General features: G+C 47.2%; 11 protein-coding genes and 1 long non-coding RNA gene across 17 annotated transcripts; 5 read left to right on the top strand and 7 right to left on the bottom strand.

Moving 5' to 3' along the window:
* Positions 1-1,577: 1,577 nt before the first annotated feature.
* Positions 1,578-96,031, top strand: IGDCC3 (immunoglobulin superfamily DCC subclass member 3). Its single transcript, XM_058811614.1, has 14 exons — positions 1,578-1,667; positions 11,596-11,901; positions 58,089-58,233; positions 60,851-60,981; positions 65,430-65,567; positions 71,650-71,808; positions 79,123-79,288; positions 88,037-88,284; positions 88,822-88,986; positions 93,688-93,876; positions 94,131-94,235; positions 95,225-95,363; positions 95,567-95,774; positions 95,867-96,031. The coding sequence occupies exons 1-14, from the start codon at positions 1,601-1,603 to the stop codon at positions 96,029-96,031; spliced, it is 2,331 nt and encodes a 776-aa protein (XP_058667597.1). The 5' UTR covers positions 1,578-1,600.
* Positions 96,032-98,107: 2,076 nt separating this feature from the next.
* LOC131562201 (uncharacterized) lies at positions 98,108-126,104 on the bottom strand. Its single transcript, XR_009275138.1, has 3 exons — positions 125,919-126,104; positions 124,651-124,718; positions 98,108-98,261 (listed from the first exon to the last, which is right to left on the bottom strand). It is a non-coding gene; the product is annotated as an uncharacterized LOC131562201 (long non-coding RNA).
* Positions 126,105-126,301: 197 nt separating this feature from the next.
* On the top strand, positions 126,302-131,637 carry PARP16 (poly(ADP-ribose) polymerase family member 16). Its single transcript, XM_058811536.1, has 6 exons — positions 126,302-126,558; positions 127,454-127,591; positions 128,372-128,578; positions 129,648-129,819; positions 130,168-130,309; positions 130,938-131,637. The coding sequence occupies exons 1-6, from the start codon at positions 126,367-126,369 to the stop codon at positions 131,080-131,082; spliced, it is 996 nt and encodes a 331-aa protein (XP_058667519.1). The 5' UTR covers positions 126,302-126,366; the 3' UTR covers positions 131,083-131,637.
* A 5,384-nt stretch (positions 131,638-137,021) lies between these two features.
* LOC131562145 (gonadotropin-releasing hormone II receptor-like) lies at positions 137,022-139,227 on the bottom strand. The gene is made up of 4 exons (XM_058811714.1): positions 139,183-139,227; positions 138,168-138,680; positions 137,702-137,903; positions 137,022-137,428 (listed from the first exon to the last, which is right to left on the bottom strand). Exons 1-4 carry the CDS (start codon positions 139,210-139,212, stop codon positions 137,022-137,024), a joined length of 1,152 nt encoding a protein of 383 aa, XP_058667697.1. The 5' UTR covers positions 139,213-139,227.
* A 10,609-nt stretch (positions 139,228-149,836) lies between these two features.
* CILP (cartilage intermediate layer protein) lies at positions 149,837-161,002 on the top strand. Of its 2 annotated transcripts, XM_058811416.1 has the most exons (10): positions 149,837-150,025; positions 151,527-151,649; positions 152,473-152,556; positions 153,327-153,380; positions 154,841-155,026; positions 156,135-156,449; positions 156,556-156,664; positions 157,103-157,260; positions 157,856-160,404; positions 160,724-161,002. In XM_058811416.1, exons 2-9 carry the CDS (start codon positions 151,592-151,594, stop codon positions 160,384-160,386), a joined length of 3,495 nt encoding a protein of 1,164 aa, XP_058667399.1. In that variant the 5' UTR covers positions 149,837-150,025; positions 151,527-151,591; the 3' UTR covers positions 160,387-160,404; positions 160,724-161,002. The 2 variants fall into 2 exon arrangements, with proteins under 2 accessions (XP_058667399.1, XP_058667398.1); XM_058811415.1 differs by having other exon boundaries at positions 157,856-161,002.
* A 4,377-nt stretch (positions 161,003-165,379) lies between these two features.
* On the bottom strand, positions 165,380-171,028 carry MTFMT (mitochondrial methionyl-tRNA formyltransferase). The gene is made up of 9 exons (XM_058811098.1): positions 170,904-171,028; positions 170,260-170,472; positions 169,734-169,856; positions 168,829-168,931; positions 168,204-168,279; positions 167,564-167,655; positions 166,956-167,037; positions 166,564-166,646; positions 165,380-166,229 (listed from the first exon to the last, which is right to left on the bottom strand). Exons 1-9 carry the CDS (start codon positions 171,026-171,028, stop codon positions 166,029-166,031), a joined length of 1,098 nt encoding a protein of 365 aa, XP_058667081.1. The 3' UTR covers positions 165,380-166,028.
* A 4,125-nt stretch (positions 171,029-175,153) lies between these two features.
* Positions 175,154-181,941, top strand: SLC51B (solute carrier family 51 subunit beta). 2 transcript variants are annotated; one of them, XM_058811551.1, is made up of 6 exons: positions 175,182-175,321; positions 176,962-177,102; positions 178,682-178,781; positions 179,462-179,602; positions 180,010-180,100; positions 180,812-181,941. In XM_058811551.1, the coding sequence occupies exons 3-6, from the start codon at positions 178,742-178,744 to the stop codon at positions 181,023-181,025; spliced, it is 486 nt and encodes a 161-aa protein (XP_058667534.1). In that variant the 5' UTR covers positions 175,182-175,321; positions 176,962-177,102; positions 178,682-178,741; the 3' UTR covers positions 181,026-181,941. The 2 variants fall into 2 exon arrangements, with proteins under 2 accessions (XP_058667532.1, XP_058667534.1); XM_058811549.1 differs by lacking the exon at positions 176,962-177,102 and having other exon boundaries at positions 175,154-175,321.
* Positions 181,407-185,244, bottom strand: RASL12 (RAS like family 12). 2 transcript variants are annotated; one of them, XM_058811548.1, is made up of 5 exons: positions 185,133-185,244; positions 184,998-185,054; positions 183,853-183,926; positions 183,579-183,769; positions 181,407-182,821 (listed from the first exon to the last, which is right to left on the bottom strand). In XM_058811548.1, exons 1-5 carry the CDS (start codon positions 185,239-185,241, stop codon positions 182,437-182,439), a joined length of 816 nt encoding a protein of 271 aa, XP_058667531.1. In that variant the 5' UTR covers positions 185,242-185,244; the 3' UTR covers positions 181,407-182,436. The 2 variants fall into 2 exon arrangements, with proteins under 2 accessions (XP_058667531.1, XP_058667530.1); XM_058811547.1 differs by lacking the exon at positions 184,998-185,054 and having other exon boundaries at positions 185,133-185,241.
* A 2,478-nt stretch (positions 185,245-187,722) lies between these two features.
* KBTBD13 (kelch repeat and BTB domain containing 13) lies at positions 187,723-189,368 on the top strand. Its single transcript, XM_058811727.1, has one exon. The coding sequence runs from the start codon at positions 187,724-187,726 to the stop codon at positions 189,104-189,106; it is 1,383 nt and encodes a 460-aa protein (XP_058667710.1). The 5' UTR covers position 187,723; the 3' UTR covers positions 189,107-189,368.
* A 2,624-nt stretch (positions 189,369-191,992) lies between these two features.
* Positions 191,993-204,390, bottom strand: UBAP1L (ubiquitin associated protein 1 like). The gene is made up of 6 exons (XM_058811508.1): positions 204,174-204,390; positions 199,996-200,150; positions 197,988-198,740; positions 196,877-197,086; positions 193,842-193,943; positions 191,993-192,969 (listed from the first exon to the last, which is right to left on the bottom strand). Exons 2-6 carry the CDS (start codon positions 200,125-200,127, stop codon positions 192,835-192,837), a joined length of 1,332 nt encoding a protein of 443 aa, XP_058667491.1. The 5' UTR covers positions 200,128-200,150; positions 204,174-204,390; the 3' UTR covers positions 191,993-192,834.
* PDCD7 (programmed cell death 7) lies at positions 203,561-207,945 on the bottom strand. Its single transcript, XM_058811509.1, has 5 exons — positions 207,256-207,945; positions 206,042-206,180; positions 205,477-205,713; positions 204,775-204,862; positions 203,561-204,395 (listed from the first exon to the last, which is right to left on the bottom strand). Exons 1-5 carry the CDS (start codon positions 207,943-207,945, stop codon positions 204,278-204,280), a joined length of 1,272 nt encoding a protein of 423 aa, XP_058667492.1. The 3' UTR covers positions 203,561-204,277.
* Positions 207,946-208,779: 834 nt separating this feature from the next.
* Positions 208,780-227,433, bottom strand: CLPX (caseinolytic mitochondrial matrix peptidase chaperone subunit X). Of its 3 annotated transcripts, none has more exons than XM_058811799.1 (14): positions 227,301-227,433; positions 223,590-223,750; positions 222,122-222,239; positions 217,709-217,863; positions 216,752-216,911; positions 215,547-215,588; positions 214,893-215,069; positions 213,582-213,746; positions 213,189-213,277; positions 212,482-212,646; positions 211,567-211,866; positions 211,355-211,447; positions 211,016-211,122; positions 208,780-209,970 (listed from the first exon to the last, which is right to left on the bottom strand). In XM_058811799.1, exons 1-14 carry the CDS (start codon positions 227,368-227,370, stop codon positions 209,880-209,882), a joined length of 1,893 nt encoding a protein of 630 aa, XP_058667782.1. In that variant the 5' UTR covers positions 227,371-227,433; the 3' UTR covers positions 208,780-209,879. The 3 variants fall into 3 exon arrangements, with proteins under 3 accessions (XP_058667782.1, XP_058667784.1, XP_058667785.1); XM_058811801.1 differs by lacking the exon at positions 227,301-227,433 and adding an exon at positions 226,566-227,170; XM_058811802.1 differs by lacking the exon at positions 215,547-215,588.
* Positions 227,434-228,188: the final 755 nt, after the last annotated feature.

Below are 228,188 nucleotides of genomic sequence, written 5' to 3'. Positions count from 1 at the left end.
CGCACAGCTCAACCCTCTGCTAAACGAAGGAAGCTTTAATGTGGAGCAGATGTAGTGACGTCTTCTTTCCTTGTTAGCCGACTCCGACACATTCAGAGTGCACCATCCAGGGGAACCTCACATTGCCCCTCTTCACAAAGGGTTTTTCACCAGATTTCTAGGAATGGTTACAGGGTTTAGTAACCCAGTCCACAAAATCTGGTTTTAGTCTGAAGAAAGAAATTAGTTAGGATTGACTTTTATTTCATTTTAGTTCCTTTTTGCCAAGCAAATCACACAACACTGAGCTGTCCTTGCAGAGATGGCTTTTGCTGCTAAAAGTCATTATATAAGTTTTGTTTGTGGAGAACATGGGCCAAGGGACAGGATAGGATCAGTTGGAAGGCAGAAAATACCGGGTGGGCACAGGGGCTGAGAGCCATGTAAGAACGTTATCCTTATTTCATACCAGGAGGGCAGACAAATTATCCTGCTGTGGCAGGATTTAGGAGCAGATTCATCCCTTACTGGGTCCTTCCTCACTGGGGCGCCTTCCAAGGTGAGCAGGCTGGCTCAACACCTGCATTACTGACTCAGGTAAGTCACTTAGGATAGCGTTAAAATCAGGAGCACAGAGGTGGGACAAGCCAGGCGGTTCTGCGTTCCTGCGAGGTTGCCCCAGTGAGGGGAGGCAGGTGATGGGAAGGCCCCTGATGCGTCCCTGAAATCCCTGGAGCTCCGTGAAGGGAGCCCTGGGAAGTGAAAGCGGCGAGGGGAGATGCGTGAGGGGGCTCTGGTGACAGGGAGCGGATACCCTTGAGGGGTCTCTGGTGAGGGAGACACATGAGGGGAGAGCGGTGACGGGAGACTCCTGAAGCAGCTCTGGTGAGGGGAGACCTGTGGGGCTGCCTCAGTGACGGGAGAGCTGTGAGGGGGCACCGGTGACAGGGCTTCGGTGTGAGGGAGCTCCGTGAGGTGGCACTGGTGAGAGCAGCCCTGTGAAAGGAGCCCGTGAAGCGGCACCAGTGAGGGAGAGCCGCGAGTGGGTTCTGAAAGACAGGGCTCCTGTGAAGGGAGAAAGGCGAAGGGGCTCTGGTGAGCGAAACACATGAGGGGAGATCTGTGAGGCTCGACCCGTGAGTGGGTTTTGAGACGTGCTCTGTGACGGGAGCTCTGTGACGGGAGTGCCGGGAGGGGGCTCTGGTGAAGGCAGACCCACGAGGCTCCCTACACATTCCCCGCGGGTCCCGGGCGCGGAGTGGCCCCTCACGCAGCCGCCCCCGCCCCTCAGCCCGGCCAGCGCTGCCGGCGCCCCGGCGAATGCGCAAGATGGCGCAAGGCGCTGGCCGCCCGCCCCCCGCCCGCCGGCGGCCCCGCTCCCTCAGCGCCGCCCCCCGCCCGCCCGGCGCGGCGGCGTGTTCGCGCCGAGGGCAGCACCGCTGAGAGCCGCTTTTCCCCTTTTTTCCCTTTCCTTTCCCCCCCCCCCCCCCCTCCCGCCCGCCCCACAGCTGGGGGTGGTTCTCGCCTGGCCGCCCTCCCTCCTCCCCTCCCTCCCTCTCTGCCGGCGGGCTGCTCCCTCCCCGTGGGGCGCAGGGAGGCGAGCCCGCCCGCCCGGGATGCCATGGCTCCGCCGGGCTCCGCGCTGCCCGCCTGCCTGCTGGGGCTGCTGCTGCTTGTCTGCCGCGGAGGTAAGAGCCGGGCTGGGCTGGGGGAGCGGGCGAGGGCGCGGACATGGACCTGCCGCCGCCGCGCCCGGCACCGGCGCCTTTCCCCGTGGCCGCTCCGTCCGTTCGTCCTTCCAGCACTTCGCGTCCCCTCATCACCCCTGAGATGGCCAGGGCATTGCTCGTCCCCTTGTCCCTCGCCATCCCCGCCGCCGGTCCCGTTTCCCCTCGCTCGTTCGCGGTCACTCGCAGCCCCGCACTCTGCCCTTCCCCGTGGCTCGGGGCCGCCGCGGGGGCTGACCGGGGCCGAGCAGCTCCGCGTGTGCCCGCCGCGGCGTGGGGGGTCCCCGCGGGTCAGCGTCCCTCCGCGGGAACGGGGCGCGTTCCTCCCCAAGCACGGGTCGTGGGGGGAACGGAGTCCCGCACCCATCTATCCAGCGCCTTCATCCCCAGCCCATCCCGAAGTGCTCCCTAGGAGCTGTGCTTCCAGTTGGAAGCCCCTTGTGCGGGGGGCTCTGGGGAGGGACGGTGGTGTTTGTGGAGCCCGAGCCCCCACCGCTGGCGCTGGGGAGGGGCGTGGTGGCTGCCGGGGCCGTGGCGTGGCTGGCCATCCACCCTGCCCGGATCGTGAGAGCCGCCGGGATCGTCAGCGGGTGGGAGCGGGAGGCAGCGCCCGACGGACGCGTCGCGTTATGTCAGCAGAGGCTGTGATAGCGAGAGATGTTGGGAGACAAGTTGCAGGGATGAGGGCGAGCAACTTCAGACCTACAAGTATATTGTGCTCTCCTGTAACGCCAGCTCTGTCCGCATTGGTAGCACGGTCCACCTGGCCGGACTACAAAAAGAGCTTTCCCTGGACCTACTGTGCACATGTCCTGCGGATAAATGGCAGTGTTTTTCTTCTACTGGTGATGCATGGGTCTAATCTGACAAAGATGCTGTTCTGCAGCAAAACACCCGTGTGCGTCCTGTTCTAGTCTCTCTTTAAAAGCCTTCTAGATAAGGGAAAGTAGGAACTGAGCAACCTGGGCTAGTGTAAGGTGTCCCTGCCCATATCGGGGGGTTGGAACGGGATGGTCTTTAAAGTCTCCTGCAATCCAAACCATTCTGTGCTTATTCTATGAATTATTCTTAAAAAACCCTGTAAGCAGCTCAGCATGGTTAGAGGGAGAAAAGTGTGTCTTAGATTTATCAAAGATTAGCTGCTAGGGTGTTTAGAAAGCAAAGCTGTGGGTTAGTCGTATCATAAATCTCGCCACGTGGTCCGTAGCAACCGCGCGAGGAGGAGAAGCTAGTGGAACTCGCGGAAAATAGAAATTATTTGTGAAGTGGATGTAATGAAGCAGGTCTTGTTATTGTGTTAAGATTCCTGAGTAGTACAATGAGGATTTTTTTAAAAGTTTGTTTGGTTTGGTTTGGTTTGGTTTTTTTTTTTTTTTTTTTTTTTTTTTTTTTTTTTTTTTTTTTTTTTCTGACGGAGGAAAGGGAAAGAAGTGAATGCTTGAAAGCAGAACTTCAGCAACTTGAATTTGCGGCTGGGTTATCTCCTGCTGCTGTCCAAATTGCCCCGTGTGTTTGTTTATGCTGCGCCTCGGCGGGTCAGCGGCTCCTGACTTCGGGGTGTGTTTTTCTGGCCCTGCTGAGGAGTGTTTGGCTGCACTTTCAAAGTTTTTTGGTTCTGACGGTCTTTTCCCCCCTCCGGTGGGTTTCTGTGCTCTCGGCGTGGTTAACAGCGAGGTAACGTGTTAGTGCGCTCCGCTGAGTTCAGTGAACGCTCCCGCGTCAGTGTCAGCGGCGGAGCAGCCTCGCCGGGGCTGCTGTGTGGGAGCAGTGCTGCGCTGTGCGGGACACGATGCTCCGCTCCCAGCCCTGTGCTTTTCCAGCTCCCCAAAATGCTGCTCTGGCGACTGTGAACCAGGCACTGGGAGCTGCTGGTCAGCCCGCGGGAGTGGGCTCAGCAGCGAGACAGTATTTTCTTTTTTTTTTTTCTTTTCCTTTTTTTTTTTTTTTTTTTAATTTCCTGGAGCTCTTTGTTCTGGGTGGTGGATAGCTTTTGTCTGTTATTGCTGAGCCCGGCATTCAAAGGCAGGCATAGGATACGAGAGGCTCCCCGGCTCTGCTCAGTAACAGCCTTGGAATTAAGCATCGTCATTTATGTTTAAGTAGGCTTAACTTCTAAATTATTGAAGCTATAAGCTTTCACTAATTTCTACTCTGTATGGCTTTGTTGTCTTTTTTTAAGACGAAAAAAAAATATTGCTTTCTACTAAATTGGTGTAATACCCTGTCTTTTTTCTTAATATACGTAGAGAGTATCAGGTATCATTTCCCCAGTAACGCTCAGAGACTCGGTATGAAATTCAAGCCCACGTTTGGGCTTCGTCTCTCTCGGGAGTTCAACAGGAGAATCTCAGGATGCGGTTTTCCCGCGTGGAGGCAGCAGACAGCCCGTGAAAGGGGGCAGGCATTGCACAGCTGTGTCAGTGTGCACCACCTTTGGGACCTGTGCTCAGGGCAAGGCTGGCACAGGGGTGTGACTGAGCAGCCACCCGTGCTCGTGGCACTCAGGCGCCTGCTGGGGCCATCAGGGTGCCCAGAGTGAACTTTGGAAGTGTATAAAGCCAGGTGAGAGAGGGGGCAACAGGACAGGTTGCTCCCCTTCTAGTCTGCCCCACCACCCCCTGAGAATGGAGTTAGAATTATTAAGCTGTTGTAATTGTGCTTCTTGTTACCTGTCAGGCTCTGGATCTGGCACAGAACAAGTTTCCATGCTCACTTAGGAGCTTGCAGAGGGTTCCAGGGGAGAGGATCTGGACAGAGCGTCCCAGATCCAGGATTACAGCCTGGCTTCCCATCCTCTCCATCCTCTTCAATCCCAGGTTTGGCCCATGTGCTGTCAGCCTGGCACGGGCCAGCATGGTTGAGCTCAGCAGCAGCACTGCCAGGCAGAGAGCTGCAACACTGCTCTCATTTTATTTGTGCAAACAAGAAAGTCTCTCTCCCTCTTTCTGTCTGTCTGAACTTTTTTATTTATGATTTCCTTATTTCTCAAGGGTCCTGTGTCACAGTGTGTGAAGTGCCAAGCAGTGACCCCATGCAATGCCAGCCCTTGCTTTACAGACCCTTAGACTCTGCTCCAAAGCCATGCACTTAATTTTGCAGCCTGCAGCAGATCTGGGACAGAAGATGCTTTTTTCTTGGTCCCTTTTCCCCCACAATGTTTCAAGCTTTACACTCCTGGCTCATGATATTGTCCTTTTATTTAACTAACAAAACAATGCAAGAATCTACCTCTGCAGATTAAGAATTCCCATTTAAATCAATTGTGTAACATTAGTCAGAAACAGCAATAGTCCATTCAAAATTATTTTGACATCACAAACTTATTTGAACTTTAGTGGAGCTTTTAGTTTTACAGAGTTTAGAAACTAATAAATTATGTAGCAGGGCTCATGAAAATCTGCCCGAGTCTGCTTATCCAAAAGAATATCCAACATTTTGGTTTTGCAAGAAAATAAAAATAATTGTTTACACATGTTCAGGAGTCATTGGCAAGCTTATAAAACTGATGGTTAAGAAGGCAAACATGTCAATAATTGCACTTTAAGAGACGAGAGAGGCAAATAGGCAAGTGCAGGAGGAAAGCACAGAGCACACTGATCTGGCCCTGCTGTTGTATCAGATAACACCGTGGTATCGCACCCTCCACTTGAGAGCAGCCCAGTCACTTAACAACCCAGACCTGCTCCGTGTTGGTAATTTAAAACCAGAGTTTCAGAGCAGAGTCAAGGATTTGCTGCCTGGGTTTTTTTTTTTGTTTTGTTTTGGTTTTTTTTTTTTTTTTTTTTTTTTTTTTGTTTTTTTTTTTGGTTTGGTTTTTAGTTTTTTGTTGTTGTTGTTGTTCTTGCACATGAGATTGTGTTGATGAAGCTGATGGCAAGTCAGGGGATGTGGGTTGTGGTGAATGGTTCTGCTGAGCTGTGAAGATGCTTTTGCAGAAGGGTCGTTGCTGCTGAAACCTGAGATTAGTGAAAAGAGAGAGAAGAGCTCGTGTTTCAAGGTGCTGGTTTTGGAGTGAGCAGGGATCCATGCAGTGCTCAGCTCCTTGAGAAGAACAAGATGCTTTCCTCCATCCTGAATTTCAGGGTGGGAGGTGATAAGGCAAAAGGGATGGCAGGGAGGAGAGAGTGCTGAGTTTGCTTTTTGTAATTGTATTGATACTAATTGTATCCCCTGGATACAATTAAGGGTTTCAAAGTTTGTCGTGTGCACACTAACATTCCTGCAGAAATACCTTTCCTTCCCTTCCCTTGCATACCATACCAGCCTGCCAGAACTCAAGCTGAAATTCAAGGGCTTGGTGGCAGGGCTGTGTTGGCTGGGGGGGTTTGGCACTGTGATGCCAAGGCACCTGTGGCTCCTTTGGCAGCCTTGTGCCATCCTGCCAGCCACCATCTCTGATGCGTGGGCACTATCACTCACTGAGTGGCCAGTCCATTCCCTGCTGGCTCAGTGCAAGGGCCTGGCTGTGGGGACAGCCCCCTCCCTGATGCTTTCCTGCAGGGTCAGGGAATGAACCGGCTGTTCCCCTGTCCTGTGTTAGAGCAGCCTTGGGAGCTGAAGCCTGCAGGACTCTGGCTCTGGCACAGCATTTCCCGTCTTGGCTGTGCCTTTGCTCTCTATTTGTGCACGGTTGTTCCCTGCTCTGTGTTTGTGCCGCTATTGCCCTCTGTGGTGAGGCTGTGATCTGGTCAGGGCTGTGAAATACTTGGGGAATGCAAATAACAGGGCATCCTACCCATGGCTTGCTGCCATGCTCTCAGGATGCCTGGCTGGATGGAGCTGCTGTGGGTAATTAGCTCAGGAAAGGTCTTTGCCCTTTCCAGCTATACCAACAGGTTTTATCCTGCCTTCTTTAGATATGGGGGAGCCCACAAGGATCGGGGCTTGTCCTAGAAAGGCTCTTTATGCTCTTTATGCTGTGAGTGCTTCCAGAGTGTTCAACAAGCAACCTCCTGGGAATTGCTCAGTCTGGTCTCAAACATCTGAAAATTATTTGGGGCAACTTCTTTGGCTCTTCATGCTCCTTGCCTTCCTCAGCTAAAATTGGTGTCCCCAGTGAGGGCAGCAATGCTGGGTGTTTTTGGGTTCTCTGTCAGGTGTCTGAGAGGTTGTGTTATCCCTCTCTGTTAGGAGGTCAGGGACCTCCTGCAATCGTTTAACAAGTGGATGTGGTTTATGCTCCCTGATGGAAAAATCACTTTATATAACCTCCTGTCCAAAAGGAAAGGGAATAAAAAATTCTGAGCTAGTAAACTTTACTGCCAGCGAGATGTGGGGCCTGTTACAGCCTATTCTCCTCTTCTTTAAATGTAAATTTTCTGGATGCCCTAAAGAGCCAATTTGCACTTTACTGCAGTGCGGTGCTTTTCTCCTTAGGGTCTGGGTCAGGCTCAAGTAGATTTAAGAGGGCACCAGCTGGATTTTTAGGCTGCCAATTTCATCAGCCTGAAGCTTGTTATAATCTGTTGGAGAGCATCTTTCAGGTCCATATATCTCTTCCTTCCATATCCTTCCATTTGCAGAAGGATTTGAATGAAAAACAACCCACCACTGGAAAAACAGGAGCTATTTTTTGTGTTCATGTCCCAACCTGCATCCAGGTTTTTGGTCCTGATACTCACCTATGAAATCCCACTAAAAGCCTCTGGTCCTGCCCGTCTTCTTTTGACTTTATTGGAGCAGGACTGGAGTGGTTATCCTTGGTGGTGGTTATGCTGCTGATTAAGGCTGTGTTATGCTGGGAATAAACGCAATAAATCAGAGGGGGCAAATTTGTGCTGATGTGAGGCAATTTGCAGGTGGATGTCATGCTGTTGGTGAGATGAGGAAGGAGCTGGTACTACCTCAGTCTCCCCAGCAGTGCTCCCAGTGATGCTGCACCAGGAGAAGTGGGGTGGACCCAACTACTCCCACAATATCTCGCCTTGCCACAAGCTCAGAGCAGGCTGTTGGCAGCTTATTTCATCCCTCTGTGATTAATGTTCCCTGTCTAGAACAGGAGTAATAATACAGGCTTCATCTGTCAGGACCACGTGCTCCCAGGGCAGGGATGGCCCTGCTGGCTGCAGCTCTGGATGGGCTCCAGGAGGATGAGCCAGGATGTGACTGAGGTCCTTGGCCATGGATGGCACCGCTAATTAGAGCGGTGACATTAGTCACTGAAGCACAGGAGGGGAAGCCAAAATCATGTTTCCCAAATGGAAAAGGACAATACAGGGGTATAAGCAAGTTCTTTTGAAACCCTGAATGTGCATCACAGTGTCAAGTAAAAAATAATTAAACTTAATTTTATTTTAAATGTACTTCAAAGTGTCTTTTAAGCTTCCCATTAATTCGAAGTTCTTTCTCTCAGCGCTAAATAAATCTCCTGGTTCAAAAGCACAAGTGCTAATTGGTTTCTCTGAGTATGCCTGGCTTGCTTGATCAATAGGGAAGTAGTTTTTGTTAAATATTTGCACATATAGTCACATATTATATTGCTCAGGGAGATGGTAAATGTTTCTCAAAAGGAGACTTGTAGAATGAGGATTTCAGTAATTTTCTTGTGGCCTTTATGTCAGAGCTAATCACACTTCCTCCCTCCATCCCTTTGCAGAAAGCAAAGCAGTTTTCCCTCACGCGCTGCCGGTGTCGAGACAAGCGGGCTGTTCAGCTGCCTGCCCGACGCCGCGGCTCCAACTGCAAACTCGAGCTGCCACCAGCAGAGCTGTACAGTTCCTGCCTCGAGCAGGGACTGCCTGTGAGCCATGCTGCCTTGCAGTCTGTTTTGGGAGGTACCTGGGATTAGAGGGGTTTGGATACACAGCCAGCAGTTGGAGAGGGATGGGACTTTCAGACTCCCTAAGTGAATGTGCACAGCCTCAGCAATTTCCTTGCTGTCTCTCAATTAATTGCACTTTTACTATTTCCATGTGCCTTTGGAGTGTCATTTACTTCCAACTTTGCAGCATCATTTCTGTGCCTCACTGGTAAGAGCAATCAGTTCTTTATGCTGATGGAATTGGGTGGGTTCCTCTCTCCCACCATTATCCCATTCCTTATCCTGTCTGTGCTCTCCCTCTGGCTCCTCTGAGCTGATCTCTAGAGAAAACATCAGGAATCTTCTTATCCCACTATGGAGATTCCATTGGGAGCATCTGTCCCTTTGTCTCTCATCCTGAGTGTCCTGGGAAAAAAGGGCTCTGTGTTCAGAGTTTGCCTTTGAGACAGAGAATAAACAGAGTTTGGCTTCTCCCAGATCTCCAGGTGGGGTGATCTAGCTTCCCCCCATGCATCTGGTTAGTTGGTCACCTGGCCCTGAAACTTCAGGAAGGAGGCAGCAAGATTTCTTCAAGTTTTGATAAGCATCCCATGAGAAAAACTCAAGTTAAGTTGGAATTTGGGTGCTTCTGGACATGCAAGGTGTCTACAGGTAACAAACCAGTTGCACAGTGTCACGCCTCAAGGCACAGTCCTGCTCTTGAGTGCAGCCCAAGGAGACCCCAGGAGCAGTGCCTGTCCCCACTTCAGCAAGTGTCTGAGGAGCCCAGTCCTAATCAGGAGCAGCATCACTCCTGCAGCTCAAGCAGCCTGGAGTGAGGATGCAGACCGAATGTTTATGGAGGCAAACATGATTATCTCCAATCACAGGCCTTAATGATGGTTGTTATAATGACAGCAATTGTGGGAAGGGCATGTAATTATGTTGATTCTTCCTTTTATTGTACATATAATAATAAGCTGTTTTATCTAAGAGTACAGGGGTGCTGGGGGAAGATGGGGCATTTATTTAATTATGGATTTTTTTTCTGATTGCGCATTAGGCTAAATCCTGAAATCTTCAATTTTCTGGAGTCACAAGTCCCTCTTGGCTCAGCATCAGGATGCGAGGGTCCTTATCCTACCTAACTCGCCAGAGCACCCACACAGGGAATGGGGCCCCAGCGTGGTGTTGAGACTCTGGCCACTTTGCAGAAAAATGCAGAGCATTCATCTAATTCCTTAATTTTCACCAAAAAAAAGTAATTGATGGGTTTGTGCTGGCTGCAGTCTGACTTGCTGAGAGGACCCCAGGGCTATCTCATAAAAAAGGAGTCACAGTGAGCGATAGATCACCGAGATGGCTGGAGCTAGCCTGACATTTTAAGACTTAATGGGTTAATAAAGTGTGTGTTTTAGGTGCCTGTCACTAAGTGGGGTTTGTCCATTCCTTGCACACACTCATACCTCGTTGGCAGTACCTTTGGCCTGGCCCTGCAGTACCACTGCTGTCTTTGTCTGCTCCATCCATCTGCCTCGGCTCAGGTTGCACTCAATGTTTATCCCCCGTAATCCAATTTAAGTTGCCATAGAAAGCAGTGGGGATTTACAGGAAGAAAGAAAAAAAAATCTCACTGGGTTTGCAGAGCAGAAAAGACAGACTTTTTTTCTTCTCTTTCTTTAGTGTAACTGCCTCTTCTCATCTCTGTTATTCTTACTATGCATTAACAGTCTGCCCTTCACCCTGCTTTTGAGCCTCGTGTGGGGGGATCCTGTCCTTGGTGGGGTCTCTATGAGGGACAGGTATCACAAAGCCTGTGCTGTGGCTGGTGTTTGACAAGAGATATTGCTTGTGTGCATCCCAGTTCTGTGACTGTCTGTGGAGTTGGTTCCTCTGGGTCCGTGAAAGAGGAAAGAAGCTGTATCACAGGTTGGGAAACCCCCACCTTGAAGGGCACAAGTGAATAGCTCTCTCCGTATTTGGATGAAACTGTAGTTTTCTTACTCTGCTGGAATTTCTTCACCATTGCTCCACTTTAAAAAAACCGAGTTCACCTCCGTCTCTTCATTTACAGCCTTCAAATATCTATATAACTCTTGTTTCTTGGTCTCTTTTTGTCTTTCATGTCTACATATATTTTGGCCAATCTTTAAGCAATAGTTCTATTTCTGTCATCTTCTGTAGTGTCTGATCATGACTACAGGGCAAATTGTACCCTCAAAAGGTGTGCTGTGACCAAGTGAAGCATAACGTGCCAAAGACACAGCGTTTAAATGTTCTTGTGGCAAAAGAAGTAAATTTGGACGTATCTGTGTCATGGAAAGTGAGGGTTTGCCTATTGTTGGTACAAATTCTGCAATAACTTATCTCTCATGGACATCGTTTAGCGTAATTGCTTTGCGAGAAACCTTTTGTGTGGCTGAGCCGGAACATTGTGCATTTGTATTTTGGTGCTTAACTTGCTCTTCATTAAGGGCTGAATAGCACCATGCATTGCCTGTTACAGCGTGAGAGAGACCAAGGCGACAGAAGGGCGCGGTGTTGCGTGCGAGAGGCAAACAGCCTCCTGCTCTGCCAAGCGGGAGAAGTGTCGGGAAGATGCCGGTGGCAATATGGTCTGGATCGGGAGCTGCTGATCCCCCCCTCACCCCCACCGGCTGTGCTGCAAACGGGTCTGGGGCACGGCACAGCCCCTCTGCCTGGCTCTGTGGGGAGAGGAATGGCTTTCCAGCACTGTGTGCTCTTCTGCTCCTGGGCTGGGAATGGCTGATGCCCTATGTTTGTGCAAGCTTTAATTGTCTAATGCTGCACACCTGCAATGGGAGGTGAAAGGCAATCTTCAGGGCAGTATGGAGAGGAGCTAGGGTTTGGCAAGCTGCTGGAGGGCTGTTCCTGCCTGTCCCCTGCACTGGAGCCTCCAAAGGCAGCCTTAAAGGACTTTGCCTGTGGTTGTGCTTTAAGAAATTGCACCCTGAGGTTCAGAGCAACTTGGGAGGCAAAGCGTGCATGTGGGTTTTGTGTTTCTCAGAAACACTTGCACTTTGTAGCACATTCCAAATGTTTCCATCATCCTATTTCCTGCCATAGCAGTTGACTCTTGCTGCTGCTCCTGGACATGCTGCTGACTCTGCCCTACTCTCTTCATTTTAGATTTTGGCCGTTCCTCTGAACTGGCGTTCGTTGTGGAGCCTAGTGATGACATAGCTGTGCAGGAGCAACCCTTGATCCTCTACTGCCAGGTGGAGGGCATCCAGCCCATCACCATCACGTGGCGGAAGAATGGCGTGATGATCGTGGACAGTGAGAATGCCTTTATGTTGGCCAACGGGTCTCTCTACGTCTCCCGCTTCCAGAGGCTGCGGGGAGATGGGTCCTCGGATGAGGGCGAGTACGACTGCATGGCCCAGAACCACTATGGGCTGCTGGTGAGCCGCAAGGCAAAGATTCAGGCAGCAAGTAAGTACAGACACTGTCCCACTCCCACCTCACAGGGCAATCCCACAAGGGGCACTGGCTTTGTTGGGAAACAGGAGGGCAGCATGGTGGGTGCTGGGTTTTCATGGAGCGGGGATTAAAGAGAGGGAAGAGAGAAAAACCCTGGAGCTGGTGTCAAAATCTGGCTGGCATCTAATCTGTGTAGCTGTCCAAATGTGCTCATGAGCTTTCTTGGGTAGAAAACTAAAAGCCACCTTCCAACAGCAAATTCTCTGTGTTGGAGGTGTAAGTTACATTAAAATCATGTGGTGAAGTAGTCTGTGGTTTGTGTATCTCCTGCAGTGAGTTTGGAAGCCTCTTTGCTGTGCAGCACAGCTGGGCTCTGCTTGGCAGGCAGCACTTCCCAAACCATAGGCAAAGACCTCCTGAAGGTCATGGTATCTTTCATTTTGTTATTTAATGCTGGCAGTGTAGAGGCAGCAAGGTCTTATTTACTACCTGGTGTGGCAGTGCCTTTGGGGGCAAGGCTAACAACACCAGACAGATTGTCTAATGGGGGAGCCTGGAGGAGGAGAGAGATGAAAATGCCAGTGAGGGAATGAAATTTAAAGGTGGGGGAGGAAGAACTCCAGGGCAGGCTGTGACTCCAGCTCTGCACGCTACCTGACATTAGCCCATTGCTTTGCCCTGGCCAGAGCAGTTGGGTCCTGTTGGATCTCCTGGTTCTCCCTTGTCAGCTCTGGTTGCTGGTTGGTGTTTGTCCCAGGACTGACACCCAGCAGAGCTGGGGGGTCCGTAGTGGCTTCTATCCCTGTTGTGTTGGTGGCTTTCTTTGCCCACAGTCTGTCTGGGGGCTCTGGGAGTGCAGCCACTGATCCTTTTTGCATTTAACCAGAAGTTGCTGCTGGATGTAATTTCTGTGTGAGTGTGAGGATGGGTGTGTGGTACAGCCACGAGACCTGACAGAACACTGGTTTGTTAAGTTTTGCTGAAGGGTTCTCGAGCTTGTTTGGCTACTGCTCTTCCTTCTGTGCAAGCAACTTACTAATGCTTCTGTTGCGATTGCAAATATCACCGTGATTTTTTGGTGCAAATCAGGAAAAGTCTAAGGCAAAGTCTGGGGCTGAGGTCTTGTCTGCCTTTCCCAAACTGGGGGCCTTTTGGAACGCCGCCGCCCGCTCCCCGCAGTGCCAGGGCCGGCTGGCAGCCCACCAAGGGAACACTCCAGCCCTTGTGTATAACAATTCCCGAGTACATGAAGTGGCCATCTGCAAACCTAGCTTTTCAGGAGTGTAAGAAGTGACATTGTCCAGGAGCCAAGGGCTTTGGGGCCTTGCCAGATTAGCAGCTGGATCTCAGACTTGTCAGTCTTGTGGTGCTAAACCTTGGAGCACTTTTGGTGAATGGCTCTGGCATTTATGAGCTGGAAGCCGACTCATGCACAAGCATAATGCCAAACTTCTTGGACCTGTAAACTGGAGACATGAGAGCCAGAGGAATTACCTTTGAGATTGTGGATTGTCAATAAACACTGTTATCTTGGCTCCTGCATCAATATGTATGTGATGTGATGTGCGTCCCTGAATAGCGTTTCCTTTTGTAGCCATAGTTTCACATGAATCAAAATGAAAAAGGGATCGTGTTGAAAATGCTCTGGACTCTATTCTAGCTTCAGGCTTGGTTTGTTGCCAGCTCTGAGAAGAGGTCTGGGTGAAGCCAGCACAAACAGCCCCCCCCCCCCCCCCCCCCCCGGCCTTGATGCCACAGGTGCGTGCAGATAATGGGAATCAAACAGGATGTTGTGGGTAAATGTAACCTGCTGCTCAGGGCAAGCTCCCCTGCTGTGCCTGAGCCGCAGGAACACACACTTGCACTTAGGCATCTGCTTAATCGTAGATGAAATCTCCTGAGAATGAATCACAGTTGTACCCTGAGCCCCCAAGTCTCAGGGTGGTTATACACAAGAGACAGTGGTTTTCCTTGCTCCAAGTCCCAATCAGCAAGTCAAAGGAGAAGGGTAATTATCCCCATTTTAGGGACTTTTGCATCGCAGGAATGGGTGCTGGCTGCCTGGAAGGGAAAGGGAAAAAAAGCCAAGCGCTAAGCAGACCTTTGCAGAGCAGAGTAAATACTGCCAGTGGGTAAAACCTCATCCCAGTGCTGATCTCTTCTTCCCTCTGAGCCTGACATCTGAACACAAAAGCAAAGGAGAAATAAAAACCTTTCACAAACAAAAATCTTGAAAGTTGATCAAGGCCATGCTACAGAGGAATAAAAGAGATCTGACAGAGCGGAGCCCCTCGAGAGCTCTGTTGCACTTTTCGCTGTCTTCAAAGGCAGGCTGTTAGTCTCGTATCACTGTTACAGACCCCGGCTTTGTATTATTGCTTGGAATATAATCTTCTTGGCTTGGAGGAATGTACATATTTGCATTCAGGAAATGTGGGCTCAATATCATATTTTTATGTTTCAAATTTACTTCAACACTTGGCATTGAGTAAAATTTAACTGGAAGAATATGCTGCTCTCAGCCACTGCGCGTGAGCCCTTGATGAGCTCAAGGTGCTAGCAGTTTCCTCACCAAGAGGGCACATCTTAAACCCTTCCTCCTAAAAATTAACTCATTAAATTGATTTCATTAAATTCTGGGGTATTTCTGTATGTCGCCATTGTTAATCAAAGATACTCAGTGGAAGGAAGCAGACCTTGGGTGGTTTATGGACTGGCTGGTCAGGTGCTAAAAACACTGATAATATTTTTGTAGTTTTTTTGAACAAGCACAAGTGTGCAAGAAGCCTACGTGTGACTGAGCTGAGCAGGGAGGTCCTCAGCATTTCTACCCTCTGCCTAACACCCTGGTTGGAATTCTTTCAGTTGCTGTTTCTGTGTCTGTTCAAACCCTGGTGTGTTAGTTTAAAAGGTTGTGGAATGCAACATGTTTTTATAATCTGATCAGGTTATTGAATACAGATCCTTTCTGTCTCTCAATGACAGTTCTGTAGTTTCGCATGACTCCGAGCTGTCTTAATTAAAATCAGTTTCATATCAGAGTGTTCTCTGGGGCACGGCTTGGCTGGGTTTTCACAGGTCTCTGAGGAGCTAGATTTCCCCTATGCATGCCAGAAGCTGAGCATGCTTTGGCTCTCTGTGGATGAAGATACCCTCTGAGCAATTTTAACATCCAGAGTCCACTCCTCAGGAAGGTGGGCTCCCGAGAACACAGCCACCTTTCTTCTCATCACCACCCTTTGCTTAACTTGGCCTCACTTGCTCTGATTGTGTCATCTCGTGGCATTTCAGCTCTTTTTGCCAATGCTGTAATTTGATGGACCTGGCTCCACATCATCATAAATCACAGCCCAGCCAGTGGAGTAAGACCCATTGATTATATCACTCAATAACAAGCAGTTATCACTAATTGGAAATCACCATCAAACTGGATATCAGATCAGGCTCTGCACGTATCCAGCTTGAGAGTAGAAATTTTCCCTGTTTGATCTGATGCTATAATCCCCCCCACCCCAAAAATAAAACAACACACAAAAAACACACCTAAAAAAAGGAACAAGGGGAATTAAGTCAATGGTGCAATTTACACCCAATTTCCTGAAGTTTGGTGAATTGGACCTGCCCTGTATTTGAAGTACTGCAGGACCTGATAATAACTCCGGACAGATCTGAGCTTGTAAAGGCATTTTCTTCCCTATGTCTTGCTGCAGGGTGACTGGTTTGTAGTTAAGCATAGCAGCACACATCTCTATGCCCTTCTCTTCTTCCTGACCCCCTTTCCTTCTGCATCCTGTCCCAAATTCTGCTCCTGCATCCCACTGTGTGTGGCTGTCTGTGGCACTTACCCTGCCAGCAGGAGGGCAGGATTGATAGCTTGGGCAAGGCAGATGCTGTGACTCCTCTCTGCATTGATCCCTGCAGACAGCAGCAGCAGCTCCCCTCACCCAGCCTAGGGACAAGCATGCTGTCCCACAAACACACTGGCCACTGTGGCCTCGAGGCCAAAGGTCTTCAAGTCATCAGCAAGATACAGAAGTAGGGAGGGCTGGTGCATATGAAACTTGCAGGTTGGTTTCCCTGCCAAGCTGTGTGGCTAGGGGAGGAGGTTGGGAACCCAACAGGGATTTTAAAGCAGCAAAGATCTTCCCATCGTTTCAGCTCCTCTGCACAGAATATATTCAGGGTTTAACCTGCAGCCCCCTTTCCAGGCTCTGGGGTGGTGGGAAGAGCTGCTGAGCCCAAATAATGGCAGCATTTATAAGAGTGTAGAGACAAGAAGGAAGTCTAAAAGGATTAGGGAGAGACAAAGGGGGCTGATTATTTTATGGGTCACAATACAAGGCATTAGAGTAAGATCACAAAGGGATGTAATTACAAAAGAAGGCCATACTGGGGGGGATCAATCCAGGATTAGAGTGGGAAATGTTTTTACACAGTTTTGTTCCACTCATTATGAAGTTAGCATTTTAAATTAAGGTTTAAATAAGGTGGCACCAAAGTTGTCACCAAGGTATTTCCTGGGCAATGCCACTGTTCGGATGCAGATTGTGAGTCTCAGCTCAAAACATCAAGGCAGACCTTAAACACGTGGGTTTGCTGTTGGTTTCTCTTGTGCCTGTGCAGTATCTGTGTTGTCAGCAGAGCCCTACCTATGGCTTGTGCTTAGGACTAGTTAACCTGTTTTTGCTGTTGGGGGTGGAATGCTTTTGTGACTCCTTGTTTTACTGGTGCAAAATGTGCTGGAGGTAAAGGTCTGCCCTGGTGTCAGTTACAGCTCTGGAGACGTCTTCCTTTTACTCCCAGGAACTTTTCTGCTAATGGTTATTTGAATTTTCTTGCAGTTTAACTCTTGGTGTTGTGTGCCAAGTTTCCTCCATCCATAAACTAGATTTTTTTCCCCCTCTGTTGTGGCTCTGCTCATATTTATTGCCCTTTCTTCTCCAATGCTTAGCAGAAGGGCTCAGCCCTAATGCCAGTGATGTTTCTATATTGTCTGTGCTTTGAGTGCTTATGGCAAGCCCAGAGCAAATTCCGGGCTTGCAGCAGTGGGTCTCAGAGGGGAAAAATACCCATGAGGAATTACTAAAGGAAAAAAATGAGAGCAAAAGAAATTAAGTAAAGCAGAAACACTGTGAGAGGTTTCCAGGAGATGGATATGATGGGTGAGTGGGTTATTTCCCTCCATCAGCTCTTTTGGCTGCCCCAGGACATGCTGGTTCACGTGATGCTGCCTCTCACATCTATACTGTTGCAGTACAGTTGGCCCTGTGTGTGCTGCAAAACAAATGTACAAATATAGGAGTCACCAGGGGAAAATTGGAGATTTGACTGGGAATTTTAGTAGATTTGCAGGATTAAAAGAGTTTGTCACTTACCACCCACTGCATTTCAGCGTCTGCATGTAACAGTCAGGATTCATCCTGAGACTTGAGCATATTATAAGACCATATTTCTTTTGGCTGCTCATTTCTTAGCAGTGTGATAGTTATTTAAATATCATCTTGCACTTCTTTCCAAGGCTTCTAACATGGATGCGCCAACCTTAGCTCCGGCAGCGTTATCTCTCATATAGGGGGTTTGCACTGCAGGCAGTAATGTCACTTAGTCATTTATAGAAAGCTCAGGGGAAATATATCAGAAGAATTTCATTAATGGCAGCACTGTTGAGTTATTTGTCTCAATTAACTCTTGGAGCACAGCGAGGAAGTTCTGACATCTCTGCAGCCTGCACCTGCAGTATGAGGCAGTTCTCTGCTTCTTTTTTAAGGTGGGTTGAAGCTCTGTGATACCTGCAAGGGCAGTCCTGTGGGGACAGCACAGTGCCCAGCCCTGTGTGCCTGTACCCTGCTCATCCCTCTGCCTGCTGCTCTGCTCCAGCCTCTCCTCAAAGTATTGGGCCACTCTCCTGTATTATTTTAGTCAGGAGGGTGGGTCTCTGCTTATATGGCTTGCATTCTCATTTTGCCCTACAAGGGTCCCAGCTGGCTATGGTGTGGCCAGTGACATCCATGTACCTGCTGTGCCTCAGTTTCCCTTCTCTGAAGCCAGGATGTGTTTACAGTCAGTGCCGTGATTTGCACACTCCTGTGAACACCTGGGGGGCGAAACTGCTGTTTTGTGTTTGTCAGGGACCCAGGTTAGCTGGCCATGGTGTTTCACCTGCACTGTTGTTTCTCTCCGAGGGGTGCACAGTGCTGGGGCCAGACTGGGGCCCAGGTGAGAGAGGAGCTGCTTTTCTGCCACTGTTCATTGCCAAGACTGTGAGTAGGAATCAGTTTTGGGGGGCATTTCACCAGAGCAATCAATGCTCCTGATCTAGTGAGTAACCTTTGAATATTTGGGGTCTTTGGGTGCAGTGTGATATGAGTGAGGTCAGACCTCACAAATCCCTCCTTACGGGTGAGTCCCTGCACAGGTGCCAAAGCTGCTTTCCCAGAGCTGGCAGGATGGGACCCGGGAGAGACATCAGCCAGAGCTTCCTGACATCAGGGGATGCTGGATCTGACTATGCACCTCCTCTTCCGCTCTGGTTTCGGCTTTAGCCACCATGGCAGCCCTGTTGCTGGGAAGGGAGTCTGCTCCACTCCTCCTAGGCACAGCATATGGTTTTCAGAGAGGTTCTTGCTTTAAACCCAATTTTACAGTTGGGTTGACTGAGGCAAAAGGAGGTCAAACGATTCGCCTGAGGTCACCCAATAAGTGGCTGGGATTAAATCTCAGCCCAGGACGCTGCCCGTTCCCAGGGCTGGCTGTGCTGGCCGGACCAGATGGCCTCTGAATGCGGCGTCAAGATCCTCAGCTTTTTCCCCACCTCATTGTTCTCCATTGTGGGCTTCTGAATGCAGGACCTTGAAAGTGAGAGTCATTTGGATTTGCTGAGTCCAAGTTATTCTGTTTAATGACATGAATTTGCAGGAGGGGTTTAAACACACTGTTTGCTACTGAGGTTGGAATTTTGAAGAGATTTGCTCTTTGCTTTGGTTTTCTGATGTTAAAACTCTCTCTGCCAGACCAGCTAAAATTGGTCCCTAACTCTTTCAGCTGTCCTGCTGCTGGTTCACTGACTGCAGAGCTGGCCTATCTTTGTACCTGTGCAGCTTTCTCCATAGGTCTCTTGGGTCCTGATCCCTGGTGTAATTCCCCAGCACCACAGCTCTCTGGTCTGTCTGTGCAGTTTGTGTCTTCCCCCTTAGCTCGGTTCTGGGATCACATAAAGGGGTCTGTGCAAGGTGCTGCTGAATGGACAGTGTCATGTGTTTACCTCTGTGAATCTGCAGACTCTTGTGTTAGCTCTGGAAAAGGAGATACTAACATCTCTCTCCTGATCTGGTGTCTGTCCCATACGTCACTCCTGACAGAGGCCACAGATGAGCTTAAAGCAGAGCTTTGAAGAGCATTTGAAAGATGAGCTCCATTCCTGCTCTCCAAGCTAAGGAGCAGCTTGGAAAAGCGCATCTCTATTGGATAGCAGGTGTACAAGTGCCTGGGACTGGGACACAGAGAACAGAGACCATCTGCCCATGAAGCAGCAGTGCCTGGGTGTGTGGGGCAGACTGCAGCTCTTGGGGCAGGGGGATTCTGCTGCACCCACACATCCCTCTGCATTCCCTGTGCATTCTGCCTTCCGAGGGAGGGCCGCACTCCTGCGCCACTCACATGCCTAAGTAAGCTGGCACCTCTTGAGCATGCCTTGATTAATGGTGTTTTTTTGTCAGTCCTAAGAGGCCCCATTATGTCCCTTTGATACTGCATTTTGCACTTACCACTGTCACTGAGCTCAATGACTAATTTTCACAGGTCAGGGGAGAGGGACAATGGATCAGGCCACATTTGGAAGAAACAAATGAAATTTTACTGCAACTGAGAGCACTAATTAAGAATGAGGATCAATTTGGGTGTACAAAAGAGATAGTTTTAGGCTGCTGATGTGTAAATGAGTGGTGGTGTTGCAGTAGCAGAGAAGTTCAGTGTGTGCATACTTCAGCTGTAGCATTGTGCTCTGCTGCATTTGATCGATTCTTCTGTGCTTATTCATCAAGGAAAAACCAAGTGTTTTCCTGCCTGCTGTGCCTGGGAAGGGCAGGGACAGCAAACCTGCCAGATCAAGTCATGGCTGATCCCTGAGATGTTTTTGACCAGGAGTAGGAGCTTGTGTTTCTTCAATTGCCTTGCTCATCTTGGAGCATGGCACTGCAGGTTGCCTGGTGGCTTTTGAGCGCAGTGCATGGCATTCCCTGCCCAGCTCTGTGGGCAGGATGATGCCCATTTTCATCCCAAGCCATAGCTCCCCCTACCAAGGATTGCACTGTTTGCTGAGACTCAGAGGAACACTGATTTGGAGGTGTCAGAGAGGGAAGGGACACGGGGAACTTTCATTCATGAAGGAGAATGTCATGGATTCAAAAAGGAGGACAAGGAAAACCAAGACTGCACAACCTGGATTCATGGCTTCACTAAGCATTGCAAAAGTGTGATTCCAGTTTTCCTAAGCTTTCACATACAACAAAAAGTCAGGGCTAATGTGTATTTGAGATGGGCTGGTTGCAAATGTCCAGGTGCACAGGCTGTGCCAGTTAAAAATAGCTTGCAGATGGCTTTGGTAAAATTGTGAGTATTTTTGATTGGATGTGCCTTGGGTAGAAAAGTAGGAACATCAGCTGCAGCATTCTTTTGCCAAGAAGTTCTTCAGGGCCTTCGGGGTTCCCATGAAACAAAGCCTAAATGAATTTAAATCCAAACAGATTTATGGTACTGATCAAATCTCCAAAATGATCAGGTGGAAGGAAGCAGCAGTCTGTCTCATTTCCCTTGTTATTTGGTGGTGCTGCCCACAAACATATTTTTCCCTGCAGCTCAGCATCTTCCCCAGAGGGCAGTGGGACATTCAGCCTCAGTCCAGTGATTTCCTCTTGTCCTGGGCTCTTGTGGTGACATTGCCTGAATGGCCAAGCAGTGCAGCCACATCCCTTTGGGCCCCAGCATGGCAGCTCTGTCTGAGGTGAGGGTGCTTGCCAGGGCACTTCATTTCCTCAGAGCAGCAGCCGTGTCCAGCTCACCACAGTTTCCCACGGCAACGTGTAAAGGGGCGGGAGGGAAAGTCCTGACTGCATCTTTCATCAGTGATCCTAATGCTCAGGAGAAGAGACAGGGCCCCAAGGGGGTCAGCTTGAACTGTCTCTCAAAAAAAAAGGGAGGGGAAAGAGAAGAAAAAGTCTTCACATGCGGGACTGGCCATTGGAAAGATGACAGCAGAAATAATAATTTTTTTAAAGCTTTTTTGCATAACCAAAGATAAAACAGCTTTCTTGTCCCTTGGGACATCCATGGGTGCTGTAGACCTTCACAAGGGCTCAAGCACTGCAGGCACCCACCACCTCTAAGTGACAGGGGTTGGTCAAAATCCTAAATACAGAGTCTGGTGCTACACTTAAAGGAGCCAGACTTGACTGTTTTACCGAAGCAGTGTGCTGCTGATGCCTTGGGAAATCTGGCTGTTGCTACTGATCTCAGACAACTGTGTTTCTCTAGGAGTTAGAGATTGTGGAACCGGGCCTCCCCAGATCTCCCCATCCCCACTGGGTTTGGGGGCCCATTGCCTGCTCAGTGTCCTTGCCCAGCTGGTGTGGGGCACCCTCACCCCACTTGAAGCTGTCAGAGCTCGTTACCAGCACAGGCAGCTCCTTCCCACCGCGGTGGGGCCGGGGAGGCTGGGTGCCTCCGGGCGGCTGCTCCGTGCTGATTGCTCTGTGCCTAATCAGGGCTGAGGAGTTGGGGCACTGCTGCACCTCACGCCGCTGCCAGCTGTCGATTTTCATGAGCCTCCTGGCTCTGACTTTTCTGAGACCTTTGAGCTTGAGCCTAACCATCCGGGTACCAGCCAGAGAGGTCAGAAGTTCTTGCATGGGAAAACAGAAGTCCCTGCACTGTACATATTCATATGTAAAATCCTCTTGGAGAAGGAGTTTTAAAAGCTGGCATGGTGTAGGTGCACGGGAAGTGTTTGTGTTGTGCTGGGGAACATGTATGAGCCTTTCTGCTTTAGACAATGGTTTGCATGTGTTTGAAGCATCTTGATGATTCACACTGCTGCATCCCATGGGGAAAATGGATTTGTTCTCCTACAACTCTCTGCCCAAGGGGATCCTGCTTAATTTTTCTTTTACTAACTAGGTTCTCCCAAGAATGAGAGATTACCTGAACTTCCAAAAGCATTTCCAATGTGTGGAGAAGTCTGGATGACTCACAACTTTTAATTAGCTCTCCTGACAGAGGCAAGGATCCCTCCCTTTCTCCCTCCTTCCCTAACAGAGAGGTGGTGATTAGAATTACAATGAAGATAATCCAAACTGTATGTGTAGGGTTTTCAGTAAGCGGAGAACAAAGCAGGACATCCATCTGGTGAGTGTGAGCCCATAATACCTTTCTGCTCATTTCTCCAGTGCAACAGGAGCTGCTTGGGACGGAAGCAAGCTCATTATTTTGGAAAGGATTGCTGACACGCAGAGCGGGACTGGCTTGTAATCTCTGAGGCACTGAAACCACTGCTCAGGAAGGAGCATTGCTTTTAATTTTAAGTCTACCTTTGTATTTCTTCTTGTTAAAATCTGCAGCAATGAGGGATACCGGCCTCTTCTGAGCCTGTCCTTAATTAGTGTGTGAAAGAGAGATGCCCTTAGTTTTAGCAAGGCTAATCAAAGCTGTAAGGGAGTTTTAAAAGGCAGCCAAGCTAAGCCTGTCCTGTGCAAACATTCCAGCAGCAGTGAGGAAATGCATTAGCTGGGGACAGCCTCCTTTTAGAGTGATGCTATCTCCCCTCTCTTAAAATCTCTGTCTGCCAGAGCTCCTGCCTCAAAACTTCAGCTTCCCTTTATGTCCTGTCTTTGTAGTGGGACGCTCGCCTGTGCCATGGGATTGGCTTTCCCATGCTGTGCCCTGCAGCAGGCAGGGAAGAGGCAGAGTTTGCAGCAGAGAAAAGCACTGCTGGGCCCTCAGCCACGGTGCTACTGTGCTTTGCAGTCAGCTGGGTTTTGCCAGGCTGCTCCAGCACGGAGAGCGGACGGGTGCACTGTGAGAAAGGAACAACAAAAAGCCGTTGTGGCGGAGCAGCCGGCGCTCCGAGCTGCCGCTCGCCGCCATGCCGGCAGCGCAACGCATGCCTCGACTCCTGCCATGGCAACAAGTTCATCATTAGGCCAGGACAACACTTGGCTGCAGCGTGGCAAAGCGGCCAGGAGCTGGTCCAGCCTGCGGCATCCGCAGCAGAACTCAGGGAGACAGGAGGGATGGGGTAAGGTTTCATGCCTGCAAGGTGCTTTGCCAGTTTCAGAATTCAAAGCTGGTGGTTTGCCTGCCCCAAAAGCACAGGAGAGCTGCAGGGAGATCCTTCTGAGGTCACGAGCTGGGCAGCACCCGTGTGTGGAGTCGTGATGGCTCTTACCCTCCAAAACCAAGAGCTGAGGCAAGGAGATGGAGATGGAGAGCCCAGACCCAAGGAATTGTTGGCCAAACACGATGAATCCCTTCCTCTTATTAGCGTTTCAAGCACTAAAAAAATCCCCACTGTGTACCAGAGCTCGGCACAGCCTTTGCTTGGAAGGAAATGTCTTTTCAAGCCGGGATGCCAAACTTGCCGCGGGCAGCCCCGCGCGAGCCAGGCGTGCCAGTGGAGTGCAGCTGGTGCGGCTCAAAGGGAAAATATGATCAGCTGTTGAATGGCAGAGATTTGAGACGTCACGCCAAGGCTTCGCGTTTTGATTTTGTGAGTCATAGTGTGAAATTCATAGGTGGAATATTTCTAGGGAGCTGCTTTGCTTCCTGCAGCAGAAGCAAGGTGAAAGAGTGGAAAGTAAATGATGTTCTGTATTGACAGCTTCCAGTGTTAAAAACCTGGTCTGAGCTGTCTCTTCGCTCTTAAAATCGTAGCATTTGCTCTGGGTTCTTGATATTAAAAAATAAAGAATTATTATTTCCTTTAGGTCGCCTATTGATTTTTCACTGATGCACTTAAAAAATGTTCCCAGCATTTGTGATTTGTGACGAAAAAAAGAAGCTTGAAAACATTTTGCTTTTAGCATAATGAGAGCTAAGGTTGACAGAACTGTGAAATCCTGGAAGTTGGGGCTTCACGGCATTGCCAGACATCAGAAGGTCCTTGATGACATGATGAGAGCTGGGAAAGCTGAATAAACTGATGAGCTTCTTCCATTCTGGTCCCTTGTCATGTAAATAGGCTCCAATCTGCATGTCAGATCCCTTGGGGAAAGGAGTGTAATAATATTAAAAATAAGGCAGCAAAACCCCCAAGGTGTGTGTGTGTGTTAGCAATCTTTAAACAGGCAAAAAATGTGCTTGGGGGAGTTTGGATGGGGTGAGAGGGCTCCTCGTTACTGCTCTGCTTTGAATGCAAAAAGGTGACTGCCGTGGCTTTAAAGAAAGTACTTTAATGCTACATAAATATAATTGCTTCGATGAAATGTCTTTAGCCTCCTGAGGGAAGTTGTAGTCTGTAAGCCTTTAGATATGAATGGACGACTCTGTAATTGCTATTGTTTCGGAGACACATTAGGAAGGCCTAATGCTGATCGCTCCTGGCATGTTGTGGAAGCGGAGTAATGGCAGTCCCAGGCAGCAGGCAGGGGCAGGGGATTAGTATGCATTTTGCAGGATGAAAAACTGACAAACGCTTCAGGACTGGAAGTTTTTCTCCTAATTAGATTGCGGGCTTGTAAATTGTATTTGATTTTTTTTTTCCTTCCCCCTTTTCCTGCTGATATGCAGAGTGAAGGTATCTAATTCCTGGCAATTTAGGCTTTGGATAATGAGCTTGAAGGCAACATCTCAGAGGAGTGTAGAATTGATGGGTTAGTACATCAGCTCTGGTTAATGCAAGCTCCTGATTCTGACACGGTCCAAAACAGCTGGTTCAGAGAAAAGAGTAACATAGGGGAATTGAGAATAGGTATTTCTAACTTTTCAGAATTTATTAGTTAAACATGGGGTATTCTGGTACATGGGTTGTGCGTCCATCTCTGGATTGGGAGCAGCTATGTTTAAAAAATTAGAACCTTGGCTTAAGAGATGACTCCTAAGAGATAATTTAGGTTGTGTCCTGGTTTTGGAGACTGTAAACATCCTGTTTTCTAGCACTTCTTCCCAATATAGGGTCAGGAAGACTAGCAGACTGTTCTGGCATGGTAAGCAACCAGGCAGGAGCTGAAAAACCTTACCCTATCACAGCAATTCTGGCATTGGTATTTTTCCTGAGGACAAGTGAAACCAGGATCCTGAGAGGCAGCAGGATGTTTCTTTCTGCAGGAATATCTGTCAGGTAGCAGCCAAAAAAGAGGTGAATTTCTGCCCTTAGGTTGTGTGAGTGTCTTCTCTACAATGCTGGTCTCACACCATCCCATGTGCATCTCTGACTTGCTTTCTGAAGTTGGTTCTAAAATGTTTGGGAGCTGCTACCCAAAAGATCTGGAGAGAAAGCCTGGAAATAACTCTCCTGGGAACACAAACCAGAAGAAATGGGGTTAGGTTGTTCATCATTGCCCTATCCTTGTGTAGGGACTGATGCAAACATCCTCATGTCCAGTGTACCACGAGCACCCTGTTACAGAACAGAAAGTAATAATTTAGTGATGATTTCCCTTGAATGCTGAGCCTCAAGTGGTAAATCTTGGTCCTACTTGGGATTTATTTTCATTCTGGAGATTTCTACTGCCTTCAGAAACTTCATGTACAAGAGTGGGATTTTATGGCTCTAAACTGTTTGATTTTAGAGAATTGGTTTTTTCCCCTGGGGGCTTTTCTTTTTAAATGAAGATGAGAGGAATCATGTAATCCTTGATGTACAATAGATTGTCCCAGATTAATAACACACTATTTTTCACAGTGAAGATGATCCTATCCTGCTGTAATTTACTCTCCATCCTGGCATGCTGTTAATTAGGATGAATAGTTACGTGAAAAGTAAGTATTCTTTTAGCCAGTGCCAGCTTCCATAATAAGTTGCCCCAAAACCATGAGGAACGAGCAGGAGTGAGTCAATGAAAATCCCGACATAAATTGACTTTTTGTGTCCTGGCAGTGCTTGGCTGAAAGCCAACAACAATAAGAGCCTGGCGTGCCAGAATTCTCAGGCAAATAACACTTTTCCACTAGAGCATCCTTCCGAGACACCTTCCCAGCAGCCGTCCTTCCTTCCTGCCACTCATTCCCTTGTGTCCAAGGAGGCTGTCGAGGCGGTGAGCGAAACATCTCGGTGTTGTGACGGGGTGTGATGAAAACATGAGTGACAGAGTGACATTCTGACAGCCTGACTTCAGGTTCCTACTGCAAATGTAAATACGTTCATTTGAATCCAATTTACACAACCAGGAGTTTTTAATGGAAAATAAAGGAGGGGGGTGCTTAAAGGTGACTTTCTTGGGATTCTAATCCAGGGTATTTGTGGACTTCTTAATGGGTTCAGCTGCAAATTTCCATGGTGTTGTACAGGTCAAAGTGGTCTCCATCCTACTTTGCTCCAGTCATGTGTTTCTATATCAAATTGCTTTGTTTTCTCCCAGTTTAATGCTAATTCCTGTCTGAGTTGAGAAATGTGGTTCACTAAATGTACCTATTGAGCAGCTGATAAAATTGAACTGCAATCCCATCCTCAAATCAAGGACTCTTTAACAGCCAATAGTCCATTTTATCTTTTTCCTGAGGGGTCTAATCTGTTGCTCCTTCTGACTCGGAGACTTGCTGTGTTTTCACTGGAGAAAGTCACTGAGTGTCTTGTCAGGTGGGAACAAGAATGGCTGAATTGCTCTTCAAAAGGTGATTTATTTAGACAGTCTTGGTACCTTGGGGATTTCTAATTCCTTCTTAGTGCTTCTTGTAGTAATTCCTTCCTGAGATTTGGGTGAGTAGTACTGGAAGATGCAAGCTCCCAGGGAAACTCATGAGTGTGTTAAATCCAAGTTGTCTTTGCAGGATTGAAAAGAGACTGAAGCTTTCCACTTGTTGTATACACATCATTTGTTGTTTGTGTTCTGTAGTTTGTGTCAGAGTCACGTTGTAGCTGCTGGTCTTCAAATGAGTGGTTTAAACCCTTGGTATTTAACAAGCATTGAAAACAGATTTTGGGGAGTTTGGTGGGGGGTTTTGTTTATTTATTTGTTTATTTGTTTGGGTTATTTTTACTGCACATCTGTTAGTGTATGAGGATTTTTGTCTGTACAGTACTCCATTCCTGGGTCTGTAACTGGAGTGGATGAATTATCTTGGCTAAGAACCAGCAAATCTTTAATTTTACCCACAGCTACAGAGACCACACAGACCTTGTAGGTGTAGGTGTTTGACTTGGGCTGCCTTGGGACAGGGAGGTGAGAGATGGATTCCTAACAAAGCCCAAGTTTCATACCTGGAGTTTTTGTTCTCCAGGGACTTCAGCAGTGTGCATTGCTGTCGGTGCATGGAGAATGTCACCCAGGATTTTGAAGAAGTAGCAGATTGCTTCCTCCTTACACTGAGACCTGTGAACACCCATGAGGGATGCTAATTAAGCATCTGCTTCTTTCTCAGCTTTAAGTGAAAGGGTGGCAAGTTAAAGTGACAGTCAGACCTCATTTATCTTAATGAGGAGGGTCAGGAGTTTAATGGAGTTTTGCTTAGTGAGGGTGTTTCAGCCTACTTTGTGTTTGTTTGGGAGGTATCTCTGCATTTTAGGTCTACAGGGCTTTTTAGCTTGGCTTGGGTGGTTTGCTGCATGGGATTCAAGGGCCTCTGCAGTCTTAGAATAAATCCAGGAGCTTTCTGGTGTGTCTGCTGTGATTTTGTAAGTGATTGGGATAATGGTACAGTGGATTTTGCAGGTGACTTCCCTGTCCAGTGTGGGCTGTGTTGCATCCGCCTCAGATGTGCCGTGCTGAGCGACAGTCACTTTGAAGCTCTTGCCTGTAACAGTTTAGACATTTAGCCAATGTACTTAGCAGACACCAGCAAAAAAGGGGGATTGTTTTTACATTCCAGAGTCTCACCTTGTACTTACCACTTCTGAGGTCTGTTTGACACCACGCTGACATATTTACAGTGTAGCCTTACTGTATATAGATGGAGTAATCAGGCAGTCACTCAGGGCTGCAGCAGCTAGGCAGAAGTAAAGCTCTTTTTACTAGTTCACGTGCAGCACCACGCTGTGTGCATAACCTCATTTCTCAAGCCTGTTTCCTAGGTATTGAGCACAGACCCCAGCAACACCTACCCCTTAATGGAGCGGAGCTCCAGCTGGCCTGGATCAGCACAGCTCCTGCCCAGAACAGCTCCATCTACAAAGGACTACGCCAAGATTAGTGAGGGGATTCGTGCAGGGCCAGCAGAGCAGGTGAATGGTATCACTGTCATTTTTCTGAGGGGACAGGAAGGAGCAGGAGGGGTGGGATGCTGCTGAGACAGTCCAGAGCTGTGCTGCAGAGCTGATGTGGAGTGTGAAAGCCTGCAGTCTCCTGATGGGGCTGCGTGCCCTGCCTGGGGAGGAATTCAAACCTGCTCTGCTGGAGTCATTCGTGCTCATTCAAAGCCAACATCTAAAGGTCCCATTCTAATTCGATGCTTTTTAACACACAAATGGCAGTAAGATCATTAATTATTGCACTTAAGCAGCTTCAGTGATTTAACACTTTGTGTTTGTGAGTGTCACAGAGCTGGTGAAATCTTTCTGGTGCTGTAAGTAAAGAGCAGGGTGTTGCCAGCTGTTGAGGTTGGATGGTGTTGGAAGCAGACAACAACTACCTGCTCTCCAAAGAGCTACATGTGTGCTGGGGTACACACTCCATTTGGCCCAAAATATTTTCATGTCATGGCTTGATGGTCTGTGAGAGCTCTCTGCTCCTGCCTTGCTGCCCAGGTAGGCAGGATCATGTCTTTTGGAACAGTGTTTTGTGCTGTGGGAGTGTGGAGCACCTTGTCTCATCAAGACAAATGTCTCTGAGGTCTCCTGTAGATAAACCTGTGTTGGATTCTCAGTTTGTGAGGTGTTCAGCAGCTCTAACAGTGTTATTTTTCCTCAGCCAAGCCCAAAGCAGAAGGACTGGAGCAAGGAGCATTCCTAGGAAAGGTCCCCCTCCACCTTGGGAGATGTTGGCTCGAGGCAGAGGTGCTTGGCTTGAGCCCTTTCAAAGCTGAGGAATTCTGCAGGCAGCTTGCAGCTGGTTCTGCAGAACATGGCTGGTGGGCAGCAGGAGGGCCAGGCAGTTATTTTCCATCCAGCCAGGTTTTGTCATCTACCACTAACCATGAGGGGAGAATTTCCCCCCTCCTCCAGAGTTCGAGATCTCATTGTTCCCAGCACCTGAGGCATGCAAAATCCCCCTGCCATCCTGGAGGAAGGGTCCAAGGGTAACCATGGCTGATTAGTGAGCCCTGAGCAAACTACGGGCCAAAAAGCTCACAGACGTTACTGTGCAGGGAGAGAAAGTGGACCCTGAAAAGGGGGTGCAGCTCCTGGCCCAGACATCAGTGGCTGTGACAGCCTTGCTTCCGTGGACTGTGACCACCCAGCAGAGCAGGGCTCGAACTGGGAGGCTCAAATTGGACCTGGGATAATCACTCTGCATCTGGGTTTGTGTTTGGCACGCCAGGGGGGTACACATCCCTTGCTGGACTAATGAGACTAGGCATATGTGACATTTTTATGACTCCATCCCAAGCTATTTCCTCCAAGTTTTTAGTGTTAAATTGGATTGCTTCCCCCAACCTGCCGGTGCTGTTGGGAAAGCCATCTGCAGACAGAGAACTGATGGAGAGATAATGCTCCTGGGGTGGGTCTGTCTTGAGTTTATAGCTCTTATGTCTTTCCTTTAGGGTTTCTCTGACTTTTTGCCAGGCACACACACATTTCTGTGGGCATTTCTCTTGGTCCTGCATTAAGATCTGCCCAGCCCAGCACATCATGGATCACACTCTCCCCACAGCCCTCCCAAGGCTTTGTTGCAAGAGGTGTTTTGGAGCAGATGTCCCAAAAGAGCATTTCCCAAGTTCTCACCCCACTAGAGATATTCTCAAGAGAAACATGCTTCAGTTTTATAATGCAGATGAGCCTCTCTTTTTCCTTTCTCTTTATTTTTTTCCCCTCCAGTTTCCAGCCCCAAAAGTAGGCAGTGAATTCCAAGGCTTGAGGGAAGCAACGACACAAAAGCTTATTACAATCCAGGCACATTGTGCAAGGTGAGGATTTGCAATTTTAAGCAGAGGGAGAGGGAATCATCATGATAATGACATATAATACCTAAAGTACCTATAAATACAGATGTATATTTATATAAAGCCTCTCCCAGCACACGAGTTCCCTGTCTGGCCGGGGTTGCCAGACCACCCTGTCCTGCACAAACAAATGAGTTAGAAAGTCCGAAATTCCATCCCTGCCTTTCGGGGCTCGTCTGGGGAATTCCTGAGTAATGGAGGTTGAATTGGGTCACAAGGGCAGCGGGGAATAAATCTTCAAAGGTTAGCTCTGGCATGAAGTCTCCTTTTTTAGGCATGTGAGGGATTCTTTTGTTTTGCTTTGTTTTCCAAAGGCCCCCCCGGCAGGGGAACAATACCTCACTGGGGCCAAGCCTGGCCGGGCACAGCCCCGCAGCATTGTCCGGGGGGCCGGGGAGGGGGCCGGGGGGAGAAATGACATCTTAAAGAATGGTGCTTCTTCTTATGGACACTTAGTAGATCAGTGTGCATTCAATTAACCCTATAAACCGTGCAAGGTCCAGGGAAAGAGCCTTTCAGGCATTATGGATTGAAAGTATTAAGGGGGATGGGGGCAGAGCTGTTGGTGAGTCCAGTTTAAATAAAGCCCATTAGGCAGGGGCAGGGTGGTGGGGGTGGAGAAAGGGGATGTTTTTCTTCTGAAAATGAAATTCATGCACAGTCTGATGTACTGGTCTGGTTTTTCTTTCTAAAGTTAGGAAATCCTTGTGCAGCTCAGGCTGAGTGTCTTGGTTAGACATTTGGTCTGACTGTCTTTGGATTTGCTGGCTGGGGCGTGAAGGGATCCTACCACTAGAGACTGTCTTGGGTGGAAAAAAAGATGTTATATTAGTATTTTCTTCCTCCTCAAATTTTTGCTCAACCCTGCATTGTGTCCTAAGGCCTCAGCTGTAATGGCCTGTGGGACATCCCTGACCTTCCTGAGTGCATGTTTGATGGTCCCCAGGGTATGAAAACATCTAAATGCTTCTGTGAAGGACCAAAACACCTTGGTTTTTCCAGTTGTGCCTCCGACATCTTGCAGGGTCACTACAAGGCACTGATGTGTTTAGAAAACACACTATTTATTCCTATGAATGTTTGGAGGACAGTCAAATTTTGAAACTTTTATGTGCTCCATCATTCACCCTAAGCCCCAGTGCCAGTCAGGGTTGATTAGCCCCTCCAGGATGAGAGCAATATTGTGAGCAGAGATATGGAAACAGCCAAATTTCTTTCAGTGCATATGGCTAATATTCACCTGGAGAAATCCAACCCATTTGTAGATATTAAACCAGACACAGTAATAAGTTCAGTATGTTTTTCAATTTACTTTGCTGCAAATAGACTTAATTTACCAACTGCAGAGTTTTAGATGGAACTGCCTATATTCCTGCTATTTTATGCTATGTTCTGAATATATTATATGTAAAGTTGTAAATTAATAGGCCTGTTTATGATTTGTTGCACATATGACATGGACCTGCAACTAAATTAACAGTGAAGTCTTAGTGTTGCAGAGTTTAATCATATTTGCAGATGAATTAGCATCTAATTCCTCTGTCCCTTCCTTAGTATGAAGTACACTGGAAATGTTTTCTCCCCAAAGATGAGAGTATTTTGTATTGTTCTGAGAGCTGATCTGTGAGATCTGCTGGACTTGCAGCCTCTCTTGGACAACATGGTGTTGTGGGCTGCAGAACCTGTAAATCCAGGCTGAGCCTGTTGGTTGGCTGTTCTTAGGCTGGATGTTTCCTGAAGGGGGCCCGGGTCAGGCAATGTCAGCTGTGCTGATGTGTGTCAGTTGGGAGTGAACTCCTGATTGCTGGAGGTGCCATCATATTGGTGAGCCAGGAATGTGGACTGCTGGGGCTGCAAAGTAAAACTCTCTGATTTTTGGACAAAACAACGCTATAAAGTAGCTGTGGTTTTGCCTGCTAGTGAAGTGTGGTGGTGCCAAATAAGGAGGTTATCCTTCCTTTCTCCCTCTGCTCTGTATCGGTTTCCTAAAGAAATAGCACCTATGTAGCTCCTTTATCTTGGTGCTTTGTGCCATGTGCTCCTGAAGATCTGCTGAAGTGTTGGGCATCTTGGAGGAAAAGAGTTGCTTTAGGGCTCAAAGACCTGCCACAAATACTTCCCTAAATGTGTGGTTCCCTCAAGGAACAGGTACATGCAGAGCTGGAAACTCTTTGAGATGATGTGTCTGTGGAGAGTGGCGTCTGTGTGGGCTCCTGCCAGCACCCTGGGGCTTTTCAGCAGCTGCAGTACCCATCTCCTTGGAGTCTCCAGAAGTGTTAACTTTTCTGGGATCACAGCCACAAAGTCAACACTTGGTGGCATTACTCTCAGCTGTAAATTGTGTAGGTGCTTTGCTGCTCCGCTGGATTGAGGGCTCTTTGCACAACACCTTTGGAAGCTGCCTCCATCCTTGGCGTGTTAGTAGCATCTGTTGATGTTTTTTGAGCAGCTGGAATGAGATAATGAAGTCTTGCTTTATTAGTTCTTTTTAAAATTATTCTGACCAAACTAATGGTTTGCTTTCTCCCTGCATTGCACTGATTCACTTTTAAATAGCACTGAGCCCTTCCCTTAATTTAAAAGTAGCTTCTAACTGCATCACAGTGCAGATCACATCCTAGAAATAAATATTTCTTCTTTCCTGAACAAATATAGACAGAGTCAGCAAATATGAAGCATCTCTTTTTCCTGTTGTCACAAAACTGTGGCGTTCCTGAGACTGATCTGTGCTTGCTCGAGGGTGTGCTTTAACAGGAGCACATTTGGGATATAAAGTGGGGAAGGCTCTCAACAGCTTATAATTGGAGTTGTTGCTTTTGATGGGGCTGCACTAATTTCCAGTGGCTTCAAAGCTGGTGGGGAGTGAGGAAGTCTGGTGAAATCCCAGCTCCATCCACGGGTGGTGGCAGGTTTGCTGCTGCTTCAAAGGGACGTGGTGAGATGCTGCTGCACTTTGGGGAAAAACAGGAATTAAATCCAAACGACACCGATCCATGCACCGAGGCTGTGTGTAGGAACTGGAATTTAAATTTGTGTCTGTCACTGCCTAAGAAAGAAATCTGGGCCGTGATGAGAGTTTGTAAGGGGAAACCAAGCTATTCCCCCTCAGAGCCACTTTCCTAAGCAATGCCTGGTTGCCAGTAGCTTCCTGTCTGTTGTTAGTTTTTCTTTTCAAATACAATTTAGTTTCTGCAGGCCAGTGGCTTTTAATGATTTCCTTTGAGCCCATGCATCCTCTGGAGCAGCCCTCTTCTCCCTTGACATTTGATGTGGGAATGTGTACATCAGTATTGTTACTTAAACAATACCCTTCAGGCAATGATGCTGGGCCCTCAGATAAATCACAGATTAAAATGAAGCAGAATTGCTTGATAAAAAGTCTGCAGTGTGCTGGCATGCAGGGAAAAAACTGCACAGAGTCCAGGTAATGGGAAATTCGGTGCGTTATCTGAAGACCCATGTAATTAATGAATAAGAAACCTGTTTACTCTGAAAATAGATGGCAGAGTTGCTATAATGCCTTTCTGCTTTGAATGCTGAACAAGTATCTCCAGAGGAATAAAAGCTTTAGCAGCTCAAAGTCACATCTCAACCAGAAAGGCGGGTTGGAGATGGCACTGAGCATCTGAACTGTTTTGCTTTTATGAAGAATATGAAATCAGCCTTCCTTCTAATAAACACCTCATTTATTTTCTTTTGGCTCCTAAGCGATCTCGTTTGCAAATCGTGGTGCAGACGGAACAATTAGTGGATTCGATTCAGTGCACATGCCATTGCCAAGCGGGAAACGAGCACGCCGGGCATGAATAGCATCAATCTGATTTTCAGGCATGTGCAAGTATCTGGCACTTCAGAGAGCTTTGCAAACAGGCTGTACTTCTGGTTTTCCCCTCTCTTTCCCTCCCAGTCATGCTGCTGCTGTATTTGTGTATTACAAAAGGCTCATGGCTTCCCCGTTAGGGCTGCTGGAGGCTTGGTAGGCTTTTACTGTGCTCAGTATTTTATCCCAGTTATCTTCCACGTGTGGAAAAACGCACCCGTGCAGGTCTTGGCATTGCAGAGTGTGCTGGGAAGGGAAGAGCTGTCCCTTTAACCACGCAGAGCATGTGGCTGTTTTTAGTTAGAGCTCTTTTAGCGAGTTGTCTCAGCACATCAGGGCCCCACTTTCATCATGCCTGGCTTTTTTTTTTCCCCTTCTCTTTGAGCCCTAGAAGTCAGAGGCCACAGGGGGGGGTGACAGAAAGCAGTGACCTCTGCATAAGCGAGGGACCAGATGGCCACTCCTCTTCCTCTGAGCCTTTCTCCCCTGGCCCCAGGGCACAGATCTGTGACCTTCGCTTTAACTGAATGCCCAGACTCTGTGACTGGGGCTTTGACATGCTCTTTAATAGGCATACATTATCCCTCTATTGCTAAAAGCCCAGAAAACTGGGTTCATTTGGATGGAATTTAAGTAAAACTGTTTGGATTGCTCTTGCTATCCCCTAGCTGCCTCCTGCTAAATTGTTGATCTTAGTGCTAATGAAGGGAAATGCACTTCCACACAGTCTGGGAAGCATTTGATTTGCAAAGTTTAGGAAAAGCCAGTGTTTTCTGACAAATGAGGTGTGCACTCGTGGTGTGAGCTCACTCGTGTGCCCACCAGCAGCACAAGCAGCGCTCTGGTACTCTGACCACGTGAAGCCCTTGCCCTCTGCTGCTGGGCTGGGTTCAGTTTTGCTCCAAGGTCTGTCTCTCCCAGTTAAAGAAAACTTCTGATGTTAAACAGTGGCAGAACATGGGTTTGTAGCCTCTTGCAGCATTTGCAGGCACAAGGGGGAGATGTAATCACTAATACTTAATAATTCTCAGTTGCAGCCTTACACACTGGTCTGATTCCAAGTGTGAGCCAAGCTAGAGCATTACAGTGTGGTAACATCCCATGGCACTGAGCACAGGATGGCTGAGAATAGGGAAAAATAGCCCAACGAGGAGAGGTTATACTGGACCCACTGAAAATGGAGAAAAGACTTTATTCTCTGAATTGGAAATCACTGTGTTTGTCCTAACTACCCCAGTAACTGAGAAGTTCATCTGATATTTCTGTCTGGTCCCGTAGGTATTATTAGAGGAGGCCAGGCTCTCGTTAAATCAATTTGCATAATGGTAGCTCTGCTCTTCGGGAATGTCCTCGGGAGAGACTGGAAATACACTTTTCCAGCACAATGGACATTCAGAGTTGTGGTTTTTTGCTAATGACCTGCAAACATCGCTGCTGATCAGGCGTGGATGGCCTCCAACCTCTGCCAGGCAAGCGGATGCTGAGGAGGGCTTTTATTAATGCCTACCATTTCCGAAGGGTTAAGCACATGAAAGTTATTCCAGGAATTTCCTTTGCAGGGCAGACCTAGGGAGGTAGGTATAAGCAAAGGCCACTTCAGCCCTGCTGAAAGTGATGGATGCAATTCTCTTTGAAGTTCCTGGGAGCTGCACTTCCTTGCTGCGTGGCTGAATTGAATCCAGAGATCTTCAGCTGTGAATCTGTAGCCACAAAACACGGTTTTGTGACATCTGCTGTGGTTCATCAGCTACTGAAGGTGGGAAGGGGAGAGCAAAAAATTTTCCAGGAACGCTGGTGCGGATGATACCCGAGGTTTGCCTGCTCGCAGCTCATGTTCTTGTTTTCAATTAAATTAGAAAGTATTTGTGGATGAAGTGACCCATTAGTTGGGTAATAACACTACCTTATCACGCCTGCTTATCAGTATTAGTTATGCACTATAAAACCCATCCCAAAGCCCTTGGGGGAATCAATTAAAGTGGAGAGGGCAGCTTTGTGCACATGTGTGATGGAGCTGCCGTGAGATGCGCGGGTGGAAACTTGTGCACCAAGCTGTTGCACTTTTGGGGCAGAGAGTGTTTGTGAGCTAGCACACCAGCCCTGCCTGTAAGCTGTCAGCATCACACATCTTTGTAGCCTCTACCAATTCCTCTCTGAGCAGAAGAAACAGGCCATAAATTTGCTGATTATGTGCATTTAGGCAGAGTAGCTCCCTTAATGGCCTTTATGATAGCTGCAGCCGCCAGTGATGGAGTTTTGCATCCCCAGCTTCTAATAGTAGAGGGTTGCTTGTTCATGCTGTACATCCTGTTAAATAAATCTGAGCCAGTGGTAACCGATTGCTGATATTAAACTGCAGAGGGAGAGATTGAAAATATTTTCCCTGTCTGCTTGGAAAGCTTTGGAGAGCTTTGTTCAAGTTTAGAGGTTTGTTGTGTTTTTTTTAAAGAGGAGATAGGAAACACTGTAAGAAATAGTCTTGTCTGTCTTTGGCAGTGTTTGAGCTGAGCAGCAAGTAAGGGAAACCTGATTTAATGACATATCAAATAGAGAGCTGCTCATCTGATCCCTCTTTGAAATGCTGCTGAGGAGTGATCAGTGCCTGTCTGCATCAATAATTAGACCTTATAAAGAATTTAGGCTCTGGTGGTACAGGGAGCTGTGGTGGCTGATCACCTGGAAAGGACTTGATTTCCAGGTAAAATCTCTCAGTGGAGTGAGTGAATCTGCTGAGGTTTCAGCTGACCAAAAGGAGCCAGAGAAAATCAACCATCTCTGGAGCCTTTCAGGGCTCTAATGGAAGGGGAAACGTGGTGATTTGACATGTCCATTAGGTCTGTCACCTCTGGGGCTGCAAAATGGCCGTGTCCCTCTCAGCCAGCAGCAAGGAGAAGTCGGAGGGGAGAGCCGAAGTGTGGGCTGATGTGGGGCTCCTCACCACAACCCCTTCATCCCCCCTCAGCTTCCCCTGAGGCTCACTCTGAGCATCCTCTCCCTGCTTTGAACCTGAGGAGCCGTCACACCTTAAGGTCAGACGAGGGGCCCCGTTAGTGGGCAGGGGGAGGTGGAGGGAGCAGGATGTCATTTTGTCATTAGCCAGGCTTCAAAGGCAAGCAGGCACCGGGGAGGGGGGAGAGGAGCTGCGGGGTCAGGGGGGCTGTGAGCCCCTTGCCCAGCCTCCCTGCAGGCCCCTTGCCCAGCCTGCCTGCCGGCCAGCTCACCTGGTGCACAGCTGCTCCGGGAGGAGGGAGCCCAGGGAAAGCAGAGGGATGGAGGAGCCCTTTACCCCATAGCCTGCCAAATTTGGTGTGCAGGTTTCAGGCTGGGCAGGACTTTCATGGTGCTGGGATGATGGTGTGGAGCCCTGCCTGTGTGAGGGGCTGTTCAAAGCCCCCTTGGAGCACTGCTGCCCAGAATGATTTAGTGGGGTCCTGAACGTCTCTTGGAGACTCTGGAACGTGATTTAGGCTTGCTGGGGGTGCTCATATTGGAGGCTGGTCATAAGGCTCTATGTCCTTGTGTTCATACATCCTGCTTTGGATAGCCTTCAGTTTTCCTGAGTCACGTCTAACACCAAAAAATCAGCGGAGTGGGTTAAAAATTACAAGATTGCCAAAGGATAAGAAAATTACCCTCATTTTGGTGTTCTGTGAATTTGTGCTATGGATGTTTTGAGAATACTTTGGGGTCCCCTCTCAAGGCTTTCCTCTGCAGCCACCAGGGATGGGGTTTGTTTATTTCAATAAGCCAAGATCCTCCTGCCAGTCCCCACAAGTGTGGCTGGGGAGGAACTCTGGCCACTGCAAGGCTGGGGATCAAAGCACATGTGTGGGCAGTACTGGGAGGCTTCTGGGATCAGATGGTCTTTGACCTGCCCCTGTGAACTCTGAGGGTCCTGATGCACAGGGCACATCAGGAGCCAATGGGATGAGGGGCAGCAGCTTCAGGAGCAGCTGGGCAGCATGGAGCAGCCAGAGCCAGCAGAAACATGGCACAGCTCTCAAGCTCCTTCCATCCCACGCCTGATCAGGCTTGTGTGCTGGTAATTAGGATGTTTGCTGTCATTTCTGTGGGTGCGACAATGCATATTCATCAAATATGTAAATTAACACATTAAGCTATTTGCATAAATCTGATTCCAACGGGATGGTGGAAATGAATTGCTGTGAGAGCGGCTCTGTAAATGATTCCCTGATACACATGTCACACTGGAGTTCTGCACACTCTCTGTGGGTGCTTTGGTGATGCAGAGCAGGGTCCTGCACACTCTCCACGGGTGATGCAGAGCAGGAACTTGTTTGGGTTAATTAGTGCAAGAAGTCCAGGCATCCCTCCCTCTGGAGCAGGACCACAGCTGCATTGACACTGGCAGCCCTCAGGTGGCCTCTCCTCCTGAGCAAGGCTGGGTTGGAGGGGTGGGCAGGCAGGTGAAAATTTATCCCGGGAAACAGCAAAGCTGGCTGTGCACTAAATGTGCCAGTGGTCTCCAGTGAACAGGAGCACACACACAAAGTTTGCTTGGCCTTGCTCTGAGCTTTGAGATTCCCAGCAAACCCTCGGCACAGGCGCTGCCTCCAACACATCTGGTACTACCAAAGGAAAATACATAAGAAGATCTGTAACCCTTGCCTGCAGTAGCTTAACAATACCTCTGAGTATTGCTTCAAATACATATAATAAGTCTGAACTAATAAAGTAACGAGTTTATGAGCTTTTTAAAGATTTTACTAGATGAACAGTGAGCCTAATAACATGATTCAATTTCTTAGTATAAACAGTGTATTTGCTGTGACCTCTTAAAATATTCCTAACTTTAACTGCAGAAAATCCAGCGTATGATTTATATTTCTGACTGCTGGAAGCTCTGGCTTCCATTATCTGTGTACGCCGCAAATCCAATTATGTAATATCACTGAGATAAGGCGTGTAATGTTTCACATCTAATTGTTCTAACATGCAAATTTTTTCCAACGCTGGTGTATGTTGGATTAAGAGGAAGGCAAAGGCTGTGTTTCATGGGTGTAGGGTGTGTGGGTGGAATGGGGCTCTCTGCAGGCAGGTGGATGTGTTCACCTGCATGTGTTGTGTGCAAGGTCTCTGAGAAGCTCTCTGGGAACCACAACAGTGATCTCATTTGGGTGAATGAAGTGTTGGTTAAATGCAACCAAACAGCAGCCCCTTGCCTGAATGGGGAGAACTGTGTGTGGCTGCAGAATATTTCACTGGTCCAAGAATTGGGACTCATTTTTTCCCCTACCTAAGACGCATGCCATGGGATTTGACTATCCCTGTGTTTCAGAATGAACAGACCAGCTTGTCTGCAGCCTCCTTGCCCTCGCCAGGGAGCAGCTGTGAAGTCAGGGTGTGGGCTGGATGCACCCCTGTGCCTGCTGCCAGACAGACTGTGTCTGCTGACAGTCATGGGAACCTGGTGATTCACTATATGTGATCCAAATTTCACACCCATTTTCTAGGTGGTTTTCATCCATAGGTAGGAAAGAGACCACAGACCTAAGTTCTGGTACATCTTGTTAAACAGCAGCTTGTGTGCTTTGCCCCTTAGGTATTACCATCACTGTCTGAACATCCTTGGACACGTGTGCTCATCCAAGACTGTGTAGACTTAACTTCAGAGGTGGCTGTGTCCTTGTCCCTTCCCATGATGGGGTCCCATCCAGCCTGCACACCCAGTGAATGAAGCCACTCAGGACTAGACAACACTCAGATCTCCCCTGTTACTTTCTCAGAATGCAACCAAGGAGCATGTCCTGACATGGGAAGAGGATGGCATGGAAAGAGGGAAATGGATGTCATCTGGGAGACCCAAATTTTTATCCTTGGGACCAGAACAGACACTTACACAGACATTTGCCCACATTTGCAGGAGGGCAGGCTTTGATGTCCTTGCTTGTTGACCACGGCACTAAGAAACATGGAGATGTGTCTAAAAACTAGGGGTTTTTTAGTAGGATTTGTCTTGTCCATGGTGGAGCTGGCTGGGGGAATTTAAGGAAATAATTTTAAGCAAAACATTGGGGTTTTTTGGCCCAGTGCACTTGAATGCATGAACTTGCTTACACATTGATTGGGAAGTGCAGGCAGAACTTCTCAGCCTCTGCTCTTCCTTTTGGCCCCTCGCACTGTCCCTGCCAGGTTTTGGTGCTGCTGTGGTGTTGGTGACATTGTCCAGATACTGGTTCTGGTCCTGGTATTTGGCTCTTGTGAGGAAGTTTTCCACTCACTATCTTACAGCCACTGGGCATTGTGCTCTGGACATGAATAGGTCCCTTTCAACCTTGTTTTATTCATCATCAGCAAAGCATGAAATTACAGTGGAAATGCTAATAGATTTCCTAACAACTTGGTATCTACTTGGGTGAAACAGTTATTTGTTGACTAATTAGTAAGTTAATTGTTTTATATTTTATTGAGGTCAGGTTGCTGCTTTCATGTAGAGGGAGGAGGTGTGGGCTCTTCTAAACAAGATGCTGCTCTAATGAGCAGTTACTAAAGAGTGGACTAAAGAAGTGTAGGGAAATGGTAATGGTGTCTCCAAAGGGGATCTGTGGAGCCAAAGGGATGAGATTTGGGAGCTGGGACAAATCCTGCTGGTGTGCTTGGCTTTCTCTGAGACCATTAGCAGAGCAGGCTTCTCAGCTCCCAGAGCTGCTCACAAGCTTTCGGCACACTAATTAAAACCATTCCTGACCAAAAAAAAAAAAAAAGTATTTTGCAGAATGAAAGGAATGACCTCTCCTTCCTGGAGTTTATGATTGAATGTATGAGTAACCTGGCCTTGGGTTTCTGGGGCATGAAGTCTTCTCCCTGGCTTGATTTATGTGATTTAAAAAAAAAAAAAAAAAAAAAGTTTCCTGTTCTCTTCATTAGTAGTTTGCTTTCTCCTTTCTTTCCCCTCCTGACCCTGTGGCCAGGAAAAGTTTCCTGGAGCCTATCCCCAATGATCTGCAACTGCCTCCATCCACATATAGGTTATCTTTTAAGGTTGTTTCTAAATCCATTTGTGATTGTTTATAAAGTATTATTCTGTGTTGGGCAGCATCACAGGGAAGACCATGAGAAACACTATTGCTTGCAGCCAGCCAGCCTGTTTTCTGCTTGTCCTTCCTCCTTCCAGCTGGAAATACAGTGTGGAAATACTGCTACCTGTTGATGCATTTGTGTGCTGATAATCCTGTGCTTTTTAAAAAAATTAACTTAAAGTATCTCCAGCCTGCTCTGTAGTCTGATCTGTTTTGGCCATACACCTGTAGCAGTTTGGCAGTCCTGGAAATGCAGAGTTACAAGTGAGAGGTCTGGGTCCAGAGGGATGTGCAGGTAAACCTACCCTGTGCCCAAATTCACCCAGTTTTCTTCTCCTCTCCTACCGTAAAATTAAACTGAAAAAGGCAGGATAGATGCCAGTAGATAAAGCTGGTACCAGCTCATTGCAGAAAAGTAACCTATACAACACACCCCATCTTAGTTGCCTTTTTGTTTTTTTAGTTGCTTTATTTTTCAGTTGCCTGTTTTTGTTTTTTTTCTCAGATGACCAGGTAGCTTTTAAGTTTTGGTGATGGTAGTTTTCCGTGCTGTATCCAATAACCCTCTGCATGGATTACCTGGCAAGAACAATCCCTGGGCAGCCAGGGAAAAGGAGTATTTTTACTGCCTGCATCCAGGCATGACTCCAGTGTTTCATGCCACCACCTGAGCTAGGATGGGCTGTGAATACAGATCACACCTCTCCTTTCCCTATTTTTCCCAGGCTTCTCATTGGGAAAAGGGCCTTTGCTTAGAAGCCACCAGGGAAGTGGGTTATAAAAGTTTTATTGGTGAGGCAGAAAGATGTTTCCACTCTTGCTGTTCCTTGGGAAATAAGAGCAGGAAAGACAGATAATGTTTCGTCTCTTTATTAGATTGGGAAATCATCTATAAAGCAGAGGTGTATTTCAAACCAAGCCCCCCACGTCTCTTGTTAATGCCAACTCAGCAACATCCAGCTGGGTGGATGAAGGGTTTGGATGATGTAGGACTTGGAAGGGATCCTGTTTTAGTGGATGAGAGCCCCAGAGGAGTCAGATATCTGGTGAGAAGACCAGAGACACCAGCCTGGGTGCCCTGCACTCAGCCCTTGCAGTTCCTTGCAGCAATGCCACCAAATGGTAATATTCACCTGTGATAATCTGCAGGCTGGAAAAACTCATCCTTGGGGGAAGGTACCTGCCTGGTGGGTCGAGGAGAGCTTGTGCATGCTCAGGGGTTGTTGGTAGGACACTGAGGGATAGCAGTGAACCATAAAACGGCCTTAAAAGTGGCAAGTCCAAGTGAAGCTATGCGGCTTAAAATGTTTTATCATGGCGCATGCCAGGGCTATTAGTCCCCTTCTGTGCTTCTGTCAGGCAGCGTGGCAACCAGCAGTGAAGTTTTATCAGATATTAAAACCTGCTTTTGAAATTTCTCCTAGAGCAGAATGCTAAATCAACCTCTTCACAGTGATATTTCTTTTTTTTTTCTTTCTTGTGCTGTTTCCTGCCTGGCAGCTTTACCTTTACTTCCATTCCTCTCTCTCATTTTCCATCAGCTCTATCTGTAACCATTTTGTGTTTTATTGAGCATGGATAAATAGTGATGCCTTTTAGATGAGTGATATTTTCATCTGAAGATGCTTGTTTAATATAGGCCTCCACTCAGCTGTTACCCCAATGGTGCTTTGTGTTTACCAACAGATTATTTCAACTAGCTTGAATTTGGATGCAAATTTTGCATGGGGAGGTTTTCTCCCCTTCTCCTACCCCAGCAAAAATTCTGCCTCTCTTGTGGTGGGATATTACAGACCTGGAGGCACTGTGAGCTGTGTAAGGGCTGCAGCTTTGCTCCTGGGGCTGAGTGTAACCTACGCTTACCATATGCTACCACCCTCCCCTTTAGGTAAAATGGGGGGGGTTCTGCCTCCCTGCAAATGATAGCAGAGACTGCAATCACTCAAGCTGCTGCCATGTGGGTCTCAGTGCAGTTGGGAATAAAATTTTCTGTCTGTGGGGAATAGGTCACGAATCCAAAGTCATTAGAAAGGGTCTGGATTTACCCTTGGTGCTGTAAGCGGGATCTCAGCTGTCAGTGACAGTGATGGATCCCCAAATACCTGCTTGTTGCAAGGCATCACTGCCACCCCCAGAGGTTCACTGGGCTGTGCAACAGCAGCTTGACCTGGGGAGGCTGAAATGGGCCTCAGTTGTTAAAAGTTTAGGTTTTACATGGTCTGAGGTTTGTCATAGCAATTCCCAGGAGGTCTCTGCTGGTTCAGCTCACTCTGGGGAGGTATGTGGTGGTTTTTTGGCACTGATGATAAGTGGCACTTACAGGAACTGGGTTCCCATCAGTTCCATGAAGCCAGCGATGGAGAGCAAAAACAAAATACCTTCCCGAAGGTTGGTTTTTCTGTTTGCACCCAGATGGAGGGGGCAGATCTTTGTTCATTGCTCCAACCAGAGCTGAGTCCCTTCAGAGAGCTCTGACCTGCATCAGATATGGATCAGCATTCAGATGTCTCCAGGGTAACATCTGGGAGTTTTTGGAGGCACAGTTGTGTTAGGTGCAGGGGAAAAGGAGGGGTTGTGTGTCCCCCTGGGCTGAAGATGCCCTCTCCAGCACCACTTCCATGCCTTGAGAGCACTGTGCATCTTTAACCCTCAGTGGTTTGTTCTCTTGATCCTCATCCTTGAGAAGGTGCTCAGGCAGCCCTCTGCTGCACCAGCACTGACTTTTCCCTTGTGATTCATTGCCAGACTCTGCACCTTTGTCCAGCACCATGGTGCATAGGGAATTCAGACACTCATGGCTGCAAATGTTCCTTTGAGACCTGTGTCCTCTGGGCTCCACCCTGCCAAAACTATCGGGGCTGCTCCCAGGGAGAAGCACTGCTGCTGAACCTGGTCCAGAGCACTCACATCGATGCCTCCATGCCCTGCTTTGCCTGGACCCCATGCACGGTAATTTCCCACCCAGTCTGCTCCTTAGGGCATTACAGGGACATTAGTTAATGAGGCTGGTTCGGAGAGTGTGTTCTGAGTTAATCTGGGCTGTCCCCGCTGCTGCAGAATTTGCATCTGGCCGGGGTTGTGCATCTCTCAGCCGAGCTGCCAGCACTGCATGAAAAGGGCAGCGCTCCCAGAAAGCCTCGCCAGCAATTTGTGTTGCAGATGAGCCGGGTTGGCTCGCACCGGGCCGGCCCTGCCGAAGCCAGCCCCGGGCTGCGGCTCCCGGGTTCGGGGCACGCTGCAGCTGCCTCGCCCCGCTCCCCTCGCCGCCGCTCACCAGCCGAATTTCTCGCGAGCGGGCCACGCATCTGCATTAATTTAGATGGCTTAATGTGGGGAGATCATCAGCTTGATTTCCCCTGTGGCTCTGGGAGTCAGCTGGGGCTCCGGGGCCTCCCATTAGCGGCCCAGCCCGCTGCCAGATGGCGGGTGATGGCTTGCGGAGGCTCCGGAGCTGACGTGCCCCATTGTGCGAGAACACAAAAGCGAGCCGGGCTGGTTGTTTTTTCCTTACCCCCCTTTCTGCTTTCATTTTCCTTCAGTGCTGTCACCCTCACAGCTAATTCCTGCAGCTCTCTTTATTTATTTATTTGCTTGGTGGTGGCGGCGAGGGCTGTGAAGTTGCTGACAGCGTTTTCCATGTGGATGCTCCTGCCTTGCACCACGCAAGTATCTCAAGGACTTTGCTTCTCCTGTCTTTTATTCTCTGCCTGCATATGCATGGGGTGCACAGTCCCATGTGCATGCACACTCTCATGGAACATCCTCTTGGACATTTGGGTCACATAAACAAGTTATTAGGGTATTACAGTGGGTCTCCTGGGGGGCCATTATATGCCATGAGGTTTTGTTAAAATAGATTTAATTGCCTTCCTGAATATTTCAGGTGTTCCAGCAGTTTTTCAGATCTCTTAACAGTCTGTGCTACAATCACCTGTTTGTTACAGAGTTTTCATCTCTTTTGTTAATACTGGAGAGGAATCTGTTTTGGGCTGCTGTGTTTTTTCTGACGAAGATGCACATTTCAGGAGGGAGAGGACTGATGCCTCAGGTTTGGTACAGGACACACTGAGCATCCCTGCAAGGGCCCCCTGAAGATCAGGCTTGCAGGGCTTTGGCTCTGATTCCCCCAGTGTGCTGCAAACATAGGGGCAAAGCTCAAGTTCAGAGCTCAAAGTCACTAAAAATGCCCCTCTGCAATCCGTCCTTTCAGGTGCAGTGTTTGACCTCTGCCTGCTCCCTAAAACCCACATCACTTTTGCAGTGCTGCTGCTCCTTGGCATTTGTCATCACTCCAGCCCATGCAGCTTTCCACATTCATGTGGGCATCCCAGACTTAAGCTTTAATTAAAATGAAATTTCCTGCTGACAGAGAGCTTAGGTGGCTAAATTATGTTAACCTTGGCACTTGGATGGGGAATGAGTCTGGGAAGTAAATGAGAACAGCAAGTGCGCGAGCAGGGATGGGGACAGAGGAGTCCCAGGTTGCAGGTCTGTCTGGCTGTCCCATCACTGACTTTGAAGGTTAATGCTGGTATTTAAATTTGAATTGTGTGTCTGCCTGAATATCCAGCATGCCTTCTAACTCTTCCTCCTTTGGCAGGAGCTGCAATGTCAATGTTGAGCTCTTCTCCAAGCACTGGGTGCTGGGTTTCTTTTTCGGCACCTCCTCTTGTCTTTTGTCCATGATGCTGAATTTTGTTGCCAGGGGTTGTTTGCTAGGATGGGTGGAGATCAGTGGAGGATGTAGGGACTTTGTGCACTTGCAGAGGGCTTAGGCATGGTAGTCACAGGGGAATCTGTGACTCCTAGTCAGGAACCACTGCTCAGGGAGTCTGGCTGCCTTCCCCACCCAGCTGGCCCAAGTGAGTTTCAGGGTGCACAAACACAGGAAGAAGCAGAAAGATTTGGGTAAAATATTTGCAAATTTTACAGTAGGAAATAACACAGGCTCTTCCAACTTCTTCTCTTCCCAACAAATTGATAAAAACCCTCCTTGTAGCCCTTCAAGCTGATAGTTATCCCATCCAGGAGCATCCCATGGGAATGCTCTTCAAAGGCTTCCTGAGCCTCACTGCCCTCTCCTCCTGTTACCCAGGGCTTCTTGTTGCATCCTGTGCCCATAAACGGTACCAAAGATCCTTGCAAAAAGAGGAGAGGCACCACCTGAGGTGACCTGTGTTTGTTTAATCAAGGATAAAAAGCAAAGAAAATTAGAAGCATCTGAAGTATATATCTGAATGCCTTAGCAAAGTGCTCAAAGCTGAAATTTATTTTCACTCGACTGCTCATTTTAAAAATTCCTCACAGAAAGGACTTGGTTATTTCTCTGTGGCAGTAAGAGATGCATATGCAAAGTTCTGTATGTGGTTGTGACATAACATAACTTGTTTATGTGACAGTACAGAGGTTGGGTGATGGCAGATCACAGTTGTGGCTCTCCCATGGGCACAGTCAGATTGTTTTTCTATCGTATTGAAACCTGCTCGTGTAAACCAGGAACCTCGCCCAGCGAGCAAAGCCCTGCATGGTGTGGCTGTAGGTGCAATAACCAGAGAGCCGTGTGATGGCCTGGCAGGAAATCAGTGTGTCCCCTTTTCTGTCACTTTGCTTCCTTGACGTGATGCTCTGGGATGGTTTGGTGCTGGTGCTGCTTTCCCAGGCAGTGCTGTCCCACGGGCCGTGCTGGCAAGGACGTGCTGATCCCGGAGCGGCACCGCAGGCCGATGGCAGCGCCGCCTCCTTGACCCACGACTTTCCTCCTGCCACCTCTTTTCAATGAGTCCTCAAAGGTAATGAGTTTAATTTGATAAACTGGGCCCAGGGTGAGGTGTCACAGTGGGTTTAGAAGATAAGCCTCCTTGCTTCTTATCAACAAGAAGCCAGTCCTCCCTGGAGAACTGTGTTTTCTGGAATGTATCACTGCTCCTCGAGTTCAGTGATGGTCTGATGATAGCAAGGAAGATAAAGATGGTGAGATTGGTGGTTTGTAACTCTGCTATCATTTTCTTCCTCCGTGTCACCATCTTCCACATTCTTATCTTTAACCATTCTCTTGTACCCTTACTGCCAGGATAGTGATGTGTCTCCCAGTCATATTTAGGGTGCACAGGGAGGAGAAAAGTTTTGCTGTGGGGGCAGAGGTGCTTTGAGATAGAGTGGCTTCTTCACATTGACCTGGCATGAAATGGAAGTTGCCACCTTGTCGTGAGAGTGGGTGTCTGGAAGGACCCTGGCTCACAGACCTGTGTTGCCACCCCCACAGTGTATCATAAAATAATTGAACCCTAGACTGGGTTGCGTTGGAAGGGACCTTAAAGATCATCTACTTCCATCCTCCTGCCATGGTCAGGAACACCTTCCACCAGACCAGATTGCTTCAAGCCCTGTCCAAACTGGCCTTGAACACTTCTAGGGATGGGGCATCCACAGCTTCTCTGGGCAGCCTGTGCCAGGGCCTCCCCACCCTCACGGGGAGCAATTTATTCCTGTCATATGTCCACATACATGCACATATGTGTATGCACACTACTGTGTCTGCTCTGACAAGCAGCGCTGGGTACAGCCCCAGGTGCACCCATCCCAGCGGCGGCGCAGGAAAGGAGTTAACACTCGCTGGCTCGTGCACAGAAATACAATCCCCATCTCCTCTGAGCTCCCAGAGAGAAATCGGTGCAAACATCAAACCGCACGTCCTGGACCGTGGGGCCGATCCGCCGCAGCTCTGAACTTTCTCTTTGAGGTGGTAATGGTTTGGCTGGCAGCCAGGAGCGGCAGCCGTGAGCGGAAGGGGGGACTTCCAGAGATAAGCTATTTTCAGCCAACGGGGCTTCTCGCCGTGAAATAAATAGAAAAAAGGACGAGCTCTACGTCTGTGGTCATGTGTCCTGCTTTCGTGGATTTGGCCTATTTTCTGAAGAATGGCTGTAATTCAGCTTGAATTTCCCCTGGATTGCTGCCAGCAAAATAGGAAGCTGTTGCTATTGCCAAGGAGCGAACAGGAATTTATATAGTAACTCAGCCACAGGGATGAGATGACAGCTAACGGCTTAGCTGCTGCTAGGAGGAAAAGCAGACCTGGGAGGAACCTGGATTTTCTCAGGATCACAACAGTTCAATCCTTTCTACAGCTTTGACATTATCCCCTTCAATCTGGACTGGGCAACATCGAAGCACAATATCTGTGCTCAACACCAAGGGATGGGAGCAGAGCAGCTTTCAGCATTTAGAAAAATCACCTGTGTTTGAGTGAAATTCAGAGTTAAAATGAACAGAAAGGAGCTTTAGATCAGTTCTTTGCAATGCTAACCCTGTGCCCCACTTGCTCTGGCTCAGTGCTGAGATTCTGTGGTCTCTCCTCTCCCTGTGCACCGGGGATGCTGAGTATTTCCCTTGCTGTGATGTAAGGCAGCTCCTCTGTGGGAATCCAGCCTTTTGTGATTATTTTTCTATTTAAATAACTTATTTAGTTATCGTGTGCACCATTTCCACTTCTGTTTCATTCCTTAATAAAGAAGGGGAGTAGTTTATCATGCTCAGCAGAGTATGGACGTGGTGAAAGACATACTGTTCTGAAGGATTTAAAGTTAATTTCCGTCGGACAGAGGGACCCTTGTTTGGGGTACTTCCACAGCCGCCTTTCCCCCCTGCTCTGGCTGCCTTGGGTCCACAGGGAGCCTTTGCCTTATGTCTTTGGGAAGCTCTTCCCCCTGCTGGACCCCATGTGCTGGGAGGTTTGCAAGTCTGCAATGCTTTGGAGTCTGAGGGGTACAGCTTGCACTCAGGCCTGCTGAGTGATGGGACACACAGAGAGGTGCCTCTGGGTGCCACAGAGGTCATCACCTCTGACTGCCCATTCCATCATGAAAGCCAGAGTCCTCATGCTGTGCTTGGGTTTTTGCCGAGACCTATGAGATACTTTGTATGCACTGCCACCCCTTGGACCACCAGATTTGGGAAAGGGATCATCTTAGAGGCAGTTTCACCTCTTCCAGGCACTCCCCAGCAGCTGCCCAAGGGAATATCTCAATCTGTGCAGCAGGCAGAACGGGCTGTATCTCAATTTGCCATGGGCTTGGCCATCCCAGCCGAGCCAGAGCAGTGTGATGCCCGTGGCTCAGCAGCACTGGACACTCACTGAGCTCCCTTGCCCAGGCAAAGCTCCCACCTCAGCAGGGCTGACCCTGCTGCAGCAGAAGGAAAATGAAGAGGGAATTGCCAGCACTGGTGCTGTTTGCTGTCGGCCCGATAAAAATGGCACCTTGCCCAAGTCTTCTATAAATCACAGGTTCCATTTGGAAAGGAGATTTCTGTGGTAATTAATGAGCCAGTATAAAGACATTAAATGGAGAATGTGTAGTGATAGAAAGGCTTGTCATTCACTGAGCCATCTTCCCCCATGTGAATAACCACGGGGGAACAAAGGCCAAACTCCTTATAGACTGAAGTGCACTATCTCTGATAGCTGGGAATGAAGTAATTCTCTGAAAATAACAAAGGCACAGTGAAATACATTAGTAAACTAATTACAGGAGAGCTGGTAAAAACAGATGCTGAAAATTTAAAGCTATTACTGGAATGATTGCTGGCAGAAAAATGGGGGCTGACAACAAAAAATTAAAAAATGCATCTCATTTAAAATTCATTAGCCTGTAAATCAGGACAGCTCCCTGTCTGAAGGCGAGACTGATGGCATTTCCGTGGGCAGTGGTGATGAAAAGCTTCCTCGACTTCACCTTTACGGATTCCACCAGTGCCTCCGGAGATGCCAAAACAGTGTGCGCTCATCTGGGAGCACAAAAAAGCAGGGAAGCTGCTGCCTTTGCTCAGGGAGTCTGAGCAGGGATGTTTCTACTCAGAGGTGTTGTGAGGGCTGCTGAGGATAGCACCTCGTGCTTGCTTGGCTCGCTGCCTCTCCGAGCTGATGAAAAGCAGGATTGCTCGTCCATCCGCGCTCGATATTGGAAGGAGTTGGCTGCAAACAAAGTGGTCCAGGGCCAAAACCAGCTGTGTGGGAGCTTCCTCTTTTACTGTCTCCATCAATATTTGGGAGAGGGATGGAAAACATCAGTATTGTGCAACAAATCAAAATGGTAACTATGTAATTTGTCTTAATTGCGTGTGTCAGAGTAGGAAAAACACGAGGAGCTCTGGATGGGAATCTGGCATGAGAGACCTGCCTGCTGGCAGCATACTGCACGCTTTGCTCTGCCCTTGTCGAGCCAAGCTTTCTCAGAGGCTTGTGGACAGCTTGCCTTTCATTTTCTCATTACTTCAGGGGTCTGCAAGGGCACTTGAGTGGGATAAATCATTGCTATTTTGCAAATAGAGCAAATGTGTGCTTCAGAGGAAAGTCCTGAAGAAGCCATTGCTGTGAATGCAACAGGAGGGACATCTTCTGTGATTTTGGAGGGGAGCCCTGCTTTGTGGTGGAGGAGCCTCGTGTAATGCTGGGGTTTCTTAAGAAGTCACCCCACAAAAATACAGGACCCCTTTGTGGTGTGTTGTACCTCTGGGCAGGTGTCACAGCAGCCAGTGTTGCCTGGCCAACATCACCCTTGGTGCTGGGGCCTGTGCAGTTGACAGATAACCCCTTCCTGCACTGCAGAATCACCAGCCCCATGTGCAGTCCACTCAGGCAAATTAAGAGTTGTTTATGACATTTAATACTCCCCCTTCCCTCCAGCAGCAGGGCAGCAGGACCACAGGTTTGGCTTCACAAATGGTCGCCTCAGGATACACTAAATGCTGTCATGAGCTGGAGAGCAATTTCATCTTGAAAAATTACTGCAATAGAGCTCCCTGATAAAGGTCTCTCCCAGCAATGCCTCCCTCTTCGCCAGCAACTTCTTCTCTCCCTGAAACCAATTTGAGAGCGCTAAAGGGGCTGTTTATTAGTGATCCCCTGCAAAACAAGAGGGTGCTGGAAGATGGATAACCACCCTGGGCCGTCTGCTGTGCTGCTTGTGTAGCAGGTAACATGATGGGAGGCTGCCATGTGCTCTGAGCATGGAGGGAAGTGAGAAATTTGATCCATGGGATTGCCAAGGTGCATCTTTCAAAGTGGTTTATAAGGAAGAGCATTGCCTCGTGGGCAGAGTGTGCTGTTGGTACTCAAGGGAGGGATGATGTTGGATTTTGGTTGTGACCACGTGTGGCAACTAGTGCCTGCCCCTAAAATAACCAGTGACTTTATAGGAAAGGTGTGAGGGTGCTCAGACAGCCCTGGTTTCTCTGCACCTCAGAGAGGGTGTTAGTGCTGATGCACAGGGACTCCCTGCTCTTGCTTCCAGGCTGGGATGATTTCTGGCTGCAGCCCCATTCTAGCAGGTCTTGGGTGTCAGGAGGCAGCATTTGGGCAGTGCTGCTGCATGAGGGGAGAGCATGGCAAATGCCAGATGCTCTCAAGGGTTTGCTCTGGCATCGGCAGCTCCCCTGGTGCTCTCTGCTCCCCTCAGTTAAGACAACAGGGGTGGTGGGCTGTTGAATGTTGTGGACACTCCCTCATGTGCTTTACTGGAACAGTGTGAGGACAGTCTCTCTCTAGAGGTGTGGCATTTTGTGAGTTTTATAGAAATTGTGAGATACTGCAGTATAAAACAGTCCTTGGGCCATAGGGCCCCTGTTCATTTCCATGTGTGGTGCATAGGCTGCATTTATCCAGTCAAAAATCTTTCCTGCTCACAGGAGAGTACCCCTACATCAACAACTGATGGTGATATGGTTAATAAGTGAGCTATAATAAATACCATGAATATAGTAAATTCTGTAGGACTAAAATATGGGTTTGGAGACACTGTGATTGTGCAGGAGAGACTGGGTGTGCTGACAATGAGCAGCACATTCAGTCAAGCTCAGGAAGAGGAGTGGAGCTGCAGTGCAGGCATTCAAAGGGTTTCCAGGTGCCACCCTGCAGGGACCTTTTCAGGAAGAACCCATCATCCTCCTCACAGCTTGGTTCCTTCACTTGTGCAGGGCTGGTAGAGCAACCAGGGGCTCCTGAAGATGTTCCCTCTGACCCCTGCTCTGCATGCAATGAAGATGTGTTCATTACTTTCACAGGATATTTATCATCCCTAAGCGGAAGCAGCCCCTACAGGGCTCTGTGCTTTTTTCTGCTTCTGAAAGCAGCAAACCCAACAATAAGTCATGGGTCAGTAGCGTCCATCAGGGCTGTTCATTGCGATGCAGCGGGGAGGTGACCTGAGCTGGATTTGGCTCACAGTCATTTAATCTGTTATGCAAAAAGTTGAGAAGCCACAGTCCCAGACCAGACAAAAATTTGCCTCCTGGTTGACTTGAGTAGCCTCCTGCTATTTGAGTAGCAGATTTCCCCCCTACTCTTCTTGTAAAATATCTGTTGCATGTTCCCTCCCGTGGGCAGCTGCTGTGTCCCACTGTGAAGCATTATCTCTGTTGTCTCCCTTTCATCCCTGTCCCAGGAGCTTGGGATGGGAGAAAAAAACAGGCCAGGTGGAGACTTTGTTGCTCAGCTAGAGAGGTCTGTATCATGTGCTGTCTTCTCAGCCTATTTTAAATTCTTCCAGTCAGCTTTGATTGCGGGTGAAAACAAGAGACATGAGGATGCAAAATGCAGAGAGAACAGAGCCTGCACCGTCCTCCATTCATGCTCTGAGCCATCCTGTTAGCTCCAGGGGAAGAAAACAACAGCCAAAGCAAACGAGGAATAAGCACTTGTTTGCAAATATTCCAAATAAAAAGTGTTCAGGACTGACCATTTCCCTGTACCTCTGAGCAGACCGAGGTGGGTCATCCTTCCTCTTTTATCTCACCTGGTATTTTAGTTCCTCTTAAACAAACTACATTCCTCTAAAATGTCTTCCTTGCCTCAAACTCTCCTGAGTCTTGATGCTCATATTCTTTTGAGATCTGAGGCTCAGCGTGGACAATAGAGATTTGGGATTTTCCCTGCTATGATTAGTGGACAGAGGCAGAGAGGATTTTCCTCTGTGCTGGGAGAGGCACGGCTGCTCTTTAATATTTCCCTCCCTTTCCAAAGCTGAGAGAAAGGCGATTTTTCTTCCCTTTAGATGTGAGCGAAGGGCCCCGCTCCTGCTACTCCTGGAGAATTAAATAGATAAATGGGCGGCGCTGTTGTTCACGCTTCACTATGCACAAAGCAACTTGCATTCAAAATTGGGCTCATGGCAGTTCAGCAACAGCCTCGCACAAAAGCGTCATTAGACACGCAGGGCCGGCTCGCAGGCGCAGAGGCTGCTCTGCAGCTGGAGTAGCCACCGGGCTGGCCTGCTGTGGGCTTGGTTTTAGCTTTATAAAAATGCATCTTTAAAAAGTACCGGAAGAAGATTCAGTGTCTTTTTCTTAAAGGCTTGGGCAGGCGTTGCTGTTTGAAGGAAGGGGAAGAGAGGAGAGGATGGGATTTGTGGTGTCCACACGCCCCCCGTCTTTTGTGCCGACTCCTTCTCATTGGCAAATCCTCCATTTCCAGAGTCTGGAGAAGACAAATAAGACCTGAGTCTGCAGAGCCTTCCCCTGTTGACTTCTTTGAGAATGTTCCCTGGCAGGTTGCTGACTTAGTGGTAAAGGTCTCTTAAGCCAAGAGGGAATTGAAAATTTAATCCCTCTGCTTGCCTTAGTACTGGTGGCTTTCAGGAAAAGGAGTTGGGTGCTCTGTGAGTCTCACAGATATTGAAGGTTGGTTCTGTTGGTTCTGCTGGAGCTCTCAGCCTGATTTGAGAGTGGTTCATGTTTGGCATTAATTGGCATGGTGTTCATTGTGTTTTAAAAAACAACCCTGGCTTCTGCTGACCTGAGGAGGAATTCAATTTTATTAGTACATAGAGAAATTCAGTATATATCAGCAGCTCACTGTATATTCAGTATCAGCAGTCGTTGGAATGGAGTCAGTCTTGGAAGGGGTCAGCTTGCCTATGGCTTGTTCTCTGCTCTGAGCAAATAATTTGCCTCCCAGATTTCACCTTCCTCAGCTGTAACGGAGATAATGAAGCTTGCACTCTTTGGTAGGAGCATCTGGAAGCCCAGGTACTGGAGGTACACCCCCATAAAACTCTTGTTCTTATACTGTGTTAACTGAGAGGCATTTTAACCACATGCCTACATTGGAAAAGGTCTGAATTTAACAGGTTGGTGGCAGAAATGTGAAGAAAGGATCTTCACTTGTGTGCTGCTATTTGTGGACTGTGTGGCATCTGTGATGGTGTGGGTGCTCACTCCTCCCCAGCATCAACTTGTGTCAGAGCCAGCCTGGGTCTCTGTTTCCCCATAAGTAATTTAAAATCAAGAGACAATTTGATTGCAGAACTAGCTGGCCTTCCCAAATGCTCTCCTAACACCATGTTTGGCACTGAACCTTTCAAGTCTTCCTCCTCTCCTTGTGCCTGCACAATGTTTGTGTTTTAATGACTCTAAAGGCCTGGGATTTGCTTTGACATACCAAGTTAATGTTTTCTTTTTCTATATCAAATCTAGGTCAATCTCTGGCTTAGCACTAATGCTGCACTGAGCAAAAAAGGATTGGCCACTAATGGTTTCAATTTAGTTTTTTATGGAGTAGAGAAAATTTCACTCGATAGCTATTTTCATTTTTATTCCATTGGCCTTTCCACCAGGCCTGTTGGGATGGAGAAAGTGCTTGTGATTTGATTAGAGGAGACCCCAGAATGAATCCTCCATGAATTAATCATGGATGATGAGGATGAGAATTGCTGCTCACCTGTGTCCATTGGATATGCCTTCAGGGACTGCATCCCCGTGGGGATTAAGTGGTGGGCAATCCCAAGCATGGTGGTTTCTTTATGGTAGAGCCTTGCCTGTGATCCAGCATCATCCTAGTTGAGGTCCTTAGTTATATAACACAGAGGAAGCAGAGAAGAAGAGTAACTCCTCTGCTTCATGTGTCTGTGTGACTGTAGACAGTCAACATTAGTCTGAATCTAGCCTTGGACAGCATCTTTTGGAGGAGACTCCTCCATGCCTGCAGTGTCAAAGGGCTGCCAGGACCATTCCCTGTCTGCTGTAAGCCCTAATTTTGTCCTTCTGTGCCCTGTGGCAGTTGCTGTGTACCACAGCCAAAATCCAGGTGGGATGATAGCAGAAGCACTGAGACATCACAGCTTGGAGCATTAATGTGTAGCAATGAGTGTGCATGTGATTTATGTTATTTTTATGACTTGATGACACAAGGAGATGGCAGAGGGAAATTTAATGGGAACAGGGTGGCACTCACTCCTCTGATGATGGTAAAAAAGGCCTGGGGTAGCACCAGTCCCTCCATAGGCACATGGATGCTGCATTGCTGGATGGCAGAGACCGCTGGCAGATGGATTGGTGAGTGCCTCCCCTCTTAGGAGCTCGCGGGTGAATATTGTGATTGCATGTATTTATTTTTAAAATTATTATAGCCATTAGCATAGAAATGAGCTGCAGCTCCCTGGCTGCTGGCCAACCCCACCCGGGCTGACGTGCAGTTCTTCTCCTTGGCGGCTGCAACAAAAGCGCCCGGCTGGTAACGGGGTCCTGCTGCTTGCCACGGGAAGGAAAGTGACAAACAGGAGCCAGCACTCTGCTGCATGAGTTTGTTACAGTCAGTTGGGACGTATATAAAAACCTCACATGGGTCAGCAGAGATTTAGCTCCTCCAGGCAATGCCCTGTGAAGCAGTTGAGCTCCTGTACCTCTCCTCTCCTTCTCCCCAGTGATTTATTCCCAGGTTGAAAACCCAGTAATCACTCACATTGAAGTTTTGTTGCTGTTTTACAGGAGATGCTCCAAAAGTCTTTTGTCTCTGCAACTGTAAATAAACTTGTAAACCTGTTGTAAAAATAGCATTTTGTAGCTCAGTGCATGAATTTTTAATGCATCTTCTGCAAACCAGCTGGTCTTGGCAAGGGTCACACTGTTTCCTAGGCATTTAACATAAAACTGTGCTTCAAAGCCACATTATAGTGTCGTTGAAGAGTAATATTTTACTTAACATCCTCATAACTGAATTATTTATAACTTGCCATGTTTTATTCATGATAAATATTAATACTGGTGTCTTTAAGAGTAGAGGTTATTGCTGCAGTTTTACCTATAAGAGGTGATATTATTGAAATAAAGGAATGGCGATGAATTCTTTAGCCAGCAGAGTGAAGTCTGTGCTGGGCTGTTCTCATTCACACCTCCCTCTTTTATCAACCCTGTCAACCACCAGAAAACCTCAGTGCTGAGCATCTGTACATTTGAAAGGAATTTCCCTACAGGCATCTGAATCCCTGCTTTTAAAAAAAAAAATTTTAGAGAGCTTTGTGTCATTCTCAGTAATTCTTGGATTCATTTCTTGGTGAGGGTCCGTAAGCTTTGACTTTGCAACAATGCTCACCCTGGTCTGAGTCTCCAGCCTTGAAATGTTCTGCAGGCTCCCTTGAGCTCCCCTGCTGCAGGCACACATGGATCCCCCATCTTTTGAAGCATCCCTTGCCACCTTGAAAGCGGCATCACCTGGCAACGAGAGACCTCCTAGCAGCCTTTGGGCTCCTTTCCATGTCTGAATGCTCTGAGCCATGATCAGTCTCATTTCAAGGCTAAATCTATATGAATTGGGTAAATTGCCATTGCACTATTGGGCTCCATCCTATAATCCTATACCAGAGAGGATAATTGCATTGGCTTTTGTCTTGGGAAAGAGAAATACAATTTTCCGTGATCTTTCACCTTGTGCTGGTGTGTCGCCATCTGGCTGGAACATTGCACAGCCACTCCCCGGTCTGGCTCCCAATGTGGGGCTGGCTGCCCATCCCACCCTCATACGTACAAAACCTTCCCAACCCTGCAACTGTGCTGGGCTGGGGCTTTGCTCCGTGCTACTCCATCAGCTTAACAAATCTGCCATCAGCGGGTTGAGAGCGGTGGTTGTGAGAGCAGCGCAGGTTAATGCAACACATATTTAATGTATGATTGCTAATGGCCATCTCCCATCTGCCTGAGCCCAACTGCAGTTTGCAGATGAATGATTAAGCTGCCCTGACACATAGGCAGCTTGTTCCTTAGCAGACCCACAGTCATTGCACTTGATGCTTGTAAAAGGGGATGAGGTTTTCTTGCTGGGGAGAGGGGTGTCATCGGGCTGGGGCGGCAGAGCAGGGAGTTCTCCTGGAGTTTTTTTTGTATGGTAATGACAGAGACCTTCCTGTGGATGCAGCACTTTAAATGAATCATGAGCTCAATAACCACTGGGATGTTTATTAGCTTTGAATATGTTTATTGCGGAGTCAACAGGCAGCACCTTCCAATTAATTAATAGTAATGATTACGGTATTATTTATGTAGCTCTAACAGCGTGCCAGAGTGTTTCCACATGGTGGTTACAGCTGTGGCTTGCTGGAACAGGCTGGTCTGTATTCACCCTGCGTGGGCATGCTGGGGCTCATCATTTGCTGTCGGGTGGTCCCAGCCCCAAAAGCCTCGTTTTGCTGAGCTCTTGGCAGCTGCTCTTTCTTTTGGCTGAATCCTTTTTCTCCCCAGCCTGGGGACGTGGCTGTTCTGCTGTGGTGCTGGAAGGCAGAGTATGCAATGAGCAGGAGCACCTGCAAACAGGTGGAAATCAAGGGCTGTATGTTTCACTAGGGTATTTTGGCATTCTAGTTATTTAAATAACATGAGTTTAGGAGGCAAGCTGTACGTATCAGAAGGATATTTACAACAGGTAAGACATTGATGGCAACAGAAAGAATCCATCTCTCTTTTGATGTGGACTAGGATCCAAAGACTGCTCAAGCTATTGGGAATGACCTCCGGTAAGTGCCAGTGCAGTGTTTGTGTTTCTCGCTGCCCTGGCAGACCTTGTTGAGCACAAGGGTCTTGGAGCAAAGTCTGCTGTTCTGGTCGAGCCAATCATTTCAATGTGCAGAAGCAGGTGGGATACCCAGAACTTCCCACTAGTCTTGTTTTTCCATGCAGAAGGTTAGGCTGGCCTTCTGCCCTTACATTACATTACAGTTCCATTTGCATTCTGTGGGAAATGAGAGTGTGTTTCTAGGTCATGTAAAGTAGCTGACATCTTCCAGTTGGATCTTTCTTCACATGTGAATAATTTTGTCTCTCTTTTTGTCTTCCAGCAATGTCTGACTTCCACATCCACCCTCAGAATGCAGTGGTGGAGGAAGGCGGTGTTGCAAGATTCCAGTGCCAGATCCATGGCTTGCCTGAGCCAGTCATCCTATGGCATAAGAACAGCATGCCAGTCAACACAGACAATGAAAGGTAGGACATGTCCAAGCCATGTGCTACTGGCCTTTCTCCAGGTGGGAAAAGATGGCCAGACTTTCTATTGCTTCCACAGTTGTGCTCAGACACTGCTAACCTGGGCTAAGGGTCTTGGCCAGTGTTTCTACCATGGAACACTCTTTTATTTAGTGTGTTGTGGCTTTTCTGGTTTGTAGGAGTACTGACATTTCCCAGGAGAAGTAGACAAAGCTGTTAGCTGATTCTGAAGGGCTTACAATGACCGTCTCTAATCAACCCTGCTCCAGGTTTATTTTCTAGCATTGAGACCTGCCCAGCAAGCTTCAAAGAGCTGGGTAGCTTTGGCATCCTTCATCCCTCCATGGCTCCATTTTGTGTAACTCTTTCTGAGATAGATCCATGACTTAGGATCTTGCCCATGGGTCCTGGACTCTTGCAAGTGCTGAATTTCACTGTGGCTGCCATTCCCAGGTGGACTCCCTCACGTGTGGCAACTGCGGAGCTCTGCAGAGAGCTTCCCACAGCACCCTGAGCTGCCATTTCCCAACAATCTCCTAAAGAGAAACTCCAGCTGCCTCCCTTCCCAGCCTAGACCTGCAGCGGCACGTCGCCGCTTCCTGTGTTTGACAGGCGCTGCCTTGGCGTCGGAAGCGTCCCTCATTCCCTCAGCAGGGTTTGGTGCGCGGGGCAGCGCAGCTGGCAGGAAACGCGTGCCCGCTGCCGGGAGACAATCGCTCACAGCACACCTCGACACACACTGACGCCCCTGCCTTGGGAATAGGCGAAACCAGGAAGCTGTAAATACTTTCCTGAAAGCCCCCATTTTTAAAAATGTCAGTTCTGCAGCAGAATGTGGTTGGGTTCTTTGGAGGCAGGAGAAAACACAAGGGCTGGAACAATGCCTGACCTTCTCAGAGTGGCAGTGAACTTACAGTAGAAGGACCCAAGAGACCCAAATCTGCTGTGGAAAACTGCAACTGTCAGGTTGTTTTTCCTTGCATTTTTCAGCTAAGCTTTTTTTAGCCCAGTGCAAGGTTGATTTGTTGAACTTGATGTCCTCTGAAGGCTTCTTACTCATACAGGTGCTGAACTGGGGACATGGTAGAGCAGAGCCACTGATCCAAGGTGGCATCAGCAGAAATAAGGGGTGGAGAACTGTGCTGGATGCCTTGTGGCATCCCAGTGAGATGTTGCAGGATCGGTGAAGTTCCCCTGAAGTCCTTCATGCATCACTGATCCTTTGCATTTGAGCCCAGTTGTGGAGATGGTCAGAAATGTGGCAGGCACTTCTTTTCTCCAAGGCTGAGGAACCCCAGGGCTGAGAAGCCAAGACTTTTCTCGAACCCAGAAAGGTCCAAGCTGTGCTTGTTCCTGCTGCTTCTCCTCTGGGGAGGGAATTTGCCCAAGCCCTGGAGGATGTAGCCTAGGAACAGTTTCCTTACATTTGTGTCCTGATTTTGAAGAGATTTGGCTTTTTGTAGGAGTAAAGTTATTGGGGAAGTTTTTCATTGTCAGCTCAGTAGATTAATCTCTGACACCAGAGCCTGGGTGATGAGAGTTGCTCCTCTAACTGAATTGGATTTCTGCATTAATCATGCTTGGTGCATTTCTGCGTATAAAGCGTATATAAATTTGTATGCCGAGTCTTGCACTTGGAGGCTTTGAAGGCAGAATAATAGCTTTGGAATTGAATCTTCTAATGCTGTGGGCAGATTGTTAACAAAAATGAAGGCTTCTTGTAGTATAATTCATCCAAAACAATGGGCATTTTAAAGTGCCAGAGAGATTGCAATCAACTTGGGGCAGTGTAGAACTGATTGCTGTCGTGCTGCCACCAACACGGAGCCGCACGTTTGGAGCGCGGCGCGGGGAGCAGGTTATAGGCACTTAACCATATGCTGATATGGAGAAAGATATTCTTCATCTTCCGGACGGAAATGGATTATTAACTCATCACAGTGTAATGACTTACTACCAGCCAATTTAAACAAGTGGTTGCCAAGCAACCTGTAATGTATGTGTACATATATGTGTGTATGCATGCGTGATTTAAATGTGTCTGTGTTTTAAAGATATAAAATATTTATTGATGTTTACATTTACCTGCACAATATTTATTTTAAACATACCTTTTCATGCATTTGAGGTTTTAAGGTCATATGGATTTGAGTCCTGGGCCTGGAGTGGGGAGCATGGAGCACAGGTTTCTGATGCCTGTCCTTGGTCACTGTGCTTCAGCTGATGAGTGATAATTCCCATGTCATGATAACTCTAATGTTAGCTGTCTTCACATGCAAATGCACTGCCAGAGCTATTCCACAGCTTAAATAGGAAGCATCTATTTTGTAGCCTTCCAACAGAAATCACCATTTCTCAAAGATGCATCAGGAGATAAATTATTTTCATTTATTCCCCTGTAAAAGAAGACCAGAGGCTCAAGTATCCAAAAAAACCTAAGAACTGATGCAGAAGCAGGCGTGGGCTCAGCCTAAAGGGGTGTTGACATCCTGGTGGTATTGGCACCTCTGCACTGGGATGCAGGGGGCCAGCCTGCCTCGCCTGGATTGGGTGTGCAGCCTGCTGTCATATCGTGTCCTGCCTTGCAAGCTTTTGATTCTGTTTTCTCTTCCCACAGGTACACTCTGCTCCCCAAGGGGGTTCTCCAGATAACGGGGCTAAGAGCAGAAGACAGTGGGATATTTCACTGCGTTGCCACCAACATTGCTAACGTGAAGTTCAGCCGGGAGGCCCGGCTCACCGTGTCAGGTTAGTGCCAGCTACGCTGTCCTGGCTGCCTTCCTGTCTTCTTCCCACTGCTGTTCTGGATCAGGACAGTTTAAGAGAGCTTCAGGCTAACACACTGAGAGGCATTCCTCTGTCCAGCCATAACACCTTCCTTGTTCTGGATTGTTAGTTGTTAAGATCCCCTCCAGTGCGGGACATCCCAGATTCCCTGTGGAAATGGAGATTGCATCTTTGGAGATAACAGGCAGGAGAAATCTCCCCAGGGATGGTTGAGTGGGTGTTTCTTTCTTACATGCAGCCAAAGGTCTTTCCCCTGAGCTGTGATGCTCCTGTCCATCATATACATGTAATTGCTGGTACCCAGGAGCTGCAGGCTTTCCAGCATACATCTCACAGCTTCCCATCACCCTCCAAAACACTGCCTGGCCAGTGGTTCTGGAGCAGACTTAACACCTGTACCAAGTGTCATATTAGCCTCTGCTGACTGTAAAAAGGCAGCACGTGTGAAGTGGGGTGAAGCTGAGGGAAGAGTGATGCTGTGTATATCAACTCTGATGGGAAAGAAAGCAGGTTAACTGGTTCTGAAAGACCTAGGAGCTTTGGATACCTGCTACTTATCTGTTTGCTTGATCTGTGCAAACAGTAGCCACATAGAGGGAATAAAGAGCAGTAAATTATCAATGTGGTGAAGTTCTTTGTGTCAGTTTACTGGCCTGAGTTATTATTTCTCACAGGGCAGAAAGCTCTCGTTGTTCTCATCTGACCATCCCTCATTGCAGATGGATATTTTCCAGTTTTCCTGTCCATGAAACATTTGTGGTTTTTTCTCCTTAAAGCAGTCGGATGATGAATATGGGCACCGTGTGTAAGTGTTTGTTGAAGGGTTTGGACCATGCTTCAGTGCCTACACTGCTGTAACTGGACATTTGCATGGAAAACTCATTGCACTGGGTTAAACCTCCATGGAAAAGGTTTATGCTCTGTGGTGTTTGCTAAGAACACACAAATATCTGTTAAATCAGGACAGCAGGTATGTGTTAGCATGTGAACCCTTGGCTTTGGCACGGCAGCAGAGGCTGTGGTGAGCCACAGAGGTGCACGGGGCATTGCTTTGCTGGTGTGGGTGTTGTGTCAGTAAATACTGAGCTAACGTGAGTGCTGCTGTGCACATGGCATTAGGCATGATGGGGTAAGCAGAATTCTTGCAAATCTTTTGTATCTTGGGAATGGTCTCTCTGCTTTTCATGATGGCAGGAGGGCTCCCACTTTTCCCTGCCGGGCAGCAGCTTCAGCCATTGCTTTACCAGCAGAGAAGCACTAAGTCAGCCCCCCTAAGGTTTCCAATCCAAGCCCTGGCTTGGGAGGGAGGAGGGAGATGGTGAGAATGGGCTCTGGAAGCCTGCAGGGTACTGCCACAGCCCAGCAGGAGAGGAGGAGGAGGGTGGCTGCCCGTGGGGATGAAGGAGCCTGCTTGCAGCGCTCTCCCTCCTCTGCCTGGCGGTGGTGGCGGGGCTGCCGGCAGTGAGCAGCACAGAGATGTCTTCCAGTCCTGCTGATTGATTACTTTCAAGTGCCTGCTCAGCGGAGCTGCTCCCGAGGGGGCTGCCTGCCTCTCTGCACTGACACCTTTCCAGTGTGAGCTGTGGCTCTCTCTGCTGCTGTCCTTTTGATCAAGATCTGGCAGGCGATGCTCCTGTCCCTGCTGGAGTGCCTGTCACTGCTGGCAGCGCTGGGGACCTCCCATCCTCACTGTGACTGCTGCTGGCAGAGTCCTTGGGGACCACGGTCATCATTAGAGCCTCTTCCCCTTTCAGAATAAATCCCTGTGCTGCCGTGAACCCTGCTGAGCTCCAGCAGCACTCGCCTGCCACGAGTCCTTAATTTTATCACTCCTTCCTTCCTGACCCTGCATCAAAGAGCTGGTCTGATTGAAGAAGGAAACCTCCTCCTTGATGTTGGGACATGGTTGGTCCCTTTGTGCAGTGCTGACATCTGACTCTCTGTCCCAGTCCCTGCTGGCCCTGGACCTGTCACTGCTGTGGGTGATGGGCTCAGCAGCAAAGCTACGGGGCCATTCCATGGCCTTTGCAGAAGGTGAGCAGTGGTGGAAATGCCAATTCCAGAGTTGGACAGCATTTGCCCAGACTCAGGGAGCTGAATCCACACTCAAAAACCTGAATATCTAAGACTCAGAATAGAAATCAAAGAATGTGATATTTAAATATTTTATTGTCAAAGTAGTGTGTTTCATAAATTCTGCTTTGAGCTTGGCTCCCATCTCCCTGTATTCTTGGGTGACCTTGGACAATTCATTTCATTTCTCCGTGTTTTGAAATATTGAAATCGCTATATAATACGCTGATAATACCGTATTATTCTAAGCATGAACATTTAGTATTGTGATTCAGAACAATAAATCTACATGGGTTTTAAAGGCACTCCAAGGTACTGAGGGGAAGGTATTGTTTTTCAGATCTCTTGGGGTTAACCAGCCGGTCATATGAATTTATTGTGCATTCTGGTTCTCATCAAAAAATCTGCATTTTATGGCTTGCAGTGAAATGCATTTAGTGAGAAAGTCAGCTCTTAAGTCACACTGACACGGTGATTTTTCTTGGATTTTGCCCATTTACACACAAGCTCGGAGTCGCTTTATCGCTCCCTGCTTAGCCCCCGTAGGAACAATTAACAAACGAGCTGCTCTGATCTGTGCTTGCCCTTGGACCACTGTGGAATCCCCCTGCTATGCCCTGATTCCAGCCCCTGAGGTGCTGTGAACGGGTGACACTCAAAAGTGCAGGAAGAAATTGTTTTTCTTGGAGAAAAGCCCCTGTAGATAGATTTTGGTGGATCACTTCCCTGTAACAAGCATTTTGAACATTGGGAAGTCCATGTCCAGGAGTCAGTGTGAGTTGATCCCTTTGGCAAAGCCCAGCCAGGGCTGTGCTCCCCAGCCCTCCCTGTGCCCCACTCCTGCCTGGGGGCAGATGACCAGCCCAGGTATTTCTCTTTGCAGGTGTACAGAGCTTTTTTTTACAGCCAGCAGCTGTAAGATTGATGGAATTCCTTAAACACTGCTTTGACCTCAGCAGTTCTGGAGTATTACCCAGCTCTCATCAGAGACAGGGAGGAAGACTAATGCAGAGATTTTCAGTATTCCTGTTTACTGATGGAGAACTGAGAATATCTCTTGGGCTCCTCCTCTCCTGCTTCCAGAAAATGGGAGTAAAGGCTGTGGGGACTTTTGGCTCAGGGATAAGGCACTTTTCAGGGACTCAGGAGATGTGGGTTCAGCTGTGGTATATATAACACAGGATGATGTTTTTGTCCCATGCTGTCATTCTGTCCAGTGAAATGTGTTTCTTTTTGCCTTTCTTGTGCCTGTCTGATGTCCAGGGTCCTTGCATCAGGATTTTGTTCTATTATGGGTCTGCACATCCATCTTGCATGATGGGTTTTATTCTTGGTTGCTGCCACTTGGTGCTACTATAGTGCAAATAAAGGATTAGTGACTGTATCACGAGCAGCAAATATGTCACAGTTGTATCAGTGCAATGGGATGCATCCTCTCCTTGCAGGAAAATGGTAGGAAAAAGTAGGGTGCAGTCATCAGAGAAGTTTCCTCTCAGAAGGCTCCTCAGCAGGAGTCAGGGACTGTTACCTCCATCACTCCTTGTCCCAGGACAGGTCTTTTGGAGCAAGTGACACCAGCAGCAAGAGAGGATGCTCACAGAGACAGAGTTAGGCATTGTGGTCTGTATGGATTACTTTGTGGCTTGAAATGCTGAAAGATAAAGCAACTCCCTCATTTATTTGCATTCCTGCTGTCTTTCATGTTGTGTTTTCCTTATATACCATGCACATCTTCTCTTTGCAGTTCACAGTGCAGTTCCTTCTTTATGTTGCTGATATCCAGGTGTTAACAGGGCTGTTTGTGGCTGGATCATTTCTTAAGGGGTTTTCCCCAGGAATAATCAATGCACACTTAAAATATGTTCAGTGTGACTGTCACACAAACACTGTGCTCCTTTTGTTTCATGTACGTCTCAGATTTATTGAGGGTTACACCAGCCACATAATTTAGAATCCTGGAATGGTTTGGGTTGGAAGGACCCTTAAAGATCATCTCATTCCACCCCTGCCATGGACAGGGACACCTTCCACTAGAGCAGGTTGCTCCAAGTCCTGCCCAGCCTGGCCTTGAACACTTGCAGGGATGGAATCCACAGCTTTTCTGGGCAGCCTGTGCCAGGGCCTCACCACCCTAACAGGGAAGAATCTCTTCCAAATACCTAAACTAAATTTACCCTCTTCCAGTTTGAACTCATTACTCCTTCTGTGACTACAGCTCCCGATGAAAGAAGATATGTACTTGGAAGAGATGTGCTTAGAGGATGCCTGAAGTCCTCGATGTTCCCTTTAAACCAGAGGCAATCAGAAGCATTCTGACGATGGTGCTGTCGTTGCAGGCTCCCACTCCACCGGGTACAAGGACCCCATGATCCTCGTGGGCCCGGAGAACCTGACGCTGACCGTGCACCAGACGGCGGTGCTGGAGTGCATCGCCACCGGCAACCCCCGGCCCATCGTCTCCTGGAGCCGCCTGGGTAAGCCCTGGGGTCACTGGGGGCTCCTCCTCCTCCTCCTCTCCATTGCCATCATGTAGGAAATAGGTAGGTGCCACTGACTGTTTCATACAACAGCTGATTCACCCTCTCCCTTCCCACAGAAGGTAATTGTAGGCTTGAAGTGCTTTTTATCCTCATGTCTACACTTTGTTTTTTCTCTCTGCCAAGATTCTGTTTTCAGCTGTTAGAGAAGTGGGCTGGTTAAACCTGTAGATGTTTCATGAAAGGTGATAATTTTATCTTTTCTCAAGTGACAGCATCTTCTGCTGCTGCATCAAAGACATCACCACTGTTGGCCTAGAGAAGCAAAATCATACACAAACACATCTTTCACATAAAAACAGACTTAAAAGAAATTTGCTGCCTGTTCAGGGAGTTTTAAAACAATTTTAAGGGGGAGAGAATGTTTAAAGTGTGTCTGAAGCCCTGAAAAAACAAATGCTTGCTGCTGGGGTCCATGATATGTTTTTAAATCAGCATGGAAACCAGAGACAGTGTCTGATGGCATCCTACAAGCAATGAGGAGCAAAGGACTGTGTTTCTCTAAGGTTTATTTTAGGTTCTAACTTTGTGATGATAGCTTAGAAACTGTTTTGCTCAGAACAACACTTCCATTGCCCTACAGAAACCTGTGCTGAGTGAAGAGCTGATGAATTTTGTTTTATCTCCCAGAGCTTGTAACTCTGTCTGCTCAGTGGGGTTGGGTTCAGTTGGGATTTCTGGAGATCCTGTGGTCCTCGAGGTCACATCAATTTTGGGGTGCTCATCTCCTGGTGTCTCTCAAGGTGGCTGTGAAGCACAAACAGGGATAAGTCTGTCTCATGCTGCTGTGCTGGATGTGGGACTCCACCCCCACAGCTCTCCAAGGGTCATGGTCAGCTCATGGGCAGGGTGATTTCCCACTCCAGAGCTGCCTGCCAGGGAATGAGGACTTGCATCCAATATCAGCTGCACGTTTTCCACGTTTTCTCTCCTTGCATCCTCTAGTGGCTTGTAAAATCAGCCTTTGTATGCCACTAACTGATATTTTTGCCTCCAGAGCCATAACCATCAGATTGATGCTGTTTTAAAAATTCCCCAGATACTCTATATCACTGGTTTGGTTCTCTTGGACACAAGACAGTTCTATGTTAGAGCTCAACTATAATAAACTACTTTATAATTGCCTTAATTATAAGTGCTTATTGCCTTCTTCAAAACACTTGTCTCTATAGAGCAGTGCAATAATGAAGATGTAATAGCACCGTGAAATGTTTGTCTGGATGGTCTGAGCTCAGCATTGCCTTCCACCAAAAATAAATACCCTCTCCATGCTACTTTGTAGCACAGTGGCAGAATCAGAGCTACTGAATGGGAAACAGATCTTGTTATTTTCCCTTCCCTTCAGCAGGAATGTTTCCTGTCCAAAGCATCACAAGGTCTCGTTTAAGATGACAGTGATCCTGACAGTGACGCAGTGCATGGACTCTCTGATGACTTGGAGGCTTTGTCATCTCTTTGTAGCCATTTCAGGAGCACTTTCATGTCTCCTTGTCTGTTTGATCACAAGGAAGGAGAGGGGTTTGTGCTGGACAGGGAGGTCCTCAGAGCATCTGTCAGCTCTGGCTTCCTCCATATGAAGGTCTTCTTCCTGAAGTTCCTCCTACAGATAACTCACTCAGCTTAGGAAAAAGAAATATCTTTAATCCATTTGCAGAAATTAAAAAATCAACAGCCACAAAGTCTTAGAAAGATCCAGCTGATTTAGCAATAGGAATGCCTTAATTTAAGCAAAAAAAGTAAATTCTGTGTGAGCATCTTTCTTGCCTTGTAGAAGTAAGGAAAAGCTGTGGCATTGCTGTTGTGCTGGGACTTTGCACAGGGCACGTTGCCTTTTTGGAAACTCTCTGAGCCCCTTTGCTCACAGTTTTGACATTGTGGCATTTCTTCTGTCAAAAAGGAGCAAAAGAACAATTTTGCTTTCACAGCTTTCTGGTACAGGGGAAAGCAAGCCATAAACACCATTTGCACTTCTTGCTTTGGCTTTGCTAAAACCTGGCCGGTTTTCAGTGGGAAAAGCAGCTAGCTATATTTTGCTTGAAGGAAATCATTCAAATTCTGGGCCAGTTTTTGAGTGTCACACAATCAATTTTGAATTTAATTTCTTAGGGAATATGTTGTAGCCCCTGACCACAAACAGAATTCCTGTGTCTCGCCGTGCATGAAATGTCAACATTCATTAGAGAGCAGGCTCTGAGAGAGATGTAAAATCATTAAGGGTTTGTTCAGGGAAGATAGGGCTTTTCCTTTCAGAGCTACGCACTTCAGGCTTGGACCTGTATGTGTGCGCAAATGAATATCCTGGGCACTTACTGCAAAGCCTTTTGAATGAGCGACGATTTTAATGTATCCTTACCCTTTAACTGACAGGCCACTGAGCTGGCCTCCATAAAAGGTACCAAAGCAGAATAATAAACTATTTAGAGAGATACAGAAAAGTGAGGCGAGAAAGAAAGGACAGTGATTATCTGATAGCGTTATACAGAAGTTGTCAGAAAGGGCCGCACAATGGGAAGGAAATTACTAAAGAGGGAGCCATTCAAGAAGTAAACTATACAACAATTGTAGGAGCCAATTAATTGGTAACTTATTGGACACAGAAGCTTGCAATAGATGGCTGACTGGTTGACAGGAGCACCGTTCCCGTAAGTGTTTAGAAATAATAGAGTAAATTTCACCACTTCACATACTGAATAGTCAACTGTTGCAATGTACTCTAAATATGCTAATCCACAGTGCCCGGTGTCCTCAGGAGCAGGAGACCCATGTGTCTAAAAAGTGGAAGGCTACTATGACACAATACAAAGAATTCACAAAAGACCTAAATGATCAACATTAGAAAGTTGTTACTTTCTTTCTACTTGCTACTTATAAAAGAAAGGCGTTCGTGTTGTTGCATATTCATATTGCCTGGCACGTTTTAAGGGGCTCTGTAATTGGTGCTGGTGTGCCAATCACTCGGTTAGCAGGCGGAGAATGGGCTCCAGAAAGCATCACATTCACCTTGGAAAAATAAATAATGGGGCTCCCAAACTGCAGGCGTCCTTCATCTAGATTTCACCCCCATGGGGAACCTGAAGTGCCTAAAGGAAGGCTGGAGGAGGACTTTTGCAAGGGTGTGCAGTGATAGGACAAGGTGGAAATGGTTTTAAGCTGAAAAAGGGTAGATTTAGATTGGGTGTTAGGAAGAAATTCTTCCCTGTGAGGGTGGGGAAGCCCTGGTGCAGGTTCCCCAGAGAAGCTGTGACTGCCCCATCTCTGGAAGTGTCCAAGGCCAGGTTGGCTGGGGCTTGGAGCAACCTGAGGTAGTGGAATGTGTCTCTGCCCATGGAAGGGGGATTGGAACGAGATGATCTTTATGATCCCTTCCAAACCAAACCATCTTATGATTCAGTGAAGTCTCTACTTGTCTATAGCCAGAGCATCTTTTGGGAGCATCTCCCATTTGGAGAATGGTCTCCTTGATTAATTAGAGGTCACTCTGCTCTTCACAAGAGCTGAACCTCCCCCTTTTGTCCTCATCAGCTGAGGGATCGAAAGAGAAAACCTGTCAGGCATTTCCCTCCAGACTGGCCTTTTTTCAGCCCTCAAATTTTCTGCTTTTGACTTCTTTAAAAGAAGCAGAAGGTCATGTTAAATGAGCAGTGGTTTCAAGCCTGCCTGGGTCCTGACAGCTCTGGGAACTGAGCAAGTGTTGGCTTTTGCAGTCTTTCAGATCTCCTCCATGAAGACATGACTTAGTGGTGGCAGGTGATGCCAGGAAGGTGGATTTGCAGGGTTTGGATTGCCTGATCCAAACCATTCTTCAGGTCTCCCTGTAAAGAAAACAGGGTTAAAACAAATAGCAACTCTTGCAAAGCAGGTGTGAGTCCCTCAGCACAGTGGTTCTGCGAAGTGCTGAGCTTTCAGGATGCAAGGAATTTCTTGTGTAAACACTCTGTATTATTTATATGTGTTGTCAGTGTTTGTAAGTTGGAGTAGATATTAGCTGAAGACCTTCTAGCTGACTGCAGGATGGCTCAGGCTGAGGGAGGCACAGAGTGAGAAGGATGGAACAGACTGGGAAAGTAGAGATGTTTCTGTAGAAGTCCTTTTCAGTGCTTTTGGAAAAGGAGGGGTTGAGTGAGAAGTGTCTGAGGTGATCAGGCACAGTGATTTTTGTTGGCTGTTAGAGGTGGCCACACTGACCCAAATGGCAGATCCAGCAAGGCTTCTGAGCTTGGAGGGCTTTGTTCTCCAGGGAAATGAAAGATGTGTGGACAGGAGATGTTTCCTCAGACCACCAGACTTCTAATAGCTGGAATTGGAGAGATAACTGAGGGCATATTGATACTGGTATTTGGACTGGGTGGTGGGGAGGTGGGAGCACCTGCTGCAGGCTGAGTCTTTGCCTGCTAAAATGATGGAGGACATTATAAATAATACAGTAAAACTGCTGACATTCAAGTCCCATTTCTGTGGTATTTCTCAAGGCACTGAGGTGATGAAGGATCCAGGTGTGACCACTTCACATCTTTCACTGGTCCCATCCCTCCCTCAAGAGAGAGATTTGATTTTTACACCTGTTGTAAATACAGACTTCTGAAAGGTCTAACTTAAAAGATGAAATCAAGTTCAATTTGGATTTAATTCAGACCTCTTTACACTTCAGTTCAAATGCTGTTTGGAAGGAATGGTTCCTTGTTATTGCTCATTAAATGTGGGACAGGTCATGTTTTACTGTCCTTTTTATGACTGAGCCATTTACTGCAGCGGTGGCTTGGCCAGCAGTGTGATTCTTTAATGACATTGTTTTTCTGTCTCTAAAAGATCCAAGCATTTTTCTTTGCAATGCAAATAATGAAGAGGTCTGGCATTTCCTGTCTAATGAAGCAATGAAACCTTTAAGCTTCAAAATTTCCTGAAAAACATGAGTATGGAAGTCTCATGGGGAGGCCAGGTGGGGCCATCACCAGGGCTGGTTCTTGCTTCTCTGGTTTCTGTAGGTTCTTTAAACTCCTCCATGAGCAAACTTGAGAGAACTGAATCCCTGATTCCTGTCTGATGAAAGGGTGCTCCCTTTAACTGCTCCTCCAGTAAAACTCCCCTGCCTTGCCCCTCTGCTCAGATACCCTGACATGTGCTAGGCCTGATTTAGAGCTGCCTTTGTCAGACAGTGTCTTAAAACACAAATCAATGAAACAATAGAAAGCAATAGCCTGATACTAATGAAACACATTGTAATTAGAGCTGGCTGGGAATTTTCCAGAGAAAATAGGATAAAAGTGAATTCCCTGATACTGAACTATTTCATGTGCCTCATATCCAGCACTTGGGGTGGGGGCAGCCCTTTTCAGTTGCCCTTCCAAGCCACAGTAAATGAGATCTAACCACCAGCTGAGAGACCAGCTCCTCAGCCTTGAGCTAGTGTGTGTTCAAGGGCCAAAGAATCAAAAACCCAGGGTTCTGTTACTTGCAGAAGCCACAAAAATCCATCAAGGGTTAACAGGTAAAGTGTTGTAACTTCTGGGTGAGGTAATCTGCAGGTCATAAATTGCTGGTGGCTGGGAAAGTGCATCAGGGAAGCACTGGAGTAGGTTAGCTCGACTTCTTCATGAAGCCTTTCTGTTGGAAATAGGCTATTGAGCTAAGTGGATCCCTGCTCACTGTAATGGAAGAACGCAGGCAATGGCTCAGAGATGATTTAACTTGGTTTAACCACTCTGTTGAACTGTGTTCTGGGTACTTCATCTTAATCTGAACACACAGTTGAAAGCTTTCGCTTTTCCTGTGGTGGTACTTTGGGTTTTTAAGCAGCAAAGAGTGATTTGGGGCAAACACGTAAATAAGGATCTGATTTCTGCAGAAGGCAGTTCTGATAAGAGCATCAGCTAAATCCTATTGACTTTACTTGGCACATGGCAATAGCAGAACATGGCACCACTCCATCAGTACTTAGATTGGATCTCACTGAGGGCTGTGCCCTGGAGAACCTTGCCCAAAGGTCCAGAATGTGACTCTTGTCCTTCTCCCTTTCTTTCAGACGGCCGCCCGATTGGCGTGGAGGGGATCCAGGTGCTGGGCACAGGAAACCTCATGATCTCGGACCTCACGGTGCAGCACTCTGGCATCTACGTGTGCGCCGCCAACAAACCCGGCACGCGCGTGCGCCGCACGGCGCAGGGCAGCCTCGTCGTGCAAGGTGAGCCCTGGCACCCCGAGGGCTTGGGGTGGACAGGTCCTGACTTCACTCCTCTGGTGGTACCAGGCAAAGCACTTCTTTCCTAGACATGTGGTTTCCCAAGTGGGGGTGAGTCTGTGTCCCATGCAGGTGAGTCGCAACCAGGTGTGGTTCAACTGAGGCATCAACTGTTTGGGCTACAGTGATCTCTCACCCCATCGCAGGCATTGTCTTAGCAGACTCTGGTTGTTACTTGTTACCATACTTGTGCATCTCAGCAGAAAGCCTGAATTAATCAACCAAATTTGTCTCATGGACCTTAGTGACACAAGGACATGGTCACTGTTCTCATACTGGATGCCTCTGAATGATAGATATGACTCCTGCAGTGATATGCAGCACTGGATACCACTCACAGAGTATTGCTTTCCAACTGAAATGGCACCAGTAAGTCTAAAACTATTTCCAAAAGGTCTGTGAGACTGTTTCATGTAGCAGTTGACACTAAGTCTGAGCCAGTTGCCAGGACCTAGTGAAGCACCCTTTGGGGGCTGTGCCCATGGGATACAGGTTGCTCTTCTTCCTGAAGCAACTGTCCTGAAATGCTACTTGTAAAGGGCAGTTCAGCCCAAAGTAGAGATCAGCACTAGGGAAAGCACACAAATCCCTTCCACATGCTCCATGAGACCAGTCTCCATGGTGAGGGGAGCCAGGCAAGCATTTGAGAAGGCAAACCCAGCTGGCAGCGGGCTCTGAATGGCAGCAATCCGCCCCTGATTACAGGCACTCACCTCCTCTTCAAGCTAGTCCACTTAAAGCATCTCACGCTCTCATCAGTTCACTCATTAACTATTGACTGATGATATCCTGAATCTAAAATTACACACCTCCTGCCGGAGCTGCTAATTGAACCTTTCTGCTGCTGATGGGGAAAGTGCCCTGCTCCAGCCCTGATGCTCACCCTGCTCCAGCCCTGGTGTCCCCGGCAGATCGCGGGAGTCGCAGGCGGTGATCCCGGAGGAGCAGTGTGGAAAGGGGTAGAAAGGGCTGCCTGTGCCTCCCAAGCCCCAGGTGCTGATCAGACAATGAGACAAGGTGAAAACTCACTGTTTCTATTGCTCTTGGATTTCTGGGGGAGCCGTGCAATGAGGGGACCTCCCAGCTGGCACAGCTATGAATCCCCTTATTAAGAAACACCAACCCCAGCATTAAAAGCAACCTCTCTGTACTGATACAAACCCTTTAGAGCTGCTGCAGGACAGCTCTGCACATAGTGCATGTAGGAGAGGTCTCCTAAGCCCAAATGCCAAGCTGATGTCCAGGAGACAGGGAAACAGACCCAAAACAATTTACTTGGAAAATCAATGAAGTTTTAAAAATTCAGCTATTGAATATGGTTGGCTGCACTTGTTAGCAACTGAATGAGAGGGTGAAAGGTAGCACAACTTCTCATTACTACAGATAGCAGTTTTTAGTCTTTTTGGAGATTTGAGCATCAGCTCTTGAGCAACTGGTCTAGTGCTGGAGTTCAACTGATGTAGAATTACTGTGAATTTTCTCCTGGCAAGCCAAGATGAGAATTTGTCCCTAAAATGTCCCTCACAGGGCCATAGAAGCCCAGTCTTTCTGTGGAAGCAGGATGCTCCTGCATTCAGCATCAGCAGAGAAGCTGGCAGTGGTGTGGAGAAGTGTGGCCAGTGTGTCCTTGGAGTAACCCTTAGACAGGACCTGCAGTGTCCAGGACCCCAACTTGTATTGCCCACCCTTAAAATGCTTCATGTTTTTTAGGGGAATGTTCCCCAAGCAGGGTAGGGGCAGACCCTGGCCAGGCAACTGAGCTCATCCCAGGTTTGCTCACTCTCCCTCTGGAAGCAGTTTTTCCTGCCTCTGCATCTCATTTTGCCTGAATTTTCCAGCTGAGAGGTACAAATGATTGCTGTTCAGGTTCATCTGGGAAGAAAACAGTGATAATGACTGACATGGGAGACTGTGGGTTTTATCTTTGTCAAGATGTCAGCGATGCAAATTACATCCGTAAAGAGAAGAAAAGCAAAGAGCGGGCTATCAAAAGCCTGGTTGGAGAGGAAGTTAGCACAGGGCTAGGACAATACGGCATCCTCAAAGCACACCAGGCCAGGTACTTGCTGCCTTTATGCAGGGGCCCTTGAAGTGCCTAGAGGCACAAATTAACTTGCCCCAGTCTTTTGAAGGCGGGACGTTTTATAGGTGGGAAACTGTAGGAGAAAAGGCGATGTTTCCTGTTGTAAGGCAAGGAGTTAGCAGGAGGCTGGAACTGAGACCACGTCCTCCCTCCTGCTGCCAGCAGTGGTCCTTGTCCCATCCAACAGTTTCATGGGCACAGGTGTCCCAACACAGGGCTCTGCTCTTCCTCCAGCAATAATGTCCTTTCCACTGCAGATTTTCCTTCAGATTATTATCTTCCTGGGAATTCCTCCTCCCTCCAGAGGAGAAGGCGTCAATCCCCCACTCCTTCCCTCCCTACCCTCCCTTGGCCATTTAGGCTCCTTTGATCTCTTTTGTAAGGTTCTCACACAAGAAAGTTTCCATTTTCCCTTCAGATCCCAGCGCAGCCATTTGAATATTGCTTTGTGCTGGGCTTCCAATGAAAGTCTCACGGGGGGAGTTGTTGAAGGGCCGAATGCGGCGCCGACTGAAGCCAAGGGTGTGCGTGTGTGTGAGGCGAGGGAAGAGCAGGCTTCAGTGGCAAGGGAAAAAATATATCAAAGCACTTTCTCTCTACCTCCTGTGCAATCTTTTGTGCTTTATTATGTGTTTGGTGTCATAACAAACTGATGGGCTGTGAATGGCCAGATGGTCACCAGTGTTCTCCACTCCACGCTTCATTTCCTCCTGAAAGCTATGCAGAAAAATGAGATCCCATCTCATAAATGAGGGCCCATCTTAAGGACATGGGTTTGAAGGCTCTGCTGACAATGCCTGCCTTGTTTGCCTTGCTTGCTGTTGGCAGGACTGGCCAGCGCTCCTTGGTCCAGCAGATCCGGCGACCGCTGCGCTTCCTGATGTTTCTTCCATCGTTCTTGCTCGCTGCCATCACAAGCCTTGGCTGGGGCTGGAATTCAGCAGCACATGTATTGCAGATGCTGTGGTTTAGGCTTGGCTCTGTGGTACTTGGTTTGTCCTTGAGTTTAGCCCTGAATTCATTCTGCAAACCAGCTTCAGTATGTGCTGTGTGAGTCAGTGTCCCCCATGGAGCAGTTCCCTTCCTGTCCACATTTTACTTCTCAAGAAAAGCCACCACACAGGGACAGGTGGGCACTCAAATCTTGTCTGTCAGGATGCTGGAGTGAGCTGGGGTGTCTGATCCCTGTGGACCATTCTTCCAGGACCACACTTGTGGGTGACATGGGAACATAACCTGCTGCCCTGGAGCTCCAGCCTGCACCTTGCTGGGACAAGAATTTCATGAGGGCTGAAAGGCAGGCTCCATGACAGCCTCCTTGAGGGTCCTCTGCCTGTTTTCCAGGGGACATGGGCACAGTTTCCATCTTTGGCCCTTCCAGTCCCATCACTGCTGCTGTAAGTTATTCAAGTAAATATCTGAGTATCCCCTGGAGTGAAGAGAGAGAAGCCAAGTGAGCAGCAATTGTCTTAAATCTCCTGTCACCATTTGCTGTGCTTGAGTGACTTCCCCATTGACCTGACTTCTCCTTTATACCCTTACTGTGGGTGCCAGGAGCCTAATTTATGAGGTTTTGTTATTTCCATGTTATTCTTCATTCGCTTCACCCCAGCCTCCCTTCCCAACCCTGCCACTCCGTCAACTTGAGAATTAATGACACTTCGTACTGGGATGCAAGAGGCACGGGTTGGTCTGGCACCAGAGCATTGGCTGTCACTGCTCCCTTAACCTTAGGATCTTCTCAGTGATCCTTGGGACCTTCTGTGAGCCATCAGGCACTGCCATAAGCACCACACCACAACCTCACAGCAAGACAGCAAAGCTCCCTGATATCTTGGGGGACACACTGGTTGCTGGTCCCTGCTGGCTTTTCCCAAAAGAGATGGAGCTCATTGGGATCTCCTGTTAGAAGCTGCTGTTGCAGTGCATCTCCGTGCTATCACAGTTTGCTGAGCACAGTAAAAGCTACTGAATCACTTTGTTAATGATTCTGGGGGTGGTATTAAGTGTTATTGCTTTTTGATACCAATGTCATGCTTTAAATATTCATTAAAAATGCATGATCCCCTCCCTCCCATTAAGTCCTGAATAATCAATGCTCTGGTTTCGTCATACTTCACAAGCCAGGGCTGGATCCTGCCCACTCCTCCTTGCCACGTTTGAATCCTCTGCTCTTAACAGTGATCTCTATTAGTATCTTTATTAAATCTTAATGGAGGACTGAGAAACGCTTGCTCTGGCTGCCTGTGATGGCCTTTTGGCACGTAGTATGGAAGGGGCAGAGGTGTTCAGGCCACTGCGTCTCCATGCAGGGTGGAATGGACCCTGGCAAGATGCTCTGTTAATTATGAGCGATGAGGGTGAAGGGCTGGCTGTGGGCAGGGCTTGGCTGAAGACAAGGCTGGCAGTCAGCAGGGTTGGCTCCTGCTCCTTCCCCACTAACCCAGGCATATTCTTGGATCCTGTCAAAATTGTTTGGAAGGGCAGGGGAGAGGACCTGGGAGAGGAGAGGAGATGGTTTTCTGCCCAGGAAAGGAGCTATTTACCCTGAGACCACACACCAGCAGTTTCCTGAGGGCACCTTCCTCGGAGCACTGGTTATGAACACAGGTTGGGTGCATCCTGGTCCAGGTAGCAGAGGGACACCCTCTCAATCCATGTTCTCTAAACTCCATCTGTTCCCAGACCATGTCCTCTAACTCCATGGGTTTCTGTTTTCACCTGGGCCATTTTGGTACTACAACTTCACATTGAGACCTCAACAGGACAGAGCAATATCTGGGGAAAGCCAGGAAGAGCAGAACAGCGGAAGGGCAATCTATGTCTTGCGGTGAGGGATGCCATGGAACAGGGGACAGCTCGGCACAGCAGAGGCGGGATCTTGCTCCCCAGAGAGTTAAAGTAAGTTAGGCAGGGGCTGGGGTTGTGTTTAGCAAGGCTGCAAAGAGAAGGGATGGCAGAGGGGAGCAGGGACCCGAGGCACCCATGGGCCATGGCACCAAGCAGCGTGACTGGCGCCGAGCCAGCGGCCGCAGCTGCGCGTTCGTTACCCCGAGTCACACGCGACCCCCTCCAATTACTGCCTCTTGACACAGGCTAATAAGGGAGGATAAGGAGAGCCGGCGGCTCCACAAGGGTTATGCCGGATGCTTCTTTCCATATTTCAACTTTGTTTCTGCTGAACAAACGGTGGGTTTGAGATTTGATGAAGCGAGCGGGAGGCAGAGGCAAAGAGCCAAGAGGATCTTTAATGAAGCTGCAGCGAGGAACTGGAAGGTGGCTGTGCCCTTCCTTGGCATCGTGGGTTTGCACCTGCGAGTGCTGCGGGTGCAGCTCGGCAGCCCAGATGAAAGCAGGGAGGTGCACAGCCACTTGCAAAATAATTGCTCCTGCAAAACTGCGCCAGCACAAAGCGGGGGGCAGGAGGCTGAGGAAAATCAAGTCTCTAATGCTCTCACTGTACACCACAAAGGGGCCATTCATGGCAGGGATGAGGGGTTTTCCCCCTGTTTATCCTTGCTTCCAACTTTTATTGAACCCATCCTGAGTTTTGTTTTAATCTGTAAGTCTAGAGCAAAAACACAGAAGGGAAGTAAAAGGGCAAGAGATTGATTGGCACATGGGGAAGTTTAGCAGGAGGTTCTGGAAGTACGTGTCCATTGGGTTGCTGGGATCAGGTTCATTAGTGGAGCCGAGCGCTGACAGCGGTGGCCTGACAATAAACTCTGCTGGCGGATACCCTGTACCTGTAACGTAAGTCAGACCTGCCATGCTCCACTTCCCTCTGATTATTAAAAATGAAGGAGGGGGCTCCTTCAAGGGTGATAGGCTATGCAATGAATTCTTCTGTCTTCCTGCTTGGAGGACTTAGAATCTGCACAACTGGACTTTTACTCGCACACAAGCGCCTGTCCCTGCAGTTTGGCCGTGTTACCTCTTCCCTTACTGGCACACAGCTGAGAAAGACCTTTATCCCCGCAAAATGCTGCAGGAAACCCCAAGGGATGTTTTGGCCATGCTCAACTCTTGCATCCCCACCTGCAGCCTGGCCACTCCTCAGTATATTTCTCTAGACCAGTTTGCTCCCTTCTCCAATCCCTACATCTCTGTTTGTGGTACAGCCACCAACCCCAGGCTTAGAAAATGCCAGTGAGCAGCTCTGCATGTGTCTCCCTTGATAATCTTTCTTTTGTCAAAAAAATTTAATGTCAGCCATCCGTTATGTGATGTTAGTCAGTAAATTTATTATGGAGCTGTGCCTCTTATCTGTTTGTCTTCATTGTGTCTGCTGCCGGTTCCACCTGATTTTAGGTTTCAGTAGCAACATGCAGTATATTTATCACTTTGCCCTTTGAAGCAGAACTGCTTGAATAATCTCACCTATTTGGCAGTGTCTGTCAGGCCCTGCTTTCTGTAGGCTGAAATGGTGGTTTATTCTGATAAATGATTTTAAATCTAATTTGAGCTGCTGGAAGGAAGAGATCGCTTTCTGTTTAAAAATGTTACTGCCAAAGGTGAAAACATTTGGTGGCAAGGTGAGCAGCAGTTACAGGCATGGTGTAGTCTTCTGCAAGGCTTGGCAGGACCCCAGAAGTCCCAGGCTGAAGATCTGGAGACAAAAGGTTCCCTAATCTTCTGCTGACAGGAAAAATTGGCAGCAAATCTGATATTTACTGCAGAGAGAACATCCTGCCAGATTGCTGTATGATATCCATACATTTCTTTCCATTTCAAGCAGTTTGCTAAAGCCATTCAGGTCCTTTAGACACAGCCAGGGTGTTGGTTGAGCTCTGCTGTTGAGCAAACAGCACATCTCCCGAGCTGCAGCACGGGGGTCGCTTTCCCTGGGAGACCAGGGAGAGGTGAAGGAGCTTAAACCTTGGTCCTGTTTGCCTGAACTCTGCAGGACTCATCTCAGCTTTCAGTCACTTCTGATCCGGCCTTCAGGTGCCTCCTGTGAAGCCATGACTGTCAGGGTGGGCAACCAAAAGGCAGTTTTGCATTGCTTACAGACACACCATCCAAACCAGGGTTATCTGCTGCCTGTGCTGTGGGCTGGACAAGTATTCCACGTTCTGGGGCAGACAAGGCTTATTGACGAGGTGGTTTTTTGCACCAGGATAAAGTGGGATCATCAGGACTTTTCTCACCCTCTTTCTCCTTCCTCCTCTCAGCCCCAGCAGAGTTTGTGCAGCATCCCCAGTCCATTTCCAGACCCGTGGGGACTACTGCCATCTTCACATGCGTGGCCCAAGGGGAACCCCCTCCCCAGATCACGTGGCTGAGGAACGGGCAGATCCTGGAGACGAGCGACCACATCAAGCTGAAGAACAACAACAGGTAGGTCCTGGTGCACTGGGCTCTGGCACTGCTGTAGAAATGGGAGTGGGAGAGATGCTGGATTGCTTTCTATATAGCAAAGAGCCGATGGGAAGGTGGCAGTGTTCTGAAGCAGATCTGTGAATTCAACTTGGGCTTTGATAAACTAAAGCACTGTTCCAGTCCTGCTGGCTGCACCTTACAGTATTACAGTTTGGTGCTCCATGAATTTTTGTGCCAGGACATCAGCATTAGACTTTGACTGTTGATGCAGGAACCCAGGAAAAGTTTTTCTTTTGTCCTGATTATCATCTGGGTATTTCTGGAAGGGCTAAATGTTGTTCCTGGAGCTGACAGGGACCACATAGACTCTTCAGTGGAGGAACTGTGCTTTAATGCCTGAACATTGACCTTCCTGGGCATGCAAATGCAAATATATTAGAAATAATATTTGTGTGGAGCCTGACTTTCACTAAATTTTAGCCTTTTATCTCACCAGGGAAGAGTGTGTTCTCTGAGTACTAAATAACTGCATTTTCCTGTGAGGGGATGGGGATGTTTGTACTGAGGAAATGATGCACTTAGTGTGAAAATTACCACTCAACAATGTAGTTTCTATGGAAATAGCATGAAAAAATATACTACAAAATAATAGCACCTGTATTGTAAAGCTGATGTATTGGTAGAGGTTTGTACTCTGTGGTGTCATAGAGCTGCTCTCTATATTAACAAATGTGTCTCAGGAAAGCAACCACCCAGCCTCGCTGGAGGGTCTGTACCTTCAGTTTTGACAGTTGGGAAGTGCTGTGCAGGCACCATGGCTTGTTCCTCAAGGGACAGGAGTGAGTTTATTTTTCTGAGTGTCTGTATAATGTGGCTTTTTGTTGTCTTGTTTGAAGGGTTTTAAAGCTTTGTTACATGAGTGATGGAAGGATGTGTGATGCAAGAAGGATAAGGTGTGAGTGGTAATAAAACCATCTCAATCAGCAGAGGTTTTCTCCAAACTGAAAGTTATTAGAGCTTCAAAAAACTTTGTATGTGCACACACAGATGACACTCAGCTCAGGCATGTGGTCTTCTACTTCATGGCATGGCTTTCTGAGGCACGTCTGCCCTTTGTGGTATGAACAGAGCAGAAGGGGTAGGAGGGAACTTAGTGCATCCCTTTTTGTTGATGAGGAAGTGAAGTCAAAAGCGATGAAGTGATCGTTAAATCCATGGCAAAAGTGACACTGAATCCAGCTCTGCGTCTTGCTCAGTTGTTTTCCCTGTGAAATCATTCCTCTTCACTTGAGGAGAGCAGGAGTCAGGTCTTTGGTCATGGTCACATCTCCTGGCCAGGTCCCTGTGCCTGGAGCTGTGCTACTCATGCCCATGAACTGCAACTTGGTGAACATCTCTGTAATCGTTTTCTTATGGGAATCATTTAATGCAATTTAGCATCAGTATTTTCCACAGCAAGCTGAATGAACAGATTTCAGCATCTGGCACAGGCTGAGGGAGCTCAGCCCGTTCCTGGGGCTCACCTGACACGTGGCATCTTCTCAAGATATAGTAATGTGATTGTAAAGCTGAGCCCTCAGGCTGTTGTACTCAACAGTGTTGAACTTTTGTTGTCTTCCACACTAGTCTTGGTCGGCTCCAACCTCCAGCTCCAGGCAAGTGGCCACGCCTGGTGGTTTCCAAAGCTGTCAGTCTGAAAATGCCCTCACTGGTGCAGCAGGGCTGGGAGCTCCAAGACACGGAGGAGACACGTCAATGGATGATTTTTTACCTGAGCTTTTTCAAGTTTGCCCTTGTTTTACTCTCATGGGCATAACTAAGTGCTGTAACCCACTTAGTTCCAGGCAGAATCAGTTTGTGGTTATGTCTTGGATTTATCAGTCTGTTGCGCTTGGAAAATATTTGTCTGTGTAAAGATGGATCTCGAATACACTAGTGATGAAGCTACTAAACTACAGCATGAGCTTTTTAATTAGATTACATGGTTTCCTAGAAAATTCATTTGGATTAAAACTCTGCTTAATATTGTCATAGAGGTCTGAATGCCCCCTAAGGGATTTTTAGGAAAAAAGCAGTAAATCATCCCAAAACATATCATGTGCTAATTGATTGCAAAATGTGTCATTGGGAGCAACTTCATTTTTGTAAATTAGCGCAGCCAAAAGCAAGGTTCAGACCTGCAGAAGATGGTGTTTGAGATACTGCTCTATTCCTGCAAGCTTGGGGCCCTGTGGGCAGCAGCACAAACCCACAGCCAATGGATCTGTTGCTTCCCAAAGCTGTGAAGGGCCCTTTTGCATCTGCCTCACCCCACACTGTCACTCATATGCAGTAACTGCAAATCCAAGGACAGCATACCCTACAAGGTGAGGGGACTCCAAAAACCCTTCATTGCTGGGCTGCAGCTTCAGGACTGGATTCACTGGAGATTGGATGTGACTGCTGGTACAACATCAGACATTCACTTGCTAAGCAACTTCCAGGCTTTCAGCACAGTAAAATCAGCCTCACGGGCTGCATCCAATAAATATCTCATCCCTCGTGGTCCCTCAGATGTGAATTCCCATCACCTGATGTGTTGACGGTTTCTGGGCACATTAGCATTAAAGATCAGCCTTCTGCTGTGCCCTCTCCAGAGGTGGTTGTTATGTTTTGAAAATGCCAGCTGTGTGGGAACAAAATAGCCAATCGATGATTAGCAAAAATCAAAAGCAGTTCTGGGATAGCGGATAATTGTTAATGAAAAATGCATGAAGGCTCAGGCATAGGGAATTGTGGGCTTTTCCATTAAAAGCTGTGAATAAAAATGACTGAAGGAGCTGACGATGGGGCTGCCTTGCCATGCAGCCCCTGGGCTGGGGATGCAGCCGATTGCTGTCAGGATGAGGGGCTGAGCCAAGCTCTCTGAGGGAAAAGCTGATGGAGCCTTATGGTCTTTGGTAGAGCCATCCCTGGGTCCAGCAGTGGCAGTCTGTCCTTCCATGCTGATCAGAGATGCCCATGTTGCTCCCAAAGTGATTCTGATAGATCATGATCCAAATGCCTGAGAGGTATAAAAGGAAGTTCTAGCAAAATTCCTCACCAGCCCATCCCAGAAATGGAGTACTGCTGCAGAAGGAAGGTGTGGTTACTGGCCAAGTTGGGCTTGTGTAAAATTAATTTACACATGGGCTTGTGTAAAATTATGTTTCTAGGTTATTACTTCAAAATTTACAAGGAAGCATGAAATAGCCTCCAAATTACCACTGTGAAAGGTTTATTGCTTTTCTTACTTTGACCCAATCAGGTTCAGGGGGGTAATTTTCAGGCTGGAAGTGTATCACACTATGGGGTTTATATTGCCATAATAGCAAGGAACAAAGGCCAACATCTTCAGAGAAGGCAGGCTCTCTAAATATTGATTTTCCAAGAAGATTATATTTACAAATTGTAATTAAGGGACTTCATTTGTTCCACCGGAAAAAGGCTTTGTTAGAATTTGGGCTCAGGTGGCATTCGCTCTGCTTGGTGACCTTTGTAAATTCTTCCTCACTGTTTTGCCCTTGGTTTAGTGCTCTGGAAATGTCTCACTTCCAGGGCCATGAATGTTCAAGGCTCATCGGGGGAAATACTCCTTCATAAATAAACATCAGGACAACTTTGCTCTTCTTGCACTTCTCGTGCTGTTAAATCCCAGTGCAGAAACAGAGAGGGGCCTTCAAGCACAAACATCCCAGCACCTGGGACCTGACAGCCCTTCTGGTACCAAACCCAGGGAAACCAGAGGCTGTCATTCCAAAGGTGGCTTTTTTCTGTAAACCCCACATTAGCTGGGTGTGGAAAGGTGCAGATGGGTTTGTACATCCCTTCATGGTGCACTCTCCCTACAGACACTTCAATTTGTACGGTTTTGGACCACATAAGGGAGGACAGACAAGCCTGCAGTTCCTTATGCCACGAGTTTGAAGACGGTTGTGATTGAGGGGAGAGTGCTCTGTAGCAAATCATATTTCAGTTCCCAGAAGCATGACAAATAAGTATGTGGAGGATGGGGATGTGAACCCGCTGCTCCTGATTTAAACATAATTTATGGGTTTGACTTTGGAAGACACGTGGAAATGGCCTTTGCAAGGAGGATGGCTGCACAGATGCACAAAGCCGTCTAAGCAGTGTGGAATCAGCGTGATCCCTGCACCAAGCAGGGATCCTGTGCTGGGATCACACAGCCATATCCCACAAAAAGGGCCTGCAGCAGCCCTGGATCAGCCAACGGCAACAGGCATCAGCATCTCCTTCTCATGTGGCTGTGATTATTTTGCTACCAAGTTGCCTGTGTAATTTCTCTGTGTGCTGCTCCACTGAGCTGCTCTTGAAGTGCATTGAATCAGGAGTTAGTGTTTGTTCCAGCTGTTGCACACAGCAAAATCCATCAGCAGAAAATGGTCCTTACATGGGAGGCTTTGAGGCAAGACTGAGCCCATAGTGGTGTAGCCTAAAATTAGTCTCCCCTAAATAAGGCTGGGTCTTTTTCTGCTTCAGTATCTGTGCTGCTTGCTTGGGAAAAGTTTGGGGGACTTTCAGTTTAGCAGCAGAGAGCTCTCACAGGTGTCTGCACTTGCAGTCCTACTAATACAGGCTCTGCCCTTCCTTCCAGTAGCTTTTTCTGAGATATTTTGTGCTTCCTCATGGTCTTGAAGATGTAAAGGCTTCTCTGCTTCCTGGGGCAGGATTCAGTTAAGTCTGTGATTGTACCCTTTGGCTCATTTAAACAGACTGTGTGGCTGGGACCAGCAACAGCCTTCCAGAAGCTGCTCTTGGATGAGTGTGAAATCACAAGACTGGGCTGGGATCCTGGCCAGTGAACTGCAGTACCTGCAAAATAGAAATGAGTCCTTCTGCATAACCCAACCCAATTTCACCTAGGATGTTCTGTTTGATATTTAATGTCTGGATGTGTAAGAATATGTGTAGAATATATAGAATAGAAGGCTGGAATGATATGCAGTGTTTGCTTAGTGTCACTTTTCAAGTTTAGCACCTTAATTTCCGGTGTGAAAGGCAACCTTCAGAATACAGGGGATTTCTGCAAAGCTGGGGGGGGTAAAGGCTCCTTCCCAGTGTGGTACAGGCCAGCAGCCCAGGAACAGATCATTCAATGCAGCACAGCACAACACAGGTCATGACAAACAGCCAGAGCAGGGATGGGGCATCTGAATGTGGCACTAGTGGCTTTCTGTATCTGCTGGCACTCAGAATGCTGTCCCTGCTAGCCACAGCCTGCTCTCTGCATTAATTTCATCACACACCCTCCTTTGTGCGCCTGTGCGCACGCAGGCTGATGCCCTCCCAGATGGGCCCCTCTCCTTTGTGCTCCTGAATCGATGAAGAGCCTTCCTTCAGTTCGCAGACTTTTTCAGAGGAGCCTTTGGAAAGCCGATCTCCGGTCAGCGGCCTGGACCCCTGACCCGAGCCAGATCAGTCATCCTGATTGCCTATGAACTGGGGAGACAGCTTGGGAATACTGTGGCTTTCGAGCAGCGGAGGCCTCTCGTTTCAGCTCAGCCGGGTGTGAATCTGCAGCAGCTCCTCTCCCCACTTCCATCAATGCCTGTCAGGGCATTGTGTGGGGATGTGATGGAGCCCTCGGCTCGCCGAGCGGCTCTGGTGACCAGCAGAAAGCCTTCTGGCATCTCGCCTCATCTGACGTGCTCGCGGCGCTGCCAGTCTGGCACTCGCGGGAAAGTTTTCCAGCAGCAGATGTCCCAAAGTGACAGATTTTTTCCATGTTGACGGGAGGAAATAAAAGGACACTGCATATTTCAGATGGTTGATGCACAGAGACGCTCTGCGCCTTCTCACACGGCAACTACAGATCTTCCTTTTGTTAGAGCTTTCTTAAAAAAAAAGAAAAGACAAAAAGCAGCAAAACCTGGACTGAACACTGGCCCTGCTGCACTGCATCCTCCACATGGGAGGTGATTCTCATGGAGCTGGTGTTTAGATGCTGGGCATTCTGTTCACCAGTTTGTCCATGCTCTCACAGCCAAAAATCCAGCTGTTTTAGTGTCCTGTTACCTGTGTATCATTGACGTGGGCCCCAGGTAACGGATGGCCAAGGCTCTCATTGCACAGCACATCCAAACACAGCCAAGGAAATCTCAATGAAAATGAACTTTTTAAGCCTGAAGCAAATTTCCAGCTATGTGCCATGCCAACTTCCCAGAAAATACTATTTATTTCTTTTGACTTGACTGTTCATGACAGAGACTCTGCTCAGCTCCAGGTCCCAGTGGCCAAGTGCCATCCTTCCAGGACCACTGGCATCCTTCACATCATCTGTGTCCTACATGAAGAGCTTTGCTCACCCCCAAATCCTCCCAGGAGAGAGGAGTCTCTGGCCCCAGAATCACAGCACTGCCATCAGGCTCCTTGCACTGCTTTTCAGCATAGCTCCCCTCTTCCTCCCTCCTTTCACATCTTCCTCTCTCTAAGCAGAGCAAGTAAATGCACCTGGAGGCAGCGGAGCCTAAATACCCCTTGGTCCAGATCTGCTTTGTGCTTGGGAAGCTTAAGGCTGCTCTTGGTCCGTGTGGCAGCCCAGCCTGGCTGCTCTGGGTGCCCAGATGCACAGCAGCCACATGGAAATAATCCCTGCATTGACGGGGCAGAAGGAAGTGCTGCTGCTCCTTCCACACATCTGCTTTGTGCAGGGCTGGGAGTGCAGCTCTGGGATGGCGTAATTCTGCCTTCTGCCATCTGTCCTCACAGGAGTCAGCCCTTGTTGACACAGCTGAGCCACACATCGGGTGCTTCCTCCCCAAGCCCTCTCCCAGCTCTGCCTTTCTCCTTCCATTTAATCAGATACGTTGAGTCCGTGGCTATGAGAGGAGCTTAGGGCTGATTCTCAAAAATCACCATATCAGCTGAAACCATCACATTTGATATTCCATTTACAATGTTTCCAAGGAAACAAAGGCACAGGACATAAATAGATGACTGTTAAACATTTGCTCACTCACCATGGCCCCCGATAATTTGCAAGGCAGAAATAGGAATGTTAAATCAACAGCAATAATAAATTTTAATATATGAAGACCAATATTTTGCTGCAATTAGAAGAAGCATTTGTTCTGACATACAGGCAGGCAGTGGCAGGTTATTTATAATTTCCACTTCCAATGTTCAGTTTTTCATTTACATAAAAGGCAGCTTTGATTGCGATTCCCAAAAAGCCTTGAAGTGTCCCCTGCATCAGCAGGGATGCTTTGGATTTACTCATGTGCAGTCAAGTTCCAGGTCCACCTAGAATTCACTGCAGGAGAAGAAAGTCATTTGTTTCTCCTTAGAAGCAAGTAGTGGATGTGGATTTAATTAGGTTTCAGTCATTTCTTATAGAAAAGTAAGAAAAAGCTCATGTGAGCTTCTGAAGTTTTCCCAGGGATGTCCTGTGTGTGAGAACACCCTCCCAGGACCAAAGGCATTGTTGGCAGATTTTACCATAACCTGAGCTGTTGCCTCAGAGTTTGGTAAAAGAACATCTCCCGTGTTAAATCTGCCTTTCCAACTCAGAGCTGTACCCACTGGTGACAGTGACCATGCCATGCCTTAGAAGGGGGATACACTTGATATTTATTTATATAGGAAGCCTTGTGTCTGATGGATTCACATCCTGAATCATGTTGTTCCTGGCTTGGCTTGGAGTGGAGCTTTCATTGATGGGTCCCTTTTTGTGAGCAGCTGTTATTGAGAAAAGCTGCTTTGCAAGTTCAAATGGCAAGACAGAGCTTATATGGCACACAATTATTTCTGAGTCAGTAGTCACTGGTGTTGTTTTAAAGATATTGGGTGGTGCAACTTTTGAGCTGGCCCTGAACTTGCTCCAGTTGTCCACAGCCATTGCTGGAGGGTCCTGCAGTGCAGAAATGGACTCCAGTTCATGTGGCCACATGTACAAAGACTCTGGATGTCCTTGTGCAGAGATGGGCACCATGCTCAGGAATGTGCTCATTTGGGAAGCTGGTACATGGCTGGCTTTTCCCCCTCCTGTAGGGATGTTTTCCAAGGTAGTCAGTGCCTGTCCTTTCTTGCATGGTGAAAACACCATCTAAACCTGATATGGAAGCCCCCAGGGGCAGGCTGGAAGAGCTGCTCTAGTTGTTTCCCTGGAAGGCAGCAAGGTTCACACACAGAGGTTCTGCAGACAAATGACTTGCTCATAAGCTTTGGCTTTTGGCTCATGGTGATGGTGTTTCTGGAAGTGCAGAAGAGGCAGCTGAGGCTATAACCCTGCTGGATAAATCAGCTAATCCTGGTGTTACCCTTAGACAGCTCTAATGTGTTATAATGCAATTAGAGCATCACCAGAGGGCTTTCTGGCTGAGTTTGATTGGGCTTGGCTTAGCCTGGATGGGTCTCACTGGTGTGTACTGGAGATAAGCCAGTTAAAGCTGTTTTGGCTGTGTGAATGCACTTGCCACAGAGTTGGCTCTGTGGTGTGGCTGGGATCTTCCTGAACCCACACCTTTAGATCCTGCTGCTCCCTGTCCCACTCTGTGTCCACATCTGGCTATACCTGAACCACAGTATCTGCAGTCGAGACAGATAATCTGCCCAGTCACAGGGAATGACACATCCACCTCCTGGACTTCTCCTTCCCCAAAAGCACCAGCCCACAGCTTCCTGAAAGCTTTCTGTGGAAACAGAGGCTGTGGGATGCCCTGCCATGGGAGCCAGCACAGGGACCATGGCAGTCAGTGTGATGCTTGTCCCTCTCATGTCCCCACACAGCACTCTCTCCATCTATGGGATCAACCAGGCGGATGAAGCCATCTACCAGTGCCTGGCCGAGAACAGCGCGGGCTCCACGCAGGCCAGTGCCCGCCTCACCGTGCTGTGGGCTGATGGGCTGCCCAGCCCTCCTCAGAGCGTGAGGGCAGAGACTGTCTCTGCAACCACCATCCAGGTGTCCTGGGAAAAGCCTCTGCAGAACACCAAGGAGATCATTGGCTACGTGCTGCACATCCGGAAAGCTGCAGGTACAGTGCTACACCCACTGCCCTGAGCACCCTCAGCCCTCCTGTAATTCAGCTACACAGCCCACTGGGTAAAGCCAGGTCTGCACTGTAGTGGTCCATGCTGCCATCAGTGTTTTCCCTCACCTCCCAGTTTCTGAAGGGTAGAGCTGAGGCTGTAAATACACTGTAAATACCTGGAAATACTAAATATACCATTGTAATTATAAAAAGGGTGGAGAGGATGAAGCTGCATAGTCAAATCTTGTTGCCCGTGTAGCTCTCTGGCAAAGCATGCAGAGATCAGAGAATCACAGAATGGTTTGGGTTGGAAGGGGCCTTAGGATCATCCAGTTCCAACCCCTGCCACAGGCAGGAACATCTTTCACTAGACCAGGTTGCTCAAAGCCCAACATTACCAGTTTCAATGGCCTTATGTAAGCAGAAATGTGTGTGAGCAGGTACATATCCACCCCAGGGACCAAACTGCTTAAAACATTTATTCTCTTTACCCGTTACAAAGCCTAACACCACTCAGTTCTCTCTCCCTTTGCATTTCAGACCCCGTAGAGATGGAGTACCAGGAGGCTGTTAGCAAGAGCACCTTCCAGCAGCTAGTGACTGATCTGGAGCCCTCGACCAGCTACAGCTTTTACATAAAGGCTTACACCTCGCGGGGTGCCAGCAAAGCCTCAGAAGTGACGGTGGTGAGCACGCTGGGGGAAGGTAAGGCACGCTTTGCGCAGGGACCCTCAGATGCCGACGCCCGCTGTGCGTAGCAGCAGCGCCGCTCACCCCGACACTGCCCCGCAGCGCTGTGCCACTGTAGCCTGTGGTGCTGCTGCTCCTTGTTCCTGCTGCTCCTCCTCCTCTGGGATATTGTGTAAAACTCACTTGTATCCTTGCAGGGGGGTTGACTGATTAAACACAGCATCGCATCTCCCAGCTGATGTTGTAGCAGGGGGTGAGTGCAAACCTGCCTGGCCTCATGCATTGCAGCTGCTCTGGGCTGTTCCTAAACTCCTTGCTACATGCAGACTTCCTGCTCAAGCAGCATCTCATCATCTTCCAGCAGCTCTGGTACTCACAGCTCTTACTTGATAAGTGCCACACTTGCAAAGATTTTATTATTTCTGCTCTATCCAGGGCAAATCACACTAGAGCTGAGCTGTCCTGACCTACAAATCTGTGCCCTGGAGCAGCTTTCTGTTTCAGTGGGAAGTTAGGGTGATCTCTAAGGCTTTTTTTCCCCTGACTTGGCCACCAGTTAGCTTCCCCAGTAAGACAGTGGGTGTTTTAATATAGCATCCTTGCACAAAGGTGCCAGGTAGAAACCACAGCCCCAGTGTGATATGTCAGTCAGAACTGGAAGAATGTTTTCCTAGAGACTCATCTATTTCTGAATCCTGGCTTGTCTCAGATATGGAGACTAATTTCCTAGGAATCATTCTTATGAACATTCAGTAATTATGAATTTCCAGCAGAGAGGGCCTTGGTGCGAGGATGCTATTTAGGATCAAATGGAAGTGTGTTGACTTCCAGGTGGGGGATCCAGTTCTCATTCTCTTCTCAGCCCTTGCAGACATTCATTACAGAATTTAAGCAAAAACACCAGTAAATCCTCGCCCGCTGGGTTGTTGCTCTGCGAGTTTATTTTCCTTGATACTCTACAGGGAATCAGTCACCCTTGGAGTTTGTTTTTCCTCACAATTTAGAGGCAGAAGGATGGGCTGAGGCAAAGCTTGAAACTCCCTGACCTGATGCTCCAAGTTCAGCCCCAGAAGCTACAAGCCAGCCATGCTCTACAGAGCTTGGTGACTCTGCAGAAGTCCACGTCAAGTGAGAGAGGACTTTTTGTCATTATTACCTTCAATTATGACAGGAATAGTTAGGTATCTGGTAATGGGATCATAAATTTCCCGGTTCTCTGAAGTTTAAGGTATCTCTGTCCTGGCATCCTTTTTAAAAAGGCTTGTCCTGTATAACAAAGCTTCAGGAATTAGCTCCCTGTCCTGGATAGACAAGCTGACTTGGTTCATATCACTCAACCCCAGCCTATGTTTGCCTTGTAGGAAAGTAAGGAGATATTTACAAGCTGCAGCTCTGGCTTCATTTGTTCAGTTTTCTTCACTCGGGTGCCTGTTGCCTTTTGCTCACAGAGGAGAGAGCGGCTCAGAGACCCAGGGTCCAGTGGCTTTTGTCATCAAATTCAGGTTTCACTGCAGATTTGTCTCTTCTCATGGCCAAGCCATTTTACCCTGTGCCCTCCCAACATGCACAGGAGAGTTGAGTCCCCCCTGAGCTCGGGGAGCCCCTGGATCTGTGCTGACAGCTTCAGAAAAGGATGGATTTTCCAAGATGCTATATCCAGCAGCCAGGGACAGCTCAGTGGAGCCTTGGCAGCAGAGGTGCTGCCAGCTGGATGCTGATCTGGGTGACCATGTTATACTGGTATTGTTTGGAGCAGGAATATGAAATACTCTACAGAAAATAGAGGAACAGGGTTACTTTTGTCTTGGGGCCATCAGCTTCTCAGGGCTGGCAATACACTGAGAGGGCGCTTGCCTGAAGCCTCTGATGCTTTCTAGAGACACAGTGCTCCTTCCTTTGTGCCAGTGCTGATTTTGGATGGAAAGTAGAAGGGAAGATGCTGTAGAGAAGGGACTCGAGTGAACCTTGTCCTCCTCCATAAACCTCACTCTCTGGGAAGGCCCTTCTGCCTCCTCCCTGTCGTTCTCCTTTATGCCGTTTCACAAATGCCATGGTATTTTAAATCTCAAACGCTCTCTGCTTCTTTAAGCAGCACACACTCCTTGTTCTTGTCTTTTAATGCTTTTTAGGGTTTTCTCCAGGACTTTTTGACATTTTTCTAGGATGAAGACTGTTCCTTTAGTCATCTTCGGCTAAAGACGCCTTCAAGAAGAAAGTTGAAATGACCTGGGGAAAATTCCAAACAGCACGGAAGAGGAAAACAAGTTTCCCAGCCCTTAGCATGAGGGAGATGCCTCACTTATATTAGCTCCATATTATGTCTAATATCTACTTCTGTGAAGCACCTATCTGCTGGTAAATATATATGTATATATATATTTACACACAGACAGATATATTCCATTGTATACACTTATTTGTGTAATCACATTATGAACAGCACGTGCATTCTGCGAGTGCCTATACCTATAATCAGTATTATACATCTATATATATATATATACTCAAAGTTTGAATAAATACATTATATTCCATATTTTGAAGGAGAGATATTCTTGTGGTTTTTATTAAATGTAAGGCTCTGCAACCATAAAATAAAGCCAACTCTTCACAAATCAGGATGGCCCACATCAGTGTTTCTTTGTCCATGGGATAATGTGATAATTTCCTTTTCTGCGGTGTTTTCACCCGTGGCTGGAAAAGTGATGCTTTAAACAAGGGTCCAACTTCTCAGAGCGGGGATTTTTGCCCTGGAGGGAATTGGGAGAATAAGAAAAAAGGAGTATTTAATTGGATTGCAAAAATACGCAGCCTTGGGAGGAATGGCACATTCTGATATAAATAGAATTTACTCTGTGTTTTTCACCCAGGAATGGTTAAATTCAGCTTTCCCAGCAATGAAATGCACATCAGAATAAATCCTATCAAGAAGGAATACTTCAGCCCATTTTTTTTCACATTGGCAGCACTCAAGCAGGATGAGATCTCATTTATGTCACCCAGAACACTGGTTCTTTCCTCTTGAATCCACGTGGAGATGCGTGGCAGTCAGCAGGGACTTGTTCATCTCCATGGGCTTACTCAGAGGCCATCAAGCAAAGCCCCAGCAGCCTGAACAAGGACATCAGTTTGGGAAGAGACAGGATCGCCCAGACCCTTTTGCTCAGCTGGAGAGGCATCCATCCTTCCTCTAAATCTCCACGTGGGAAAGCTTGAGCTCTCAGTATACAGGAAAAGGCAAACAGTTGTGCTATGCAGTTTTACTGTTAAATTGAGGAAATGCCCTTTTTAGCTCTCATCAGTCTTAGACTGACGTGGCCACGTTTCATCTGCTTTTCCCCATCACTCACTAATGGTTGTGCTGAACTCTGTGCCAAAGGCCGGGTTTGCACAGCTCATCCTTAGAGACCCTTTGGGGAGAAACAAGCCAGAAAGCAGCTTCAGTCCAGTGCAAGCCCAGCAAGCCTTGTATGTGGGAACTGCTGAGCTTGTAATCATTTGAGATTGGAAAAATAGCTCTACCTCAAAGCCTGGAGGCTGCTGGAGAAGTAGAGCTGTTCTGCTGGACGATTTTGCTGTGGGGTGAGCTGAGCTTGGTGCCCAAAACCTTTTCTCCCTCCTGGTGCTGGTGCTGGAGCAGAGCCCTGGGCAGGGCAGAGCCTGTAGCACCTCATGCTTTGCACCTTCTGGATGGTGCCAAAGGTTGGGGAACTGATGGGAGAGTTTAGCCTGGGGGTGTTTTGTGGAAATGAGAAAAAAAACAGCACATCTGGTATTGGTGTGAGAAAGAGAGGGAAGGAGGGAGGGGAAAACATAGACTGTGTGCCCCAGTGCTGCCCAGGGCACGAAGCTGGACTTGGGGCAGAGCCAGCTTTGGAAAACCCAGGTATCACAAGAAAATTGGCTTTAACTTGCAGATCTCTGCCTCTCAAGCAAGACTGATGGGGCAGGATGGGGTCAGGCAGCTTTCTGGGGATCTGGAGAGGGAATAGTCTGACCCACTCTGCAGCACACCCTGAGAAAAAGGGCAGGGTTTTGGGGCATGTTCCTGGTGGACTTTGAATCAGCAGCAGGGACATCTTCTCAGCTAACCCCCTGTGTGCCCCTCAGGCCAGGTAAGTGCCTGCCTCCAGAAACAAGCTAGCCCCAGCTGTGCAGGGATCTCAGGCTGCTCAGCTGTTTGGGGCTGTTGATGAAGATGCTCTGGTTCTCTCCTGAGTCCCCAGCATAGTCACAAATCTCCCTCCTAAAGCTGATGGGGAGAGGAAGCTCCCTGCATGCCAGTGCAGGTACCTAGAAAACTTTTAAGACGGATGTCTCCAGCTCCATCCCTTCTGGTTCCTTCCTGCCAGGGGCATTAATCACTCTGAAAGGTCTGTGCCTCAGGGTGGAGGGCAAAAAATTGGAATTTGAGAACGTATTGCCAAAGTTGCTGCATTCCTGCCCTGACCCGGCCAGATTGAGCATCATATTGCAACCAAGGTGTAAAAGTAGTTTCTGCTTGCTGATCTTAGCAGAGGGAGCCCTTGCAAACTCCTACAGCTCCCTGAAGAAGTTCAAAGCTGTTAAACCAGATTCTGGTCTGCTCAGATTTTTCTCAGTCTCAGCTGGCACATTCTTTGGAGCAGTGACTGCAGGGAAAGGCTGCTGGGGAATTTCTCATCACACAGACTGAAAAAGCACTTGCAACCCACTGTCTTTCTCTCTTTGTTTCAGTCCCAGCCATGCCATCCCTCTTTATTAAAGTCATTAACAGCACCACCGTGCAGGCAACGTGGGAGCCCTCCATCAAACTGGGCCAGCACGAAGGCTTCAAGCTGTATTACCGCAAAGTCCACCTCTCCCAGTACACAGGTCCAGTGCTCCTGGCCAGCAACATCACAGCCTACAACATTACCCACCTGGGTGAGTATGATGACACCTTGATCCATGTCCCCTCCCCACCCTGTTGTGATTTGTAGGAGAGAGCTCCTGCAAATGTGTATCCCAATCCCTAAATGCTGCAGCTGTGCCCCAGGTTTTGTGGGTGCATTCCCAGCAACAGGTACTTGTTCACAGCATCTTGTGTGTATTTGTTAAGATGTTCCTTTCCCAGATAAGCATCACTGGGGGAGATAAGGCTCATGGTTGAACTGTCCCTCTTGTGTCCCCCTGGGCAGATGCATCGGTGGTGTATGAAGTCAAGCTCCTCGCCTACAACCAGCACGGGGACGGAAATTCCACTGTCCGCTTCGTGTCCCTGAGGGAAACTGTGGAGAGGACAGGTGAGATGGGACCTGTCTCTCACTGCTGGTTTGGGAAGAGCTCTGCAGGAAGGTGGTGAGGCCAAACTCATCCTGCGTGTCCCCTGTGGCATTACACTCATCTCACCTTCAGCCACTCATTTATTTTCAGCATCACAGATAATGTTGAGGCAAAACTCTGCAGAGCTAAGAGCACCTGGATGGCTTTTTTACCAATGGGGGGAAGACAAACTAAATGTTTTGCACACGCTAGGTTTGTCCCCTAAGCTTGACTCAAAGGTGAGGCTATGAACACAAACAACCCCCAATGCATAAGGTACCAGCTGCCATCCTCAGGTGAGATATGGTGCACTGAGCATCTCTGCTCTCCTGGAGCTCTCCTGGATATTTTGTCCCTCACTGGTCAAAAGGAAGGACACGTGGCTTTGGAAAGGGAAATGGCTGCAGAGTGTGAGCTCTGTATTATGTGGCAGCAAAGGAGAAACCTCTAGAGGGAATCTCTTAACTGATCACACCTTTCATATTCATCTATGTTTAAAAAACATCCTGCTGCTCTTGGAAGACTTTTAAGCCTCCAGTGGGAATATCTTCAAGAGATAGTTATTACTCTTCTGTCTGTGCTGGAGTAAATACTAATCTCACTGGCATCTGTCTATTCCATCAGGTTTCAGCCTGCTCTGGTGTGGTGCCTGCCTCTTACCTCCCACTTTAGCATGGGGTATTGCAAAAATTAACATCAGAGTGGGTATTTTCCATTAATTGTGTCAGGTAATAAGGATGGTTCACTACAGATATTCCAGTCCTGTGCTTGCTGTGTCTCCCTTCCTGCAGTGCTGGGAGCAAGGGAGGTGCAAAGGCAGGCAGTGAATCACTGCTTCCCACATGGTTCTACTCTTCCTATACACAACTCCCAGCACTGCCCAAGGCTCTGACTTTGGCTCTGGGCTCCCCAAAAGCTGGAGGAGCAATAGAAGAGTAGCACCACTGACCTATCCACCTTTTCCTGGCAGTGCTGAATCCTCCCTGTGACTGCATGAAGGACGAGCAGAACAATAAAACCTCCACAACCGGCATCATCATCGGGATCCACATCGGCGTCACGTGCATCATATTCTGCATCCTCTTCCTTATGTTTGGGTACCGAGGAAGGTAGGCATGCTCGTGCCACTGCTCACATGGGGTGGTGATCCCTGGTACTGTGAGTGTGCCCACCAGTGCAATGTTGGACTTTATAGGATGGATTGAAGGATGAAGAAATGTAGCAAAGGGAGAAGGCAGATGCCGGCCTGGGGGAGGGAACAGAGGATGAACCACCTCTCTCACTCTCAGGCTCCACCTTTTTTTTTTTTCAGGCTGCTGATGTGCAAAAATGTGCAGGAGCAGCTGTCAACCCCTCAGATCCCCCGGAGCCAGCGCAGTGCCACGGGCCTTGTCCTGAATGGGGCCACTCGGAGAGACAGGGATGACCGGGACTTGAACGGAAAGCAGCTGGACATGAATGAGCTGGAGAGGTTATTCCCAGCATCCCCATCCCAGGAGCAGCAGGAGAAGGGAATAACGGTAAGTCCAGCAGCATGGGAGCACACCTGGCTGTGCATTGGAGAGCTGTCACTGTCACTGTCACTGCATTGTCCCCTTCTCTCTCTCTCCAGTCGGCCCACAGCCTGTCAGCCCCCCACGATGAAACCCAGATCTCCACACTCCCTCTGGATGAGTTCAGCATCATTGAGGAGCAGCCAGACCCCCTCCCACAAAACCCCCATGCCAGCAGTCCTGCTGCTCCAGCTCCCAACCACGGCTCTGCCAATGAAGGATAAAACTGCCAAGACTCAAAGCCTCTTGTAGGAGTTACCAGAAACCAAACCCACGGCTGGTGATGTCTTTACGAGTTGTCAATCTCAGGTCAATTGAAGATTTCTACGGTCTGATTGTTATTTTTTTGTTTTGCTTTATTTTTATATATATATATAAATATATATATATATATATATGTATACAGCCTTTTGGAAACTCTGTGAAGTTTATCTTTCTGACCTCTCTTGAGCCTCTCAATGTGTTTCTTCCAATGATGGCTGTCTGGAGACTGGTCACGATGGATTTTTCCCACAGCTGCTATGTAACAGACTCCTTGGCAGAGTTTGGCAAACTCTCCAGTCTCTGACAGACTGGGGATACAGTGGAGCCCCCATCTCTTGGCATCCCAGACTTTTTCCTGATCAGCAGCTTTAGGACTACTTTTTGGATCTATTTTTTATTTCCAGAAGACTGGATTTGGAAAAATCCTTCTAACTTGACTCCAAAAATTGAGCCTAGGAAGGCTGTCTCTCCGTGGATTTGATGATTTTGTACACTTTTGCTATTTCTCAGGATACTTTTTTTGCTGATTGACTCTAAATAATATGAAAAAAAAGGAAAAAAAAAAAAAAAGAGTGTGTGTGTGTCAAAGGATGCCTGAGGGCTACTGAAAGACTTGGACAGACAACCCGAGTGAACTCAGAACCTACCTCAACCGGAATGAATGTCTTCTGGGAAGCAGAAATACCTTCGTCTTCCTTCGTGTTCAAACAAACAAGTAGCATAGCACTTGGTCAGTACAAGCATGGTCCTACCTCAGCAGTCACGCTCTGTACCCGCCACCTTGGTGGCTTCCTTGTTGTCGTTCCCATGTAAAGCACTTCCAAACCTTTGAAAGCAATGTTCTACCTCAAGTGTGAGAGAAACTCGTGTGGTGTGTGTGTGTGTGTGTGTGTGTGTGTGTGTGTGTGTGTGTCCTCCCCTCTCCCTCAATTCCTGCCTCTCCCATCCAGCCCCACATGAAGCACGATGCTTCACTGGTGTTATGAGCTTTACTTTTGGGGGCTCCAGTGTGAATTTGTGTGGCGGAGATTTATGTTGTGGTTTTTTACTTTAAAGATTGTTGGGGCTGTCACAGATAAGCAGCATGATGCCCTGTGGCTCCCTGGCACCACTGCCTTCCAGGGCTGATTTGGGCACTGCTCCATCCTGTGTTTGAAGGGATGGGGTACGCAGATTCCAGTGCTGGGGCTAGAGCACCCTTGTGTCGCATCAGTGTGCTGCTCCCCAAGGCTGATTCCCAGCAGGATGATCTACAGCGTGTGCTGGCACAAGCAGCACAGAACACCCTTGGGAGGTGGGAACCTGGACATCACTGTCTTGTCCCAAAGCCCACCCAGCTATCAGGAGCACCCGTGGGGAAACCCCAATAGAGCACTTCCCCAGTAGAGCACTTGAGATGCTACTGAGCTGCCCCCAGCTCCTCCAGCGCCATTCCAGCCACAGAACGTCCAAAGGATGAGTGGAGCCAAAAAGGCTCAGTTCCTTGGGAGGGACAAGGCAAGGAGGATGCTGGGGGCTGCCAGAGCTGCTCCTTCCCCATGCCCAGGGTGGGCAGAGGAGCTCCTGACACCAAAGAGAGGGTTTGTCCCCTCCAGAGATCAACCACCAACCTGACACTGTGGAGGTTGGGTTGTCCTGGCATGGTGGAGCCTTGTGAGTCAGTGTGTGACCGGCATCGCCCATGGGTGAGATAGGGGCACACACGGGGGACAGGGACACCACGTGCCAGCTGGTGCCAGAGGACAGCCCTTTCTCTGCTGTGTGAAGTGGTTAAACCCTGGCAAATGCAAAGGTTTGATCTCTTTGTGTAGGTGGTGGTAAATCAAACGTTGCTGTATTTGCAAGGACAGTGAACAGAATCAGGAAAGGAAATTAGTTTAAATTTTTTAAAAGTATGAATTGTATTTTTTTAAATGGTACCAGTGGGAGAGTCCCTTGTGTCAAAAACACCCCATCACCTGCCCAGCTGGCAATGGGGTGTAACCAATGGCTGTGTAAATAGTATAATATACAGGAGGCTGAGCAAATGCCTCTTCCCTGAGCTGAGTCCTGGTGCTGGGCAGGGTTACCTGGGAGCAGGACTCTGTCCTCATCCAGCTTGGCCCAAGAAGATGTAATGGCACCAACCTCAAGAGCAAGGAGCTGTTCAGGCTCAGTGTTCCTAGCCCTCTTCCATTAAAATTCGTCCTCCTGTAGACATCATGCAGAACAGAAAAGATGCAAAGGGTTACATTTTGGCATTAACACCCCCAAACAGCCTTTCCCTACCCCACCAAAGAGGCTAAATGGGCTGTCAGACGATCCCTGCTCACACCTGTGATGCTGGACCTGGAGACAGCCTGGGGAGGGACTGTGGGGGGACAGCGCTGTGTGAGACCAAGGGCACAGCCCACCCACCACAGGAGCCAGGGGATGCCGGGGTTAGGGCAAGGCAGGAGGGAGGAGAAGACACCAAACAGCTCAAGTTATAACCTCATATCAAAGACAACCTGATCCTCTCCTGCCATCCCGCTCCCACTCCAGCCCAGATTCTCTTTTTATTGTTTTTTTCATGTGTGTAACGCCACCATTCACATTGAGTAAGTACCATTGCCAAAGTGAACACAGAACCTAGAGTAGTGTTCAGCTCAGACTTCCTGGAGCTGTGAACATGCTATTAATTTAATATCATATTATTGTGATATTGTAATAGTAACAAGTATTTGTCACTACTTCCTTTTATTAAAGGGAAATTCTGTGCCATTTGACTAGTTGGAATACAATAGTATGTCAAGAATAGAGGTTTTTTTGTTGTTTTTAATTATGCAGAAACATGGTGGCTTAAACCAATGCAGATTCTGTGTTGGTTTGAGATGGTTGAAGATGGATGTAAATCTTTAAGGACTTTTTTTTAGATGTTTAGCTTTTCCTCTTTTTTGGGGTTTCTTTTCTGCTCTTATCAATTCCATTGGGACCAAACACAGACAGTTGTGGCAGCTCAGTCCCTGGAGGGATGAGGCTGAAGTCTGGTGATCCATGAGGATCCATGGTCTTCCCTAAATTATCTAAGTCCACCAAACTGGGCAAAAAACCCACTCAGAATTACATATTGTCTTTGTGCCTCTGGCTGCCACTAAGCTGGAAAAGCAACACATAACAGCCCCACTCGCTGTACTGCAGTACTTGAACGGGGCTGGAGGCAAAACTGTCCCAACCCAAAACTTGGAAAAACATCACCTAGCAAATGTCTGGCCCTTAATCTGTGAAATGAGGAGGAAAAAAGAATTAAAACAAGAGCTTGTGTTTGGTTTCAGCATGGAGGACAGTCTGTCCTTCCTTCATCCAAACTGCTGCCCTGGTTTTGAAGGAAACTGACAGAATTTTATTCTGTGTTCAGCGCACAGTTGTACTCGGGTAGACACATTGTATTTGGGTGCATGTGGGACAGCAGGTCCCTGTGTGTGGCAGATGAGCTGTGCCACAGGAAAGGGGTCGAGGCATCATTTGTGAGGCAGCCAGACAGTCCCAGGCTGGTTGCCAGGGCCTTTCACCATCAGAGCCCACCTGCCAGCCAAGGGCAGCACTCCCTTCACACTCCTTTACACACCACAACATTTAAGGAACATCTTGCCAGGTTTCTTATTCCTTTTTTTTTCCCTCCCAACTTTTTCCTGTTGGGAGGAATCAGTTCTACCCAGAGATACAACCACTGGATGACAGGCAGGTGTTGGATCCAGTGCAAACTGCTGGAGACTGCCTGTGTTTGGGGTAGGAATCTGATCCTACAATATTTTTTAAATAATTACACTAATTCAACCTGTTGCCTTTTGTCAGCTGATCCCAAAAACCCTCTTATTTTCTGGCTATGTGAGATGAAATTATGGGAAGGAATAAATATCCAAAAGCTGATTTTTTTTTAATTTTATTTTTGGTAACCCATAATGGGCACAACCTATTCTTGAAGATCTCAAGTTAACCAGAGACGGCTGCTTCCTCAGGGATAGTATCCACATTGTCTTTAGTTGAACAGGGAATAGTTTTATGCTGTGACAGGGTATTTTCACACTGTTGGATTCAGGTATTTATTTGTCTATCATTATCTTTCTTCTTCCTCGTTTTGTAAAGGGGCTGATACATTTAAGTGCTGGACCAGTTTGGGAATTTTAAAGCTTCCACCCAAAATTATACCAAGGGACTGTAGGTTTTAAATTGGCAATAAGAGGAGAGAAGCTACGAAGTGTTGTTGCCTCTGGATAGTGAAGGGAAGAGTTTTGCTGCCTGTAGGGGTCTTCCTCTGGGATAACCATCCCATGGCATTTCAGGGGGGATCAGTGCCGTGTCTGAGCCCCCTCTGATAGCACTTAAGTCTGGGAAAATTGGTTAAAAAAAAAGGAAATTAAAAGCTTATGAAAACAAACAGGGGGGAGCTCCTCGCTTCATCTGTGCAAACAGTGTGTGGAAATCTATCCATCCCCGTGCGCGCCGCAGCAGGCAGGTTACAGATCCCATCGAGCAACTTGATGCCGGCTCATTTATTTCCCTCACCCGCCAAATTAAAAAAGGGAAAGGAAAAGGAAGGTGCCTGGGCTGGAGCTGTGGGCAGGGAGATGGGGAGGAGAGAAGCACCAGCACCACCCAGCGAAAGCGCTGCTGGCACAGGGCCATGGCACTGAAAGCCCTGGAACACTGGGAATCAGGGAAAGGCTCCAGGCTCACTCCAAGGGCAGAGCCTGGGCTTCAGCATCGCGTGGGAAGAAGGGACAGGGCCGGTGCAAAGCCCAGCGAGTCAGGGACAAGCCTGATTTCATGGGGCTTTGGATCAGGGTCTGACTTAAAAAGCAAAGAGGGATTTGTACTTTGATCCTATTTCCAACATTTCAACTTGCAATATCTTTATGTTTGTAAGAAAGTCATAATAAAACCAATGCTAAACCTTTGTCCCAGTCCTTTTTGGGAGTCAGCTGTTAGCAGTAATACTAAAAACCCAAATTGCAAAGCACTTTTCTACTGTTTATTTTCTACCTTTCTTACTTTGAACTGTCGTGATATTGAAATCCCAGTGATCCCACGACTGTTAGCTCTGTATTAAAAAAATAATAATAAAACCCAGGTTTTTTGTAGTTTGCTCTGTTTAGATTTTAGCCTGTGGCTACTTGTACAAGGAAAATAAAGCTAGAATAAATCAGCCTGTGTGGAGTTTTTCTTGTCATATGCAGGGCTGTGGTGTGAGGATTGTTCAGAGCAACTTGGGGCATCACCACTTCAGTGGTGATGAATCTGGTTCCTCTCAAAGAGCATCTTCCAAAATTTAGCATTTAAGAGCTGAGGGTTTTTTTATTTTGATGCTTTGCTCATAAACTCCAGCGAAGCCATCGGCAGAGTCCTTCTGGAGCATGGGGGCTCTTTGGGAACTGGGTAAGATGAGACCTCTAGGGTGACAGTGTGACACCTGTGCTTAGAAGTGCAAATCAATTTCCAATTAATCTTGGCTCTTGTTCAGCTATTGCTGCAGCTGCTTTTCCCATTGCCTGCAGCGCTAGGTGAGGGTGGGGAGGCCCTGACACAATTGCCCAGAGAAGCTGCGGCTGCTCCATCCCTAAAATATCCAAGGTCAGGTTGGATGGGGCTTGGAGCACCCTGGGATAGAGGAAGGTGTCCCTGCCCATGGCAGGAGGTGAGAACAGAATGATTATTAAGGTCCCTTCCAAGCCAGACCATTCTGGGATTCTAAGATGCATCCTTGCCCCAAAATGTGCTGTGAGCCACGAGCCACCCTCCTGCCACTGTCCTGTGTGCTGCTCCTGCTGCCCTCGATGCCAAAGGACAGGCAAAGTAGAGGCTGTGGGGAATGAAGGAGTGAGAGTGAGCCCAGCAGCTCAATAAGCAGTGAGTGAAAAGTTGCTCCAAACAACTCCCCGAAGCTCTCGGAAGAGCTAAATTGCAGCATGGATTGTCTAAATATATACTTCATAATAAATACCAGCATAAAACCTGATTTTATTTCCCAGTGGCAACACAAGAGGTGAAAAAAAGATCAGAGTGGGCTCACTCAGGGGATTTTCATGTAAGTTCAGTGAAATCTGGTACTGCAGATAGCAGCTGCAGAGTCAAGGTATTGTATAGAGCTTGTGGCTTTCATTAAAAAGGACTTTCCCTGCCTTCATGGCAATAAAAAAAAGGTTTGACAATATTAATCTGAAGTCTTAGAAACTAAGGAAATAAAAAACCCCAAGCAATACGTTTAAATCACTTTGATTTTGGGCTGTTGGAAATATTAAGAGCCTTCAAAAAAACCCTACTTGAGTGCTCAAAACTCGTCTTTAGTAGAAGCAATCTCCTTTTGACCACGTGCATTCAAATTTCTGCTGGAAACGTCTCAAATCAACTCTTCAGCTACAGCAACACTAAAAAAAAATTAAGTTGGGTGTTTTCACTCCAAACACCACATTCTTGCCTCAGATTTCGCTGGAGATGTTACTGCTAATGTCCTAGTTATAACCCTGCCAACACAGGAGAATTTATAATATCCCATAAAGCCCTAACTATCAGAAAGGTCATTTTGGCATTAATACCACTCGGGCATCACCGCTTCATTTGCTGACACTTTTACAGAGCCACGCTTGATTCCAGCACGGCTGCTGTAAAACCTTTACAGCAATGGCCTAAGCCTCCTAATATCATCTTAAAAATCAAGAGCTGGAACATCTTCATCAGCAAGTGCAGGCAGTTTGGAAAGGGCTGCTCTCTCTCAGTGTGGGGTTCCCCAAAATCCAGGGTGAGCACCCAACCCCACTGCTCCAGGAGGGATTTATTCCACAGCTTTTACCTCCAGCCCTGTTATTCCCAGCACCTTCAGACCCCACCAGTGCTCGCTGCCTTGGCTAAATTAAAAGTCTCCTAATTTCATGCAAAATTACCAACCCCTCGCCTTGCCCAGAAAGCCATTTCCTTAGCGCTAAAATAGCTAAATTAGTCTTGCTCAGCCTCGTAAAGGAGCTTGTCTTGTTTATTGAGCGATAAATATAAAGGTACAGTAACTAAATTCATCAGTCCCTAAACGCAGCCGTTGGGAATGGCCATTTCCACCATCCAATCTATGGCTGCATGAATATTTCAGAGTCCTTTTTCCCTTGGGTGCTCGCCTTATCTCTGGAGCCTGGATATTATTTTCTGCTTTTCAGCTTTTTGGATGTATTGGAGGAAATGTCATTATTTGGACCTGGGTGGATTACAGTTGACTTTCCTAAGCCAATTTATATTGGCAAGCTGCTGTTTTTAAAAACCCCTATAAATCACTCCCATGAATTTTAATAATATAACGTGGTTTCAAACATGCTCCCTTAATACGTGACACACTATTACAGCCGGCAATCGCTCCTCAGGTTGTGAACTCCGTTTTGCCGTCACCTTCAGCGAGCGCCGCGGGGGACGAGCGATGCCTTGGCCACAATCATGGAAATACCCACTCCTGCCCCAAATACCTTGTCATTGCAGAGATTGCAACTTAACAGTGAGACCTCAGAGAGGCTGGCAGAGAAATCATGGGGGACTATTTGATGATATTTCCCTAAATAACGATATAAGATCCACACCCAGAGTGCAGCCCCAGGCTGGGATTTGTGGCTCCAACTGGTCCATAACCTCCGACACGCCAGGAGACAAAGCTATGCCTCCTCATCACCTATGGGCTTATTCTGACGAATAACTCTGTCCTCTTCTTGTGCAAATTATATTCATTTTCTTCCCATTCTCACTGCAATAACTCCATGGTGTCTGCCAGCTCTCAAGGGGTGTCTGTCAGTGGAGAGTGGTCTCCTGGCCAGAAGAGAAAGGGTTAAGAGGGATAAGGAATAAAAGCCAGGGCAAAGGAGAGACCTTGGGAGACCTTCGCTAAGGAACATCCGGGATCATATGGAGGAACTGATGAGGTTTGTGCCCCACTGGTGGCACTGGTGATGCCCCCACTGGAGAGCTGCTTGTTCACGTTGCTTGGTGTTAGTTGTACAGAACCAAAACATAAGAATATTCCAACCCTGGAAGTGTTCCAGGCCAGCTTGGAGCAGCCTGGTCTAGTGGAAGGTGTCCCTGCCCAGAGCAGGGGTTGGAACTGGATGGTCTATAAGGTCTCTTCCAACCCAAACTAGTCTGTGATTCTGTGAATATAATAAGAACATCTGCAAGAAAGAGGATCTGTAAGGGATGGACTATTTGCAGGCAGGGAAAAAAAATAATGAGCCAGTCTGCTTTTTGGCTTCCAAAATCAGTGAGGGCTTCCCAGCACAGGATGCAGCAGGATGGGGGTAAAGGGGGTACAAGAACCTCCTCAGACCTTGCCACTGCCTGCTCGGCTGCTGCCAGCACCACTGAGACCCAAAGCAATCCCTGGTTTAATATTCTTGGGAGAAAAAAATAAAAATCCCGTTTGTTCAGGGAGCAAACAGGCTTTTCAAAGGCTTTAGCTGTGATGATTTCCCCTGAAATGTTGTCATGTTCATCATTAATCTATTTTTTTTCCTTTTCTGTAACTTAACCTGTGACAAGCCGACATTGTAAGTGCTTGATTTTCCAAGAATAAATTACAGTTTCATAAATGGTATTTTGCTTCACTGCTCAATTTGCAAGTGAAATGATGCCAATTGCTTTGTTCACAGGATTTTATCTAGCACAAACAATACCATCCTCGAGATTTATTTATTTTTTAACCCTCAAGTTATTTTCGGAGCCTATATAACAGAATACATGGAAAAGTACACGACAGCCCATATGTTTTGGCATTATCGACTAGCCATGAGCAGATACAAGGGCCCACGTGCCTATAAAACATCGATCCAGGAATGAGATGTCACACACAGAGTGAGACACTGCCCAAAGAGAAAATAATCCCTTAGATCAAAAATATTTACAGTTGCCCCATGCTGGGCTAGAGCGCCCTGAGTGACTTTTTATATGCATGATTTATGATTTGGGCCTGGGAAATCAGCTCCCCCCAGCTTCTCCCAGGGACCACCAAGTTGCCTCATGGACCAACACATCCCCAGTGGGGTCTCCAGAACATGGAGTACCTCAGTCCTGTTGAAAATATGGGTTCACAACAGCTCAAATTTTTTTTCTTATATGATAAAATTATGAGAAATAGGAATAAAATGAAAGCACCTTGGAGCTATTTATGTTTTTTAAATGCAGAGAAATTCTCCCTGCTGGGGATGCCAGCTCTGCCCAGGGACAGCCAAGCCACACAAGCTGGGACTTGTCAGCATTAAACCCAGTAAAGCCTTTCATCAAGGGAAGGAGAAGAGAGAAAAAAATCCCTGCATGGGAAATATTAATGTTGCAAGATTTGGTTAACAGCCATGGCTTCTTCTAGGATTTGTTTAATCTGTGTTTTTAGGGGAGACCTTTGTAGAAAAGCCTTCATTTGGAAAAATTTGGTATAAGACAAAAAATGAATTGAAATAGTTGCATTAGGGATGGAAACCTGGTGTCTGAGGTGTTTATGCTCACTAATAAATTGGGATGAATTTGTGGAGAGCCTGGATCTTCATCCTTTAACAGATCCACCCCACTGGAGCTGGCTGGCTCCTGGTTTTCCTGCAGTTGATAAATCATTTAACTAACACCACAGAACTCTGAATCTGCAGGTGATGTGGGCAGCAGAGGCAGAGTTTGCGTTTCTAACAGAGAAACTGAGGCACAGAGAGAATATTTGTCTTCCCCTTCAGATACGAAAATGTGTTTGCTTTCATCCCTCCTCTGCTTCTCACCCCACTTCCCTCATCCCCCTGGATGAGACACTGGGAAAAGTTTTTGCTATTCCCTTGCAAATGGATACTTCAAGACAGACCCAGACCTTCAGAGGCTTTGGCACTGAACAACGATGAATTTCTGGTAACAAACCACATCACAAAACAGAATTGTCACCTTTTGGGCCACCCCAAGAGGCAACATGGAAATCCCAGTGAAACGAAACATTCTCAGCGGGACAAAGTGTGTCCCAATGTCCCTGTTGAGGCCATCATTAGATTGTTACAACATGGAAAACCAAAATAAAACTGAGTTTAAAAGAAGCGAGGGCTTGCCCACTGCAGGTACGGTGTGAATGTGTCCCTCCGCGGCTTCCCCACACACAGAGCTGCCGGCCATGCGCTGCGGGCTCCGGGGCTGGGCTGCTAATGGCTTTAAGCGGCGCTAATTGATCCGTGCAGTCACTGTAATTACGGAGCGGGATATGGTGGCAAAACACGGGCAGAGCATTAACTGCTGCGAAGGGAAAAATCCAAATCACGGGTGAATCGATCTTCAGGCAGCCGGCACTGACAGCCCCGGCCCTCAGCGCTGAGGATTTTCCAATGCGCTGAGCTTTTCTGCAGAAACGTGCTGATTTCAGGAATATTTGATGGGAAGAAGGGTGGCTGTTAGCTCTTTTAATCTATTTCTTTGCATTTTGCCTTTAAGCCCAGGCTGAGCCACTGCGTGTTTGCCCCTGCTGCACTGAGCAGCCCCTAATCCAAAGGTGCCCAACAGAAAGCACTGGGTATCTTTGCAATTAATTACCCTTAATGACAATCTCCAGCAGCATTAGTGCAGGGTGTTGTATGAGCCACCATGAAGAGCTGCTCTGTGCGTGCAACAGGGGCCCACTCCCATCCTTTTCCTAATGCAACTTATTGATTATTCTAATTAAAACATGCGTTAGTAGGTACTTCTGATGGTGAGGGGTCGTGTGGGGCCGAGGGGAGAGGGAGCAGCCCCCAGCTCCTGCCTGCAGACAGGGGCTCCCAGCAAGTGCCTGAGGATGGAAAGTGGAATGAACAGGGGAAGGAGAGAGGGCTTGGTCAGGGGACGGTGCTGGGAAGTGACAAGGTGTAGGAAGATGACATTGTTTTGCAGTAATCTCCCAACCTTCGTTAATACTGCTGTCACAGCACTGACGGGCTGTGTTAATTAAAATGAATGGTACATGACAGAGCAATAATTCCATTATTTCTCCATGCTTGCACCTTCCTGTGTTTCATCCTCCAGGAGCAGGGGAGGGAGAGCTGGGGGCACGGTGCCAGGACCGGTGTCCCTGAGCAGCTGAAGGTTCCTGACCTGCTGCCTCCTGTCAGGGACGTGGTGCCCACAGCAGCAAGGTGCTCACGGCTCCACGGCTGCCGGTCCCCTCCTCACCCTGCACCGCTGCCACAGCAAATCCCTGTCCCTGCAGCCGGGAGGGTCCACATGCCCCATCCACCCAGGGACACCCCGAGAGCAAGGAGGCCCCTGGAGCCACAAAGAGCATCCAGTACAGGGACAAACCCTTCCCTCCCACAATCAGCAGCCACAAGCAACAGACAGGCACGGACTGATGGTGAATCAAGGGTTTTGCTAAAATGCCTCTTCTTCAGAGACTGTTCTCCCGCCTCCCACACCTCTCCCTGCCTCTGTCCAACAGCATTCCCAAAAGACTAAACACCTTTGGTTTCCATGGCAGCCTGATTTTCAATGAGCATCCTTCAAGTCTTAACCGGAAAGAAAGTGTTTCATTAATGCATACAGGACACACTGGCATCTCCCCGGGGCAACAGTATCCTTCCCCCAAAACTAACACCTTCTGCCCATAGTTTGTTGTTTTTTTTATTTTAGTGGATTGATGGACTGATGGAGCCATGGGAAGGGGCTGGCCAGCTCTGCCACTGACTCACGGAGCTTGCTTAGAGAAGGACTTGGGCTGCTCTTGCTTGGGGAAAATTAAAGAAATAAAGTGATGCTGAGCATCGGGAGGTGGCATGTGGAGCTTCCTTCCAGAATGGCTGCCAACCCATTGCAGGGGGACATTGACACCTCCCCAGCTGTCCCCTTCTGAGCTGTCCTTGATACCAAACTTCTGGTTTTTGTTTGCCTATTTCCATCCAGACTCTGCTTCTGTCTCCTGTTAAACACAAGCTGAGCAGTTTGCACAATCACAATTTGCCATTTCTTTTGGACTTAACCCCATTTAGTGGCTCTGTCAGGCAGATGGTGCCCAGAGCTGGAGAATAGGAAACTAAGGAACTAATGATTTGAAGCAGGGCACTTCAGTCCTGCAGGATGTCATAAAAAAGGGTCAAAGGACATTCCCTCCAGCCCAGGGGTGCCAGTGCAGGGCAAAGCGGGATGTGTTTGCTATGTGATGTCCAAATAAAGTAACCGTTATGCAGAACAAGTGAAATTTTTTAGCAGAGGATGCCTGGGGGAGGAAGTGGAGGATGCACTGAGGCAAAGCAACCCAACCTTCACTAGCCTGGAACCTTTCAAAGGTTTTGTAAGAGACCCCAGGTCACGGCACAGGCTCGGCCCTGGCGTTTCCCAGCGCACAGGATAATTGCCGTCCAGCCGTGACGTACCCTCTCGCTGACCCCGCCGGGGTCCCAGCCACCCTCCAGGATCTGGCAAGGGCAGATATACGGCAGGACCTCAGGGGGCTCCTAAAAGCAGGTCACACCAAAACAATACAGCTTTGTCAGAGGCACAGGGGGAGCGAAGCCGCAGTCAGCCCCGACTGCTGCCGCAGGATTTACTGCCCGCAGATGGGATGGTGGCTGTGGATGATGCACCGAGCATCGCCCTGGGGCAGCCAGGGAAAAGAGAGCTGGGAAAGTGCCCCCACACTTGGTTTGGTTTCTGCTTTGTATGTGCAGCATCATCTTTAGCTGCAGCAAAGGCTGCTCTCTGGAGATCAGGATTTGGGAAGTCTCAGGTGGGTCCAATGCTTGGCTGACGTTCCCTGCTTGGCCTCACTCCCCCTCCAGCTGGGCTGTCTAGTTCCAGAGCTTGGAGAGCTGATCTGAGCTGCAGAGCAGGGTTTGCCCCCAGCGAGGTTTATTCTGCTCTTCCATCACCCTACCATGGGAAGAGCCTGCCCATGTGGACTAAGGCATCTCAGAGAGACCTGGACCTCAGTCCTCCATCCCTGAAAGGAAAGCAGGATGCTGCCATGCCAGAGCATGTATTTATCCATCATATTTACCCAAGAGCTTAGGAAGGAGCTAAAGGGACATGATAGAGCCTGTCCATGCACCAAAGGGTGGTCAAAGAGCACCAAAGGTAAATGCAGACAAAGATGCTGCATAGGATACAGTTGAGATAAAAGGTATTATTTCTTAGAATATCATCTAATAAAGTTAAATTAAGCATATAATAACTGTCCATCTTAGCACCTCCCTCTCAACTTCTTTTGAGAGGACACACTTCATTAAGACACAAAATCTTCAGACACACTTAAAAAACTCCACCCAACACATTTTGCCTTGCCCAGTGCTAATAAAGCCTTCTGCATTGCATGGGGCTTTTTAATAGAGAAAAGCAACTTTTCCTAATTCTTCTGCAGAACGAGGGTAGTTTTCACAGCCAAATTTCAGAGCAGCCTTGCAGTTCTTTGACTATCCTTGCTACACCAGTCTGATGCATTTCCACAGCACAGGGCAGCCCATTGAGCCCTCACAGCAAAGCCTCTGGCACTTCCATGAGGCGGCTCTCTGCCAGGAGAGAAAACCCATTAGAGCTCCCAAGAGCAGATACACGTTGGAAGCCGGCAACATCATTAAATGAATATTCATAAATTATTTTGCTACATAAACAATATTAATATCACACCTTCCACCTTCAAAAGCCTATTGCAGGCAGGGACTCATTAAGACTCCAGCAAAGACCACTTGCAGACTTTCAGTTACATGGAAACTCAGAGACTTTATTAAACATGAGCAATATATTTATTTTAATAGAGTACAAAGCCTGGATTTGGCCACCCTAAAACACCACTCAGAGCACCGAATCTCCGAACAAGCCGATCAAACAAGGCTAATGTGTGCAATATATCTTGGGTGAGTAATATACAGCCACATTTCCTGCTCCATTTACCCAGTTTTAACTACACCTGACCTACTCTTATCCTAATAGAAAACGGCTGCTCTTCTCATTGCCCGTCCTCCACACATGTTTTTCTGATAATGACCAAAACTAAATCACTTCCCTTTCTCCTAAGTGCTGGGCACCAGCTGTCTTGTGACATTTAACTACAACAAGTCCTTTTGCAGGACCTCCAGGTTAGTTCCTGGGGCCCTGGACCTCCGTTCCTGTGTCCTGTCTCCTGTCTCCATCCGGGCATCGGAAATGAGGCATTAGGTGAAGTGCTGGGTCCTGCACTGGGTTACAACAACCCCATGTGACATGACAGCTTGGGAAGAATGGCTGAAATGCTGCCTGATGGGAAAGGAGCTGGGGGTGCTGGCTGACAGCAAACATGAGCCAGAGTGTGTCCAGCGGGCAAGAAGGCCAATGGCACCTGGCCCATATCAGCAATAATGTGGCCAGCAGGACCAAAACAGTGACTGTGCCCCTGTACTGGGCACTGCTGAGGCACCTCCGATCCTGGGGTCAGTTCTGGGGCCCTCACTCAAGACAGACAGTGAGGAGTGTGTCCAGAGCAGGGAACGGAGCTGGGGAAGGGCCTGGAGCACCAGGAGCGGCTGAGGGAGCTGGAGGGGCTTAGTCTGGAGAAAAGGAGGCTCAGTTGTCCTCAGTGATCTTAATGATCTTTTCCAACCTAAGTGATTCCATGATATGATCCCAGTCCCATAGGATTTCCCTATTTTGCCACACCAAGGAGGCATGTGAAGGAAAACCTGGGAGCTCCCTCAGCTCCTACTGTCACTCTCTTTGTGAGCCAAGGTCTCCCTGCAGCAGCGAGGATGCTGCTTGTCAGCAAGCACAATGCATCAGTTCATGCCTGGGTGAGAGTTTCCCCCAAACCTGTGAGCATCCCCTGAGAGAGCAGGTTCAGCTTTGGAAAGGAGAAAAATCTGTTTCCAGCAGTGGTTTTGCCCCCCATGGAGCTTAGCTGAGAGTGATCCATCGAGGTGGATTTAAAGCTTCCTGAGCAGCATGTTTAAATGGCCAATTTGACCAGAAAATGTGCTTGATTCACAAGCGCTGGCTGTGTTTCTCCAGTGCTGAGAAATCACAGCCATATTTCATTATTGTTACTAATTGCTATAAAGTATTATGGGGAGGTGATGGCACAGGCAGAAAGAAATATAAACCCTTTGCAGTCTATTGAACCCAGAGAACATTTCCCAAGCTTGCTTAGGGGTGCAGAAATCGGTGCTCGGTGCAAATAAATGAGCAAAAGCATTTTCCGAAGGAATTAGCGCATGGCACGAGCAAATTGCAGCAATTGTGTCTCTTCTTTCTAAGCACTGAATTGCCTCTATAATTCCCCATCATTTAGTTGCATAAATCTTGCACAAATAAACCAGCAATTTGCATATGCACAGAAAAGAAATTATAGAAACACAAGGAAAGATGTTATATTTTTCCTTCATAAGCTGGAAATAAATATGCATTGCTTACTGCCTAAGCTGTGTTTGGCCCAGCTCAGAAATAAAAATTTAGGAAACCCTTTAATTTCAATAATAAATACGTATCAGAGGATGAAAAAAATATAATTTGCGGCATATGGAAGCCACAAGTTTCTGGGTTGTTGCATCATGAAGTGCGACGGCAGAGCCATGTATGCCTGCAGAGGATGCAGCGTGATCATAGATCAGAGAATCCTAGAATGGTTTGGGTTGGGAGGGACCTAAAGATCAGCGGGTTCCAACCACCTGCCATGGGCAGAGACATCTCCCACCAGACCAGGCTGCTCTACACCATGGGTCACACCAATGTCTTCAAGACAGTGGCCAAGGGATGCTCACCAGAGCTGACAGAAGAGCAATGCAGAGGGGTGAATGCAGCTGCCTCTGGTGCAGCTCAGTCAAGCACCTACTGAAATAAATGCAGAGGCTCTTGGGGAAGCAAACATCTCTTGAAGATGACACTTCCTTTATGCATCATCTTGATTTTCAGTCACAAAATGTTTATATTTGTTGTGACTTCTATGGAGAACTCCGAGGTTTCACTACCACAGAAACCCCAGGGTCAAGGCCAGAAGCAATTAAATTATATCTCTAAATTATTGAGCCATATCACACCATCTGGCTTTAGACCCACTCGGACCAAGGCACCAATGGGCAGCAGGGGTAGGAGCAGCTCTGTTTGTCATGCTGGTGGAGGCTGCCCAGGGGAGCAAAATAGCTGTTTCTGATTAACTCCCCGTGTGACTGATCTCATTCTGGAATAAGAGGGTGTTATTCCAAAACACCATAATCCTCTTCCAAATGACTTAATCACGTTTGGAATAATGTGCTTTCCTTCCAAAACATTCATATAGGAAAAAAATCAGGGGTGAAAAAAATCAATCAGAAACAGCCCTTTGTAATAACACCTTGTGCAGAAGAGTTCTCAGTGGGGACATGTGATACCGTGCTGGTTTATAAAGATTTAATAAATCACCATTTGCAGTAATTCCTGCAGGCTGGGAGAGCAGCATGACTGAGAGGCACACAGCATCTCCTCTTCCTCACTCCAAAGCTACAGAACTCCAAAATGATCCCACTATGCACTGGCGCCTCAGGCATTCACCCATGTGTCTTGTGCTCCCTATGGACCATTTATGGCTGGAGCATTGCTGCAAACCCAGTGCTTGGGGATGGTCAGTCAGGCCAAGTTGGAAAGTAAAAGTAAGTGGGAACAACCAGACTGTCCCAGAAGAAGGTGCCACAAACATCCACTGGCTCTCTGTCTCTCTGTCTCTCTCTGCTTTGCATCTCCCATACCACTGGGGCAGGAGGGCCCTTGTGTCAAGAAGGAGAAAGAAGCAGTGACTTAGATGAAAGCATGAGGTCTCACATCTTTCATCCATTAACTAATCATTCCTCCTGCACAGCACATGTGCCAATTCATCATAGGTGATCAATACCTTCCTTGAGGCCCCAGGATGATGAACGTCTCTGCTGATATTCAAATGACCTTGAAAGAACAGGGGCAGCTCCCTCAGGCACAGGTCAAAGAGCCAAGACTGAAGCATCACGTAAGATGATACACGGTCCCAAAATCTCTCTAAGACACAGAGAAATGTTTTTAGCTAAAAAGCTTCTCTAGAACCACAAAGGAAAATTTTAAGTCATGCAGACGCTGGAAGATGATGCTGGATCAAGCAGACCTGGATTTTGTGTGCCAGGCCAGAGCAGAAGGCTGTGACAGCTGCCTTCAGAAGTGCAATGTGGTTCCTATCCTGTGCTCTTGCTCTGGGCTTATGGTCAATTCACAGCGTCTCTGTGTAGAATTAAGATGGAGTCACAAGCTGGGACCTCCATTCTTCACAGAGACCAAGAGTTGATGTACTCCTGTGTGGCTCCTTTCTCAGGTGCAGTCCTTTGCTCAATCCCTAAGGCCATTACCTGTGCCAGGGTAAAGACCAAATCTCCCTCTCCAAATCACTGTTCACCTCACCAACTCAGCAGATCCCAGGAGTTGACACCCTCCTGTGTGAAGAACTACTGTCTTCAGCTACAGCTTTCCCCTCTGCCCATATCCAACCATGCCAGCAGGAAAATAAACTCCAGTCCCACTCCATGTGCAGTGCAAACCAGGGCTGCCCACGGACTACATACAACATGTAGGGTTTATTTTTCTCAGCAGAAGAGAAGAAAGATAACCATAGATAACTAAAGCAGCTTCTCACCTTCACAAACCTGAAAAGCAATCCCTTAAGACAGTTGTTTGTCCTGCAGAGCTCCATGTTTTGCTCCAAAAATAATTGAAAGAAATGCTGAGAACTGGCAAAGCTCCTACAGTAGTTGTTTGCGTGATTTAGGTTAAAAATAATTGCTGTCCAGGCTTATCTGCCTGACATAAGTAATTAGATCACAGAGTACTTATAAGCTGCCATTTCCTATGAGCATATTTTAACATGGCCTTTATCGTTTGACCTTTATATCTGCAGAGGCTTCATCCGCTCCCTGCTGCTGTGATGGATTTATTTTTGAAGATTGGGCTAAGGCTTGCCAGTCCTCGGGCGAGGATGCAGCACAGGAGACAGATTACAGCCCCAGCAGCTTCTGCAGGGAGGAGGAGAGAGCCTCTCTTTATGTGGAGATGTGCCAGACCCAGACCCTGCTGCAGCTCCACCAGAATTAATCTCCACAGTTAAACTTATTGTTTGCACCAAGAGAAAGGGAACAAGAGAAAGAGCACTAGAAAGGGTTGGGCAGTGTAGAACTGGGGGAACATGGAAACACACCACTGAAAGGGAATGGTTCTTATCATATGAGATATATTCATATATCTCATATATTAATGCTTTAAAAAAAAAATTCATAGATTTTCCCCTCAGAAATGGAGAAGTGTGGTGATGTCCTCTTGTACATCCCAAAAGCAGGAGTGTGCTTCCTGGCTCACGGGTGAAGCAGCTCCCTGACTCTCAAAGCTCAGAGAAGGCCAAAAGCAAAGTGCTAGAAGAAAAGAACCCAAGAGAATAGATCACTATCATTACTTTCAGTCACAAAGACAGCTACAGGGAGACATTGATCCTATGCACAACAAAACCAACAGATATAGAGGAGGACTTGAGTCCTCCACAGCTGAACAGCTCTGAATAAATTTTAAAAAACCAAACAAATCTAACACAACATCAACTACTTTCTTTCCACTTTTATAAAGTCCAGACTTGGGTAGGTTCTCTCTTCCCATCAGCATCCCTTGAGAAGCAACTTGACTTTGCTGGAGATGTCAGACTTGTAAAGTAAGAGATTTCATTTTTACACCTCACACAATTTTTTAATGAAATATAATTTCCTTTTAAAAGACAATTGCAAACTTCCCTCACAACTGGTGGATATGGTTTTCTTTTATTGTCCAAACTTCCTAAATGACATAAAGACCCTAAATTTGAGGGGATTCAATATTTGCAGAGCCTTTTAATATCTTAATGGATGGCAATCTCGTTCCTGTCTTCACGCAGGAACGTGAGACACTGAGATCAGTGTTATTTTGGGAGAACACACGAAGAGGTTGCCTTCCTTAGAGGACCAGGCTGAAAACCCTGGAAGCTGCCAGTCAGGCACTCTTCCTGCTGAGTTTCAAATTATGAAGCAGAACAGTAACACTGAGCCTCACCTCCATCGGGCAATGGTGGGAGCTCTCCTATCCACATTCACTAGCACTCCACACCTTTGGAGTGGGTGGAAAAGCCAACGGGAGAGTTCATTCCTTGCCACTTGGTAGGACATGACATAGATTGAAAAGTTGCTCTACCACCCATTCAACCAGTGCTCCCTTCCCACCACATCTCGAGCAAGCCCCCAGTCCATTTGCTGTGGTTTTCTGCTGATGGCGTGAGGTGGATTTGAGCAGCTGAGAAGGACCATCAGTCCCATATAAAAGCCAGAGCTGTTTTAGACCTGCTTTCAGAAGTGGTACAGATGCAAACAGCTGCTGCAAACCAGTTTCCCATCAGGTAGGCAAAGCCAAAGGTCTCTTCCACATTCCACAGAAGTTTGTCTCATCTGTGAGTTTGTCTGTTTTAAGGGGAGGCAGAATATCTCTTAATAGGATTTCAGGACTGGTTTATCTATCAAGGACAAAATCCCACAATGAGACGACATCACTGAGAGATAATCCTGTGTTCTCTGAAGGAGAGAGCACAAGATTATCCTGAAATGAGGCTTGTTTCTGTTGAGGTAATGAGAGATAATTAGTAACCCCCTTTGCATAGCTGGGTGACCCAGAGAGCACTCCCAAAGTAGAAAAGCAGCAGCATTTCCAAAGGGAAGAAATCCAAGGTCTGACATGGACTCAATCTGAAAGAAAAACTTCTGGAAAGGATCAGGGCAAGGCCATGAATTTATGAAGTAGTTGTTCGGCTGACTCTAATTTTTAAAGCATTATTATCCTTTTAGCAGGGCTGTCGGGTAGATGGAAGCCAGAGCCAGTGTGATGAAGAGCAGCTGAGTAGCGATTTGCAGCAATTCCTCCTGCCTTCCACACTTTTTTCTGCAGAGCGGCAAGCCAAATTGCTTGTAACCAGCTTACTGCAGCCTGAAATGCTGCAAAAAGGGAAATTTCTGGGCTGGTGGTGTAAGGAATGAAGAGGGAGAATGAAAAAGGAAGAGAAACACCAATGGCAGGTCCTGAGATCGACTGGCATTCCAAAGCCCCAAGCCAGACAGGTGTTGGAAACATTTAATTTGAGGTCTTGAAGATTCTTTCTAGACTGACCCAAACAGGGCAAACCAGAGTCATTTCTGCAGATTTAAAAGCATTTTGTGTGCCCTTGCAGCAAATCCTCGTCTTGCTCACAGCTGTATCATCTGCATTTCTCCAACAAAAGCATCCCTGTTGGATGCAGCGCCCCTCTAACCTTCCAGGTGCTCAAAAGCCACCGTTTAAGTAATGCAATCAAAACAATCCAGCTAAAAGCCTTTCTTCTGGCCTAGACTGACATGAACTGTTCCTAATAAAGCTAAAGCTCAGTGGGACAACTAATGGGTGCTTATTAGTACAGGCAATGGACTATTCATTCACCCATATAGAGAAACTAATGGGGATTGATGGCCAAAATACAGGATCAGGATTTACCTCTATATAAACAGCTGATAGGCTGATGATCTGATTAATCTTAGATATCAATGGGGAAAGTTCATACCTGGCTACTAAAGAGATAAACAAAATATGTGAAAAATAGCATCATTGGGTCCCTGGGAAGGTGTCATATTATTGCTGGTATTAGGTGAGATTCCAGAGACGTCCACCTTTCCAAACAGCACGGGTTTGGGAGCAAGTTAGAAGATGGTGTAACCCAGACAATGCAAGAAAGCAGCTGGAAAAACCTCTGGATGAACCTTCACACTCAGAAAGAGTAGGCTTAGATTAGATATTAGAAAGAAATTTTACCCTGTGAGGGTGGGAAGGCACCAGCCCAGAGAAGCTGTGGATGCCCCATCCCTGGAAGTGTTTAAGGCCAAGCTGGAGGGAGCTCTGAGCAATCTGTTCTAGAGGAAAGTGTCCCTGCCCATGGCAGGGGAGTTGGAATTAGGTGATCATTAAAGTCCCCTCCAGCCCAAACCATTCTTTGGTCCTCTTTTTTTTTAAACCACCTTGGATACAATCCTACCTTTTCCTGATTAATGTCCTCCCTTCAGCAAACACTTCCCAAGATTTTTCTAAAATCCAAGATTTTTATACCTTTGCCCTAGAGCTGGTGGAGGAATGGTGTGATTTGCTGAGCTGAGGGAAGGGCATGGTCACCTCTGGGGCTTCTAAGTCACTCTTCCCTGCAGCAAAGCATTCCCTGATTTCCATCCTCCCATTTCCTTCCCTTTGAAAGGCCTCTGACCGGATCACAGATGGCAATTCCTGTGTGACAGATCCTAATGTCATTATTGATGACAAACCAGATGTCCAAGGAGACATAATGCTCCTTTTAATCCAGAATTCATTAAGAGCCTCACCTTTGTAGTTTAGGGTGAGTGCAAAGGTATCTTCATTGGAAGGGGTTGGGGCCACACATTTTTTTAACTCGTGCCTCAGTTTTCCTTTGCACAGCATGGCTGGAAGTGACTAAACCAGACACCAAAGGCATCCTGTTCTCAATAACAGCATCATTAAAATGCTACAAAAATCTCTCTTGAACTTTACAAGGGCCTGGGAAGGGACATGCTGGATGTGACAGAGTGTGTTATGAACCTCAAGCCATTACAACATGCTGCTCCTGCTCCTTGCTGCATTTTAGGTAAAATAATTCTTAGTCAGAAAGAAAGAATTCCTAGTTTGGGTTATGGAGCAATCCAAACACCTAATGTATCAGTTTGTTTCCTGCCAAATAGGAAACAGCTAAATATTATATATTTTTCTATAGATTAAGTATTGTATAGCAGTCCTGCTATAAACCACTGGATTAAAGGGAATGACATGGGACCAGCATAAGCAGGAGATGCAGTGTGGACCACAGGTAGTTAGCAGCAGGTAAAACACCACAGGTGACTTGTTCCCACTTACATTTTAAAACAAGAGCTCTTGTGCTCGTTATCTCTCTTGGAGACAGGGGAAAAAATCCCAACAGCCTTTGTGGCAGTGAAGACAAAGCTCTGCTCAGTAGGAGATGTTCTATACAGCATAATGTATGCCGGGAGCAATCCCGGTGTTTTATGGGCCCGCTTAGTGTGAAGTGCAAAACAGGCTTGGGGCTGAGGCTGCATTATTCATGGGGGACTTTAAATATTTCAGTGTGAGGCTGAGGTAGGGAACAATGTAACAATAGTGTATTGTCCCCTTTCTTCCCCTAAAATCATTGTTTGTGTTAAAGAAGGCAAGCAGGGAATCTTTCCCTTTCAGTCAAATGCCATGCACTGACACATCCCAGGGAAAAGCAGGGTAGCAGTGAGGCAAACCCCACAGTCCCTCCAAGGGAGGGGGAATTGTCCTGTTGTCTCCTAGCTCCCAAGGAAATATCAGTTCTGTCTTTAGAAAAGGAACAATTCAGTGCTGGACATATATTTTTGGAGATGATTCACCAGTTCTGTGCGTGAAGGGACACATCAGCAGGTGGGTGGGCAGACAAAGAAAGTTTCTGGCAGGTTTTTCCCTTCAAAACAGCAGAATTATTTCCACACCACTCTCCTGTGTATGACTTGCTTGATCAGAAGCAATGGCTGTTTTTTAGCAGGGCAGTGGGAATAACCCGAAATGGCAATGTCTGGGGTAATGCGGTCAGAGCAGTGGAGGGCAGAGGCAGGTGAGGAGGCAGAGCTGCCGCTGCGCAGATCCGCTGCTGCCATCAGCCGGCAGCTGCAATCCAGCGCAGGGCCCCTGCCTGGGACAAGAGCTAAGGCAGACACAGCACACACCTCTCATACCAAGCCCCTCCTTGGCTGTTTTCACGCAGAAGAGGCATCCTTAGGCTCAAAAAAGAGCAACACAGCAGATGGGATGCTCAGCACAGGGGAAAGCTGGACCTCTCCAGGCAAAATTTGCCTTTAAATGCTGCTTTATCCTCTCCAAAGCCACAGAGGTGAGAGTCACATGAGCTTAAGGACAAGCCTCGCTGTGTCCCAGGCTGGGTATTTTGGAACTCTGCAGAAGTCGGATCATGCTGGCAGCTCCTCATGGCAGCACAAATTCACCAGTGCTGAATTTGGACCAGAGCTTCAGGGTCCAGTTCTCTTGCAGACAGCCTGGGTCTTGCTACTTATCCCTATAGATCTAGTCTCTTGTTGAGACTCTTGAGCAGAGTGAGCTTTGGCCAAACTTCAGATAACCAGTTATTTCAGATAACATGATTCTGGCCAGCGCTACATGAGATTCCAGACCTTTCTCACTTCTGTTTCCCTTCCTGCAAAGATAAATCTTGGCAGCTGTCTCTCGGACGAGATAAAACAGAACCAGCTCCCCACATTCGACACAGCTGAAGTGCAATAAAATCCCTGTTTCTGCTCCTTTTGGAACCATCAGAAAGAAACTCGAGTGACTTCCCCGACAGTGAGAAATCCTGGTATTTCACTTTTGATGTTTAAACTCATCCATATTCCTTCTCAGCTTAGATCAAGGTTCACAGCCAGAAATTCACATTCCATAACCACAAAACCTTACACTAGTCCACTTTGTTTATTTGTGACCTGTTAGACGTGCTGTGCTATCTACGTGGAGTAATTTGCATCCTGCTCCTTCCAAAACAAAGCTGCACAACTCTTCCTTTGAAACCAGCCCTCCAAAGGTGGGGAGACAATATTTCTGAGGGAACAGCCCTTTATTTGCAAGGAGATGTTGCTGCCTCCAGGACAACTGCTGCACATGGACAGGTCTCTTACTACAAGGCTGATATGACCACTTTGCAGACTTCCCTTTTGTTTAGATTAACTGATAATTACCAAGCACAGATGTTGGGTTTTTTGGGATTTTTTTTAAGGAGATAGAGAACACAGAGATTGGTGTTGAAGACTGGGCACAACCTGCACACAAACCATGCCAGAGCAATCAGCTTTCTCCAGCAAGAACATTCCTGAGAGCCAAATCCGGATGGAACTCTTGCACTCCCCTGGGTATTCCCATATCATTTATCTCCTTAGCAAAGCTGCAAAGCTCTCATTTGGGATGTGGGGAAGAGGCAACAAGTCCCCCCTTTGCTGCAGGGGTGTCCCTGCAGACCCACACACCCCCTGTGCCATGACAAAGGTGCAGCACAGACACTGGGGGTGCTGCCAGCCCAGCTCCTGCCAGAACTGACCCAGAGCCCCACTCCTGACCTGGCTTGGATTGGAGTGCATGACCTAGAGGTGAACTGCTCTATATCCCATATCCAGTCTCCCACTGAGTTTATTTTCTGGTGTGGCAGATCAAAGACTGCAGTAAGGAGAAAATCTATCAAAGGCTCAGCACCCCAACATAGATCCAGCTCGCTTTTATGTTTACTTTACACAAGCATACTCCTTCCTATTGTTCAGCAATTGCTTTAAAATGGACAATTATCAGATTTCCCTATTAATGGGAAAAGTCAGGCAATCATAAATCTTAAAACATGCTACTATCTGCAAACTGCATGTCACACATTATGGAAAAACCAATCTGTGGAGGAAAGCTATTACTGAGTGACCATGTCTTGGCTCAGCAGCTGGTTTTAATTTCAGCAGAGGATCCCCTCTGCTTCCCAGCATCCAGCAGCACTGCTTTCCCCACTGCTTCCCTGTAAGCGCTGCAAAACTACAGTGTTGGCCTCACACTACAGCAATTCAGTGCTGCAATCAGCAAGGAGAACTTCTGCATCTTAGACCACTGCCAGCCCCTCACTGCATCCACCTTGTTTCTCATCCCATCCAAGAATGGATTGGGTTCGAAAGGACCTTAAATATCATTCTGTTCCACTCCACTGCCACGGACAGGAACACTTTCCAATAGACCGGGTTGCATCCAGTGTGTTTGGAAGAAGTGAAAAGTTCTTTTACTTCCCCTATACAATGACCTACACAAGGCTGAACCTGGTGACACACTGCCTTTCATGTCCTGGTACCTCTCATATGGCACAGAGAGCAAAAGAATGGACCAAAAGATACAGGTTGGTCTTCTGGACAAAGGAGCAGAGTGTCATTCAGGAATTCCTAGGTGGCATTCTGGCTCTCTCCATCAAAAAGCATTGGAATCTAGAGCAGCCATGAGGACAAATCTTTGTTCTGCTACAGTTTACAAGTGGCTTTGGATAAATTCCTTAACCACCCTCAGTTCCCATTCCCTGTGCTAACTGGGATACTCATGCCCAGTTTACTGGGATGTCTCATGAATTATCTGATATTTGGGAAGCTCTTAAATCCATGTAACTCACATGCAACAATGAAATGTGATCCTGCTTTTAGATCAGAACAACAATAATTCAGAACTGAGCACATTTTGTTTTGATTTTCCTAAGACTGAATTCACTGAGACAAGTGACAAAGAAATATGATTCACCATATTCATGACTACTTCCAAAATGGTTTACTTTAATCTGAGCAATTGGAAAAACGTTAAAGGCAAAACTGCTTTACCCAGCTGACTTTAAAAGGTTGTTTCATTCCACATTTCTGTTTTCAATAAACATCCCAGGATAAAAACATCCCCTGCAGCAGATCTATGCAAAGGACAAAAAGGCGTTAAATCCAAAGTGGGGGCGGGTGGAAGAGATAAATAGTTTACTGCTATTATCTTTACCATATGTTCTATTCCAAGTGGATACACATAAACAGCATGCAATCTTCAAGCTCAGCTTTAGACTCTTTGAAGTGACCTGACCATACTACTAATTTATTTCAAACTAACCTTTCTCTTTGAACCTTAGGTCAAGGTTAATTCCATAATAAAACATACCTTATACAGCTGGCTGTTCCAGTGGTGCTAGCAAGGAACGAGGCCCTCAGTCATAAGCATTTGTTTCACTGAGTGTGGTATTGTATTTCTATTTTCCCTTCCCTGTATTAATTTCCTTCACAGACCCTAGTTAAGGGGAAAAAAAAACCTCTTTTCCGGTCCATGAGATCAATTTTAAACACACTGGAATTAAATGAAGACATTTAAGCCACATTTCTTTGCTGAAATGCATCCGCCAACACCAGAAACTATTTTTATTACAGTCTATGTTTAATAATCAGATCTTCAATTTCATAAGAAGCCACACAGCCACGTTATTCAAACTCCTGCACTGGCAATGACCCTTTCAGTATCTTTTACGAAACCATCTCTGCACTGAATCACAGCAAATCACCAAGGATAGCTTTTCTATCTAGGAAAATAAAGTGAGAAAAAAGAAACACGTTTCAAGGGCCCTTCTCAAAAAAAAAACCAAAGGAGAGCTCCTTGCCAGTGCCCCAGCCAGTCTTGCCTGCCTGTAGGTATAGAAGCATGCCAAGCAGGGGTGCAAAGGTGTGGGAGAAAACTTGGAATATGGGATGCACTCCCTAAGAAACGCTGAGGGGCACAACACATTGTTCAAGCATTGCTCATCAGGTTTTTTCCAGAGGACTGGAAAGATGCTTTTCAATTTCAATCTCCAGCCCATGGCACACACTCACAGCAGTTAATTAAAAAGCAGCAACACCGAAGCTAAACCAGCAGCTGTTCCACATTTCTCCCGACTCCAGAGCCTTGCCAACACAGTGCCTCTTGGAGCTATTGGGAGAGGGATGAGTAGAAACCTTTTTTGGGGTTCGGGGTTTCTGCAAGGCACAGGCTAGAAAATCTCATCTGCTGTAGCTAACCCTGAGGGGAACTGTGCTTCCCCTCCAAAGGAACAATGATGTTACCCAAGCTTATCCTCCCACATTTTGCAGGCCTGAGTCTACAGCAGTTGATGTTCAGGATCACCAACACACCAAGGCACACTTCCCCTAAAACAGCCCCAAAAGCTTTCAGCACTTCACCTCTGGCTCAGGAACAGCTCTGTAAAACAGGGTTTAGCCCCGTGTTCAATGAGTTTGAGCAGGCAGCACTCTCAGGCAGCATCAATACAGCAAACTTGTTATCTCATCAGTATCTGTCATTGGGAACACAGCTGAGCCTGCCGTAATGGGAGCCCCATCCATTTGGAATCCCAAAGGTAGGCATCGGTTTTGGATCAATGCTCTCACAATCTCCATTAACTATTAAAGCACCAGTGATGTTTTAGATCTATTTTGGGTTCATTTTTTAAACAATAACAAGGCCATAGAAGGTCTTTCACTGCATTTTGACTCTCTTAGAGTAATATAAAAAGGAGTGGCACAGGAAGCCCAGCATCCCCAGAACTGATGTGGTTCCAAGGAAAACCTTTCCCCTCCAGATCTCCATTCCCATTTCACCACAAGGTCTTTCTTTTCCAGCTTCTCCTCAGGGACTACTGCCTAATCCCACTCCTTAATCACATGCCAGGACACCCCACTTCCAACAGCAGGGCCCCAGCTGGCAGTGTCCTGCATGTCCTGCTCTTGACCCCATGCTCTGTCCCAAAACCACAGCCCTGGGATAACTTGGAGGTAAAAGATACAGGATGCAGAAATTCCCAAACAAGAGACACACCCTTTGCTCTGTGGTGTGTCATTACTTGTCCCACAGATATCAAAAGCAATAGTCCCCCTGTTTCCTCTAACACAGTAATTGGTATCTTAAATGAGGGCACAGGAATTATTAATATCAGCTCAAAAGCTCAAAATGACAACGTAAAATTCCACCTAAATGCATAGAAAGAGACATCTCTACCATTTTCTAAACTTCTTCAACAGGCACCAAAAAATATTACATCTAATGATTTATTAGTGAATGAAATCAGCCAATTAGACAGCCAAGGACTGATTTTGAAAAAAAGGATCACACAGAACAATTTAATATCATGGGAGATAATAAACATGTCCTGAGCTGGATCACTGAATGATGTTGCTAACAGCCTGTCAGAGATATCAGATATTTACAGCAGAATAAGGCACCACATCAGATAAAGTAAAATACATCCTCTCAAGGATATAGAAATATGGAAAGGAATCACTCCAGCTGCATTTCAAGTCTGGGTAATTTCCATAACTCCTGAGAAAAGGCTTTGTGTGGTGCTAGCTCTCTTCTTAGGGCACCCATCCATGCTGCTGGCATGTGGGAGACACTCCGGAGCAAGCAAGTTGAAAAATAGCACAGATCTCACAGACTGAACAATGTTCTAAAGATAAAAACATGCACAGGTATCTACTAAATTGAGTAATGTAAACTGAAGGCACCTTTAAAGTAATTTTGTCTACATGCTGTCATTAAATATGTCAGACCCAAGCAAGTATTTGTGCTGTCCTGGAAATGATGGCTTAATATTACAGATTTTTTGATGCAGCTGCTATGGAAAGGTGCTTTTTTGGATAAACTAGTAAAAAGCAAGTAAACAAAGCTACAACTCAATTCAATTATATATATTATTGTGAAATATCTTACAATTTAATGCAACAGTGCACAGGCTATCTGGTTATACCCAAAATTTTGAAATCTGATCATTATTAAGTGTATTCAGAATTATTAAACATTTCAAGTCATTCAAGTGGATGATTAAGAATGGGAATTCTGCACCTTAGGAATCAAGTTCCCTTTTTTTTTTTTTTGCTTTTGACCAGTTTCACCTTAGGATATAACACAGATGGTGTTCCTATTAAAGAAGGCTGCCAATTGCAGCTCCAGCTATCTCTGGAAATCCAGCTACAAGATGAGAGCCCAGTAAAAAGTATTCACAACTGACCTTAGCATTTTTCTGAGCATCTGTGCATGCCTGCATCAGTTACTTCATGGATATGCGCAATATCCTTCCTGAATGAAGAAACCAAGAAAGGTGTTAGAAGACCTCAAATATTGCTATACATTTCCAAAATTTTACTCAAGACACCAATATCTGATATCTAACAGCATTTGGGCTGAGGAGGCTTCCACCTTGACGATGGGAATTTCTAAGACATTTTGGGACTGGAAAGAGGCTTCACAGCACTAACATCACACCAGCATTCCAGGGAGGAACACTGAGCCTCAATTTCAAGCAACATAAGGAATGCAACTTGATGAAGAGGTTCAATTAAAATGTGAATTCCTCTCCCTTAATCCTGCAATGCCAGTCTGCAGAGATGACTCAAACAAACCTGGATTCTTCCTTGAGACTACAAATTTGGATGACAAAGGGAATTGTTGAGGAGTAATGACATCAACATGTTTTTGACTTAAGTAAGTCTGTTAAAATTAGAGCTACATAAAACCAAATTTGACACAAAAAACAATCTCCTTAGATAACCCTTCTAGTTAATCTGCTCTTTCACACGAATGCAATGCCCAAGATGGGAGTTTGTATCTGCCAGGCCCCAGCAGTTGAGGGCAGGGCCCTGGGACCCTCCCTGTGCTGTGCAGAGGATGGGGCACAAGCCACCTGACATGGCCACTGTGCACTTAACACCCCAGCACACTGTCAGCATCCCCCCCTCTGTCCCCTGCCATGGGCTCCTGATGCGCTTGCACTCTGCGTATAAAGAGCTGGGGTCCCCCTCCATGTCCTCTTTGCCCCATGGTCTTGGGGCCTGACTTGGTTTGTATCTGAGGTAAAGGTGACATTTCCCCTCCTGACCTATAAACCCTTCCAGTCTCTGAGAGGAACATGCAATTGCTCCCTTTACGCCCTCCAGGTCACTACCTGAGAAGAAGATGCTGCTGTACCCTGTAGGCCTCTCGCAGTTTCCACCTGAAGAGAAAGCACCATTCTCCCATACCCCTCTCCCAGTCTCTACCTGTGAGGGTGACCCCATTTTTCACTATACCCCTTTTCCCAATCTCTACCTGAGGGCAAGGTGCCATTCCTGTCTATACCCCTCTCCTGGTCATCCCCTGAGGGGAGGGTGCCATGGCCCACTCTACCCAACTCTTGATCAACACCTGAGGGGACGGCGCCATTTTCCCACGGCACCCGCCTCAGTCTCATCCTGAGGGGAAAGCACCATTCCCTCGACATACTTTTCTTCAGGTCATTACCTGAGGCAAAGGTGCCAGTCCCTTTCGTACACCTCTTCCGATTTCTGCCTGAGGAGAAGGCGCTATTCCCCACGAACCTTCTTCTCCCGGCCTCTGCCTGAGGGGGAGATGCCACTGTGTCCCTGAACCCCACTCCCGGTCTCTGCCTGAGGGGAAGATGCCACTGTCCTCTGTAATAATCTCCGGTCTCTACCGGAGGGGAAGGCGCCATTCCCCCAGACCTCCGTCCCCTCTCCCCATCCCCACGTAACAGGGCACAACCGCCCGCCACCCTCGCTCCCGGAGGCGCACCGACCGGCAGCTCCGGAGCGGCGCGGGGCGGGCGGAGGCGGCTGCGGGGCGGGGCCGCGGGGCCACGCCGCGGCCCCGGCGGCGGAAGGGGCGACGCCGGCGGGGCGGGCGCTGCCGCCTTGTCGGAGCGGCCGGTGCTCGGCAGCCCCCGCCGGGCATGTCAGCACCGGGCCCCGGCCCCGGCGAGGCGGCCCTGGGCGCCAGGGAGGCGGCGCGGCGGGACCCGCTGGCCGCCGACCTGCGGTGCAGCCTGTTCGCCGCCGCGCTGCAGAGCTACAAGCGCGATTCGGCGCTGAGGCCCTTCCCGGGCCGCTACGCCAGCGGCGACAGCAAGGACTTCGAGGGGCTGGTGAGTGCCTGGGGCCGGCCCGGGGAGGCTGCCCGAGGCGCCAGGGCACCTGCCCCGATGGGGAGCACAGGCTGCCCGCAGAGGTGAGGGCAGCGGCGCCGCAGGGTCACGGATCAGTCAGGATGAAAGGTTTATCCAGTCAAGAAATCCAGGTTTAAAATAGTATTTGGGATTCTGACCGATAAACCCACACTGGGAAACGCCCAGATCCGGTGTGGACAGCACATGAAGTAACAAGCCATAGGTAACAGGTAGGGAGCCGACAGGACGAGAGGGAGCGGCCTCAAGCGGCTCAAGATTGAGGATTCTGGAACATTTCTACCCTGAAAGGGTGGCTGGGCATTAGCACAGACTGCCCAGGGAAGTGATGGAATCACCATCCCTGGAGGTGTTCAGAAAACACGTAGATGTGGCACTGGGGGTCATGGTTTAGTGGTGGGCTTGGCAAAGTTAGGCTAAGGGTTGGACTCAGTAATCTCAGATGTGTTTTCCAGCCTGAATGTTTCTAATATTATGTGAAGTGTGAAGAGAGCTTGCCAACGTTACATTCAAATTCATATTGAAGGACTTGCATGTTACATGACCTGAACACTCCCATGTGAGGTGTACTGCACATGCTGCTCTGTGATAGATTGTTTTCTCTCAGGAGTGCGTCTGATTGTTCCTGTACAAACCCTACAGATAGCGTTGGTAAATATCACTGTTTGTAACTTGCCTGCTATTTGCGTTCAGAGCAATTGACAAACTTCCCCACAAACTGGAAACAAATGTTTATATCTCAGAACAGAACCTGTTTTTCAGTTGGTTGGGGTGAAATATTGTTTCGTTTTCACTAGAGGTCCCTGTTTAATCGCAATGGCGCTAAGGAGCCTGTGCTGAATGCCTCTGTTGTTAGCTTGCAGATACCAAGGCTCTACCAAGCCTCAAAGAGCTTCTGGAATCTGTTCCAAATACAGATACAAGGACCTGGGAGCTGTTTAGTTGGATTCTATCATCTAAAGTCTTCATGATACAAAGTACTAAGAAACAGGAGGTAAGTTTTGAATTCTGAAAATCTAAATTAGAATTTGGCTTTTGAGGCAAACTTGCTCTTCAGACACTATTTCCTCCTCCCAGAATTAAGTTGGTTATTGTGAGAGCTTGACAGCTGAACATAAATCCATTCTTCTCTGTATATAGAGAGGAATGCTTTAAAGTAAATTTTCAGGAACACTGGTTGGAAGAAAGAGTTACCAATGTCAGTAGTTGATGGACAGTGATTGTAGTTGATTACTGCAGCTAACATAACATGCACGTGCATGGTTTAGGCTGAGAGAGTCCAATTTGGGTGTCATGGAGCTGGGTCCTGCTTGTCACTGAGAAAGACAACTCTTGTCTTTTGCCCCAAAAAGGGAAAGGTTCAGAGCCACTCAGGCACTTCTGTAGCAGGGATCAAAATAATTGTAGAGATTAGCAGTAAGCTGAAAACAGCTTCTGTTTTTGTTTTTTTTCCTCTTGCAAGATCAGCTGATGAATATATTGTCTTAATAGCCAAAGCAGAATTGTGATATTGTCCTTGCATAATAAATTAATTCATAATTACAATTCAGGTTTGGGGTTTTTTTCTGGAGACAAGATTAAGGATTTAACTTCAATAGCAAGAAACTGGCAGGATTTTTACTTACTTACTCCTTCTGAATTGTGAGAGTGTTGAATTCTAACTCAGAAAAGCATAATCAGAATCCATTAAACGCTATGAAGGGACGGGAAGCGGAATTTCCAGTGAGTAATGTAACCACATAAACCAACATTGATATTCCTTCCTGTTTTTAAGTACGAGAAGATCCAGGAACTCACAGGGATGTCTGGGGCTGCAGTTCCTGCTCCAGACTATCTCTTTGAAGTCATGTACTGTGATCAAATGAACACTAAGTTTGCTGAGACCAAGGGAGAGCGGGACCTTATCTACGCCTTCCACGGGAGCCGCCTGGAGAACTTCCATTCCATCCTGCACCACGGCCTGCACTGCCACTTGAACAGGGTGAGGCTCCTGCCATTGACACCATCTTCCCTTGCTCACTTGCAGCTGGGTATGCATTTTAAAAATAGGCCCAGATTCCTTTTGGGGTATGAAATGTGCTGATGCTCTTGTTCTGCTGTGTTCATTTCAGTGTAGGCCTTCGCAGATGGCCGTGTTGGATTTTCTAGTGCAGACTGAGGGTAAAAACTGGAAGTGGCATGAAACCCTTTTCACCAGTGTGACAAATTATGACTGTCTTTTGCTTCTTTATAAGGAAGTGTAATTCCTCTGAAAATCCTGTCCTGTCTGACAGCCTGCAGCTGGGAAGTGCCTGTCTGCAGAGACGGAGGATAGTGGAGATTTTCTGCCTGGCCTTGTATTCAGCAAAGTTTCAGGTGCTGCTTGCCAGTGGAGCCTTCTTAAAATGGTCTGGTTCAGGGAGACATCCCACAGGATTTGCACCTCTTCTGATTTCAGTGGAAGGGAAGTTGAGATTCCTGGCTTTTTGTGTCAGCTGTGAGGCTGCTTTGACACAGCACCTGCTTGACATTCCAGTCAACCTGGATTGTGTTTTTTCCCCACATTCTTAATGAGTAATGGTTTACTGGGTACAATGGACTTACTGGAGTAATAATTTTAGCCAGTGTGGCAAATTGAAAAGTTCTTTCCTCTTTTCTAGTAAAGCATGGATTTAAATGAAGTAAAACCTTGTCTTGTTTGGGGAGTTTAGATTACTTGAATGATGACAGTCTCAATAAATCGATGAAATGCCTTTGAACAGCAGTGCAGTCATGTTGATGTAAAATACTTTTGCTGGCAAACTAACTCCAAATCCGGGAAAGCATGAATCTGTCCACACCAAGTGCTCTGCCAAGCAGCTAATTTGAGGGATGGGAGAGGGCAGCAGCCCCACCCCAAGGAAGTTGTGCCAGGACAAAAACAGTGCATGGACCAGGCCCAGCATGGGTCAGAAAGGCCTTTCGTAATTTACCTTCAGGAGCAGAACTGCCAGTCTGAAAGGAAAGAACACTTGTATGTTGTTTGAGGTTTGCAGCACATGATTTTAGGGTGGATTTCTGCTCTGTTTCAGACATCCCTGTTTGGTGAAGGCACCTATCTGACCAGTGACCTGAGCCTGGCTCTGCTGTACAGCCCTCACAGCCTCGGCTGGCAGCGAAGTGCACTGGGCTCTGTCCTCAGCTGTGTGGCTGTCTGTGAGATCATTGACCACCCAGATGTAAAGTGTCAGGTGAAAAAGAAAGGTGAGGCTAGCACAGTAATAACTGTGTAGCAGTTACATCTGTCCTTCATGTTATTTTTCTTTCCCTGTTAATATCAGTGGCTCCTTGAGCACTGGATGGGAGATTTACCTCCTTGTCACCCTGGTCTGGGCCATAATGTCATCCATACCAAGGATGACTAGGAGTGGTATAGCCTCAAGCAAACTTCTCACTCTATTCTTGGATGCTGAGAGATTCAGGGGAATACCAAGACTAGATTTTTGGTTATCTCATTCCCATTCTTCTGGGGGGTGTGTATGGGGGTGTTGGTTGTTTACTTTTTTTACAGTTACTTGAAGTTCTGCAATTTTTTTTCTTTTCCCAATTCAGATTCAGAAGAAATAGACAGAAAAAGAGCAAGAGTGAAAAACAGCGAAGGGGGAGACGTACCACAGAAATACTTTGTTGTCACAAACAACCAGCTTTTACGAGTTAAATACTTGCTAGTGTATTCACAGAAGCAGCATAGGAGGTAAGAGTTCAGCTGTCTAGAGGGATGAGCTGCTACAACAGCCAGATAAACACATCTCATTGTTGAAAAATAATAGAAAACAACCAAGAAAGATATACTGCACTGCCAGAATTTGTTTGTAGCCTGTTTTCTATGGAAATAAGTCTTACACCATCATGTTGCCTCTGCCTTGCTCTTTGACATTCCCAGGCTAAGCTAAATTTGCTTTTTTTACCAGACCTGTAAGCACTTAGAGTCTTTGAGAGGTCTAATTATCTGTTTGTGGCAGGAATCCAAGAGTGAATGTCTGGTGAATGCACCTCTTACAACTGCCTCAGTTTTAACTCTGCCCTTATCTATCCTAAGTGCTAAGTGGCAGTGTTCACTCAGCTACTCAACACATGTCTACAGGCCAGGCAGCTACAGCTCCAGACCACAGGGAAAGGTGTGAACATGGGGAGAAAAGACAGAATTGTGCACAGAGACTTAAGGAAAAGGGATGTGGTGGAAATCAGGCTGCCTTAGTTACAGAGATTGTGGAACAACTTCCTGTTTTTATAGGATTTGCTTAAAATAATGAAGCCTGAAATACTTTTTGCCAAGATATTTGTGCATCTCTGACAGAATTCATGCCCTTTTCCCCTTTCAGGCCTTCTAATGAATCTTCCTGGTTCTACACCCACCGTTTTGCTGTAATGATGATGCTGTACCTGCTGTTGCTGATAGCGATAGGGGCCAGCAACTCACCAACCTTCATCTACTACTGGCACAGAATGTTTGACTCGGAGAGATGAACCAGCCGAGATGATAAACTGTTCATTTCACCACGTGCCTTAACAATAGCTGATCTGCAGTGCACTGCCTGTCTTCCAGAGCTCTGGAAATAAAGGTGCCCACTTCTGTCACCAATATATTAATCCTCATGGCATCTCTGCAATTATTCTTATTTCTGTGTTCCTGGGATTCATGAGGATGCCTAGTACAGCTGAAAAGGATCACTGTGGTGCGGCTTAGCATGAGCCAATTGTTAAGGGTCCATGGAAAAAAGGTTATTTAAGATTAATGAAAACTAAGCATGGAAACACTCAGGTGTAACTTATTTTCTGTCAAGCTGAAGTATGTTTGCACAAGTTGGAAAGGAGGATTTTTCTGGATGTCAGGCAAAGCAACCTGTTTGGGAATCTTATCAGTGTGTTTTCAGAAACTGAATCTAGTGATGTTTGGCATGTATCAATGCAGATGGAATTACTTTTAAAATTTTAAAACTAACTTTGGCCAGGAATTTTTATATTTCAGCATAATGATTGTAAGGAAAAAAAAAATCAGTAAGAAATAAAACAACCGCCAAATGGAAGAACTTAAACGGTTTCTAGTATGTTTTTTCCCCTCTGTAGAACATTGTTGTGTTTTCATCCCAGCTGGCAGTTAAGCACAAATCCAAAACATAGTTACTGCACTGCTATGAGGAAAATTCATTGTATCCTGAACAAAACCAGCACAAACATCTACAAGGCTTGTGGTCTCAGCCGTGATCTGTCTTATCCTAGCTTACTGTGCAGATTAGACAAACCCAGGGTTTTCAGCATCAATACTGAATAAGGATTGTTCTTACCAAACTGGGGATTTGTTAGAGAATACACCACGTGCAAGTTAGCAATGCAACATACACAGGGCAATGCTCTCTCCTCTCTCCCTCCTGTCAAGTCATTTGTGTTTGCTGTTTGTTGTGTTTGCAAAGCAACCTACAACTGCCTGAAACAGAAAAGGGAGCAAAGCACTGTCCTCTGATTAGTGACTGGGCGTGGGGTAATCCCATGAAGACCCAGGGATTCTAGGCAAAGAAAAGTCAGATAGGTGCCACAGTTCAGTCTTGCAGTCCAGCTTTTAGTAGATTTGATATATGCAGATTTTCATTGCACAGTGAACCCTAACCACAAAAAAAACCCCAACTCATCACATATTTCCAGCAAATGAGTATGTGATTACTAGCTTACTCATTAAATATTTCAAAGAAAATCTCTTATTTTTCTGATGTTGTTCTGGTACCTAATTGCCAGAAATAATGTCCTGGTAATCAAGTTTTTTAATTCAAGGCTGAGAACAAGTTCATTTACAGCAACCCCTCTTCTTGGTGACTGGAGCTAGACACATTTATCCCACTTAATTTTGCTGCCAGAACAAATTTATTTATTCACCATACAGCTCGCAAAACAAGAACAGTATAATCCAATTCCCCATTGCCTTTAAGAGCCTGTTAATAATGCTCACTGTCAAAGGACACTGCAGCGCCTCAGCCCAAGAAGTGTCCGTGCTAATTATAGCAGAGATTTGCAATTAAAATATACATAAACAAATAATTTATTGTGCAACAGGTTCAACTACTTTATAGTTTACTCCTTGATATTTCAGTGCAGAAACTTGGGGTTTGGGATGTGCAAAGGGGCCGTGGGAGTATTTGCCTATTTTTGTCTTCAGCATGTTATATTAAATGTCGTGCCATGTAAATATACAAGTTTAGGGGAGATAATGTGCCAGCCAGAAAACCTGGAGGTATTTTATGCTGTCTAAAGGATACTGCTTTGTAAAAGCCTGGTTTGTTTGAAAAAAACTCCTTCTTTTGGAACAGATGGGCTGTTTGGGGCCCTTTGGAAAAGGAGGAGGTTGAGCAGCAGTTGTGGGATGGCTGTCTGCTGCACTGCAGGGAAAGGCACAAACCTGGGAGCTCCTGAGCCAGATGAAAAGAACACAGCAGGGATTTAAAACTCTTTTCTTTGGGTTTCTTTGCATAGGAAAGTTTCTGAGAGTAAGCAGAAGTAATAATAGTTCCAGGCTATGTCCCCAGAGAGCAAGCATTGTGGGGGCTCATGGCAGACACGCACATCCAGCTCTGCAATGAAATCAGCAGGTATCAAAGGAAAAAAAGAAAAAAAAAAAAAACAAAACAAAACAAAACCAGCTTTTTCTGCTTTGATCAGTTTGAATAGACCCCAAAAAAGGAGGTGGTTTCAGGTGGGGGCTGATGGATGTGTCTAGAGTATCCCTTGGAGAGCTTGTAGCCCCATTCCTCATGCTCAGGCCTGCAGGGATTCTGGGCACAGCCTCATCATTGCTTCAGCTCCACAGCTGTGGAGCGAGGCAACAGCAGTGGGAAAATATTTTAAATACATTTAAGGTGCTCAGATCCTACCTAGCAGCCTGGCAAAATACTTAATATCCTACTCCCACGCTTGTTTTTGGAGCTCCCTGCTGATTTCAGCATGTGTTTCCCAACGTGGCGAGGGGCAGTCATCTGGATTAATGTGGGTATTGTGCTGAGTAACTAACAGTATTATGAATTAACCCAAGGTTTGTGTTAGCCTCTTAAGCCACTTGCGTGGCTCTTTGAACATGCACAGTGCTATAAAAACACTAACAGGGAATGAATCAGAATTTCCTCCCGAACAAAGGGCCGCTGTGTTTGAAGCAGGCGGCCCAGGGTGAGGTCGAGGAGTTGTAAAATACAGAGCTACCTGCTCTTATTAATATGTTCATTACATTACTGTGGTGAATATTACGGAATTGTTACCAAATTAGACAAATCTGATCCTGCCTGGGACTGCAAGAAGTGTGGTAACGTGTTTCCTTGGTGGGAATGAGCAGGTTTTGAGGAAGCAGGAGAATTTTCCTCCAACAAGCATAAATAGATAATAAATATAAAAAGTATTTTCTCTCTCTATTTTATATATATTTATATACAGAGATCTCAGGAGCCAGCTGAGGAGAAGAGCAGGTGCTGTTGGAGACAAAGGGTTTGAGGCAGTGGGGGGAGAGAGAAGGAAGCACCACAGAAAGCAGAACCACCCCTGGGTTGGGGGGAAAGCGAGACTTGGGGATTCATGGTCCTAAGAAGCGATGCAAGAATCTTGTGCTTTCTATAGTGTGAGCAAATACAAGAAAAGCAGAATCAGAAATGCAGGAATATACAAACCAGGCCTGGGCTTTGGCCCACCTCTGGCAGGACCCAGACTGATCCCAGCTTCCCCAGGGAGGTGCTGCCCACCTGCTTGCTCCCCCTTCCTGCATGCAGTGGACACATGGCTCAGCAGCACACGTTTCCAAGTGACATTTTCCTTCTCTCATAAAAGCTGTCACTTTGGGCACCTTGCCCACACTCCAGACTCTACAAGATGTCACTTTGAACATCAGCAACAGGAGGGAAGGTATGAAAGAGTTGGGCAAAAGGAGCAGCACTATGGTGCCTGCAAGAATCCAAAAGAATGTGCCATGCTTCCCCTAAGGACTAAGGTACATATGCTTGCCAGAATTCCCATTTTCCTACTCTTCATAGAGATGTTTTCCAATCTAAATTATTGCAAGATCAGAGTCCCCCTAAAGCCAAACCCACTTTTGCCTTTTCACTGTACCCATCGGGTGTAAAATCCTTCCCACAAGGAAAAAAAAGTATTTCTTGCTCCTCAGAGAAGATCTCTGAGCTCTCCTGTTGCTGGGCAAGAGGAGACGTGTATGAGCAATGTCGTATCTGTTTGCTCCCACTCAGCAAAAAGTGGATGAAGACAATTTTCAATAGATTAAAGACATTTTCCTACTTATTCAAGGCTTGCCAGAAAACTAACGCACCTTCAAGGTCTGCCTCCCGTCAGCAGTACAAACAAAAGAGACCAAAGGAGTGTCTGATGAATAAATTAGCTTCCCTTACTGCAAGCCATTCCCATCACCTTACAAGAAGCCTTTTTTGCCAGTCTGGCATCAGGCACCCCCTGCTCTGTTAGCATTGGGTAATTAACTTTGAGCAGAACGAGCCCAGGAAAGCCAAACTGCAATTACGCATCTCATTGGAGTTTGGATGCTTCCTAAACGGCTCATGCTTGTCCCCTCCAGTTGGTCTGGGCTCCTGCAGTTCTAATTGATTTTTTTTTTCTTCTTGGGCTACATGTTTAGCATAAATAATAATTAATACCAGAAGGGCAAGGGCTGGATACCCAAGCGCAGTTCAGCATCACTGTGAGCACTGTGGCTTCCTGCGCCCTCATTGCCCAGCCTCAGCCAGCCTGCAAGGACTGCTTGCCACCCCTCTAATTTCAATGATTTGATAGCTGGTGAACTGGGAGACCAATGCAGATCCTTTCTGGCTGATGGGGAGCCAACACCTCTTAGAAACAGTGTTGAGAAAAAGCCCCCTCAGTGCCCAAAGGAAATTTGTTTTCTGGAGGGGAAGACATCTCCCAGCTCCCTACACACGCAACCACAGCAAGACAGGGGTTGTTTTTAAAACAAAGCTCTTTCATCCTGATAAAGTCCAGATGCTCATTCAAAGCTGCAATGGCCACAAAAATAGCCAAGAAACTGCCTCCTGCCAAGTCCAGAGCTCCTGAGCTGTCCAAAGCTTTAACTAAACTAAGAAAACAACAACCCACCTGGCTTAAAACTGAATTTCTCTTCAAAAGCAAACCCCACATTTAATAACAACCATCAGAGAATGAAAAAAAGAAATAATCCACTATTTCTAATTACCTGGAAAGGACAACACAGTTGAAAAAAACCTCATCTCTTTAACCCACACCCAGAGAAGAGACTTCTGCCTTCACAAGCAACTTTTGGCACTATGGTAGAAAGCAAACAACCCATGTTACTCACCACAGCTCAGCTGATCCCTCCAGAAGTCCTCCTTGCCCTCATTTACCTCCATCTGGCACTAAAGGTGCTGGTGGAGCCCTACCAGCTGCATCCCATCCCTTCCATCATTGGGACACCTCGAACACACCTGTGGGGTGGCTGCACCTGCTCTGCTGGGGCAGAGCTGAGGGGCTGGTGTTGCTTGGGGTAAAGCAAATGTGGCCTGCATGTGGCCTGCAACCTGCCAGCCTGTGCTCTGGACATGGGGACAGAAAGGGGCAGTGTCAGGTCTGGTTCTCATTACCCCAAATACTCTCTCTCCTGGTTTGCCCACAGAGCTGCTGTGTAATGTGTCTGTCTGTCTGTACCATCCCCTTCACACCAGAAAACAGTAGCAGGGTTTGTTTTCCCTTCTGGCTCTCTTCAAAAGAGAGAAGAAACCTCACCCCACCCTGCTGTGGTTCTTTGTACCACTCTTGCCTGAGTCCCTCCATCCCCACAGCACTCCCTCCCTGCCCACCATGCCTGGGGTATGAATGCCCCTGCATTAGTCAACCTCCAGATATTTAGATCTTTCCCAGGGCCTGCCACACAGCCATGGGAGAACCAGGCAGGTTCTGAGTCAGGAGATCTGAAATTTCCAGAGAGCTTTTCCTACAATGGGTGAAGAAAACAGAGTAAAAGCCTGTGATCACACCTTTGCAGGCTCAGGGTGGCACCATCCATGCAGCTCTACAGCTGGGTGTAGGTGCAAAGGGCACTTGAAGATCAGCCACTCCAGAGGCATGACCTGGGCCACAGAGGCGATGGTAAATTTCCTCCCAGAGGTTGATGCTGGAAGTGTGGAGAAGCTTGATCCCAGAATCAGGGCTGGAGCATGTGTCAGGTACATGTTTTTCTAGTTGTCACACCACTGCCAGAATACAGCAGAAAGACCAGAAATACCCCCAAATTTTTCACCCTGAGTACAGGAAGAAGACACATTCTCAGTTTCTGGCCAGAAATCCTCACCCACTAAAGGTGAGTAGGGAACCTTGTCATGACAGTCTCCAAAATGGTCTTACAGGACAAAATAGTCCCAAAGCTGTGCTTGCCATCCCCTTGTGGGTATATCTCTTCATCAGACCATGCTGACAGTTGTCCCATTGGAGCCCCCTGATGCCACCCCACCATTTGCAGCACCATCCTTGGTGTTCTTCTCTGAGGCTGAGATGGGTTTGTGTCTCTTTTGCCTGGTGATGGCTGTTTCAATGCCCCTGAGACACAGCTGCACATCCTCCCGAAAGGAAGGGGTGTACAGTCCATAAATGATAGGGTCAGTGCAGGTGTGCAGCAGGCCAAAGAGGAAGAAGCTGTGGTTGACATACTCTGGCATCTTCTGGATCATGGCTGGCTGGAACCAGTACCACAAGCCCAGGAGATAGTAAGGGGTCCAGCAGATTATGAAGGTGGCAACAATCACTATGGTCATCTTGAGAGTCTTCATGCGTGCCTTGGAGATGTGTTCGTTTTGATTTCTTGTCAAACCTGCCAAGGAGAGTCAAAAAGATAATTGAAGATAGGGGAAAACCAAAACAACATAACCATCCATGACTCTGCTTCTGCCAGAGAGGGAAGATCATCTCATAATCTGGTCCGTGTCCCACAGGAAGCAGAAGACAGCAAGGGCTGGGGTCAATAAATGTGCAAAACCTCTTAGTTGGTTTGTGCAAAACTTCTTAGCTTTCAAAGGATGTTGTGACACACCCAACAATTCCAGGATAGAGAAGTTCAGTCATTTAAGGGCTAGGATCTACTTACCTTTATTGACCTTTAGCTGCTTACTGATCTCCCAAAGGATGCGGATGTAGCAGACGATCATGACGCTCAGGGGGGTGATGTAGAGGGTGGTGAAGGTGAACATGTTGTAGACAGTTTCCTCCCAGTGTGCTCGGAAGCTCCCATGAGTAACACACTGGGTGAAATTCCTTCCTGGGATTGTGTTCAGGTGGAAGAGGAAAAGCTGAAATGGAGAACCAAATAAAAGCTCAGAAAGAATTTGGAATAGAGCACTGCATCCTAGAGATGCTGCTGGCTGTGCATGGAGAGCACCTTCCTGCTGGTGTCAGACTGGGAGACAGGCTCTGGGCACCAAACTCATGCCTTATTCTGGTGCCTGTGGAGTCCATGGATTGGGATGGACTGGTTGGGGATGTTGGACGGAGAAGCCTTTTTCCAAAACCACCCCAGCCTAGGCAAACTCCATGGGGAGCATACTGAACTTTACCTGGGGCAAAGCCAGGAGCACGCTGCCAGCCCAGGCAGCACGGAGCAGCATCCCGTTGCGGCGGTGAGCACGGGAGAAGGGATGGAGGATGGCTGCGTGCCGGTCCAGGCTGATGACCACCAGTACCAGGGCAGCAGCATACATAGCAAAGAGCTTGAGGAAGTTGAGGATCTTGCAGGAGATGTCCCCTCCATACCACTGCACTGTCACGTTCCATGCTGCATCCAGAGGCATCACCATCACTGTCACCAGCAGGTCGGCCAGCGCCAGACTGAGGATCAGTGGCTGCACGTGGGATTTCCTCCTCTTCCTCAGCAGGCTGCCCAGCACGGCTGCATTGCTGCCTGCTGCCAGCAGGAAGAAGATGGCTGTGATGATCACACGGACCTTGGCTGCTTGGGTGAACCGGGGCTCCACCCAGTACTGGGGGAACGCAGAGGCCGAGACATTGGTGTCCTCCTGCGTGGTGGGGCAGTGGGGAGATGCAGGGAGCTGCTCCTCGCTCATCCCCTGCTGAAACACAAGCAGCAAAGTGAACCCCATCTTAGAGGCTTTGTAGTGCTGCAGCTTCAACAAAAGTGGGGAGATGGTGGGATCTGCACTGGAGGTACCAGCAGCAGTCTGTCCCATTCCGTCTTGTCCCATCCTGTCCCTGCCTGTCCCCTCTGTGTTGCCCATTTTGCAAAGTCACCGAGTCCCCCCACCACAGTGACCCAGCCTGGCCACCCTCTCTGGCTGTAGCTACAGTGACTGCTCACACAGACATATATTTTTAGCTCTTTGCAAGGTGGCTGAGCAGCTGGGAAAGCAGGAGTAGTGGCCAGGACCATGGAACCAGTCACTGTCTGCCAGCATCCTGCTGGGAATAGGTCATACCAGAGCTGGCTGAGCCTGTGCTGGGGCAGCTGTGCTCGGTTCAAGGACTTGTCCTTCCAAAGGGAGTTTGTAAGCAGGGCTCAGTTTTTTAGAAACCCCAGAGCCCTTCCCATTAGTGTGCTAAACCTTAATGATCTACCTCCATTTCAAGTGCCAGATCTGGGGTCATGGGCAGGAGCAGCTGGGGGTGACCAGGCAGGAGAAGGGGCATCCCACACTGTCCAGAGTCTTACAGTGGCTCCTGGGAGAGGATCACAGTGGCATTTAGCAGGCTGGACCTTCCCAGGACCCAAGCAGCACCAGCACAACACCTCTGTCCCTTTCCCTTCTGGAGGCAAAGCAGGAGGAGGAGGGAAAGGTAGAACCCTCCCTAAAACAGGGGTGGCTGGGGAGTGATGAGCAGTGTGGTTGTCCCCCACGCTTGATTTCATTGCCCTTTTTACCCGAGTAGAACTCACGTTTTAAGGACACAGACACTTTCAGTTCCTGTGGTCACAAGCTGTTTACAGTCCCAGCTGCAGGTACAGCACATCTACTGTTTCAATCACCTTCCTGTTTGCTGATTCCAAAATAAAGTATTCCTTACCTTTGTACAAATAACAGGAACAGCAGAGATCAAATCTGTCTCCCCAGTTCTGCAACAACACCTTGCTGCAATGAGCCCTCCTCCAGCCCCACCACACCCCCCCTGAGCCCCCTTCCCCTTGCTTCCTTCACCCCTCCCTCCCCAAAGACCAAGTGAACAAACAAGCAGCAAAAAGAAAGAACAGCTAAAAAGTACCAAGTTGCTTCTCTGGAAGAAACGAGAAATCCGAGAGCAGGTCAGGATTTATCCCAGCTGACGGGAACATACCTGGCATACGCATGCCCTGATGCTGAGAGAAGATGCTCCGCGTCTTTCCCACGGGTCCCCCTCCGCTGCGGTGCTGAGTCAGGATGCTCCAACGTTTCCTTGCATCAGATCCCTGCAACAAACCTTGAAGCAGTAAAATCTCCCCTTGCCAGCAGGCAAGCCAGGAGCGACGCTGCTGTTAGCACAGGCATATGCAGGCATCTGGAGATGGAAATGCTGCTGCAAACACTCCCTGCACCTGCAAACCAGGAGTGGGGCACACCGAGGCAGGCACCCATGGGCAGCCTGGCTCAGGCAGCCACCATCAGCCCTGCCCTTGTTAGCTTAATGAGCTGCCCACTTAATGAGCAGGCAGTGGGGATGATGACAAAGCTGCTGTAATGCAAGAAACAGCCAAAATTCAAAACGTTGTGGCCAAACGTGGCTCTATCAGGGATAAGTGCCAACACTCCCTGCACTGGTTTGCTATAAATACAGGAGAATGAGTTAATTATCCTGGGAGTTAGTGATGAACGTCCCGTTGCTCAGACAACCGAGAAACTCGCAGACACGCGCACACACGCACCTCAGAGATGCTCCTGGACCACACGGGTCCAGGGAAGCATCACAGGTACATGCTTGGACTGGAAATGCTGCAAGGAGGGAATTAATAAGGGGAAATGTGGTTCATTTTGCCATTTTAATGAATACACTTTTTTTCCTGCAGTCTATCAGTTTCCATCTGGTTCTTTCTGTATTTCTTGCAGCATAACACAGTGAGAGGGGAAGGACCTTGGGAGGGACAAAGAGCTCAAAAGAGCTTAAAAAATATGAAGTGCAATGTGAGGACAGGGAGGGAAACTGAGGACATCCTGCTCTTCTGGAGCTGTGGGGGTGAAAGAGGGACAGCCCCAAGCCCTGCTGGGGCCAGCGCTGGCAAACACACTCCCAGGGGTTTCACTGGGACTTTATTGACATGCAGACAGACCTTCACATTTTCCAGGCTATTAAATTAAAGAGTCCATGATATACAGGTCCCTGCAGATCCCGGGCTGGCAGTGGTGGCTCTGCATTGTTCCCCAAGAGGAGGAGATTCCCTTTCTGGAATAGGTTTTCCATTATTAAAACTACTCCCACTTATTTCAGGAGGAAACGCCTGAGCTCTGAGGGTGGTTGCACCATCTCTGAGGCTGCTGTGCTAGCAGGAGTGTTCCTGGGCACAAGCAGAAAAGATATTTTCCCCTTTTCCAATTTGACTCTTAAACCTTTGTGGGTTTAAGAGTCAACTTGTGTGGCAGAGGAACCAGATCCTGAGACCAGTGCTGCAGGCACTGGACCATGTTTGCCCTGGAATCCCCTAAACTCTCCATCACTTCTGCATGGAGCTGTCAAAAGGGATCAGGAATGAAACTCTGCTCAGAGTCACAGAGAGCAACTCCTACATGTGTAGTGCTTTCCATACAGGGGGAAAGAGGAAAGCAGACCCTGCTGGCACTGCCAGCGAGCACCAGCCAGCCCTGCCACATAGGGTGGGACTGTCCCCATCACCTCCTTACCTGACAGGGGCATCACCCACCAGTGCCTTGGAAACGAGCCTGGCCCTTGAAGGACAAATACCACAAAATCTGCACAGAAGTTGGGTGGAAGCCTGTTTGTTCCAGCAGCCACCTCCTCCTGACATTAGGCTCCTGCTTAAAGCTGAGATTAATTAGGCCCCACACACTCATCCTTATTTTCTTTTCATTTAGCCCTTTGCACCTGCATGAAAGCAATTAAGTAGCAAGTCAGGAATGTATTCCCTGTTTGTCCTTCATCCTGGCCGATGGCCTTCTTGTCTAGAAATGTCCTCTCCATCCCTGGCTGTATGATGCAAGAGAGGGACAGGATTTTTCTTGGGAATTGTAAGCCTTGCTCATGACAAAACAAAGCCTTTAGTCCCTGTTTGGAGAGGATTTTTTTAGCATACCATCACACAGAAATGTCCTGGGCATGCATTAGCAATAAGTCTTATTTGAAGGGTGGGGTCCCTTATTGAAATGACTGCTTTTCTCCAGCATTTTCACAGTAACCCCCTTGTGTTTTCTCTCTTTTTTTCTTTTGCTCATCTCCTCAAAGGTCAGTTTGGATGTTGTCTGCATGGCAGCCTTCAGCCGAATCTCTGAACACTGCTTTAACGATCAGAGAGTTTTGGTGTCCAGGATTAGGAAACAGTGCTGGCAGGCAGGGCTTGTTTCCATACATCCCAGCTTGGCTCTTCCCGAAATCTCCTCTTGGGATGCTGCCCCAGTACATCCCCAGAGCTGCAGTCCAGTGCTGGGTCATGAGGGGACAGAGCTTCCCCCAGCGTCTCCAAATAGGACTGATCCCCCCAAATCCACATGGATCATCCCAGGATGCTGGAAAAAACAGAAATCAGGAACCACACTGGGTGATACAGTTCCAGTGACAATTTCTGTATGAGCAAACCTTGAATAAAAATGCAAGTGCTGTGTTTTTCCATCAGACACCCTGTATATACTGGGATCTATCTCATCAAGAGAGAGCAGTGTGGGATATAATTTCCATTAACCTATAGCAAACACAGGGCAGGGAACCTGCTTCTGTTTATTCTGATAAATCACTGCTGGGGGCTTGGCTTCCCAAAGAGAAAAACTTGTATTTTCCTCTCTGAGAGAAACTCCAGCTGCTGGTTGTTGTGGGGGGTGAGGATGAGAGATTCTTTTGCTGGACTCATCACCCACACCCTCCCTCCAGGCAGGTGCTTTTGCCAGGCTGGGTGCCCAAAAACTTCCCTTTATTCAGAAAAACCTCATTATTTCAGAGTGTTTTAATGCTGATTCTTTTTTCCCCCCTGCAATTCTTCTCCTCCTTCTCCAAACCTTGAATTGTCTTAGGAGCAGCTCATCCAAGGAAATTTTTGTCTCATACTGGACTCGAAACAGAAAGTCTAGTCAGGGACATCTGACATGCAATGTTTTTGTGAGTAAATACCAGCGTCCATGAAGTCATTTCCCGGGGTTAGAAATGAGCTCACCTCTGGAACAGCTTCTCTTCTTACCCAAAGTTCACAAGTCAAGCGATTGGGAAGCTCCCAGTTTTCAGCCTTTTCATTAAATAACAGCATGATAAAAATTAGCACGGTGCCACTGTGCTGTAAGTTACAAACAGGTCTGAAACAGGGCATCACCCAAAATTCCCCAAAATCTCTGCAGCAAAACACAGAGACACAAAGCCCAGTGATCACCAGGGATAAACCAGCACCTCATTCTGCCTGCTCAGCCAGCCCTGGCTGCTCTGTTGAACCTGCCAAGGAGGGATGGTAATTGCTGCCCCTCCTGGGGATAATCTGGATCACTCCATCCCCCTCCTAAAATCCTGTGTTTAAAGCAGAGGGAGAGATCTGTCCTGCCTTCCTGGCTCAATTACTTGGTAAACTGTGCCTTTAGACCATTTCTTGGTGAGACAATGCTCTGTTTCTGATTCAGCTTTGTATATCAAAACCTCACTGATAAAAACCCTTCTTGGGGGTTTCACACCATGGGACAAGGGTACCAGGAAAAACATGCTCAAACCTGCTGCAATTCCCACCTTTCGATAGCCCAGGCTGGTGCTCCTGATGCTGCTGAGCTCAGATGCCCAGAGCATCCTTCCCAGTGATTCCCAAATTTACATCTTTCCACTCAGAGCTGCTCTCAGGGTCTTTCCTCCATCTTTCACCAGGACATGTCAACCTAAGTAACATCCCTTTCCTCATCTCTAAACTGGAAAAGAAAGAGGATGGAATTTATCATCTCAGCTCAGATCCTGAGGTCAAGCCTGAAGAAACATGGTGGGATCTGGTGCCGAGCCCTTTCTGCTCAACACCAAGGGATAAAATCTGGTGTTGTGTGTGCATCGCTCTCCCACTCAGCTGAGCTTCCGTACAGCAGCTTTGCTTTCCTGTCCAGGCTGGAATTTATTTGGGGAGGAAATTATTTGGGAACTTTCACCTGGTACCCCAGTCCCCAGTAAAGCAAGAAAATCACCCACAGGGTCAGCGGAGGGGCCATGGGTCCCCTTCAGCTTCAGCATGCACTGACCCAGTCAGGGCTCTCACTACCCTAGCGGGATATTTTTTTTGAGCTGGAAGAAATTATGAAATGCCAATGTTTTCGTTGTGACTAACCATGGAAGTGAACAATTTTGCCCTTGTTTTTGGACAGGGTTTAGTGGCTCTCCTTGCCTTTGCCTTCTGTGCCCTCTTTTATCCTCTGCTTTTTTATTCCTTGTGGGACCTGTCCATAGTGTTGCTCCAAATATCCTCCTCCCTCCAAACTCTCAAATAGGATTGTATGTCCCAAGGCCATATTTTGGTGCTCCCTTTGGATGCTCCTTCCCAAACATTGGCCAAATTCAAGAGCTGCTCTCCTTTGTTGCACTAGGGGAGAGGTGAGATGTGGAGAAAGCTGACATCCCTGTGGGACCCTTGGCAGTTACACAGGGCATGAAGGAGCAAAAAGCAGGGCACACCTCCCCTGACTCCTCTTTCTCATGAGCTTCATATCTCCAAGCAGTTTTCAAAGCTTAAAGATACTCCTGGGTGAACTTTATGGAGGCACATGATCCTTCTCTATGCTTTTAGGAAAGGATCAGTTTCTGGGTGGGGAGAGATACCATCAATGCTAAATTTGATGAGCCAGAGGGATATAATTTCTGCTCCCCAAATCTGCTTTTACCCTCCCTCAAGCAATCTGCTCTGAGCCAAGCTATGGGGCTGCAGGAAATCAGTGATTGTCCCTTAGGATGAGCATCAGTGCTGACATCTCCCCCCATGCAGATTTGGCTTCGCAGGGAGGTGTTTCTGGGAGCCAGCATTCAAGTTGCTCCTGTTGTTTCTCTGCAGAAGTGCTCATCTCCCACGCTGCCTTCGCAATCTGCTCCCTGCAATTTTTGTCTCAGATGGGACAAGGTGTTCACAGCAGGAGCTGCCAGGCCTTCCTCCAGCAGCTCTTGGCCCCACCAAAGCCTCTGGTGTGCTCCCGGCAAACACACATTTACCCTGCAGCGAAAGCTGATCTGGCCACGTATTCCAGGGGGAATCCCAGCAGTGCTGCAATTAGCTCGGCAGAGAGCGGCTCTTCCAAGCATGTCCTTGGCATAGTGCATGAGGTCATGAGATACTTTACATCTCCGGTCGCCCCTATGACCACAGGCACTCCAGGAAGGGGAGGCATTTCCATGCTCTCTTTTGCCAGTGGGGATGCTGGCAAACCCTTTTGGAGCTGAAAGCTGGGGCTGGATCAACCCCGATTACCCCAGCCCAGGCACGGCCCCATTGCAGAAATTAACCTGACAGAAATTCCCACATGGTTCAACAAGGAGTGCCCACTGTCCTCACAGCTCCATCTCTTTCTGTCCATCCCGTGTAGAGGCTCATCCAAACACTAAAAAACACTTCTTAACTCAAAGCTTCACTTTCACTGCCATCACTGTTGCCTCTGGTCTGACTTACGCAGCCTACACCTCTCCAATGTGCTGCCAGTGCAACCCCTGCAAAATAGGATAAAGGCAAACTGGAAGAACCAAGCCTCAAGTGTGTGATCTGCACACTCATGGATCAGGCAGGATTTTGCTGTGTTTTAGGAAAAACTGGCTGATGTTTTGCTGGTGTAAATCACTGCAAACCTGCCCACTTCAACTTGGTTTATAGCAAGAATATGGAAGAAAAGGCACAAATGAGACCACGATCGCCATCCCATGTGTGGGAGGTTGCTCCCTCTGCCAGCATGGGTGCACAGCCTGGAGTGCATCCCAGCCCAAAGCCAATACCCATAAACAGGAGCAATAAATCAAGGATTTCTTCAGGAGAAATGAATTACCCAAATCAACATGGACTTTGACACAGGATGGTCTTTGTCCACCCAACCCTGTCCAGAGTTAAAGCAAACAGCTGGTGGACTGTGGGTTGGAGCTCTGCTCCTGCCCTTCCTTTGCAGTGTAAATGTCCCCATTGAGGTGCTGTCCTGGCTTGGACCTGGCCACATTCCCATTCACGCCTGTTCCCATCCTGCAACCACTTTTACATCATTGATCAGAGGTTGTGCAATAGCTCAGGCCCTGCCACATCTGTGGGCAGGATGTTCCCCACACCATGGTGCTGCCCTGCAAGTGTCCCTGAGCAGTTAAAGCTCCAGGGAGAGACTGGGATATCCATTATTCATGGAGGGCTTGAAAATAATGGCCTTCTTCATCTCAAAGAGAATTTCTAAATGAGTCAGTATTCTTATCTTAATTTCCCCAGCTCAGACACTTAATTAAAAAGGGATTCACTATTGAGGCACTTCTGGTGCTCTCACAGCATCATGGTTTCTGCCTCTCCAGGCTCTGATGGGAAGGAGAGACAGCAGATATGGCCACGGCCATAGGAGGGAAATACCAGTGAGACCCTTCTGCAGTCCAGGACATCCCAGTGAGCAGTGAATCCCTCCCCAGGGTACGTGGGTCTATTTGTGTGCAGCAGGGTGGAAGGTGACAGTCCCTGGGCACTCCAACAGCAAATATGCCCTGCAAAAGCACTAGCAAAAGCCCTTTTCCTTTACAGATGGAATCATGGAACAGAGGGCACTCTTTTATTTGTCAGAAGTCAGTTGTGTTGTGCTGGTGCCAGCGGATATGTGGGGGCTTACCCCGTGGAACAGACCCCACAACCAGCACAGGCACTTACTGTCTCCTCAGTCCTGGCTCTTTCACCACTGCAGAAAAAACCTTCCTGAGCTCCAGAGCTAAAATCAGCCCTTCCCTGGATCCTGGCTCCCCTGATGTCCCCACTGTGTGCTGCCTTTTGTATCTGTTCCATAAATGATGTTTATGGAGCTGAGCACTACTGAGCCCCAGTAGAAGCTTTAGCTCCCAAGAAAATCCTTTCAGAGGGGAAAAAGGTCCACTCACTCCTTCTCTCCCAGTCATAGCCTGTAAATCCTCATCCGCACAATGAAAACAAATTCCAGTAATTCATTTTTTTGGCTCTTTTCCAAAGATTTTAGGCAGCTGGAGTGCAATTTTGTGCTGATGAAGCGGTGGAGGAGGGCTTAAGTGAAACAATATTGTGGTGGCTGCGAGGTTTGCTGGTGTTTCAGAGCTCAGAGGGAAACTCAGGGACCTGCCACATCTCCAAGTTCTCCTACAAACCATGGAAATCACCACTCCGGCTCCTGGGACAGCAAAACAGGATTTAAAAAACAACATTAGCCACCCCTGGAGCATGGCTGGAGAAGTGCCGGGAGCCAAGTGCTTAATGAAATCCCAGCTCCCAACTCTCCCTTCTAAACCACGCAAACTTCCCCAAAGTGTTTGGGATGGAACAAAGTCATCAATCAGTTATTTTAACTCCCATCTCCGTAAACAGAAGCAAGCCCAGAAACATGCAGCAGGGGAAAATAACCGTCAGCTCCCTTTGGCGGAGTGGGGAGGGCGCAGGGAGGGAGGACGAGGGCAGCCGGCAGGGAATTAGGCATGGCCTTGGCCCAAAAGTGGATTTATGGGCCCCACAGAGCATTTTGCAGACCCCACAGCCTGCAAATTCCACATGCAGCCCTGAGAGCAGCCCCTGCAGCCCTGCTATCTCCCTGGCATGGTACAGTTGGCTTTTGGAGATGGCCACTCTGCCCATGCTGTACTAGAAATGGTGGGAGGCATGAAGAACCAGAATGAGCATTAATAGCCAGCTTTCCCCTGGATTTACAAATGACCATAAGAAAAGTTATGGATACAACCACAAAGGAGTGTGGGGAGGGAGATGCTGCTGGCACCATCTGCTGTCACACTCCTCTGACACTGCCCCAGCCTCAGCACTGGTCAGAGGCAGCATTAAGCATGGCAGCATTCACATAAAGACCTTATGGCTTTGACATTACACATCAGTGATGAAGCCATGGAAAAAAACCATGAGATTTGGGTAGGCTCCCCAGCAGTAATCCAGAAGGGGAATGAGTCCAAGAGGCTGTGGATCTGTTATCTGATGGGAAGGAGCAGCCTTAGGCAGCTGAAGCCACTGGTGATGGGCAGAAAGACAGGAGCAGTTTGGTCAGGGATGCATCCCTGTCACTGGCCACAGGTACTACAGCCCTGCAGACCACCCCAGGCATGGGGCAGACCCTCTCCACCCCATGCCTTGGGCCATTGTTCACCTCCAGGCAGATGGAAAGCCTCTCCCAGAGCCAGTGGTGCTCGGCACTGGGAACATCTGGGGCTCTTCTCATGCTGTCCCCTCCAAAGTCAGCCATGTGTCAGAGCTGCAGCAAGGGATGGTCAAGCCAAGAGAGACTGTACAAATGAACTGTTCTAGAGACTTGGGGTTTGCATGGACTCACAGGTTCCAGACCTGCTCCTAAATCCACACACATGTCTCCAGAGCTTGTCTTGAAAGAGACATGCTAGAGAGAAAACAGCCATGCTGAGCAGGCTGCAAAATCCCCTGCAGAAATGCCTGCATCAGGACTGGGTTAGAGCTATCATCCCATTTCCCTAATGTAAGGAATAACAGTTTATTCCTTTTGCAGAACAGCACATTTCCTTACTCAGCACTGCGACCCATAAAAATTGATGCCAGGGTATAGGCAAGCAGCTGGTGGGACTGGAGATGTCTTGCCAAGGCATTGGTGCTGGGCTTAGTGTGGGTCAGCCATGGTGGGAGGTGGGTTCCATCTGGGGAAGATGAATTCCTTGCTCTCTGCCTCAGCACCTTTCCCACATCTTGTCCTCATCACAGAGGAGAAACACAGATGATCTTCATGTTTATGTCAGAGGTCTGGAGCTTCCAGCTCACTGGGCACTCTCTGTCCACCATATAAACATTCTGCCATTTTTGGCACACCTCAGGTGTTTTTTCCTTTTCCCTTGTAAACATAAACAGGAGCTGGTGTAGGTCACCGCTGATTATTTTTTATGTGACATCTTGATCTGTGTTCCTCCTGCACCACTCCCTCTGGCAGCAGGGCTCACAAGGATTACTAGGAGGCAGCTTGGGACACCACTGACCCCCACTGGCTGCCCCAACACCCATGCCCATCTTTTGGGGGTTGCTCCTGACACATACAGCCCATGCTTTCACACCACATTCCTGCACAACCATCTGCAGTCCAGTGGCTCCAGGGCTGCATGCATGGGTGGCAGTCACTTGCACAAGGCCACATGCTTTGTCAACACCCAGGAGCCCTGTGTCCACAGACACTTGCTACAAGTTACATGAGAAAAATGTGGCTGCAGAGGGAGGAAAAGCCTGGAAGGCTGAAGCCAGACTGGGGCAAGCAGGAAACTCTGGTTAGGGGTCATTGCTAGATCTCCCCATGGCTTGAGATGCAGTCACATTCATTTACAAGGATGGTCCTGCCTCTGCAGCTCTGTGCTACCCTGGGTGTTCAAACCAATCCCACTGGCTTTGTCCCACATCCTCACATCCCCACAGCATCCTCATCTGATCCCTGCCAGAGCTAGCACAGGGGCAGAGGTGGGCAGGCAGTGCAGGGAATGGTGCCCAGCTGAGTCCACACCTGCAAAATGGGGCAAATCCATGTGCCCACTGCTGGGTGGGCACCCCGTTTGTCCCAGACCAGGTAAAGCCAAAAATCATCCCCAAAACTCATTGTCTGTTCACTGTATCTCCCCTTTCAACACTCAGCAGCATCTATTTCAGATCCAGACCCCGGGTGAACCCCTAACAGTGACGGTGCTGTGCTGGGATGCGGTGCCCACACCAGGACGTGGTACCCACACGGTGCCCTGTCCCACCACCAGCAGCAGCCGCCACGCCGTGGCACCGCCACAGGTTTGTGTTTACCATCACCTTATTAAGGGATTATTCAGGCTGCGGTTTCCTCGCGCGTCCGATCTGTTTGTGCTCGCGGCCGGTGGCTCGCTGCCATCCCCTGAGCCGCACGCCGGGCTATATAAGCGCCCTCGCTGCCTCGGCGGCGGGCGGCTCGCACACAGCCCGGCTCCGCTCGGCGCAGGGGACGTGTCGAGAAGCCGCAGCTCTCTCTTCTTCCCAGCCGGCTGCAAATCCCTGCACACGCAGCTAACAAGCCCTCGTCTCGCCCGCGGATCTCAGCTCGGCTGGCGGCTCTGTGGCGAGAAGACGGGACTCTCCTTAAGTGGGGTTTTTATGGCTTTTTAGGTAAGAGAAAAAAAACCCCAATCCTGCTGTTTTCCCTTCTATGGCAGATAGTGGTTATAGAATTCTTTTGTGTTAAGGCGACGTAATTAAGAGTAGCTGTGATTGAAGGTGAGGTGGAAATTAATTACTGGGCAGATGACGGCACAGAGGCTGAAAAACATGGATGGGGATGCAGTTCCCTGCGTCCCGCTTCTCCCTTCCTCATCCCAGCTAACGGGCTTGGGGAAGGGTTACGGGACAGCTGGAGCGGGGCTCTGGGGGCTCTGCTCACGTGGGGCTGTTTCTTCTCCCGCGGCCGTGTCCCACACTGGCTCGCACAGCCAGACAGGGGACACAGCTCAAACCCTCCCTCCGCCAAACCCCGGCCGCTTGAACCCCCCTTTTACAGCATTGTGTGTCTGGGTACAGAGGAATGTATCCCAATCCCAAACCCAGTGCTGAACAAGTTACAGTCAGCTCCAAAAATAGTTGCCAAGTGGGAAACAGGATTAATTTTTTCCTGGTTATTGTCTGGCTGCGAGTTCACGACCCCACCGTAAGCCCACAAAACACTGCTCATGTGTTGCTTGTTATTTTTGCTTGACTGGGATTTGCTGAGCCATAATCAAAGTATTTCCTAGTCCCACATTCCCTGGTCCCAGAGGGGATGGTTAGTACCACTTACAAATAAGTGTTCTCACCAGTGACTGCTCTTTGTCAGCCCCATTTTATGGGTAAACTGAGGCACCAAACGGCTGGGACAATATTTTCCCCTCCTCCCAGTTCATTAATTTTAGGTGCATAAAATAAAGCACCTGGAATTCCAGCTGGTGTCACTAGGGATAACACCAGCTTCACAGGTACTTTCAGAAATTAAATACCCAAATACCTGATGCTCTAGGGCAAAGGGACTCACTGAAAACAAAATCTGAAGTGGCTGAGCTGGTGAAGAGTGACACAAAGCCTGTCCCACATCTGTGCCTGTGGGAAAAGGAAAATATTGAGCTTCTTGCTACATTTGCAGAAAAGACTTGGCTTGTGCATGGGTTTTTCTGCTTTCAGAGGTGCTCAGGAGCCTTCCCTCTCCTCACACTCTGGGATGTACTGGGATAAGATGCTATCCTCACACTATGCCCAGTTTGCAGGCAGAGGGATGGAGGCATGGGGTTGTCCCTGCTCCTGTGGGGAGCAGATCTGGGTGCTGGGGGGCCTCCAGAGCTGCATGGGCAGTGAGAGATCCCTGCAGAAGTATTTAAGCTGTTCCTAGGCATGTTAAGGAGATGCTGTTGCAAAGCAGTGCTCTGCAAAATAGATTTGGGCTCAGATGTGATGGTGAGAAGCAGGGGGGATGCAAGCACAGATGTGGAGCCCCTGCTTCTCCCCACTGGGGAGGTAAATGAAGAGCTGCTGGGGGTGGGTGAACAGAGGGTATAAGTGCCCCTGTGGCACGTTTTGGGGTGGTTCAGCCTGGGAGAAGCTCCCAAAAAGCAGCAGTTTGACACAGTTGGGCTTGTCTCTGCAGGAGTGGGGAAAGCGTGGGACGGCTGCGGAAACTCCAGGAATCCCCTGGTCACCTCTGGAGACAGGATGGTCGCCATGAAAGGCTGGATCCTCCTCCTCCTCTGGGGAGCCACGTCTGTTTTAGGTGAAGGTTAAACGTTTCCATTCTGGCCACTGCTCTGTCCCCTGCCCACGCCAGTGCAGGCATGTCTGCTGGCAGCCGCTGAGGCAGCAGCCGCAGCCCGACATCGATGCCGGGCGCTGCCCTGGGTCACTGCGGCGTTTGCCCGGCCAGACAACTTCCACACAAGGACTGGCTCCCATCCAGCCCCAGGGTTTGAGCAAAGCCTGTCTGCAACTCAGTGAGCCTCTGGTTGGCCAGGGATGAGCTCCCCGTACCACTGATCATGCTAGGATCACCCCTGCCTGCTGTCTCTGAGATCCCATAGTGTCCAGTCTGCACCCAGAGGAGCACAGGGGCAGAGCTGGGCACAGGGGAGAGCTGGTGCTGGGGCTTAGCTTCCCAATTCCCAGCAAGCGCCCCAGGAACCAGCCATGGCCATCAGCTCCCCTCACCTCAGGCATGCAGGTGGCCAGCAAGTTCAGAAACCAGCCCTTGTCCCATAAAAACAACCAACATTATCCACTTTGGATTAATTTTTTTTTGCATGCGGACAGGAGGGACATATTTTATCTCTCCAGCTATAAAAAGATTAGTTGATCTGAGCTGCTCCAACACAGGAAGTACAAAAAAGTTTTTCTGGGTGATAAGGGAAATAGAAAATTTGTATCATATCTGAGCTGCAGTGATGCTGTGGGACATCCATTATGTCCCTGTCTTGGTATCTCCTGCACTGCATCCTACAAGAGCTCTAACCAGCCACAGTCCAATGGGAAAGCTGTAATATTGAGCCTAAGGATGTCCAATTCCTTGAATCTAATTTATTCTTTCATTTATTGACCCTTAGGACAAAGGATTCTGAAACCAGCCCTCAGCAGGATCCAGATAGGACAGAGAACCTTCAGCCCGCTGGTAATGCTCAGCTTGGAGAGTAAGTTAATTCCCACCTTGGGTGGATTTTCCGCACTGGACAATTTTCCCAACAATTTGCAACTAGCCAGTATTATTTGAGTAGAAGACGACATTTAGGGTTAGAATCATTCTATGATTCTATGATTTAGGCAATGGAATAAATGTTAATCATCCACGACCTCCTGTAGGCTTTTGGCTATCACTGACACATGCTGTTGGCTCCTCTCCTGGAAAAGGGAAGGTCAACGTGTGACCACAGCCCCAGCTCCTGCGGGAGGCACGCGCAGGCTGGGAGGGTGAGAGGAGCCCAGGGATGGGCCAGGACATGCTCTGACCTGCCCCTACCCTGCCCAGCCTCTCCCCACACCCTGGGCGGTTTGTGACACCATTCCGTCAGAATTAAAGCCTGTGGGGAATTAATTAACCTGCAGAGCCCACTCTGCTCATTAATCCCTGGGAGATGCCTCAACCTCTCATCTTTACTGTCCAGAGCTAAGAATTTAAATTTCAGCAGGCTGAAATTTAAAGGGCTGGCCATGCTGGTCATGCTGAAGGATTTGGGGATTTTCCCAACCTTTTGCCTAACTCCCAGCAGCTCTCTTAGCCACTGGGAAGAATCAAAGCACCAAAACTATGAACACTGAGAGGCCCCTTCCACTTGCTGAGAGGTATTTTTTTGAAGCCCACTGGCAAAATAGTTTTCCCCTGGAAGTGGATGGCACAAGGCAGTGATACTGGGGCTGGCTCCCTGGCTGGGAAACCCTGCCTGAATCTCCCCTCTGCCCACAGGTACGAGGAGCAGCTCTCGCCGGGGAGACCCCACCTTCACCTACGTCAGACGCAGTACGTTCCTGCTGGCTGGTGCCACGGGCCAGCCCTGTCCCTTCCCACATCCCCACCAATGCTCCATCCCTCAGCTTCTCCCTCATCCTCCATGTTCTGCTTTTTCTGCTGTCAAAACACTACTTAGATAATGCCCGGGATTCCCCTGCTCATTTCCTATCATCAGCAGCCCTGCAGATTAAAGCAGCTGATCCCAAACAAGCTTAGGATCTTGCTGAGATCCCACTTTAATCTGTTGCACATTCAGTTTTTGCTTGGGGCAAGCACAAATAGGCATTCATCCACAGGATGTGATCTCGTCCCCAAGCCCACCTCCTCCTGCATGCCTCAAATTGCTAAATAAGTCGTGGATCCCACTACTTGGGATGCTGAACTAGACAGAGATGCTGATGTGCCAACAGATTAAAACCCTGCCCATTTAAGTACTCCCAGACATGACGCTCCCATATCTGCTCTCATTTAAAGGGTCTTTTCCACCCACCTGCTATTATAAGCCAGGATTGTTTTCAAACACCCATTCACAATTTGAACAGTCCAGCCCTGTGCCTGTCTGCCTTTCTAGGAAACAAATCAACCTGCTCTATTACAAACTGTGTGGAAGAACAGGTATGGGAGATGACATAGCACACGTCTCCAAGAAACTGCATTTTTAGAAACTTTAGTCACTAGTGCATCCTCATAAACATTATTAGAACACTGTCATTTTTAAAAAAGCCCAAACCACAGACTTGGAGTGGATCTCATCCATTCAAATTAGCTTAAATTAATAACATCTAGTAGCCTGTTTAAAGAAATTCCTTTAAAAATATAACCTCATATTAAACTCCCAATGTGTTTTGCAAATTTTCTGTTTTACCAATCAGCTGCCTCCTGACATGTTCAGCCTGCTCGGTAGCATCTTAAGCTTCTGGTTTGCACTCAGTAAAAGTGGTGCTCACAATAGGACACATTGCCCCTATAGAAAACATATGTTGAAATTTGGTTAAAGACATTCAACATGATCATACCAACAATTTTATCCTTTTTTGGTAACTATTTAATCATTTAACCTTCTATTTAAACATTTAACCACATTTGAAACAGACAAGTGCTGTCCCCCAAACAACATTTAAATGAGAATGTGTGTTTGATTTCCTTAAGCCAAAGTTATTCAACACTAAGCATGAGCTGCCTGCACTTTGCTTCCCCTGGGTTTATCTTAATCATCCTGAATTTGGAAGCCTGTGGGGAATTAAGCCAGAAGCCTTCAGACGCCTTCTCATGCTTTAATTCCCAGTTCCCTGAACATGCTTTAATTCCCAGCTCCCTGAACATGCTCTGAGTTTGTTTAATCCATGTGGTATGTAATATCCAAATGTATAGTCTGAGCTCTGTAGAAGCTGCTAAAAGCCAACTGCCCGTTTTTGGGCAGCTCTATGTGTAATGTGCCTCTCAGTAACACACCACTGATGTTATTCAAGGTCCACTGGTGCAAGATTCAAAAAGGTTTTTGTCTCCATGGTCGAAATGGAGCGAGTGCTCAGCCAAGTGTGGCCAAACCGGGGTGCAGAAGCGCACCAGATCCTGCCTGGCTGAGCCTCTCTGGGGCGTGCACTGTAATGAAGCAACTGAGGAAGGGCGGCTCTGCATTGGACATGTTTGCTCAGGTGCTCCTCTAAACTCACTCATGGGCAGGGGAGGATGTCGTGGTCTCACCACTGCCCAGGTGCTGAACTCCCTTTGCTGTCATACTACCATCTTTCTCTCCTCTGACAGAATTTAGTGATTTCCAAGCAGGGCTGGACAGTGCAAAGAGCAGAGCAGGGTGACTTTATAGCCAAACAGAAAGATAACAGGGATTCACAATATGTTGGGGATATAGAAAAAAATCCCATTAATCTTTTTATAACAGCAGCACTCAAGGTAGAGTCAGTGACTGCAGACAGCTGTCTCCATAAAACCTCCAGGAAAGAAATTATTCAGGAATATCAACTTGCCATAGTCCCTGCTGAAGAGGCTTGTAATTAATTATATTATTCTTATAATCTCCTTTTAACCAAATAATTCTGAAAAAATTCTGAAAATACGTTTTGTGCAGAAAAGTTGTTTCAGGTTTTCCCTGATTTCTTACATTTATTTTCATCTTTGAAATATCAGATAGTTCCTGTACAGGGATGCTCTGTAATTGTAAAAGTAATGACCTGAGCCTTGAGAAAAAACAGATTATTGTTTAGGATTAATCACTATAAGTAAATGAGACTAGTATAATACTTGTGAGCCCAAATGTTAAACCTATTGGGTAATGCTCACTTGGCAATTATCCCACATTCTGCCCAAGCCAGGATACCATTGAATAAGGGAAGACAGCTTTTGGGATAGACCAAAATCACAACTTCTGAGCATACACTGGTAACAGAAACCTAGAAAGTTTATGACATTGAATTTGTAATCTTGCCAGGGTTGAGCTAAGAGCTCACATGCTGATCTGGATTCAAATTCCCCTGAAATTCAGCCCTTTGGGGAAGGTAAATAACAGTTCCTAGCTGTAATTATATCCACGTGGCTGCTTTCTACTAATTGTCAGGTTCAAAATGACATCGTCCCTGCCTTTCTAATGCACAGCTGTGGGTAATCAGGAAAAATATGTTTTGGATACAATTTACTCCTTATGCAGTACTTGCCTTATTGCATCTAAATGAAAAGCAGATGCAAGAACATGCTGTGAGTGTTGTGGGGACTTGGGGCTATTTTTTGACCTGTCTGCTTCTCCTCCAGCCTGCAACATCACCTGCCCCATGGGCCATGTCAACGCTGACTGTGACACTTGCATGTGTGAGGATGCCACGCTGCATGGGAAGGTGTCTCTCGAGGATGGGTCACCTGCTGCCGATGCCCGGGTCTACCTGCAAGCCAAGAAACTCAAGCTGTTGACAACAGCTGATAACAGAGGCATGTTTAGGATCCCAGGGATTTGTCCTGATGGCAAAAACACCCTTAAAATAAAGAAAGCCAAATATGCAACAGCGACTGTCACAGTGCCTGAGAGCAACCGGAGAAACCTGGCGATCCAAGTGCAGCTGCACCGATCAGGTAGCCCCAAAGAGGGGGGAGGCAGGAAGCTTTACACAGGCACCAGAAATAAACTGTGGTTTTATGAGAGGAAGAGTAATGAGATGGCATTTTCCTTCTCCTGCAGGCAAACCCTATGTTTTCAGGAGCCCTGAGGACAAAGCCAGGAGAGTGGGACAGAGTGTGTCACTCTGCTGCGACGCCCGAGGGAGCCCAGCTCCCGACCGCTACCTCTGGTAAGGAGCTTGAATTTGATCTGCCAGAAGTCTTAGCTATCCCATGGATGCCAGTTTTATCTCCTTACAATCTCCATAAATTGGGGGTTTAGTTATAAAACAGTTAAATGCACTGAGAACTGATGGCTGCAAGTGATCCTCTTCCTTAAGATGGCACAGCAATTTCATCTGCTGAGGGATTCACTGGAAAAATACACAAAGAGTTTAAAAACCTCATCAGACACAACTGGCAGCTCTGCCTCCCTGCCGGCTGTCCAGCAATCACAGTACTGCCAAAAGTAGGGGGAAAATTTTTAGGTGATGCCACCTAGCCGAACTAAAACCTCAGGGAAACTGAGGCAGGAAATCTGGCAAAATCCACATAGTAGGATGCAGGATTAGGCCATTGCTGTGCTCCAGCCAGATGGTCAGTCTCTGTCCCTTAACTGTTCCTGGCAGGTACCACAATGGCTCACTGCTGGATCCCTCATTGTACAAATATAAAAACAACCTGATTCTGAAGAACCTGAAGAGAGAACAGTCAGGAGAGTATTTCTGCAAGGCCAGCAGTGCCGGGGGGTCAGCAAAGTCCCAAGTTGCCAAGTTGGCTGTCATAGGTAAGAGAAAATGTGCCTGGTGTTCTCCAAGCAGCTGGGGAGGTGTTGGTGTGCAGGAACCAGAAACTGTTATACATCTGGTAAAGAAAAGCCACAGGAAAAATTCTTAAGGTTTATGTCATTCATCTGTTTGCAGACAAGCTTTAGTGAGCTGGTTATGAACCAGACGCTCCCTACAAACCAGAGCTCTGGCTTGCAGGTGGCCTATCAACCTGAACCTGCTCCTGTCAGGAGATTTCTCATTGTACTTGCTGCCTGACATGGGAACATTTCTGCTTGTTTAGGGTTGTTTTTAAAGTCTTGGGATATATTCTAGTCTTGCCATAGTCAAAAAGCCAGGCAGCAGCAGAGCATATAGCTGAGGATAACGAAAGTTGATAAGCAGGAGCAGGGAGGATTCTGCAAACAGCTCTTAATCAGGGTCCTACAGCTAAAGTTAAGCTACTTGCTTCACTGAAATGAGTTAACCAGTTCACCAAAATCCTGCAAAAACCTCACTGCTTTTAGAAGAAATGTTTAGCTCTGAGGTTTCAGACAACATAGTGATAACTGTACAATTATTTCATGCTGCTCATTAAGAAATCCTATTCAACAGGAAGACAAGAGGCAGCCTGTGACTCCCAACCCCAAAGCCACCTCATCCGACTTCCTCACGATTGCTTCCAAAAAGCAACAAACTCCTTCTATTACGACGTGGGCAAGTGCCCAGCAAAGACCTGTGTGGGTAAACTGGATAAGGGACTTAGGTGTAAGGACAATGTCTCCTACTGCTGTGGGGTATCCAAGATGGAAACCAGGGACATCTCCTGCGATGGCTACACGCTCCCCACTAAAGTCATCGTTGAATGTGGTTGCAAAATATGCACCGAGACCAAAATAATGGTTCGAGGCCGAGCCACAGCAGCAGATAATGGTGAGCCACTGAGGTTTGGCCACATCTACATGGGGAACAAGAGAGTGAGTATGACTGGCTACAAGGGAACCTTCTCCATCCACGTCCCAGCAGATATGGAGAGACTGGTTCTAACTTTTGTGGACCGGCTGCAGAAGTTTGTGAACACAACAAAAGTTCTGCCCTTCAAGGAAAATGGAGGTGCTGTATTTCATGAGATCAAGCTACTGAGAAAGAAAGCCCCTGTTACACTGGAATCCACCGAAACCAATGTGATTTCTTTAGGGGAAATGGAAGAAGATGATCCAATTGCTGAATTAGAAATTCCTCCCAACGCATTTTATAAGAAAAATGGAGAGGTCTACAGTGGCAAAGTGAAAGCCAGTGTGACATTTCTGGACCCAAGAAACGTCTCTACAGCCCCTGTGACACAAAGTGACCTGAACTTTGTAGATGAGGAAGGAGACGTATTTCCGCTCCGCACGTACGGCATGTTTTCTGTGGACTTCACAGACGAACGGGGCACTGAGTCCCTCAATGCAGAAAAGGTGAAGGTTCATTTGGATGCTGCTCAGGTCAAGATGCCAGAGCATGTGCAAGAGATGAAGCTTTGGTCCCTGAACCCAGAGACAGGGTTATGGGAGGAAGAAGGGGACTTCAACCTTGAGAAAAGCACACGGCGCAAAAGGGAGGAGAGAACCTTTTTGGTTGGGAACATGGAGATCAAAGAGAGGCGTCTTTTTAACCTGGATGTCCCTGAGAGCAGACGGTGCTACGTCAAAGTACGAGCCTACAGAAGTGAGCGATTTCTGCAAAGCGAGCAGATCCAAGGGGTTGTGATTTCTATTATAAACTTGGAGCCAGAACCAGGGTTCTCCTCCAACCCCAGAGCATGGGGCCGTTTCGACAGCGTAGTCACTGGTCCCAATGGCGCCTGTGTGCCTGCCTTCTGCGATGAGCAAAACCCCGAAGCCTACGGAGCTTACATCTTGGCAAGCCTGGGGGGTGAAGAGCTCGAAGCTGTGCCCTCTGCTCCCAAACTCAACCCTGCTGCTATTGGGGTCCCACAGCCATACCTCAACAAGCTTAACTACAGGAGGACAGACCATGAGGACCCCAACATCAAGAAAACAGCATTCAGCATTAACATGGCCAAGCCAAGCCCTAATTCCCCAGAAGAGAACAATGGCCCTATTTATGCCTATGAAAACCTCAGTGAATGCGAGGAAGCTCCACACAGTGCTGCTCACTTCAGGTTTTATAGGATAGAAGGAGACCGGTATGACTTCAATACTGTTCCCTTCAATGAAGATGACCTCATGAGCTGGACTGATGACTACCTGGCATGGTGGCCCAAGCCCATGGAATTTAGAGCCTGCTACATTAAAGTAAAAATAAACGGACCCCAAGAAGTGAATGTAAGATCTCGTAACATGGGTGGGACACACCCACGCACCATCGGCCAGCTGTACGGCATCCGGGATGTGCGCAGCATCCGCGACCCCCAGCAGCGGGACGTGTCGGCAGCCTGCCTGGAGTTCAAGTGCAGCGGAATGCTCTTCGACCAGGACCGCGTGGACCGCACGCTCGTCAAAGTGATCCCACAAGGCAACTGCCGCCGAGTGAGCGTCAACAGCATGCTCCACGAGTACCTGGTGAACCACCTCCCAATGGCCACCAACAACGACACCAGCGAGTACACAATGCTGGCACCTCTTGACCCGCTGGGACACAACTATGGCATCTACACAGTCACAGATCAAGACCCGAGGATCGCCAAGGAAATCGCCCTGGGCAGGTGTTTTGATGGCACATCTGATGGCACATCCAGAATCATGAAGAGCGATGTCGGCATTGGGTTGACTTTCACCTGTTCAGAGAGGAGCACGACAGAGCAAAGCATCTTCCAGTCTCAGAGGAACTTGGGCCAGCAGTCTCCAAGGGACTCAGGCCGGCAGTCTCCGAGGGACCCGGGCCAGCAGTCTCCAAGGGACCCGGGCCGGCAGTCTCCAAGGGACTCAGGCCAGCAGTCTTTGGGGGACTTGGGCTGGCAGTCTCCACGGGACTTGGGCCGGCAGTCTCCGAGGGACTGGAGCCAGCAGTCTCCGAGGGACTCGGGCCAGCAGTCCATCCTGGTTCTGCCAGGGCAAAGCCCTGTGTACCAGAGGCCACCGGCAAGCCGCCGTAAAAACCAAGCCAGGATCCCGATGATGGGTCAACGTCCCACCTACTAGAGCTGTATAGGAGCATTGGTAAAGTCACTCATGTTCAATTAAATATGATTTGAAAGTAACATCAACCTGCTAAATAACGTAATTGAAGGCTGGTAGGTGTCATTATTTATGAGACATAATTAAGGTGCCATTTTTTTTCCCCCACCAACAAGAAAAGACGTAAGGCGAGAATTGGGGGCCAGCAGAGGTAGTGAGTTTGTGTCTTATTAAATGCATCCATAAAAATCTTCTTTCTGCCTGACATTAAACAGCTTCACATGATAGCCTAAAGAGAAGACTAAACATATGATTCAATTAAGTCATGTACATAAAACGTTCTTCTGTTCTGCATCTGCAGACTTTGCCAGCCCAAGTACCTGTACAGTAGTTGGTAACATGAAAAGGAATAAACTGATTTCCTCATACTGAATTCAACTGCAAGGTTTCGTACTTGAAATGTAAGTATTTTATTTATTTCTAGCTTGTTTTAGAATGACTGTATTCAAGCTAAACTACTGGCAGCTGCATTTCTAAGAACTCACATGCTCAATAGCACAGCGAAGCCATTTGGATTTGTAGGCTCCACATAGATACAGATAAGTTTTCTCTTGCTTCTTGCATTGTTTGACAAGAAAATCTCTGCTCTTTGATAGGGTAGGTTAATAAAAAAAGTAATTTTGTAACTTTGACAATGTGTGTCACTTTTGTGTTTGAAATGCCCAAGTAAATAAACCACATGTAGAGCTGAGCAAAGAATAACCTGCAGGATTTCATCTTTCTGTTCACAAACAGGTCACAACTTTATGAGACGGATCCTGGATATGTGTGAGGGGTTTTGTGCATGCCTGGCTCTCCTGCAGCTCCAGGGTTTGCCCATGGCATGCTGCAGTCAAGGAATCTCTCCCCAGCTTAACAAGTGGAGAGTCAGCAATGGTTCTGGGAGAATCAGAGCAGCAGGTCTGGGCAGGGATGAATTAAGGAGTGGCACAAGATAGAGGGAAAGGAAGGCTGGGAATTTGTGCTTTAAGGATGACAGGAAACCAGGCAATATAGAGCAGTGCTGGATGCAGATAGGGAGAAGATGGGCTTCCCTCCACACTCAGCAGCAGTGAGCATAAGGAGCTGGGAAGAAGCTGCTCTTAGCTGAAGGTACAGCTGGCCACAGAAGGGGTCAGTGATCCCTCTCCAAGTGACCTATTAAATTGTCCTTTCCACCCCTACCCTTCCTAGAGTGGAATCAAGGACCTCACAGCATGGAAGACACCTTGTGTTTACAGACAAACACTGGCAATAAATTTTGGGGTGCAGACAAACCAGCAAGTCTCTGACACCAAAACTCCCACCAAGAGAGATCATAAAAAGGTGGGCAGTGCAATTGGATGCAAACTGGAATTCAAACATATGCTCCAACATGGATTTCCCATTCCTACCTAATCCCCTCCTATGGATATGAAGCCAGTTCTAGGCCTATGCTGCCATACCCACTCCCATCAAGGGCATCAGGAATCTTCCGACAGTGTTTAGCAAGCTTGTTCTCAGGTCCAACACAGGACAGGCTGAATTATGCTTTAACAGGTTAAAAAAAACCCTTAATAATTCACCTTTTTATGCAAATTGACAGTTATCAAAGAAAAGTAAAAAAGGAAGAGCTGTGGAATACTCTGGCACATCCTCTTCATACCAATGAATTTAGACTCAGTGTGTTTTCTTTTGTGTCTAGTCTGCTGCAAGGGCTTGGCAGGAGCTGGAGCCAAGGCAGCCAGTGGGGAGCATTAGCTTGGACCTTCCCACAGAGCTCTTGGCTTGTGCAGGGAAACGTCTCTTCCCTCTGCTCCCCTCCTCCTCTGCAGACAGACAGCCAAATCCCAAACTTTGTTTCATCACTTTGAAAGTGAAGTAACACAAATGGCTTCTACAGACAAACCCAGGAGATAAATGGATGAAAGCAGGCTGAGGATCTGATCCCTGTGCTGCATGTGGGCTTGCCAGTCAAACACAGCAGACTACAGGGCTTTTCCTTCTGGGGAGAAAAGTGTGTTTAACAGCACTGAAATAGTCACAGCCCTACAGCCTGGAACAGCCAGAAGCTCTCCAAGTTTCCCCAAACTGTCCCCCTCTGCAGCTTAGCACTGACTTGGAGGAACAAACTAATCTGTGCACTCACTGAGTCCCTGAGCTCTCCCAGGAGGTTTCTGGCAGACTGTGCTGGACACAGAGCAAGACAGAGGTTTCCATCACGGGTGCTTAAGCACTACCAACAGAAAACAACCATGACATAACCACCACTCAGTGCTAACACTTCACTGTTACTGATGAGCCACCATCCCAAATACATTAAGAAAAGTTTATATAGGAGCAAAGCTACTGCAGGGTCCTGGCATCTGCTACTCACACAAATTTTATGCTACAGTTCAGTGTCAGTTCTGACTCCTCCAGCTTGTGTTTATGGTCAGTGTATGGCTGTGTCCTTCCTGCAGCATGCAACCAAATGCACACTCCCACATATGAGAGAGCATCAGCTGGAGGAATGCAGCAAGGCTGGGACTCAGCTCCTCCCTTGGCCTTAGCCTTTGGACCACCAACCTTGAGGAACAGGCTGAAGAAGACCTGGCTCCTCAACATCAGCAGGTTTGTGGCTAATGGCAAAGCATCTCCCATTAAGGTCACTTAGTTTCCAATCCAGAGATAAATCCAGTGACCTATCCCTCCTGTTTTTGAAGGAAACTATTGCTTCCCAGAAGCCATCAGGACACTAGCAGATAGGATAAACAAAAGGAGAGAGATTCTTGTCGGGCCTCAACCAGCAAATTATTGGGGGATTTTGCAAACAACTTTATAAAAAGGCTCAAGTACTTCTCTGATTAGTCACTTATACTTTTTATTTATTTGTAATGTATTCAGAAAACAGGAATAAAGAGGTTTCCTAGGAAGCAGGGGGAGTAGTAAGGTTGCGGAACATGAAACAGATGCATCTAACCGTGAGTCACCAGCATCCTAGGAAATATCACTCCCTCTACTAACATTTATTTGAAATCCATGATGAAATCATCCCTATCCAACACCAGAGACTTTCTGGTGCCCAAATATTTTGCAGTTCTGCCAGTAATTTGGTCCCAGTGATGTTAAACTGAGCCATAGTGGACATTGGGTCTGTCAATACCTCTGTTGCTTTCCCTCTCTCCTCTGAGAGGAGGACAGCTGTTTTATTTTCCTAAGATCCCATTCCAATAGCCAGGGTAGCTGTACTCAGCCCCATCAGTGGTACCGGGAATCGAATCACTGTGTCTGTGTTCCAGAGTCAACCCTGACATGCTATTCCACACCTCATCAGTGAATGCCCTATTTTTGTTCTGTCTGTTCTGCAAAAATAATCAGATTTTCATTACTTACTGAGTTAAATCCCTGCAGAGCCAGGTGAAAGCAAAGTTTCCAAAGAGACATTTTGGCTAACAGCTGCCTGGGGAACACCAGTTCCATTTAAAACTTCTCTACCATGCCAAAAATAGCATGCCGAAGACTTTCTCCATAAAAAAATAAATTAATCTTACCTTCTTTTGCTCCATAAAATGACTTGGGTAAAGTTGTGTATGTTCAGAGCTAGGACATTAGCTATTAAACCACTCAGAATGGCCTTATCTTTTATAACCTCTCACACAGAAAGCAAAAGAAGCCTTATAGCAAACTCTGCACAGATCAAAAGATTAAATTACAAGTACATGGGATCCTGGCTGAAATATGGTTTAGACATTATTCACTATTAAACAACTAACTGAAGGCATTCTGTACCAGATTTTCACCATCTTCTGTCCAGCTGTCCTTGGTTTTCATCCAAAAGGGATGCAGCGAGCTCCATCTACAGGGATTCTGGGCACATGCCACCTCAAACTTCCCAAAACACAGGCCAACTCTTCCTGTTGCTTTATGCTTTAGTGAGAGCCAGATTATTGTCTGCCAGCAATAGGTCTCACACCAGACGTGACCTAAAACTGAGGATGAGAGATGCACAAAGGAGTTAAAAGAATTTTCCTCGTGTCACTGCCAGAAAGCAGCTATTGATTTAACACTTTGGTTATCTAAAAGACTTTAACCTGGACTATTCTGCCTGAACTTTTGTCACTGTATTCTTTCTGTGGGAGTCATGCCTCGCTGTTCATTTTGTTCAGGTTACAATGAACAAAATTTTCCAGTGCCTAAGGAGCTGAAACATCTGAAAAGTTGGATCCTGAAACACTGAAATTGTTGAGTCCCAGTTAAGTAACACTTAAGTCCAAAACTCTTAATCATTAGTGCTTAAAATTATCTCTAAATTGTGGTGGTGGGGTTTTGCCATACAGTGAGCTAGCAAGCCCCAGAAAATTCTCCAAACCACCCACTATCCCCACAAACCCATAGAAAACTCAGTGACCCACCCACCCTTCTAGTGGCATAATGCAATTACTAACATTTCCAGACTGATCTGAACAGAATAAAAACAAAGTGACTCCACAACTTGCACTTGCAAAAGGTAGCAGGGAGCAAAACACAAAAATACGTAATTTTCTTGGAAGCAAACTTGCCAGGTTTAGAATTTCTGCAGCACAAACTGCAGAGTCTGCGGTCAGGAACAACAGGAATTCTCTACAGGAGCCTGACTTCCACCTTGCTGTTGTTTTCAGTTTTTGACTCTGATTCATAGGCTTGGATTTCTTGGAGGACCATGTGTTTTGGAAAACCTGTCAGAGGCAATTAATTGATGATCTAATGGCAGTAGAAGAAAATTACAGCAGCAGCTGCTTTAACAGATGCTTCTTCAGAAACATTTTAATCCTTGTGATATGACATTTTTCTAGACTTTTTGCTTTTACTTCAGTAGAACTCAGAAAAAGCAGGAAAAAGTTAGCAAATATTAGAACAGCTCCTAAGATACAGCCAGTCTTTGCTCTGCTGTTATGCTCAGTGCTATATTACCTCTTCTAAGACAAGAAAGTATAAGAATCACAAGTTTTGGGGTTCTTGACATGAAATACTCCTTGTATATGCCATTAAGCAAAGACAGATTGAGGAAAATCTTGGATTAGATTAACTCCTCATCAGGTAAAAACCTCTCCCACCAGAAAGTGAAATAGCAGAACATAAATTTTCTGGATGGAGGGCACAAAAATATTAAATAGGATGTATCTCAGGATATGAAAACAGAAAGGGGAGGGAAGAAAATTGTGATGAACAGGGAAAGATTCTCTTATGTTCCCAGCTAAGTTATTCACCTCAATGCAGGGATACAAAGTGAATTTTAGGATCCACAAGAATATCAAACTACAGTCTAAGTCCCAGTGAGCATTAAAAAAGCTCACTGGATTTTAGTATTTCCAGATTAAAGTAATTGTCCAAAACTTACACCTGAAGAAAATTATACCGAAGTCCTCAAAAAAAACCCCTGAAAATACTGTATAAAAATAAATTTATTTCTCAACAGTGGAAACAGGGATTTATTCAATATCTACAGCACTCATGGAGATTCTCTTCCTTAACGGGAAAAGAGAAGTAGTATCTTCAGGAACCCACCATGAAAACATGTAGATAACAATAAGATCAAACACTGTGGGAAGAAATACCCTAAATAAGTTGAATGTTATAGTTGGGCTTTGAAATATTTTATATTAACTTACAGACATTAAAAAATACATTTATTGCTTTATATCCTGTGCCAATATTCCCCTCTCTTTCAGAGTCTTTTTTGCCGTGCTAAGTTTGAGTGTTTGAAATCTGCATTCCCCATGAACTGTTCTTGGATTCTGCTGGAACCAAGAGTGCATATATCCATTGTAGAAGTCAACTGCTGTAAGCTTCTTCTTTAAAACAACTGTTTTGATTCCAACCCAGCCTTCCTAAAAACAAAAACAAACAAAAAAAGCAGTAAGCTTCTTCCACGTTTAAAGCTATCTTTAGCTCCCATAGGCTGGCTCACAGAATACATTTTATTCAGTGTTAACAGTCCAATTCAATTGGACCTAACAAGTCAAATTCTTGCTTGCAAATGTGCAAAGCCTGTTCATGGAAATTAAAAGTTTAAGGTGTCAAATAAAACATCTGGTGCTGACCTAAACTAGTACAGAGACTAACAATGGATAATTAAGACAAAAGTTATGCACCACAAAAATACTAAAAACCAAAAACCTCATCTTTAGGGCAGTGAATATAAAACAAATAGGGAAAGCCTACCTTGCAGCGAGCTATCAATGTTTGGGACATTTTATGGAACAACACTGAACCAGGAACAACTTCACAGTCATTTTGTATTTGATCTAAAAGCAAAGAAAGATCATCCTGCATTTTTATGCCAAAAAGTACAGAAAATATTTGAACCACTTCTGTTCCTTTGAAGCTTGATAACCATCTTGAGTCACTATTTTGCTGAAAAATATTTTATTGTATTCTGTGTTTTATTATAACCAAATGAACAGAAACAATCAGAACAGTCATTCTCTGGCACTACTCCATATCTGATCCATGAATACTCACTAAGCCCTGATCAGTCACACACCTTGGCCCACATGGCACTCAGATTCTTAAAGAAAATGGTTTTAAAATTTTAATAATTTAAGAGTAAATACCAGAAAAACCAGGGATGTTATCCACTTCAACAAAATCCAGGAGTTTGATGGCAGTACCCTTCCAGAGTGTCTGCAAAGGAAACTGGAAACAGAAACAAATTACACATTCAGAATGTTTTCACATTTCCAGGCTATTTTTTCCTCAGGCAAAATACCTGTGGTAATAACATTAAGGGAAAATTTAGCTGTATGTCTAGATAGGAGATTTTCCTTATCAGACTCAGTTTTCCTTACCCCACCTCAACTCAAACCATTAGCCTATGCAGAAATGAGTTAAGCAATGAGCTACAACAGCTCTTCACTGTGGCTGTCTGCACTGTTTACTGCCATGCAGAGCTCTCACTGCAGCATTCCAAACCTCCTCAAATACATCAGGGAAAATCTCAGAGCTAAGGAAACAATGTAAAATTTTTGAGCTGATTTCACACTTGGGATCAAGTCCATGAAAATTCTCCTGCACATTAATTTCACTTCTAATAACAAGCTACCAGGACTTTCAAAAACAGGCCAAAATAACTAAAATTGAGATATAGTGATTAGTTAAAATATCTACACTAAACTCAGCCATGCCATAGGACAGAAAAGGGCTGCAAAAAATCCAGTCTCACCATACTCCCTATTGCACGATGCAGCTGAATTATTTGTGCAGCTCTTTGCTCTTCCCATTTTATACAACTCTTCGCTATAGAGATTTTAGGAGCTGTGGGGAAAACAGAAATTAGAAGACTTCTTAATTTGCTTTGTATCTTTTAGCAAACAGCTGTACTACTTTATCCTATTTTAAACCTCAGTTTTTCCTGACCAATAGTGGATCTACCATCCAGCCAACGCAGCTCAGGCAAAAACTGGAGAAAATATTTTGTAAACACCTCAATTTGGATTATTTTTTATTCTCAGTTGTTCTCTTTATTTACCCATTGCACTGCAAACTTATATCATGCTTATAAGTACAGTTCAAACCCTTCTGTCTGCATTACAACAATGAAGAATAACAAACTCAGATCTTGTGACATCAATAGTGATTTTGATATTGTACAAGTAACTGGAAAAAAAAATTAATGCAGTAAGTCTCAAGAATTCTGAAGCATTTTTCTCCTGTATGACATTTTTAAGCCAGTGAAGGCAGTGAAGAGAGCATACTGAGAAATGAACCTAAAAAAAATACAACCCAGCACAGCAGAAAACTTCAATTTTCCTGCTGATCAAGGAAAAAATGAACAAGTCACATTAAAAACAATGTGTACCTACCAAATGTTACTCCTTCTTTTGGCTGCTCTTTTTTATTTTTTAAACTTTCGGGCAAGTTCTTCAAAACTGCTAACAGCTGCAAAATTAAATTTTGTACAGAGTATTAGTCAAGCTAAGTTTAATCAATAATAAACAAAATAAAACTTAATCTTTTAACAGTGAAACTGTCCTGTGAGCTTTTAGAAAATTGGCTCAGTATATTCAAAAAATGTGTATCCTTGACACAGAGACAGTAAAGACACTCTTCCCACTGAATCACAACGAAAAAACGCAATTTTTTTATGGATGATCTCTTCTCTGATATTAATTCCAGAAGAGAACAAAAGCTGACTATGCAAATAAAAAAGCAGATATTAATTTAAATGACAGAACCTGCACTGGTTCCACAGACAGCATTTGGGTTCTTCACTGAATAGAAACACAACAGCAACACAGAGGACTGACACTGACGCCTGACCACAGACCACTGAGCTCTCCTCACAGCAAAGTGCTCACAAACACCAAGTTTCACATCATCCTCCTCCTCAACTTGAAGCCAGCTCAGAACAAGATTAGTAAGAATTCTGTTTGCACACATTAAAAGCAAAAGTACCAGTCAGAAGTGACACAGCTGGCAGGACTTTACCATGTTTGCCCCCATCTTTGCCAACATCCCTTCCAGCTCCTGTGCCGTGCAGCGGGGAGGAACAGTGACCTCTTCTTGCTTAATAATTGGACCTACATCAAACCTGCAAGGTAGAAAACACACAACCTTACTGGAGAAGCTGAAGCTTAATTAGCAGCTCAAAACTCTGCATCCAATACATTAGTTGATAATTATCCTTTTTTATCCCCTCTAAAACTATTTTTCAGATGTCATTTCACATTATTAAATGTTTGGTTCACAAGACAGCACAAGGAAGAGAATACCAATCTCGGCAGCAAGGTTTTCCTCAGCAAGCTGAGACTGATATGAACACACAATTTACAGTTCAGAACATGAGATCTAAGAAGAAACAATCTGAAATACTTAAGATGAAACTTGCTCCACACTTTCCTGAGATCTATTATTAGACAAGCATCTCAGAAAGAAAAGGTAACCAAATAATGTATTTTCACAAGCCTTTTAAGCTAGAGCTTGGGCTGAAAATAAAACATATAATCTTCCTCATGCCTAGACAAGTAATTTCTTGTCTTCTGTCCACTTACAGGATGTTACAGGGGACTTTGAAATCTAAAAACCAGATATTTTCTGTCCTGTCTTACCAAGCCTATTGATAAAGCTGTGTGACTGCTGTCTGTTCCCTGTGATAATGCTAAGAATTAGAGAACAGGCCTGAAGTGCAAATTGCACACTTATGAAAACACTGTAATCATGGCAAATGTCATATAGCTAGATGAACATTTTTAAGTGTTTAAAACCTTAATTACATACATTAGAAAAAACTGTGGTTATGTAGAATGAGTTAAATGATGACTTCAGTGGTGATTATTTAAAGCCCTGAGAGGCAACAGCAACAGTGAGTTGTCTGCAAAGGACACCAAACCCACCTTTTTGGTCTTATTTCCATAATTGTCACCCCAGTCACCTGATCACCATGAAGCACTGTGTGGACTATGGGTGCAGGACCACGCCATCGTGGGAGACAGCTGGGATGGACATTCAGCACCCCACTGGAATGAAATATTCACAGGTTAGAACAGGAATGGTACCTGAAACATACGTAGGTGGAGTGCAATGTATATTACAGTGAACTACTATCTGCTCATATGTTCTCATGTGTTACTGGCTTAAATATGCACCTGAAGGAAAATTCACACTATATAAACTTCAGTTTCTCAGCAAACACAGAAAGAGATGTGAGGAATAATAGCAAATGTTCTGCTGAATATTTACATAAATTTACACCCATGTGTCAAAGAACACTGAATTTCACCATGACAGCAATAAGGCTCAGGCTAAGCATATGAACCCAGGGAAGCTGACCTCACCTACTGCAAGTCACAGATGCTGCCTCAAAACGAGAGTGCAGCTTCACTAACGAAGCAGTGACAGATGTCCTGTCCACACACTTACTATGGGAACTGCAGAATGAGCTCCTCGCTTAGAAGACGTCCAAAAGATGCCACCACACCCACATCGAAATGCCCCGCGGGTCCCGTGTGCGGCCACTCGTGCACAGGCAGCTGGAGCTCCCTGGCACAGCGCCTGACGGGCAGGTCCCGGGCCAGGCGGGAGGGCAGGGTCACCACCTCCAGCCGGGACACGAGCGAGTCCTCGCTGGGCTCCCTGGGGTGGAACAAGGTGTTGAAGGCGTCGTGCAGGCAGACTGAGGCGAGGGCTGGGTCACCTCCACCCCTCGCTGTGCCCCTGTGCCAATTCCCTCACTCCATTATTCCGGTCCCTGTCCCACGCTCAGGCTCCCTCCCCCTCCCTTCTCTGCCATCCTCCCTGTCCAACCCACGGTCCCTCCCGCGCGACTCCACCTCATCCCTCAATAACCTCTGAGCCTCATCACCAGCCCTAATCTCCCATCCCTCGGTGCCCACCCGTCTCTCACCCTCCCCAGCCCCTGGCGTGTCCCCTCAGGCTCCGCGCCCCTCAGGATCCATCTCCCACCTCAGGCTCCTCCCTCACGTCCCCGTTTCCCGTGTCCCCTCTGCCCCTCCCTCCCCTCCCTGTCTCCCCTCAGAGCCCTCTCCCCCGTGCCCGGGCGGTACCCGGCGGCCCGCAGGGCTCGCAGGGTGGTCACGGCGAAGCGGTCGGTGCCGAAGAACAGGACCCGCCATGGCGGCCCCGCCGCCCTCACGCCCTCGCGGCAGGCGCGCAGCAGCCGGGCCCGCATCGCGGGGCTCCCGCCGCGCGCGCCGATGACGCAGCAGGACCCGCCCCGCGGCGGGGCCGCCCTCAGCGCTGAGGCGGCGCCGCCATAGTCATAAAATCACATAATTATCCGCGAACCTGAGTTGGAAGGGACGCAGAAGTATCATAGAGTGCAACCTATAGCCCTGCGCAGGACACCCCAATAATCCAGAGAGGGTGTGGAGTTCCAAACATAGTCCAGCGGTGTCTATGCTCCGCATGACCCTCCCTTGGAAGGAGGTTGGACTGGGTGATCTCCAGAGATCCCTTCCAACCCTAACAATTCCCTGATCTTGGTGTGGGGTGGTGGAAGCCGTCAGGGCTGCCCTGACAGCTCCAGCCCCACAGTGTCGATGATCCTGAGTGGTGTCACCCGTGCCCCCTTAACCCTGACCCGGAATTTTCCGTGCTGCCTCAGTGCAAAGATAATGCAGAAAAACGTCAGGGACTGGAAGGGGTGTTGACCCCAAAGCCACTGATCTGGCTCTGACAGCATTTGAAAAACAGAGTTCAGTTTCTGACTCCACGGACAGCTTCATTTTAACAGTGACAGTAACTCAGAGAATGTTTTCTTGTAAACTATGGGGTCAGAATCACCACTTAAAGAACTGTCTCCTCCCATAACGTTAGTATGAAAATATTTTATCATTCTGCTAAGTACATTCTTTCCCCCCCATGGGAAGATGGATTATTTGTGTAGCTTTTAATGTAAATCACATACACAAATTCCCTGCTTATCTAGATCACAGTCTGTCCTACAATCTTTGACACTAGGAATTTCTGCAGCATGGAGTGTGAGAATCTGTAAATGTCCTATATGCCTGGGGAAATATGTAAATTATTTGGAAAATTGATGGCAGAATTTTATGTCGGATACATGAGGGAAGGATCCATTAAAAAAGTGAAATTTTGTACTGCACTAAGCAGTGTTGTATGTGTTCCTTCCCTTTTTCATGTCTGTTTGCCCATCATTAGGGTTTTCTTCTCTCAGACATTGAAGATGCCATTGTCTCCTGTGGTAATAAGGAGAAAAGAATGAAAAATTGCTGTTACAAGTTAAAAAAAAAAGAGTCAGGCCATCCTAACTGGGGTGCTTACATTCCTGTACCCTGAGAAAAGGAGAATATGCTACCAAATACTGAGGTAATTTCCTAATCAGTATGGAAAAATCAAATGCTCAAAAAACCTTGCAATTCTCTGTTAACCAGGAAGTTCCATGAAAATACTTAGTTTAGTCAAAGGCAGTACACGTCAACTCTGGTCACCTCATCTTAGTGCATAAACGAAAGGTTATAGTTAAAATAAAATATAAACAAGAGGCCAGCGAGGATGAAGGAATGGCTTGTGCTTGAGAAGAGATTAAAGCTCCCAGCTTGGTTCATGTTGGAAAGTGGCTTGGAAAGAAGGGAAGGTGAACAGTCTGACTTATCACAAACAGGGAACAATTCGTCATTGCACAATAACTAAGTGATTACAGACACTCATGGCTGTCAGGCCCCAAACATGAGGAGTGCTGTTCAGCACAGAGTGTAATTTCAGGCCTTATCTCAGATGGTGAAAAATTTGACCTTGTGATATCTCAGATGCTGAAAAATACTCATGGTTTCCAGAGGCAGCGAGGGAGATTGCTGGAAGAAAGGCTGGAAGGAGATGTCCTGTGTGGTGACCACAAATACCAGTTCTCTGAGGTCCTGGGTGAAGCCCTGGATTTGTCACCAGCACTTCAGAAAGGCCAGGGATGTACGTGTATGCCTGGATTGCCCAAAAGATGTGAGTTTGAACCCAGAATCCAGCTGCTGCTCAGCGTTGATTTCCAGGTATCAGATCCAGGCACTGAACATGTCATTGACACTGTCTGTAGAGTTTCACCTGCTATTCCTCCAGGACTTAAGCCCAGAGATGGATTCTCACTTCTGGCTGTAGTTAACACTCCTGGAAATGCTGTAACTCCATGCTGAGCTTTTGCCAGACATATGCACAAAGTGATTAAAGTTTCATTTGCAATGAGTTTTTGAAGTGGACTTAAATTCCTTCCAGTACACTTGCTCCCACGTAATTCATCCTTGGCTCTGCTGTGACAGCACATTTCAAACACATCATGGCTGTTATTCATTATTATGCCTTCAACGCAATGTTCGTGAATTTTAACTGAAGATTTATTTTGATATAAATTTTTTCAGAATGACAGCAACTATCTGATTGTTTCACAAAAAAAAAAAAAAATCTGGCATTCCTGCTGTATTTGAACTCTGCTTTTGTACATGGAAAGAAAAAAATTCTCCAACCCTGAATGTTTAGTTATTCTGTAACCAGGCATTTCAGGTCAAAGACACTGAAGGGATCAAAAAAGATAAGCAAAATTAAAACACCAAGGTCAGACAAATTCTTCCCAAGAGTAGTGAAGACAAATCTGAGGAGGAAACAGAACACAAATCAGATCTTATCTCCACTTTGCTTCCTGGCAAAAGATGCTGAAAGTGTCTCCAAGAAGTAAAAAGATATCTGACAATGACCAGTGCCAGTGTTGTCAGGAGAGACACAGAATCAAGCACACCCTTGCTGGAGAGGAGCACTCCTGAGCATGTTTGTGGTTCTCTGGAAAAGGAGAGGATTACTGGGCACAAGAGCCAGCTCTAACCAGTGTGGAACTGGTTTCCATATACATCATGCTGAGTCCTAAACATATCTCAGCCACCTACCTGCATCCTGACCCTAGATATATACATCAAGCCATGTAGAAAATTGGGATGAAAAGGAACCTTCTGGGGTTTTGCAGTCACCATCCTTATGTTAGTCACCTCTTCACCATGGCCAGTGTCTCTATCCCTCTACTCAGAGATTGTTCTGTGGGGGCCAAGTATCTTCTTTGAGCTTTCCCAAGGCCACGGGGTTTGATTGTGAGACCACTTATGTCCTATTCCTGTGCACCTGGCAAGAAAAAACTCTCAAAGATGCTAGAAAAGTGTTCCCCACACTGGTGTCACTTCTAAAAAGATCCAGCTGGAACTGAGAAGGAAAGACAGCACGATTTACCATGTGGTAGGATGTCCTGGACATGCTTCCAGCAGCAGGGAGCAGCTCTTGTTTCCTGGGGGATGCATTTCTGAGCTCCCATCTGATTGCTGCCAGGCTGAGGCTGAGCAGTGAAACATCTCTGTTTGGGGAGCACATGTTCTGCTGGGTGTATTTCACAGGGGCTGCCCAGGGAAACTCTGGATGTGAGATGGGATTCAAAGGATTAATCGCAATTAACAATTAACATTGAACAAAGCTTCAGTGCCAAAGATCATAAAATCATAGAATGGCCTGGGTTGGAAGGGACCATAAAGATCATCCCATTCCAATACCCTTGCTGTGGGCAGGGACAACTACCACCAGACCAGATTGCACCAAGCCCTGTCATACATGGCCTTGAGCACTTTATTTGAAGCTGAAAACCACCAAGAACAGGACAAACACGTGGATACTACACCTGCCATCTGCAGTTCAGCTGGAGCTAACCAGAGCTAGCTGTGTGTCCCAAGCCCATTGGTGAGATGCATCTCTCTTGCTTTGCAGCGTGCAGCTCCATCCATGAATCAGCTCCCAGTTTCAGGGGGGAGGAATCCTCCTTTCCCAATGTGGCTGTCACATAAAGCAGCACATCAGTCTGCAGAGCCTCTTAGCAGACTATTGACTTAGCCAGGCATTAGCAGTACCTGTAAAAGTGGGATGGCAAAATCTCTGACTGCTGCTTCAAGCTTTGCATGCAAAGTTTTTTCCTCTGGTAAGATGCTCTGACAGCCTTAGAATGGCCATTCACTGAAAAAAAAAAAAAAGAAAAAAAAAAGGATAATATCTGCTTTATCAGGACATGCTTCCTGTATGCAATGAGGACTGAGCCAAGCAGAGTGAACATTATCATTTATTTTCACTGAAGAGTAACTTATTACTGAGTGTCATTCTACTCAGCGTGCTCTTCTAATACTGATTATGCCAATAACCTGAGCAAATAAACTGGAAGTTGCTACAGCTCATGCTTTGGCAAAAGGTCATTCACCTTGTGCTGTAAATGGTCCCACTAAAGAGGTGTGTTTTTCAGGGGCTGGAGTGTACCTCACCTGCTGAACTGGCCTTCACACATGACTCAGGAGCAGAGTGAATCACAGCTGGTAGCATACCCAGAGCAGCAGCACAGGGAGCCCTGTATTACCACGGTGCTGGAGGAGATGTCTTCGGATGACAGGGCTTAAAGAAGAAATGTAGCTTCCTCCCTACTGGGAACTCCACGTTTCTGGTGAGTTAGCAGAGATTAATGGGCATTCCTGCTGCACTGGCTGCTGGGTTAATTTATAGCTATCTGTAAAAAAAGGATTATTTATTTATTCCAGTTAGAAAGCTTGAATCCTTGGAAATTTTAAGTGAAGGCAGACTTTTTAAGGAGAGACTGTCTGAATGGCGAGTAAGAAGCAGGCTGAGGTAACTCCTGATTATTAAAGCAGTCAAAGAAAAATAACTTAGATATATATAATATAACTTAGATTTTTTTTCTTTAGCTTTTTAAAGGTTTTAGAGGTTAAAAAATAGCCCAGACTGCCTTCTTGCCTTAATATTTTAAATAATAAACAATTCCTTGTGTTCCTTAATGGGGCTCAGACCTTAATGTGCCTTTATAAACCCTACCATCCATTTGTATGTCTGTGGTGTGACATTGTATATATATCCTCTATGAATCCCAAGGACAGGACATCCCACTTAAATACTGTGTTTGAAATAACTGACCCATTTTAACACAATCTGCTAAGATAGGACAACCACCAGAGAGAGAGTCTGGATGACAAGAAGAGACTAATTTAAAAAGACTGAGATGTTCTAAATGCATTGTCCCATACCGTGTAGTGAGCTTTGAATATGGAGGGACATTATCGTCTCAACAGAAGCTGTACTTGATGGTCTTTCCAAAAGATTTCCCCCCATCTTTATTTAAACCAGTATAATACGTATCTAAAGACTTCTCATTTGCAGAATGAGGGCAAAATGTGTCTTGGTGAGCAGCCATGAATATCAGAGCTGACAAAAACCAAGGACAGGGTGGATTCACAGCACCACGTGCTGTGCCCTGGCTGGGAAGAGTCCACGTGCAGCTGTGAAGGTGTGTGTTCCTGTGTTCCCACATGGCACAGACCCCTGGCTGGATTATGCCAGCCTTCAGAACACCAGTCCCTCAGCTCTGCCTTCTGCATGGGACATGTCTCAGATCTTCAAGGGCTTCCATTATGAGAAATGGTTTTACCATTTAAGTGCTGGGATCAATGCATAGAGCAAAAAGCAGTCCCTTGACATTTTCCTGTAATATCTTGAGATTTCATTGAATGCCAGCAAAGTCCACAGATCCACAGGAGGATTTGAAATAGCATTGTTGTGTGACTCTTTGTTCCTGAAATACATAATACTGTACAGATTTTGCAGCTTTTGATGTTAAAATCCCATTTGTAAGAAGAAAGAAATTACAAAGACATTCAGGAGTCAATATAAACTCAAAATAACACAGGTAAAATGTTTCTTGAGAGGCACGGGCCTCTTTGTTCTTTCTGCCTCCTTCCATAGGAGCATAAAATGGATGAGCTCGCTCTCATTTGAGCTTCCCCTGTTGTAAAGCTGGGGAAGCAACCTCAGAAGGGTCTTGGGTGCCTTCAGAGGGACAGGAAAACAAAGAGCACACTTGGAGTTGCAGAGGTCTGGATCTAAGGGCTCGTCCCTGTCCATCAGCCACCAGAGTCACTGCTGGATGTGCAGCAGGGGAGCAATGGAAGAACATCCCCCACCTGTCCCAGCTGGTCTCGTGGAGCAGCGCTTACCCACGGTGGGATGTGGGCAGCAGGGCAGAGCAGCTGTGTGGGGGAGGCTGCAGGAGATGCCTTGAACAATCTCTTCCAGGCTGCAAGATCCAAGCTCCTCAGAGCATGTCCAGCCCAGCTGTGGGAATCACTGTTTTCTTACTGGGGAAACTGGTGGTTTAGGCTCACTCTCTACTGGAGTAGACACACTGACCTGAGAGCACTTTGTTTTGTAGCTTTGGTGAGTGAAACTAATTTTGTTAATGTGATATAGATGTAAAAGATCTCTAAAATAACAGAAGTTTCTCTTAAAGACATTTTACTTAAATGTCCTATTAATGCACAATAAGGGTCCATTCTGCTGCTGTGTTTTACCCACAAACTTCTGGCCTCCCATATCGGAGGAGATTTGGCTGCTGGTCACTACTTGATGAAATAGCAAAGTACTTCCAGCAGCTTTCCAGCATCCCTGCTGTGCACAGACACCAGGAGGTAGCCCACAGCTTATGAAACACCTTGGGGGAAAATCAGCAACATGCTTGTCAAATATCCCTCTTTGAGCAAATGATTACTCAGAAGCCTTGCACAGCAAGATTTAACACATTCAAGTGCCACTTCTTATTAGGGTGTAGCTGACTTGTAACTTATTTTCATTGGCACCAAGGCCTTATTTCCTCCTTTGTGAGGGGTGATCCATGTGAATAAGCTAAAGGTTACCTGGACGGAAGGGTAATTGGCACACCTAACTGCAGGGAGCAGCTTTACCCATATTTTCTGAAATACAAAGTGGACCACATACTTGAGAGTCCCCTCCTCTAAGAATTGCTAGCAGGTGGTTTTCTGGCAGCAGGGAGTAAGCCTGCATGCCTGGTTAGCTATAAAACGTGAACTTTGATTTGTGAAGACATTGAGAATGGGGGGGAAAATAGTAGCAATCATTAGGTCTATAACCGACGGGACAAATGTTTCCCTGAGGAGTCAGCAGCAGCGTTGTTGACACGCCTGGCACAGTGGAACATGCTTGGGAAGCAAGTTTCAGACAGCACCAGGCCACACAGCAAAGGCAGGTAAAAGCTGGGAGTATCAGGCTGTCATAAAAGTCTTCATATAATAATTAATGGCCTGTGGGGCCAGAATGTCTGAGGGATGTAGGTGTGTTGTGGTGTGGCTGACCTGCCAGTGGGCGATGGCCAGTGAGCCATGGGCTGGGGAGAGCCACCTCAACATCTCACCAGCTCACAGTGGGCAGCCAGGAGCCGCTGCTCAGGGCAGGGCCCTTCGAAGGACGCTGAAGAACTAATTTGAAGGAGCAGCCATAAAAGTTGGATTGATGCCACTAATAAATGAGGGACTAAAGGTCAAGGAGGACTTTCTGTTTCCTTGAGGGATGGGAGACACCGTAGCCTCAATGGCAAGCCAGCCTTGCCTCCTCTTGGAGCTCAGCCTTCCACTTCCTCATCTCCACGCCCATGTTCTGCCATCCATGGGTTGGCAATAGGTAGTCACATGCAAAGTATATGTTCTCTAGGGATTATGGCAGGGGAGCAAGCAGGGAGGCTTTGTTAGCTGGGGAGGGGCTGGCTCACAGCAGCTGAGCTCACATCTCTACAGGTTCACCTCGGGCAGCAGATGCAGTGCCAGACCCCTCTGCTGTCACCTTGGTGGCCCAGGGATTTCTGCACCCTGTCCTGGCAGGTCAGACTCACGTTCTCAGGAGGAAACAGATGCCGGGATACATGAGATCCCCTCTCTGAAAACAGCTGGAGTAGGGAGGGGAATCAGGTTCTCTGTCAACTCCTTAGTCTCTCTGTCTTTTGCAGGCATCTCCACGCTGAAGAAATACTGTGAAGGTGTGATCCATCACATCTGCATACACAAATATGAAGTTCTTCTGGATAATCCCATTTTTCCTGCTGCAAGGTAGAGTCTTGGCTTAAAGGATAATGGTGTGGGTAAAGTAGGTGCATGTCCACATGTGCAAAGACCTTAACTTCTTGGAAATATAGTTTCTTTCTTTCTTTCTATGGGGCTATTTTCCTCAGTGTACATGAGCAGCAGCCTGACTGAGCCAAGGAAAAAGTCGCACTCCTGCTCCAGAACTGGGTGTCATTCCCATCTGCATTCTGTGTGCATGTTCTGTGCTTGGGGTTGGCCACACTTATATATTGGTTTCTGTGCAGAAAGAAGCTTTTCTGATAAAAATTACTAGAGTCAAGCTGTGTATACAAGCCAGCCTGATAAATAAGAATTTCTTGCTGGAGGACTGCAGTCCAGAGTCAGATTTCCAGGACTGGTCTGGGCAAGGCAACTCTTCGGTGAATTGTGGCACATGGAGCTGCCTCTCCTTGGTGGGAGACGGGGGATGGAGAAAGGCCTTACCAGGATTCTGAAGTCTTTGCAGCCCTGCTGCCTCACCTAATGGGGTCTGCAGCCAAAAACACTCTCCACTTCTCAGTGCATGAGTTCAGGCTGTGCACTCAGGGCTGTGTTCTGCCTGCTTGGAGAGACATGCTGGGCAACCCTGGGAGTGAAGGGGAAGGTCACCTCCAGTCTGAAGAGCTTCAGTGAGTGACTATTGTGTCTTTGTCTTTCCACCACAGCTGAGGCAGAGCACAAGTACCTCCCAACCACCCTGGCCAGCACACACATGGATGAGCACACAGCAGGCAACATTACCCTTCCACTGGGCTTGGAACTGGAAGAGCTGGAGGAGCTGCTCTGGTTCTTCCGCAGAGAAGACCGTGAGTCCCACTGGTGTTCCTGGGCTGAGACACAGTCCTTGGCTGTCAACTTTCTTGCCTAACAGAGATGCCTGAGGAGGTGATTTACCCCAGACACACAAACCCTCAGTCTTGCCTCTGGAATAAGCAGGCCATAGGTGAAGATAGGCAGGAGGCTTTGCTGAGATTGTCTCTGGGGTTCAGCCTCTTTCCAGGCAGAGCCTGCCAAGAGAGCAAAGGTCTCCTGTGATTTTGGCAGGGTGGAGGGAGCAGATTGACATAGCAGCAGGTCAGCGTCATGAGGATCAACTTCAAAGCCACAAAAGTCAAGGACAGAGCATCTTGGATATCCTCAGAAAACCCCTGGCCAGGCTCTATGGGTCACACTGTGCTGTGCCTGCTAACGCTGCCTCTCTGCTTTCCCTCAGCCTCAACGTGGAATTACTCTGTTCTTGCGCTGTCCCTCGCGACCATGATTTTGGGTCTCGTTCTTCTGACCATTAACATTGTGCGAAACAGGTGAGACAGGAAAATTTGACAATCTTTTGGTGTGTGGTGGTGCCCTGAAAGCCTCCCAGGCAAACAGCCACAGGGGTTTGGCAGGGCAGGACAAGCCCTGAGTGATGGGGAGAAGAGCAAACTCCCTTTGAACCATTTGCTCACTTTGTGTCACTTGGAACAAGCCCCTTTTCTGGGCCCTGGATGGAATAGAGGTCTGCACAGCTCTGTCCAGCCCAACAGGGCTGCTGGGTGGGAAGTGATGGTAACTGGTGTGAGGTGCTCTCCCCTAAGTACAGGGGCTCTGGAGCAGGACTCCCAGCCTTTCCCCATGCACATCCCCACACAGTTCCCCAGTGGCTGCACAATCCCACAGCTGAGGAGCAACTCGCTGTTTGCTAGGGCACGAAAACGTAGCACTGTGTCAGACGAGAGAAGCGCTAAGGCTGCGAGCCTGCCTCGCTCTCCCTCTAGTGACGGCTGCCTGCGTGCTGCTCCTGGCGTCAGGAGCTGGGCGCTCTCCTAGTGTGAATCGCACAGCCGTGTGTGCTCAAACACTTCAGAGCACTTACCTGGCACAGCTCACCTGGCGGCGTTTGCCCACAAGCAGCTGGCGTGTTCCAGGAACACGGTGTAAATTGATGGCTGTGACCCTCACCGGGGTCGGTGCCCTCAGATGTGGGCTGGGCTTGCTGCTTCACTTCGTGTGTCCTTGTTGTGCCTTCCCTGCAGGAAAAGGAAAATCCTTGTGAACGGAGAAACAGCACGACCCACACAGGAGGCTGACCTCGATGCCAAGCAAGCCCTGATGCCTGTGCAGGAATACAACCTGGCTGAGCCACTAAAGCAGCAGCCAGGGCCCCAGAGACCAGGGGACGTGGTGGTCCAGTGGAAAGATGGGACTGTCACATCCCTGTACACAGAGACGTCTGAGGAGGCCATATAGTGGCAGCTGGAGTCAGCCCATTTAGGCCTTAAGGAAGGTATCAGAATGTCTCAATTCGCAGGGGTGCCAGTTTAAAAATGCAGTTTAGCCTGGAGAAAGAAAAGTGTGAAACAAGAAAGCAGCAGAGTTGCACCTGCAGGAGGGGCCCTGGGCTCATCTCCTGCCTGGCTGGTGTTCCCCCACTGCTCTGGCTGCTTCCAGCCTTCCCTCCAATGCCAGCTTCCTCTCCTCCCTCAGGTGCTGCAAACAGGTTTGACCTGAGCCAGGGAAGTAAGCGGGAAGCTTGGCCTGCAGTCAGCCAGGGAAAGCAGCCTCACTTCCCATCAGGAAAACAGCAACACTGAAGCTGAGACATTTTTATTCTTTTCAGAGTCCTCTTTATTAAAATACTTTCCAAAGTGGTTGATCAAAATGCCATATTGAATCTGTCAGTAAGGTCATATATATATATATTTATATGGCTATATGTACAAATATACACATGGATATTTTACTCTGCAAAGTAACTGCAACTCCAGGGAGAAGCAGAACATTTAATTTGATAGAGCACCTGAAACCAAACATCCAGCCCCTGGCTCAGGCACAGGTAGAGCCTGGTCTGCTCCAGGATTCCCTTTGTGTCCTTCACTGGGCATGCGTAGAAACCATGAAATAATTTAGGACATTATTGGAAATACATCAGTCTTTTAAACACAGACTTTGCAGACCATGTCCTTGTCAGCAAAGCATCTCTTTGCAAAGCCTTTGGAAAGGGATGCTATAGTGTAAAAAGCTGAGCAAAAAAGCAGCAATTTTGGTGTGACTTAGCTTGATGTGTGGATATGGGTTACAGGCCACCTGAGGCCTTTAAGCAGCTGAAACATTATCTGCACCTTTTTTATCTGGATTTAAAAAAAATAAAATTTTCTCCTACTTATTGCTTAGTCGGGGACCTGTGGGATGAACGAGATGGGTTCCATTCCATTAATGGATGGATTCCATTAATCCATGCTGGATTAATGATTAGTTCCTCATTCCTGGCTCCTGTAGTTGTGGGCCAGGTGCCCAAGCTGGCTGGTGGCCGTGGAGTTGTCCCTTCCCCTCCCAATGGTATCCAACAGCTCTGGCTCCTCTGGAAGCTGCTGCATCCTCACAGAAAACTGGGCTGGCCACAGTGGCAGTGGCAGGACAGGGTACAAACACCGGGCAGGGGCAGGCACAGCGATGCCACAGCCCATGTCAGACCCTTGGCACTTTGCCTGCTTGCCAGGTTGGCACTGCTGGCTTTGCCCCGGCACAGAGACCAGGGCTGCCGTGTGCCAGCGGCTGCTGCAGCGCCGTGAGTCCATCATGGAAGGTCCCAGCTCCCGTGGAGGTGGGGGGATGGATCAGGGTCTCTCTCCTCCCTCTCTGCAGCCCACAGGGACGTGTCCTAAAATATCTTGAAGCCTTTCAGCAAGGTGAGCGTGGGAGCCTTCCTTTTGCTCTGAGCCCGCGAGGACTTGACGGTGACCAGCTTGGCCTGGGCCACCGAGGGCATCTCCTTGTAGTTGACGGGGGCGAGGGTGTTGAAGGTGCAGGTGGCCAAGCTGTGGTGGGTGGGCAGGGCCACGGGCGTGGCCACGGGCGGGCAGGGCCGCTCCTCGGAGATGAAGAGCGGCCGCACGGGGAGGCTCCACTCTGCCTGGCGCCGCACCTCCCGCACGGCCTCGTGGAACACGTGCTGCACCCGAGCGAAGTCCTGGCATGCCGACACCTCATGGAAGAGGCACCCGAACCTGCTGGCGAGGGACATCCCTTCTGCTGAGAGCACCTGCCTGGCGAGAGCAGAGGGGATGGGTGCAGGATGCCTTGGGGCACGGCAGCCACCCGAAAAAGGTGCAGGTAACAGATCGTGCATCCCACACCTCCTTCCCAGAGAGCCTCAAGGTAGCACCTGCCCATCCCTGCCCTGGGACATGAATCTAAAAGAGTTCTGCTTTTCCCAAAATGCCAGAGTAATGGCCTCTTAGTGTCCCTGGAGAATCACACAGCTTCTCCTGGTAGGGATGTGTTCCAGCGACCCAGGGGTGGGTGTGATGACAGTGCACTGGGAAGCAGGGAGGAGGAGATGGGGCAGGTCCTTGCTGTGGGGAGGGGGATACCTCCATCCTGAGAGCATGATGGCTCCAGCAATGCATGTGACTCAGGGGCCCGTGGGACCACAGAGCAGCACAAAAGGCCAGAAAAACATATTGGGCACATCCAGTCCTGGCAGTGGGGCTGGAACTAGAGGGCTCCAGGGAAAGGAAGGGCATGTCCAGAGGGGCTTCTCTGGCTCAAGCCCTGCCAGGGATGGTGACGCTGCCTCGCCACTCAGCCAAAAAACATCCTACTGAAAATACCAACAGGCTCAAAATAAACACATCAGCCCTGGGGCAGGAAATTCAGGGATGTGGGAGGATGTTCAAATACTAATGGGAGTGGAAATACCCGTGAAGAAATCAGATTTGGGTTTTGCATCCCAGCAGGAGGGATGGGGATGTGTGAGCTCTCTCCCACGGGGAGCAGGCAGCCTTACCGCGTGCCCGGTACCTGTACTGCTCCATGTCCAGCTTGTTTCCCAGCAGGAGCACGGGGCAGCGGCGCTGGCAGCCCCGCGCGTGCAGGGCGAGCACCTCGAGGTAGCGCTGGCAGCCCTCGAAGCTCTTCCTGCTGTCGATGCTGTAGACAACCAGGAAGGCGCTGGCCCAGCACAGGTAGCGCTCGCAGTTCCCGGGGCCATCCTGGCGTGGGAGGAGTGGCTGAGCCCCAGTCCAGTCGTGGTCCAGCCACGGTCCAGCTGGTCAGCACACCCCCAATGCCTTACCTGGTCAGCAGTGTCCATCACCTTCAGGAGCACAGGCTGCTGGTCCACCAGCTCCTCCGAGGAGTAGGTGTCCTCTGCAAGAAGAAGGGTGGTTGTAAGGATGGGCTGGCACATCCTGTCTTCTTCAAAGCCAAGCAAAGCCCAGGATGCTTGGGATACCATGGAAAAATTTCAGCCCTGATGAGGAGCATCCTCCACCAATGCCTCCCACCTTACTCCTTCCTGAGACAACATTATTTTGGGGGACTGGGGGTGATGTTGCTGGGCAAGCCTGGCTAGGAGCAGTTATTTCTCCCCATGTGCTGCAAGCGTGGGCTCCCACAGGAGAAGGAGGGAGGGGAAGGAGCTTGGCACAACAATCGCTGCACCCAGGGCTCAGCCCTTATCTAAAAGCCATGGCCTGATGAGATAAAGCGAGCTGGGGGCTTGACATGGGACTGCTTCCCAATAAATCAAGCGAGAGGAGTAGTCCTTTCTTTTGGAAGGAGGGCAGGCAGGGAGAGCTGTTGTGCCGTTCCCCCAGGAGAAAGATGCTTTCTTTGGGCCAGCTTTTAACTGATGCGTTTCGGAAAGGTTTTGACGTGGGAAGATAAAACCACATTCCCAAAAATATCTGAGGAAGAAAGGATTTATCCTTCTTTCTAAGAGTCACTCAATTATTAGTGGCTGGAGTTGGTTCTTGGACAATGTCCATATCTCCTTAATGTCCCCGATAAATCACTTATGGTTCTTCCCCACAGCCTGGAGTCAGGCCTAGGAAAATAGTTATTAATTACTCAGATGAGTGGAAAAAAAAATACCCAGAACTGCTCACTGCAAAACTCAGCCCCAGGGTTGCCTGCTGTGCACCCATCCTCATTTCCTCAGCCTTTTCCCTGCCCAACAGACATTAGATGCTCCTCAAAGAGCCTCAAGAAGTCAGCTTTTGGTTTTTTGGGGGCAATGAGAAGAGCCAACGTTCCCACAGGAAGTCCCCCCAGAGAGGGCACTGCTTTCACCTGTTTTCACACGTGGTTTTGGGTCAAATCCAGCCCTTCTTGTTGTTTTTTATATAATTTTGGGTGGGCTGTTTTTTTCTTTCCCCTAAATTCATGGGAAACATGGGAGATGGGAAGGATGCTCCATGGGATAAGAACGTGCCTTACCCAAGTTGGGATCATATTCACTGATGAACCTCTTGGTTAGAAACTTCACGGTCAGAGCTGCAGGAGGCGAAAGAGGCAGGTGAGGCAGGTGTCCCCTGGCGGCAGCTCCCCGATGCCCTGCCCTGCCCGTCTCACCTGACTTGCCGGCCCCTCTGCACCCCAGGATGGCCACGTTGCACTCGGGGAGGGCGCTCTGGGGCGGCCGCTCGCTGCTGGCTCGGGGTTTGCCGAACATCGAGGACATCCTCGGCCCTGCGGGACAGAGCGGGGGGACATGGAGCACCCGCTGCCCCGTCGGATGGGGACCTTCTCACTGCCTGGCTCGTGGGTGCCCCAGCTTGGGGGAAAGAAGGGCTCAGCAGCACCAGGGTGGGAGATCCCCTCTCCTCCATCCTCATCCCACAGTGGCGGCCAGCACCCCACCGAAAGAGAAGGACACCCCAGCCCTCTGCCCACCCCTCACACCCCAGAAAGAGAAGAGAAACGCAGCCTCCCACCTTAAAACCCACGGCCGGAGGGGACGCGGGGCTCTCCGTGAGCGCGGGGCCGGGGCAGCAGCGGCCCCTGCACGGCCGGGGCTGCGATGAATGAGGCAGGCGGAGGCGAGCGCGGCTCCCGCTGCTCGGGCTCCAGCCAAACTCCTTGTAAGGAAAGCTGCCACGCCGCGGGGCCGGACACGCTGCCCCGGCCACCCGAGGACGATCCCCGCGGCAGAGCACGCGCGGCACCCCGAGCTGCCCCGGCTTCGGGCAGGGACCCCCGGGTCCCAGACCTGCCGTGCCTCGGCTTGGCGGCCACCTCGCCGTGTCCCGGCACCTTCCTGAGCGCGCAGCATCTCGCCGTGTCCCAGCAAGCCCAAGCCTGGTCCCTCTGTCCCGGCTGGGGCCGGCGCACTCATCCCAGCTCCGGCAGGCAGGAGCAGACCCGGAGCTGCCTGTGCAGCCACTGCCCGGCTCCTTCGGACACAACCAAGCACTGACACCTTCTCCTGCCGGCAGAGGCTTTCCAGGGAGAGAAATTCCCTTCTGCCACCCAAAAGCCTCGGTGCCAAGAGGAAGAGGGAGCCCGGGGAGTACTCACCAGTGCCCGTACCAATCCATCAGCCGGCACCCAGCGGCTCTGAGCCCGAGTAGGTGGCGGAGGCTGAAGTCAGCGTTGTCATGGCGATCACAGCCATTTGGAATAGGGCTCGATGCCCGGGACCACAGGATGCGGCCCCAGGGCCGGCCCCGAGGGACTGCGGGGGGGCCGCAGCCGAGGCTGGGGGCCCGAGGCTGCTCCGCGGCCGTGCGGGGCTTGCTGCGCCCTTGGGAATATTGCCCGTTAATACAGGCAGGGTATTTTTAAGCCCTCCCAAAATAGTCTGGGAGTGTGGAAGCCCCTGCAAGCCCCAGGGATGGGGAGGATGGGGATCACAGGGATAACTCACCTGCGGGAAGCAGAGCTCCTCTGAGGACCCTTTACCCCAGACCCCCTTTGGTCACAGGTCTAGGGCGCTTAAAAGCAATTGGAACTAAACATGGTATTTTAAGCTGGGTATCCATGAGGATCAATGACAGTGGTGTAAGTGCAAAATTCTTCTGTTCTTCCCTAAACTTGGATTTTTGGGGGAACCCGCTGTGGCCATGATCCTGAGGCAACAGCTTTGCCATCATGCACTGCCTGGAAAGTTCCCAGCTGCTGGGATGAAGGGGTTAAGGAGGGAGCAGAAAATAGACCTTCAACAGGATGAGCTGCTCAGGTTAAATTATTCATCAAAACAAAACACCAGCTGCAAACTAATCACAGGTAGTGATGGGGAGATCCAGGAAGGAGCCCCCAAGTGAGCCCTGTTGTCAGCCTTCCTTGGCACCCCATGGCGGAGCTGAAATGGGATTTCTAGCCAGAAAAATCTGTGATTAGCACACTAACAAGTGATGTGCCACAAATAACACTTTTCCTCACTGTCAAGCTCTGTCAGTAAACAGGGGTTTATCTCTTCCCACAGCCAGGTATTATGGGGAGCTGAGCAAGCCCTGAGGCCAGAGGGGAGGTTTTTGGTGAGAAGAGGTTGCTGCACTTCCTTTTTCTCACCTTGAGATCCCCAGGTGAAGCACAGGCTGGCTTATGGCTCCTTGCAGCTGGGATGGATGTTGCAGATGCTGCTGCCATGGAGAGGGTCACAAAAGAAGGTCTCTCTCTGCCCATGGTAACACTTGAGGAACAGCCAAGCTCCCTTCCCATGGCTGAGCGGGGTGGCAATGAGATTTGCTGATGTTGTTTACCTCCCTGGGCTGTAAACTCCACATTTTAAAGAGAAAAAAAAAATAGTGTGGCCAGATGTTCTTCCCAGCCATGCAAGTGTGTTGCCCTCCCCAGGCTGGGGACTGTTCCGTAGGGCATCATAAGAAGGATGCTTGAGAGTGGAGAAAGTAAAACCTGTTTCTCCTGAGTGGCTGGGCGTATTCCATGGGATATCCAGGCACCTCTGCCGTGCCCAGTGCTGGCTGGTGACACTGGAACCCTGCCTGAGCTTGGGGGTCAGCTGAGCCTGGTGGATGCCTTTGAAGGGCCCTGGTCACGAGCTCAGCTATCTTTAGCCCAAGGTATTTATATTACAAGGCCACCGGGCAGCTCAGCAAAGGCATCAAAGGCTGGAGAAGGCCGAGGGGGCTGCACAGGGGCACAGCACAGAGGGGCATCTTGTGCTCCCCCACCCCTGAGAGCTGCTGAGGTCCCAGGCGAGGATGACCCCGGAGGAGGAAGGTTCTCAGGCAGGACCCCCGGAGCGGGTGCGTATCCGGGTGGAGGAGCAGTCATTCTCGGTGGAGAAGGCCTTGCTGGTGGAGAGCAGTGAGTACTTCCGTGCCCTCTTCCGCTCGGGCATGAGGGAGAGCACGCAGGAGGAGATCGGCCTGGGGGAGCTGAGTGCAGCCGGGTTCCTCGCCATGCTGCGGGTGCTGGCGGGCGAGAGGCCCATCCTTGGCAGCGAGGAGACCTTCCAGGCAGTGGAATGTGCTGCCTTCCTGCAGGTGAAGCCCTTGGCCAAGTACTTGATCCACTCCATCAACTCTGACAACTGCATCCTTCTGTACCAAGCCGCTGCCATATTCGGCCTCCTGGATCTCTTCCACTGTGCCGCACTCTACATCAGGGACAGTTACGCTGAGCTGGAGGAGTACCTGGACTGCCTCTCCGATGACCTGCTGGCCTATGTGGAAGCCCTCCTCCCCAGCACCTTTGTGGCAGTGGGAGCCCACACACCCACCTTCGAGTTCTTGGAGGACCTCTCCAGGACCATCTGCTACCTGGACGAGGAGACCAACACATGGAGGACCCTCTCCTGCCTTCCGCTGAGCGCCAGCACATTCCTAGCCGGCATGGCAACCATGGATAACAAGATCTACATCGTGGGCGGCGTCTACGGGGCCAACAAGCAGGTGGTGGAGAGCAGCTTCTGCTACGATGCTGATGCCAACACCTGGAGCGAGTTCCCCAGCCCTCACCAGCTGCGCTACGACGTCAGGCTGGTGGGCCACGAGGGCTACCTCTACGCCATCGGTGGTGAGTACGAGAAGATCTCGCTCAAGTCCGTGGAGAGGTACGACCTGGCCTCCAGCACCTGGACCTTCGTCTCTGACCTGCCGCAACCGAGCACGGCAGCGCCCTGTGCCCAAGCCTTGGGGCAGATCTTTGTTTGCTTGTGGCAGCCACTGGACACCACTGTCATCTATGAGTATGATACCCAGCAAGACGTGTGGCTTCCCGTCACCGAGCTCAAGCGGCACCAGAGCTACGGGCACTGCATGGTGGCCCATCGTGACAACCTCTACGTCATGCGCAACGGCCCCTACGACGACTTCTTGCGCTGTGTCATCGACTGCTTCAACCTGACGTCCCGGCAGTGGAGCGCCCTGCCCGGGCAGTTCATGAACAGCAAGGGAGCTCTCTTCACTGCCATCGTCAGGGGTGACACCATCTACACTGTCAACAAGATGCTGACACTCCTCTACTCCGTGGAAGAGGAGACCTGGAAGCAGAAGAAGGAGCGGGCAGGTTTCCCACGCAGCGGCTCCCTGCAGACCTTCCTCCTGCGGCTGCCAAGACGTGACCACGACATCGCAACGTAGCTGCTCCCGTGTCCCACGTCAGGATGCTCTCCTTGCACATGGCCTCAGCTCTGCACTCACTGCTGCCCTGGGCTCCTCTCCTCCTCCATGGAGCTGTGCTCAGGCCCAGGGATGCATCATGTTGGACCTTGGAGGTGACATTAGACCCTGCCAGAGGGAAAGGGCAGCTGCTGTCCCCTCTTCCTGCCCTGCACGGGCACAAAGCCCTGTCAGCCATGAGCTCACAAGCCAGCTGTGTGCAGGACATTGTGGCTTCTGCAGAGGACAGATTCCATAGAGATGCAAACATGGGATTTATTTATTCTGACTGCACTCTGAGGGTGTGCAGCATTCCACCTCCTCTCTGCCTTGATGGGAAATCATTCATTACATGCTGGAATTAAAAGGAAAGCTATAGAAAAGCTTCTCATTACTGTGTTTTTCATTTACTCTTGAGTTTGGGGTTTTTCCTCCCATGCTTCTGAAGGAAAATACCTCCTAACAGGGATCTATGTCAGGACTCGCTTCTGCCCCTGAATGCTTTTTCAGCTGTGGCTCAGTTTCAGAGCCTTACGTGGGAGTGCAGTTCCCAGAGAGCCCCACACTCCCCTGGGAATTCTCTGTGGCTGCAGCAGGGTCCTGGTAAGAGGAGGGGAGATGGGGAGTGAAGGAAAGCAGCTCCTGGGCATCAGGTGCCTAATGTGCCAAGGGTTTTCTGGGACTTGGGAACCCTCAATCATCCCCCTCAGGCCCCAGCACAGACCCAATGGGGTGGCAAGTGCTGGCTCTCACCAGAGACTTGCTTGAGCCAAGTCAGGGTCTTTTGAGGACATGGCAAAGCTTGGAAGTACAGAGTGCCAAAAGGGAATGAAGGCTAGGAAGCCATTACATGGCGATACCAGGCTTGCAGAGCTTCACAGCCAGAGGAGCTGTTCCCATCAGATCCCACCACCTGATGCTGAGGGCTCACAGCCTCAACACCAGCTCTGGGGACAGCTGGTAGCACAGAGCTCCCCTTTGTGACCACGGACCAGGGCAGCAGCAAACCCAGACCCCAGCTCAGCTGGTTTCCCATCCATGGGGCAGGCTTTGGGCTGCCTGTGCTGTCCAGGCTGGGAGGGAACAGAAGGGATACCAGCTGGGATGCCTCAAATAACTCCGCTGCTGATCCCGCCAAGTTCTCAGCATTTTCAAAACAGTTCCCGCATTTGAGAATAAACCCACTCAACGCAACTGCAAACCAAAACAAACCAGAAAACCCCAGCCTGCACCCACAGCCAGATGGAAAACCACTGGATGTGCCTTGTCCCCATTTGCTCTCTGCCACTGGGCCAGGCCACCACCCCGATGTCACCCATGAAGGGACTGCTGCTGGTGGAGCTGCAGGCCTGGTGGGGGCACAGGGGACCTGTCCCTGTCCCCTGCACTGTGGGCACCGGGAGCTGAGCAGCATTGCAGTCCCCAGGTGGAATGTTACAGCAACTTATCAAATAATTTTCCCCTTCCCAGACAAAGCCAATTAACATTTCACAGAATTCTGTGAATTAACATTTCACGTTGTCTTCTCCTAGGAGCAGCACATGGAAACATGTTGCTTTAAAACAATTTTAAGCTGAACAAACAGCTTAAACATCCATTAAAATGAAGTTAAAATAATTCTGTTACTAAAATATTTATGTTGGGCTCCTGTGGCCAGCCTTAGACCACAGAACTTGGCAGGCTCACCCATTCCTTCCAGCTCTGACACCAAGTAATACAACTTCCTCCCCACTTCCACATGCTGCTCCACAGTTCAGGGCTTTACAAAGATATTTGTCAACAAATGCAAAAGGTTTTAAGATTTTAAGTGTAGCACTTGAGGGAAAGTGTGAGTCTTGGCAGGCAGTTGAGTATGGCATGGATGCTCCCAAGAGCCATTTGTTGCATCCATCAGTCCAGACTGTGATCCAGAAAGTAACACAAGATAATTTTAGGTGCAAAGGAAGGAAAAAAGATACATTTCTTACCTCTGCAAGAAACGATCCAAGATCCAGGACCAAGCAAACCACGAAGGAGGGCGAGAAGCTGCTCAGCCTTTGCACAGTGAATTGGCACAATGCTGCCAGTGTGCTTTGCTCCACCAGCATTCAGCACCACTGGCACCGGCACAGCACCCTTATCTTCCCCTTTCCATCCACACGGTGTTCACTCTGCCAAAGATCACAGTTGGAGGGACACAATTTGCCTAATCACAGCTTAACCTTCTGCAAGTCTCGTTTTTAAGGTGACATCATCTTGGCAAGGGGGAATGCAAGGAAAAGCTGTCTGTAGATGGACTTGCCTTATATGGGCCGTATCAAAAATAAAAGCTTGTATAACCAAGGGAAAGCAGGAGGAAAAACAGAGCTGGGAGTTCCAAAAAGAGCCTGTGAGCTCCCCAGGAATATCTCCCTAGGACATACAGGGTGCCACATTTTCCATTTCAATGCCATTAAAGAAGAGCAGGAATAAAGCATCCTTGGGGATGGATGGGTCAACTCCCCCAACACCTGGATGCCAAGTTTCCCTGTTGCACCCATGCAAGAATCAATGCAGCCATGGAGAGCTGTACCTTCCTGTTGCTGTCTGGCACCCACCTGGAGATCCAGGGAGAAGGGACATAGTGTTTTACCTTGATGGCAGCACATTGTGCGGGGAGATTGTTTGGAAGGGTACAATGGAAAATGGTACGAATGCAAGTAAGGATTTTCTCTGCTGGGTTGTGCCAGCTGGCATCCTGACAGAAAAAGACAAACATGTTGCAGAAGAACCCCCCAAGCATCTTTACTCAAAGAAATTACATCTGTTTCTAATTCACAGGAAAATAACATACTTTATGTAAAAACACTGTCCACTGTTCCATTGCCAAGCCAAGACACACATCCTGTACAGTGTTCTGAATCTCCCATTCTCTGTCCTTCAGTTACATACAGAAATTCCCTTGGGCATACAGATGTTCCTGATGCTGATATTCATGCTTCACTTCATTTGGATCCACTGTCTTCACAGTTTAGGGACGCATCCCCTGAATTTTCCTGATTTGGGCAGAGCATGAGGGCAGTGAGCAGCTCCCCATCTCTCTGTTCTATCTCGTGAAGTTTCCTGAGGACAAACCTTTGCCTCCACCATTTTTCATTGCGCTGGATAAACCTCATGTATTTCAGAGCAAGGGCAGCTTGTTTTCTTTCTTTATCCACATGGAACTGTGTATTTTCCTCACATGTCTGGTTTAAAAGGAGAAGCTAATGCGATCAAAGTGGATTTCAATTGACTAAGTCAGCTGAGACTCTTCCCAAGCCAACACATGTTCTTGCAGGAGCCTTCAGATTTTAGGAAAACAATTTATTCTGTTGATTTATATAATCTTTTAAGAATCCCCACTTTGTTGTAGCTGAAAACCTACACCCATCACCCCAGGTGGAGGGAGAACACTGGTTTGGTTTGGTTTTTGCAAAAATCTAAGCCAAAGGCAATTTGGATCTTCTCTAATCTGAATAGCTGAGATGATCAAGGGTGGGGATGTGTGGGTGAGGAGATAAACATTCCTGCTATGCACTCAGTGCCTGCATGACAAACACTCTTATGATCGATGTCCATAAAATGAGACTCCAAGGCAGAGCTTTGAAATTGTGTATCTGGTGCTTCCAGGGGTGGGGATGGAGCAGCACAATCACCTGAGTGCTTCTGGTCTGGTGTGAAGAGGGGAAGCTGTGACTGCTCCAGGATGCTGCTCAGTGCGTTTTCATCACAAGCTCTTCCAGCGCCCTCTCCCTCTGATTCCCACAAAGCAAAAGAACTTCTTTGATTTCATTTTGCTGGAAGCCCATATCATTAAACTGAGCCAACAGATGCAAGAATTCAGCTGCCTGGAGGAAGAAGGAGGAGAGAAGAATGATGCTATCATGGATATATTGTGTAGCTGCAGAAAAAGCAGTGCTGTGGGACAAGGCTGCACTCAGAAGATCTGAGTTGTATCACTGTGACAGCAGATTGAGGGCACACATATCCCTGGTAGGACTGAAACTTCTTAAATAAGAAATATTTAATAAAGTCAGCCTCTAGTTTCACTATTCCCTATAATGTTTGTATCAATTCCATGCAGTGTTTGCCTGCACTATGAAGAGAGCAGGGAATGGCAGTGAGCACAACAGGAATTCATTTGTCCTGCTCCCCCTCTTTGGTCAGGCTGGGCCCCAGCACCACAACATCACCCAGAGCTGTGTCCTTAATAAATAAACCCTTCCCTGACACTCAGACCCAGGTGCCCTCCCACTGCCACTGCCCTAAGGACTGGTGACACGGCAATCCTACAGGCATTGGCATCTTGGCAAACACTGCCAGCCTGGATTTCATGCAGTTCTGCCTTCCCAGGCTCTCCATTACCCCCAGGGGGAGTCTGATGATGGAGACAAACGCCCAGTTCTCCATGGTTCTCCTCCCTGGGGCTAGAAGGGAGAGCTGGCAGGGCTTGAGACAGAGTGGGTGCTGGTGGGCTCAGGATGGGATTGCCTGTGCAGAGGCTGAGTGAACATCATTCCACACAACAGGGAAGGGCAGAGAAGTGTGAAGGAGCAGGTGTCCTCCCCCAGGGGTCCTTATGGTGACACTGCCCTAGAGGTCTGGCCCTCCATGAGGCTGCAGGAGGGCCTGTGGAGGCAGAGGGAAGCATGCAGCCCACTGAAAAGGAGAGCCTGGAGGACACAGCACAAAGGGCTGGGCTTTGCCATCCCATTCTGACCTTCTTCTCTGAGTACTGGAACATTTCCATGGCTTCCTCCACCTGCCCTTCCTCATAGCCCTGCTTCAGCAGCCGATCACAGGCACCCAGGTAGCTCAAGAACTGCAGAGAAAGACAGACAGGTTAATCCAACCTTGCAGGCATGGGGAGCAAGGCCAGTCAGGAGTCCCCCTGCCACCTCCCAGGGACACACCACGGGGGCACATCAGCCACCACCATCTTGCCAGTTCCCACCTAATGTTCAGCCAGGGTGGTCTGTCTGTCTGTCTGTCTGCAGGATTTCCAGTGGGAGACAACATCTTGGTCCCCCTTCACCCTCCCAGGGTGGGAATGGGAACAAGGAGGAAACCAAACATGTGAACACTCGAGATGGAGAGCAGTGGCCTCCAGGGTGAGGCAGGGCCTGTCCCGGTGGGATGACTTTGTTCAGATGACCCCGCATCCCTTTGATGTGCTGGGGTTCAGGCACCCGTGGGTTTGCTCCAGGGTCCAAGAGCAGAGAGGAGACCTGTGTGCTGTCATTACTGAAAGTAAACAGTTATTTTTGGCTTTCCTCGTTGTTCTTGGAGTGCTGACAGCACAATTCCCAGCAGCATCTTTTAAATACTGCGAGAATCACTCACTGTCCAAAAACATATGGGACAGGCAATAATAAATGAGCTATACAATAGCAGGGGGAATAAAAACATCCCACAGGTCTCTCCAAAGAGTTTTCATTCAAGGACAAGCTGATTCATTTCTCCCCAGACTCACCAGCACACAGACCTCCACCTTTCCCAGCACTGCCAGAGACAAGGAGAAGGACTCAGTAAAGGCCATAAAACATAGGAAAAAGACAAAAAAGTATCTCAAACATTGAGTTGATCTATTTTGGCTGAACAGTTGGGTAGGGATTTTCAGAAATGTCAGCCTTAAGGAGCCCAGTAACTCAGAAAGGAGACAGGCACTGGTCATTGGCATTCCTCACCTCATGTTATTTCCCTTGTTACCAGGCTAATGACAACCCCAGATCACTGCTGCATTCTCTTCCCCTGTTGTGGCAGAACAGCCACTCATCCACAGCATAACACAGACAGTCCTGGCAGCCTGGTCAAGCCCAGCATGAAATCAGTGCCTTTGTCAACTCAATGTTTTTTATCACTAAAATTATTATATATATGTATCCTCAAGACTAAACAATAAGATTTTTTTTAACAGTGACCAGCTGCTGCTTTTGTCATGTCTCAGCTCACATGTACATTGAGGGCTCCATGGACCAACAATGCATTTTGAATTGACCAATGATCATTGATCAAAATTGCAATGGTGCCTTTTTGGCCATGATGTCCTACATGATGAACCTCTGGCATGCTGGGGCTACTAATCTTACTTGAGCCTTTCAGAGAAGTTCTTCCACCAAAATTAGGAAAGCATTGCTTCTAAAGAAGGCTACAGAAGGCCTTGCCTTCTCTATCATGGGGGGCTGTGCCAGTTTCTCTTGACACTACAAGGAAGTTGAGCAATTTTTGCATATCATCTGGTACTTCCATCAATCCTCACAGTTGAAGTAGTCATTGTCACACCTCAAAACCTCAGGCATCACCAGCAAGCAATGAAGAGCACAGGTCTTTTTGACTTTAACTGGAACATATTTTCCAGGAAGATTTAGACTAATTTGGTAGTTTGGTACTTGTAAAAAATGCATGACAAGTCAGGCTTCATCTTGGCTGCATTGGGCATAAATGGGAAAGATGGGAACTGCTGGTGAAGAAGGCATGGGATAGAAGGCAGACCTTGTCTTTTGGTGCAGTACTCTCTTCCCCAAAGGAGTGGGAGTCCTGGTGTTCATACAGAAGGGAGCAGGCTGTACCCATTTCCACCCTTAATAAGATGCACTGTTTCTTCATTTTGAAGCCAGCAGTTGCTACAGGACACCCTCGCATGGCTCTGTGAAACAACATGGGCTGGGCTCTGCCCATCTCTCTGTGCCCAGATGAAACCTCCTTGGATTGAAGACATAAAGCTTCCCTTCCCACCTCAGCTCACCTGAAACTCCAGGGAGCTCTGGGGAGCTGGGCTGAGTAGGGAGGGAGCCGGAAGCTGCAGGATGACTCAGCCACAGAGCAGCTCTGTCCAGGCTGGCCCATGCAGCTCCCAGGGGAATGGGAAGGAGACTGGCAGCCAGCAGTGGCTGCTTGGTGCTCTGCCTGCTCATGCCCTGCCAGGATCTGCTCCTGCTCCCGGGCCTGACAGCCCCATGGAAATTCCTCTTGCTCAGCTGTAATTAAGACCTTTCTCTCTTTGCAAGAACTACTTGGATAATTTAGCCCTAAAATCCTCTGCTGGAATGGGCAGTTCAGCCCCAAGTTTGCCAAGGGAGTCAGAGCCAGCAGCTTCCCTCATGTCCCGGATGCTCTGAGCCCACCTGGACCTTTCTGACATTCATCTGGACAGAGACATTGGGAATGGGGATGCAGCACAGCAGGCAGGGATGTACTCACATACCAGGGGTAGGAAGAGGCTGCATGTTATGTTTCAATAAATTTCAGGTTATTCTAGAGGGTTCCTTGGGAAAAGAGCTCTGGGACTCTGCTGCAATGTCTGCATGGATTCCGTGCTTGCTCCAACACAGGGAAGTTGTGTTTTGGAGAGAGCCAAACCAAATCTCCAAGGTATTCCTGCAGTCCCGCTCTGACAGGATGAGCCATGGCAATAATCACACGAATCCAACAGCTAGGAAAAATGATGTGCAAAAAGTTTCCATATATGGGGGCAAAATTTGTACCTCAGAGGGACATGATGCTTCACACAACAGATTGAACAGATAACAAAGCCAGCCATGATTATGCGCTGAAAAGCTGAGGGCGGCTCATTGCTATTTTATTACAGCAAAAGTGAAATCTCATGGAAAATCCTGTCAGCTGTGGTCCAACACCAAAGTGGAAAGGCAAGGTCGTCAAAAATCTACCCCAAAGAAGACAGCCATGCCTTTCTCCATGAAAATCAAGCTTTCCTTTACCAAAAGCTTCTCACAGTGCTGTGCCAGCTCCACCAACCTGACTTAAGCTTTGCCTTCCTGTCTTCTGGAGGGTGAGGATGGCTTTCTGGGTGGGGTAGCCCAGGGCTATGACGGGCTCGATGAGGTCTCTCTCCTCTTGGCTCAGGGCAGAGAGCAGGTCAGCCGAGGAATCTGGCTGGGATCTGTGGCAGCTCAGAGGTCGTCCAGGCGTGGAGGCAGGGGGGAGGCAAGTGTAGGGGCTGAGGGACTGCAAGGAAAAAAACAGATGGTGTTATTGCTCCAGGTCATGGAATGAGGTGAAACAACCTGGGCTGGGGCAATGCTTCTGAATGCTGGTGGTTACCTTGCTCTCTCCAGAAGAGGAAAATTCCCATACAAGGAACATCAAATGAGCATCAAATGAGACTGGACTTAATTAAATCCAGGGTCAGCTACAGATACAGAAGAGTGCTCAGTGTGGGTGTTGTACAAATACACATGGGGATTTAATCTCCCCTTAATTACTCCATGTCAAATACAGCTGCATATAAATAACCTGGTCATTCAAGTGTCTGATGGTTTTATTGCAGGTTTTCAGTAATTCATCTCCTACACCTCTCAAGCAGCTGGATTATATTCAATTTCTTAAAAGCAGGGTGGAACTCAGATTTAAGCTGACAGAGTACTACTTACTCCATCCTTTCACATCACTGTCTCTATCACTAAATGATCTGTATTTCTAGTAGGAAGTCCAAAGTTTCCTAGAAAAGACATAAGGACTGTAAGGGGATATTTCCCTACAAACCCCGCTTATATCTGTTAGAATGGGATAATGTAGCAAAAAGAGGACAACCCCCCCAAATATTTCACTCTTTTCTTAGTGTTTCAATTGAGAATCAGATTAGACCCTGCTCTGGAAAAACACAGATGTTTTGGACAGAGCAAGTAAAAGTGTACCCAGAAAGCTTCTTTCAACCTCAGTGACAAAATCAAACCCTTTCTTCACTTCTTGTGAAAACTTCAGCAATTCCTCATGGGTCCGGTGTTTCCAAAGCCTCATTTTGCTTCCTTTTTGCTGGCCAGCCCCCAGCAAATGAGACCAATTTGATGCCCTCCACCTCCCTCATCTCCCAGTGATGAACAAAGGGCCACCAAAGGAAGCTTCTCACCGGTACCGTGGGCTTGTGCTGCTTGATGGGAGGGATTGGTGAGGCTGTGTCTGGAGGAGTTGGCACAGCAGTGCCCTGCTGGGACACGTCAGGATCTGGCCTGTACTTGACGCTGCCGTTGGTGCCGGGGCACTGGGGCAGCAGCCGTGGCACCAGGATCCCCCTGTTCCCTGTGGCAGCTCTGTTCAAAGGATGCACCAAAGCAGCCAGCTTCCTCCTGGCAGCTTCTAGCTCATTCTTCATGTTGTTAAATATCACCATGGATCTTCTCTGCTTGCTGGGGTCTGGGCTGGCTGGGCTGTGGACACTGTTCTCTGGCGAGGGCTCCAGCAAGCCGGGTGATGTCTTTGGTCGGGTCTGGTAAAAGCCGGGCCGTGAAGACACACTTCTCGCAGAGCTTCTCCTCCTGGAGAGGTGTGACTCGTCCTTGTCATTCTCTTCCCAAGAGGTGGAGGAGTACTCATCATCCGAGTACTCCCCCTCGTCTGAGTGCCAGGTGTCGCTCTCGGTGTCGGACATGGCCGCCCTGCCCCGGGCGTGCCCGTAGGAGCTGTCGGCAGCGCTCAGGCTGATGGAGCGCCGCACCGCCCCGTCCCGACCCCGCCCTCCGTAGCTGTCGGCAGGGTCCACCAGCAGCAGCCAGCACGGGGGAGCCGTGGGGACGACTTCGGAGGTGACTCGATGGCGGGAGGTCTGCTGCTGAGAGGCCACCTCCACCCAGTACAGCACCTTCCTTTCCAGCGAGAAGTCGTGCTGCAGGAGAGCAAGAGACAGCTGGTGAGGACATGTGAAACCAGACCAGGTGGCATGGAGCAAACCATGCACTCCACGAGGCATCTTAAGGGCTACAGTCTTCCCACATCAGCTCCTATTTCCCTGAGCACTAGGGCTGGCTGTAGGATTGGGCAGCGCCAGCCACATCTCTGCATGGAATCCCCAAATTTATATTTGAAATAACTCTTATCTATGAAGTCATTACTATAGTGAGTTGCACCTACAATTCTTTGGAAAAGTATTTTATGCTTGGAGGTGTTTGTGTCACTGTGGAAGGCAGGAGTGTGCAGACATCCCAATTTTAGGCAGCTGCAGAGAGGCACTGCATCCAGCCACAGGCTGCCCCCAGAATGGTGGCAGAGTTTGTTTGTGACCCTCATTAGCAGCGCTTGGCAGAGCCACTTCAGGGGCTCAGAAGCCACCAAGAGGGCAGATGCCACCTCGGGCAGAAGCAGAAGCAGCCATGGCATTATCTAGTGGCGCCAGGGTCTCGGCTGCTCCCCAAACAGAGTTGTCATTTCCACATAGTTCAGCTTAAAATATAAGTGTGTTTGTGACTGAAATCTCAGGGTTTTCCTGGAACAAACAAGCCCTGCCCGTCCCAGAGCTCTCCAAACAAGGTCTCCTCCTGACAGGCAGGCAAGTACATTCACAGCCCAGGAATGCTGTTTTTACTGTTCTTGCCACTAGGGTCAGCCGTGGACCCAAATCAGCCTCCCCAAGGAAAACACCCTCACGTCCCTCCATAAGGATCAGCCTGGACCAGCAGCACAATGATTTGGCTCAGAGGGGAGCATCAAATCATCACTAAATAGGGAGAAACACGGGGTATATATATATATATATATATATGTATATAAACTCTATCTATATGCTTCTGGCATAGGCAGTATTGCCTGATTATAGCTGGTAGATTTATTGGTAAATATTTAATTAATATCATTAATAAATGAGACAGTAATAACTCCAAAGGAGGAAACAACCCCAGAGCAGAGCCTGAAGTTTGTCCTCCTATCCCAGAAAAATCCAACCTTCCTTCTTAGAAAGGATTTTTAGAAAGCAACCCCAAACCAACCCCATCATCACTGCTACACACCACAGATCATCCTCATTTCCTCCCACTGTTGCTGCAAACCAGCCAGTGAGGAGGAGAACAGTTAGCTTTCCCTTCTTTCATGGGAGCACTGCTGATTTCCTTCCAGCATCCCCCAGCAGTGGCTGGGTGTGGACTCACCATGGTGCTCATGAGGATGTCGGTGCAGTCAGGGAGCTCAATGTCCGGGGCAGTGACTAAAGGGATTTCTCCCTCTGAGTCCCCACTGAGGCTCATGGCTGTCCGGAAGGGAACTTCATCCAGGTAGTTCATTGCTGCTGCCTGATTTCTTGCTGCTGGAGGAAGGGAAACAGAAACTGTAAGAACATCTCTTAAGGTGGCTGGAAGGAGAGAAAGATGAGCTCTTTCAAGTGCCAGCTGGGTAAAAAAAGACTGGCAAAATCTTATTTACTGACACCAGGAAGCTTTGTCTGAACTAACCTTTGCTATTCTCAGCTTGAGCCAGAAGGACTTGACCAAGCTTATGGCTTCCTTTGGCAGAGATCCTGAGCATTTTTCTCCTCCATCTCTCCCATCCCTCCTGTCTCTCCCTCTCTCTGTTGCCATTACACACTCCCTTCCCCAAGCTGGGGATGGACTGGGCACTTTTTCCAGTTACAGAGGGAGAAGGCACAGCCAAGGAGGACACCTTGCAGGTCTCCCCTGTCTGCACAAGCTGTGGTGACAGGGCTCATGCACATGGCCTCGTGCTGCTGAGCCATCACACAGAGCATCCCGAGGGAGCTGGGGTGAGGGCATTCCTTTGGGAACAGCTTACTGGGAGCCAGGCAAGGAGACTGTGCATCAGGCAAGCTTGGGAACTAGGAGGATGTCAAAGAAGCAATTTTGAAGATTAGCCTTTAGGATCCATGCATTCATTTTTAAGTGTGGTGATGGTTTTAGATCAGAAATTGCAGGGGAGAGAAAAATTGCCGGTGAATTGGGAATGCTGTCAGGAAAATATTACTTCAGTATTTTCGATACTCCATCAGGTCCCCACAAATGTCTCAATTTACTAAAAAGCCATTACTTGCTACATGAAGCCTCGAGCTTTCAGCTTCCCAGTGATGACAGTGTGTAAAATCATTTCTTTTATAGATTATAAACTGTTAGGAGCTGGTAGCCAGTCTTCACTGAGTTCTGGTACTGGCAGCATGTGCCTGCTCATCCCAAAGTCCTTAGCACTCATCCTCGGGTCACACAGTAAATATGTATGTGACATCCTTAAGTGCTTTCCCCAATTATTTTTTTCCTTTAAAAACAAACAACTTCTATGACAACAAGGATAAACATTCCACTAAAAGTAAATATGCTGAAGAATATACACAAGGATGACAGAACTGCCTGTTTAAAGCAAAAATCAGAGTCTATAATGGGAGATGGGTTCAGGGAAGTTTCCTGTGTTGGGAAAGGACTCACAAAGAGCTTCCAGGCCAGAGAAAGTGACACACACAATCAACATGCACAATCACTCAGGCAGTGATATCAGAATGACAACAGGGTTGTCACTTTGCCTGCTTACGCCAGGAGCCTTTAATGCCCCTGCAGAAGCAGAGCCCCAAAGGAGCTTTGTGCTCCTGCACATGTCCTGCCACTAACACACAGCACAGGCAACGTGCTGGGATCCCACGTGGAGCCAGGCCACCTGCTCAGCTTAAGAGGGCTCAGCCTAAGGGACAATCCACGTCAGCACTGACTAAGGTGACGCCTGAAAACATCTGCAAGCGAGGCCACCTTCCCTCAGCTTTCTGCTACTCCCTGAGCAGCCCCTGCAGGCAGGGGGACTGACCTTCCTGCAGCTTGGGCTGTAAACTGGCTCTCCCCAAAATCCCAGGGTGCTCAGGAAAGTGGTGTCTCAGCATCTGTCACCCAGAATGGCTCCACTCAGGTTCAGATGATACTTTAAGGGATGGTGATGGGTAGTGAGTGTGTCTGAAGCCACAATGAAGAAAATATGAGAGGATTATGGTATTGTAGCTCTCTGTATTTGACTGCATAAGTACTGTGCTTTAAGAGAGGCTCACAGAAGTGTTAATTCCCAAAACCACAGTTTAGAAAACAAGAAGTACTTTGGGGCAGGAGCAATCACAACAAAAATGCTATTAGAAAAGGATAAAAGAGGGTCAGTCATAAACACCAACTCCCACCAGAAGGGAACTCCTACAAGGGCTCTGACCTCATGTTCTCCAGAGGAGCCCTGCCCACTTTCACATCAAAGACACTGGCCAGTGCATGAAGCAGTGCACATCTGGAAAAGGATGTGCCTAAACAGCAGGAAAACCCAAACTGCACCAGGACCAGGGGAGGAATACGTTACAAATGAATCTTGGAAACTCACAGCCAACATCTCTCTTCTGAGCTACACTAAGTTTTTAAAATTTAAAAACAGTGGGAAATATTATATTCAGAAAAATGGGAATGAAGTCTGAACACACACTTTTTAAATTAATACCATGTGTCCATGTATTTTATTAGTTGAAATTTTAAACATTCCTCCCCATCTGTGGCTTCAACAACTTCCTCACTAAAGCTATGAAACATTTTAATGCAGATGTCATTAGACAGGAGCAAATACACAGAACATACCCAAAGGTGGATCCTCCCCTGGCATTTCCAAGCCCTGTGTTTATTAGCAATATGAAGCAGTCCTTACCATCAGATGAACTCATGGAGCTCTCTCCTCACAGAGCAGGGAGAACAGGGCTGCTGCTTTGCTGCCTCCTTATCTACTGCTCAGCTCTTTAAATTCCTGCAGTGTCAGACAAGCAGCTGACTTGGACAGCTTTAAGATAATCGTAGCTTAAGCAGCTGGCCTGTTCCATCAGACATGCTGATGGGATAAGGAGCCTAATTGTTTAAGCAGAGCATCCTCTGGTCACTAAGCTGCATGAACTGAAAGTGTTGGGTTTGTATTGGTTTTATGCAGTTGTTTTTATTTTTATATTTGATCTTGTGCCTTTTCATCAGGGAAGACTCCCAGGATCTGACTCAGCCTTGGGTCTGGAGTAATGAGGTGCTGGAAGTGACATTAGGGATGGGAGGATGCAGGGAAGAGCAAATCAGAACAGCACCTGCAGAGAACTTCATGGCAATCTGTATGTTGGGCATACAGAGCAAGAACTGCAAACTTCTGCACTCATGTTCTGTCAGGAACCACCAGATCGTGTCTCTTACTGACAGAAACCAGTGCAAAGGTTCAGCCAGGACACTACTGACATTACCCCTAAGGCCCAGGTGCTGAATTTAGGCAATGACACACGTGAATTACGCACTGCTGTGACGCCAAGAGGCAAAGCATGGAGAGATTAACTCCATTCCCACACACTGGGGCTAGCAAGAATAAGGACTGAAGCTCTGGAAAGCTGCCACAGCAATCTGTGCAGAACAGCAAAGCTCCAAATCCATATGGCCCATCACAGTTACAAGCAAACTGTTCAGAACATGGAAAGCTTTGACACCAGGTGTCACCTCTGTCACCTTGCAGGAGGGAGATTTCCTTCACACAAACCTCCTCCCAACAATTCTCTCCTTGCTGGAGTTGTATTTGATGCAAAGTACTCAAACAAATCTCTTCCCTTGCGTGAAAATATTTTAAACAAAAATCCATTTTTCTCTATTTGTTCTGTACAAAAAAAACAACTTACAAAATAAAGCTGTGGTTTTTAATCAAATATTATAGACATACACAAAAATATCTATATAGTCAAAACACAGTATGTTAGACTTTTAGACTATGCAGATTTTATTGGGTTTTTTCCAGCAGGCTTATTAATCAAATTTGTATTTATTCACATGGCTGTCTGACCTATTTCACCACAAATGGGATTTTTTTTCCATGTTTTGGTATCAGCTTTAGTCCACAAAAGTATAATGTCAACAGCTGCCTTAATCAACCTTGAAAAACCCTGTCTTGTTTGTACTTCAGAATTCGTTTAAACTTGTAATAGGTTTGTCTCTACACCCAAAAATACAGGACCTATTTTGACAGTGATGCTTGACATGCTTCATTTAAGAAGAAAAACATGTTTACTAATGATCTCTTCTTTATTTAAAAATTTCTTTTTTTCTGAAGCTTTCATCATCCTTTATAAAGATAAAAGTCACTAAAAATATGATGTTAATACTGGCACAAATACCACCATCAGCAATGTTCCTTTATTAAGACTGAGATTTAGCAGTAACTCGCAGCTGGATTGTAATTCCACACCACGAGAGGCCTGGCAGCTCTGGGCTTGCTCAGCTATCTCCCTGCACAGTCAATCAGCAAAAACAATTCTTAAACTTTGTTTCAAGATGTTCTAGTAAAGACTTTGCAGTACCTGGCTGCCGAAAGAGAGGGTGAGACTTCCTCTTTGGGCCCTCTCATATTTACACGCAGTAATAATGAAGCAATCCTCCAACGTGGAAATAATTTATTGCAAAATTATCTGACAGCAGTGGCCCAGGTGTCACTGGTGGGGAGACTCGGGAGAACCCATCCTGGAGGGATGCAGCTTCCTTCAGGGTGGTCAGCTGGCACCAAGTACTGATCCCATTCATGCCTTTAACAGAGAGAGCGTTGTTTGAGAGGAGACCTGGGGTTAATTTGGTGTAAGATTTATTATACACCCACACAGATATTACTGATTGATGCAAAACCCACAATACTTGTACTCTTAAACTTGTCTTAAACTCTTAAACTTCAAAAGACAAATGTGAAAATTCAATGTTCTGGTGTTAAATTGAATGGTTATGCATGAAGTGCTCTCTGCCTCACACGGGCATCTGTTGGATATGACTCAAGCAAGAAACTAAATAAAACAGAACAATCCATTGCATAACCATATTTGGAAGCTGACAAACCAAAAGGGGCACTGAATTTACAATTGCAAAAAACAGTGTTTGCCATCTCTGATGATAAAATCCTTTCCTTGGTTTTACCTGATCTGGATTAGAGCTGCTACAGAATGTTCAGCTTGTAAGTAGTAGTCTCTGAAAGGCTGCAGCAGGTGGGCAAGGGGGAATTCAGCTGTAAAACAGAGACACAGAAATTGTTCAATAAGCCAGAAAAAACTTCCATTCTAGTGAGTCTCAGAAGCCCATAATGTGCAAAATCATTTGCTACTGCCCAACTGTAATCTAACATCAGGTCCTTAGGTAACATATAAAACTCAACTGTTTGTATGTTACACATTTCCTGGTCTGTACCACAGCTGTCAAAGGAAAGCCAAGACTAGCAAAACTTTCTGACTCCACCATCTAAAAAAGGGGAACATATGGACAATCAGTCTTTACAGATTACCCGAGTCACACTTATTGAAGCACCAGACTAAAGCATCTATGGTGCTGGAAATCTTCAATCCATTCTGTTTATTCTCACTTCGGTTTCATCTAGAACCTCTTCTTGCAAAACAACATGAAACCAGCTTGAGATGTGCTGCAGTCCATGTTGAAGAGCTCAGCAGTTCCTCTTACACCACAGGTGTTAACAGCACTTTGTTTATCCCCCATTCTCAGACCATAAATTACTCCAGTGTATGATTCCTTTCCAAACTAGATGTGTGCCTGCATTTCAAATCCAGTGTCTGTGAGATGGGGATGTGATGTGGAAAAACACTGTTAAGAACAGGAGGCAGAATTTACCTGGATCCCCAAAGAGCTTAGAATCCATTTCCAGTTTCTGCTGTAGTAGTTTCTCCCTTTCCTTCTTCTGTTTCTTTTCCATTTCCCTCTTCCTTTCCTCCTCCTGTTCTCCCTCCAGCATAACCCTTAATGCTCTTTCCTCAGCTTCATACAGTTCTGTGCGAGTTTTGAGCAACGTTTTGAGACTCTCCACCTGATTTTCAAATGCTTCATCTGCTGAAGGAGGTGGACAAACACCTGAACAGAAAGAGAAGTGATTTTAAGTTTTCAGATTCAGATGGGGGTTTGATACCAGACTTGAGAGCAGAGCTGGGAAAATCTCAGAGGAATATGAATTTAACCTTGTAACAGACAAAATTCTTACTGGAATAATCGTTCTTCCAGAAAGAGCTTGGAAACATAAAAACACAACCACTGAATTCAGCACTTTGTACCTATTCTTGTAATTAAAATCGCAATGAAGACACAGCTTTTTGAAGCTGTACCTTGCTAGTCAGCACAGGGCACCCTCATCTTATTTCCTGTGTGTGCAATTAAAGAAGTTTAGAAAAATCTCGCAATGAACCTTTCCTGGCAGCAGCTTCTTTCCTCAGCTTCCGAAGCTTCTCCAGCCCGCGCAGGACGTCCGTCATCCTCTTTGTGTCTGCTTGTTTCTTCCTGACTTCTGACAGGACACTGTCAGCAGCAGCCTTCAGCTCTTGTTCCTAGGAAAGGAAGGAAAAAAACCAGATGAGATCTGTGAAATATCCCTCAAAGACACAAATCAAATGGTATTTTCAGAGATTAGCAAAGCACTGGAGAGCAGAGTGACTTCACAGCAACAAATCAAGCCAACCATCTAGCCTTGCTTTTTTATGAAAAAAGGGCTAAAATACCACAGATTTCAGAAAAAAAAAATGCTGTGGAACTCATAAATTTGGGCTAAATCACAGAATCATGGAATTGTTAAGGTTGGAAAAGATCATCAAATCCATCTGTCAACTCAGCACCACCACCATGTTCACCACTAAGCCATGTCCTCAAGTGCCACATCCACACATTTTTGAACACTTCCTAGATGATTTATGAATGATGAAAGCCTGAGAATATTTAACCACAGAAATTTAGGGTAAATATTTTACAATAAACAGAAACCATCCTGATTCCACAGTTCTGCAATTAAGAGCATTAACCTGCCACAGTCTGACCACAAACCCTACCTCAGCAGCTGCTCTGGACCAACCCAGCCCAGATCAGCAGAAAGGGAATTCTTTAGCCAAAAACAAACAGAAAGGTTTGCACTTCTCAACCAGTCTAATTTGAGGTGGTATTTTTTGCTTTGGAGATGTTTTACTTCCCCATAACATCAAAAAGCTTGTAAACCACAAACTTTAGAAGGATGAAAGCAGGAGGGAAGGCTGATGCATACTGAAACAGCACTGACCACCACAAGGTAGCTGCGTGGACAGGCCGACACTTGGACCACAGAGGAAAACCTCCAGGAGTTCAGAAACAGCTTAAACCCCAATTTCATGTCAAGGCCTAGAAGATGAGGAAGGCAAAACCGAGATGCCCACCAAGACTTCAATGCAAGCAGGGCTGCAGGCCTTGGAAACAGCACGTCTCTCAGTATGCTGAAGTCACGGAGCACCTCAGCGGCACCCACTGAAGCAAGGGGGCCAAAGCCGGGTGTGGGAAAGGCACAGCCCGCCGTGACCCCACTACCGACAGGTCACCCCTGCCCCACCGCGCTGCCCTGGAGCCCCGGCGAGAGGCAGGGCCAGGCACTGAGGACCATACCCTGTTCTTTTCCTCCACCTCCTGGATGCACTTAGCCCGCCACTGGTCGATCTTGGCCTCCCGCTCGGCGGCCCGGGCCGCCGCCTCCTCCTTGGCCGCCCTGGCTTCGAGCTTCCTCCGCTGCAGGCGCAGCCTCCTCTTCCTCGCCCTCTCGGCCTTCCTGCGCAGCGCCTCGCCGTAGCCGGGCTCCCGCAGGGGCCGCACGACCTCCCGCAGCTCCCGCAGCGCCGCCTCCGCCTCCTCCCGCGCCCGGGCCCAGCCCGGCTCGTCGCCCTGCTCCTCGCTGCGCCGCAGGGCCCGGCAGAGCGCGGTCACCCGGGCCACCCGCGCCAGCGCCGCCACCGCCACGGCCCGGGCGCTGCTGGGGCTGGCGGCGGCGGGCGGCGGCGGCGGCGGGGGAGCGGCGCGGCGGCGGCCCAGGAACTGCGAGAGCCACAGCTCATCCTGCTGCCGCTGCACCGCCTCCTCCTCGGCCGCTGCCCGCGGCGGGGCCGCCGCTAAGTAGGGGACGCCCGGCGGTAAGCGCGGTCCCCCCTCACCCGCACTCGGCGGCGGCGGCAAGAAGAAAGGCGGGGGTGCTACCGGCCCTACCGCGAAGGGCGCTGGGCGGACAGAGGGGCCGGGGAAGGGCGGCGGGAAGGCGCGGAAGGGCGGCGGGAGGCGAGCAGGGAACGGCGGCGGCTGCGCCATGCTCCCGCGGCGGCCCTCAGCGCGCCGCCATGACAGCGCCTCAGCGCCGCCTCAGCACCGCCACGGCGCCCCCCTGGCACAGCGCCACAGCGCCCCCTGGCGGCCCGGAGGACCCGCCCCGCCCGCATCGCGCTCCGCTTAAACATTAAATTTCAAAAACTCCTAAAATTCAAAATATGCGGGGATGGCGTCAGGGATGACAACTCTCCACTGCTTGAGTATTCGCTTTTATTCAAACGCCAGAGGTGAAGTACAAACTGTAGTTACACGGCATTTTTATTTCCTTAAAAACAGTTCTTGGTTACAGAATTCCAAACAACTTTCAAAACTAAGTTGTTGAACAGTTTCACCTAAAATGTGGTGGTTTTTTCTATCTGTTTAAAAAAGGACTTGAATTAAAGGATTCAGAATTAAAAGCTGTTATGTTTTTTCACTCTACAAAAAGGAAAGTGAGGATGCAGTTACAGATAGTTCACCACAAATTCCCATTGCGATGGGACCAAGCTTCTAGAAATATCCTCAACTCCAAACACAGCTTTTTCTGAACCATTAGTGGGTCATTTAACCTGAAAAGATCTCTAATCCCACGGTAAGTATCTGTTGCACCTGGCTACAATTGCATGTCACACTGCTGCTAGGGAAGAACACAAATATTACATAAAATTTACATGACAGAAATTAATGACAAAAATAGGGTCAATAGATTTTCTGTATCCTTTCCTGTCCTAAAACAGCCACTAGACTAAAAAGAAGGATGAAAGTTTTATTTAAATAGTGTGAATTAAAGTTTTAGGGAAACTCAAGTCCACGTTTTCACTGAAGGACAAAACAAAGTTTTAAGTGACAATTTTAATTCCTGAAACAAATCAAAAACATACAGGTCCTTTAGTGTTTTTACAAAGACATTCCTAAAGGATTGAATTAATTTTGGTGGAGAACAGAAGAGGGAGGATTGCTTGCTGTGAGACTAAAATCAAAGACAAACCCACAAGATGCAATACTAGCATTTGAGAATATAACTTAAAAAGCACTGTCATGTGAACAATCACTACTGATTACAGCAAAAATATTATACATTTACTTCTTTCATCTCTTAACATTATAAGATAGGTTGGGCAAATACCTGGCACCAAAAAATTGATGCATGATAGTTCCAATATGTTAAACAAAATGTACTATATTAGAACATTAATATTTAAAAATTTATGGCTACTTCTCATCCAAATTTAGATGGTTTTACTGCTTCCTAGGAATCTTTTTACCCCTCTGGAAAACCAGACTTCACCTTCTTTCACAGTATCCAAGGTGATTAAAGCTCCCAATGGAGACGTGAATGGTATTATTGGATATTCAAATGACTGTAACAAACCAGTGTCACATTTTAGCAGAATGTCCCAGCAGTGTCACAAAGCGTGTCCCCTTTTCCAAAGGGCTTCCTCACCCACCAATGTAACAAGCCACTCCAGTGCCCGCTGGGTCTCACACCCCAGCAGGACTCTAACACTGACCTGAACAGAACCCCCTGTGAGCCGTACCAGGAGCTAAGATAGTTTACTCACCCTCTACTATTTATTAATTTTGATTTCCCACTTGTAGAGTAACATTATTGTTAAATCTAACTATTGGCAGCACCTGCGCTGCTGGTTTAGTTTCTGGCAAGGGCAGTGCAGGTGCTGCTGCATTTGCTATACATTTTAATTGAACAAGTGTAATATACAATTCATAGTTGAACATTATGCCATCCCAGTCCACACTCTGTCCATCAAATCAAGGTGATGCTGCAGTAAAGTACACGATCTGATTTAGCTAATGAAGTTCCTCAGCAGGAATTGCATCCGAGGCAGACCTGGTGCCTTTGGGGCCAGGCTGGAGCCAGAGGCAATCGCAAGGAAAGAACCGAGTGAGCTTTCTGCAGGTCACAGTTCTGACAGTGTTTAATGGTTTGCAGCATCTGCCTGGCGAGGCCAGCCTTCCTCCTCCACTCCAGAGTCATACTCCTCTTCTGATGAGTCCTTGGTGGGAGCCCTAGGATTGGAAGGAATGATCAGACACCTTAGACACAGAGGGAAAAAACAAGAGGCACCTTCCATAGCTTCTGACAAACGTGTCACATGCACAGAGCCCCGTGACAAAGTTCTGACCTTCTGATCTGGAAATGCTGCTCTGCACATTTGCAGTGGCACCAGCACACAGGCTGATTAGCTGAATTCAATTAGCCTCCTGACTTTCAGTAAGTTGTTGGATTTAATCAATAAATTTAGTATTTCTGGTGCTATACAAAATCACTTCAAGCAACCATCAGCGTAAAACTTCTCACTCCAACAACACAAGGCTGAACCAAGCTTCAGCACAGACAAGGTGCTGGAATAAGTAAATGTACCTTAGTGGAGAAAGCCACTCAAACAACATTGTCTTGGTTTCTATCACTGATACAGCTCCTAAATTTCAGACCTGAAATTCAGAAATTAATTTTTTAACCAGTTTTAACCTGACCCACTCTCTCTCAATTCCATCCTTCATTCATGGAAATTGTTGGATTTTTTTTTAAATGAAGATTTGTCCAGTGTTTTCAACATTCCACATCATTACCATACTCTTTACAACATTAAATTGATTATTTTAACAAGAGTTCAGCAAATCAATAAATGTGCCTTTGTGGCTCCCCACTGCTGCAAGAGTAATGTAGAAAATTGTTGCAGCCTGGAGCTTGTATGAAAACCCCACATCTGTGGTAAGGAGTAGGAAGAAAGAAACAGTTTAATTTCAGAAATTTCAGTACAGTCACAACTGAATTTCAAATTTTTACTGTTACCTTAAAATTTACTTCCATTTCTACAGGTATACACACACAAAAGTAACTTCACATATGTTTATTTTAAAATTTCTGCTTAAAAACTAAAGCAATACAAATTCAAAATCTCTAGGACAGAACAGGCACTAATTCAGCTGTGCACAATATACAGAGCATTGAATCTTTTTTAGGTTGTGTGCATGGATTTGTGCTCATTCCATCAGAATACCTGTCTAGTTGTATTACTGGTCTGTTCTGCTACTTCTGTTACCATTTTACCTAATGTATCCTGGCTCTTTTTTGCCTTCTACAACATCTTTGTCAACTTCCACACATACAATGTCAGAATTGGGCACTTCAAACATGGGCTCCAGCAGCAGCTTTTCCTGCAAGAAAATAGAGGGGAAAATATTTCTGTAGAAGAGGGCATACAGAAACAAGTGATTTTCAGAGAGTCTTCTTGGAAGAACTCTGAATACTCACAGCTTTAGAAAGGCTTACTACATCCATGTAAGGGCCAGAACTAAGCGTGGCTGTCACTGGAAATGGGCAAGATTAGGTCCATACACACAAATCCAGGAAGCTTCACTTGTTGTTTATAAGATTTAATTTACTCACCATTATAGATCGAAGACCTCTGGCACCAGTTTTTCTGTCCAGGGCCAGTCTGGCAATAGCCTTCAATGCATCTTCAGTTACATTTAATTCACACTACACAGAGAGAAATGGGAATAATTTCATTTATAACTCAGTGTGGCGAGTACAAACATGACTGAAACCACTGTATTTATAAAAATGAACACCAAGAGTCACCAAATGAAAACTCAAACCTTATCCATGCTGAACAGTGCCTGGTACTGAGGAACCACAGCGTTCCGCGGCTCCGTCAGGATCCGCACCAGGGTTTTCTCATCCAGGCTGTGCAGGGGAACCACGACAGGCAAACGTCCCACAAATTCAGGAATCATGCCAAACTCGATGAGGTCCCTGGCTTCCACGTGGCGCAGCAAGCGATCCTTCTCCTCAATATCCTCCTGTGGGTCGGACTCTCCACTGATATTGGCAAGATCAGCTGCTGCTGCAGCCCTTCTGCCTTTCCCCATGTTAGATGGTGTCCCAAATCCCAGGTACTGCAAAAACAAACATGTGCTGCTTAGAGAACTGTAATAACTGAGTGTTCTTACTCACTTTCCATGAGTATTAAAAAATCTGCAGGTACTGATTAGGTCATTACATACTAATTTGAGCTCAAGAAACTACTTAGAGTAAAATTAGACCCCTTGCATACAATCAGTTTCTTAAAAGATTGAATTTCCTCAGTGAAGGATTGATACATCAGTACAAGAGCAATTTTCTCTTAAAAGAAAGAAGGTTATCAACATGTTCTTAATTTTACAAGCATCAGTGACACTTCATAAGTGAATCAAATGCAGGCAAGTTTGCTTACATGGGAAGCTACACGAATTAACATGAACAATAACTTGAATTTCAGTCACTCCTTTAGTGTTAGAGACAGGAGCACATTTTGTCAGAATGCTGCAGCCAGAACCTGTCCCCAGACATTAATCTACAAAACAGTGAACTGCAGGATCAGGTACTTTAAGACAATGATGGTTTTTAGCACCACTTGCTGAAATAAAGAAATTTAATGTGTTTACAAATACAGCAAGACCTGTAAAAGTCAGTATTGTGAACAGTGATCAAGATGATGACTTTTCAGCCTGGATACAGCCTGATGCACTCACTTTTTCATTTTTCCTCCTGCTGATAATTCTGTCAAGACCATTAAAAGCACCAGAAGCTACAAACAGAATGTTTGTTGTGTCAACCTGCACCGTTTCTCCACGTAGTTTCCGAGAATTCTTTTCTGGAACGTTTACTATTGTGCCTTCAAGTAATTTTAGCAAGCCCTAAGAAGGAAAGAAGAAATAAGCAATAAAAAAATTCCATTATGGAGCATCATGCAAAGAGACACACCATGATATGTTCACTTCAACAAATATACTCACATTTTTTGCTCCCTTTTGCCTTTATAGTAACAGTAAGTGTCAAAAAAGTCAGTTTTCCCTATGAGACAATCCCACTCAAGGACAAAAACATTCCTTTAATGTGGGTGCCATACACATTATGCATATAATGATTAGCTGCTTTAAGAGTTTTGTTTAAATAGGAAATGTTACTTGTCCTTGCCTGGAACTAGCTATCTGAATATTATGAACTGGCTGTCTAAATGCTGCAAAGACAGTTTTGGACTAAAATGCTTCCATGAGGATGCCTCAAACTGCTTTTGAGATTGTTTTTTAATGAAGTCAAGAGGAAAGATGTGTCTTTTGAAGGTGAATAATTAAGGAAATGAGGAACTATGACTCCATACATTCCCATGCTGTTTGACATGACAGGATCCCATGTCCTGTTCACTCAGGAAGTAAAATCACTCCATGGAAATATTTACCTGTTGAACACCTTCTCCCCCAACATCCCTTAACTGATGGATACCAGGAACACTGCCAATCTTATCTACTTCATCCAGAAAAACAATTCCTGCAGGTACAGAAAATGGGAATAAAGACAAATCTACTTTTAAAGAAAAGCAAGAGTTTACAGAGAATAATAACATTTAAGGGAGCAGCAGCTTGTTCTACTTCCCAACTGCAAAAGCATGTGTAATTTTGTCAAATTTTGGACAAAACCAAAAAAAATACACATTGAGCTCTTTTCAGGTTTATTCTACCTGATTTAAAATTTGGGTAGATGCAGCAGGACACAAATTTCAGGAATACTGTTGGTCTCAAAAGCTTAGAGCACTTCAACAAAACAGTCTCTGTACCACACATGAGAAGTTTACCTTGCTGTGCTTTTTCTATGTTGTAGTTTGCATCTTGCAGGAGTTTAGCAATGACAGATTCAATGTCTTCTCCCACATAGCCAGCTTGAGTCAAGGTGGTGCAATCACAGATAGCAAAAGGGACATCTAGGCATTTAGCCAGAGTCTGAGCCAGCAGGGTTTTACCTGGTAAAATAAAAGCTGCATGTCAGAACTGACACACATTTCTCTTTGAGCACACAAATCCAAATACCTGGACAGGGACTTCTAACAAGGGTGTGTAGTGACAGGACAAGGGGAAATGGCTTTAAACTGAAAGAGGATGGGTTTAGAGGAGATATTGGGAAGAAATCCTTGGCTGTGAACGTGGTGAGGCCCTGGCACAGGGTGCCCAGAGAAGCTGTGGCTGCCCCTGGATCCCTGGAAGTGTCCAAGGCCAGGCTGGACAGGGTTTGGAGCAACCTTGGATAGTGGAAGTTGTCCCTTCCATGGCAGGGGTGCAACAAGGGGAACTTTAAGGTACCCTCCAACCCAAACCATTCAAGGATTTACCACAGGATCATGATTACACTTATTAAACATTCTGAATCCTACTAGCATCTTAATATAAGAATATTTTCCAAGGGAGATAGCTTTCATAAGCAGTGGTTTTTACATTGGCAGGCTGTATTTCTTGTTTTAGTTTAGTAATACACATTTAAGGCAGCTTGAAATGCATACAGTACCACAAAATGTCACACAATATAAAAACCATAATACATGTACTTGCAGAGTTTAAAGATTAAATAAATCAGTAGTCCTTTGCAGACACTCAGGGTGCAGTGCAAAGTCCAATTGCTCCTGCTTTGAAGTTGGGAAGAAATAGAATTAAAATATTGTTTAGTGAATGTTCTCCCAAGAAGTCTGCAAAATGCCATCACTTCAGCACAAACACTCCCAAGTCTTATGAACATACAAAACAATCTCTCTTTCCAACCCCCTGCAACTAATCTGTCCCAGAGGTGAAGCAATACTAACTGCAGCATCTCAGCTTGCCAGCTGAAGCAGTGGAACTGTAACTGCCACTTTTCAGTCAAAGTGGCATCTTTTATTCAGTCAGTAAATAAAGGTGTTAAAAAAAAAAAAAGAAACCCACACAACTACAGCTCATTCCTTTTTAAGGCCACAAGCTCAGCATGTTAACATGACATGAAAACACTGGAATCCAAATTTGAAATTCACTGCTTAGTTTTTTCATAAACCAAATCTGAATAATCACAGAAGAGGAAAATCACCCATTAACAACAAATTCCATGAAAAATATGACATCTATAGAAACATGCAGCTGTATACCTGATCCAGTTGGTCCAAGCAGCAAAATATTACTTTTTTCAAGTTTAATGTCATCATTGGCTGAATCTAGTACTTCTCCTCCCCGTTTTTCCTGAGGTATCTGCTGGTTCATCTGTTGCTGCATTGATGCTCCCAAAGCATTACCATGAGGACTGATTCCAGCAATCTGCAGGAGTTCTGAAGAGAACAATAACAGCACTGTTTGAGCACCAACAAGCTCTGTCACTACTTTAAACACACAGTAACAGCAAGGTTCTTCTGCAAACCTAGAATTCTCTCTGTGCAGAAGCTTACAGAGAGGAATGCAACAGAAATACAGCACAATTATTGCACAAACAGGAGTTCCAACCACACTTTTGTAGAGGCATATAGGAAAAGAATTTCCAATAGCACAGTGAATTACCTAAAAGCATTCCTCTACATTAAAAAGCCGGAGAAAGTTTCAGTCCTTATAAATTTATTCACTTTTACTATAATTTCTTATATTTCTTTTTAACATAAAAGAAGAAATAAACCCAAGCTGTTGATTTTCATGACAAAAAAGTACAAGCACTGGACTTCACCCAACATTTCAAACTAGCAGTCACTAAAGACTCTTCTCCATGTCATAAAGTAGGTATTGCAGAGGAGGACATGAGGAGAGGGTTCACTTACTTGTAAATCTGTACTCATCCTCCCGTCTTCTGATTTCTAATTCTAAGAGAGAGGATGAAAACAGTCATAAAAAAGTAAGTCTATAAAAGCTTGTAAATTCTCCACCTCTTGCCCTCTTCTGAATACATCTCATCACTGTCTATGAATGTATTTCTGACAAGAAATAGAACAAGAAATGCCCACAAGAGCTATCTTTTATTGCTGTAAAAATAAACCCAAAACCCAAACATGTTTTTGAAATGCCAGCAAGATATCTACTTTTAAAAACAACAACAATCTATTACCTCTAATTAGATTTCCACTTTACAGCCAATTATAGAAGGGAAAAAAATAGAATAACAATTTTAGTTTGAAGAGGCTTCCTTAAACTCTCCCTGAGTGTTACAATGTTCCTTGTTATAAGGCAGAACTCTGAAATATGTAAACATTCACTGTCAGTCTCTGTGGGTATGGACCATGTTATCTCCCTGAGGAGGGTCAGGGATGGTGCCAGGTACACAACTGCCCTTACCATTACCAGAACAGTGCTACCGATGTTCCCTCCTCATTTAAAAGACTTAATTCAAAAAAAAAAGAATATTTCTGTGGTAACTTTTGCAAGACAGAACAAAACACCTTTTAAAAAAACCACCGAAGGTACACTTTGAGTCAGAGATGGCAACTTAATCCTACTTCTAAAAATAAATTAGATCAACATAGCTACACACTTACTCAGCAGCAAAAGTACTGCCAAGAGTAACTCCATCTACACCTGCTAGATACAGAACAATACTGTGGTGCCCAGCAGATGCTGCCAGCAGGAGCAAGGGAAGTTAGAAATCTAAGTACTCATCAGTTTACCTATACAAAATATCACCTTCCTGATCTGCACTGTTGCTGCAGCTTCAGCAGCAGATTTACCGTTAAGTAGTAAATGAGATTAGAAAGAAAAAATTAGGAGACTCACTTCAGAAAGTTAAAGGAGAATACCCCATAATATGTATCAGCAAAAAGGGCTAAGCATTTCACATGGAAATGCTTAAACCTTCTGATTACCATTTAAATAAATCATAGAAGTTCACAGTGAAAATTATGTTTAGTAGAAGTTCTTATAATTTTAATTATAGAACATCTAGTGTCAAGATAGAACCTTTCTTAGATTTCTCAAGTTAGAGCCCTGAAATGGTAATTGCTTTGACCAGAAAAATACCAAATATCATACAAACCTCTTGGTGTTAAAGAAGTCTGTTTCTCAACTTCTGCTTGTTGTCTCAGGTTAGATGGGATATTATTGTAGATTCTCTTGTAATGATTATACACAGCAACTGAAAGCACCTTCTTGGCAAAACACTGACCAACAACATATTTGTCGAGGTAGTTGTAAATCTGCAAAACAGATTAACCTTAGTAACACTTATAAATCATCTTGCAGCAGAAAAGGAAAAATAGTATATTGTGCCAAAGATAGACTTTGGTCTGAATGGTTACAGACCTGAGAAATAGAAACTAACATCTAAAATACAAAATATATTCCTATTGATAAGTTCACTTAAGAAAACCTGATGCTTACACACTCATATTGTGTTAATACATAAGCCCATTGCTTATTTTCACCCAAATTTTTAAGAGGAACAGAAATTTTAAGAACACTTATTTTCTTAAAAGAGGCCTATCAAGGAGCTGTGTGGAGTAATCATTACAGTCCACCAAGAACTCAGAAACATAAAAAGGTTTCCTCACTAATCTCCAGAGGGAAACCAAGTGACTTCAGAGGGACCATGGCCATAAGTTTATCAGCTGCAGCTCTCACCCAAACACACACCAAATAAAAGGCTCTGCAGCTACAGAAAGAAGCTGCTAAAATAAAGACACAGAATGCAAGGCCACAGTGAGAAAGAAAAGTTACTATGGTTGGTGAAGGCTGAGGTCAGCCTCAAGGACACAGGAGAAAATGAAATCACAAGCCAAAGAGGAAAACAAGCTCCAATACCTTTATTGGATCTACTTGTTCCCTTTATCAGTGCCCTGCTGGGTCACACAGCTCACAAAGGTTTAATCTTGAGCTAATCATCTTTATTGTTTGTTGCTCTGTCCCAGCAGCCATTACACACCTGATGCAGATTAAGGGAAGCATTTCTCCGTGCTGCAGCAGGAGGGGGCTCTGGGTGGAATTAAGAATGTACCTTTTTCGGTGGAGGGGGTGGCTTCTGCTGGAATGCCAATTTCACAGCTTCTGCTGCTGACTCGGGCTCTTTAATGATGCTCTTTTTTGTGTCTGCCTCTGACAGGACAACAAAAAAGTGGTGACACTTTTCACACTTCACAAAACGGGTGGAAGCTGCAGAAAAAGTCAAACAAAGCAGTGAGAGGAATTGCTTCTCTCCCAGATCATCACACAGGACAAGCACAGCCTCCCTGTGTTTGCACAACACTTCTCCCTCACTCACCTTAGAACATTTAAAAGCTACTATTGGCCTGTGAAATTTGACACAGAGAGAACACAATTTGCCCCCCAAAAAAATCAGAATGCTGGGCAGCAACCAGACAATGAATTAGACACAAAACTCCTTTTGATACTTCTCCAGTAGCATCACACTCACTTATGAGAGAAACAAAATTAATGAAGGCTTTAGCTGTGCAGGAAATGTTCCTAACTCTCAAACTGACAGCAAAATAAGATATTGTGGTTAGGCACAGACTAAAGTGCAGGGAGGCAGTGCAGAATATCAAAGACAGCACTACAGGAGGGCTCTGGCAGCTGCTGCTCTCTGCATCCCTCTGGCTTTGGAGCACTGTGGAAGCACAGGGGGTCACCCAAAGGGCTCATCCCAACAAGAGGCAGCTGTGGTATGCAACAAACCATCAAGGACTTTGATGTTTTGCAAGATCTTCTGCTTATTTATTTTTACTGTCAAGACTAGGACAAATTTCTTTCAAATTCCAAAAGCTAAACCCTCCTACTGCTGACTTTGTGAACTATGTCTTAAGAAATCTGCAAAGGTTGGTTTCATAAGCCTGAAAATGAGAACCTGCATTGCTCTTCTTTTCCTCTGGCCAGGCAAAGTTGAAATAATAAAAACAGACAGTAGAGAAGAATAATAAAAGAATTCAGAATAGATCCTTTCTAGCCATATTACTATGCTGCTAAATGCAAATCATGAGCAGTAGGATAGATTTAAAGAAAATATACTAGTAAATGAATTTAATTCAAAGTAAAGTAACTGTAGAAAAACAACCCTGTGAAAACTTCAATGTCAGAACTTCTGAACTCATAAAAAGTTTTCAGAAAATGGCTTGAACACTGAAGCACCAGCTGACTGTAACAACACCCTCTAGCAATAAACAAGCTGCTTATTTATAACTTGTTGTCTCCCACAGGACTGGCATCAGCAAAAGAGGAGTGGGTGGGGTTTTTCTTACCATTAATCCCACCTTATACCTGGATAAGCAAGACCAGCAGATTACTGTAAGAATGTGACAACTAATACTGTGACCAACACAGCTTTATTAACTCTACTTCAAAGAAATTCTGGGTAACAGCCTGGAAGTTCTCCTGGCAACCTTCCAAATTACTGTTATCTGCCTCATGGGAATGTGATGGAAATCCACTTGCACAAACCCATTCCTCTTATGTAACTATTATTTAGCAACAATATTGTAGGGAAAAACAACTCAACCTTTCTCCTAGGGCTCACTGACAACACCTCTGATATTTGTGATGACCACAGTGCCATGAGGCTGTTCTCCTTCCTTATACAAGGCTTATGTAGGATAGAATAGCCATGAGAATGGTTGGTCCCTTTACAGATCCACATGAATATTTAAAAACCACATAAAATAAGGAGTGCACTGTAAGAGTAAAATGGGGCATCTTTAAATTTCACTAAAAAAAAAGTACACAATTGAGTTGCAGGCAACTTTGCTAATCCTAAATATTGGCATGTTTTCATATGTGATTTTAGCAAGCACATAAAAGCACAACAAAGAACATCCATGGCAAATTACCTCCCTGTCATTAAGGTGTCTGCAAATATTTACAGTGTGCCAAAATGCAAGTCAAGTGTTGTTTTTAATCAGACAACATTGCCACAGAGGCTGCATTAGCACAGGCACTTATAAAGTCTGTGTGAGCTGACCTTGCCAAAAAGAAATAGCAGATTTTTACAAAACATACAGGAAACAGAAACAATCAGAGGCTTAAAATTGTAGGGTTGAGATAACAGGCTGCTATCAAATTGCTTTAAGGTAAAAAATAAACCCCAAACCAGGAAAAAGAAAGCAGGGAAGCTTCTGAGAATGTACAATAGCAGGGAAGTGCTGCTTGGAGGGTGGAGTAACCTGATGGCATCAGGTGGAGACAGTAAAAGCAGCATCCAGATAAGGCTTCTTATGCCAATCAGCTTTACAGCTATTGGATTTCACTCCACATCTGAGGATCAAGTCTTATTTCACTGATCACAAACTCTCCTTACAGACTTTCACAACCCAAAACAATAATACAGGAGCTGCTGAGAAAGGAGGGCAAAGCAAAATTACTTTTTGTTCGCCTCATATTTTCCCTTCATTGTTAATTACTGGAAAACCATTGCCAAGCAAATCTTTCTGCAAGATTTGCAGATACAAAGAGAAGCTCCATCAAAAACAAACTCCACTGAAAAACCAGCCTGTCACACTGCCACTCACTGGCAATTAATTTTCTAATGAACACGGCTTTTATTCAGTATTTTGCTTTCCTACTTCTCTCAAAATGACTGAAAATCTAATATTTAAACTGAAACAAATGCTAATTGCATGTTTTCCTTTGGTTTTAGATATTTATTTAAGGCTCTGCAGGTTGTTAATTCTAACCAGAACTGTGCAAATTCATCATTTTTCCTGACTAAGCAACAACAAAAAAATCAAATTACAGCAGGCTTAATAAAACTTGCAATCCATTCATTTTGGGCAGAACGGGACAGATTTATTTTTCTTAGTTTTTGTTTTCTTTTTTCAAATAAATTTTAAGATAATTAGAACTTCTGTTTTCCAGCTGCCTTACAGAGTGTGGTTGGGAAACAGTTTGCTCTAATTAACAGACTAAACCAGAATAACACAGGTCCAGAAAAAACTCCACCAGGACTCACAGAACTTTGGGAAAAAAGTGTTTCCAGTCCCCACCTGTTTATAGAACCTGTGTTATTCTGATGCTGCAGCTCAAGTGAGTTCACTACTTGGGAATTTTAAATAGCATTTATCAAGGTATGTTCTCCCATGGTGTTGGTATGAATAAATCAATAAATCTGTTCCCAAGGAAGTTTCCAGGCACGCTTAAGAGTTCCCAGCAACACTGACAAAGCACTAAATCACATCTCTGCTTTCCAGGGATCGTTCTGGGACAATGCTTGAATGATATTTCCACACAAAAGCACAAACTGCAGCACCAAGGGAAACACACAGTGAAGTGAGAGAGTTTCAAAAACATCTCTGCCTGAATCATAAGAAAGTAAATGAGATTAAAAATCCTTCTTGTTTCCAGCCACACCTAGTCCAGGGAGAGAGCACACTGAACACAGACAGGATCAGGTTTCCAGTTCCATGAACTAGTGCCAGGTTTTGCAGAATATCTTGTTGCCTATAGTTTCAAACAAACTGGAAAAACAACCTCATTTCTGGGGAGGATAAGGACTGAGGACTGATCCTTTCTCTAAAGAAATCTATTGTTATTATTATACAGCTGCCTTGTGATTTATTGTGACATTTGATAATTTTAAATATTATTTTATACGAGTAGCAGCAGATCACAGCACATCCACTCATTATTTCTGCCAGCTGTTCTATTAACAACTGCTGAACACTTTTATGCTGACTTTGTCTTAAGCTTCTTAGTGCACAAGTCTGATTTTGACTTGATACTTCCTCCTTGAGCCCCACCACCTAACAGTGAGTATTCGCTTTCTGACAAAAGTTCTTGTTTTCTAAGCTGGTCTCATCAGTGCAGAAATAAGGTATGAAATATCTTCAAGACTGATAGAACCTAAAGAATAAATGGCATTAATTTGGATTATATTTAAAAAAAATAAAATAGGAGCAATTGCTGCTGGAGAACAAGGATTTTGGATTTTCTAGCTGGACTTTCCAGCCTGCTATTTGGAATGCATTATAGCTCTGACTTTGCCATGGAAGACTGTTCTAGTAAGCCATCTGTCAGATACTAATTCCTCTGGATAAGCACTTTGGGTATAGTACATGCAGGATTAAAGTTATATTATTTAGGAAAGAAAGGACAGACATTACAAATGCACATAAATAAAGTATATACTTATATAATAGAGATATGAAAGTATCTGTAGTTCAAATGGTATTAAGTATAAAATGCCATAAACTATTTTAAAAATGCATATTCCCAGATGTAATGTGAATTCCAGTACCACATCCCCACACATGATGGGAATTACACAAATGTACCCACAGAGACAATAAATGTTGGTTACATCAACAAGGCCAAACTAAGCATAACAAAATTTGTGACACCATGGAATTAGGCAGAAAGGATTGTGTTCAATCACAAAGTCACATCTGTGCCCATGTAAAACAAGGAAGATTTAAGGAAAACTTACACACAAAGGTCTCCACGTGTGTGCACAAGTCCCCACACTTTGGGCAGCGCAGTTGGTTCCCTCCTTTCCCAGAGCTTCCAGAGCTGGACTTTTTACCACCACCCTCACCAACAGATTTCTAAAAGAGATTTCCAGACAATTAGCCCCAAACAATGGAGCTGGTACAGTAAGCATTTAGCAGCGTGCTTCTGGAAGCAAATAATTTGAATTTTGCAACAGCTGAATGACAAAGTAGCTATTGTCAGGATTTTTAAAGGCTTTGAAATATAGAAGAATGTGACATAAACACTTGGAAGTGTTTTACATTTACAAATTATTTACAAATACATCTGCATTTCCCAGCTCTGCCAGTCTTGGATGCCCATGGAAGAGGTTCCCCACATCTGCATTAGAGCTGATGACTGGCACTAGAACAATAACAAGCTGTGTCAAAGGTGTTTTAATAGTGTATTTTAATGTTTTAATGCCAGACAAGAAAACAAATCATATTTAGAAAGTATTTTATTATCTCAGCTGCGTGGATTCTAAGGGTTTCTGAAGCCACAGCTCCTCTCATTTCCTTGGCAGGTGTAGCAATCTGTGCTAAAACATGCATTTCAAAGTGCTTGGAAACACTGCAGTTTTTATTTGTATCTGTACCTTCATACTCTGATTAATACAAGTTATTACATTTTAGGAAACAGCAAAAATCTCTCTTCCCATTTCTAAAGCAGTTCTTAATTTTTTAAACCTATGCTGCCTACTGATTTCTCCTTACAATCCTTTTCAAGAAAAAAATTAATTAATTTCTTTTATCTTCTTTATTTATTTTTTAAAAAGTTTAATTGCACCTTCAGAACAGACCTGTGCCACCTGGACAGTTCCTCAGGTTCACAACACACCACACTAAGGCAAAGTAATTGCCTGTGAACTCTCAAAATGTTATTTGCTGACTAAAGAGCAGGTTTATTCTCAGGTAATCATTTATCTGAAGAAGCTGTTTATTAACCATAATTACAGAGAATGACTGGGATAAAAATAGACTACAACTGACTAACAAGAGGTGAATTCATGTCCTCACTGACTTGTCTTACTTAAGACAAACCAGTTCTAAACCCAGAAACATTTAAAATGGAATTTTAAAAAGTCTACTTGGGAGCACCAGGCTTTTGAAGGAGAAGAAGCTCTGATTACTCCTCTTTCCTGAAATCCTGTTCTTGATTTATGACATCCAATAAAGTTTTCAAGTTTACACTGGGCAAAGAGATTTATAAAACTGGGAAAAGCATTGTGGGATGTGGACAAGGTTTATCTCCTAACGAATTCACAATACAATTTATTTTTTCTTCACTGCCAGTTACAGCAATTTGAAGGATTAGAAATGTCAGGGGTTGGCCAAAATTTCAAGATTAATTTTGAGTAAAAAAAATTTTAAAATGCAAGGGACATTTTACATAAATTATTCAAATCCCCAGTTTGTGGAAATTACCTTGTTTCCATCTCCAGAACCATCCTTGCTTGCACCATCCTTTGAAGCAAAATATGCTGGTGTTTCTGAAAAGTTTCTAAGAGGAATTCGTTTTAGAGAACAAGTTTCAAAAGTCCCAAGTTTTCCTAAAACAGGGATGCGTGTACGACCACAAGTAATACCTAAAAAAAAAAAAAAAAAGAAAGTTAAATACTAAAATACTCCTGGTTTAATTCCATTGCTATCAAATCTCAGAACTGATTTACTTTAAGTGGAGCTTAAAGGTTTTGGCAACAGAATTCAGCTCTGAACAGATTTTAATTAACCAAAATAAATGATCTTTGCCACCCTAATGTTCACCTTGTTAAAGCTACCTTGGTTCTCCAAAAGACCCCAGAATAATTTCAGTCCTCTAACATCAGACAATGGAGAGTCCTGTTGTGGCATGAAATGGGGAACATCCCAGTTATGAAACTGATCCTCAGAATGATAAACACAATCACCTCAGAGCTTGTATGGTGAAATAATCCAACCCCCTGAGAGAAACCTTTGAGAAGTCTCTTTGTTATGCGAAGATGAGGTGTTTCAGACTCAGTGACTGCACGGCTGGACTTGGGAACTCCACTAAAAATTCGTTTCCAGGAATTTGAGGCAGCTCTTGGCAACAGGAATCGTGCTGAGGGAAACTGAGCTGTGCCCTATTTGGCACCCACCGGCAAACTCAGCACAACCTGAACTCTGCTGAAACCCCTCCCTGCAACGTGAAAAACCCTCCCCAGACACTCAACAGCCTCTTCCTCCTCTTGCAACACCGCAGGATTGCATTTCATGGCAGGCATGACGTGAGCCAACATATGTTGTGCTTGTGATTTCAACATCAACAACAGCCTGGAATCCACATCTCATCTCATTTAAAGTGGCAAATTTCTCACTTGGCTCGCTGGTTCTGATAAGAACTCTGTGTTTTACTGACTGCAGAGCTATACAGCAACAATGGCAACTGCAGACCTGCTGACAACACACAGTTTTATTGTTAAGGGATCAGAGAATCGTATGGAAAATCCAGAAACTCTTCAAAAAAATAAGATAAAGTAAGAATGGTAAGAAGAGCACAGCTCATTTGTTCTGAAAGAGGAAACAACAGCAACCAAGAGATGGGAGCTTAGCTGAAAGAGGATACTCTGAAAATTCACCTTGTTACTTTAATAAGAAGGGAGAAAAATAAAGAAGAGGAACCTAAATTGACCAGGAAAACTCTTACAGGATCTGCAAGTCACAATGAAGATGACAGTAACAAATGAGATTTGAAGCTGGTTTATTAACTTACACACTGCTTAAGAGTCCCTAACCTGAAGATGACTTGTACTATTGTTAACATGACTAAAAATTAATATTTTAAAAATCTCTTAGCAGCATTGCTTCTGTCTGTAAACGTCAGGGAGGAATAACAATCAATGAGCTTCCCCATTTTAAATTCCTCTGCTCAGTGCCACTGCAACACATTTTAGATTACACAGGGTAAGCTACAAAAACATCACAGCAAAGCTGAAAACACTGGCTGGCTCTCAGAAGCAGTTGTGCCTTTTAGTGAATGTGCAGAGAACTCTGAGAGCCCCGTGTGCCAAGTGCACTTGTCAGTGAGGAACAAGCCGTGTGTTTACAATGCAAGAGCTGTGCTGAGCAGCTTCTTGGAGCCCCATTCCTCAGAGGTGGTTCCTTTACTGAGATTTGGTTTAGGAACTGAGAAAAGACCCCTTAAAAATCAAACAATGACCACCTCACCTCCCTTGAGCAAAACCTGGAGTCACACAAGTGACACGGGGGGGGGGATTTGGCTTGTGGAGAAAGGCTGAAGCACTTCACAAAAGCTGGAACATTTCAATCCTCATTTTAATTCAGAGTGCTCTTGTGAGACAGAAAATGCACTGAGAACTGTATGGGCTGAACTATGAAACCTTACACAGCAATGAGTACTGAGCTGTGAAGACTAAACCAGGGGAAAAAAATCATATTACTGCTACATCAGCTTGTGGCTGAGCATGAAAAGCCACACGTGCTTATCGTGAGGTCTGAGTGGTGTTTTTGGACAAAATATCATTGTATAATTACACAATGAAGCAATAAGAAAGTCATCACCACGACTTCCTTGGGTCAATAAGCCCAGAGGGAGATTTCCAGGGGAAATCAACATTCCAGCTCAATGCCTGGCAGCTGCCACTGAGGGATCCAGCCTCTGATAAATGTTCCAAACCCTAACAGCTGGCAGGGTGTGCACACACACACCTGGCAGGATGGGCTCACACACACACACACACACCTGGCAGCATGGCTCAGGTGATTTTTTTTGGAGCACTGACTTCAAGGGATGTGTCCCTAGCTGCTGGCAGCCATGGAACCGATCCAGGGTGCTCGGATTTGTGAGTTAAGAAACTGTGAAAAGCTCCTTAACACCTTATTAATTGATACTTGACAGAATAATTATTGACTTTTGGGACAAGCCTGGGGGATCTTGGGGCATCTACTGCCCGGGAAAGGGAAACTGTGACAAACTGTAGCTGTCCCACATAACACTCCACTGATTACACTGATCTGTGCACTCTGAACTCTCTCAAGTTTGCACCAACCAGCAACAGCAAACAAAGCACCTGCCAGATGACACAATTTCTTATAAAAGCCACACAAAAGTAAGATACATTTATTTTTAAACAACCTTCATTGAAAGCTGATGGATCAACAATTGTATTGCTCTACCTGCATTTTATTCTCATTTGCTCTTTGACATAATCCTTTCAAATCTTAGATCTAACTAAAAACCCCACAAAAATTTTTAAAGATAATTCTGTAATAAATTCCAAACAGTACTTGCTTTAAAGTTGATTGTTTCAGAGGGGTTGCATAAGGGCAGACAGGCTGGATTTGAAAGCACAGGTCAGAACCTTTCAGCACAGCTGATATTTGAGATACAAATGAAAAGGCACCTACAAAGAGTTAACTCACCTCTTCGGGGCATAAATGATCTCTGACTCATCAGGCTATTGCTGAGGGTAGAGTAATTGAAAATAATGTTGCAAATGTGGCAACAGAGAGATCTTTCAGCACAATTTGGGGGTGCTCTACCTTTCACCAAAGCAGAACATGGTTTGTCAGCTCTCAGCACCCCAAGAATACCATGAAAAGGGTGAAAAGGGTAAAAAAGGAAAAACAGTAAAAAAGTAACAACCTCCCACAGCCCTCAACTTCCAGTGAGCAGCTGGCACAGTCTCGCCCTTCTACCAAGTTGGAAATAATCAATTTTGCTAACTAAGCCCATCTTTATGAGAAATATTTCAAGTTTGGGCTACCTCAAAGGTAGGCTTTTAATTAATTAAGGAAATCAAGCCATTTTTAAGCCAATTAAACACATTTACTGGCACTGCAGAGTAGCACACACTGGCCGGCAGCTGCTGAGCATCACCCCTGCTGAAATAAACTCTTTTCTCGCGTTACATTTCCCCACAGCGAGGGCGAATTCCCCGAAACTTCCCGGCACGTAACGCTGCCCTGGCCGCGGCCCGCAGCGCGCGGGTGCCCCCAGCAAACGGCTCCAAGAGGGAAAAGGGGAAAGGCCGCCGTGCCCGCCGCTGTCACGGCGCGATAAGGGCAGCGCGGGGCCGGGGCTCGCCTCAGGCCCGCGGCCGCAGGGCCCGACCCCGCCGGGCCCGGGGAGGGAGGGCTGACCCGGAGCGCGGTTACCTCTGCGGGCGGAGGGCAGCGTGGAGCCGAAGAGGCGGGCGGCGGCGGCGCAGCTGTGGCAGGCGGACATGGTGCAGCGGCCGCGGGCCCGGCCCGCTCCCCCCGCCGCCGACAAGGCCTCGCTGGCGACGGTCCGGCCCCGCCCGCCCCGGTAACGCCCCCGTGACGGCGCCGCGCGTCATCGCGGGACTGCAGATCCCGGCGGGCATCGCGCCGCAGCGAGCTCTGCGTGAACGCACTCGCCACGCGGGGTATCATGGGAAGTGTAGTCCCAGCGGCGAATGGGTGCGTGGGCGCCGCGTGGCATTGGAGGAAATGTAGTCTGCGGCCAGCAGTGCCCCCCCCGCCTCTCTCAGTCTGTCCTAGGCACACCGTCCAGGTGTGTTTATTCCCGGTGATTCCGCCCTTTAGTTCCTCTTTCCAAATACGATGTGAAAGGAATATTTCCCTTACATCACAGAAATGGGGTTATTTAAAAGCCTTTCGTGAAAAGATCAGGCTGAGACAAGAGCAGAAAAACTTCAGGCAAACTGAAGCGATATTGAGAGCAAATAGAAAATGATGCCGCGTGTTGTGGGGTGGTCTTCAATCAGATTAGAGCAGTGTATAAATATATATTACTTAATGGAGTGTATCCTTTAGGCAAGGCCTATGAAGAACACACCGATAACTATAGGTCTGGTTTTTTCGGCTCACCTTCAACTCCTATTTATGACATACCAATTAAAGGGGGCTAATTGACTCCACCTGCTCATTAGAGGAATGACTCAGTATCACCTGTCGCTCTCCTCAATTAACCTGAGCTGCCCTGCAGCGAATAAATTGCCCGAGAAGATGCGGCCCATCCCTGGGGGAAGTGTTCAAGGCCAGGTTAGACGGGGCTTGCAG

This window comes from Ammospiza caudacuta, chromosome 10, assembly GCF_027887145.1.
Source record: "Ammospiza caudacuta isolate bAmmCau1 chromosome 10, bAmmCau1.pri, whole genome shotgun sequence".
Lineage (NCBI taxonomy): Eukaryota > Metazoa > Chordata > Aves > Passeriformes > Passerellidae > Ammospiza > Ammospiza caudacuta.
This window is presented reverse-complemented; position numbering and strand designations above follow the sequence as displayed.

Bases quoted from the DNA above. Each gene is read 5' to 3' on its own strand.
- IGDCC3 (XM_058811614.1), top strand. From the start codon at position 1,601: ATGGCTCCGCCGGGCTCCGCGCTGCCCGCCTGCCTGCTGGGGCTGCTG. The intron at 11,902-58,088 runs GTAAGTACAGAC...TTTGTCTTCCAG, and splicing joins GGCAAAGATTCAGGCAGCAA to CAATGTCTGACTTCCACATC. The intron at 79,289-88,036 runs GTAGGTCCTGGT...GTCCCCACACAG, and splicing joins AAGCTGAAGAACAACAACAG to CACTCTCTCCATCTATGGGA.
- PARP16 (XM_058811536.1), top strand. From the start codon at position 126,367: ATGTCAGCACCGGGCCCCGGCCCCGGCGAGGCGGCCCTGGGCGCCAGG. The intron at 128,579-129,647 runs GTGAGGCTCCTG...GCTCTGTTTCAG, and splicing joins TGCACTGCCACTTGAACAGG to ACATCCCTGTTTGGTGAAGG. The intron at 130,310-130,937 runs GTAAGAGTTCAG...TTCCCCTTTCAG, and splicing joins TCACAGAAGCAGCATAGGAG to GCCTTCTAATGAATCTTCCT.
- LOC131562145 (XM_058811714.1), bottom strand. From the start codon at position 139,212: ATGACCCCAGATCTGGCACTTGAAATGGAG. The intron at 138,681-139,182 runs GTAGATCATTAA...CTTGTGTTTCAG, and splicing joins ATCTGGCACTTGAAATGGAG to CAGGGGATGAGCGAGGAGCA. The intron at 137,904-138,167 runs GTAAAGTTCAGT...TCTCCATTTCAG, and splicing joins TGCTCCTGGCTTTGCCCCAG to CTTTTCCTCTTCCACCTGAA.
- CILP (XM_058811416.1), top strand. From the start codon at position 151,592: ATGGTCGCCATGAAAGGCTGGATCCTCCTCCTCCTCTGGGGAGCCACG. The intron at 151,650-152,472 runs GTGAAGGTTAAA...ATTGACCCTTAG, and splicing joins GGGAGCCACGTCTGTTTTAG to GACAAAGGATTCTGAAACCA. The intron at 156,665-157,102 runs GTAAGGAGCTTG...TGTTCCTGGCAG, and splicing joins GCTCCCGACCGCTACCTCTG to GTACCACAATGGCTCACTGC.
- MTFMT (XM_058811098.1), bottom strand. From the start codon at position 171,028: ATGCGGGCCCGGCTGCTGCGCGCCTGCCGCGAGGGCGTGAGGGCGGCG. The intron at 169,857-170,259 runs GTAAGTGTGTGG...ATTTCATTCCAG, and splicing joins CTCATTCTGCAGTTCCCATA to TGGGGTGCTGAATGTCCATC. The intron at 166,647-166,955 runs GTATTTACTCTT...CTTTGCTTTTAG, and splicing joins TAACATCCCTGGTTTTTCTG to ATCAAATACAAAATGACTGT.
- SLC51B (XM_058811549.1), top strand. From the start codon at position 178,742: ATGAAGTTCTTCTGGATAATCCCATTTTTCCTGCTGCAAG. The intron at 178,782-179,461 runs GTAGAGTCTTGG...TTTCCACCACAG, and splicing joins CCCATTTTTCCTGCTGCAAG to CTGAGGCAGAGCACAAGTAC. The intron at 180,101-180,811 runs GTGAGACAGGAA...CCTTCCCTGCAG, and splicing joins ATTAACATTGTGCGAAACAG to GAAAAGGAAAATCCTTGTGA.
- RASL12 (XM_058811548.1), bottom strand. From the start codon at position 185,241: ATGTCCTCGATGTTCGGCAAACCCCGAGCCAGCAGCGAGCGGCCGCCC. The intron at 185,055-185,132 runs GTGAGACGGGCA...CGCCTCCTGCAG, and splicing joins CAGAGGGGCCGGCAAGTCAG to CTCTGACCGTGAAGTTTCTA. The intron at 183,770-183,852 runs GTAAGGCATTGG...CTCCCACGCCAG, and splicing joins TGATGGACACTGCTGACCAG to GATGGCCCCGGGAACTGCGA.
- KBTBD13 (XM_058811727.1), top strand. From the start codon at position 187,724: ATGACCCCGGAGGAGGAAGGTTCTCAGGCAGGACCCCCGGAGCGGGTG.
- UBAP1L (XM_058811508.1), bottom strand. From the start codon at position 200,127: ATGAACTACCTGGATGAAGTTCCCTTCCGGACAGCCATGAGCCTCAGT. The intron at 198,741-199,995 runs GTGAGTCCACAC...GCTCTCCTGCAG, and splicing joins ACATCCTCATGAGCACCATG to CACGACTTCTCGCTGGAAAG. The intron at 197,087-197,987 runs GTGAGAAGCTTC...TTTTCCTTGCAG, and splicing joins AGCACAAGCCCACGGTACCG to TCCCTCAGCCCCTACACTTG.
- PDCD7 (XM_058811509.1), bottom strand. From the start codon at position 207,945: ATGGCGCAGCCGCCGCCGTTCCCTGCTCGCCTCCCGCCGCCCTTCCGC. The intron at 205,714-206,041 runs GTTCATTGCGAG...CTTTCTGTTCAG, and splicing joins AGAAGCTGCTGCCAGGAAAG to GTGTTTGTCCACCTCCTTCA. The intron at 204,863-205,476 runs GTAAATTCTGCC...TCTGTTTTACAG, and splicing joins TAAGCTCTTTGGGGATCCAG to CTGAATTCCCCCTTGCCCAC.
- CLPX (XM_058811799.1), bottom strand. From the start codon at position 227,370: ATGTCCGCCTGCCACAGCTGCGCCGCCGCCGCCCGCCTCTTCGGCTCC. The intron at 211,123-211,354 runs GTGAGTAAATTA...ATTTTCTTGCAG, and splicing joins GAGGTCTTCGATCTATAATG to GAAAAGCTGCTGCTGGAGCC. The intron at 209,971-211,015 runs GTAAAATGGTAA...TTCCAATCCTAG, and splicing joins AAAGAGCCAGGATACATTAG to GGCTCCCACCAAGGACTCAT.